Below are 273,352 nucleotides of genomic sequence, written 5' to 3'. Positions count from 1 at the left end.
CTGTGCCTGGTGAGAATATGCTCTCGCTGACGTGTGAATTTTCATTCTTTTAAATTCCGTAAAATGCTCCTGAATATCTCTGTGACAGGGGTCTTAAAAGGGCATAATAAAATATTGTTGCTCTTGAAATACAAGTCCAAAAATTGGAGTAAAAGTTTAGATAATATATGATTAATTTGAAGTCTAAGCATGAAGTTTTCACCACCTGTTTCATCCCCAAATCTCACCTGCTTATGATCTCTTACCGTGCTGTTTCCAACACTATGCTTGTGTTTTATGTAAAAATAATGACTTAGATGATATGTTTTACAGAAGTCATGGGCCCTGCTTGAAATACATAGCCCATCGCTTCCTCCTAAACGTATTATCGCTGGGTTAGGAAAGATCAGAGTTTACTGTTAATCACATCACCGTCTTTATAGTCCACTGGAAGTCTTGTCTTAAATTACATTGATCAATCACAGTTAACACAAGTTCTGAAATGCAAGCTGCAGCTTAAAAGTGGCTTAATTTAATGGATGGTCTTTCCAGAGCCGAGCAGTTATTGATAACAGAAGCCAGAGACTTAGAAATGTGCCAGGGTTTCATAACAAAATCCATCCACGCCGTGCTGGTTTAATCAAGGAAGCTGCTTGCATAATGTGAAAAGCGCTCACGCTCTCCCGAATATGTAACTGTTGAAGAAACAGATGGTGATGCTAACCCGTAAGAATCCGACTATAAATGCATTCAAGATAACAATATAAATGAAGATAATTATTCACAGTCTAAGGAGATGGCAGGACAATTAAGGCAGCTAGTAAGCAGAAGGTAGAGCGGAGTAAAAAGCAGGATCTCCCTAACACAATAAAAAATTATTCCCTGAATGCAGCCAGTTCCTGCAGCTCTTGGTAGCGGTAGTGTCCTCGGAAAAGCAAGGAAGAAGTCGCATAAGTATATAAAAATACAAGATATTAAGAGTAGCTCATTGAAATCAGTGAAAACTCTCTGATTTATATAAAATTTGTAGGACAGTTCCTTTTGGCTAATGCAGTCCTTTTCTGTTTTTTTTTCTTTTTTTCCTTTTTTTCTTTCTTTTTTTTTTTCTCAAGATCCTGTTGGTATTCAAGCCACTGGCAGCAAAAAACTCTTTTTGAACCTCATGCAGACGTGTTATTGTCACAGAGCGGGACTGTGCGCTCGTCTGCAAGGAGCGGTGGTGGGAGCAACGCTGGTGCCTTGAGGTGGCAACTACAGAACTATCCCGGAGGGTTAAAAGGGAACGTTTTTCATAAAGAAAATGACTTTTCTGTACGAGTCCTGAAATACGGCAGCTCTCAGTTGAATTAATCCCCGCGGTGCCCTTGCAAACATTGAAAACATAAAAGAATGTGTCCTGCAGCATAAACACTGCAGGCCCGACTGGGTACGGCAAGGAGGCGTCATGCCCAGCTAATATTCTGTTCCCTTTAATGCCGAGATGCCTGTCTGGACCCCTGCAGAGACTCGGATTTCAGCTGAACCCTCTGCATATTTCAACAGCAAAGCTTTTTTTTTTTTGTTTTTCCCCTTGGTCATAAAATAGTCAGCCAGTCTTTTGTGTCCCTGCATTGGATGGCTTTTGCCTGTGTACTCGCTGTTAAGCCTCCTTAATCCCTATATACAGGCAAACTGAGGCACCCACCCGTTTTTCCTTCTCACAGAATCAAATAGCGGCATACTTAGGGCCGGCTTTAGGCATAATAAAAGAGCAATTGCTCAGAGAACTGTTGTAGCTTCTGGAGCTCACAGAGTGTCTTCTCAGCTTTCCCAGCACACGGATTCAAGGGTATCCACTTACTGTTCTCCAGAAGGAGAAAGAGGAAAAAAGCCCATAGATTTTCTGCTGCTTGGGGTGCTGTTAACAGCTGGACCCGGTTCCTGCTGTAGGATTTCAGCTTAATTGATTTGAATATCTCCAGTATAAAAATGTGTATTTCTCTGCTCATAACTGTCAAAAAAGTTGTCTGTACTGCCCTAAAAATCCCCCCAGAGGAGAATAATGAAAACACTGTTGGTGTCTGGATGGAGAGCATTGCTACTTCATGTTAAAACACAGTCCGTCTCCCACCCAGGCGTCCTGACAACCACGTGTTACCCATGGCAAAGACCCCGTTAGTCCCTGTGCTCAGGGGCTTTCAGCCCCTCTGCGTGTACAGTAAAGCCTTATGCTGTCAGTGATGGAGTGGCAGTGCCGAAACTGCACTTCTTTAAAACCTGTGGATTCAGGGGTTTGGCTTAACTTCAAGTTTTGAGAAGCAGAAGAAAGCTGAAGTTTTCAAAATCCCGCTGGGTATTATCTGAGCAACTATATTTAAGATGTTCAAGAAGCTGAGGGTTTAATGTCAGAACAGTGCTTAGGGTTAGCTTGCTTTGGGGTGGTGTGTGAGGTGCTTTTTTTATTGTCAGCCTAATTTTGTAGAGGAGTATGTAGGACGGGGGAAAAAAATATCCAAGCGCTACAGGGAATTGACAGATGGTTCACGTTTTAGCTGAGACTCCGATATGCATGGGGATGGCTTCCTCAGCACTTTATTTCTGGGAAAATTGTAATATGGGGTGTACTTTGATATTAACTGCATTGCTTTTGTTAAAGGATATGAAGAAGAGCGAGGGCTGCACCGTGGTTCAGTTATGGAGGTGAGCGTTGCTCCTCCTGGGCTGTATTCCCAGAGCAACTGTGACTGATTCCCCTGACCTTGGACCAGTCAGCAAAAGTCTGGTTCTACTCTGAAAAGTGACTGTGTAAAAATGGCACTTTGCTACTCAGCAGATCTGGTCGCTGTGAGCTCTCCAAGTCACATCTGCTGACTTTAGTGACAAAAATAAGTTTTTACGGCTTTCCTGCTCTGTGCGCACTGCAGAATCACGAGAGCTGTGAAAGCAGAAGCTGGATCCTGTGCCTCCTTGTAGGACTAATTACTATAAATCACAGCCAGCAATGGGCTGCACTGGCATCGCTTGGCCTTGCGCAGCTTTTCTGTTGGTGCCAGCGGTGTCGAACAGGGAAGAAAGGAATCCAAGTTGATTCTCTTGATTGAGTTTTAATTGCAGATGGCATTTTTCAGATTTGCAGTTGGAGGAAAAAGAAATCTGGTCAACTGTAAGATGATTACATTTGAAATAACTGATTGGCCATAAACTTCCTGATACCTTTTTCAAAGTGGACTCTTTTTAAGCCTACTTCCCTCTCCGTAACAGGGGATGCTGTTCTCACTTTCCCTGGTTTAGACTCATTGCTGCTCCATTCCCATGTCTGCTGTTTAATGGGAAGAGCAGGTCCCCTTAAAACAGAGACTACCAGATGATGTAAAGGTGAATTGTGTGATAGAGATGTGCACTGATTTATGTGCTGGATGTCCCCAATATTCAATTCGGGAAAGTCGTTCAGCAGCGAAATTAATGGTAACTATTTTAAAATTGCCTTTACCTTCTGTGGCATGTCCTGACATACTTAGGATAGCTGTTATCATCTCATCAGCGATGCCAAGAGTAGCATCCTAAGATGCAGTATTCTGATGTCAGGACAGTGATTTTTTAGTTCATTTTATACATACAAAATGTGTCTTCATGTAGATTTTTAAGTGACCCAGTCTCTTAATTAGGACATGTTATTTGTACTTTCTGGTTTGTGCAATAGGGCTGCAACAGGAATATCGCCTTTTAAAGAAATCCACTGCATTATATTATTACTTTATACAACAGAGTTTGCTGTTATAACAATACACAGATCTTGTAAAGGACTCTGACAAAAGATAGGTATTATTATTTCCATTTTAGAGAAGGGTAAACAAAGGCAGAGAGTGGTAAAGTACAGTTTTGAAAGTCATCTAACAAGTCAGAGCTGGGAATGGGATGAGTCCCATGCTCTTTACCAGCTACGCTACCCGCATGGAAGAATAAACCAGTTTACATCTGAATTTAATCTCTGAATTTCACCTGAGGGGGTGAGAACTCTTTGAAGGACGAGACCAATAGAGGATTGCACTGAAATGTCTCAAACCAGAGAATTGCTAAGACGGGAAAGGAATGGATGTTTCCTCACTTGTTGTGGAAGTGGGGCCAGTTTTGCTTGCTTATGTGTATGCTCTGTGGCGTACTGAACTGAGTTAAAAATTAGTATTTCCAATTAATAAGACATAGAAATTAATAACAAAACAGTGGTCTCTGGTGACTTCTGATTTCTGCCTCTTTCATCATGCGTCCTTCTTTCAGTCTGCAGATTTTTTTTGTTGATAACGCAGAAGCCGATGATTTTGGCAGGTATGCAGGGTGGAGAAACTTGCAGTGTATGGGGAATTTGCAATTTCAGACAGGGAAAAAAACCAGAGATAACCGGCTATTTTGGTTGCAGTGATTATCAGTGAAATATTTAACCTTGAGAGCAGACAGTGCCAATTTGGGTTCAGAGTCAGTCAATGACAAGGGGGAAGTGAAAACCTCTCCAATCTATTAAGTGCTCTGCATGCCTTAGAGAAGGGTGGAGCATCAGTTACACGCGCTTTACATTTTAAATAACTTTCCTGATAATTTTAAAGGTTAGATAGAAAAGGGGTTGAAAACAACATCCCTTGTTCTGAATCCCAGGTCAAATATTAGGGGTGAATTTTGTAGCCTGTGTCTCAAGCCTGGCGGACTCATCGATGATGGCTCTGATTTCTAATGGGGGGTGTCTCTGTTTTCCTGCCCCTCTCCCTGCACACGGATGACGGAGTGCCTTGGGAATCAATCCCTGACCCGCCACAACGTGCAGTGCTGCAGTGGAAAATAAGCCCTCATTGATTTCTGTTTGCTGGAAAATCTGGCTACATCATTAACTTCAGAGGTGGCACCTCCTCCAGGGCTGAGCCCTCCGCCAAAATGACACAGGCAGAACAGAAGATGAACCTCCAGAGAGTTTTGGGTCCCTATGCTGGGAGTTTGTGGTGTTTCAAACGGCCACAAAAATGCAGCTCTTATCTCTTCCTTTCCCCCCTGCTCTGTCTCCCTTAGAGGAGACCGTAAACATCCTTTCTTTTCACGTATTGGCATTTTTTTTAGAAAGATTTTGCAGCACTAGAGATATTGATTCATGAATAATTTCCCAGATTTCGCAATTCATAGATGCAAAGCCAGAAGGGACTGTTCCCATCGTTTTTTCTGACTGTTTGCTCCGCCAAGCCTAACTCTGAAGTTCTTTCTGATGTCTTTTGCCAGTGACTGTTTTTATTGCTGATACAGGCATTTTCACACTTTATTTTCAACTTATGCAGAGGTTAGCAATATTACCCTGAAAGAAATTGCCCTGACCTACAACAAATCCGTCTTTTTAAAGTTTGAATATTGGATGCAGAATGCTACCAAAATGAATTGTGTTGGTTCCAGTTTGGTTGAAATCCAGTAGAAAACACTCTATTTCTCTAAAATTAGACTGGTAAAACATTGGGGTGAGTCTATCAAAGAGAACAAGCCACGAATATAAATGTTATTTCCAGCAGCACAACAAACAGAAAGAAAGAAAGAAAGAAGAACAATTTCTTGGTGAGGAATATCTCCGTTTTCCTCCATCAGTTCTTTTATGTTAAATCATAGAATCACAGAATGGTTTGGGTTGGAAGGGGCCTTTAAAGCCCATCTAGTCCAACTCCCTGCCATGAGCAGGGACATCTTCAACTAGATCAGGTTGCTCAGAGCCCCGTCCAACCTGACCCGGAATGTTTCCAGGGATGGGGCATCTCCCATCTCTCTGGGCAGCCTGGGCTGATGTCTCACCACCCTCAGCGTAAAAACTTTCTTCCTTATATCTAGTCTGAATCTTCCCTCTTTTAGTTTAAAACCATTACCCCTCGTCCCATCAAATGGATGTTGTTTATTTAGAGAATCCAGTGTTTGACAGGTACGAGCAGGTTAAATCGTACTCTCTTATGTGAAAGAAACCACCAAACAAACCCTCCTTTTATAGATTATTATACCAGAGGGATTCACCAATTTGCTTCATGTGGTAGAGCACATTCATAGCAAAGTCAGCATTTTGACTCTTCTCCCTCTCTCATAAACCATTCCTCTATTCCCTCCCAGCAATTCTCCCCCAGATCTCTCTGCCCCAGCCATTTCCTCCTTTGAAAGAGCATTAGTTTTTGTCTCTTCTCACCTGTGCCTGCCCGGCACAAATGCTTTGCACCTGCTGCAGCACCGCTCTGAATGAGTCATTGCCCAAGATGGCGTATAAAATCCTGTGTGCACAGCTGAGACTTTGTGGTGCCCCTGACATCAGGCTGGACGGGGAGGTGAGAGGGGGATAAGCTGATCTCTTTGTTTTTGGATCTCCTTTTCATTTTTGGAGGCAAGGTATGGGCTTCTGAGCTGCTATTTGACAAAGTGAGGTGATGTGCACTCTAGGACTTGATGGTGTAAAGGCTTTCTATTTCTGTTGTTAGGCTAGCTGTGGGGTTCCTCATGGAAAAAAAAAACAGGTAGGAGGAAGAAAACATGAGTAAAATTGTTTACCTTTCTTTTTCCCTGGACAAATAGGCACTTAAAACAAAAAACCAACCAAACAAATTGAAACAAGCTCACGTGTGGGATACTATTTAAGAAGTCTTCCTCCTTCAAGTATTAGGGGAAGGTGACCTCTACAGCTGAAAATACTGGAGGAGAATCTGTAACTGATGGAAAACTACCAAAGGTGCCGCAAGCCTGGCTTTTTGCATCTTTTTGTGAGCAAAGCGGAGGGGCCTGGTGGGTTAGACCCTGACCCCGGCTGGCGGGGAAGAGTTGGGTGCGTGGGAGTCGGATGCTGGAAGTTGCCTTTGGAGAAGGCGACCTCTCCCAAGCTCCGCGGGTGGCGGCGAGCACAAAACCCCCACGGCGGAGAGGCAGCGGCCGGGCGGAGCGGAGAGGGGCGGGCCAGCCCCCGGCGGGGCGGTGTCGGGGGCCGGCCCGTTCCGCTCCGCCCGCGCGGCCGCGGGGCGCTGGGGCGAGGGACCGGGCGGCGGCGGGAGGAGGATGCAGGTGAGGCCGGGGGTGGGCTCCTCTGCTGACACCCCGGGGAAGGGGAGGGGGGACACACAACCACCATCCCACCCCCAAGCCGAATTTGCCGCGTGTTTATGCGTTTTCATTTAATTTTTTTTTTTTCGTTCTTGGTAATGATGCTCAGCGCATCCTCGGCGCGGCTCTTTGTTCCCGGCGAGCGGGCTGGTCCCTGCAGCCCCGGGGGATGCGGGGGGGGGCGGGGGAGGGGGGGGCGGTGGTTGGAGGGGGGTGTCGTCCTGCTCCCTCGGAAAATCCAGGGAGGGATGTTCTTCTGGTGTTGGGGGGGATTGAGGGGGGTGACCACCGCTGTCCCTCCGTCCTGCTGCGGGCCTGGGCTGGAGAAATCGCCGGGTGGTTGTTCGCACTTGATCCGTGTGCGTGGTGGGCGGCTGTAGGGGAAGGATGCGCTTCTGGGTCTTTAAGCTCACCTGTAAATATGACTGAGGAGAACGGGGGCGGGGGGGAGGGGATGGATCTGTGCCCTGCAAGCAGGTGTGCTGGGTGTCATCGTGCCTTGAGCCATCCTAATCCCATTCCCTGGTGAACAAGCAGGTTCTACCCAGCTAAAAGGGCCTGAGAAGGTGTATTTAATCTGGTTTTAAACCTTCACCTGCAGAGACTAATGATCCTCCAGGAGATCTGCTGCACAGTGTTGCTCTGTGTTAGGGGAGGCGCTGAAATTTCTGAGTGTTTCTTGCTAATTGGAATCTGAATGTTACTGCTCTGCTCCTAGTCAGTCCGGAGAGCAGCATTTCCATCTTTCTGGTGTTTGAAAACTGTAACACCCTTTGGCCTCATTCTTATGGCCTCCCCCCCCACCCCCCGTGCTCCTCCTTGCAATCTTTTTAATCCCTCAGGAATTTGGTAGACCTCTGACTTCTGTGGTGCTGGGGACCTGGCACGGGTCAGAAGCCATGAAGAACTATGCGGCTTTCACTTGCAAATCTGAGTAGGGATTTCCGTAGGTGGTCTTACGCTGTTCTGAACAAAGCAAGCAATCGCTTAGTGGTTGGGAGAATAACGTCTAAAACATGTCATGTCTCCCGCTTCTCAAAGAACTACTATTGGAACACCAATGCTGGAAGTGGAGGTGATGTATTATGTATTAAGGTGCCTCACTAGGACTGGTAGGGAGCTGTCCTTACAGAATATTAAGATCTCATTTATTTGCTTGTAAGGATCTGTCCTCCAAGGTAGAGGAGGATGCATCCCTCTGATACGTGGTTGTGTCTACATAGTTTTGCTCGTCCAACTCGGGCTGTGTTGGTGGCTGGTGTGGAGTCGTGTCGCTGTTTGGGATTTCAGAGAGCTGTTGGAGGTGACTTAACTGGTTGAGGTCTGTTTATCTGAAGTATGTGTTGTAAGAGTGTCGGCTCTACAATTCACTTCGTTGAACTGGACAAGGACACAACGTAAGATGAAATGAAGGAATTCCTCAGCTTGTGTGCAAAAGTAGGAGTTGGAGTTCTGCAGTGTATTGTGTGCTGGCTTTTGTATTCAGCGTGAGTAATAAGGCTTGGGTAGCATACATTAGCACTCTGGTAACAAGCATTTGATTGCTGGCTGTTGCTTGACTTCTATGTTTTGCCTAAATCTTCACATTGAAAGATTTGCAGCAGCTTTGTCTGTTTCCCTTATCAATCAGTGGCTGAATTGCCAAGCCAAGCACATCCAGGACTGTTCAGCCAGTCAAAGCTGGCATAATCAAGCTTGTACTTGGAGGTGTGAAAAGCTGTGTGCTGCAAAGGCTAGACAGTGATTTTCTTTTTCTGAAGCTGACCTGATAATCTCCCGTGCTCACTGCTATATGGTGCATGCAGCCACTTCAGCTTCAGAGGACAAGTGTCCTCTCTGTGTGGGAGAGGGATTGTTAGAACAGGGTTATTAATTCAAGTGAGTTAAAAGCTTGATGCTTTTTTTCCCTGTTTCAACAATTTAGGAAAAACACAGCCAGAACTTGCCAAAGGCAGAAAATAACAGCAAAGGGGTTTCTTGCCAGTTTTTTCAAAGTAAACTGGCTGAGTGAAACTCTAAAAAGCCATCCTAAGGAGTAGCTAAGTACAGCTGGGGTGGAGGGGAGAGTTTCATCCTTTGTAGTATGTGTCCACAGACTGCTGGTCCATGTAAGGAACAGCTATTGAACAGGAGAAATCTGGACTGCTCTGGGCTGTCCCCTTCAAGCCTGCCTTGTTGGAGTGACCGTAACAGGCTGGGGTTCCTTCTGAGCTGGCTTTTGTCAGTCCTCCCAAGAGCTGACCCTTCAAACAGGTCTCTGAAACTCACAGAGGGGGTTAATGGTTTAATAGCTATTGCTAATGGTGTGGAGCAAGGAAGCAGACTGGTTCAGAAAGATCCAGCTGAGTCTACAAGACTGCTTTGGCTGGTGACCAATTTATCTCTGTTGTCCCTCACCTTATTGACTTGTCCACAGTAGTAGCGGGTTCTCATTCTGATGGGCAGCTTCTGGAGATGCCTTGTTTTGGCACCTATTTTTAGCCTAGAGGTCTTTTGTGCTTCTTTCTGGGCTACCAGGTATTAAGAGACAACTTAATTTTTTTTCCATGCTAAAGATAAAGCTCCTTGGCTGCCTGTGGTTGTGCTGCCTTTGCAACTAGGGGAACTGCATCTCTTGGGATTTGTTGTTATTAAGTGCAGGGGAAGTACCTGGTGTTGCCTCTTGCCCTCTGTGTGTGTTTCCTATTTGAAGCAAGGATTAGTTTTCCACCCAGTGCTTGGCAGTTCTCCTCCAGGGCTTTGGCTTGGAGAATGCCAGGTGAAATCTGGCGACAAGGAGTTCCTGCGGCATGAAATACTGAGTTATTCTACAGCTTCAAGCTAGTAACAAAAAAGCTTAAGCTTACTGTAGAGGTGCTTGGTCAGAGCAGCATGCTCCAGCTTGCTCGTATTGCTTGGCTGAGGCTGTAGAGCAGAATGACTGTAAAAATAGCCAGATGGGAGGATGAATGTATAGCCCGATGCAGCTTGAGTAACAAGCTGCTCTGCAGCCAGCTACCTACTAAAACCTGGATCGCTTTTGTGTTAAGTGGAGGTGCTACAGCAGAGTCAAACTCTGCTTAAGAAGATAGCCAGGTCACTGCTGTTCATACACTGTCTAATCCAGCCTCTTCCTAAAGCTAAGTAGATCTTAAGCTCTGACTAATCTTCTTTGAAGTGTGAACTTGTGCCATTATCCTGCAGCAAGCTCCACGCCGCTATCTCCAGCTTTCATTGAATATAGAGGTCTAGGTTAGCTTAGATCTGGTCGTTGTGGGTTTCCTGAGCAAATAGCTCTCCAGCACTATTTTTAGCCTATATAAATGTATAACTACAGTCAAGAGTGCTTTTCAGACTGGGGGAAACAGTATGAGGCTGCCCAAGTACCCTGGGAACTCTTGTGTCAGGCTAGTACTGCTCGCCCATGTTATCTACTAGCCAGAAGGAGGAAAGGCTCTTAATACTTTTTTTTTACATTTTAATTAATGGATCTCTAAAAGCCATTCTTCTAGGGAGCAGCTTTTCCTCTTATTCACTGACACTCCTGATCCTAGTAAAGATGGAGTGAGCTTGTTGAGGAAGAGAGATTAATTTTTTAGTACTTCTGCTAACCACCTCCTGAATGTCTTAGGCTATTTGAGAACCTAGAGCTAAAAACCTGCAAATATATATACATATGCATAATGTATATGACTGCAAGAGAAATGCTATGGCTGTCTCTCAAGTGCAGCTGGAGTTCTGTCTAGGTTTAACCACTGCTAACACTACTTATGTAGCCTAAAAAGACTCCTGACTTCCAGAGAAACTGTATTTAGATCCAAACTGTTCTTATTTAAAAAAAAAAAACAAAACAAAAACAACACAACCGAACAAAACCAAACCTCATGTTTCAGTATGTTTGATCTTAACTGTCACTTACTAAAGGGGGTGCGAGGTGAACATAGCTCATATTCATCAGCACAGCAAGGCAGATGCATGTCATTGGGCACTATCAATTTAACTTGCATAATATACTCTTAGTGCTTTTTAATTATGAAAGTGCATAAAGGATTAGCCTGGAAGAGTAGCTGAATACTGTCAGTTTTCAACTATTTTCTTTTTTTTTGGCAGGGAGGGTAGTGATAGATGGGCGGCCACCCACCCTCCAGAGAAAGGAGATGCTAAAAATAAAGTGAAAGGTATCCGTCCTGTTGCTGGTGAACAGCTTCTTGGTGGTTTCTCTTTGTCCCTGAGCACCAGGTGTATGTGTGGCCTGTGATGGGGAGTTATTCCAGCAGCGCAAACTGAGGGCTGGGGCTGCAGGGAGAGTGGAAAAAGTGACTCGGTGTGCCCTGAAGGCTCAACCAGAGAGCAGAGCCTGTGGTAGCTGACTCTGACCTGTGTCTCTCTAAGCTGGTAATGCCGAGGTTGTCTTCTGTGCTACAGACAGCCCTGCACATCATAAGGGTCTTCAGCTGGAGAAGTCTTTATCTCCTGTGTGGAATAAGAGGTATGTTTTACAATGGGAATACACATAGCTGTGTGGGACCAGACCACATACAACATGAGCTTTCTGGTGTTTTGGTTGTGTTTCGTTGACTGGGCACATACAATAATGCTTTCCAATGTATATGAGCAGCTGGACACAGAGGGCCTTTGAGCTACATGGACTAGCACAAATGTGGTGTTACTGAGATCCCTCTCCCCACAACAGCTGTTACCTCTGGCACGGCATCCCATGGGTGCATGAGAAGACATGGAGGAGTGGTACACCCCTGTGTAACAAAGCAGTGCTAGGTGGCCTGCTGCTGCACTGTGTGTGTACAAATGTGAATAATATTTATCTACATGCTGTTTGGGTGGGGAAATGAGCAGTCTGGTAAGCTGGGGTACTCATCCTGGTGCCCATAAGCAAGACTGCAATGTCTTTGGAAGCCTGAGGAGTGGTTCTGACAACCCCAGCCTCTTTCCTTACTAATTTTCGTTAGTCCTGCATCTCAAAGGCAAGAGTGGCTCTCTTGTGAAACTGAGAACATACCAGCCAAAACAAGTGACGCTGTTGATGGTTGGAGGCTTCTTGCAGTAGAGCTTGACTGTGCCACTGACAAGCTGCCTCCTGGTACTGGAAGGAGGACCTTAATAGATTTGCTGTGGGATGGAGGGCTGTTTGCTGTCTGGGTGAGACTTGTGTGACCAGCTGTCGTGCATGTGATGAGTGGGGCCTTGGATGGGATAGTCTTCTGCTGTTGAGTGATGGTGCAGCAAGCCCAGGACTGAGAGGCACTTGCCCAGAGGGAGGTGGTTGGGAGCAGGCGGCTGCTGCTGCTGCGAGGTCCTCCATCTGCCCGGCGGCCTGAGCTGTGTTACTGGAGGCAGCAGAGCCTGCCAAGAGCAGGCTGTCAGGTGGCTGGATCACTGCTGGGCTACTGGTTCAGCGCTCTCTTGGAAACTCTCGAAGCACACAATGATTATACATGTGAAACTTTCTGGAAGGGCCTCCACGGTGCAGTGTGCTAATGCAGCAGTGCTGCTGTCTGGGCTGTAGCCTTTCTCCATGGGGCCAGGGAGCTCATACAGGACATGACACTAATGCAGCCCTAAAGCCTCCTGTTTTGGCTCTGGTCCAATGTTATGCCCTATAGACCCACCTTGTTCTTCTGAGCAAGTTCCTTGCTGTCCTTCTGTGTCACTGCACAGAACAGGGCTTGCCATAACAGGCCTGAGACCTCAGTCTGGCCCTGACAAGCATCATTCCTGGACTTGGTAGAGGACAAACAGGTTGATCCTCATCATATGCGTGCAAGTCTGATGGCTGCTGGGTAGAACATAGCACTCTACCACTGGGGTGAGAGCATGGCAAGGTCTGTCTTGGATTTCACATCAAGATTTGGTTTTGTCTGGCATGAGATTTCAGACTGGCTAGTCTAGGTACAGTAAAATAGATGATGGGATCCATTGCTTGGGATGTGTAAGAGGCATCTGCTCAGAACTGGCCATGGACTAGTATGCTTGGAACTTGTCACCCACTTATTAAATACCTTGGGTCAATAGATGGTTATGGATATGAGTAATCTTGGCTCCTTTTTTCCCTTTCTAGGCCTTGCACTCTGGACTTGTCAGCCTTGCAGGCTTCTGGGCACATCTCTTCTCAGCTATGAGTAGATCAATAGGATTTAACATCTGTGTGGTCACCTGCAGCATCCTGCTCTTGTCCTCCAGTCCACCATGCCTTGCATCTCAGCCACTGGAGGAGAGGGACATGACAAAGGTCCAGCATGGCCCCTGGGTAGGAAATGGGGTAGAAGATGAAAGGACAGGCATGCTGAACTCGAAAAATAACCCGGGCCCTTCTGAACAGTCTATCTCTGAAGAGCCCTGTGGAGTGTCAGTAAATCCATCTGGGACGCTCTTAAATGAAGCTTTCACTGTGGAAGGAGAAACGCTGCCTGTAAGCCCGAGCCACGTCAGCCCAGGCAGCCAGGGGCTGGGTGCTCACACCTCTGCTGTGGCAGTGGCTGCCATAGATGAAGAGGACCTTGGTCCCATGAAGCCGGAGCTGGATGAGGATGATGCGTTCAAGGCCATGCTGACCACAGCTGTGACCACACCGAACCCTGCTGTCCAGGAGGAGTCTGTCAGTGGCCCCATTAGCGAGGCCACCATGGAGGGTGGTGTTGAAGTAGAGCACAGCTCTGCCGTCCTCTCAGCAAACCCCCTTTTTGGGACAGCTGTGGAGGAGGAGGCAGCAGAGAGCAGCTTGCACCCCTCGGCTGTGCCCCAGCCCACGCTGTACCCCAGCCCTCCCAGCTGGGAAGCAGCCAGTGACCACCCTGTCATCCCAACTCCCCAGGCTCATGGTGTGACCTCTGAGGTGGGAATGCCAAGAGCCCGCACAGGGAGCCCTCTGAGGTCCCTGGCTGTGCGAGCATCTGTGGCTGCAAAACATCCCCTCATGGTGACTGAGGCCTCCCTCCGCCTGGAAGGAGGGACGGGTGTCAGGGGAGAAGAACTGCCTACCATGGCTGGCACTGTCACCAGCCACCCTATGGACACTGTGCCACCTGACTGGGATGACACAAAACTGGGAGACAGAAGTCAAGGGGTAAGCATGTCTCAGGAGGAGATGACAGAGGACCTGGGGGCAACAGAACCATCCCAGACCCCACAGGGAGGTGTGGAGGAGGAAGAGGACGTGACAAGAGTGCTGCCGTTGCTAGCATCCCCTCCACCAAATCCTGGGCTTGCTGAGGAGACCAACTGCACAATGCCAGTGCAAGGGGAGGAGTTGCCAGCAGCTCCCACAGACAGCGGTGATGCTCTCCACACTGCAAACCTGACGGGTGTAGACATGGCTGATCTCGATTCACTGGAAAACATAAGTGCAGTCACAGCAGAGGAGGGGAAAAGCATCCTGCCATCACAGCCGGAGGCTGCTGTGGTGACAGATACACAGTCTGATTTATCTCCTACTCTGGAAAGCTCATGGAAAGGTAAAAAATCTTGTATTGTTAACTTAATGAAGTAGTGCATGTGCAGTGTACTACCAAGTAGGGGCTTCAGTTTTGGTATTCATGTAGGGGATGAGGGGAACAGCTGTGGTTGGTTGTAGGTATCTCCCCTTGACCAGAGATGTAAATCCGCTTGGAATAGCCCTCTGGCATGACTCTCCAGTGACTAGGGAGCCCAGCCTCTGACCAACTGGTTAAGCGTCCTTGGTTTCAAGGAGGATAATACTCTTCCAAGTGTCCCTTTGACACGGCAAACTTGTGGCTCACTCTCAAGCCCTGCAAAACAGAGGGGGAGATAATTCTCGGGGGGATTAAATGAACTGGCATCTCGGATCACTTGACTGTTGACTGCTAGCTATGGACACTTGCAGTCAGTGCAGATGATGCAGAGACAATGGATGGCTGTAAATGCTTCCTAAATCCAGGAATAGGTGAGCTGTCACAGTAGCCTGTGAGTGACCGATGTTTTCCATGGCTTTAGAAGGATGCTCAGATCAAAAGATCTGTCTGGAGCTCTCTGTCCTTTGTAACAAAAGCTCCTGGTGCTGTCTCCCCACCATAGAGTGGATGGTCAGAGCCTGGCCACACTTCAGTGTTTGTGCCAGCTCTGTTATCAGTGGGCAGAAATCTTCCTAGATGGCCTGCCACAGGCTGATGGTGTCACCCTGTACTGTATTTACCTGCGGAGATGATACCGTCATCCCACTGACAATGTTTCTACTCAGTGTTCAAAATGTAGGGGGAATGCTAAAAATAAGTCTGGTCAGGTGTTGGGCAATGACATGTTCCTGGACTGATTTGTTCCTAGGACTTTGTTTTAATCGCTGGGCATCTTTAATCTTCCCTCTTAGGCTACAGAGGCAAAAAGGACAACTTCCCCTCACTGCATCCAAAAGATCTAGCTTTTGCTGTTAAAGAAGAAAAGCTAATTGCATGCTGGTGCTGAAACCTGACTGATTAATTTCTAGATTTAATTCATAAGCACTTGACTTGTCAGCAGGTTCCCTCTCTGCTCTTTCCCAGATGTTGGGTAAACAACACTATCAATAAGACTTGTGCAACAAAAATAAACCCTTCTACAAAGCTGAAGTGTTGTAGCCATGAGAGCTGGTCACTAAAAGCACTGCTCTGGCAGCCTCACTTGCTTTGAATGGTATTTCACACCACAAGCCTGCAGTGCTGTGCTCCCATGGTGTTGCTCCCTGGTGGACCCACGTGTCCCTAAAGGGGCAATTAAGAAAATGAAGACTGATTTTGCTGCTTTCATTCCTGTTATGTGGGTTCTCACATCTGCCTTTATGCTGCACTGCCCTGATGGTACTTGGCTGGACCTGCTGCTTGCTCTGTGGCTCTGCAAATGCTAATGCATGGAGTTATGTTTCTTCAAACCTCTGCTCTGTTGCTGTCAGCTGTCTTGTGAGTTGGTACTGACACGTGTTCTTGCTGCAGGTGTTACTCAGGAGGTGACAGCAGTTGCCCAGGAGGCTGATGCTGCTCTGTCAGTGGTGACACTGGTGCCTGGTGCTACCCAGGGAACAGGAGCTGCAAGCCTTCTGCAGGCAAACAGTGGAGAGGACACCCAGATGACGACTGCTCCCGGCGCCACCCAGGTGCCAGTGGCAACTGGTACTTCCTCTATGGCAAACACTCCAGATGTAGAAGGTAGGGTTCCACTTCAAGGACTGCGGGTTCATTCTCACACAAGATGAGATGGATGGTACATCTGAAACCAATACGAGTGCTTGGGTACTGAAGTCTCACCACACAGCATCCATAGTCTAAGTGACATTTTTCTAGCCTTCTGCAGGCTGCCTCTAGCCCTGGGCTGCCACTGCTTCCTGCCTGTGGTACCAGGTCCACTATGTTGAAATATGCCAGCATATGCTTTTTGGCCCAAATAACAATGGAGTAGGGATTTAAAAAAAACAAAAACAACCAAACAAAAAACCAAACCACGCCAAAACAAAACCCCATGCCCATCTTTGACAGCAAGCTGACTTTTAGCCTTAAACATTTGAGCTCCTTTTTATTTATCGAGGCAGAGCTCTTACTTCTGGAGCCAAAAGCAGTCACAGATTGCTGATGCTCAGCCCAAAGAACAAACATCAGGGCAACGTGGGAGCAGTGGAAGGTCAGGAGGGCAGGTTGTGTGGGGGGTGTGTGTGTGTGTGACCCTCTTGCAAGAGTCCAGCAATATATTTGCTTCCATTGAGGAATGGCAAGTTCTTATCAGGTTGATGTAGCTCGTACAGAAATGCTTTAAGCAGTTGTGTTCATTCAGCTGCTGCCTACTGGCTTGATGTCACCTTGGCAGGTACATGTAGGAGCCTGCCTTTGTAACAGGAGTGTAGCAAGGGTTCCCTTAGCACAAAGCTGGCTTTGAGGTTGAGTGTATTTCTGTAGTAGTAGGTACCACTGCAATGAAACTGCTGCTGGGCAGTTTTTCTGGTAATTCTTACAATTCAGGGCATCAAAAGAAAAACCTATTTGCATTGTATCTCTTAAATTAAGGCCTCTCTGTAGGGGAGAGAAGGCTCTTCCGGCAGTTTCCACTAATTAATTTGCTTCTGGGATTTAATTATACATTCAACTAATTTCTATCTTTGCAATAAACAATTAGATCTGTCAGGTGGTTCAGATCTCTACCAGTGTCTTGGTGCTCTGATCTTGCTATGGGGTGGTGACTAGCGGTCCTCAAAGCAATGGAAGTGAAACCTAGCCGAGTTCTCATTAAGGGGAACCTCCTGTGCTGGCTGTCCCGGAGGAGAAGCTTTCATTACAGCAGAGCCACTTGCAGATCTTGAAAGAGGCAAGAGTTTAATAACTTCTTCCACTCTGAGTTAAGTTTTCATTAAGGAGTTTGTTCTTAAATGGTGGGGTTTTAAAATCATAGTGACAAACTGCTGCTGCTTTGTGTCTTTTGTAGATCTTGCAGATGTGGTCCTGGTCACCAGTGAGAACGCTGTTCCAGCTCCTGGTGGGTTGGCTGCTACCCAGTCTGGACAGACAGAGGAGCAATCCAGCAAAACTGTGGTCCTGGTAACTCCAGCATCAATGGCATCTTCTGTTAGGAGGACAGCTCTTCCACCTGTGAGGAAGATCAGTACAGCTGTGACCTATGGGCTGGACCGCCTGGAGTCAGAAGGTACTACTGATCCCAAGGCTAAGAAGCAGGCAGTTTCATGCGGAGTGGGCCACTTGCCTTGACACTGAGCTCCCCAATTTGTCGGTTTGGTGTGCAGCTATTTGCACATGTTATTGTTGTCAATAAAATTGTTGAACAACCTGTCCCCTTCCAGGAGGTACAGGAAGCAAGCAGTGAACAGTGTCATGGAGGATGCTTGAAACTCAAGTGGCTGTGGTGGGAGGGATGGGGTTTTCCCTTAGAGAGGGAGCAGCAGTGGCATTCTGTTGCAGCGGAGTCTGTCTCTGTGCGCCCATGTAACTGCTGGTGTGCGCATCCATTGCGGAGCCTCGGTACCAGGTCGCACTTGTGGGAACATGTTCAGACAGTTGGAGAGCCCTTGCCACCCTGTTGCTGAAATCCTCACCACATGCAATGTAGGGGCATGTTCACCATGAGATGGCTACCTTGGTGTCCAGCTGGCTGAAACCTTGCTAGAACAAGTGAATACCCTATTTTCATTCCCTATGAAACACTGCTAGGAGAGGCAAATGATCAGTCGCCCTTTAAGATGGCCTTCCAACTCAAAGCTACCTGCTAAGCTGCTGTCCCATCACTGGTTCCTTCAGCCTTGCCTCAGCTGTGGGCTCCCTTCTCTTAAACTGCTTTTGCCCACTGCTGGTCTTGGAGTCTCTGCTCCCTGAATGTCTTCAGACAGTTGATGCAAACTCCAGCTGGGCAAATGCCCATTAAGAGAGATTTAGGTGAAGTGGATCCTACTCTGGAGTTGGTCTGCAGCTCAGATCTGCTATCAGCTTATCTGTGACTTTCCTGCAGAGAATTGCTTTACTTCTGCTTCTCGCTCTTTCTCTTTAACTCTTCTCTGCTTGCTTATCCATCCAGTTCTGTATTCCAGTGTCTGGACTGACAGCACCTGGCAGGGATTAATCTTTCTGCCTGTTTTGCTCCCCTTCCTTTATCTTGACCTTCTCTTGCCTTCATATTTTACTGCAAAGGTTGGCAGCCCTCCAGGGGTGGCATGCCAGATGGTATTTCTCTTCTGATTAGAGGTGGGGTGCTGTAGACAACAGCTAATCAGCATCTTTTCTCTGCAGGAAGCAATAACTCTCATTCCTGTTAAATTTAGAGGGCAGCACAAGCTGGGAGCCCTCCCCACTGCATGTGTGAGGTGCTGCAGCTCCTGCCCTCTGTCAGCCTTGCTGCTGGCTTTGAAGCCTGCCATGGGTTCTCTGGGCCTCCAGCTACAGCACTTGCCCCTTGCCAGGATGAATCTTGCATGTATCTGGCAATGCATGAATGTGGTGCTGATGGTGGGAGAGTGGCAGCAGGGGAAGAAGGGCATGGGTCGGGGAGGCGGGGGGGGAAACCCAATCTTTCAGGCTGGGGAAAAAAGGTCTTTGCTTAGCAAGAGCAGTATGATTCAGGAGGCTAAACTGTTTCTAAGCCCTCTGGGATCTCCTTTAGAAGCCTGTGTTTCTGCACAGGAAGATAAGAGGGATTTCCATTTCAACTGAGCATTGGTTTCTCCCTATTTAATGAGACTTTCTGCAGAGGCATTTAGAAAAACACCTTTCTCCTCTTGACATGGACTGCTGTGACTTTCTTGGGTTCCTGCTGAGCTCCCTTGTGCTCTTGAATAAGCTCTAAGCTCCTCCGAGGGCAAATGTGGGCTTGTAGCTAGGACCAGCTTTCCTAAATGATGATGACTCAACTAGAAGGCTGTGGGTTTCTTGGCTCTGGGGTATGGCTCTGCAGGTGCCTGTCCTCCAGGGGACACAGTGCACTCTGGTTGTGCTGTGTGGTTTTGACAACTGGCAAGGCTTTTGTAGTCTAAATCTCTTCTGATCAACCCAGACCTTAGTGCAGTGGGCCAGAATTTTCCCTGGTGTTAGGGATCACCAACCCACATCTTGTAAAATGGGACAAATACCACTTGGGAATAGGCTTTCTGCCTGGGGATGCTACTGCCCCAGTTAAGCAAAAAGGAAGCTTTTGAGCTGCAACTCTGCCATTACATGGAGAAAAATACATTAAAAGCCATTAGGGGATACTGCATCCTCATGGTGGGGTGGCATTTGGAAGCTTGGTTTTCCATTCCCCCAGAATTACAGTTCCTAGTGCTTACTCTCAGAATACTTAGATGCTGCCAGACAGAAGGTGTTTGGGAGTGCTCTCCTTTAAAGCTGTGCTGAGCCCCAGCCCAGGGTGGTCAAGCTCTTGCAGGATGCCAAGGTCAGACATCACTGCTGTTGGAGGCATATGCTTGGGTCCCTAATGAGGGATTTTGGGCCTCTGCAGGGGCGCTGTGCCTTGCTCACCAGTGGAAGAAATGGAAGGAGCTGAGTGAGCTCAGCTGGTCTCCACTGCCTGCAGTGGGGTTTGCTCACTTGCCTGACTGTGGGCCTGGCTCATCATTAAATATAAACCCCTGCTGTTCAGCCAACTCTGTTTCTTGGGGACCATCTGTGCCAAACTGCCTGCAGTTAATTGCATCAGTATATTCACTTACCTGGCTTGGATGCAAAACCATATTAAAATTCAAATTGCCCAGACAAACATGAGCTGCTTTGAATATGTCTCTAGATGAGCTTATCCCCCTCTCTAGTGGACTCTGGAGAGATTAGCTGGGTAACAAATATCCTCCTACCTTGACTGTGGTGGGACTAGTTCTACTTGCCCTTCCTAGCCAGAGAAACCCTGTAAAGGGATTATAGGATGTGGGGATGGGACACAGCAGAGGATGAGGCTTACTTGTCTGGGAGACTGAATTGTATATTTTCCTGTGCCCAGAATCTTTGTCTCTCTAGCAAGTTAGACGCTGCAGCTTTCTCTGTAGGGCTTCTAGGTTCCAAATGTATAATTTAGTTCAGCTTGCCTACTCAGGACCACTGTGTAAGCCTCCCAATGCATTTTGAAAAGTGGCTCTTTTGAAAGAAGCCACTCTTCTCTTGGACTAAACTCTCTTGCCATAATGTCCGCCATGGTAGGTATGGGCAGAGATGGCTGCACTCCATGAGCTTGGCAGCGTTTGGCAGGTGTAACTTTGCAATGTGCCACCTAGCCTGCCTTGTTCCCTCTTCTGCAAGATCCTTGCAGTGTTAGGCTGAAACCTGGTGGACAGAGGACAAGAGCAGCTGGTTCCTCTTGGCTGGTCCTCAAGGAGCTCCTGTTGATGTTCTGCACAAGATGTGATCCAGGGATGCTCTGAGGCTAAGCAGGAGGTAGGGTAGAGCTCTTTCTATGAGGACCTTGAAGGTCACATCATCCTTACATGTGAATCCTAAACCAGCAGTTAGTACAGAACTAGTCTGCTGCCAAGAGTGATGCCTCACCCATCACAGCCTGGATAAAAAGGATAGGATTTGTTGGTGTTTCTGATTTGTGTATTCTATTTTTTGTGTTCATCCCTTCCACCCCACCCCAAAATAATCCCAAACTGCTCTGTAACAGTGTGTAAGCCCTAAGGCTGGCTCCTGTTCAGTCATCTAGGCTTGCTTCAAGCTGTAGATGCTGGGAGTGAGCTGCTTACATGGTTCAGCTGTCGTGTAGGCTGCTGGATGTGGAGGGTGCTTAAGCTTTATAAAAAGCAGGAGATGCTCTACCTGTTGTGTGCTGTCAGGAACAGTCAATAGCTCTGAAAATGGGCAACTTAAACTCAGCTGCTCTAGAGGGATGAGATGTGAGCCATGTAGCTCTCGCATGTGAAGTGCTTCTCATTAGTCAGGCTGGCTCTCAACCTGCAGCTGGCAGAATCCTGGTCTTTTGGGGTGGAGGGGTTGGAAAGGCAGTATCAGATGTCTGCTGCACAGGGCCCTTTCCAGTACTCTGCCTGGGTAGCTGGCCTGTCCCCACCTAATGCAGCATTTGGGTGTGGAGAAGCCCCTCAGTGATGCTGAAACACGTCTGACACTGCCCTTGGGATCAGCAAATCCAGTGTCCTGCAGTCATGGGGGACCTCCCTTCAACCTTGGCTGTGGGCTGCCCTGTGTCTGCTCTGTCTGCTGCGTTAAAGGCTGTTCCAGAACAGTGTCATATGAGGCTCTAGGCTTTCTGACCTTAACATATTCATGATATTTTAATACCTACTTGTGTCTGGGTTTAAACAGTTTCTATTGTTCTTTACTGACCTGTGTACTCAAGTTTACCCTTCCAAGGAAACCATAGCTTAACTAATTTCAGTGAGAAGAGCTCCCCTAGTTCTCTTCTTCATTCTCTTCTACATCCCCTGTATTTTGTTCTTCTTGTACACAGCCATCTAATCAGCGGGTCGTACTTCAAAAGTGAAGGCATAGGCTTGCCTTTTTTGAGAAAATATTTCAGAACTTGTGGCCATTTACATAATACTATGCAAGACCCTTTTAAATTCCTCTTACACTTTTCTTTTGAGCTAGGTCACAGTACCAGGAGCTGCCTTTTTTTGGAGGTGAAGAGCATTTTTTCTGGAAATCAAGTCTCTGACTGGGATTGCTATTTGGACCCTGACTGCATGGATTAAGACCTGCCTCATTAAATCTCTGCAATGCCATTAAAAATTTAAATGAGGTTGCAGGGGTGTAAATAAGACAGGCACTTAGTCCAGCATGGTTAACTAGCCTGATACTATAATTCCTCACCAGCTCTTTGGATATCAGCTAAATTAGCAAGGAACAGAGATGTAAAACAAAGCTAGAGCAAAATGAATTAATTATTAAATGTTCTTGGTATGAACTTTTGTCTTGCTTCCAGTTTATTGCTCCCCCTGAAAGGGGAACTGTTGTCCCTCTGGTGCAGGCTGACTTCCATGTTCTTCATAGTAGGTGGTAGTTCATCCCCAATTTTCCTTCTTTGTAGCAGAGAACTGTGAAAAGAAGAACAAATTGTGGCAGAATCTTGCATCAAAACCAAGCTTTTTTCTTTTCCTAGAAGCGTTTGAACAAAGACAATATCTCTGCTGGTTTTGTTTCATGGAATCCACGTGAGACTTGAGGAAGAAGGGGTGTGGAGGGTGATCAAGCCCTTAGTGAGTTGGGAGCTTGTGGGTGAGCAGCTAAGAGGGTGTTAGGCTAATTAAAGGCTCACTCTAAGAGGAGGAGTGAGGAAACTCCTGCCGTGCGCAGCCAGTGTGCTGACCTCAGCCTTGTCCATGCTTCTCTGCGATGGGAGGCAGGGTCTGGCCACCCTGCTCTGCTATGGAGGCACTGGTAGCTCTCACAAAACTCAAACCACACAATCTCTCCAGTGGCTCACTGTGCCAAATGATGCACTCTAGAGCTTTATCTCTCAAATGTTGTACCTGCTGTGCTTTATGGGCTCCAACAGCAACTCCTGCAAGAATTTCTAGGAATAGTTTAAAGCATCATTACATTGTCTTTCCCAGATGTCTGGGAAGTGGCATGTGCCTGCCCAGCTGCTCTCTGGGCGGAGGTGGGCTGCATGGCTTTTACTCTTAGTTTTTGGGAGAGGAACAAAACTTCTCTAAGTAACCTTGTTCTTTGTGATGTTCTGGCACTGCTCTGCCTCCAGCAGGTCAGATGACATTTCTTAGTCTGACCCACCTTGGTTCTTGTTCTGGCCAGGCTATGCTTGAATCTTTAACTGTCTGACTTCTCATTTGTCCAAAGAATTAGAGTTCACTTAAATCTTACTTTAATGTTGTAGCTTTCCCATGCTTTTCTTCAAGCTTAAACAAAAACAACAGAAGCCCCCTACAGTTGCTATTGAAAGGTACTTGGACTGCGTGGGTGAAAGTTTTCTAATGAGTTCTTGTTTGTTTTAATCTGAGGATTAAGCAGTTTACCCTCGCAGCTCTAGGGAGGTGGATTCAGATAAGCGGGTATGTGGCAGTTTCTTCTGAAGGCTCTGCAAGGAGCATTTTCCGCTGGGGTCCATGTGGGGGATAGTGTTGCTCTGGGGAGCTTTGGGCATCAGGACCAGGGCAAACCACCCTGCAAATTGGTTTAGCTCTTTTATTTCTGGTTCCTACCCTGTGCAGGTGGGATGCTGTCCCTTTTGTCAATCTGACATGGGATGTCTTGTCTTTTGGGAGGAGTCATAGGCCTTTTTTTTTTTTTTAATAACAAGCTGTCTTTAAAACAGGGGTGGGGGGGCGATCGCATGATGTGTTTCCTTCTGGATGACATCAACACTTTGGGCTGTGTGGGTGCAAGGAGAGGCCAGCAGTGTCATTCTGAGTCTCTCAAAGAACATACCCTGGGGAGAAGCGCTAGCTTTGACCAAGGACCGTGAAGACTGCAGAAAGGGTGATCAGGAACTTAGAAAAGTGTGAGCTCAGACTAGAAGTGAGCTGAGTGGGCTTGCACTCATCTTCTCTTTTTGGCTCCTGAGAGGACTTGAGCTCAAACCTTGGTACCCTGGAAACTGTTGCCTGTAAAAACAGATCCACCCCCTAATCTATGTCATCTGTGATGGATCCATACTGGGTTTGCCTAGACAATGAAGCTTAAATCAAATGTTTTCTTAACCATTGGGCTGTTGGTTGTTCCTCTCCCAGGCAGTGTGGTTGAATTGGATACTTCTGAAGAGACACCACCAAACAGCTTTTTGCAAGAGAAAATGGAATTAATGTCTCTATTGGGGCTTATTTTCTTTGTTATTGGGAAAAAGTACCATGCCCACAGCCCTTTTCCATGTGAAAGCATTTTGTTGAGAGAAGTAAACTCTGTATCTGCCTTCATCTGTCTTGTTCTGCCCTGTCCACTTACAGGTCATGGTTGTTAAAGTCTGGACTGATTTGAATGCCCTCACTTGATAAATCACATCTTTCTTGTCTTCATTTTTACACTGGCTAGTTCAACAACTGCATACCTCGGGTTAGAAGAGCTGTTCTGCAGCAAACTAGGGAGCAAACTTGTTATAGTCCATACTGTGTATTCTGCAGCATTCTGTGTGTGAGTTGTTTTCCCCCCCCCCCCCCCTTTCAAATAGCCTTGTGTTGCTAAACCAACTCTCGAGCCTGGCTCAGTGTGAAAGCAATTTTGCAGTGAATGCTGCTGGAAATGCAGCTCTTAGGAATGATTGGTTTTTGGTCTTAATACCGAAGCAGACCTGTGGTCCCTGCTGGAATATCTTTTGCCCTTTTTTCTTTTTTTTTTCCAACAGCTGTTCAGTGCCTCAGATCTCCTGTGATGAGCGATGAGCCAGGACTGTGAAAAAGCAAATGTGAAGCCCCTCAGATCTGGGGGGGAAGTAGGTTAGGATCAGAATCCAAATCTCTCCTTGTGCTGTCTTTGCAATGTCGAAGAGCTTCTGCAGCTCTTGGGTTTTGGCAAGTGGAGGCTGAAGACTTTCTGCAGCTCGGACATCAGCTCAGCTCTGCTGCCGGGAGTCTGTTCCCTCTCCTAGATGTGGCAAGCATTTTCTTCTGCTACAGAAAAGCTTTGGACATGTAACTTCCTCTTCTCTTGGAATTTATAAGGGCAGGGTTAGGTTATCTTGCTTTGTGTGGTAGGATCCCACCCAATGGATGTGTTGTTCCCAACAGTCCCTTTCCTTGTCTCTGTGCAATAGGCCAGATGCTGATACTTCCAATGAGACACCCTGCTTGATTTTGCTCCGCTTCCAGAGCAAAGCATTTAAGACTACATTCATGTAACACAGTCTGCAAATACCCCAGATAGTTTTGCAGTGAACATGGCTGGGCTTAGCTGAACCCATCAGTATGGAGGTTTTACCCTAATGATTTTGCGTAGCTTCTGCACCCACTGCTTGGCACATGATGAGAGTCCATCCTACCTTCCTACCAGCCATCTACTTCTAAGCTGTTGCAAGCGGTTGTTCTTGGCAGCATTTTGGAGATATTGGGTGGTGATGTTATTACTGATGATGTGAAAACAGCAGATTAGTAATTAGCAGAGTTGTCCTAGAAAGGTCTTCCTGCCTTGACAGTCAGCTGTGATCATAAAAGCAATGCAGAAAAGGAATCTCACTGGAAGAAAACATTTGGCAGAGACTTCTTACTGCCTTTTCCTCCTCTTCTGGCAAGGGAAGGTAGACATAGACCCACATCCCTAATCCATTATTTACACTCCTCGGCTTCCTATACTGCATGCGCACATGGGTGACCACGGTCCAAGGCTGCTGTATGGGTGTGAAGTGGAAGACGACAAGCTATGGGGTGCATGGTGGACAAGACGCTTCAGTGTGCCCCTGCTGCCCATTTGCCCTGTGAGTGGCTCCAGTATGCATAGGAGGAAAAGAAATTGCTTCCTTGGTTAGACGCTTGGCCCATCTGTGAAATGGGTGTTATTCTTCTCATCCTCGTGCAGCATCACTGGGAGAGCGTAGGACTGATTTCATGTCACTCCTGAGTTATAGTGGGGGACATAAATTAATACACTACTGCCCCTGCCATCAGCAGGGACATCTTCAACTAGATCAGGTTGCTCAGAGCCCCGTCCAACCTGACCTGGAATGTTTCCAGGGATGGGGCATCTCCCACCTCTCTGGGCAACCTGGGCCAGTGTTTCCCCATCCTCGTGTAAAAAAATTTCTTCCTTATATCTAGTCTGAATCTTCCCTGTTTTAGTTTTAAATTATTACCCCTTGTTCTATCACAACAGGCCCTGCTAAAAAGTTTGTCCCAAAAATGAGAACTCCAGGTTTTGTCCTGCAACCTTCTTTTTAGTTTGGTTTGTGTGGTGTTTTTTTTTTTTTAATGTTTGAATTCAGTTTGTAACTGTGAGTGAATCTGTCACCTTCTAATGAGACACTCTTGCAGCGTAGGGCGCAGCAGGCTATTTCTCTTGTGTGTTAAACCTGACAAATAATGGTTTCTTGAATCTTCTGAGGAGTAAAAACGTTTGCAAATGTTAATGGAAAATATCTAAAGATAGAAACATCCCTCTTCAGTGAAGGTTTCTTCAACTGAAAACAGAGGCCCCAGTATAACTCTGTTGCCTTTAGCAAGGTTAGGACAACACTGGCTTCATCTCCAGCTCGTTACAAGCCATTATAACAAAACCACTTTTTTCACTGCCATCGCAGCCTATTTGTAGCATGTTCCTGATGCTGGTGTTTGCACCACACACTGTGCCCAGTGCCTTGCTGGTGCTGCTCACCTACAGCGTGGGCTTACAGCCACTGTGCCGTGCTAATAGCAGCGCCTGTGAGTAATTCAGATTTCCTTCTGCTTGGGAGGAGCATGGCTTTCTGCAGCTGTATGAAGTCTGTAGAGAAACATGAAGCCCCACTGAAGCCATCTATGGGGAATGGGTTGTTGGCACTTTGAGTTGCCAGGAGGAAGAGCTGGCCCTGCGGTCCTCTCTGCTGTGGCGTGGGACCATCTGGAGGGGCGGAGGTCCCTCTTTGCAGTTGATCTGCAAGGGCCATCGTGGGCTGAGGCTTTTACTTGCAGGATGATGGCTGTTGTCCAGCTGCTTCAGACACTGTGGGTCCTGGTTCCTGCCGGGTCAGGGATGTGCCTCACAAAGGAGGTGTGAGGTGGTCTCATTTCTCTGTGCTTAGCCACAAAAGTCATCAGGGGTGTGTACATTTTTGTAGTGAAAACCCCTTTTTTGAAGCAAGTGTGGGGAGGTTTTGCCACCCTGAAATAGCAAATCCCATCTCATGGATACCACTGATGTTGCTACCGGATCAGTCTGGAGCCCCATGGTAAAGCCCAACCATTGCTGTTTCTGCTGACTATTAATAAAGCTGGGAACCCCCCCAAAACTCCACTAAAAATTTGTTGGTTTGTCTCAGACTTGTTTTCTTGGTGCTTTCCTAGGGCTTCTCCAAACCTGAAAATCTGAATGCCTGTTACAAGGTTGTTAAGTCCTTCAAAACTAAAATCTCTGACATGTAAACTGGGAATCTCATTTTCCTGGGGATTCCTGCTGCTTGCATCTTCCTTAGGTTGTGCTGTTGTCACAGCAGGGAGGTGTTAAGTGTCTTCACTTCTTTTCTTTCCTCTTTCAATGACAGTGAAGCAGAGCCTACTGTACAGAATACAGTGCTCATTTAGCCTGTCAAAGAGTGACAGGTTTTGGATTTCTTCAGTCTTGGAGATGAATCTTTAACTCTGCCCTAGACTGCTCTTGCATTGCCCTAACTGCAGGAGAAAATACAAACGTCGTCTTGAACTAAAGTGTTTCAGTGCTGAAGTCTCCCGGTGTCACCAGGAGGGGAGGCAGGATACCATCCCTCCTTGATAGGTCCACATGGCATGTCACAAGCAAGATCTGGGATTCGGTGGATGCAAACAGGATAACGGGATCAGCTTATATGTAACGTATGAAGATCTATAGAGCAGGGATGGCTCACAGCAGAAACCACAATAGGTGCTGTGTGACTTCTGGCTTTGGCGAGTGAGGGGCACTTGTGACCACTGTCAGGCGTTCGGAAGTGTTCCTGCAGCGGGGCTCTAGGTGAATGCCTGATTTGGGTAGGTTCAAGTCTGTGGCCAAGAAAACTTTATACTTGCATGTTTTTTTTTGGTTGGAGGCTAGTCCCTTGACCCTGAGGCACCAGCATTTCATCATACATTGTTCTCTTTTTTTGTAAAATGAACATTAGCCAAAACTGAAGAGTATATACAAGCACGGTGCACAAAGTAGTTCACAATGGGCTGCAAGCGCACGTGAAAATCCAGATGCCTTCTGAATCTGCTGGGCTTTGCACCTTCAGTTCTTGCTGCTTTCTATTTCTTTTGCTTCTTTTCTTCAAAGCTGCTGCTGAGGCCTCTGAAAGGCCAAAAAGTGCCAATTTAGGAGCGAAAGTGTGAGTTTTGTAAAAGCCACTTGCATGAAGCACAAACCTCCAGCTTGAGGTTCAGCTGTGTGATGCTTGCTTCCAGTTTTCATCTTATGAGGCTACCAAGTGTTACGTGCATCCTGCCCACGGCTGCTGGGCTCCTGTTGCGCCTTTGCTCCTGAAATAACAACATTTGTGAAGTTTGTGATTTTTTGAGAAGCGTAGCTTCCTCCTTGTGACCACCAAGTGGTGCTCTGCGCTGCACCTTGCAGCAAGACAAGCTGCTGGCATTTTGGGATGGGGGGCTTAAAAAGCTGTTTTCATAAGTAGGAACGAGCTAGAGAGGAGGAGGAGGAAACAAGTCAAGAGCCTTTTCCCCTCGCAGCGTTTGTGCTACGAGGACTACATTATTCACATCTCTGTGCTGCGGCTGCATGATGATTGATGTAGCTTGGTGATGATCAGACATGATAAGTAGTCCTGGCGCTTTCAATTTGGGTGTTCAGCTTGGCTGCCTGCTAGGCTTTGGAGGCACAGAGGTGGCTATCTGCTGCTTCAAAAATAGATCCTGGCAGGTGTCTCTGATTTGGCTTGCTAAAATCACAAGAAGCTTCTAAAAACCTTGTCCCAAACTAGTTTTTTGGAGATAAATATCTGATGCCTGTTTTTTCTTGTCTGCTTTTTCACTCAATCCATCTAGGGAAAACCTCTGTTCATGTTCCTCCTCTCCGGTGTGCTAGCTGTTAAGTGTCTTTGCTACTAAAGTTTGGAAATGTTTATAGTTGTGTTGCTCTCAGCAGAGGCAAAAGACCTACGTTAACTTGTCTTTGCAGGTTTCCTGCAAGTTCTCTCCAGGTGCCATTCTCAGGTTTACAGAAGTTCTGTATTTTGTATGGAAACATGTGGCTTGATAAGAGAAAATTTTTATGTTGATTTGAAATGACGGGCACATTATAAGACAGAAACTGCCTATAAAACGTAATGGGAATTTAAGGGGCTAACTACATCCCTGTAAGCTCCTTTAGATGCTCTGTGTGGTATAATTGTTTGCGGGAGTCATCATTCCTTTCCAGGTACTGAAAGCCGTGCTATAGCAGGGTGATGCAGCTAAATTCAAACAGCAGCTCATTTGTATGAAATGCGGGCCTGGAAAGGAAAGGTGGTGAGGAGGATTGTCTTGTCTCTTGAGCTGGAAAAAACATACAATGTTTTAAAACAGATCATTGAATTAGAAGGAAAGGAGATGCCATGTAAGAGCCCAGTGAACGCTGTGGTTTTAGAAGATACGCTGATTTCTCTGGATATTCCAGTCTGTGAAGTATTGGCCAGAGGAAGGAGTACAGCACCCCGCAATTAATTCAAGTTGGATAGCCAACAAGTAAATAGCTTCCTCAAAGCTCCCCAGTTTGTTTCTTGGGTGTTTTGTGGAACAGCTGTGCTGGAGTGCCATTGCATCCCACAGCAGAAAGGAGAAGAGTGAAGCATCACCTGCTTTGCTTACTGCAGGTATGATATGTGCAGCCCCTCTGGTGTCCCACCTCAGCTGCTCCATCTTATTGCAGTGTCCGTCACCTATATGAGGTCCCACTCCAACAGAAATAAAGGGATATCTAGATAACAAAAGTTGATTTGGCTGGATTGTTATTTTTTAATGTGGTCTTAGACCCCTGGGTGAAGCAGCTGCTCAGATGCAGGGTGATGGGCTCTCCCAGTCTGAGTACATCAGGAGGGAGTTTTTCTACAGGGCTGAGCAGAGCTTCCTGTAAATTAAATAAAGCACATAAATATTACGTTTCCGCTTTCATCTTTGAAAAAACTAACCATTGGAAATTCAAAGCACATCATTATTCCAGATACTATCTTGTCATGGTGAGTAGCTGCATTAGTAGCTATTAAATAGCTCAGATGAAAATTCTGGCTCAGGAAGTCCTTGAGCCTTTGACTAAAAGATGAAGAGAGACTGTGGGAAGACTGGCTCTGTTGTGTGCCCTGCTCTAGTCTTCATCTGCGGTGGTTTGGTCAGAAATAGGATGTGGGCCTTTGGTTTGATGCAATATGGTTGTTCTTGTGTTGCCATTCTATATTCTATCAGTGAAATATGGCTTAAATATTTATTTCTCCATATGTTAACAGTACAGTCAGCTTTGAAATAAGACAGGTATCTGCTCTGGTGGAGAATATACAGGGATTTCCTCAGTGTCACATTTATCTGCTGTCATGTGAAGTGCTTGCTGCGGTGCCTTCTTTCCAATACTGAGTCGAGTCTTCCTTGGTCATACCTTCGTCTGGTGTAAATCTGTTGTGACAGGAGTGCGGGTACAAACCTGCTGAGGATGACTACCATCACCACTGTACTCCTGCATGCAACAGCCGATTTGCCAGCACGCATCAAAGCGAGATGCTTTTTCTGGAGGACGGGACGTTATCAGTCTAATTGGGCTGGAAAGCAGTGTCCTTTCCAGACCTTAATAAAAGTTAAAAATGGAACCAACTTCTTGCTGCCTCCAAGATTGGAAATCAGGGAAATAGTTTTCACTTGAGCTGAAATTAGTTGAGTGGAGAGCACTGTAGTTATATACGTTCAGGTATTTGTACACGTACATATGCGTGTTTGTACTCTGCTATTAGGAAGCAAAATAACAGTGTTTCCCACTAATGCATTTGATGGTCTAAGTTACTTAGCAACTTCAAACTGAGCTCTTTTCAAACTTAGCTCTCTTCAAACTGAGGTGGTGAGCTCTTCCAAACACTTTGAGTGTCTTTCCTGTTAGAAAACAGGCAGAAGTTCATTCAGCTGGTCTGCCTTTCGAGAAGTGGTATCAGCTGGCTGTCTTGGTGTTCACCTATGTATGAACCTTCTGTCTTGTGCAATCTTTCCTGATGTTGCTTTTGTGTCTCCCTGGCCAGAGGGCGAGGAAGAGGAGGAGGATGAAGAGGAGGAGGAAGAAGAGGAGGAAGAGGAAGACGAGGAGGACAAAGACATAGATTCGATGGATGAAAGCATGGAGGGTGACACGGAGCTGCCAGGTTTCACGCTTCCAGGCGAGACCTCCCAGGAGCCCATAGCTGGCCTGGAAAACCCTGTGGCCCAGCTGGCTGGGGTGTCCTACCAGGTGCCTGACACCATCGAGTGGGAGCAGCAGAACCAGGGTCTGGGTAAGACAAAAAGCCCCGTCTTCCTTACAGAGGACGTCTCCTGCCCTTTGCTTTGCATGGGGCAGCCCCTTGTGCCAGGAAGTCTCACAGGTTGGCTTTCAAGCTAAACACACAGCAGGTTCATTTCTAAGGAAACTGCACCCACCAGTGATGACTGGTTGAACTGGGATGGGTCCCAAGCAGAGTGACCCGAGTTTTCATTTTGGGGAGAGCTGCTCTGAATGCCCCAGACCTGCTCATTCATTCTGAGAGCTTAGTGTTGTCTAGCTCCAAGGGTGGACAAAAAAATAACTTCTCAGGTGTGATACCTGGGGAAATTTCAGTTCCCTTTGCCTGAGATAGGTTTGTGTGGGGATATATGTCCTGTGAGGACAAAACAAGTTGGCTAGTTGCTAATGAGCCCATTTGCTACTTCAGCATTTGTAAGGGGTGTATGGGGCAGGCATAGGACCCTAAGTTGGCAGTGTTAAGCAAGACAAACCTGCAAAGCCTCTATAAAGCTTCGAAAACTTTATTCTCACTGTACGTATAGGCCCTGTATTTAACAACTGGACTAATTTATTCCACCTAGGAATAGCTTATCCGACTTTATATATGTGATGTCCATCTGATGCAAGTCAAAGCTGGGGTGGGACAAAGTAGGGTTTAGAAGGGAACTTGCCTAGCTTGGTTCAGGGCAGTGGGATCACTTCCCAGCATACTCAATTTCCAAGCCAAGGCCCATCAGAAGCAGTGGGAACCTTTCAGGTGAATTGGTGGGAGCTGAAACATGTCTATACAGAAAGTGTCTGTGTCTATTAGAGAACTAGCTGCTTTGAGAGGCTTGTCAAATAAAGAAATCCTAAAACTCTTTTATATGTTGTGTTATAAGAACTATCACTTGCCGTGGATGTTAAATTCTGATTTAACCTGGCAGTTCTTCCCCTGTAATGCTGTTTCCAGCCTGCTTTTGCATTGTTAGCGTCCTTTGAATTGAATCAAAGAGCGTATTTCAAGATCTCCATAGGAGGGTTGCTCTTTGAGGGCAGATGGAGTTTGCATCAAGTCTGATGCCTCGCTGTCCCACTAACTCTTGCTTGAAAACCATTGTATTGGGTGGTTTCCATGTCATATCTGTTTCATGTGTACTGTTATCCCATCAGGCTGGAGAGGAGCTGTTGTGGGGGGCAATAATCATAAGTATTTAATGGCTTTGTGGTTGGCTTTGGCAAGCTGGATTAGAGGTACATGACTGTGCTTGGAGGGAAAGTGTGTAAGAAACATAGAGAAACATGATGGGGATTTGCATCAGCAGCTTTGTGTTCTCATTCATGCCCTTGGTGTGGGATCTTTGTGGTGTCTCGAGAGAAAATGTGAGAGGAGCAGCATATTTTCTGCACTCAGGGGTGCAGTGGGCTGGCTCGGTGACCTCTGCACAACTGCTAGCAACAGTGAGAAGGTAGCATTAAGTTGTTGGCCATCAAAAGCTATTTGCCTGGTTCGGGACCGTACGTACCAGGGTGGATGGCTTGGCAGAGCTTTGCCTCTGAATCAGTCAGTCCTGGCTAAGGGTGCCAGTGCTTTGTAAAGTGTTCAAGAGAGGCAGCGTTTTGCAAACTCCAAGATGTGTCCCCACAGACCAGGCATCACATTATGCAGCATGGAGAAAGATGGCACTGATATCTTTTCAGGGATCTTGGTACATTTAACCGTCCCAGCTAGGGTGGCTGATCAACGTCATCTGGCTTGGTCTCCAGAGGGCTCTGATGGGAGACCTGTTCCCAGAGCAGGGTGCAAGGCAATGGTTAGTTTGTCTGGAAGGGTGCCTGGAGTCTGCTGCAGATGCTCTTGTATATGACATAGGCTGTCACCATGAGCCTTGGGGCTACGGAGGAGGTTTTTCTGTATAAGGCATCAGGCACTTCTCTGTTCATGGCTGATGCAGGTCTGAACTGGAGTCATGGCTGCATTTCCGGCCCTACCACCTTCATTGCTGGAGGAAGAGGCTAAGGATAGGAGATCCCCATCAGATGTGTTGGTAAATGAGACAGGTGAGAAAGCAGTGACCAGAGGCTGAAGCTATCCCTGGTGTGCAGTAAAATTCTCTGGCTGGGGAAGCTGTAATAATCATGTACAGAACATAAGGAGGCCTGGGCTATGGAACAATATGTAGCTTTAACACTCCTTGTATAATAGCATCTGTTATGAGGTCCCCTTGCCCTAGGCAGAGCCATGCTGGAGGATGTACTTTGCAGTGTCTCTTCCAGAGATCTGCTTCTGAACACATGGGCCCAGTTCCGTTTCTGATGTTTAATATTGCATCATCCTGCAGCCTTCATCCTCCACCACCTTCTCTCTTTCTTAAAACTTGGAAAGGCCATCTTTCCAAAAATGTCAGATGTAGAATAAATTGACTGTGTGGCAAAACGCAGTAGTTTTCTCCCTAACTTATGTTTTATTGACCTTCATGCAAACTGGAGGAGCCGTTGTGAAGTCTGTCAAGGTAGGTCAACTGCAAAGCACAAGTCCAAGCACCTGAAGTACTGGGCAGACATGAATTTCCGCGTCCTCTGGAAGTGCCTGGCTGGTTACCTGTCACCAGATCCAAATGGTTTGGATTACCTTTTATTTTTAAGCTGTTGCAGTCTGTGCAAGCAGCGGTGAGGGAGACGATGAGGCTGTGGCTGAGAGGAGGAGTTAGATGGGACTTCTGTGCAGTGGTGTTGTAGGCGAGAAAAGAGGGGACACGGTGGGATCAGTCTCTCTGCTTGTGACTCACCCCCGTTATTCCGACAGGTAAATACTTATGTAAAGAGCCATTTTTTCTTTTTCTGTCTAGACAACCTTAATGGCTCTTTGATATTTCTTCCTTCCTCATCTGCAATGTGCTGATGCCCGCAGTGCTCCTAAGAGGAAGGGAAATAATTTATGTTTTAGAGGCACAAAGAAAATCCAAGGAACTTGCATGAGCTTACAGTGAAAATCTGAGGCCAAGCAAGGAGCTGAACCCAGGTGTTTGAAGGGCTCATTTGCTGGGAATGGGAGGTGCTGTCACATCTCCATGGTGGTGCTGGGCTCCTTTTCCCTGAGATGCTGCTGCGGTAATGCAGCCGTTCTCCTCTTCCTAGTTTGTGCCAGCTGTGAGTTTCTGCTCTGGTTCCCTGGCCCTGGGTGTGTGGGCACACACTGGTCCGCTGCTGTGTCCGTACCTGTGTCCATACCTGGTCCTGGTTATGCATTTCTTCATGGGGTATATTAGGGAGAACAGGAAAGGTGGAAAAAGCGTATAGCTCATGTCAGCAGGAGGAGGGTTGTTAAGAACAAAAGAAATCCCGCAACCCTGTCAGGAGGTCAGAAGAACTGCCCACATTGTTCTGCTGGAGCGCCTGGAGAGACCAGGCTCACTGTGAAGGGCTCGTAAAGCTTTAGATCTGCTGGATGTGTGCATGGACTATTTCTCTTTGAAGTCCTTTTTCTGAAAGTGCTATTCATCTAAAGCTGCCTCTTTGAAATCCATTTCCTTTAAGTACTTTTCTTCTAAAGCTAAAATTAACTCCACTCTAATTTTAAGATGGCTTCGTTAACTGCTGGACGTCCCCAGGCGCAGCCCCTGGCGGGGGGCGCTGCAACTCTGAATGCAGCTGGGGCAGGGGCACTGTGCTCTCGCCCGCCTCAGCCCGCGGCGTGCGCCTTTGTGCATCCCGGGGAAGAGCTCTGCGCTTCCCTCCCTTCGCCAAATAGTGCTGAGATGGGAAGAATTTCCCATCTTGGGCGAGGGAAAAACATCGTTTAGGGAGGGAAGTTGTTCTGCTTGACGTGGGATATGGCACAGGAAAGGAAGACTTGAAGATAACAGTACCCAACGGAGTACAAGATGAGGGTGCACCATCTAAGCAGCAAACTTTTACAGTTGGCATTTTCCATCTTTAAAATACTTTGCACATAGGTCCTTCTCCTGGGGATGCATCTGTCTTCTGGTCTTCAGAATTTTGACATCTAATGCTAAAATCTATAGTACAGAAGAGCCCAGAAGTATTGGCGTAGCTATTCTCAGGTCAGTTATTATTGAGTTTGCTTGGTCTGATGGCTGACACACTGCAAATCCCTAAAGAACAAGTAACTTGATCCACAAACAGCTTGGCAGAGCAAGAGACAGTTTGGATTTTTGTAGTGGTCAGTGGGAAAGTGCTGGAGAAACAGAATCGTTAAAAATGTCAATTCTGGGAAGATCAGATGGTCCTACATTAACTCCAGCTGAGCAAAAGCAATTTATATGCGCCGGTAATGAGGCTGTCAGTTTTACGGTCCATCAGCTGACTCTCTAACCAGCAATATTTAGACAAAAAGTAAAGCAGAAGATGATGTCATCTGTGCCTTTATAAAATAGAAATTGATCCTCCGAGAGCAGTTCTGATGGCCTGCATCTCTGGAGGAGGAAGGTCTGAGTATGCTTTGCGATCTCTTTTGGTGTCCTCTTCAAATGCTTTGTCCTCAGACGTTGCCAGTGGAGGACGCGGCAGTACTTTGGGACCTCTCTGCATTGTATATGAGATGACTTTGGTCTTTGTCTGCTTGTTTCTTGATTTGTTTGTAGGTGGTGTGTGGTAGGTGAACGCTAACTGTTCAGAGAGCATCAGAGCAGCAGGAAACTTGGGCTTTCTGGGAGGGAATAAAAATACGTATTTTCCTCCTGCTACCTCTTTTGCGATTAAATGTTTATGCGTTACAAGGAAAACTGCAGTTGGTTTAGATGGGTTCCAACCTACTGAACAGTTTCTGGGTCCTTTAGTTATTCCTCATGAGTGTTAAAGTAGATGGTCTTTGTTGTACACCTTCACAGAGATAAAGGCCCTCTACTTCTGTGTTGGTGGTGGCTACTGTGACTGTGCTTTTCTCCCGCTTCTTGAGAGTATTTATTCTCCCAGTGTCTGTGAGAATCCTTATTTTACAGACCGTGAGCGAAGACATAGCAATTTAACTTGAACTGGTGTGGGAACTTTGTGTTAAACATGAAAATGTCCCCAGGCTCCCAAGCTATTTGTTAATGACATAGTGCTTACCTATCATCCACGTCCCAAGATGAAGAGCTCCTGCCGTCCATAGTAAGGTAGCAGCAGGAGGTCTAGGGCAATTTACTCAGCCTTTAATTTTGCTGCTTTGGAGCATGTAACAGTTTGCTTTGTGCATTCAAAGCGTACGGAGGTGTTTGGAGTGACAATGACATTTTCATCTTGAGGCATATAGGGTTGTGATGTTTTGAATGTGTGGCTCAAGTTGTCTAAGCAGAGGTTGTTACGGTGGACTTTAATTCTTTAAGATGCTGACTCTGAAACCACCAGTTGCTTATCTGAGGCCACCACTAATAAGAGATAACAACAGTAAACAGAGGAGAGACTGATTTGAACCATAAACCTTAGCAGAGGAAACTCCATTGTTGTGCTCAAAAATCTTGTTTTATGGGCAAAGAGGAGGCACACCTCATATATATATAAACCCAAGAATTTATTGCTAATATAATTGAAATCTTAAGAGTCTAATCATTATTAGACCAGGTCTAATTATTAAAGGAAAAGAAATAGTAATGCAGTTAGGATAGTTACACACACTCCTTAGTTTCTGTGCTTTACCCTGATGTTACGCTCGTCCTTGCCTGTGTGGGTCCTAAGGTTGGTGGTTTCATTCAGGGGTTTGTGGTGGGTCATCAACATCTGGAGTCCTTTGCCAGGAGGAATATGGTGGATGTTCACATTAGAATAATGGAAGGTCATATAACTCTCTCACCTGGGTAATGACAGGGCACTTGGATAATAAACGCAGTTTTGAAATGTGATTTTTTTTTTTTTTTAATGAGTAAAAAAAATATTTGCAGCTCTGACTAGTTACAGAGAAAATAACTCTAGCTGTATTGCAGATCTGTAATCGCAAATTATACTGCATAAACCATACAATGGATGCCACTGGTTAATGATGGTACGGCAGAGTAGTGGAAAGTGATGAATATTTGAAATGTCATTTTTACAGGAACCTCGGATTAATGCTTTTGTGGGCAAAAATAACCAGCATTAGGAAGACAGAAGCTGAGACTCAGAAGTTAGTAGTATGTTCTTTAATTGCTGCCCAAAATGGATCTATTTTAAGTACTCTTACAGCTCATGTTATTGGCACATCAGAGTGCCTTTTAATCTTTAATGCATTTATCGTCTTAATTACTCTGGAAAGGATATCTGTGTCGTACAGGTGGGAAATAAAAACACAGAGAGGCCAAATGACCCCACTGGTTTCAGGAGGGAGCCTTTAGCAGAGTAGGGATTTGAATGAGGTGAATTAAATTAGTGCCTGAGCATTTCCTTTCTCTTGCTGGAGGAAGGATGTGCGCACCTGTATTTCTCCCTGGAAAAGGTGCAAGAAGTCACCATCCCAACAGAGGGGACTGAGTCCATCGAAATCCCAGGTGAGAGAGGCTGGCAGGAGCCAGGATCGGGAGTGGAGCCAGAAAATTTTTCTTCCTGTCGTGTTCGAAGTACAGCTGCCTGCAGCCATCCTGCCCTCCGTAGCTCTGCCCTGTACCTGTTTATGGGAGCTTTGTTGCACAAAATGTTGGCCACGTGAGGTCTGTGTTCCAGACGGCTGCAGACTGAAATGAGCAGTCTCAGAAATATAGGTGGTTATTTTTCCTGTCTTTCTAGGTGCTCCAAATAATTTATACCATTCCATATGTTCCTTGCTAGCTCCTCTTCCCTCCCCCAAGCAGTAATAAAGCTCCCATCATCAATCTGTGCCTAAATCAAGTTTCTGTTCCTCATGAGGGATGTGTACTCTGTTTGGAATGACTTCTTTTTTAACTGTTTTAAGATATTGTTCATGGTCGCATCTTAATCTTGGAGCAGACTGATATTTAATCAGGTTTGCCTTGTCAAAGGAAATTTTGCATCCACATACCTGTAAACAATAACGATCCTCTCTGCCAGCTTGGCGTGACGTGCGCTGCTGTAATGACAGAGCAGCTCCCAGGAGGGAACAATTCACATTGGAGATGGCTTTTTCCTTTCATCAGATTTTATCCCAAGGTGTTTTGGGGACTGTGTCTCTTTTCCCCTCTTTAATATTGCATCTTTCTTCGACCTGACTTCCTCCTACTTCTGCTCCAAACCCAGCTGAGATAACGAGCCTTGCAGACCTGTCCTGCACATGCTTTGCAGCACGATGCTTGATGGCATGGTGAGAAGCAGCCCTATGCCCTGCGCTGGGACCTTGGACGATGGGACCTTCCAGGAGATGTGAAGCTTGGACAAGTCTCAGCCCTGTGGTCCTGACCTACCACTCTGTGCTCTTCTCTTTTTCCATCCAGCACAAGACTGCCAGGCCCGTGCATTTTAAATGGGAGAAGCTGATAGTGTGTCTCTCCTGCTGTGAACTGGGATGAGGAACTTCCAGGCACGGAGCATGAACCGCTAACGGGTTAAAGCCACATCCTTCGTCTTGGAAGCACCTCAAGTCTTGTCCTCAAAGCAGAAATCAAGACCAAGAGAAGGGAACAGCAATGAGTAAAACAGAAGATTGGAGGGTGTTTTGGTGATACACAGCTCTGAAAGCAAACAGCTATCAGAAATAGGTGAAATAAAGCCATTGCTTGCGATAAAAAAGTATGTGCTTGCAATTTATCATAGGGAAGGGGAAGACAGCAGGGGCCTTTCTATAGGGAAACCTCCAGCAGGAAACTTGGGCTGGTATTTTAGCCTGCCGTTTTTGGTGGACCATATCGAGAAAGAACAGCACTATGACGTCCTCAGATACATTACTTTGAAACAGCAGCCTCTCCACAACATTTATGCCTCTAGTTAAGCCTGTGTCAGAGGAAGACTATCTAAGCCCATTTGTTACCGGCCCTTAAGTGCTGCCTCCAGGAGCTGGGGTGGATTTAGAGGCATTTGCTCGGGTTTGGCTCTGCCTTCCCCCTCCCTGCTCACAAAGAAGATGGGATCCCATCAGACAAAGTGTTAAACTGGAGTTACTTGCTATTGCTGAGGGAAATGAAGAGGTCCTGTCCATCCACAGCACTCCTGCCTCTTTTTCTTCAGCTTGGAGTGAGGTGGTATGAAGCCACAGAGAAATTGTCTGATGGTTCGTGAGAAGAGAGAGTGGACATTGGTTATCGTGGCTGACGTGGTCAGTATGAGAGGTCCCAGCTGAGGTCAGGCTGACCGGAGGACATTTCTAATGGATGGTGGGAGGCATGGATGAACCCAAGCCTGAGGACTGCTGTCACTCCTGCATGCTCTAGTCCTCGCTACCATGCAATGCAAAAATCTCCTGAAATACCCGCAAGGAGGGAGTGACAGCTTCTGTGGTGAAAACGGTGAAAGGCGAGACCTGGGTGATGTTTGTGTGTGGAGTGCGTTAGGAAAGCTTGGCTGAAGAGAACTGAAGCCTGGGCCACTGGTCATCTACAATTTGCCTGGCAGACCATATCTGAGCAAATTCTCGGTTTGCTGGGGAGCAGGTAAAGGCAGCAGCACCAAGCTCCTGGGCTTTCCAAGCACAAGAGGACCCCTTCTAAACAGCTTTTTGCCTGCACCTCCACTTGCTTTTCCTGGCCCAAGAAAGCAAAGCTGGAAAACTCAGGCACGTGGCTGAGCATTTTTGACCTTCTCCAGCTGTCTGCCTCTATCCATCCGTTTGCTACGGCCTTTAGAGTTAGGATATGTCTACCTTGGAGCGTGGCTTGGCATTTGCTGCTCCAAGTAATTTATCTTGGTTTTTTTTTCGCCTGGATTAAAGGATAGGGTCCATTAGTCTGCGCAGAGCTCCGTGCTGTGAAGGCTGGGCTGCATCTGCTAACCCAGCACCATCGGGGTTTCTGCACAGCATGGTGAGGCCGGCATCCTTCTAGACTGTCAGCTGCCTTGGCACTGGCTGTCTGTCCCCTTGTCTGTCAGCCCACCTGTAATATAAATCATGGTGTCTTCCCTCTCTTTTTAATCTGCAGTAATCCTTTTTTTTCCCCTCACGTCTGCAATTTCAGTGTGTACATGTATCACGTTTTAGTGTGCTTTGCCTCTTCTTCTATCCTTCAGTTTATATGTGTCAGAAAACGCAGCTCCATTTAGACAGAGGAGATGGTTTTCAGCCCTCTCTCCCTTTGGAGTTTGGTAATCACTTAGCTTGATTGAAGAACACGGGCAGGGCAGTATCTTTCCCTGGGTGAGAGTTATTAATTTTTCCTTTATGTGCTAGTCTAGGTGGCCTTTGCCTTTTAAAATGAGACTTGTCCTTATGTTGGAGAAATCACATTTATTTTGTAATAGTGATCTATATTACTGTGCAAAAGATCTGTCTGTTTTCATGCTATTTCGGCCCTCTAAAAAAAAAAAAAAAAAATGGAGAGAGGGAATGCGAAGGTTCATCGGCCTTGAATTGCCTCTCTCCTTCTGGGGATTTGCGTCAGAGGCTGATCTTTTGGGTTAAAATGTTGGCTCCATTGCAGAGCCGATAAGAGAAAGATAGAGGAAAAGAGCTCATTGCAACGAGTAGCAGCAGGGAGAGAGAGGGTAATTTATTGAGAAGATGGTTTTAAAATATTCTTTTCTAATGAGATGGTAGATGCGTTTTCTCTCTGCTTGGTCAGCACAATCTGCAAATGACTGATGCGATACCTGCCTCCCCTCTGGTGTTTGCTCAGATTAAGACCACTTGAGGATCGAAGGAGATCCAGGTTCCTTCCTGGAAGGATGCTCTCTTGATACACATAAATCCTGCCCTGCCCAAGAGCGCGTTAGGAACGTGTATTGGAAATAAGTAAATTGCTTAGATTTTGACTGACAGTAAAATAATTACCTCAAACCTCAAGCAATTGTTGTTTTGCAAAAACGCTGGGTATCAGCATTAATCACAGAGAGGGGTCGATACGCTGAGAATTACTAGAGGCTTTTGCGCTTTTTTTCTTTTGCCTTGTTTTTGAATAACTCTAATCACAGCCTCATCCAAGCCTGGGATATAATGAACGGTTTCATCGAGGCTATTCCCTGATAGCCTATCATTTATCTTAATATACTGGCAACGCCATCTGCGCTTGAGGCTTTATTAATGTGAGGCCAAGAGTTTCTCCAGTTTTATTCCTTTTTTGTTGCTCTCCCCACGTCCCCCCCTTTCCCTCTGACTGCTCAGGCTGCATTTCTCAGCCAGGCTTTTGCAGTAGTGGGACACTGTTCTTGTTTTTAGCAAAGGGGCTCAAATGCAATTGCTGGGGCTGAGCGCTGTCCTCCAGGCCACCCGTTCTGCAGCCACAACGGGTGTCCCCAGGGAACCCCCCATTTTGTTTAGCAGTGCCACATGCTGTGCTCCTGTCCCTATCTCCATAAGTTGGACATGCTGCTGCATCCATCATTATGGATGTTCATGACAAGGCGATCCTGAGGCTGCTCCGAGGTCCCCGTCAGGAACCCATCCCTGACACACATGGCATCGTTATGGCCCTTCTGCACTTTTGCTGCATGTACAAGTTGAGCTGTCTTTTCTCTTTGCATGCTCAAGGACAGGTCTAACGCCAGTGGAGGATTTCAAAGGGCCCTGGATGGCTTCCCCATACCACTCATTGACCTGGCGTGGGTCTGCTCCCCTTGAGTTGCCCTGATTTTGTTCCTTTTCAACACAGCTGTCCCAACAGCCAGACTTGAGCGCGTGCTTTGGTTTAGGATTGAGGAGAGACCTTGACGCCTGCTCTTCCAGTCTAGGCAGAGCCTGTTTCTTCCTGTGAGTAAGCCTTGGGAGGTAGTTGCTTTGTCCTGCTCAGTGCTGGCTTTCCTTGCAACTGTCCGTAAGCAGGTTCTGGAATATGATAAGGTAGGATTCAGTATAAATATCCTGTCAGAAAAATATCTTCCTCTTGGGTTTTGTTATTTTCAAACCTGTAAGAACTGGTTAAATACAGTCTCTTTCTATTTTTTGGTTGTAGGGACTGTTGTGTAGAGGGTTGAGTATAACATGAGACCAAACGAATAGCCTCAGTGAAGCATTGCTTTCTGGTTGTATGTGCTCTCCCGTAGCCAGAACGTGTTCCCGTGAGTGCTGTTTGTGAACGCTGGATTTTATTAAGTGCAAATAATATGCTGTTGATTTAGAAGATGTTTTGGGGGTAAGCAGGCAAAGATACAGTTTTCCAATAGACATCTACTGCCTGTAAGTGTGTGCAGCTGTGTAATATCTAGGCTGGAGATGGGTTTCTTTGCCAGACAAAATGCAGCTGCATACTCCTCTACCCTTCGCTGTCCTTATTGTAGCCAGCAAATGCGTTCCTGGTTGCAGCGTTCCTGGGAGACTCATGCGGTCTTGTGCCTCAGGCTTATGTCAACTTACGGAGCATCAGCTGAAGCACGGTAGCTGCTTCTGCATGTGGGCTTAGTCTGCAGCGACCTCAAGGTGACGTGCCATCGCCTGGCCACGGGAAGATGAGCTGAGCTAGGTCAGAACACCGTATGTTTCCTGTTGGTTGGGAATGTGCCTGTGGCTGGTCTATGTGGCTCAGGTATTTTGTGATGACCACTTAAGTCGCAGTTTGCAGTGACTCCGCGTTGAGTCAGCCCTGTTCAGCCACATGTTGCATGCGCCAGTGTGATTGCAACGTGGAGTAGGAGATGCAGAGTTAATTTAACTTCTACTAGACAGAGGCAAGCCAGGACTGTTTTTTTGTTAAGGTGCGTATCTTAATGGAGCAGATAAAGTCAGAATCCCAGCTAGCAAAACTAAGCATTGTTCTGGTAAGTGCTCCGGTGGAGACTCATGTCCCGCAGCCTTGGAGCTGCTGGGAGGTCTGTGAAGACACTTCTCCGGGACCGTGTACCATTTTGTTTCATGCTTAGCAGGGCTGCATCACTGGCCCCTCGTGTTTGACTTCAAACTTTGTATCCTGACAAGGTGAGAGCAAAAGCCACAGTGGTTAAGTCTGGCCCACGTTTAATGTCTCAGGCCATGCTAGACCACCTCTGCCCAAGAGGAGGTACTGGCCTGGCTGCAGCTGGGCTCTGACAACACGGAGCACACAGAAGTGCCTTTGGGGGCAGCACAGGGCTTGGGATGCAGCTGCATGGCTTCTTCCCAGCGTGCTGCAGGGGATCCTGTCCCCAGGGATGTCTCCTAGAGCCATCACTGCAGCCAGTGGGAGCTCCTGGGACAGTGCATAAACATGGACCAGCACAGGCACTGTGACACCATCCCTGCGAACCAGAGCTGGCATCCCTGAATCGGAATCGTCTGCTGTAGGGAAAGCACTCTTCTGCAGTACTAATTGACAGCAGCAATAATTAGTTATTGAGGCTTGATTAGTCACTACCGTGCAGGCTCTGAAGATGAATATGAGGGTTTAAAAAACAGTGGCCAGCGTGTCGAGGGAGGTGATTCTACTCCCCTCTGGTGACACCCCACCTGAAGTATGCATCCAGCTTTGGAGTCCTCAGCACAAGATGGACATGGACCTGTTGGAGTGGGTCCAGAGGAGGGCCATGAAGATGATCAGAGGGCTGGAGCACCTCTCCTGTGAAGACAGGCTGAGAGAGTTGGGGTTGTTCAATCTAGAGAAGAGAGGGCTCTGGGGAGACATTATAGCAGCCTTCCAGTACCTAAAGGGGGATTACTGGAAAGCTGGAGGGAGGGACCTTTTACAAGGGCATGTAGTGATAGGATGAGGTGTAATGGCTTCAAACTAGAAGAGGATAGATTTAGGTTAGGTACAGGAAGAAATTTTTCACTCTGAGGGTGGTGAGCCCCTGGCCCAGGTTGCCCTGAGATGCTGTGGCTGCCCCATCCCTGGAGGTGTTCAAGGCCAGGCTGGACGGGGCTTTGAGCAACCTGGTCTGGTGGGAGGTGTCCCTGCCCAGGGCAGGGGGTTGGAACTAGATGATCTTTAAGATCCCTTCCAACCCAACCCATTCTATGATTTTATGATTTTGTGACTTAATTCTTAATATATGCTGAATCTTCTTCAAGCCATTGATTATAGTGTCCACTTTTATATCCTGTCCTGAAGGTACTGGACTCATCCTGCCTTGTCCCAGGCCCCGGGTAGTCACGCAGAGGTTTTTTCCACAGTCACTCTAAGCTTAGGGTGGGTGGGTGTTAATGCTCAGAATAAACATCCCTGCTGAGTCATGGAAGAAAATAGGACTTATTTATGGTCGGGTGAGTAGGGAACCGTAGATAATGTTTCTGAAAGAGATCCTGGGGAAAATCATAGGAACAGTCAAGTTCCAGGGGGAAATTTAGGTTGAGAGTTATTTTTATTGTTAGTCCTATCACCATAAGAGGGTGAATTTGGATGGTGATCATAGAATCATAGAATCTTCATGGTTGGAAAGGACCTTTGAGATCATCGAGTCCACACATACACACACAATAAAAAAACCCTACAATCTCTGCCACTAGAGCATGCCCTGAAGTGCCAAATCTACACGTTTCTTAAATACCTCTAGGGCTGGTGACTCAGCCGCCTCCCTGGGCAGGCTGTTCCTGTGCCTGACCACTCTTTCAGTAAAGTCATTCTTCCTAATGTCTAATCTAAACCTCCCCTGCTGCAACTTCAGACCATTTCCTCTGGTCCTGTCATTATTCACCTGGGAGAAGAGGCCAACACCCACCTCTCTCCAACCTCCTTTCAGGTAGTTGTAGAGGGCAATGAGGTCTCCCCTCAGCCTCCTCTTCTCCAAGCTAAACATGCCCAGCTCCCTCAGCCTCTCCTCATATGACCTGGTCTCCAGACCCCTCACCAGCCTGGTAGCTCTCCTCTGGACACGCTCTAACACTTCAATGTCCCTCTTGTACAGAGGGGCCCAGAACTGAACACAGCCTCGACATGGGGCCTCACCAGTGCCGAGGACAGAGGCACGATCACTTCCCTACTCCTGCTGGCCACGCTATTCCTGATAGAATCCAGAATGCTGTTGGCCACCTTGGCCACCTGGGCACACTGCTGGCTCATGTTAAGCTGGCCGTCCACCACCACCCCCAGGTCCTTTTCTGCTGGGCAGCTTTCCAGCCACTCTTCCCCAAGCCTGTAGCGTTGCTTGGCGTTGTTGTGACCAAAATGCAGGACCCGGCACTTGGCCTTATTAAACTTCATACAATTGGCCTTGGTCTATTGATCCAGCCTGTCCAGGTCCCTCTGTAGGGCCTTCCTACCCTCAAGCAGATCAACTCTCTCACCTAGTTTGGTGTTGTCTGCAGACTTACTGAGGGTGCACTCAATCCCCTCATCCAGATCATTGATAAAGATATTAAACAAAACTAGCCCCAAAACTGAGCCCTGAGGGACACCACTGGTGACCAGCCGCCAAGAGGATTTCACCCCATTAATCACAACCCTCTGGTCATGGCCATCCAGCCAGTCTTTTACCCAGTGAAGAGTACCCTTGTCTATGCCATGATTCGCCAGCTTCTCCAGGAGAATGCTGCGGGAGACGGTGTCAAAGGCCTTACCAAAGTCCAGATAGACAATGTCCACAGCCTTCCCCGTGTCCAGAAGGTGGGTCACATGGTCATAGAAAGAGATCAGGTTGGTTAAGCAGGACCTCCCTTTCCTAAACACATGCTGGCTGGCCCTGATCCCTTGGCTGCCCTGCATTTGCCGTGAGAGCTCACTCAAGATGAGACTCTCCCTGATCTTTCCTGGTACCAAGGTCAGGCTGACAGGCCTGTAGTTCCCTAGATCCTCTTTCTGACCCTTCTTGTAGATGGGTGTCACATTAGCCATCCTCCAGTCATCTGGTACCTCCCCTGTTGACCGGGATTGTTGATAAATGATGGAGACAGATCTGGGGAGTCTGTTGTCAAAGAGTAGAAATTAAAGCAAGTCCTCTGCTCCAAATCTTTATGAGAGGAAGGGGAGGATGATACATTAGGATGCGGGGGAACAAAGGAATAGAGAGAAAAATAACAGCCATCATTTTGGCCCTAAATACTCAGTGCCATTCAGCCCATGTGGAAAAGATGGGAGAACGCCTGTCCACAGGATGCTGAGGATGATCACAGTTTGTGCATTGGCTTTTCCATTCGGGTAGGCAATTTCACAGAGGAGAAATCCATCCCAGTCTTTGCAGAAACTCTACATCTGACTCCACAGGTCTCTGAGCCACGAAGCACCGGGTGCCCACAGGGTGTGTAGGGGGAGCATTGCTCGGTGGTCATCCTGTTCATCAGCTTTTCCTAGAGGGATGCTGTTGGCCACTGCCAGCCTCGCTAAGGCAGCCAGACCTTTGGTCTGACCTAGGCTGGCTGTAAGCGGAGCCTGGTCTCCTCATCTGTTTAATTAGTGGTAATGCTGCTTTTTTCCTTCTGTGTCCTTGAGCAAATGTCTTACCCATCCTGTGCCTGAATCCTGGTGTTCAAAGACAGGACAATATTGATGCTTCTGTAGTGGTTTATTTGTTCAGGTTCTTTTGGGCATATACTGTCTCTCTTTACAAGTTTATAGAGCATTTATCACATGAGCGTGTTATCTCAGATGGCCTTTCGGCTGTCAATTAACAAGAAATTCCTTCTCCTCTTCCCTTTATTATATTTTGCTCATAAAGAAAACATTGACAGTTGCCGAGACAAAAATATCTGTTGAAGCCTGCTAAAGAGGAAAGCTGGGACCCCTGGATGATCAGTAAATTGCCGCAGGCTGGAGAGTGAGGCAGGGAAGTATCAACTGTGTGTTTGCCCTGCATTTAGGCTTTTTCTGTGAGCATCTGCCTTCAGAGACGGGACGCAGGGCTAAGCTGATCCAGTACAGCCATTCTGACGTTCTCTTTCTTTGGCATGAGCTTCCCCCTTAGCCATATCTCAGGGACAGAAACCCCGGAAACTGCCTGGTTTTGCACACCAGCAGGGAGATGTGACTCAGTAAGTAAAGGTACCTTCCAAGACGCTTATCTGTGCAGCTTCTTTCAGATTCACCAGGCTCCCCATAAAACATTTTTATACTGAAATCAGAGGTGTGACCTTGTTGATAATTTAACTCAGGGACCAAAGACATGCAGCTGAGTACAGACACCAGTGTAAGTTTGCATCCCCCCTTCCCTTGCTGAGGACTCTGCACATTTTTTGGGGGGGGCTGGTCTGCCCTGCAGTTGTTGTCACTGTTGGGCTGAGCTAAACTTCCCACTTGCAGCACAGGCAGGATCTTCTCTCAAGTCCTCAATGCAGAAAAATTGGTGCAATAGCTTAGAAAGTGATGGCATTTTCAGCAAGGCACCACGTCGGTTTGCTTTCCTCTGTTTTGCAGGGTTTTGTTCGCTGTTCACAGATACCAGAATGGAAATTTTCTTGTATGCATAAATTTCCTGTGGATTCCCAGAGCTGCCTGGGTTATGGGTCCAACAGCTCATATGGAAATGCATGGTCTGTTGCTCTTTTGGCTTTGGTAAATCTGTTTGTTATCTCTTAGAAATGGTCTTTGAAAATGAAACTTAAGCTCCTGTATCCCTTCAAGTTCAAATAAATGTGGACAAATAACATTTCTCAGGCAAGGGACAGATTTATAAATCAGGATGTTGTGATGGACTGCATTGAGTCAACAGTTCATCTGGTCCGTCGATCAAACTCCTAACTAGGCTTGATCAGTAATTGCCTAAATCTCTGAACCAATTCACAACATTATAGGATGAAGCCAGTAATTTATCTTTCATGTTTAGGACTAAATTTCAGAGGTACTCTGCAGTTTCACTGTTTTCTATACCTAGAAAGAATTGTAGATTTTTGATGGCCCACAGAGGTTTTGTTTGTGCTGTGGAAAAGGCAGCCTTTCCCCAGGGGATTCCTTGTGCAGAATCTTCACAGCTGTAAACTAAAAAACCGCAGCTTATTCAGGCCCAGCGCTCTCCTGAGCGATGGACTGCGTGTGATACTTTAGAAAGAGACAAAAGAAACTTCTGGTTCCCAACCTTTTCTTGGCTTTGTGTATTTCTGAAATACGCTGTTGGATAACAATTTCCTTCTCAGGAAAGGCTATTAACATTGCCTTTGAGATTAGAACTTGCTCACTGACTTGTTTGCGGAATTTTGCAAGACCTGTTGGAAGATAGGAGACCAACCCCCTGCTTGAAGTCTGATGGAATGCCTGTGTCTTTCTCCAGACTGATTACTTTTAGCATGTAATGTGGAGATTTATCTGCACACTGGGAGATATAAAACCCTGGCAAAGGTCTCTAAATATTTCGTAATGCCTTCTCCTACTGCTGCTTCTTGTCTTTTTTTTGATGTTTGTTGCATCCCTTTAGCTAGTGGGTGATGCCATGTCCTACAAATGTTCCAGACTGGAGATCAGAGTCTCCCGTGGTGAGTTCAGACTAAGATCTCCCATCTCCCCATTTGCTTGGAGTGCACGCGAGTCTCTGCATGATAGAGCATGTAGCCTGACACATCCTGTCACCTGACAAGAACCTGGAGGTCTCAGGAGTGGGGGCCCCACAGCTGGGCATGGGCCGTGAGGGAGGCTCCCTTTGAGTGCTGACCGGGTGGCGTGTCTCACCTGGTGGGCACGAAGCAGCTGGTCAGTACGGGGTGAGTGGCTCCTGCCTGGTGCATGCGGCCATGGAGGAGGAGAGAGTCTCTAGCATTGATCTGCTGACATGTAAGGGTTAAGTCATGCTGGGGAGATGGTCATCAAGAAGAAGTCAGGTTGCATATGCTGGAAAGCCTGTACACGTGAATTCAGTTCTTCAGTGTATCTCCTGTCCTTTAAAGCCACAGTGCAGTCAGGCCACTAGAAAAATGAGCTTAAAAAGCACCCTCTGTTTATTCCTTCCTTGGGGCTTGTCAGTGCCGCCTTTGTCTGTATGTCTGTCTCTGCAGAGTTTGTCTTCCTAGAGGACATGATACGACACTTGTCAAGCGAACAGGAAACTTTCTGGCCCATTTTGTGGGTTTTGGACTCTGAGCAGTTTAGAGTGGCCGTCCGCGTTTAGATAATAAACATTTGCCGCTACTTTGAAAGTGGATTAAGGTCTGAAGCTTTATCCAGATAATATTGTGAAGGTTCTCACACATCAAACCATTTCTTTGTTATTTGAACAGATGATGGCAGCAAAATCAGGAGTTCGTTCAGAGATATTCATATTCCAAAATGTCTCTTAAAGCCACATCATATCGCTGTCCTTGTCAGAGAGTGGTTCCCTGACCAGTTCCAGTCAGAGTAATGCCCTTTCCATGTAAGTAAATTGTTATAGATTATCTTAATGTGCTTGGAGAAACACCGGATCCATTCATTTGTGAGCAGAAGGGTTGGGATGGAGAATGCCATGGCACCAGCTGCAGGTACTTGGGGGCAGCAGGAAACCCTACGGAGACTGAAGTCACGCAGACATTAATCTAGCAGGAACAGTGCTTTGTGCCATATGTGAAATAAATGGAAAATGCAGATAACAGACAATCTGAGGATAAATTAACCCTTTTACTTGCAGAGCTGTCTGGGAGGTGATGATGATTTTTCAAGGTTCAGTGGGTGGCAGCAAACTTCGCCAAGATTTTTGGATATTCATTTGTCTGCAAAGCCTCACCCACAACTGTTAATAGGAGCTGCTGAGGAAAGAGAGGTTCTGCTTCCCTGCAGCCCCTGGAACAGCCACTCCACAGCAATTAAACTTAATATATGAGGACCTATGTTGAAAGTTTTATACCATCAACCCCATGGAACCAGGCCTGCTTGTCCGGGGGTTGAATTTGGGCTCACGCAGAACAAAAAAAGCCAGTCCTACCTTGAAGTTGCCAATCTCTCCAGCAACCAAAATTGTTCCTCTCCTTCAAAGTATTTCCCTTCAGAGACTTTTCAGTGTTAAAGTGTTTGAGATCAGCCATTTCCCCCCTGTGCAAGCTAAAAAGGGAGCTGCCTTCTCCACCTTTTGTCTACCAAGTATATTTGTAGCTCCTTCATTTGGATAGCCCAGCATCAGAGTGTCACGTTCTGCCTCCTGAGAGAGTTTTTGTCTGTCAAACTCGCTTTCCCCTCAGCCAGTACAGATTTAGTGCCACCATTTTGGTTTGATTGCCATCAGGTGTCTGACTCATTATTACTAAGAAATACCCACTGGCTTTGAACACTCATTGCCTCATGGCCCAACTTTCAATAGGAAGCTTTGCGATTAGCTGAGTGGAAACTGTCACCTCGATAATTTTTGTTATGATGAAATAGGGCTTTGGGTGAGATTGGCAGAAGAACTCAGTGCTGGTCTGAAACTCTTTGTGATGAAATGCAAATTCCTCTTCTCAGCTGGAACAGAATCATATCTGTGCTGAAGATACTTGCAGATTTTGCCCCTGCTTTCTCCACTGGCTTTGGGTCTTAGTGCCTCCATTTGGCTGTAATTATATCCTGTCGGTGCTTTCAGGTTTGGATTCCTAGTCAACAGATGAAGATAACACTGCTTGCTTATATTAGAGAACTGCTGTGAGTGCAATTAATAAAGCTGCAAAGCTGAAAAGTAGTGGAAGAGCTAAATATCATTACATAACGAGACCTCATTCACAGTACATGATGTGAAAAATGATTTCTTGCAAAGAATGATAAATTGCCGTGGCTTTTTAGCCTAATTGTAGATGCTTGATTCTAATTTGTTATTTGTCATTTCCATGTTAATGAAGAGTTTTAGATATAATTACCGCATTTATGGCAAACAACACAGTATCATTTTCCAATGCTTGCGAAGCACTGGCTTCTTTAGAAATAGCAGGGCTGGGTAATTATCCTTGTTGTGCAGCTCCAGGATAGGCTCTACAAATAATAGTGTCCAGCTCCCTCTGCAGAACAGGTCTTGTGCAAGATGCTTCCCAAAGGCAGCTCATCTCATTAACCCTCTGCTGCATTTGGGGACCCGAGACTCAGAGATGTGAAGTGACTTCCACAGGGCACTCGGTAGGGCTCCTAGTGGCCCGGATTCCTTCTGGACAGCATCTTCTCTTCATCGCTCTCACAACGCAAAAGATGGCCAGAGCCACTGTTTTGGTTGACAACAAGTTTCCCAGTTTGCCCTAGTTATCATAGACAGGGAGATGATCCTCAAACCCCATTCACTGGCATATTGCAGAGATTTTGCTTGATCAAGGCTGGGTTTGACTGACGTTGGTGGTGATGGGAGTTTCATGGGTTTCTAAGAGTATCTCATCTAAGGCCTGGAAAGTCCTGGTATGGTAGGAAGCCCATAACTGCTATTTTGGAACAAACCAGTGTAATATTTGTGAGTTCCCCTGCCCACTGTGACTGTGGATTTCCATTGCGTTGATAGATGTAGTAGTTCCTGATCCTCTATTTTTGCTACATCTTTTCTTGTTGTCCTGCTCCATCCAATGACAGGGGCAGCCCAACCTGGGCTTCTCTCCATGGGGTGGCAAAAGGCAACTTGAGAAGCTTTGATACATAGCAGTAGGAGGGAGGGGTCCTAATGCATTGACTTGAGATGTTGGTGGACACATCGCTTCTCTGCGATGGGCAGCTGTACCATACCATCCTCTTCCACCAGCAAGCTCCATCTCAAAGCTATTTTGAGGTTTGGCCAATGTTATGAGAGGAGCCTTGTTGCTGTGATCGTCAGGAGACTTTGGCTTTCACGGCTCAAGTGTCTACGGTCCCTTTGTCCCTGGAACAACACGATTATTTAGCTTAGCTACCCGCTCTTTGTAGCTCTTCTTCCTGCCCTGGTACTTGTGCACTAGGATTTACTTACAGAGTGCAATGCTGCTCCCTTTCAGCCTTTGCTGTAGCTGAGTTAGCCAAGCGTCTTTTGCTTTTCCTTTTAAGTTTCTGGTTTTGCATCCCAGCACTGAGACAGTCTGAGCACATCTGTTGAGAACATCTCCTTTGTGTGGCTTTTCATTACCTGCTAGGGAAGGTGGATGCAACTTAGAGAAAGATGCTGGGAAACCAGCAACAGGGAGGTGCTTGAAAATATCTTAAGGGTCTGGTAAGTAGTGTGGGCCAGGGGCATGTGCTAAGCTTTGGGGACAGACAGATGTTCCAGTGCCGAGAGCGAGACTATGATTCTCTGTGTTAGCATATATCATGAATTAGAGATTCACCTCCCTCCAACCTCTCAAAATGGGGAAAATTTTTTCTCTTTCACTTGTCTCCACACTCTGAGTTCCTCCTATTCGTAGGCCGCATGCCCAGGAGGTGGCATGTAATGTGTTTGAAGTGGAATAAATCGGTGGTCACTGCTTTCAATTATCCCAACCCAGGCTTGTTCACTGCGGAAGGCGGCCTGTGAAATATGGCAGGACTGACAAGTCACGAGCGCTGCCAGAGCATTAACGCTGATCTGCAGACAGACTTCAGCACAGCGCCTGCCGTAAGCAGCAATCCCTGCCTGCGCTGCCTGTGACAGCTCCAGCCACCCTGATGTGGGGAGGCTGGGCGCAGAGGAGGGAGCTGGTGGAGAGCGCTGAAGTGCACTTCTGCCGGCAAGCCATTGCTGAAATCCTTGAGCAGCTTCTGCAGCTAATGCTTAGAGCCACTTCAGCCTTTTCACTGAAATGGGAGATGTCCTGGGCTGCTAGTTTCAAGCCAGGAAAATTGGAAGCATAGCCGCTCATCTCACTGTGGTGAGAAAAGCACTGCCCCATGGCAGTAATGCCATTACTGAGGCTCACGAACACAAAATGGGATAGAGGACTTCAATCCTGCCCCATTCCAGCCCTGTCTGGTTAGTCTCTGAGTTAGTCACATCTCCATGGCGTCCAGGGGTTTCCCTGCCTGTCTTGCAGACCTAGATACCCAAGGTAGGATTGAGCAACGTGACGTGGGTGGGCCAGTGGGAAGCGACGCATGCAGCAATTGTCACTCGCCAGCTCTTAGTTGTTGTTTGTTTTTGTTTTTTGAGTTGTTGTTTGTTAACATACACAAGCTCCTGGAGGAAGAGGGCTAAGAATAGACTTCTGTAGTATGAAAGGGTTGGCACGAGCTTCAGTGCGACTTTGTGACAGCAACAGAGAAGAAAGTGCTCTCTCTGTTGTATTCCTACAGAGACGTTCTGCTGTCACCCAGTTGTGAGTCTCCAGCTTCTTGTCATGAAATCATCAGGAGGGAATGGCCCACAGAGGTGAAGGACTGAAACAGGAAGGACTTGGTTAACCTGAGCCTGGCTCAGCTGCTTCCTTTGATATGAGATGGGAATAAATCACTGCTGTTCAAATGATGCAGTGATTTCTGCTCAGTTTATGTTGGTATAAGTGAGCTTATATTGGCATAAGTGTGTATTTGCAGTGCCAGAACAATTGCAACTTGTCTCAGAAATTAGCTTAGAAAGACTCTATCTAGGGCTTACCTCCTTTTTCAACTTTTCTGAGACCAGATCTTTCCTTACATCCACCTAGTGTTGGATGGGAACATACTTAAGCAACTCTGTGGACTTGACCACGAAGGAGACCTGTCCTATGGCCAGCCCAGCCTGGAGGAGAACAGGAAGACATCGTCTCCCTTTTTACTCTTTGGCGGTGTGGTAGCACCTAGAAGCCAGCTGACAGTGACCTCACCGTACAAGTGGTTGGGGACAATCAGAACAGCCTCTTCCCTCTCTGCACCATGTCCCCGTAGCCCTCCGTGCTGTCACTGACAGTGTTTTCTCCCCATTGCAGGTTCTTCTTCCTCACTGCATCATTCTCTCGGTACGGTTGTGAGTTTGCATTCACCAGCAAAACCACGGCATGGTCAAGAGCCTTGATGGAGAAGTGCTGCCTGCTTCTCCTTGTGCTCACTCCACTGCTGGTCACGGCTTGTGTGGGCCTGAGAAATGCAGCACATCAGTATTATGCTTTCAAGCAGGGGGCAATAATATCAGAGGGCAATAATAAGAAAATAGTGCAGAAGAAGCAAAGCTAGACACTGTCATATCTGGAACACCACCCACACCGTGGTGTGCCCACGGTGGCTCCTCAAGAGTGTGGTGTCTGCAACTCTCCTCCGGCCCAGAGACAGTATCTAAAGGGGAGGTGGTGATACAACGTGAATGATTTGAGTATTTTTGGCCTGAATGAGGCTGCTAAAGTTGTCTCTAATGAAAGCTCAGCCAGCCCTCAGCATCCTCCCATGATACTGTTCTGTGCCTTGGCCTGTTGGAGCAGTGATGGGATTTCTGTTGTAATTTGGTGGCACTTTATAAATGTATCTCGCTGCTGCCAAGCACTGACTCTCCAGGCAAGCCAGACCTCTGCTGTCCCAGGAGCTGCCTTTACCCTTGCACAGTTTCCAAGCTCTGGAGCCAGAAGACAGAGGTTTCTGATTGGGGAGGCTGCACAGCATCTAATTTGAAACCACACCACTGGCATGGGATGAACCCACATTCGTGTGAAGGCCATGTTGTGACAAAGGACCAAAGAGCATAGCGACCCATGGAGACAGCAGTCCCCAGTCAGAAAAGAGCTACAAGATGCCTCCATGTCAAAAAAAGGGACTTGTAGTGGTGACCTCCATCCCGTCTCTGTCACTCTGCTCCTCTGGCATTCAGGCTGCTGCAGTGTTGGGTACAGCACATGATGAGGGACAAAACCTTCACCTGAGAAGTGACGGTTCAACTCCAAAATCATGTCAAAATGTTCCTTAACCTGAAGGAACAGGTTTTTCCTGGGAGATCATTTTAAGACAGCTACCAGACTCCACGTGGGGCTTGCCAGCTGCTGGGAGCGAAGCACGTTGCCACTGGAGGGGCTGATTTCTGCTGCGAATGGATCCGTCACCCTGGTTCCTATGGATGGATGATTGCCCACAGTCACTCTGGTTCCTGCAGGCACCAAGCACCTGTAGGTAATCCTTCACGACATGAATTACTTTTCTGGATTATATTTTGTTTCAGTCGGTGCTGTAGTAACACTTTCTGACACGTCTGATCCTGTTGCGTGGTCTCTAGTTCAGCCTGGTCTTACGTGACTTCACGGGATGTACACAGAAGACTTCTCCCTCCTCCACTTTGTATGCTATAAATTTAGGGTGGTGGTGTTCCTTCAAAATGCATTACAGCAAGTAGAAGGCATCATTCACGCTGCCTTGGCATGATGCTGCGTGTCATTACCTCCCTGTCTGCCTCACTTCCAGGCATGAAGTGTTTTTGTGCCATTGCTTTCCTGGAGCTCGGAGTCTAATCAGCAGTCTCCTGGTACCCGGCATTCCAGCGACCTTCTCAGTGACCTGCCCTCCAAAGAGTGCCGTAATTTCTGGAGCTTTTCTAGTTTTTAGGGGATAAAATCTGCCAGTGACAGAGGACATTTGTAGACAGCAGGAATAAATCACTGGGAAGTGTAAGCACAGTGGAAAATCACTGTACTGCTAGTAAGATCCTGCCATTTCCATGTTCTCTCCCTGCTGTTTTGCTTTGCTCATTGCTCACTCCCTTTTCCTCTCCTTGCGATTTCCCTAGGGCCCTCCCATAGGTATACTGTGAACATTACAGGAGGCTGGGAGAGCTTTTGGGAAAACCCATTCACTTTCTTCACCTGCCTAATTGAAACTATTACATTTTTCCTCTTGTCTTCCCCAGATAAAGGATGCTTTGCTTCACAGAGTTGCAGCCTTCACAGTTGTGAATTTTACCATAAGTGCAGATGGGTATTGACCATTTTGGGCTTAATATATAGTGTATTTGAGTCTTCGGTCAGGTTCGTGTTGTACTTAGTGGACCGTAGGTAAGGCCTTATGTGAATTAAAAGAAACAGGATCATTTCATGGACCCTTCACTAGCACCGAGTATAAAGTCCAGGTAGGCCCGGGTTGATGAGTAGTAGTTGGGTATCACCTCCTCCCTGGGGCTGGGCTTCTGCTGGCAGCATGCAGAATTTTCCTGATGTTATTGAAGGTATCAATGGACACTACAGGCGTATAACCTGGGCAGGGCACATCCTGGGGTGGAAATGGTGCGACTCTGCTGAAGTTAGTGGAGTTTCACCAGGTAGGGAAAGGAACGCGTTTTGTGTTCCTTCCTGGAGCAGGAGTAAGGTCAGGTTCAATGTCTGTCACAAATACATGCTCAGAGCAGCTTTCTGAGCAGCTGAATTCTTCCCTCTTTGGTCCTATATTTATTTGACAATTTGCTTCTCCTTGCAAACATTCATGAAAAACTTTTCTGCGTGTTCAATCTTCAAGAATAGGTAATACAGTCTGAATGGATGCTAATGAGGGTAGGGAAAGGAGAGTGTATTTATTTTTCCTTAGCACCCTAGGTACTTTGATACTTAAAGTAATGGCTTGCTAAAGAGCATTCCTTTCTGAATAAGACCATTTTACTGTGATTTAATATATGTACTATATTAGCTTCTAGAACATCACATCCAGATGGAGATGTTACAGTAGGGGCTATTAAAATATGTAGGAAGAGGCTCTGACACAAGTGACTCGCAAGAGAAACAGAGAAGACAGACTAAATGTTATGTATTATACCTTTAATATTCCCCTGGAAAGAATAGGAAATGGAATAACAGAGATTAATTTACTTGCCTGTGGTTATACAAGAAGTCAATTGCAAGGCTATCGAACCAGTGTCAGGAACCTTAAGTTCCTATTTGGTGTTTCATCACAAGAGCATCGAATCGCAGTGGGAATCGATGTTCAGTTCTGGATGCAGGAGGAATGTGGGATCAGACTTTTTTTATTAGCAAATAGAAGCCAACTGCATTTTTTTTTTTTTGCGACTAACACTGGACGGTGCTCAGTCTGCTCATGTTCCCAAGTCTTTGCATGAATATGAATCTCTGAGATAATCAGATTTTATTTGTAGCATCTAATCGATGCTCAGGCCTTTGTGGTTTAATTACTAGAATAATTGTTTGCTGAAAACACAGTTCAATATCTATTTTTTTCTTTAAAGGTCAACTCCATCATTTTGATTTCCAACCATTTAGTATTTTATTGATCTTTATGTCATTTCATGATGAGCACTGCATCTTGCCAGCTGAAATCAAAACTTGAAATAGGAAAAATGCATTCTTTTTCTTAAATGCAAAAGGTGGAAAATACTGTATTTCGGCCTTGCTTGCTGCAGGCAAATCCTTCATACAGCGTCCCCAGGAAACGTGATTCTGAAAATTACGTTTGCTCTTTATGGAAGGAAAAAAGCAAACCAAGAATTTTTTTGGAGCCTGATTAATATCGGAAAAGAAGTTTTGCAGTTTAGCTGCTGATCCTTTAAAGCAGATAAGGATGCGGGCTCTGTCGGCAGGACATGGAGATCTATGTGGCTTGCATCTAGAGAGGGCTGAATGAGTGGGTTGAGTAGCTGCATGGACAAATGCCCTCTCCTCTCTGTAGGGGGGAAAATCACGTGGCTTCAGCTGGAGATTTGGAAGGTGTTTAGTCAGATAACAGCGACTGTTTTTTTGCTGCCATCCTGCAGCAGAAATGAGATGCCGTTTATCAGCGGGATGAGTGAGATGCTCTCCATCTGCAGCTTCTCTGGCTTTTTCACTCCCCCCGTCACAGCGACTTGACATTTAGTTTTAATTTGCAAAAAATGTATCTGTCTTTCCGAGATTATGGGAAAGGGTACTGGGTTATGGAGCGGAAAATAGGCTTGTTGAAAAATGGGCATTAAGAGGTAGCATGGGACCAATTTCCATTTCATGTTCTTTTTCTACAAATATATGGGGTCAAGTCCTACAGTTGTAGCCCGGGCAAAACCACCAGTGATTTCAGGGGGACTTGATGCCAGAAAGAGCTAAAAGATTGTCATAATGTAAGTGCAAAGATCCCCGAACCATTTCTGCAGCTTGGTTCTCGGCGTTGGTGGCATCAGATGGCGCAGCTCCCCCACCGCCGCAGAGCGGCTCCACACCATTATTTATCTCGCTTTGTTTTCTCTAATCCCTGAGATGACTTGGGCAGATTGCAAACACAACACAGAGCCCGTTGACAGTAGGAAGAATTTATGGGCCACATCCTCAGCGGCTGTAAATCAGGAAACAGCCAGCTCAGGATCTCAGTGTACCTTAAAGCATCTTAAAAAAACCTGTCACTGAGGTTGAGATGCGCTTCCTATGGAAGGATGATGCTTCTCCCATTAAGGCATTGCCCTGTAAATCTGCATATGCACGTGGCTTGCCTGGCAATAACAGCCATGCCAATCATTAAATATGTTGTATGTATATTCTGTTATATTATCAAGAACTATCTCAATAACTTTACCACACTTTAACTGTTGGGACCGAAATTTTTCCATGGTGCTTGCCCTGGACTTTTAAAGAAAATTTCAGCTAAAGAAGTTCACCTGCTCCAGTGTATGAAGAGAGGGGAAAAATAAACCATCAATAATTCTTTTACTGGGGACCTCTGAGAAAAAATAATGGGCAATTAGAATTGGTATTCTGCTGAGCATGCAAAATTGGGTGTTTCTTTACTCATGAGTCTTGACTTTGCAGCTTTAATAACCTCTTTAAGGTAGCTGTTGTGTGCCATTTATTTACGTACCACTATCCAAATATTACTACATAAAAGCAGCAATTGAAGAGTCATGTGTCCTATGAAGGAAGGCCATCATGGGCTTTTTCAATGCTTTTTTCAGGCCGCTGATCTATCTCTTCTAGAGTTTTTGCTAATCCCTACACTCTGAATTCTTGTAAAATTTTGCCATACAGATATTTTACTCTGCCACCCAGCTGAAGTCCTTCTGCAGCTCCTCCTTCTCCAGTCCAAATCATGCTGGGCTGGGATGGACTTGTGCAGGTGCCCTCATTGCTCGCTGCAATGACCAGGCGAGTGGTATTAAACCCCACTCCCGTCACCCAGAGAATGGCTTAAAAATCTCCAAAGAGCAATAAGAGGAACCCTGAACTACTGTGAAAGCGCTACCGCTGCGTCCCTTGGAGAGGAGCTGAAGAAGAAATGCGATGTGAAGACTTTCTGGCAGGCTTGGAAGCCTTTGGGACCCAAATTGTGGTTTGCTGTCTGTCACGTCTCAGCCAAAGGTACCCAAAGGTTGAAGTTTTGAATGGAGATTTTCAGCGTTGCCTATGAGACCACGCTGTGTTTGCTTTCAGGATATTAGATCTTGCAGTCGTGGCACATTTATGTTGTAGAGCGGTCGTTGCATTTTAGGTCTTCTTAGGAGTTTTTAAGGTATTTCTCTTTCTATTCTTGGTTCAGTAAGACTAAAGGTATGGAGGCTGGACTTCAGGGGGACAGAAGATAATATCCCAGTCAGAGCAGGAATCAGGCAGCTTCTGTGTGCAATAAATCACGATATGTGTCAATAGCAGTATTGTGTGCACTGTGTTCCAGGTCCTCTGGGTTCATCACACTTGTGCTTCCTCCTTCACCCTCACCCATCTTGTCTCTGTGCTTTGCACCTCTCTCAGCTGAAACTTTCTGTTTGGAAACATCCAGGCAATTTGGTGCAGGAACCTCCCCTCTAAGTGAAGTATCAGAGTTGCTCATGTATCCATCAGAAAAGAAGGGCTCCTTCAGAGGAAAAACCAGACCTGGAGTGGGGATGGTGACATTGTGAAGGTGCCGCTCTCTCTCTCGGTGACTCTGGGAGTTGAAGGTAGATAGACTTTTAATTTGGGCATGTCAGATAAGTGCCTGAAGTTCGATGGGATATGCATTAAGTCTTGCAAACAGTTTTTCCCTTTCAGGCGATGACATGCATTTTGCAGAGGAGGAGGGCTAGCTACAAGTGGCAGAGCCAGTTGGCAGCTAAGGCATCCCAATTCAATTTTTAGGACTTCTTTATGTTCCCAATATGGGCACTGTGAGTATGTCATGAATGGAAGCTGTTGAATATGAATATTTTCAGCATACAAGAAAACACATTAGCTAGAGCCGGGGGGTTCTCGCTGCTGGTGGAGTCCGTGTTGCTCTAGGAGCTGTGCCAGGGCAGAGTGGCGGAGAACCGGGTCCGCTTCGGCGGAGGCGTTGCCATTTCCATAAGCAAGGTTTGCATTTCCTCTCCCAGAGCGCACGCAGCTTTTGGATACTGTGCGAGCAAGTAAATGTTTAATTGTACAACAAATTGTGACAGCCGATTCACAGCAATGTCCTGCTGATGCCTTTTACTCTTAGGATACCGAGAGGTTTTCTACCTTGGCTTTGTTTTAACATCTTGTGCCTGTCTGGCATCACTTAGGTAGAAACAAATAGTTTGTCTATACCAACAAGTGTTTTGAAGGCACCGCAGAAGAACTGAGTTTACAGAGAAAGGCAAAAGCAGAAGCTTAGCAAGTGGCTACTTGGTGTTGGCAGATCAAAGAGGAAAACAGCTTAAAAAGCGCAAGGGAAAAGGAAAAGGAGAAACCTGACCTAATGCCATGGGGAAGGGAGTGCCAAAAGGATTTATATGGTCAGGGAAGGATTTAAGAAGCCCATTTTAGTTTCTGCTTTCTGGGTGAGCGTGGTGAGTTGTGCTCCCACGTCTCCCTTCCTCTCTGAAGAGGTTTGGGTATGTTGTGGCAGGTCGTAGTGTGCAGCCAGGCTTGGGTTGTAGCTGGGAGGACAGGGAAAAGGTTGTAGTCAGTGCAATTAACAAACGAGAAAGTTGCATGGTAACTATCAAAGTTCACTTTGTTAATTCAAAGTTTGCCCAACCAAATTTTTTTTCTGAAAACATCAATAGTAATTGTCAGTTTGGCATTTGTTTGATTGTCTGGCCATTCAAGTCTTCATGAGTTGGGCATGGGGGGAAGTGCATTCATCAAAATTCCCATCAAGTAGGCATAGTTTTTCTTCTGGAATTAAAAATGTGATGCCTTCCGGCCAAATGCCATTTTCTGTATTATTTATTTGTGCTAGTAAGTAAATTGGCAATTGTGTTTTTTAAGGAAAAGGAGCCGATGCAGCCTTGTGCTATTAACTTGTCAGAGCCGAGCAGATGAAGCACGGAGCATTTCTGCAAAATTGTTCTCACTAGTCTCATTTAAAAGAAAGTCTTACCTGCAAGAGAAAGGGAAGAAATCTGTACTGTAATAGGGCAGATTGCTTGTTGTAGATAGATACATTTAAAGTAATTGTTCTTTTCTTTATTTTTTACACTTTAACCAGCTCTCCTTTGCTGGAACAAGGAATACAGCTTGGAAATTGTGCATGTAGGTGAGGGAAGAGGAGAACTAACTATAGCAAATCTCTTGCTCTAATGTATGTAATGGAGATTGAACAGGCGCTTTAAAGGACAGTAATGTCCCGTTTTCTCACTGCAGAGGTGCGCACGGGTAGCTGCTCTGGCAGCGGGGTCTCTAGCAAAGTCTAACCATCAAGGATGAAGTTTACCCCTCCTGACTACCACCAGTTGTTATCCCTGACCAGAAGCAGCACCAAACCCAGCCATTTCATGGTGGGGAACGGGAAGAGTAGGGTAGCAGCATGGAAGAGGTGAATTATTTTGTTTTCGGGAAAATTGCGGTGTCAGACCTGTGCTGAGCTGCATCGTCCGCGAGGTGCAGTTATATTTCACTTTACTGTAACCTACGCAAAGCCTCCTCCCCTATTTACAATTCCACACTCTTGCAAACGTGCCAAGCCAACCTTTTCCTGCCTTACAACAGCCATAGCCAGGGGTGGGATGAAGACCTTGCCCCGGCTGGAGGAAGGCAGAGCAAACCCAACATCCACAGCAGGCATTGCTAGTGCTAAAAAAGAGTTGCTCTGTTTGCTCCTTGCCTTCATCTGTCTTTGCCTCCTGCATCTTGTCTGACACACAGATCGCTTGTGGTGGGGACTGTCATCTGCTGCAGTGGGGACCTTGTCCTTAAACAGCTTCTCTGGTTCCTGAGATTGGGATGTCTCTGATTTCAGACAGATGTGAAAGCAATTAACAGTAGCTGTTAGATCAAAGTCTTTTCATGCCCTGAGCATACTGGGGTGACTGATGTTTTCTGATTTCTCAGAATGAAGCTCGGTGCACCTCTCTCAGCCTATTGCGTTTAAGGAATTACAGATGCAATGGTTGAGTCAGGTTACCTGAGCTCCAGCTTAACCATAAAACCATCCTTCAGCCCTTTTCTCTGCCCTTTGGGGAGTGTATAGGAGCTTGGGTGCCATGTTTTCACTGCTGTTGTGGCGGTCACGCTGGAGAATTGTTGAAAGAGAAGGTGCTGGATGTACCTTCACCAGTATCAAGATGAAGTTCTGGAATAAAGATGTAAATGCTGGATTTGAAAATACAGCGAGATGCACAGGGCAGAGGGATAATGTGCTCATTTTGCCACGGAAAACCAGAATTGCTTTAGATGATGATTAAAAAAGGGAATATGATTAAAACCAGCTGATAAGATGAAACTAAAGTGACAAGATAAACAGCAGGGCATCCAAGAGGGGAAAGGGGAGATAGAACTGCTGGCAGGAGGGCATGAATTATTGATTGAAATCTCCACCAGAAGGTAAAGTCTTTGTGTTTTCTTATCCGAGAATGGAGAGAATGAATGAGAAGTGAACAGAATTATTAAGCAGCTTTATCATTGCATTCGAGTGGATAATTAGGCAATTAGGATTGCTAAAAGTTGGCACAGCATGAAGCCTGGAGGACTCGTGCTCCTAATTTCAGAGGGGGGCGATGAGGGAAGCAGGGGAAAGCCTTTGGCGAGAGATTTGGTGGTGCGTTATGGTGAGGCTTAAAGGCAGAGCCTGCCTCTGGCACCCAGCAGCTTCCAGAACAAAAGGGGGTTCAAGAAATCTGACCAGTAAAGAAGAACTTATTTGAAAGTGGACAGTTCTCTGAAGAGTAACAAGAAGTGAGATCATGAGTGAAGGCGCCTGATAAGGGCTCAGGGAAGGAGAGCACAGCTAATAATGGTACATATGGACCCACTTTCTTCCATGGTGGGGATGCAGAGTAGCCATGGGAGTTACTGTGTAGTTAGTGTTTTGAGTACTTTTTCCAGATCTTTGCCTTCAGTTAACATCCCCTCTCCTTTCAGGTGAGTTGTCTGTAGCGAGACTTTGCAGGGACATAAGCTGAGGGTGCTGCGAGATCCCTGAGCTGAGCACCAAGAGGTCAGACTCTTCCTTAGGAGGACAGTGTCAGAATGCGGTTTAGACTTGCAGTGAATATGATCTGTCATGCTACCTTAATTTAATTTTCTTTGGTCAGAAGCGACAAATACTGGATTTTTCCCTGATGTAAGTCGTGCAAGCGCTCTTTGTTGTCGGAGGATCTTTCCAGCTGAACTCGGAGGCAGCTTCCAAACCTCTTGTGCTTCGATTCTCTGTTATAAATTGTATCTGGTCACCCCCTTTGTAAAGAGAAGCTCTGCAAAAAACAAATGAGTTGGGAGGGTGAGCTGGCTGAATCTGTTCTTGTTTGGGATGCAAAGGTGTGGGACACAGTGGAAAGGAGAGGGATGGAAACACAAGAGGCGTCTCTCACGAGGGTTTGTTTGGATTTATTGCATTGAAGAGTTCAGTGGTGAAAGCAGATGTTGGGCCATCCAGTGCCATGTACCACACACCCTCATATGTCACCTATTGCCCCTCTCCTGAGCCTTCAGCCTGCATCTGGCAAAACCCGAACTTTCAGAAAGTTTTTGCTCATGGGGCTTTTTCGCTGTCCCTTTGGACCAGGTTCCTCCAAGGAGGGGCCAGGCAGGCCCACAGGCTGCTGCTTACCTCTGCAAATTAGCCAGGCTTCTTTAGTTGGCTTCTTAATAGCTGGCTGCATGTTTTCAAGGGGAAAGCTGGGTAAAAATGACTAAAAATAGCACAGTATATCTGTAACTGTCTGAATTCACCCTGGGCTGCTCTGACGCCAATGCCAGACAACCGTGCTCCTCCTCCGTGCTCCTGACCTGCTTAATCTTAAGCTGTATGTTATTTAAAATTAATTTGCAGAGAAGCAGACATTATATAAATCGCTGAGGAAATGTCAGATTATGTGTGTAATTTTTGAAGTGCTCCACACTCATCTAACTCAGCTCCCCATGAAACCGAGGGATCAAAATTAAGCGGAGGCAGAGTGCTTGGACTAGTCGCCGTCCTTAAAATGCCATGGAAGACGAGCCAGCATTGCAGACACTTGTTAGTAATTTCACACCCAGAGACTGTTGTCGCTTGTTCAGGACATTCAGTGATCAGGAAAGGAAAAAAAAAAAGGAGATGATGAAAAATGCATGGACTAGAGTATTTGTTGCTATTTATTTGCTCGGCCTCATTGGCAAGTCACCTAGTGTTTTTGGAGAGGGTTGCATTTTTATGAGAAGGTGCCATCCGCAATGTTCCTCTTCCAAGACCAAGTTCAGAATATTAATTATGGATAATGATGCATAATTAGAGTCTGAATTAATTGATGGTAGCCATTTAGCATAGATATAAATTCTAACTTGAAAAAGTGCTTTATCTCCTACCCACACCATGCAGTGTCCACATATGGGTAAATAATTAGAGCAGTAAGTGCTCGGTTTTAATGACACAGTGGCTTGCCATTTCCTCAAAGGTGTTAAAACAGTTTTGTGCATTAGTGACATTAAAAGTGTTTGTAATTCGTGGTAACCCGGAGCTCCTTGACTTGTCATGGCCTCAGCCTGACCGGTGGCAGAGCCGGGAGGTCCGGGACCATGGCTGTGGCTGCTCCATGCTCTCCACTCCTGCCCAGGAGAGCTGGATCTGCTGCTGCTGCACACCGGTGTGGTCCTGCCAGGACGTTGAAAGGCCAGCCAGGTTTTTGACCTCCTGCTGCCTTAGCTTCCCAAATTTGCGACCATTATTTTCCTCTAGCACAGGTCAGGGGCTGTCACTCAGCCAGCTTGTGGCTGCATTAGAGCATCTCTTGGAGAGGCGTCCAGTCTGGAGGAGAAATCACCTTGTGTTGTTTCTTTTGTGGCTTAGGCTGATTCACAGAGGCGTCTGACATGCTCTACGTGGTTGGAAATAAGACCGGTTTTAGTAATAAGCAACTGTACAAATAGCAAATAAAGATTTGTACTGTAGTGTCTGTGGGTCCCAACGGACCGGACGTGCTGCTCTGGTTTTGTAGAGCAGAGGGGAAGCAAAGCCAGAATTTGTGTCCATTGAAAATAGGTAGTAGAATAGTATGAGACCAGCCCCGGCCTCTGACCTGTCAGAAATACTCTGGAGTTAATTACTGCTTTAGACACACCGTTGTTCAGCTGCAAGAAAGTGGATCGACTGTTGACAAGATCACAGATCCCATACAATTATCATGAAAGATTGTAAAAATAGGCTTTGTGCTGAGCTTGAGTTGGGGCCAACTGAGAACCACAGCAGCTTTAAGTGGCTGTGTGCGCGCATGGTGTGTACACGTGTGGCTGTCTCGATGTGTATGGAGGACGTCAGTCCTGAGCCTCAAAACGTGCACTGTGATTCTGAAGCTGTGGCTGTCACTGTGTGACTGTGAGTCACCATCACTACTCCTCCTGGGAACCTGGAATAAAACACAATAGCATCATTAAACATGAGAGTCATGAGAAGGCTCTTTGGTAAGAATTTTGGCATGAATTCTTTTGGTTTGCAATATTTGTGTTTTTAAAACGATTTTTCCTGGTGTTTGGTCTCTCCCATGCCTGTCACCAAGGCAGCAGCGTAGGGGCTCTCCTTGAAAGTCTAGGTGATGTTTACAGCCAGTGCTTGTTTTAGCGTTACATCTAGAAACCCAGCTGAGAAACCTAGCCCAGGGGAACCAGGCGTTTCCTTCCTCTCTGATATTCCACTGGGAGTGATGTTCAAGGCATGCAGCCTCCGACTGGCAGAGTTTGATGGTGATGGCACCTTCATAACTTGAGTTTACTACAGCTTAGACCACGCAGGTTAGGACTAATGGTGGGAAGAGTTGATAAAAGTAGACTTTTTGTCCTCTTCTGGTGCTGTGGGTGTCTGTCTCCTGGATAACTCATTTTTTTTCTTACCTGTCAGAGATAAGTGAGTTTGCGTGTATGCACCTGTGCCTGTTTCACACTTTTTCACCTCTACGTAATTTGGGATCCTTCTGTTTGGAAAGCAGTATGTTACTAATAGTTAAAAAGGGAGTATTCAAATCACTTTGAGCTTGTTAAAATCATGTGGTTTAATACAGTGATGCTGATCTCTGGGCTGAGTCTTACCACTTCCTAGCTGCTGCACTTCTCTGTATTGTATGTGAGACTTAAAAAGGCCATTTACTGATGGCCCTATTGCTGCACCCCACTCACAGGAAGGCTCTCAGTATGATGGTTACCCTGAGCAGGGTACATGCGTGTGCCAACAGGCAGGCTCTAATACTGCTAAAGCAAGCTTCGAAGGCAGCTTCTACGAGAAAGCAGGCTTGGAAATAGGGTCTCTCTCCATAAACAGTGTGTTACATCTGGGATCTAGTGTATCCTGGGAAAAATATTCTTCAGATGGACATTGGAGTATCCAAGAGTCCCCTTGTGCCTCCTGGAGAAACAGAGGTCCTTGACCAGGGCTTAAAACACAGTCGCCACACGCTGAAAAGAACCACCATTGAACTGTTTGCTTGCCTCTTACCTATGAGCAGGAATTGGTTAAAATATTAGTGGGTATCTAAAAGTCTGAGACTTTTGTCTTCGGTGCAGTGCAGTCGAATCCAGTTGCCTGTGGAATTAATGGGTCATGCACCCGCTGTTAAGCCTTTGCAGTTCTTCGAGATTAGCTGAATATTTCATCCCAAAGTACATGCCATTAAAGACTTGTAATTCTTGGGTATCATATTTCATGTGACCTATATTAACTGTTAGGAAGTGAAAGTCTCTGGGATGGCAGTATAAATTTCTTGGTTTAGTAATTTAGCATCTCCAGTGCTGTCCCAGTCCTCACATGTTTTCTGGTGACTTCCCAGAGCAGGCAGTGGCTGCTTCCATAAAAGCAGGGGAATAAAAGACAAGGCAAAACACTTTTTTAAGCATCGTTACAGGCTATGCCAAACAGAGGGAGGAATATCTATGTGGAGGAGGCCAGTGGAAGGGGATAGCCACGCTGCTAGGTTTTCTCCTTGTCTGGCATCCCACTGTGTGTATGAGAAGTGCTGGTTAAAAACCTGAAATAATTGTTTTTCATCTTCCCCTTTTAGTCACTCTGAAGACGTGAATGGCACAGGCAAATCTTGCCTGACAACTCGCTTGAAGAGTTTCTCTTGTTGATTTGCTGCATTTGCTTTTTTTCATGAATGAGAAGAGAGGAAATCTAACAAAAAGTGTTATCAGCTTGTCAAGTTAATTAGTGTCTATTTTAATACTATCATTATAATTTGTTACTAATTAATATAACATAAGTAACATGATTACAGCTTTTTTTGTCTTATTTTTCAGTGAGAAGCTGGATGGAGAAGCTGAAAGATAAGGTAGGAGGCTCAGTGTTTCAATTACTTTAAAAGCAAAACCATTTTTACTTGTAGGAACAAACTCTTGTCACTGGAGTTCATTATCTCTACAAAGACAATTGAGAAGGGGCTTAAAATTTTCTCTGGGAGGCAATGAACCAGATGCTGCTGTTGTATAGAGTGGTGTAAATCCACAGTAGATCCCCGATGAGTGCTAACTAAGAGCAGAAGGAGGGACAGGGGTATTTTATAGACTTCTCTGCACAAGAAAATCACTTTCGCTTCAGACTACCTGAGCTACTTTTTTATATTGCCCTCTAACTTACCGCCACCCCTTTTCTCTAAGTCCTAAGCTTGGTTCTATATCCAAGTCAAGAGGATCTGGTGATCCTCTCTGGTGAGAGGCTGCGTGCTACGCCACCGCCTCTGGATGAGACCTTTTCTGCTTCCACATGCAAGAAGAACTGCAAATTCCTGGAAGGAAAAAGAGGAAAAGATAACAGATCCTGATCTTTTCTCTCTGGTGTTGCAGGGTGATGGTACATGGAACCAGGCATTGTGCCAACCACAGGCAGTGACGGCTTTTTAGGCTCTGCTGCCTAGGGCAAATAATAACATTTTGAAATGGTTGTGAAGCCTTCCAAATGTTGTGTTAATGCCAGAAAAACCATGAATCTAGAAATGATGTGACACTAGTGTTTCAAGACAAGAACATTTTGTGACTCAACGGGGCTTGGAAATTCTTGAACAGGATCAGAGTCAATAGGCAAAAAAAACCACCAGAAGGAATAATGACTTGATGGGAAGCTCCAGTCCCTGAAAATACATCTCTAAGCTTAAGCAGATAGTTACCCAACGAGCTCAGCCTTCCCATGCGATCCCACCAAATTTCAGCAGCACCTTACCATCAAGTCTGAACAGAGAGATGGGGTCTGGGTGTCTGTTTTCCAGGACTGGGGAGTGGAAGGGTTTAGGGTGGATTTATGCCCAGCCCTTGTTGAGTTGCTTTTCTGCCTACAATAGGAAGGAGGCATGTCTAGTACAAGCCATGCTCATAGCAGAGCACCTTGGCCTGGGATTCAGCCTGAGCGAATGCTGAAAGGACAGAGAATGGTTTTCCCGACGAAGGTAAAAAGCAGACACCAAGACTGGTTGAGTGCCTGGAGTGAATGGAGCATGCACGGGTCACCTGCTCATGCCAGACCTTCCCCAGCCAGCACAACACCAGTGTAGGGGCATCAGGCGTCTTCTCACTGAAGCCGTAGCTTTTACTTCTTTCCTCTTGGCACCTTGTTGGCTGCCTCTGTCCTTCCCCATTGCAGAGTGGGGATGCATGTTCCAGTCTCCAACAGAGTTGCTCTGTAGAGTCTGAATCTCAGATGTTGGACTGCATGGCACAAGCACTGGTATAACTGGGGGTCTGCTAGTGTCCACTTAAAAGAGAGACTCAGCCCTGAGCCATCTCCCTCCTTTGGGGAACGGCAGATGTATGGAAGCAGATCTTTCACCTTGCTCACACTTTCCCTTAGAAAAGCCCAACAAAAACCACTCCCCCACCCCCAACCGAATGCTGGTGAAGCAAATCACTCCCAAATAAACCTGCTCACCCCTTTTCCTCCTCTTCCTTGTTGAGTTTATCAGCACCAGTCACAATATGTGCCCCTTCCATTTGCTGTTGGCAGAGCCCCGTCCTCTCTATTTTACAATCCCTCCATCCAAAAGACTATCCTGGCACATGATGGCCCCATCCCCGAGAGATGCATCTTCCTGTGTCCACCAGGGCTGCCCTGCTGGGAGGGGGAAGGGTGTGGGGAGCATGGGGCCAGGAGCACAGGTCAGTGACAAATTTATGTCCGGTCTCCTGCAAACACTGTGCAAATGTTGCATTTGGCATGCTGAATAGTGGACACGAGGTTCCTCTGAAGTCCTCTGTTGCTATTGTCCCAAAGTCCAGCGGAGCCAGGAAGGTCATGGTGATGGATTGGTTGTATTAAAAGCATCCCTAGGACTTGTAGCACCTTCCCCATGGGCAAGGGCTAAAAACATGGCTTCGGAGCTGCCTGTGAAATGGGGTTTCCTATCAGGCAAGTGCAGAAGCCCTCATGAGTTGGGCTGCATGACACAGAGGGGCTGGGAAAACAGGACCTGGATCCTCTTCCCATTGCAGGCTTTTGGGGTAGAAATTGTTGGTCCAGCTGTTGGGGGAAGCCTGTAAAAGGGGATGGGCTGGCCAGGCATGATAAAGGCTCACGGGTGGGCTAGGGAGTTCACCGTATGAAAACTAGTGAGTTCTGATATGGACACCCAGCCGGGCAGCAGCTAAAAAGCCATTTCCAGTCTCCCCTCACTGCCCACACCAGCAGAAAGTTCCAGAAATAGAAAAACCCATGCTGCACTAATTAGGTCACCCAATTAAGGCACCTTAATTGCCTCGCAGAGATACAGTCTTTTATCTGTGTTCTCACTGACCTCTTTTTTCGGGAACCGGGGTGCAGGCATGCAGCCCCCCTCCACGTGCGTGTGCTGAGCAGGGCTGGGTGTTCTGGGAGGGTGTTCAGGGGACCTGCAGGACACAGCTGGAGATCCCTCAGGCCTTGGGATCCAGGCACAAAGGTGTTGCTATTTAAAGTGCACTGAGCAGGATCTGGAGGGGTTTGGGAGGGCAAAACAGCCCTTGTGAGCATTGAATTATTTTCATTCTCTAGGTAAGCATACGAAGGCAGGGCAGCGCACACTAAATAGCTTCTTTTTCCCCCCCCTACTCAGTGGATTGTGGAAGAAAAGCAATTCCGCTGTAAGAATGTGTTGTTGAGTTGTGTTGCAGTTTGGGAATGCAGATGAAGATGAGTGGTTGTAAGCAATGGACTGGGGCTTGCTAAGAGCTGTCTGATGGTCCTCTGAGTTGTGCATGTGTCCCTTGGCAGGCGTAAAAACTATTTTGGGGGCGTGTAGACCGCGAAGGGTAAAGCTGTGGTGCCACAGCAGAGGACTCTGTTGCTGCAGTGTGAAGGAAGGCAGCGCTGACGAGGGAGGGAGCCAGGCTCTACCTGCCTCCCTTACTCCATTGAGCCCCCCAGCCTGGATTAGGTGAGGATGCTGAAGTAATTTGGCACTTTAAAACATGGGTTAATTTTCATTCAAAACAGTGAAATATAAAATGACAAGCACTTGGGAATATTTTCCATAGGATTTTAAATGTTTAATTGTGTAATTTTAAATTAGTCATGCTATCCATATTTTATTTTTTTTTGATGAGATGAGCAATGCAAATGTACGAATCATAGCAATTGAGTTAGAGCTGATTTACTTCTGCTGTGCTTCCCTTAGGGCCAGCTGAAGGTACACGTGCCCTTCCTCTATGTCATTGTCCTGCTCATGCAAGTGACCCCTTCCCATGCAAAGCCAAAGCATTTGGTGCAAAGCACATCCCCATGCTGAGATATGTCACTAGTGTCCTGGGGCATGTGCTTTCCCACACCAACGTGTCTCTGGGAAGCATGGGAGCTGTGTAATACTCTTTACTGGAGGTGTATTTAGCAGTTCGTCCACGGCAAGACACCCTCCAGCTGGTCAGGAGGATGGTGGGTCCCTTTCCCACCCACCTCTCATGATGGTGGCGAGAGCCCCTGCTTTGCAGAGCAGCCGTTCTCCGAAAACAGCTCCTCGCCTGTTCCTCTGCTCCCCGGCTGGTGATGGCCGTCTCACCTGGTGGCTCGTGGGCACTTGGCTGTCCTGCCTGTGCCACGCTTTCCTCTGCCTGCCCCTGCCGCCCCGAGGGCTGCGGGACGGTGTGGAGAGCTGCGGGCAGCAGGGTGCCGAGACACTTGTCACCACACTGCTCAGTGCCGCGCTGCTAGTCCGGATTTGTGCCAAAAAGCAGATGAAAACGGCAGCCCTTGGCTCTCCGGATTGAGCTCCGTTGCACATGGCCAGACATACATACTTGTGCCTTGATTTATGCTGGTGGTACCTGAGGAGCTCAGAGCAGCGCTCAGCCTACACTACACAGCGTGTCGTGAAGCTGTTTGGGTCATGACAGGTCTTTGTTGTGGCTCAAGATTGCCTGTCCCTGGCGGTCGAGGTTCTCCTTTACATGTTGTTCTTTCGATGCTCCACCCCGGCACTTGCAGCTCTGCACCAGAACTGTTCCCTCTCTTAAAGGCGGGCAAACACTGCAGTGTCTCAGCTATCACAAGGCAGAACCTGTGAGCAAAAGCTGATGGTGAGCGAGCCGTGGTGGTTACCAGCTTGGTCCTGGAGTGGGGCTGGTTGGGGGCTTGCTTAGCAATCCTGGAAGCAGGGCTTATCCTATGGGTGATAGAGACTCAAATACAACAAACTCTGACAAAAGCAGCACAGGGATCTCTCCCAGTCCTAGACTGGTGGAAGATGACTCTGAAAGGACGGTCTTGTGAGTGCTGTTCTGCTTCTCTCTTTTCCCCGTAGGCAGGATACATGTCGGGGATGCTGGTCCCTGTAGGAGTCGGGATAGCTGGAGCCCTGTTTATCCTAGGAGCGCTCTACAGCATTAAGATTATGAATCGCCGAAGGAGAAATGGCTCAAAGAGACATAAAAGAAAGGTATGGAAACTGGAAAGGAAGACCCCAATCCCACCCACTCTCCTGTTAGCCATTGTGGCTGTAAAGCGCAGCCTGGTTATTGGTATGGTTTGTCTGGGCCAGAGTGTTCGGGACCTCTCAGTTAGAGTTTGGGGGAATCCGAAAGGTCTTAATTTCCTTCTTTCATTGCTCTTCAATGTTTCTTTTCTTCCCCTAGCAGAGGGAATTTAACAGCATGCAAGACCGAGTCATGCTCTTAGCTGACAGCTCTGAAGATGAATTTTGAGTCGAACTGCAGTGCCCTTGCGATAGCCCGTGACTTTTAAAAAGGAGGGAGGGGGAGAAAAAGAACAAGCGACTTTCTGCTGCATCACTGCTCTCCGCCGCCCCGAGCCACCGAGCAGTGGTCGGTACCACCCCGGCGAAACGGCATGCTACGCTCTACGTGTCCCGCGCAGTGATGTTTGTTTTGATACAGTAGTGAGATTTCACATTTGCACCCGGCACCTCATTCAGATCCACAGCGCGTCTTGTTACAGCTGGAGCTGATCCATATGGATGATTATTTTCCTATTACCCTGGTGTGCTGTTTTGGTCCTGGCTGGCAGTAATTTAATCATAACAATAGCTCTCACCTAGCCTGGGAATGGAAATCTTTACTGTGAATGAATTCTGTCCAATTTGTTAATTTTAAATGTTACATTACCTGAGCTAGAGTTCATTAGTGCTAAGATTAGCTGCTCTGCTTAATTAATGAGTTATACACTTGAACTGTATCCCTTGCCACCTGAGAAGTGCCCAAGTACAGTGTTGTTGATAGGGTTTGAAGCACATTTCTGCACTCGAGTTCCCGACTCTCACCCCTTCTTTCTTCCTTCAGCTCTGCTCCACGCTTCTTGGAGACACACAGGAATGGCCTCAACACTTGATTCACCACAAAAATCATAGTCCATTTTCAACCAACGCTGTCTGTTACAGCACAATAAATACCAGCGCTCACCTACTGACGGATAGTCTTGCATGGATCTCTTAGCTTTTGTTCAGTGTGCAAGTAAGAGAAGAGCCAGGCTAGAGGTTTCTTCAGCTTCTGCCTCCTGTTTGAAGGACACTAGTTATTGGTCCATCTCTTTCATAAGGCTGTGTTCACATAGAGGTGAAAGTGGAGCATCCGTCTCCTTTACCCGCTGGAAATTACGTTTTCAGCCCCTAAAAGCAGTGTGAATGGCAGCACCTTTGGGGGATCTGGATGGGTCTTGTCTCCAGACCACCGAATGCAGAGAGGCACCAAAGGTTGTGGGGCGGGTGGCTGTTGGTGTTGTGGGAATTGTTGCTAATAGTCAGCAAGCAGTGGCAGCCACAGCTGGAGAGATGTCTGCTGTGGGGAGGTGAAGTGGTCCCGCTGGGAGCCCTTGGCCATGGGGTGAAATGAGAAGCTGTAGGACAGATGGCTGCAGAGCGTTGTGGAGGTGAAGCCCAAGGGTGGCACAGGGTGAGGGCAGCTGCCCGGGCTGCTAGCACGAGGTTGCAGAGGGAGACAGCCAGTGTCTGAGATGTTATTGGAACTGAGCAGGGGAAACAAATGTTGCTTTGCACAGAAATGCTGTCAAAATAGCTAGAAAAAGGGCTGCGTTACTTTAGCTCTGCTTCTGGTTGTGAAATTACATCAGTCTGACATTTATGCAAAACAGCCACTTTTCTGAGGTGGGAATCACTGTTCTTTCAGGAATCATCCTTCATACAAGGAGCAGTGACTGTTGCCAGAGGAGACTTGACTAGACAAATAAGGCCAGACTGCGCGTCTGCTGAGATTAAATCCCAGAGAGCCTTCAGAGATGGTGGAAAGGAGGAGAGTTTGAGGAGGGGCACATGCAGGATTTCATTCCTCGTAAAGGTGAAAAGCTGGGTCAGATTGAGAAGGGTAGATGTAGATGATGGTAAGCAAATGTCTCGTGGGCACGTGAATGTGTTTGCAAGGTAGAGAGGACGTTTGGAAGACCCTCCTGAAGTTCACTTATCTCTTGAGAGGGTCAGGGCCTCATCTGGACATTAAGTCATCAGATGTGATGTTCCGCTCTGAACAAGCAGTGCTCTTCAGAGCCCAGGTACTTTCCTGTAGGCCTTACCCACACACCTACTGAGTCACCTGGAGAAGGACAGGCGGGACAACCTGTATTCAAAATGCTGCTACTAATGCTAGTCTTCCAGTTGAAGAGCTGTGCGTGGTCCCTCACGCACTCGTCCCGCCGAGTGCGTGGGAAGCAGGATGGCAGAGACATGGTAAAACATCAACATGTTGGGGAGTCTTCATACCCTCATCCCTCTAGGACAGGCTTTCCCAGCCAGGGCTCCACAGTGCTCACATCTCTCCCTATTCATTCCTGAAACTTTGACCAGGAGAATTTTGCATTGCTAAAAGCAGCCCCACGTCTTTAACAGGCACTGACTGGTGGCCCAGTGTTAAGCCCAGGTGCTCCTGCCCCAAATTAAAGCCTCTTTTGTCTGTAACAAGCGATTAGTCCAACCTAAGAAGAAGTTTTCCTTCCAGACTGGTCTCTCCCTATTTGCTTCTCATTCCTAAGTCGCTTGAAGGAGGTTGGGTCATGTTAACGGTGCAGTTGAGTGTTGCTGGCTTGCAGTTTTGGGAATCAGGAAATATTGTCCCTTGGGCTCTGTGATGGTTTGTTCCTGGCGAGGCTTGATGAGGGTTGCAAGGTGGAATGACTTCTCTGTTCTAGTTTGCTTCAGATGATCTCCAGAAAGGATTGTCTTTTACGTACAGCACCAGGCAGGCTGGGAACAAGACTACATAGGCAGCTGCAAGATGTTCTTGAAATGCTTTACCCTGGTCCAGCTGGGGAGGCATGGAGAATGAGCAGTGACAAAGGGCAGTGATTTGCCTCTCTGCAAGAGGGAGCCTGTCGTGGAGCAGGCAGGACGGTATCTGGGCTGGCTGAGTCCTTTGCATGCAACTGTAACATGAAAGAGCGACCTAAAATAACACTGGAAAGGAGGAGCTGCCAGTGATGCTGCAGAACAGAGCAGATGTCCCAGCAAGACCCCAAGCAGCTGGAGATCAGCAGGGTTTTGTGCGATAACAGCCTGTGAAGGACATTCCCCTCTTGCTTTCCTGTTAATGGTACGGTGCCTGCACAGTGTGTGTTAACGGCACAAGTTGCGTTAAGTAATGGATAAAACACAGAGCTCCTGGGCCAGTCGGGAGGAGGAGGGATGGCTGCGCGAGGCTGCTGGTCTGAGTGCAAGTACCGCAACACCGTCAGTGCAGGAAGAGCTTTATGGATGGATTTTTGATTTGATGGATTGGGAAGGCTGGTGGGGAGGTGCCGTGGCCTTTCATTGTGCTAACAAATCCACAGTTTGGGAAACTCTCAATTTCTACAGTGGCAGTCAGTTTCACTGCCTCTCTTCTTCCTCCCCAATGTAATGAACTTAAGAAATTAAAGGCAACGCTGCTGGTCAGAAAGATGGAGGTGGTGTTTTAGTGCACCGGTTTGGTGCCCTGGTGTCCTCAAGAGCCTGACTTCGCTCGGCGAGGATGTGGTGTGGGTGGCTGGGATGCTGGAAATCAGCAGTGCCGCAAGCGGGGCTGACAAATAGTTGCAAATATCGGAGTGCTTATATGGCAAGTATGGTGGGACAAACTGGGCAAGCAGACGAGTTGTAGCCCAAAGGGAGGTCCAGCTGAATGCGCAGTTCAGTGTTGGCTCTGTGGTCTGTGCTGGTGCCAGCCTTGTGGGATAGAAGAGCTGCCCAAAGATTTTTGTGGTCCAGCTTCACTCCCAGGCCTGTCTCTGGCTCTGAACACCACCAGCCAAGGTGCCTCGGTTGGGAGCTGCTGGTTGGCAGAAGACAACTGTTGGCCAACTTTCTGAGCCACTCAGCAGTGCAGAGAGATCCCAACTGATGTCCATTTGAAGTGGAGGTGTTTGTTGAATAGTTGGGTTTGGTCAGGTACCTGCCCCAGAGCCTGGAGGCTCCCCGTGTCTTCAGCTTAGTTCTTCTTAGTGTGGAGGCAAGAGGGACAGTCAAAACCAGTCCTGGGGCCCAGTGAAGCTTGCAGGAGCTTTTGGAGCACAGACAGGATTTTCTGCAGTGCCCCTGACATCAGTGCAATTTCTGCAGGTCCTTAAAGCACAAGCATCATTCAGCTCCTTCCCTTCTCTTCCAAGGCCAGTAGACTTTGGATTGGTCTCTTAAAAATATTCTCTGTACAACTCCTGGAGTTTGATGCATTTGCTTGAAATTATCAGAGTGCAGGCAGGGAGGGGAGGAGGGTTTCAGGTGGGAGCTGAAGCCTGCAGTCTCTTAATGCTCTCCTGATTTAATCTGTACCTCTGCATTGCCAAACAAGCAGATTCTTTTGAAAGAGACAAGACAAAAAGAACAGCCAAGAAGGGCCCTCCTCATCCTCTGTGCTGGGTGAACTGCAAGCCCCTGAACATAGAGGTGGGTCATGACATGGCTAACGCAGCCTTTGCCCCATGCAAAGCCACGGCTGCGATGGTGGTGACTTTGCTGCAGCAATAATAATCTCTTGACTCAGCACAAGATGAGTCGCTCGCTTCTGTTTTCCTGTGGATGCCCAGCTTGGGATTTCCCAACAGCACAAGCCAGAATTTATTGTAGGCGTCACACAACTGCCTCGGCATCTACAGCCCCATTTCCAACAGGAGGAACCAGCCTGCCTGATGTGCAGCTCTTGCCCTGATGAAATGCACCTACACTCTACAGCTGCTGATTTTTAAAGGTGTCTCTAATGCCAGATGTTCACCTGAGGTGAGGTTTCTCTGGACTGCACTGCTTCCATAGAGTGATATTAGCAGTCCTTGTGCTTTCTTGTGGTTTTCTATTTCGGACAAGAACAACTCCTCATACTGTAACTATGGAATGTAGCACTTTTTGTTAAATTAAAACATTGGGAAATAAAAAGCTGTCCATCATATCTGACTTTAAGTGCCTCGTCTCTCCGATCTGTGGTTCATGGCATTCACTGTCTCTCAGGTAATGCTGGGAGGTGACTGCCTGGAAGACTCAAGTGTTATGTTTCTTTCTCCATGCTGCATGGAGAAGCCTGTCCTCATAAGGGAGGTGCTACATCCCCCTGATAATTTTTTTGGCCTCCTCTGGACCTGCTCCAACAGGTCCATGTCCTTTTTATGTTGGTGGCCTCAGAGCTGGAGGCAGCACTGCAGGGGGGTTTCCCCAGAGGGTGGTCTCCCCCTGTCCACGCTGCTGGGGATGAAGCCCAGGATGCGGGGGGCTTTCTGGGCTGGGGTTGCACATTGCCGGCTTGTGTCCAGCTTTTCATCAAGCAAAACCCCCAAGTCCTTCTCCTCAGGGCTGCCCTCAACCCCCTGCATTGATGCCAGGGGTTGCCCTGGCCCAGGTGCAGGATCCTGCACTTGGCCTTGTTGAACCTCATGAGGTTCCCACAGACCCACTTCTCCAGCCTGTCCAGGTCCCTCTGGATGGGATCCTGTCCCTCAGGCGTGTCAACCGCACGCTCAGCTTGGTATCATTGGCAAATTTGCTGAGGGTGCACCCGATCCCACTGCCCACGTCATTGATGAAGATATTAAACAGTACTGGTCCCAGTACAGACCCCAAAGGACACCACTTGTCAAATATTATCACACATCTCAACGGACCTGCGATCCAAGCAGAAGAATCGGAAAGCCCTGAGGGTGAGTAAAAGGTGTAGGGGCTGGGTTTATAGTTGCCTTCCCAGTCCCGTTTGCAGATGTCCTTGCAGGCGTTGTGTCATTGTGTGCGTGTGCAGGGGCTGGGTACGCATCCTTTTGCTGTTTTGTCTACAGGTGAAGGTCCTGCTGCAGGTGTGTGAGCCAGCGGGGCACACAGCTGGCTCGTGGCGGTGGCTGCTGCCCCTCTCCAGCCTTCCTCTGATAATAAGAGCCAGCAAGAACTGTTTTTCCAAGTGTGTGTGTTTTTTCTCTAATGAAAAATGGCTTGTTCCAAACAAGAGATTCCCAGGGAAATAGCTGATTGGGGATTGCACGAACACATTCTTTGTTAATTGGTAGTTGCCAAAACCAATCTGTATATTCATGAAGCTGTTTGCTGCATTGCTGACTTTTTCCAGTGAAAAAAACCCAAAACCTGCAGAAAGAAGATAAACAATGACAATATTGGGTTTTTTTTCCATAGGTTTATTTCCTAAGGAAACGACTCTCTGCGATCACACTGCCTGGCTGTGAGCCTCTGTCTGTCAGCCGGCCTCCTCCTAATGCCCCTGACTCTGCCAGCCACGCCATGGGTCTGCGAAAACAGGGGAGAGGAGAGAGATCATATTAAAAACCCCCAAGAAAAGCATGTGTGGAGCCATTCTGAGGCCGCAGGAAACTCTCGTAAGCGAAGAAGGTTGTATGTGCCCCGATGGAGGGGACGAGCTGGATGTGCCAGACACCCCGCGGGGTGGCTGCCCTGTGAGGGTTCCCTGGGCTGACCGAAGCCCGAGGTCGCCCTGTGCAGGGCTCGCTCTAATTCAGTGACAAGCCGGCGACGGGCCGTGAGGCACCGATCCATGCAGAGCAGCGCAGACAGCCCAGCTTGGGCTTGTTTTAATCAATGTCTTTTGGAAGGACAAACCCAAAGGCATTCTCTTCTTGCTCTGCTGGTGAAGCCACCCGTGAGCGGTCATTGCTGCTAAGCCGGAGCCCACCGGCGTCTGCGCTTGGGTTGAGGGGCTGGGGCCAGGCACGAAAATCTCCTTTACTTTGGGGCACATCTCATCCTCCACCTGTGCAGCCCCTGGTGCATATGGGGGTTATAAGCGCTTTAAGGTTGGACCTTAATGGATTTAGTGCACAAGGACGTTGACTCTTAGCTTACCCCAGGCTTGCAGCGACGCACACGATGACTTTCCCCCTTTTACCCCCAACGGTGATGCTCTCCCAAGGGCTGAGGAGCAGGATAGCCCCAGCCTGCAAGGAAAGGGTTTGGGTCTGAGCCAGCAGCGGGGAGCCAGCAGAGATGATGGTGGCATTTCCCAGTGGAAATGTTTCCCCCAGTCGGTCCCTTCTTAATGGTAACTGCTGGGCACCCTGTGCTCTGCTGTATTGACAACCAAATGCCTGTATGTGAGCACACTGCATCATTAGCCCGCATATATGCTAAGATATATGCACACATAGAAGTTTAACCAGTGGGTTATATACACACAGAACCGCATGGTGTTGGCAACACAAATTTTGCACCTGCCAGGCACAGTGGCTTCTTTTTGATTTACTCCAAGTCTCTTCGACTTCTGTCTTTTCTAGGTCTGATTTCCTGCAGATTTACCCCATATCTAACATAAGGCTTATTGCCTGCAGAAACCTGCTGAAGGAGACAAAAGAGGGATGCAAAACCAGGCACTGGCTGAACTTTGCAATTAGAGGAGAAGAGAAGGTGCTGGGGAGGGAAGGGGGTGCTGTGACTGCAGGGGGGGCTTTGGGTCAGAGCATCCAAATCTGAACCCAAAGAAAAGATGGTAAACGTTGAGCATCTCTTCCCAGAGTGTTGGGAATGTGCTACGCTCTCTGTCCGTCAAAAGGCTTCTTAGCATCCAGATGGTGGGGCAAAATCTCCCCACGCTCCTTGTAGGAATAGGCTGAGTTACAGTTCTGGTGTCCCTGCTTTTACCATCAATGCAGGAAGAGGAGACACAAACCCTCTTGGCAGATTCGCCATGACGGCTAAGCTGTACCTGCCTGCGTCACCTCTTGGATGCTCCAGCACTGCCTTTGCGTATGGAGCTATGAGGCTTCCCCACAGCATTGAGCCGGGCTCCTGCCTGCAGGGGAAGGGCAGTGGCATGGGTGTGGGAGATGGGGGAGTTCAGTGTGGCTCACAGGCTGGTTAGTCCTTCAGGGGGACACCCCAAGGACAGGTGTGAGACAGCTCCATGTCTTGGAAGGAGTTGGTGGACCCTGGTGCTACCTTCAGCCAACACCTACAATTTCATTCCTGGGCTGAAAGGCCACATTCAGCAGAGCCTTGATGTCCAGGCAGGAGTATCCATGGGCAGGTGTTGGCAAGTGTATTTTGACCAAATCCATGCCCAGATGAAATTACTCTGACACTAAAACGTTGCCAGAGACCTAAGCAACCACTGGCATTGCCCAGCTGCTGATGCAGCTTCAACACAGGGGTCTGTGGAGGGAGACGGATGGAGTTGAAAAGCAGTTCTTGAGTGTCCCTTTCCAAAAATATCCCCAGAAAGGTCCTGGGTCTTGCACATTGTACAAGAAGAGAAATGTTAACCTCTGTCTTAAGGTGAGCATTCAGGAGTGGAGGCTTACCCACCCTTCTTGGAGGTTTCTAGAGGCTCCTGGCAAAGTATTTATATCTGTTTGATGGATAATGAAGGCACTAGAGGGAAAGCAATACAAGTTTTGCTACAAATTCGGTGCTCGGGGGCCAAACCTGACTCCTGGGGAAGGATGCCAGGTCCAGCCTAGTGTGACAAGCTCCGTTGCACGAGTGTTTTCAGCTCTTGCTCGCAGGATCCTCATCGTGAAGCCCATGGGTTTGGCAGGAAATAAATCTCCAGTTATGGGTCAGAAAGGGACCTGTGCGGTGCCTGGCAAGGCTGCCCAGGCACTACTACTGGTGGGATGTGAGCAAGCGTCACCCGGACCAGCAGCAGTTCACCCAAGCAAGATAAATTTTCCAAATCTTACATAAAAAAATGACTGGAAGGCTAAACTGCAGTCATTGAAGTTCTTCACTAATGAATTCATTTCATCTGAAGCAGAGGAAATGGAACTGAATGAGAAAAAGGCTGATGTTAATAGAGGTTCACTGCGCTTCAGTTTTAAGCTTTTTTTTTTCCTTTAATGGAGAACAAATAGGTAATGTGGTAAAAAAAAAAAAAAGGAGAAAAGAAAATCCCAGCAAAAATTGTGACCTTATTCATCTAAAAGGATATTCAGAAATAAATCAAGAATTTCTGCAGGAAAATTAAAACAGCTGCTATTACACAAGCAAAGTCTAGGTGATGAAATCATTTGCTAGCATCAGGCTGTAGTTTGACCTGGGATTTTTCAGTCAAAATATTTAAATCACTGGGTTTAATCATACTTCATATTAGGAAGCTGAAAGTCCTTATTTTAAATAATTGATTGACCAGCTATTTTTTCATTTTTAGCTATTTTCCCAAGGTTCATTCTTACTGGTCAATATGCCCTTTAGAGCTTATTGATTTGCCTCTGGAGATGGTCTGCCCATGGAATTGTGCTTTTTTCTTACCGTAACTTATGTGCACTTATTTAAGCAATTTCAGGGCTTCTGATATATTTTCTTCAGATTATTTACATTTTGCATTTTTAATATTAAAAAATAGCAAATAACATCCTTCCAATTCACGGGCTGATTGGTTTTGCATTGCACTCGGGTCTGGTTAAATCTCACTTGGATACAGACTGAAATTCAACTGAAATACCCAGAAATTGGATTTTTATTGTAAGAGCAGAGGTGGGGCCGCTGCAAGCGGGAGCTGTGCAAACATTTGGGACCGGTTTGCGGTGACAAACCCTTCCCTGTGGACCCAAGGGGCTGTGGGGTTTTGTTTTGTAAGACTAAGTAACATGCCAACAACCTTGGTCCCTGCATCCCGGGGGAGATGGGAGCTGCTGCCACTTTAGCACAGTTGGGCATGAAGAGCTAACTAGAGAGCAGATCGATATTATATTTGAGGTGCAACCGTGGCCAAGGAGACCTACATAAAAAAGACTCTCATCTTGGGATTAAAATGACAAGGAGGGAGGTAGTAAAATGCATCATTGAGTCAGGGCTGGAATGAAAGCTGCGCTGTGCGTTAGTGCTGGGTATGTGAAAGTTATTTATGGGCAAGAGGGTGTCAGGTCTCTGGCTCCTCTGGACCGTGCCTGTAGGTGGATTGCATCAAAAACGGTGATGGAGGTTTGTCGGGGTGTTTTGTTCTTGCTATAAGTGACAGAAGAGTTTCCAAAACTATAATCTCTTACAGAATCTGGCCGAGGGGGGTGTTGCGCACCCCTTTGTCAGAGACCTGCCCCCGGCTGCGGTGTCTCCTCCCTGATGGCTCTGCCTCCGCTTGCCAGCCCAGGGCCAGCGTTAGCAGTTGGGTCTGCTCACCCCCATCTCATAAGGCCTTCACTGCTGCTAGAGTAGCCATCTGTTTGGCCGCGTCTTTATGGAGGCCGTGTCTTTATGGAAGACACTCCTCTTCATAAGAGACAAGAGAAGCTCTGCTGATGGATTTCTCCCCTGATATCTGGTGCTGCTGAGCATCCCTGTCGGATTGGGAAGCGCCTGTCCCGTCAAGCGCAACAGATCACACAAAGCAGCCCTTGATGGAAATACAGCTGCAGTATTTGACACTGGGCTCAGCAAAGGCTAAATAGGTGCCCAGGGGACCTCGTCCCATGGGTGCTGGGTCCATGCATCTCTGAGCACGGGAAGGCAACGATGTTGGAAGCAGCCGGTAGCTGCTTGCAGTGTCGCTCACCAAACTACCTGCTCCGTTTTATCAACTGTGTGTCAGTGCAGGACAAAAGCACTTTTTAACCTGCGGTGCCAAAAGTAATTGTTTATAATGTCAAATGAACCCAGAGGATGATATTTAATCTCCTCCACAGGGGGTAATGTACTTAGGTGCTAAATGAGTTCCTGGATGTGGCTGCTTTACAGCTCTAGGGTGCCGTTACGTGAGAAAAAATTACAGGGCTGACACATCGGTGTGCTTTCATGTCAGATGTTCTGCTATGCTGATGAACGAGCTGTGCTCCCCACGGAACTCTGGAGCGATGCACCGACTACCTGATCTCTGCACAGGGACCTTTGGGCTGAGCTCATGGGGCAGAGCTGCTCCTCCAGGATGGTGGAGACACAGCAGGGGCTGGGGCTGGTCCTGAAGGGTGGGCAACAGAGAGAGGAAAAGGTGCTGGTGTGGCTGTCGGCACAAAGATCAGTGGTGCTGGATCTGCAGGCACAGAGAGAGACGAGGACAAGACAAATTCTGGGAAGTGAGGGCACATGCTGGTGCTATGGAGAGGCTCAGTCTCTGCCAGGGAGTAGGGGACTGAGACAGGAGGACCAGTAACGCAGGAGGCTGGAGGGGACACACAGGATCAGCCCAGGAAGCTGAGGGCACCCAGCATCTCAGCAGCCAACCAAAAGGTGGAAAGATCATGTCAAAAATGATGAACTCCAATGAATACTGTGGCTGGGGGGCAAATGCTCTTTCCATAGGCAGTTGAAAAAGATAAGGAAGCTGATTAAAACCCAACCTCTTGCTTCACCTGAGTGGAAGCAGAAAGCTGGATCCATCTATGGTGATGCCCTGGGAGGAGCATCACCTTCACCATTCCTGTAACCTTCATAAAATCGCCAGTGAAATGTTGGTGAGGCCTTTGAGTGGAGTAAGGCTGTGGGACCTGGCAGTGGCCCTGGTGCCACATGGATGGAGACTGGCTCATGCATGGAGACCACATCTTAGTGGCACAGAAGCTGCTGTGTGTCTAACTTCTCCAGATGGTTTGACAAAATAACAACTCTGGGATGTGTAGGGGTGACTTTGCATGTCTAGCTCTAAGTCAAAGGTGACTTTTATAATTTGCAATTGAATTTGTCTTCTGTTAAAAAAAAAAGGCCAATAGATATCACCCAAGTCCATCCTTATTTCCAGCAAAGCAGGGGTGAGGGCAGTGAATTGTTAAGGGCTCAATAGGAGTGGGTGAGCCGGTGAACACATGCTAGAGAAGATATTCCTCTAAAATTGAAACCGAAGAATGTGGTTTAATAGCATTAAAAATAAAAGGCTAATAAAGGGATTTGCCTGCATGCAAGCTGTGCAGCATCTATTAAAAATGAGTATTTAATTGGATATTTGTTTTGCAGTCGGCCTACTGTGTTCAAAAATACATGCTAGTGCCCTGAAACATTTAAATGATCACACCTGGGTGTAGGAAGGAGATGAGGCAGCGGGAACACTAAGCCTAAGGGTTTTTTTCGATGGCAGAGTACAGACTTTGAAGAGACAGGAAACAAGAAAAAACATCTTATTATTTAACAATTACTTATAACAAACCAAAGTGCTCTGAACCAGGCTGGGGCTTACAGTGCTGGGTAACGTCCACAGGCACGCGATGGCTCAGACCACCTAAAGTGTAAAGTGAAATCTTCATACGTGCCATGATTTTGGAAATTTGAATGGGTCAAGCATTATTAGAGCCCGAGAATCTACATAGACACTCTCTTCTAGATACCCAAGTCCGACAGAAATCTGGAGCTAAAAGCTTAAGAGTGAATTGCCTGCGAGCTCCACTGCCTTGGCAAACCTCAAGCCTTTACACTGGTGCTCACAGAACTGCACGTGGGAAAGCCACAGTTTGGGAATTTTCTGCAGAAGAGGAACCTCATCTGACACTACGGAAATAAAATGTTAGTGCTCTCTTATGGACTAAACATTTGATCTGAAGAACGGTGAAGCTGGAGGAAGGGCTTGTGCTTGCCCTTGAGGTGGCACTTGTATGGCCACTGCTTGTAAGACAAACTTGAAGCAATATATGTAATTTTGGATGTAGTCAACAGTAAATAAATATCTAAGTCATCCAGAATTGGTACAGTGGAGAAAGGGAGTTGTGCAGTAGACAGCCTAGATTTTACAAGTGAACCTGAGAACTGGAAATACTGCCCGATCCCACTGATTGATTAAAGTCTGCATCCAGCAAAACCCAGGACATTGTAATGGAGCTGGCAGTGCTTTAGGCAGTGAAGGGAACATTTGCACGACCATGTAACTACAAGGGGCACTACAAGTGTGACACGCATGAAGCCCTAGACAACATAGCAGAGTGCTATTGTGCAACCACGTAAGTGCTTGGTGGAGCTAATGCTAGGGTTGGGTCAAGCCAGCTTGCACCCAAATTAATTTTATTTTGATTTAATAGATGGAAAGGAAGTGTCCTTGATAGTACAAGTGCCTGACAGTGAATTGCTCCATGGCTGAGCATCCTGGCAGGTCTTGCGCTTCATGGGAGGAGGGAAAGACATTTCGGGGTGGAGATTTGGCCAAGGGGTGTCTCTGCTTTTAGGACAGCAGCATGGTGTGATGGACCAAGCCCTGGCTGGGATGCTGGTCACTCAAGTTCGCATGCCACAAGGTTGCTGGGTGATCCACTAGCAAGTTAATTTCATCAGCCTTGGTTTCCCCTGTTTAAGAGGGCAAATGGCTCCACTGAAATGCGCATGGCCATCTGCTGATGACAGTAACTGTTGCAGGGACAGGTGTTTTTCCTAAGTGAAAATGCAGTGTCAGAAGACAAAATGGTTTTCTCTGCAGTTTGATTCTTTCTCTCTGATATATTGAAGTGTCCAACGAACAAATTGAGCACAGATTAGTTTTTCTTTTGCCTAAAGCTAATAACCGGCTCATCACGGAGAGCGCGAGGTGCAGAAAGCATCACCTTCAGTCCCACACCTTCCGTACAGCGCTTCCTCCTCTGGAAGGAACTAAAAGAAATAGATGAGACCTGGGCACAGCAGAGCCGGCGATAATTTCTCCAAGTCCCTTTGCCCATCTGGCTCCACTCTGCAGATCATTTAGCGTGAAGAAAGCAATTTTTTTGCCTTTGATACTGAAAGCAGCGAGGAGGGTAATTGGAGCCTGGAAGGTGCGGTAGCTATCGAGCAATCTCAGCCCTCGCAGACCTCTGATGTACTGTAAAACTCAAAGGGGAGTTACAATTACTACCCATTGCCCTGGACAATGATTTATCTTGTAGCCACATGAAAGCAAAATCTCTCTTATCTGTTTTTTACCCCCTCCTGTACCTGATCAGGATGTGTCATATCTCAGATTAAAGTGACTTTCTTTTCGCATGCTGCAAGGAAAACCCATGTGTGACATTCGATTATTCTGCCCTTTAAAATAATAGCCCTGATGAGAAGGGAGTTGTTGCAGTGCTGGTGTCCTGAGAAATTGGATGCTGAAGTGGAAACCTGGAATGCCTAATAAAGGACCACAAAGCAAACAGTTTAATGGATTTTTTTAAATCTCCTTTCAAGGGGGGATGACGATTCAGTAGCTGAGGGCTGACCAGGGACACGGGAGATGAAGTTTCGGTTCTTGGTGTTGGTGCAGATGCAACGGGAAAATGAGACGTTCAATAAAGGAGAACAAACTCAGTAGCCTGGGTGGTGGTGGCTTGAGTTGCAGTAAAGCCCTGGGAGCAACCACCCATGGAGAGAGCTGCATGCGTGACAGCTTCATGATCAAATGCTCCTACCTGTGGTGTATGGCATTTGGGACACCAGAGTTCGGGAACTATCACAAGAGCTCAGAGCCCTTCACCATCCCCTCCTGATCCTTACAGCCCAATGTGCGCCCCGATCAGCGACTGGCACTTAAGGTGAGATCTTGGGAGGCCTGATGGATGAAATGAGCCAAATGGGGAGCTTCTGCCTTGGTCTGGGATCGGTTTTATTGTGGCTCAGATGCCTCCTCAAAAAGCTGGCCCCCGAATTGCTGCTTGGGAGCAGGCAGCAGTCCCCACTGCATGTCATCTCTGAGCCATAATAGCATTAATCCTCTGGAAATAGCTGAGATGTTCTAAACTTGACATTTTCCATTCTTTTCATAAAATATAATAGCACATCACAGGCGTAAGTTGCATGAGAACCCTCCTGGCAAGCGGCAGTTCCACTGATGGGGAGGATCGTGCTTGTGATGTCTCTTTGTCTGATGCTCCCCTCCAACTCCTCTCTACTAACAGATGCTTTTCAAGGAAAAAAGGGAGGCCGTATATAACCCAAACTCCCACTGATTCAAGGCAAGCAAGACCCCTTTCTTTGCTCAGCAGTGTGTTGGAAGTGCAAGTCACAGACTTACCGAGTCTCACATACGGAGCAAGGAGAGCAGATCTGCCTCTCACTTCTCCACCTGGCTCTTTGGCAGGTCCTGACTGAGCATCCCTGCTCTGTTGCAGATGTGGCCAATCTGGGATCCACCGTGGTGTTGAGGTAGTGGGGAGGTGGTGTCCACAGGACCACTTAATGAAACGACTTTGGGTGGTATTCTCCAGGATGTCTCATGCGGGAGGAGAAACTGGAGAGGTCTTGGCTGAATTTAGGGGAAAACCATCTAGATCTGGGTGGTTAAATCAGTGGATAAATCCAGCAGAATAAGTGGATGAATTGAACCACAGTTGGCTCAGCTCCACCATTTGGTTGCAGCCCATCAGCTGCCACCCATTTTGGACCCTTTTGCTGGTAACCAGCACCCAACAGGGAGACACCCCTGAAATCGAGTCCTTTGCCCAGCATGTGGAAGCTGAAGTCAGTCGATTGATTTCCATCTGCCCTCAAAAGCCTTCTTGGGCTCACAACTACAGAGAGACAAACTGCTCAGGCCAGCGTCTGCTGCAGCTGTTGGCCTTCCACTGAAGAAAGATGGGAGCTTTGGTCATGTTGATATGTTCAAGTGATGATCATAACAAGAAAGTGATGGTCTCTGCTTGAGAGATGCTTGAAACTGTGGGATGTAGTGGAGGGAAATGTCCCAGGAGAAAGGAAGTGGGTTGTCCCGGTCTGGGCTAGTGCATTGGACATATTAATTAGAAGGTTATGTCCCCCTCTTAGGTAGGAGAAAAAAATGTGAGTTTTTTCTCACAAAAAAAAGAGTTTCTTTGAGCAATTTTTGCCTCCAAATAGTTTCATTGAAGAGGGCTGTATGGAAGAACTTCGTTCAGAGACTGGGATAAAAATCCTGTTCCCTTAACTCCTTACATGCATAGATCAACATTGTGTGTCCAGCTGTACCCCACCTCTCCTGTCTCCTGCAACCGCTACTACATGTGCCAGGGCATTTTCTGCTTTTGCCTCAGCCCCCTCCCTACTCCCGGACCCGGATGGTAGATAAACAGATGAGCCCTAAATTTGGACTTCCCAGTGCTCACCCCGCACCCCTCCCTCCCCAAATTGTCTTTTCTTCTCTACAGTGTGATGCGATGATAGCACACAAGAGACTCAGCTGTGGACCTGGACACCTTTAGTGTTATCGAGGCCACGAGTGCTGGATCCTGGCACGTTTTAGGGCACGGAAAACAGCCCAGTTCTGAATATAGATCAGAAAATGCTGCTGAGGAGCTGGGGGCAGCTTGTCTCGATCAGCGATGCTCTGTGGCTCTCCTGTAGAGGCTCTCATTTGGGATAGGGACACTGCAGTAGGATGTCACCAAATGCTGTTGTGGCTCAGGGCAACCACAGCCCCTGTTCACACTGTCCTTGCAGTACATCTGTCCATTTGTGGTGGCTCTTGGTGAGGCTGGAGCCTGAATCATTACTTTAATGGTTTATTTAAAAGCACTGAGCAAAAAAAAACAATAAAAAAGAGTGCAATTGCAATAGCCTGCTATTATATAGACATATAGACAAAAATAGGTATATAACTGCCTGTAAAGAACATGGTGTCCACCAGTAGGTTTAAAGTCTATAGATCAAATGCTGCTGTGACCTACTCTGTTCTGACAGCTGAACATTTCCCTGAGAGCATGCACATTAATTTTTAAAAATAAATATGGTTGTGCCCTCTCTGAAGGCAGCTGGATTTTTGCCATTTGTTTTGACAGAAGTAAGATGTTCGCTGCCCATAACTTCTTGCAGAAAGTGTGTAATCCATGAGGTGCGATGTGGATGGTAGGGGTGATGTGCTGGGCAGAAGTGGGTCTAGCACTGGCCTGAGCCTGAGCCGGAGCTGTGTGTTGCCTGCGGTGTGTGTGGGACAAAGGATAATTTCCACATTAGCTGTTTGTCTCCACGGTCTGTGAATCTGATGCCATTTATCCAGCAGTCCTGGGCTCTCCTCCATAATTTCCAAGTGCTGAGCTGTCACTGGTGTCCCCTCTGACTCCCCTGAGCATCACAGCTGCAGCTGGGGGAGATGCTGACGGCAACCCAGCCAGAAGCAGGCATTAATTTACAGTGGGGCCATCCTCTCCTGCCCATTCCCACCTCCCAAGAGACCACTTGCAGCAGTGGCAGCGCACAGCCTTTTCCCATCCCCTCAGGTGGTTTCCATGTCTGGCTACGAAAAGTCAAATGGACACCAGCTGATGGCTGCTTTGGTACCCTCCAGCACACATATCTAGCTGCATCTTGGACCCAATCCCGGAGGCATTGTCTTTTAGAAAAAAAAAAAAAAACAACAAACCAAAATTCACCACCACTAAGGCTTCTTGATACTTTCACACCTTATTATCAGCACAGCTTCATCAGCTGTGATGGAGCTGACACAATTCACACTAGCAAAGCTCCAGCTGGGTATTATTGTCCCAGCTGCCTTATGGGCAGGTTGTTGTGCCTTTGTGCCAGTAAGTCCATTACCCTCTGAGCCCTCCCTTTGCTTTCAGCTGGGCTATTTGTGCAGGAAGGTTGTGCCTAGGGTAGGTTAGAGGAGCAGAGATCAGTCCATATACAGGTTTCCTCTACCACGATGGTGAAAGCTTCCTACGGAAAACAGTCTCAACAGGGGTTGGTTATGGAAGAGGATGTTTGCAGAAGGCTTCCTGGCTAACACCACCAGTGCTTGGTTCTTCCATGAAGAAGAGTTATAGCTGAATGCTGCTTTGCAAAAGCCCTGTTGTTGGCAGAGAACACGGAGGTGCTGCGTGTTGTGTGTACAAACACAACGCTCCTCTGGGTCCATTCTGTGGCGGAGGTGGCATCCTGTGGCATCAGGGTGAATGAGGCTGCACTGCCCAACTTGGGCAATAACCACACATGGGTGATGACCATGCCTTGAGCTATAGTGCAGCTCTGCTGATAAACTCAGGAGAGGATCAACTTCTAATTTAATTTTGAGCTTGTGCTCGCTCCTGTCATGAGCTCAAGTTCTTCCAGCAAACACAAGAGCAAGAGACATCTCCGAGAAGACACTGAAACCAGCCGAAGTTCTCAACTTATCACAGGACTGCAGGAGCCGCTGCTTTCAGGAGCCTCCCAAGTATCAGGAGAGTCACCACGATACCCCGAGCAGCACCTCAGGCTTTCTCTGAAGCCAGTAAGTAGCAATGTTCATGACTTTATTTAGATGTATCTATGAAACACCTTTGTGCCAAAGAGGATTCATGCAGCTTTCCATAATTTTCTGGGAATTTTTGGCCAGCTTCTAGAGGATACGTGGGAGAAATATTGAAGGCAGCAATTGTTGGGCTATGAAAAGACTTTCTGGCTTGGTAGTAAACAACTTTTTTTTAATGAGAAGCTTTCCTCCTTCCTTTGGATTTTCTTTTTAGTATAGGACTGAGAATTTTGCACTGGGCACGTGCAAATTTGCCAGCAATGAACAATGAAAAGAGCCGTAATAAGTGAGAGGGCAAGTAGCTCCTTCTGTATTTACTCCCCAGGCTGCTGGCACTGCTCTGCAGTGAAATGAATAATTCACTGAACATCTAGTCCAGTTCCTAACCTGAGAGGTTGTTGGTGGTAGCTGGTGATATGTTACTGGAGTAGCCGTGGCGTGGCAGCACTGCTAAATATTGCAGAGGGCACTCCATCAATGAAGCTGCAGCTCTGCATCAAAAATTAATATCCTTCTCCTCAGCTGTCAAGATCCATGCATGCATGTGCTGGCACAGTGATTTAATAAAACAGCTAGCTTAACTAGGCGTATTTAGGGGATGATCCAAGGCCTATTTGAATCAGTGTAAGCTCCTCTCTTGCGTGCACACCAATCATCTCTGCTAGCACTTCCAAGTGGCTGTTGGCTCAAGTGTTTATGACCGGCAGTAAGAGGAGGGTCATTTCTAAATTTCTGTACAGCGCTCAGTTAATGCAGAATGTCCCACGTGTGAGGCCCAGGGGCTCCTTGGTGATTAAGATACTATTTATATTAAACATTAAAGGCTGCTCTGCTTAAAGATTTTACCTAAGCTGCACTCTGCAGAACAGTCCCAGGTGACAAACTTCTTCACTCGGTGTAAGCAGACTCTGCATTATCAGCCATCCTCTTGCCTTTACTGTTCATGGCAAAAGTGCCGATCCACCCTGCCTGCCCCTTTGAATAAGTGCTGCTTAGGGTGGCAGAAAAACAAAGTTGTTTCCCTGTTTTCTGAAGTTAATATCTTTCATAGAGACCTTCCTTGGTTGTGATCAAACCCCTAGTGAACGTCTCCATGCCCATCACTGTGGTGGCCAGCTTGGGATCAAGGAGGGTCTGTCATGCCTGGGAATGCCTCAGTACACCTTGGTCCAGGTTTTATATCATCTGCAGAGCTTACGGGGTCTGGTTTCTCCCAAAGACAGAGGAGCATCTCCAACACTGCCAGTTAAAAAGTCTCCGTTGGAGCAACTCAAATGGACACAATGGACCCTCCACCGCTGTGCGTTTGGATGAGGGAATTATCCATCTAAGAAACAAGCCATCAGCCAACCTGAGAGAACTGAGTTTGTAGATTTTTTTTTTTTTTTCCCCTTGCCTTGGATCTATTGCTACCTCTTGGATTCAGTGTTGATGGAGATGGCAGGAGGAAAGCAGGGGGAGGTGGGGTGAGAGGAAGATGGGGTTTGACTTTTCTAAGGGATGTAAGCTCATGCCCCTTTGAACCGTATAAATGGAGAGAGAAAGGTAAAAGGTTTAGCTCAAGCACTAAGAGTGATCCAACAGGACAGTTCAAGTGAATAAGGACTACTCTGGGCTGTCCTGGAGGATGCTCTGCATTACCTCAGGTGGAGCCATGTCCTGTGGATTGTAAACATACTTCTTATTCAAGATCCATACCTTCCCCTATTGCTCTCACCACTAGTCTGTGCAGTGCTCCTGGTGCTGGAAGTACTTGCTGGAGGGTCACCCATAGCAGCCCTTCCCCCTGTGTTCCCTGGTTTGGGGCATGAGCAGCCCCTGGTCTGTGTGGGTGGAATTAAAGTTTTGTTTTGCACAGAGAGCTCAGTCAGCATGTGTGTTTTCCAAGGGCATGGAGACTAGAAACATTTGGCTCTTCTCTCTAGAAAAGCAACTGGTGCACACTTTCTCCCTAAATAAGGATTAATAATAATGGTTAGTGGGCTCTAGAGATTTATTTTGTTTCTGGATGATTGCCGCATAGACCTAGAGAGGAAACTGGGGAGAGGTGGATCTTTGATCAATATTTACAAAGAAAATGCAGTGCTGGAATCAAAACACCTTAAGCAAACACTTTAGCTCCAGCTCCTCAAATTCTCATCACACAGTCCTCAAAGGTTACCCTGTCTGCTCGGTGATTAACAGCTCCTCTCTGTAATTGCCTTGGGTGGAGACTGTCTGAGTTTAAAATGCTCCTACTGTGGGAATTTTCGCTTTAGTGCTTTCCCTGATTTATGAATGGAGATGGGTACAAAAAGAAGTCCAACCCATCTCTCTCGGACCGCAGCTGCCTTGCAGGGTTGGTGTGTGGCAGGGGCTCATTCTGGCCCTCGTCAGCCCTGCCCTGGGCATAGCGAGAAGCTGCTGCATCCTTGTCCTCAAAATCCCCTCTCATTCCATGTCTGACAAATCACCGGTCCCTGTGGCGGAGACAGAGCTTGCGGTGAGAACCTGGGAAGCTGCCAGGGAGATGGCAGTGTTGGCCTCGGCATACTAGTCCATAACAAGAGTTGTTGCTTGTCCACCTTTCATGGGAAACAATGATCTGTTTCCAAGAGCTGTATGTGACAGTCCTTGCCCATCCTCGCTGCATCCATCAGCACCAACTTTCATCCAGCTGGAGGTGGCATTCATTTTTGTTGGGCAGGCTGACAGCAACAGCTTTTCAGACAGGGCTTGCACCAAGTGTTTCACTGCCTGGTATCTTAAACTAGTGCTCCTCTGCTTTCAAGTGCATGCGCTTGCTTTCTGCAGTTTTGATGGTCCTGGGTCATAACATGTCTCCCCACCCTTGTATGAATTCCTGGGAACTACAGTTTCTCCAGGTTTCTTTGGGGCAAGGGAGCCAGCAGACACCTGGGCTACACAGCCCAGGAGAGCTTTGGAAGTACAAGGGGATCTTATGAATGGTCACCAGTGTTTCAGTATCTTTTGGAAACTTGAAATTTCCACTTAAAGACACTTCTGACTACCTGGGATAATGTGATCTTGAACAGAAAGATGGAGAGAGAATTATATTTTCCAGAGTACCTTATGGAAAAATTCAATTTAGCCAGGGCTGTGGACGGTTGGGCTGGCAGGAGTACCAGAGTACTCATGCACCAGCACTCTCGTCAGTGTTGAGCTTCATCCAAGGTGAGAGAACCTCGTGGCTGTGAGGGCAGTTAAATTAGTTGAACTGTATTTTGAGGTTGCCTTGAAGTCGCGGTCGTGGTTGGAGGTGTGTTGGGAGCAGGGTCCTGCTTGCGGGGTCGAGAGAGGGTGTGTTTTTTCTGTCCCCGTGGTGGAGAAGGGAGGCTGTGAAGAGTGACAAGTTGTTGAGTGAATGTGTTGTAATTTCAAATCACCGCTCCAGAGCCTAAATTTGATTATTGTAGTAAGACAGAGCAGGCAGCAATTTTTTACACAGGATTGTTTTCTGTAAGCTGCAACAATATTCTTGATGATTTTTTTTCTTTAGAATGTTTGGAGACACAGTCTTCTCTTGTTGGGATTTTACCATAATAACTTCATCAGGTTTGTAGCATTACTCGTGGTTACTTTAGGTTAGCTAAAAGGAGAGTTGGCTGCAGCACTACCAACACGATTCCATTAGGCGTCCAGTCAATTCATAATGGAAAGCAATGTCATTATCCACATTTTTATAGATGGAGAAACTGAGTCACATCTTGGTGAAAATCTTGTGGCAGAGGTGGAAATATTCCACTAAGATCAAGAATATCAAAATGATAGACTGGTGTGAAGTAGTATTTCTGTATTGAAATTCAAGGAGCCATAGCAGTTAAAATCAGTCAAAGAACAGCTTTATTCCTACAGTAACTGGAACAGACATAAAATTGCAAACAGGTTTTTAGAAACATTGTCCGGGGGTGGTTACGTGCTGTGATGATTGATGGATTGAATTCTTAATACTCCCTTTGGGTTTACTATAAGCTGCTCACACTTATTATAGATCTACTATATTTAATTTTGTTACTGAGTTAATTGTATTTTCCCTAAAAGCTCCAGCAGCCTGCTGTGTATTACTGTGTCTTTGCCAATGAACTGCTCCACTTATTGGCTAATAACTGACTGTAAGAATTTTCTTTATTAATGCAGTCTCCTTAAATGTTTCTGATAACACGGTCCACATAAGTATTCTTCTGGCTTCTCTTTCAGTTTGCTTTACTCTGAGCATAGCAATATTTTGAGTTACTTAAAGGTTTAGTGCCCCTTCCTCATATTTACTATCTGTATCTGAACTGTAAATATAAAAATTACTAGTTTGCAAAAGCCACTGTAATTGCTCCCAAATCTCCCTCAGTGCAAGTGAATCTTGAAACAAAGGCTTAGAAAGATTGGCTTTGTTGAACTGCGCTCTGTAGTGTAATAAGTATGAGACTTCTTTAATTTTATTTTTTTTAATTTTTATTTTTAGGCCTCTATCAGACTGTCAGCAATGCTTTTTTCGACGTTTCAGATTGTCTAAGCATTTTATTCACAACCTCAATGTACAGTTTATACTGATTGCTCCTGATACGTACTGTGTGTTGTTCGTGGACGTAGTTTGATATGATGAAGGTGTAGCTACTCTGCTCCCTGGCACAGCAAAGAATGCCCAATTGCTGGGTAAGAAGGCAGTGTTGGGGTCCCATTTGAGGGGTCCCGCCTGTTGCCTTAAGTACCTCATTCAACTATGACTAATGGATTTGGTGCAGGTTCATTTCCTTGTGCTAGTAGAAATTTTTATGTTGATTGCAGAGAGACTCACAAACTCCCTCCCTGCACTTTGCTATAATATAGCTCTTTCTTTTCTTATTAGTCATGTTTTCCATCATTCTCCAAACAGTGCTGGGATGTTTTCTTTCATTTAAGCGCTAAATTCTTTAACTCTGCACAGACAGCTTCTGTGGTGGGTTTCATTTGGCAGAGTCACTGCTGGGGAGGCAAGAGGAGCAATAAACTAGTGCTGGCCACCCTCTATATGGAATTACTCTTCCCTTCTCTTAAAATAAGTGGTTGTCACTTTTATGTCTATTCACAAACAATTTCTAGATAAAGTCTTATTATAGTTCAGATCAGAAACACACCAAGATTAGGATCCAGTAAACATTTACTTATTTGTACATTAGAACTCCAAGAGAAGAGACTGGCCAAGAGTCATGTCACTGTCCTGGTGGTCAGGATGCTCTGCTTTGGACTCGGGAGATGGAAGTTTAAGTCTCCACGTCACATCAGGGAGATGATTTCCATGTCCAAGCCGCATTAACTATCCTCTTCCCTAATTTTGGTATGGAGTTTATTCTCTGTTGGGAGCAACAGATTTATCCCAGGCAACGAAAGGTCATGTCTTAATATCCTACATGGATTGTGGTTTATCTTTGACTGGACCAGTTGCTTAATCCTGTTAATTCAGCCTCTTCTTTCCCTTTTCTGACTGGTGGAGGTCCTTTGATCTGTCCATACATGATGTGTACTGCAAAAGCATTAAGTGAAGCTTGCTCAGATCATGGATACAGCCTTATGATATTAGGCTAATCAGGGTGGGCAAAGCACTGAACTAATGTCTCTGTCCTGCTTCCAAGACCCAACCTCGCTCAGTCTCTGCACAGCCTCACACGCACATCTGGTTCTGAGCATCCTGTCTCTCAGCATCAGTTCTCCCTATGCGCTGTGTGGTGACCCTTGGAGCTCTGCACCATAAGGAGGATTTCGTGTGGTGGCAGCATGGCTAGGAGTGAGGTACTGATGAGTCTTTGAGGATCCAGCCCCCATGCTCAGTCCAGGGAGCTGCGGGAGCAGAGGCAAGGCTCACTGGCTGTTTGTAGCAAAGAAAACTGTCTGGTTGTGTCACGTTCTCTGGCACGATCCTGTGATCTTCCCTCTTCTTGTCACGCCACCTTTCAGGTAAGAAGCGCGGCCTCAGATCTGTGCCTTGCTGTCTGAACATCGCCTGATGCAGACAAAACAGAGAGCAGCTACTGCTGGCAGCATGACAAGGAAGCTTTGATCACTCAGACAAAATCAGGGTTAAAATGGAGCTCAAAGGCCCCTTCTCCTCCCCTTGCGCAGAGGTACTGTCTCCACCAGGGCTGTGTCTGTCTAATAGTTGAGGCTGTTGTGCCTTTGGCTGCTGGTTTTGATCGCCTTATGCTGCCGTTCGTCCACCGCTAGCGAGGCACATCCTGTGGCCAGCAGACTGGAACTGACAGTCTCTGGCTGCTGATGTTCACGCTGCTTTGTGGATCGGCTGCTGGGAGCCTCGGTGGTGGTTGGCACAAGCAAACTTCTTCTTGGGCAGTACGAAATGTCAGCTAGACAAGGATCCTCACTGGAGCTGGCCTGGAGATCCAGTGGTCTTTCCTGCCTTTGCATCCCTTGTTCATGTAGCATCACCCTTTGCTGCCCAGGCTGCTGGAGTAGAAATCTTACTCCTTGTAGATCTGAAATGAAAACCTATAGTGAATAGAAATCATTCTCTGCCCATGCTGCTGGCAATCTCTGCCTTCTAATGGCCCAAACTAAGTACTTCTGAGTAGAGTGTCTGTCTCCCTTTATTGTAGGATTGAGCTCTGAATGGAGGGTTCAACAATTACGGGATACGTCTAGTTAAAAAATATTGGACATGTTTACAGAGGAAATCTTCTATTTTTTTTTTTAAAGGTAGCTAGCAGTGATACTTTGTACTTGTATCACCTGTAACACATTGGGGATCAGGCTGGAGGGAGTATTTGCCTACAAGGAAAGCTGATTAACCCTTGCTGTGCCATGCTTCAGACCATTTGAAAGGATCTGCAGACCTACAAGCTATTTATGCAGAAGAATAAACTTTTAAGGGATTTTATTAAACTAAGGCTTTTTTTTTCCCTATGGTGGGAGTAACTGTCTGTTTGGAGAAGTCACTTTGGCGTTCCCCATCAGGAGAGACCTCAGGGAGACAGGGTATCATCCGAAGAACATGCATGAGCTCTGGCAGCCTCTGAGGCTGAAGGTGGAAATGGCTGGGAGAAGTTCTCTGGCCTCTGCCATGCACTGTAACTGCGTCTTTGTTTTTCAGCAGAGGAAGCCTGAGGCAAGAGGAGTTGAAATTTGGCCTAAAGTCACACTGGCAGCTGGATGTTTCCCCTGAGTCGCAAGCTGTGGAAATTACTGTGTTGCTTTCAGAGATTTTTTTGTTTGGAAAGCCTTTTTTTGTTTAATCTTCCTTCGAGTGCCTGTTAGGATAGGATCTTAAAAGGCAAGCATCTATTAAGGGTGTCATCAAAGCTCCTTCTCTTCAGGGTGGTAGAAATGCAGAGCAAGTGCAAATGGTAAATAAAGGCTCTTTATACACTAATGAGGTGGTAAAATGTTAGGTGACATTCAAAGGTAGTAAAGTATGGAGAAATATATTGTTACAAAACATTTGTCAGGACGACCTCTAAGTTAGCTGCTACCATCCAGAAAAGAGATCTTCAAACTGTGGCAACTTCTTTGAAAACCCTTTCGGACTCAGCAGTGCTCAAAAGGGAAAACAGCATGGGGAGGATTATTAGGCAGGAATAACTAACAAATCAGAAATTATCAGTTGGCTCTTTCTGCAGATCCACAGTGTGTCTGCAGTTACATTGCCTGTGGTGCTGCTCCCGCAGCTCAAAGAGGACAGGCAGAGCTAGAGAAAGGCACGGTGAAGGATGTCAGAGGTGGCCAAAGATATGGAACAACTTCCGTATGAGGAAAAGTGAAATAAATAAGACTCTTCAGCTTGGAACAGAGATTAACAGCGAGAGAATAAGATGGAGGCTTGTGAAAGCAGAAGTAGCATGGAGAAGATTTAAGGGAGCAGTTGAACATTGTTTCTCATGATGAAGAGACTAACAAGTGGTCAAGTGGGAGACTTCTAAGTAAGAAAACAAATTTCCTTTCACGATATACATTTTAATGTAAGGAACTTGTTGAGGAGTTCTTAAAAGATGAATTTTTTTATAGAAAAGCCTACAGAGGTTCAAAAAAGCCAGGGAAGAAAAGCCCTTTCAGATGCATCTCAGCAATCCCAGGGAAAAATGGCCACCTGTCTGAGGCATTTGGACTAAGACAGGACAAAGCACCCTCTGGAACTGGTTAACTTTCTCCGTTGATTACAGGAGGAATGTAAAGGTTCTGTTTAGGCTAGATGTGTATGTTTTGGACAGCTAAAGGAAGGTGTGATAATTCTTCTCACCCTCTCTGACAAGTTCTCCTTGGAACTGACTTGCACAAGACCTGTAGGAAGCGAAGTTCTTTCAGGTACAAGGTGATGAGCCCAACTTGTGATCAAGTCAGCAAAAAGCCGACTTCTCTGGCTCAATGCTGGAAAAGCACAGGGACAGCAGTTGGTGTCCTGAAAAGAGGCAGACCCAGAAGGGAATGGAGCAAAACAGGGTGGCTCAGGGTGGAGAAGGGGCAGGAGAAGAGACTGTCCAGACCTTTGGTACACAACTGGCAAGACCTCAGCACACAACCAGCATCAATCACGGCTTAAGCTGAAAGGGAACCATAAGTGCTGAAAGCCATGAGTGTTCCCTGCGCTGCGATAACAATTCTGCTTATTACAGATTCAACTGGGTTTGGCTTGATGGTTCTGTAATCTCTTAAATTGAATTTTTGAGGCTACTTTCCAAAGTGGTTGCTTCTGTTGGTGCCTTGTTTGTTTGGGTTTGTTTTGGTTTGTGTTTTTTTTTTTTTAACAGTCATGATGTGTCTTCGTCTGTAGCATATCACTTTGCCTCTGGTTTTCCTCCTGTATCTCACCGAGCAATGCTGTTGCAGAGCGAATGCTCTCTCAGGTGAACAGGACGGTACGCGCACTAAGCAGCGGGCTGCAATTCTGTTAAGGACATTGAGACTTGCTCCAAGAAAAAAAACTTTGTTAGTGTTTCATTACCAAGCATGCCATGGCAAAGCAACCAAAGAACGAGGAGGACTGATGGGCAAGTTTCTTACCCCACGTTTTCCCATGTGGTTAGTGATTATCAGTGATGTATTTAGTGAGGTCCACTCAGATGTGCGCTGGGCCTGATTTGGAGGTGTATTGAGCTCTCCAAGCTACAAGTGAAGCCACTGGGAGCTGTGCTTTGGACATATAAAGTGCTAAAAAGCAGTTAAATATCTGGAAAAAAGGTGCCTTTGTTTCTGCACCTACTTCCCTGCGTGTAAAATGAGGGCAGCGAGGCATTTGACGTTAGCCATGTGTTGTGAAGATGAAGGCAAAAAAGTTACTTTTGCACTTTGCAAAACTCCCAGTTTCTCCTGTGATGAGTGTCCCAGAAAAGTCCCACAGGGAATTATTCATGCTCTATTCAGTGCAGAGGTTGGGTGCTGTGCAGAAAATAGGGGCTCAGCTCTCAGACTAATGACTGTGGAAAAATAGTGACTTGGTGTCTTGTCCCCACTGTGCCAGCACCTCCAGGTGGTAAGAGACTTGCAGGAAAAAAAATATGCAGTCATTTCATGGAATATGGGCTTGAATCCAGGGGGATAAGTAAAGCTAGCTCTGAGGTTGTGCCACATATTAAGCCCTAGAGATGGGAGCAGGGATGTGTGTGGCAGGAAGAATGGGAATGGCTTGTTCTCCAAGCCAAGGGGTAAGGAGAGGATGAGGAGGAAGAGCCATCCTTTGAACTAGGCATAAATAATAAGCTTTTGGAAGTGGGGCAGCTGTACGGGGAAGGGGGGCTTGCCAGAACCATTTCATAACAGCCAGTTTGGTATGGGGCATGATTTTAACAGGCGGTTAAAACCCATCCAGAACAGTCCCAATGGCACAGACAACCTTTAGTCTGGCATTTCCGAACTTTTTAGTGCTTGACTTTGTAACCTTAATGTTAATGGTCTCTGCTTTCCATGTAATAAATTGAGAGGTAGCAACAGAAGTTTCAGATACACATGACATCTCCTTGAAACAGAAACATGATTTATACCACAGTCAAATAGCTAGCATGGAGGTAATCTATTATAAACAAAAGAAAATGACCGGAAGGCCTTATTCTTCACACCAAATGCTTGGAAATTGTTATTACTGCTCTAAAACTCAATAGCACAATAGTCACAGCCCTGGGATTAGTAAATTTACTTATTTTAGAGGTTGTCCTAGAAAATACGTCAGTTCCATGTTACACTTCAAACAGAAACCTGGCTGTGACGGGAGGTTTCCTGCCCTGTAGTGTGACTTCTGACAAATACCATTGGGCTATCATATATTAAAAAATATAAAATAAAAAGCCCTTCTTCTACACAGCCAGTGCTCTGTGGCACCCTTTCAAGTAGATCTCAGTGCCATCTCAAGTACCATTTTTATCATTGAAAACTGATGCTGCCAGCAGTGTTTGATATGAATTGAACATTTCTTCTTTTTGAGGAAAGAAAAATACTGGGTTCTCTTAAAGTGAAAGATTCGAGTAGTGCAAGAGGGAGCAGCAGAAAGTTGATCGCCACCAGATATTGAAAACATTGTTCGTGGCAAGTTGTGGTACTTTGGAAAACCAGAAAAAAATACTACAATTTAAAAAGAATATATTTAGCTAAAGACATTGACAGCTGGCTCTGTTCCTAATGAAAGATTTAATAATTTATGTGATGAATAACAAACAGTTTTGATCTTACCTGGGTCAGTATTTCAATATGAGAGCTTGTTCTGGATGCAGAATATGTTGGTCTCTGCTGATATTTGACAAGCCCCGTTAGATACACAAGCCAAACACTGATCATGTAAACACCGAAGACTATATAGACTGTATTGAAATTACTTCAATGCGATATGTGGGATTGGTAAAGGAAGAACCATATTGCCAATTTTCCTTCTGGCCCTATAGGTCACATTCAATTACATCTTGCATAATAAAAAAGAAGTAACTAGAATTAGAACGGGGTATTGTGATAAAGAGGACAAAGGAAATTATTTTTTAATAACACAGCATCTAGGATTGATTCCCTGGTGCTCTGGGGTTGGATGGACTCTCTGTTGTGGGAATCTTTTTAGGTACAGAGATACTGCAGGTAGAGCTGGTTGTCCAACCCAGGAGGAAGACTTGGCTGCAATAACATCTAGAGATGATGTTTCAGGTGCAGCTTTCCACGGTTTTATAACCCCTGGGGCTCCTGAGGATGGGAGTAATCCTCTGGCACCCTGGTATCTGGAGATGCACATCTGGTGCAGGTCTCTGGAGAAGTCATCCCCGTTTGTGTTTAGTGGTAACAGGCAACATAACATACCTCACTTTCTACCTGATTTTAAACAGATGTGTGGCATTTGAAAAACATGGGATAAGTGCCTTATTATGAATAAGAATATCAGACTGAAAAGATTGTCAGTGTTTGTTAGCAGTCTGGAAAGCTCTTTAAACACAATGTCAATAAGAAGGAGAGAACGAGATGTGTACATTGGGATCCTACCTCTAATGGCTGAAGCATTAAAATGGAACAAGCAGCAGGGTAGGTGATTTTGAAGGAAGAGATGTACGTGTAAACTTTGAAATGCTTATGGAAACAGCAAAACATACCAGCAGAAAAGTTTGGGTAGCAGCAGGTCTCTCTATGGACACAAAAATAAATCTCCAAATAGCAGAGCTCAAGCAGAAAGTTCAGAGGCAGCCATAAAACAGGCAGTGCCACCTGGGAACAACCTGGATTCAATTAGAAAACTGTTTGCGAAAGAGATTTGCTGTCCCTCCCAAGCTTTCTCCTTGGATGTAGTGCTTGATCTCCAAAGAGGAGAGCCGGGTCAGGTGTTGGAAAACAGAGGACTTGAACAGCTTTGCCTTTGATACAAAGTGATGGCTGAAAAATTGTACCAGCAGAGGGAGCGGGACACCAGGTTTCTTTTTCCTACATGTGTATCTAATCCGAGGAGACTCCGGAGAGAAAGCAGATGTTAAAAACCAGACTTCGCCCACTGATCCTTTAGGGAAAGTGTTAGTTAATGTAAGTTTTCTCCCATGGCTATGAAGCAGCTGCAGAGGCAGAAAAATAAAGTCTCCGAATATGCATTGCAGCAAATATGGAAAAAGCTCACAATGTTTTTAGGGTACTGGCCAGACCCTTCCAGGTTTCCTTTATGTCCTGTCACGAGAGATCCTAAATTTGTGGCATATGACAGGAACAGGAGTGAATGCTCTGGGTAATGGGGCCGCAATATGCGATGAGACCTGGATAGGAGGCTGGGTCAAGTTCGTTTCGTTCTTTGGGGGAAGGTGACTGGGCTCCTTTGGCAGGCTCTTTGGATGTGATGTGGTGCTGCTGCAGGGACTACATATGCAGCACCAGCAGCAGATCACAAGTCCTATGTGTCCACTTGTGGGGCAGAAGAGAGTTCACAGTGCTGGGCTACAAACGTGGCAGGTAGGAGCCGAAAGAGCAGTGTGTGTGGAGCTCCAGCCAGATCTTTCGTACGATAAAGGTGCAAAAACATTGACAAGCATGACTGAAGGAAATCCAGGGAAACTGAATTCGTTAGGTCCTTCTGGAGAGGGATCAGGGATGTCAATGCTGCTTGGCGATATGACAAAATCAGCATGCTGAGACTGGGCAGCGAAGAACAATTGCAATCTGTTTGACTTAGCCTAGCATGGTAAACAGATGGAAAGAAAAGGATAAAGATCAAACTCGCCTTCACAAATAGTTCACGCCATAAAAACCTCATTCCCAAAAGCAAAAAGGCTCAGCTTGCAGTGGTACTCCTCCAAAGGGTGATGTGCCCAGCTTCCTGAGGCTAGCAGGGAAAGCAGAGCATAGCTAAAGGTACTGTCCCAAGCCTGGGAGGCTTCGCTTTCTCCACGTAATTTATCTTTCTGATGGGCCAGCATGTTTTCAAGGGAGATATGGAAACACACACGCGCACTTACTCGCTAATCTGAGTGCTTGCCGTTGGCCTCTGTTGAGTTGTGCTGCCCTATACCCTCCCAGGTGCAATTCAGGTAATTCAGAGCATGCAGTCAGCAAATCCATCAGCCCTGGGACAATGCGACAGCCTGCTCTTCTGCCTCCTGGAGGTATATGTGACTCAGGATGAAACGTGCCTTTAGAAGCATCAGGATGACTTTTTTTTTTTTTTTTTTTCCCCTCAAGTCAAGTCACACAATTATTTAGTGGTGAATCCAAGGGCTTGATTCACACAAAACTTCAGAGCCATTTGGGATGTGCTATGAAAAACTTCATGGCTTCTAACTGCCAGTGCAGAAACATACCACCTCCTTAGACCCTCTGCTATACCTGCTAGTGCTCTGCAGATTTCTCAGATGCCCCATGGCATCTTAAAGGACACCAGATGTTATTGATGCTCAGGTTAATGAACTGAGCCCTGACTCACCTTAAGAAGTGGAGAGGACTCACATTAAGAAGCCTTCTGGAGTGAAAGTGTAACCTGATAAGGAGCCTGGGCACAAAGGGTCCTTGGCAAGTAGCTGTGAGCTCTTCTCTAGAGAGCTGGGACTGGAGAGTCCTAGGGGCACACACACGTTTGTATCGTCCATCTGCCCATTCCTGAGCAGGAGATGATCAGTGGGGCCACTCTACTCTTGAGGCACCAGGTACAGATTCAGTCTAGGACAACGGAAGGAGCTGATCCTCCATCCTTCTATAGCATATAGATCTGAAAGACCTGTGAAGGCCAGGGGACAAGACTAATGTTATTGTTGAGGTGAAGTCACACTGCTTGTTTTAATCTCCCTGCTTTTGGGATTGAGTCCAGAGAGGAGATCACTTTCTCCAGCAGCACAAGATATGTCAAAAGGAAGGAGGTTAGAGGAGGAGATATTTCTTTTCGGCTTAACTGGCAAGAGTGCAGAGTAGCCTAAAGGAATTGATTTGATGTAGGCAGGGAGAAGTGTGGGAAGGAAAAGCTGAGGACAGACAGGAGAGCTGTTGCTCAGGTAATACCTTATGTATCACTGGGAGTTTTAAGGGGTTATAGAACTGATCTGAAGACACCAAAATCTTTACAGATAATCAGGCCTCATTCCATGAGCATCTTTTCTGTGCATACAGAGAGTAAATCTCTGCCACAAGGAGGTAGTAGAATTTTTTGAGTTTTTCACGCCACTTCTCATGCACTTTTACCTCCTGAAAACACCATCTGGGAAACTTCATAGGTGCAGATATATTGAAAGAGTCAGGACTTTGTTGTCCACAAGAAAGCTACTTTAGAAAACTGCCCAGTGTTGCAGATTTCTTGTGTGTATTACACAGAGTGTTGCTCATTGTGGGTCCTGCTGTGCTTCCTGCTGATGTCAAAAGCAGTGGAAATACTGGCATATACGATGGTGGGGCAGAGGAGGTTTATGACACTGCATCGTGAGCTCAGTATTGTCCTGGCCACCAGCCATCCAAACACTTCCATGTCAGTGCATCAGCCTGTTGGCTTTTGAGTTACACCAGCTTCCAAATCCAGGGACAAGGGAGAAGAACACAAAATCTTACCAGATGCTCAAGAAATCAGTGCTGATTCCCAACTCTCAGTGTAGAGCTCCAATTCCTCCTTGCCTCCCAAATGCTGAAGACTGCTCAGAGATCAAATCTTGGTTTGAATAGGAATGGCAGGTGTTAGCAGGAAAGTTGCTCCTTGGAAATGCCATCATAGATTTATTCTAAAAAGTACCTTGTCTCCTGTACAAATAACGATTTCCTTTCTCCATCCCTACCACTGCGGTCAGACTGGAATCTGAAGGTCCAGCCAGGCTTTGTCCACCCCAATTCTCACTGCTCCCAAGAAAGGTCTTCTGCTGGTCTACACGGTCATGGCTCTACTGAAAACAGCATGAGAACCTAGTTGTGGCCATTCATCAACTGAAGACTTTGCTGATGAAGTGGGACTTGAAAAAGTAGAGCAATGGGTATAAACCAGTCCATCAGCTGCTGTAAATGAGCATAACTCTAGCTGTCAAAGGAGGAAGGCAAAAGGCATGGTCTGTACTTTGCAAAAACAGGTCTCAGCCCATCTTAAGTGACAGAGAACACAGTAGCCATGTGCTACTTGCACTTGTATGGAGTTTTCTAACCATCTTTTTTTTTTTTTTTTTTGGCCATTGAGAATGAGCAGAGGTCCCTTGGATGACCCTTAGGGAGCAAACACCTGCAACAACCGGTTGCAATTTGGACAGAGGCTTTTCTCTGTTTCCCCTCTCTTTGAAACAGGCATCAATAAATTGGCAGTGCTACTGCTAAATAAATGTTTCCAGGAAATGTTTGAGAGCATGGGCTCAGAGGAATAACTACCTCCCTTTGCTATTTGGAAACAAAAATGATGTGTGCCCTGAAAGCTCCTTTTTTGCTAGCTTTAGTTAGAATAAATGTACAGAGCTGGGGGCTTGCATTTTTACACATCTTGGGGGCAAATGCTAACTACCCCTCCATCTCCCTAGTGCCTGAAGTGGATCAGAGCACGCACGTATTTGTACAAATTGCTTTGTAGCATGGGGACTGTTTAAAGCTGCGCTGCTGTCTGGACTAGAGGTGCACAGTGAGAAAAACTGCGCACAAATAATTTCTTCAGGCTCCTCTCACCCCCTGTCCTGCTGCAGGCTCGTAGCGTGGGTGAGCTCTAAGGGCTGTTCCCCTTCTAGGAGTGAAAACCACAGCTTGCTTTGGGATCAGGAAGGCATTTTTTTGTAGCTCAGATGGTCACTGTTCCAGCCTCCGCATAGACACATTTCACTTGCTGGCGTCCTTCTCTTTCAAAATTTCTTTCTTTCTACCTTTTCTTCCCCATTCATTCACATTTCTCTTCCTTGTTCTTCAACTTTCCTTTTGTTATTTTTCTGGCAGCTTTCTCCCCCATCCGTAATACCATCTTTGGGTCTTAGTTTCAGAAACAATTAGTTGTTTCTTGTTCTGTCTCCCTTCAGTGAAATCAACTGGCATTAAAAAAGCTGCCTAGCTCATTGCCAAATCAAAACCTTTTAATATCTGGTGATGCTCTGAAATATTTTGGAACTGGACTTCAAATTGTGTTCCAAGCTGGAATCTCCCCAGTTTTCAAACAGAGGGGAAAAGCTCTTAAAACCAAGCTGCCGGCTTCAGGCATCTTTACACTAAATGGTTTCCTATTGTCATTGAGTCCTTTTTGACCTTGATGTCAATGGAGAGACTAGTCCATCCTTCATCCCTGGTGTGTGTGAGGCAAAGCGCGCAGGAACTGGCTATGCTCCAGTGACTTCCATGGGTACCACCAAAGAGGACAATTAGAGGAACTTTAAATGCTGCAGACTTTCTTTTCCATATCTATGGGTCCAGCTTCTTCGTGTTCATGCTCGTTTTACACCAGCATGAGTTGTCTGAGAGCTGGGCCCATACCATGCAAAATAATTTTATCCAAATGACATGAGAGAAGTTCTATTTGCAGCGCCTTTTTAAAGATTCTTGCTAAGTTGCAGTCCAAGTGACACACTCCTGTTAAAAAAACCCAATAGTATATTGAAATGAAAACAGTTAATTTGGAATGATCAACTTGTAATTAATTTTTCACTTAAAAGAGTCACTTGGCATTAAACATTCCTCGCTGTGGCAGGTTTTTTTTCTTTTTTCACATGTTCACAGGCTCGAAAGTAAGCTGCGTTCAGAAAGAAACAGGCACTGACAGACCAAAGCTGCCTCTTTTTTTTTTTTTTCTTTTTTTTTTTTCTTTTAACAGCTCACTACTGATAACAGTTTAGGTCAGAACCTCCTCAAAGAGATGAGGCGGCAGGATTGGCAGTAACTGCCAAGGATCTCTGCTCCTGGACAGAGATCACCCCTTGCTCTTGTCTCAGGTGGACTAGGGAGGCACGTGGAGGAGGATGAAGTAGTGAAGGAGCAGGACAGGGAACTGGCACGGGAAACAGGAGAACTGGGTTGTAATCCTCTAAGCTTGTGGTGGATCTGCTTTGGGATCTCAGGCAATCACTTCAGCTCTAAGCATTTTCATTCCTCCTCTTGCCCTGTATCTTTCTGTAAAACCCTCGGGCCGTTTGTCAAACATGGGGACCTATTGAGTTAGCAGCGTTTGGTCTTTAGGGTGCCTTGCAACATAAATAAGGAACTGAAAAAGAAGAAATCATGCCTCTTACCTCATGGAGAAAGAATCAGAGCTGATGTGGTGAGAAACAGGCAGGTAAGGAAAGGTCTGTTCTTCAGTGTCTACTCATGTGAGAATACTCACCGGTTCATGACAGCACCATCCAGTGGGATTTGAAAGGCAGCTGTGAAATACACCCAGACTCTTGTTCATTTCTATTTGAGGCTGTCTGGGAAAGCTGTGAGCAGCAAAAAAGACACTGGGACTGTCTGTCTGCAGAATCAGCAAGATGATCAGGAGACATTTACGTTGTTCTCTCACTCAGGAAGTTATTTTTGACAACATATGGCCTGGAGTTAAACATGTTTGTCTTTTTAAAAAACTGTGGCCAAATTCTGTGGCCATTAAAGGTGTGAGTCTCTTTCTTTCCCTAAAGAAAGATACCCATTTGTAGAGTCTGGGGGAAATTCAACTTTTACAACAAGCTCCACGATAAATGGATGCTTTTGAAGCTCTTTTCTGGATCAACCCTTAGATTTTTAGTCACAGAGTGGTGAATATACAAATTTATCTGCAAAATCACTTTAGCATATTTATGCAACCAGTGACTTTGATGGGCCTCTTAACTTAAAAAGAGGAAACAAATAAGTCCCTATGTGCCCCTAATCACGTAAGTGTCTTTTTCTTGGTAATAAATGATAGTTCATACATCTTACTCAGCTAGGCTTCCTCTGCACTCCTTTAACCATAACTTCCAAAAAGCCTAATCGCAGAAAAAGCAATCTGCTTGATTTTTTTTCTGAAAAGAAAAATTGTCAGCATAGTAAGAATTCAGCAACAATACGAAGCTGCAATTCATTAGAAGCTTTCAAAGAGACAGAGGGTAGCACTGTGCATGTATTGCACAGAGTGATGTTGGAAGGGAACCACAGTCAGGAGCAATTTCAAGAATGGCTTTGCTTATATTATTATCTTGTGATGTTTAAACATGCACAGCATGTCCTTGAAAGCCTAGGGATAAAAGGAAGAGAGGAGATGAAAAATTAAGCTAGAACTAAGGTGTTTGGAAAGAATTTGAAGCTTAGCGTTGTTTCTGGGCATATTAGTTTAACCTTCAAATGAACCAGTCATTTCTTTCCTTCTCTGCAAAGTAACACTTTTAAGTCCCGAAATTTGACTTTGAAGCCGAGATCAATGCTGGTAATGTTCTCATAACACCAACTCCCACTGGAGGTGAAATTGGGAAGTGGGGGACTTGTGGTGTATTCAGAGATTCCACACAACACACCAGGCAAGTGATTTTTGCATCAACTGTGCTTGCCTAACTAGGACAGAGAATTTTAATCTTGCAGAAGGGGTTGGAGCCTTACCAGCTCCTACTGACCCAGCACCTCTCAAAGCCAACTAATACGTGGTCTGGCTCTCAGCCACTTCTGTCCCATGGTCTGTGAGATCCTGGAGGGGTGCAGGCTGTTTATAGCACTCCACAGATCAGAAGTAAAGAGAAAATGTCTGCTGTCAGTCGGTGTAAATTCACCATGCAGGAGTATGCGCTTCTGTTGGACAAATATAAAAAAAAAATCTATAAATTGAAAAACATGAAAAGTCACAAATCTTGTTTCGTAGCTAGCCTAAAAGGGGATGAAGAAGTTGTGAAATGAGCTATGCCTTGAATTCCTGAGTTCTAGGTGGTTGATTTATCACTGGTTTGTAACTACCATTAGTGTTACCTAGCAGTGTGGCAGGAGACAAGAAATCAAGATCAAAAGAGTATTTAATATCTTAAGTGCATTTATTATATCTGCATTCACACACATGAAAACGTTGATCTTCAAAGCACCATACAAACACTAACCAGCTAATGATTCCCCACGCAAAGCCACAGCAATGGCTATTTTTAATACATCTGTTATTTGTTTGTGCTCATAAAAGGCTGTTTTGTGCCATCAGCTGATTTAGCCAAGTGCGGAAGGGAGAAGAATGAATGTGAACAGAGGAGGAAGCAAAGGAAATGAAATGCTTTGACCAGATTCCCCCGTGCACCAGTTAATGGCACTGGCTAGACCGAAAAGGAGTAGGTGACAATAAGGTATGACAGAGCCACAAAACAATGAAAGGGCTGGGAAAGAAGTGAGTTGATCACTAGGTAGAAACGCAGCTTGGAGGAAAAAAGGCTAATGATCTCAGTCTAGCAGACAGAAGCATAACAAGGACCAGCAGCAGGAAAAGTCAAGGAATTCAAAGCCTGATTGTTACCAATGAGTTACAAAGCTAAACAGTGAATTTCTCACCTCTTTTTTTCATATGCAGGCAAGGATTTAGATTACATACTATGGATAGATCCTAGAGCGGGTGTCCAACCTGCCTGGGTGGCAGAGGGCAGTTATCCCTTCTCTTCCTCTGAGGTTTCCCGGAGCACCGGACGGCACAGCTGCCAGTGCTGAGGTGATGTGCCTCGGAGTGACACACAGAGAGAGCCACGGGCTCCTCTGGAGGGACATTCCCGCCTCAGAGTCCTCTGAGGCCAAATTTGGCCTCTATCCTTTCTCTGTGGCAGCCCCTGAGGGGACAGGTCTGTGGTTCGCAGGTACAACTTCAGGAGTTCAAGGCCAGGCTGGACGGGGCTTTGAGCAACCTGTTCTAGTGGGAGGTGTCCCTGCCCAGGGCAGGGGGTGTTGGAAAGAGATGATCTTCCAGGTCCCTTCTGACCCCAACCATTCTGTGGTTCTACGACACCTCCCTCGCCCCGGTCAAGCCCCCAGTGCGTGGGGAAGCGCTGACTGTCGCGCAAGCCAGAGTAATCCCCTCAACTCTACACACAACCCCGTCCCTTGGGGCGGTCACCACCGTGGGGAGGATTTGGGGGGGACAGTACGAGGGTGACACCGGACCTGCCGCGCTTAGATGAGACCCTTCAGCCCGCCGGGGCGCGGGGCCGGCCCTCACCGCCCCTTCCCGCCTCAGGTGCGGCCCAGGGGGGCCAACCCGCTCTCCCCATCTCCTCTTGCCCTTTAAATGAGGGTCCAGCCCGCCATCCCCAGCCTTTAAATAACGATTTTAAGTGCCACCCCCACTTCCATCGTCCCCCTCCCCGCCGCCTCCCGCCCGGGGCTGGGCGGGGAGCGGGGGGGAGAGGCCGGGCTGGGCGCCGGCCGCCGCCGCGCTGCGGAGCCCGTCCTGCACCAGGCGGCGGAGTCAGAGCGAGCGCCCCAGAGCCACCGCCAGCTGCGGCGGCCGTGCCCGCACCGCCTTCCTCCTCATCATCATCCCTCCTTCTCCTCCTCCTGCCAGCCCGGCTCGGCTCGGCTCCCTCCGGCTCGGCGTCCCGCCCGGCCGCCCCGCGCCCGGCTCCCGCCCTCTATGGATGGGAAGGCAGCACCCAACGGCGTGGCCACCATCGAGGACAGGATCTTGCGGATCACGGGCTACTATGGATACTACCCGGGCTACTCCAGCCAGAAAAGTAAGGCGTCTCTCCCGGCCCTTGGAGTGTGTGTGTGTGTGTGGGAGGTGGGGGCAGAGCCCTCAGGGGGCCCATGCCCCCGCCCCCCCTCCCCCCAAATGCCCTCCCCCCCCCGGGGGGTGCGTGTGGGGGGCTGAGGGCGGCTGGCTGCCCCCTGAGGAGAGTCCCGGGGGCCAGGGAAGCCCTTGGCCGGGGCGGGGATGGGCGAGTGGCCTGGGGAAGCCATTGGCTCGGTAGCCGGCGGGGAGTGTGTGGTGTGGGCGAGTGGAGGAACGTGGCCGCAGAGGCGGCGGGGGGGGGGCGGACACGGTGTTTCGCCGCTCAACTTCGGCCCCCGCCGCGGCTCCATCCTGCAGCCAGCGCTCGGCGAAGGGTGCGGGGACCCTTTCACTGTCGTTTTTGAGGTTTATTTGTTTTTATTTCCATTTCCTTCCCCCCACCTCGCCCCGCGGCGTGGGGAGGGGGTTGCTCACCGGGTGCTCCGCGCCGCCCCGGGAAAGTTTCGGTCCCGGCGGGTCGCCCCCCGGGGCGGCCGCCTCGGCGTGAGGCTCCTGGGTCATTCATCTTCCTCCACAAAACTAATCAGATTTTTCCAGAAAAATGGGGAGTCACCGAGGGGTATTCCTTCATGCCATTTTAGTACGAGACACTTGTGGTTTAGGGGTTTGCTGCTGCTTTGGATGTGGGTTTTTTATTATTTTTTTTTCATTTTTTTTCTTCCTTAAAAGAAGCAGCTGAAATTAAAGCAGTTGGTCCTCGGCGAAATTCACTATTTCTGCTTCTTTTGAAGTTTTTAATTAGGAGCAGCGGGTTTCCAGCAGCTGGGAGAATGGTAGCGGGTTCCTCTGAAATTGTGGCTGTCCCAGTGCTCTGTAGAGCTATTTAATGGGGAAAGTTGGGCTAATGAAAGAAATGATTCATTTTTACCACCGAGGAAATGGATGCATTAGGGTTTTATTGTCTAATAGTTACTTTGCAGTTTGCAAAAGCTACGAGATGCCACAGTTTAAAAAAACAAAAGGGGGGGGGGAAGGGAAAGGCAAAACCACACAACCTTTAGGTGAGCATTAAGAAGCAGACTTTCTTCCGTGTTTTTAAACTCCCCTTGGTGTCAAAGGAGGTGAACTGCTTTCCAGAGCAGACAGTGCAGTGCTGTCCAGCTCTAATACAGCAATAAACCAAAACACAATTAATAAACTACTAATATCAGATAAGCATGTCTGGGAGCTTTTTTGTGACAGAGGGAGGAAAGCTATCCATTGAAACCACTTAAAAAAAAAGAAGAATTCCTTTGTATAATGATGAGCTGAAAAAGCAAATGGTCAAGCCCAGTGGTTTTATTCTGCTGTTACTGGTAGGGTGCTAACAGCGTGGCAGGTGTTATGCTCATTTGGTGAGGTCAGTTGGTTTGTCTGTAGTCAGAGGAGTTGGGAAGAAGCTGGGAGCAATCTGGAGGAACGGGTGCATGACAGTCTAGGGGCTATTTAAGTCTGAGCCAGGTGGGACCTGTGTCCCAAATTCTGCAGTGGCTCCAGAGGATCTCTACAGCGTGATTTGCCAGAGAAGGCTGAGGATACTGGCTCAATACTTTGCGGCGAGCTTGCTTCAGTGGCAGAATGCAATTTTTCAGTCTGCAGCAACCCTCCCACTCTCTATCGAAATGCAGACCTGAGTTCAGTGTTGGCGATGCAAGTGGCTTTGTGCTGGTGCATCACGGAGGCCAGGAGAGGACTGCCCGGACAAAGAACAGCCTTCTTAGTCCGGGACCAGGTTCTGCAGGTGCTACAGATTGCATCTGCTTAAAATTAGGTAAAGCATGCTGGGAGAGGCCAAGGCTTTCAAAAGTGATGACTCTTGGGATTTTATTGCAAATCTCCTAGGATTTTGTACCTTTGATGACTGGGTGCTGAGGCAAAACAAAAGTGGTTAGTATCTCAGGTTTTGCTGTTTGAAGAAAATATGCAAAATTTGTGGTCATCACACTTAAAGAGGAAAACTCGAAGTGCATAAATCAGAGGTATACTACCAATATTTAAATGCCCTTGGGTAAATGAAAAGCCTATACCCCTTCTAAGCTATGAATGCATTTTAAAGCAGTCTTATAAGTTTTGGAACCGTCATCATAATTTTTAGAATGCTTTCACTTGGCTGATGACAACCTTATTCTCGTGGCTGTGTGTTTTGGGTTTATGAAGTGCTTTAATGTGTTAGGATTTTCATGAAGATGTTCTGCCCCTACCTGGGGGAAAAAGTAGGCATCCTTTGAGGATGTTGAACGAACAGCTTCTTGACACTGACGCAGTGAGAATCACTCTTGGAGGTCCTGGCTTGGTGTTCTGACTCCGTTCCTATGTCCAGGCTGAAGTGTCACTTTCAAGTGTTGCTTTGAAATGCTGTTGATGGTTCTCTTGGCTAATTGTTCAGTACAGCTACAGCACTGTCAAAATGTAAACACTCAAGGTGGGAAGTTTGTACAACTATTTTTTAAATACTTGGTATCTCAGTTTAATTTGGTGAGGTCATGATTTTTGTCACCGCTATCCATATACTGTCTTAGTGCAACTGAGCAATGCCGGTGCCTTTTGCTGCAGAGCAGCGTGCTGGTGGCATGCGATGTGCTCAGAATTTCAGCTGGGTTGTGTCCCTACCCTCCCCAGTGGCAGAATGAGCCATTGTCCTGTCTTGTGCCTGAACCCGTGGCATGTATAATCATCTGCTTACGCTGTCACCTTGCTCCTGCCTGGGTCTGAAGGGTGCCCAAGGAAAAAGGCAACTTGAGGATGAGCTGTTGTCCCCAGGATGGCTTTGTGCTCTCTGCTTCTTCAGTACCCCTTGCATCTGATCAGAGAGCTGGCCAGGCACCATGTGGGGATGTTGTTTGGAAGATGACAGCCTGCTGGTAGTCACCACCTTCCTTGAGGCTCTTCTTTGTCCCCAGCCTGCTGTGCCCAGCTGGGGACAGGGAGATTTCTCTTGATGAGGAAATGTGAAGGCAGGGGGTGGGTGGCTGCTGTTCTGCTCGCTACTGGGGGAGTCCTGGAAAATGACCAAAAAGGCCCAAGGCTCTGTGAATTGTGCTGGTGATTTACATCCCTCCCTCAGTGGATTGGCATGTTCAATAGGACATCATGCCTAGGTTTCTGTACGTGAAGGCTAAAGACTTCATGATGAAATCTAACGTCAGAGGAAGGTAGTATTCAAGAGTGGTTATTACAAAGAACTGCATTTTTTTCTAGTGACTTTTTCTTCATCTCTATATTTGTGTGCACTAACCTACTTCAAACTTGGGAGTGTGCATATGATGATTCTTTTGTTAATTTTAGTCAGGCACTTTTATCATTTTATTTATCCTTAAAAAAAGCTGTTAGAGAAAGAAAATACTTTTTTTATTTCTCCAAGTGATCTGATTAAGCAGAAGCATATATTTTGGTCTCGTATTTGCATCCATGTATATTGCAAAAAAACCCTGCAATATCCTGCATAATAAATCACAGGAACTGGAGGAAGATATGATTTCCCCCCCCCACCCCTCGACCTGTTCCTCAGATGAAAAGAATTCTCCTGATCCCGGTCATCCTCTACCTTTGGATGCATGGCTTGCTCCCTCAATTCCTGAATTTAAAACGTACAGAGTATATATGAGGTCTCTGGCTTTTGTGGGAAGGAAGGAGGGAGAATTTCTTCAAAGTTACTCTATGATTTCCCAGGGCATGGTGCTGGTGTAGATCTGATGCTCCAGCCCTTGACCTGGGGCTGCAGATGGTGTTCCCATGTTTGTGACCCCTTGGCTTCACGTTTTCATCTATGCGTTTTCATTTGGTCTGATCCAGCTTTTCCATCTATGCAAACAGTGGAAAACCCTGTTCCCTCTCCTGATCTTTGCCATAACTTCTCATTCTTCTCTGACTTTTTTGCTGGTGATACAGTCGTGTTTAGTGTCTCCAGTCTTAAAGAGTCTGTATGGGTTTTGTTTTTTGTTTTTTTTTTTTCTTTCTTTCTTTCTTTTTTGACTCTTTCCAACTGCCACCCCATCTGCCTTTCATCTCAGTACTGAAAGCTTTTTTTACTTTCACACTGCAAAGTTACTCTCCGTCAAGTCTGTCCTGACGCCTTTTCTCTGCCTTCCACTGAATTAAAACTGTTCCAGCTGTTTCTGATCTCTAATCTTCATCAGCTTCACCAAGTCAAGCAGTTTCTGCCTGTGTAATGTCTGGTTGGCTGGAGCTCTTTTCACCATCTACAAAGTTTTATGTCTTGTCCTGGCCCTCAGCATCGCAGATCCGTGTCTTTGTAATGCTGTTTTCTCAGGCACAGATGAACCCAAGATAACTGTGCTGAAAATGCAGTGGCTGCACTTGTTTTCCTAGCTCTTCAACATGGGCCATCACCTTTTCTTTTTCATCATGCATGGAGACCTTCTCTTAATATGTAAAGCTTATTTCTACCCTTCTGGCGTGTCTCATTCAGATGTGGAGGGTTTCATTCCCACCGCAGAAAGCTGTGAATGACAACCTTTGTAGACTTCTAAACATTTGTACTGTGTCCCACGCTGCTTCAAGCTCCCCTTCTCCTCTCCTCCAGACCTGCCTTGAAACCCTGGAGCTGCGTAAGCTCCTAGAAGCAGAGGGTGGTGTCTCGTGTCTCTGCACCAGTGGGGCCATCAGCTGTGATACTTGGCACACGGTGGGATACTGGGCGACCACCCCTCTGGTGCAGCTGCATGGTCAGACCTGTCTGCTGGGGAGCTGGAAAGCCCTTACAGCAGTGTGTCCTTAGTGATGAAATGCTGAACCTGTCCTTAATATTCGCACAGTCGCTGTAGATAATAAGCTTTGTGTTTTTTCTCTTCCCCAGAACAGCTCAAGCGAGGTTTTGTGGTTTAATTTGGCGAGTTAAGCCTCAAGTTAGCAATGAACTTAAGCATGTGCTTAAGTCTGGACTTGCACTAAGCCACTGGGCTTTGACAATGTGTTTAAAGTTAAGTCCATGCTTAATTGCTTTGCTTAATAAGCCTGGGATTACAGGCAATGCTGAGCCAGCGTCAGTGGCTTGGCAGTTCGGCTCTCTGAGCAGAGTAAAAGGTTGTGGAGGGGAAATCTAACTCTGAAACACCGGAGGGAATTTTCTTCTGGTTATTGCAGCAGCTGTGCCAGTAGCTCTGCTGCAGTACGAATCACATGGCGAACGCAGATCGTCTCCGTGCTCACTGAACACCCAGCCCTCCTGGTGGCTTGTCACTTCCAGCGAGAGGAGCAAAGTCTCAGTCTCTTTGCTGGAGGCACCCAGCTGCTTCTTCAGTGGTTCACAGAGCCCTCGGCTTCTCTGCCCAGAGCACACACTACAGGGGAGACTGGGAAAGGAGCAGTCAAGGAGAGGTGCTTTGAAATTTTTGGTGGATGAAGCTGGTTTCATTGAGCTGTGTTTGAGGCGATGGTGTCTGAATCGGCCTCTGTGTGAGCTGAAGTCTTGGGGCTGCTTCAGCTTGTACCCGTTGTGGCCGCTGCCCCTGTGCTACCCAATAGTGTTTGGGTTGCAAGGACTCCAGGTGCAGGCCTGGGCTGGAATCAGCTTTATTTCAAAGCCCTTCCTTTCCCTACTGGACAGGGATTTTCCATAGGAGAGTTATTCCCGACCCTTCTTTTAGGGAGGGTGTGCTGCAGCAATGGCTGGATTGCAAACTGTAGATTTAACAGTCTTTTCCCCCACCAGCTCTTGGGGCACAAGTGGATACCACAGCATAGGATGCAGTCCTGTTGTAGTTGCTTCTCCTTACAAGCTTGTCTCTCTGTTCAGGCAAAAAAAATAAATAAATGTATGGCTGTGTATCAGCACTGGTAGCAATAACTTATGAAGTAATTTCTTTCAGCAAAACAGATTTTATAAAAACTCCTTTGCCCACTAATTTTGGCAAGATTGGGTATGTATTCTTTGATGCAGTAGGGCCAGGCTTTGTGCAGATTTCTGTTTGTGCTGGAAGGGACAGTATGGCAGCTGGAATGTGGAGTCCCCTTCACTTGGGGACTCAAAGCACTTTGGAGGGTGAGGGGTCTCGTTAGATGGCAGGAGAGGGAACTGGGTCAGTCCTTGGCCTTTCCTCAGGGACTGATTTGGTCTCTTTGGGTCAAGTCCCTGGGGAGCTGAGCCATGAAACTGTGGTACCTGAGTGTGCCATGGCATATGGGCACAGTTCTGAACAACTGTGGGCAGGAGGGATGAATATAAATCATCAAGGACACCATGGGGAGCAGGGTGATGGGGAGCATACCCTTGCAAGAAGGGATTGACAGAGCTTGGCTCATGTAGACCAGCCAAGATGGGAACATGGCTGCTGCTCCAAATACATCTTGGGAGGATGAAGAGGGAGATGTAGGAAAGAAGAGTTATTTAAGCCAAAACGGCATGTTGGCACACAGACAAATGGGTATGAACAGGCCATGAATAAATTAAGGTTGGAAATTAGCAGAAGGCTGAAATTAATGGCCAAAAAGTCTCTCCCAGTCTTATGTATCTAAATAAGAATTATTTCCCCAGCTTTAAAGATGCCTTGTAAAGATGTTTGCCAAGATGTTGAGAAAAACTACTCCTATTTGGCAGGGGGAAATTGAGACAGTGAGGTGGGGGGGAGGGATGTTAATTTTCCAGAGATAGTGCAGAACAAGCCATAATGTTTGGTGGAGTAATCTCTTTCTCTGCTGGTGACTGCACAGCATGTCTTGCGCTGAACCTGTCCTGTGCTAAGGTTGTTGGAGGTGCTTTCAATAACTTGGTGGCTTTCTACATGTGCTTTCAGTTCTGCTTTCTGGTGCTCTTTTTCTCCAGCCCTTCTTGCAGAAAGGCTTCCTCACCTTCCAGGCAATGGTTGGGATGTGTCTTGTCCTCCCGGGTGGCTCGGCTCTCCGGCTGCCTGCTGCTTCGCCTCACTTGCTCCGACTCACCTGAGGTGGCCTTGAGCTCACTCATCTTGGTGTCATCATGGCAGCACGGAGCTGCATGCCACCTTCTCCTCTTGTTTTACTTAAGAGAGCTGCTGCTGCATGTAGCTCATTAAGAAATGACCCGGGTAAGCCATGAGCTCCCGGTGCCCACAGAAGAGTTATCCCTCATTTTGACTGCCCTTCCAGCACTCTTTCCCTTACGCTGTCGTCTTCATCCACGCGGGCAGGCAGCTGCATATCTGGTCTTGGTTAAATGTTGTAAAATAATATTCCAAAGTGACAGATGGTTCTGAGCAAACTTTTATCCTTCCAATTCCTTTTTTTATTAGTGGTTTTAAAAGTTTGCGATTATTTCTTCTGCACATTTGGAAATTGATTGGCCTTTGCTTGGCTACCTGCATGGGAATTCACCTGTGAAAGTGAATTTGCAGCTTGCTGTTTGTTCAACAACTGGTGTCAGGAATTCTTCACACAAACTTGCTGCTGGATGATCGCAGTAATGAATAATGAAAATGCCTGCAAAAAAGTCACTGTCTCATTGTGGCAAAGGTGCAAATAGGGTGGGGGTGGTGGAAAGTGAAGTACTTAACTGGCTGGTTAAATTATTCACCAAAAGTAAGTGGACCAGCACTACTTAGTGAGACTGAAAATCTTTTTTCTTGCATTAAGGTGCAGTGGGGCTCCCAGTTGGCCCTAGGTATTTGGGCTGGCCCTCCGCAGAATGGCAGATTTCACTGCAGGAAGATGGAATTTGTAATATTATGCCTAGCTAATACCCAGAGTATGGCTTACACAGCGATGGCAGAGCTGTAAGTGAGAGCATCCCAGGCACTTGGAGTGGCAACAGTGAATTTATTCAAACGCATGCACTGTGTGTTCAAGACACAGCCTCTCAGTGTATCTGCCACAGAAAGAAGACATTTTTGTTATTACTTTAAAACCATATTGATTCTTACTAGACTTCCCCTGCAAATACTCTTGATAAAATGGATTTGCTCTTTCCTGCATTCGGCTGGGCTGACCTGGATGAGGGGTGGCAGGGTAAGGGAGTGAGAAAGGTGTTTCTGCTGTCCTTTTGTAGAGGCAAAGAAGAGGAAACTGATTTGCTACTGTTCTGGTTTCCTTATTAGCTAAGGCAGGGGAGCAGGATTCAGATCTAGGGTGGAACATGGTGTTTCCTGATGTTTCTTCCAGTCTTAAAGCTGTTCTTGTCTCAAAGCTGTCCAGTCTATTTGTCTGATGCAAGAAGAGCTCCCATGTCTGCTTTGAGTCTCATTTAAGTTTACAATTACGTTTTTGGGAAGGAGGAAGGGAGAGGCAAGCACGAGCATGCTGTTCATGGGTCAATGTGACTCCACCAAACCCACTGCTGGACCACTCAGACCTGGTAGAGATCTCTCCATCCAGAGTGAGAAAGAAACTGTAGCTTGGTGCCAACCTGGTGACTATTCCAGTTTTATTTCTTCTGTTTCGGGCATTTTGGGCTTGCATTGTGACTGGGAAGTGGCTGTTTGTGGCACTGAAGCAGTACTGCTTGAGCAATTGCCTGCTGAAGCAGTATACAGTACAGCTTTCTCTCTTCCTGCAGAGGCTTAGTGTTCTGGGGGATGTTTTTGATGAGGGCTAACACACACCTGTATTATTAATGGGATAGCTGGAGATGCTCTGCACCTCGCTAAAGAATAGTTTCCTATCGGAGACTGATTTTTCATATGATTCATAGGAACACAACTGTGTGAGTCCGTTCTAGCTAATGGGCATCATATACCTGAATGTCTAAGAACAATATTGAAACCACATGCTGCTGTGCCCATGTGAGGTAAGCGTGAAACAGGGCTGGAACACGTTCTTTATCATAGGGCTCTGAGACAGAAACGCGATTGCATTAGTTTGCACAGTGCAATTTATATTTGGCATCTTGAAGTAAGGTGGAATAGTTGTTACAGTGCAGTTGATAGTGCAGTAGTTATGTCCCTTTTCTTTTATACGTCTAAATCCTGGGACGACTTAATCCTTTCTTAGACAAAGCTTGCCATGTGGAGTTTGCAGCCCTGGAATTGTGTGGGTGCAGATTGGGGTTTTTCTCTGCAGTGCCAGAAATAACCTGTTGTGTGATACGTTACAGGGGCTAGAATTTGTAGCAGCTTGTGTGCAAGTGGGATGATTCGCAGTGCTCCAGCAGAGGAAATTCTTCGATGCTGACAGCATGCATGGTAGGAAGGTGGACTCTTCTTGGTGTTTCTTTACTGCAATTTGGACTTCTACCTGAGGAGGATTGGTTCTACATGTGAGAAAGCACTTAATTCTCAGTACTCAGTGAGGCTGCTAACACAAAGAGTGGGTGGAAAATGATTGAACTTAGTATTTACTGGGAAGATGGAAAAGAAGAACACATCTGATGAAATTTCCTAATTTTCTGTCAATTACTGCTTCTTTCCAGGGTGGGAAAGTGGGGGGAAAAAGTGAGGAATTAGATAAGAAGAAAACTTTAAATGTTTTGAGAACATTTCTTCTGAGGAAAAAAAATTCAGACTGGTGAAGTGTCTCGAATATCACTAAAAAAATGACACTTTTCACATGCACTGAAGAAAGAACCTTGAAAGAAGGAACAAAAGACATTTTTCAGCTGAAAAACATAGTTTAGCTGTTGTTGGTGTTCTCAGCCATATGTGTCCTTTCGAGGTGATTCATCCAGTACAAGGCCTGCCTTCTGTCGTTCTTGGGGGACCCTTTGGCAATGGGCATGGGTTTATCTGTTGTTGCACGCCGCAAAGCTTGATGCTTGCAGGGAGCATTGGACTGACATCAGTGTGCAGTTAAGTGCACAACTGTGGTCTGACCTAGTGTCTTCACGGAGGCATGGGTCCAGGAATATGCCATCTGCTCTCAGATGCAGCCCTCACTGGTTGTTAGGAGGGCTGACTTTTGAGGCTGAGGTTCTACTTCACCTGTAGATGCACTGCGGCAGGCGAAAGCAGTGAAGAAGCTGCTTAGCTGGGTTTTCCAATGCATCCTGTTTGTTTCCACACATTCAGTGGTGGAAAGGAGGTTAATTTGATCAAATTAGAGCAACTCTATTTCTAGCTAGGGTCTGTGCGGTGTCTTTGTGCACATCTGCTTTGAAGTGAATTCAGAGCAACTGTTTTGAGCATCCTCCTGAAGACAGGCATCCTCGGCTATGGGCTTAGAGAAGTCAGCTAGAAGGAATGATATCTGTACGTGGGCAGACTCTTGTGAACTCGCTTAAACTTAGGTATTCACACTGTGCACAGATGCAGCAGTAGCTCTTCTGAGAGCCAAAGTTTCTAAGGCAGACACCTGGAAATACCACTCTGGTGAGTGTGTATCTGTCAGTTAGCTGCAGTGCTCTCAAATTTTGTGTGCATAACTTTTAGAGGCACTTCTTTGAAAATGTGCCTCTTAATTATTATTGGTGTAAAACATTTATACAGTGTAGTGAAGTTTCATAGCATTTTGTGGAGATAAGATATTCCTTACAGTTTACTACTTTAAGGAGGCAAACAAAATGGGAGCTCTTGTATTTATCCTGTGTAGGGGAATGGAGGGTAGAAGAAATCCAGCACTAGCACTGTGCACTTCATTAACAGATGTTGGTTTTGGTCTTTTATTTTAGCTGGGGTCTCAAGACTTGCCATACAAATAATAGTAAGGGACAGACAGACCTCAGTTGCCTGGGTTCGGATTTACTTTAATTCCAAAGCTGCTCGCAGATGTGGGATGTTCACAACTGAGGATGTTTTTGACTTAGTTGTGTGCAAAAGTTGAGTTCCTTCTTTAGTATTTTCTGATGAACACAGCTCTGGAGAACAGCATCAAGATTCCGATCATTTCCTCTGCTTTTGTTTTTTTTTCCCCATACGGTGAAGTGGTCCTAATGATGTGTTACCTGGCAAAAGATCACCTTAGAGAAGGACAATCCTCTGGTGGCTTAATGACTTTTGGCTTTAATATCCTCCCTGTGGGTGATGGCTGGTATGTAGCTGGGTAAAACAAGTCATCCCGTTTTGTTCATGTTGCCCAAGTTTTTCTGTTTCTCTACTTGGGACTGTGGACAGGTATTGTAGTTTAGAGCAGCCTGAATTGCCAGATATCCTTTATGCACATGAAGAGAAGATTCATAGGTCTTCACGTGAGGGTTACGGTCGTTATCTCCTGTCACATTCAGGTATTCAGAAGCAGGTCTCTCTGGAAGCCAGCTGGAATAACACAGTGCAGTTTGAAGCGGGTATGTAGATGCTGGATCTTCTGCTGCATTTCCCTGTGTATTTCAGTGGCTTAAGCCATTCTCCTTGGTCCTGACTTCCCCTTGTCATCCTGTCAGCCTCCCTTCTCTGCCTGTGTCTGTGGCATCGGTCTGGGCTGGTTGAATGGAAGGTCTGAAAGGAAATATATTTGGTGCTTTGGATGTGCAGAGCCTTTTTTTTTTTTTTTTATAGACTATGAACAAAAATTATGTCTGTGTATTCCCAAACTGAAGAATATGTGGTTGCTGTTCCCAGCCTCCCTCTGAGAGCAGGCTTTGACATCATTCATACTCTATAATTTATGGTATTTTTGTAGCAGTCTGTTAAGGTCTGGAAGAGAGTAAAAGGGATGATTTAGAAAGGAAAGAATAGCCCTGTGCTTTGTGGTAGGTCTGTGAGTGAGCAGATTCCTGCTCTTTGGAGTTGCTACTGGGTCTCTCTTTTATCATGGAGTCTTTTTTTTAAAGATGATGATGTTTTGCCTAATGTAAGCACTTGCTCCTTGTCAAACACATCCTCATGTGCCCTGTTAGGGTTTTGCACCTCATTCCTGGGTGTTTTAAAAGCAGATTACAGAACGTCTTGTAACTCATCATCTGTTGATTTTTTTAACCTGGTTTCTTAAGGAAACAAGGTTTATGTGAACATCATAGCTCTGTCCCTACTCCCTCCCCCTGTAATTTTTGAATCTATTGGCTGAATCCAAGCAAACTTATCAAGGAGTCAGCGTGAAAGGCATGGAGCCCTGCTGGACCTTATAAAAACAGGTGTCCAGCTAGAAGAAGGGGGCCCTCTTTGTTCTCCTGCAGTGGGAAAGGTGTAGAATTAGCTCACTCCTGAAGATGAGATGTACTGCATAAAATATTCGGGGTCTTATCAAAGATGCATCTAGGTAACATCCAGCTTCAGACAGTGGTCAGCAGGAGATGTGCAGAAAAGAGTATAATGCAGGTTCCTGGTGTGCTTCCATCCTTCGTTGATCTGTGCTTTGGGAAGTTCTTGCGGTATGTATATTTTAGTAGCTTTTAATGGATATTTCTTCCATGAATTTGTCTAATTGCTTTTCAGACACCAGAGAATCTGGCCAGAAGATGCAATTCTGTAGGAAAGTGGCTTTGTCCATTTTGCTGCCATAGATTTGCTTGTCTCTGTTGCTGCTGGTTCTTTGGATATGGTTCTTCAGCTGAGGAACAAGGGTAACTCCCATGAAGTTTTGAAATCAGCCCCCCACCCCCGCAATGTATGTGGAGACAGAGGAGGAGGAAAAAACCAAAGCATTGGCCTGTTCGGTGTGAATAAGCATCCTGTGAAAGCTAACACATCTTTTATTTCATAATTCCTTGCAGCACACAGATAAGATACTAGCCTGGGAGGAGGGACATCAGCTTTATACTGTTTGGCTACTTCTTCAGGCTGCACTGGGGTGCCAGGAGTATCACAGAGTACACCTGCCTTTGTTTGGGACTTTGAGAGGGTGTAGTAAAAACAATAAAATGTTTCTACAGGACAGTTTCAGGTTTTGGTCTGAGATTCAATGAATAAAAGATTAATTTCCAGAACCACAGCTATTGGTAAAGGTCTGTAGAGCATCGCAGACCATGGTTGTGAGCCCTTTGCAGCTTTAAAAAATGGAGAGGATGTAGTTGTTTTATTATGGCTACAGAAAATGTTGTAAAATATTCATGATGATCATGTCTTCTTATTTGAAATAATAAATCCAAGGTTAATTTTGTACTTGCAGAACACTGGTGGCTGACTACTGGGTCTCTATTTCTTTGCTGATGTAATGTAGAGATAATACTTAATATTTTATCTACTTTGCAAGGATGTTATTAGGCTCACAAATATGTCATGGCACCCAGAGAAGGAAAAGTAAGCTTCCCTCTCTCTTGCAAGTTAGTGAGAGAGAGGATACTGCAGTCATTTCAGACATCTTGGCTCTTTAAGAGCCCAGGGAAAGAAAACGTTGCTGCACAAGAGGACTCATATAAACATAAAAGTTTGTCTGTTAGCAAATTTAATACTCAGTGTAACTATTAGCTTTAAAAAAGGCAATAAAGAAATGCCACAAGTTCTGTTAGTTTATTTTAAATGTTAAGTTCCTATAAATTATCTTTGTTACCCGTGCCATCCATTGCATTGCCAGTTATGACATTTCTGACCTGTGTTGAAAATTAGAATTTGACTTTGTGGTGACCGCACTGAACAAGGAAAAATGCCCCAGGGTTTTATTAATAGGATTTAAAGCAACCTTCCTGTGGTTGCATTTTATTATTCTGCTGTATGTGTTTTTTTGTTATTTATTTTTTTTCCCGAAGAAAAGAATGCTAGTTTTAAATATTGCCATGTAGCGACATGAAGCCTTTTTAGTCACTGCTGCTGCACAAAGTATTGTAAAGTCTGACATCCCTTTGAAGAACTGTTCTTAGCCACTGCTGCTATTTTTATTTTTGAGTTGTTCTCTGCTAGAATTTTTTTTTTATTTTGTCCTTGCGTGCCCTGAATTTTTGAAACACTTTCAGATCAGCTTACAAGAAATCAGTTGAGCACTTTCCTCCTTCTGTTGTTGCCCCATTCTTATTAACTTTTAGCAGCCTGTGCTTAGAAAATCTCATTGAAGGATAGTTTTTTGTTTTTGTTTTTTTTTTTTTTTCCCCTTGAACGCAAAACATAGTCTTTAGAGAAATATCTGCCAGAAGCACTGACCTACAAAATCTATTAGGCTCTCCCCACTGGTGTGAAACTCATTTATGTAATGCTGCTGGATTGGAGGACTCAGCTCTGCTTTGGAGGTAAAATACAAAGTTCAGTCTTGCTTTCATAAGCGTAAGTGCAAAGAAGTGGCTGATAATGAGGTAGCGTTTGCAAACCTACGGAACGTAGTTTATGAAGATGTCTCCTGTTTTTACCTTACAGGTTTGCAGAGATTCCTTGAGGGCAGAGAGCATTTCATCAGGTTTAATGTAGATGTGCTGGCAGCCAGGTACTCCCTGCTGGCTCTTGACCTGTGGGAGCGTGGTAGGAGAAACCAGGCTGAGAGCCCGCCTAAGAGAGCTCTGAGAAGAGAGATGCTGAAAGTTGTCAGCGAAACTATAGTTATCCCATTGCTGTGCTGTTTAAACACAAACTGTGTAACGGGGGCAGCCGGGGGCTACATGCGTGGAATTTCACTGCGCTGCTCGCAGTCCTTGGAGTGATGGGAGAGGGCTGGGTTGGGATGTGTGATGGTGGGAACTGGGAAGGGACTGTTGCAGCTGGACGGCAAATTACAGCTGACTTTCTCTGCTCTGGCAGAGGCTGCAGACAAGCCTAGATAGCTTGAGAAAAGGATAATCCCAAGGCATTTTTTTAAAATCAGTTCAGCATCCTTCATTTTCCTCTGCTAAGATTAGATACTGGAGCAGAGTTTGTGGTGGAGTCCTAGGGGTCCTGTGATGGCTGGAGAGCTACAGCACTGGCAATTAATGAATTTGCTTTGTTGGCAGAGCCAAAGGCTCTAGAGCGATTGGCTTTATCTTCTTGCCATGTACATTTAGTCTTTGGGTAGACCTGAACTTGCTCTGCTGATGTTGTGAGCCATGAATGTCGCGCAACTCCCAGTTAGAAACTGTGGTGCTGTGGCAGTTCTGTGCTGTGCCAGCTCTAATAAGCCCCGTTGTGTGTGGTGGGCTCAGAATGGGACCACAACTTGCTGATGTCTACCTGTAAAAGACTATGGGGATGTACGCAAAATTTAAGTACTGCTCTGAGAGTGTATGATACAGAAAGAAGAGTTTAAGGAGCAGATGAGTCAGCATTTACTGGTTTCTTTGTTGAATTTTGTAGATGTGTCCTTGTTACTAGCCGGAAGGAAAAAGTTGTAGGTTAATTGTGATCATATGTAACTTGTCAGTTGTAGTGTGGCAGAGAGGGGTGTCGAGAACAAGGGAAGTCATTTGCAGGGCATGTCCGAGAGAGAAATGTTTCTTCCCTCCGTTTCTGAACAGAGTAATAATTCAGTGTAAGGACAGTCAGGTTGATTAGTCTTATTATAAAGACAGAAATATAAACATGTGATTGGAAGCACATCACTAGATGACTGTTTAGATTTTTAAAAATTATTTTGTGGTCTCTTGATTATTACAGACATAATTAGCAACTTACATATTCTTTATAAATGTGCCCTTAATGTGAAGTGTAGCTCAGTATCAGAAGCTTAGCTCTTTGCCCTCTGAAAGATCTTCCAGTGGTGGAGATGCAAAGGCATCTGTCTGCTACATCACAGCATAAAAGTGCACGAAGGAGGGGAAATAAACTGTTGTGGGTTTGCAGTGGATTAGATGAGAAGGGCAGATTTGAACTTGTGCTTGGCATTAATGTGTGAGATGAGCAGAGAAGAAAGTTGTGAGTTTTCCTTTCAGTCAATTTTGGGGATTTTGACCGTGATGACAGTTTGCTCAAACTTTATGCCCTGTTGGATGAGTGAAGTTAACGCACAGCAGTGCCTATAATCTTTACTACATAAGGTTATGAGGTGGCTAATACTATATTCAGCTGCTTTTCAATGCTTGGTTTGAGTGAGCAAGGAGCTGCTGAGAGCTGGATTAATTGGGAATGCAGCCTTTGGTGCAAACCTGGACCAAGGCTGACCTTGGCCTCTCTGGATTGGTGGAAGGATGCCTTAATCCTTCTGCCACAGCACCTATTCTTACAGCTGTGCATGCCCCCATTGGATTTTTGGGGAAAAGTTTTCTGGTTCCCTTTGATTTATTTGAAAGTCATCACCTTCATCTTTTTGAAGAGAGATCTGAAAGCTGTGAATCCCTTCAGTGCCATCCCCCAGGGAGCGCTGGCATTTCTGAAGTGGGCTGGGGGATGTGTCCCAGACACATTAATAAAGCTCCACATCATGAACTATCGGAAGGAGCTAACAGAATATATTATGCCTGCTCTTTCTCTGACCTTCCATAATTGCCTCTGATTATTCTATTACAGCAGAACATTTTAAAGTAATTGTGGAGATAGGATGCAAGTGTAAAACCATAAAGGTGGTCCTAAAACTTTACAAAATCATGGACAGGCATCCAAATTGTGAGTCAGGCTGCTACGATCTTCATTCTCAAGTGGGATGTTACCCAGGCTGAATAATGATTTGTTCTTCAAATGAAGTTACATGGCGAAGACTGGCAGAACCTGACGTGGTCTTTGATACTTTTGCCATTGATCCAGATTCCAGAGTCAGGGGCAGGTTTTGACCGATTACAATGTTTGGGGTTTGGCAATTTTTAAAGATTTTTTTTTTGGTGAGCTTTGAGGGTTGAGCAGCGGTCATCTAATAAGAGGATCACAGAACTGTAAGAGGTATGGAGAAATAACTCATGTCTCAATGGGCAGGGTCACCTATATCGTTCTTAATGGATAATTGTATAATCCATTCTTAAAACACCAGTGGTGGAGGTTGCCCATCCTTCCAGGCAGTCTGTTCTAGGGCTTCACTTGCTGTTATTCCTCATGGCTAAATCTTTCCTGGTGTAGTTCAGACCCAACACTTGTCCTAGTCACCTTGTGACTAGTCTCTTCCTCTGCAGCAATATCCTATAGATCTCAGGACCGTTTTTCTTGTTTTCATTCATCTTTACTAAACACACAAAATTCTTCCACACATTCTGTATAGTTGACTTTCTAGAAACTTGCCCATCTTCTTTCTCTTTGGGACTCTATCCAGTGAGCCTGCACCTTTCTTAAAATCCGGTTCCTCAAACTGGACACAGGTCTTCAGTTGGGGTCTTGCCAGTGCAGCCTTGCAGAGAAGAATTATTCCACGTCCTCAGAGTACAAGGGATTATTCATCTCACTTCTGTGTCTGATTTTTTGGCAACAGTATAACGAGTGACGCAGCTTCAGCTTGGAATTTCCTCTAAGCTCCCAGTCCTCTTCTAGAAAACTACAGCTATTCCCTGGACTGTGTCTGTACAGTTGATTCTCCACTTAGGTGGGAATAACCTTTCATTTTTGCAAAGAATTCTTTTTCCAGGAGACTTCTCCAGGTTATTAAAATCATTCTAGTTCTTCCTCCAATGTACTTGCAGTCTTCCTGTTTAATATAATTTTAGACATAATGATTAAGTTCCGTATTATGAAAATAACAAATGTTAAAAGGACCTTCGCTTAGCATCCTTCTGTTTGATAGTGAGCCACTGATAGCACCCCCAGGTTTGGCTCTTGAGCACTTTTCCACCCAGTGAAGTCGTTTCCCTGTCTTGTGCTGGGCAGTATCGGCAGCTGTACTGGCGTCAAGATCCTGTCCTTCGCTACTCACAAACGCGTTATTCTGTCATAGAAAGAAATGACATTAATCTGATGGGATTTAGTCTTGATGAACCTCTGACTGTCATTTTCTGGGTTTTCTTACGTGTAGCCTCTTCGATTATTTGATCTGGTATTTTTATGGGAATGGAGGACACAGGCTGCCTATTATATCCAGCTGCTAATATTTCTTTTTTACTCATGTTTGTGCTTTTCCACTCTTTAAGAATTTCTTTTGCCTACTGAGAGCTGTCAAAGGTCCTTGCAACATTTCTAAACTAAGTTCCCAGAACTGAGGCCAGTGCTTTTTTTTTTTCTGGATATACCAGACCAAATAGTTGATATGAAATGCATCCCTCTAAATACCGAAGTTCCAGGCAGACCTTGGTTCGGTGCCACCTCATTACTCTTCAGAATTTACTGTTCCACAGAACAGTGCCTGCTGAGGCATGTTTAAGATACAGTATTTTATTACTCTATTAAGAACTTAAAATTTATATGTTAAGATGAAATTCTAATTTTCCCCTATGTTTATGAGATGATCAAGGCCAGAGCTGGGCAAACAACGAGGCAAAATTTTTGGCAAAGTTATCAACGACTTTGAAATGAACTTTGTAACTTACCTTGTGATCTTTCTCTCTAGTATTTTGCCAGCATTTTGCAAGTGAAGTCATCGCAGTATATTGTTCACAGATGGTGACATCGTTAGATGTGGTATATGACAAGCAAAGATTCAGGTACTGTTTAGAGTTAGATTTAAGTGCTTTGCAGACATCACCCTGACCTTTGCGCAGGTGAAAAATTCACCTACATAACAAATTGAAGGAGGCCAAATGAATAGTGAAGCTGAAACTGATTAAATACCAGAAGAAATGTGTTTAATGGTCCAAATAACCTAATATGTCATAGGAGTGTTTAGGAGATTGATTGAGATTATCCAATCCGGGACACCTAACCTACTGCCTTTTGACCTGTGGCCTTGGGATGAATATCCATTAAAATAATAAATGGGTCCATTGGCCAAACATCTCCCACTTCATCACTGCATGAAAAGGCTGTTGAGTTGGACCAAGAGTTGCAGCTGTATCCATGGGGAAGCCTGAAGGATAAAGGGGCTGGAATTCAAAACTAACATCTAGCCCATGACTGAAAAATCTGAATAATCTTTAAGTAGGCTGTAAAGGACTTCTTCTGAACAGGGAGCAGTGACTGGGGTAAGGTTAGAGCAGGCTGCACAGTGTATAGTTGTTCGAGCCTTGGGTAGGAGAATCTCCTTTCCAGCCCTAGCTCACTAGAAGTGGTCTCTGGTAGGAAGTGTCTCCCTACAGCCACCCAGGGAAAGGGCACAACAAGCTGAACTCTTCATCACTTGCCACATAGCAAGCCCTAGCTGGATAGGTTGTGATTACATTGGTTTCTGAAAATTCCTGACAATAATTTTTTGAGCTCGTAAACATCACCGTGTCTCTTGTTAGTGTGACTCTCACTAATATTTCAAAGATTATTTTTTTTTCCTAGTGCTTTGTATGTCTCCTGTGAAGAGTTGTACTCCTGGTGGCCTAACTTTGGTTTAAGCATCAAAGTCCTCATACAACTTTAAGGGGGATGACAACTCATCTGTCTTAAAACTACTGTTCCTGTCTCTTTGGAGACTGTAGCAGTGTGTGGTGTATGTGACAGTTTTTGTTCAAAATGTCAGCCTTCTTTAAAATAATTTTAAAAGCTAGAAAGCTGTCTTTTTAGAGCTAAGAGCTTGGTGTAGTTGCGAGGCTCCTGGAACTGGCATCTGAGAAAGACTTCTGTACAGCTGGACTCTTAATCCAGCGTGGCAGATCACAAAATCTTCCATGCTTCCACCAGAAGTCCATTTACCATGGGATCCTCATGTGGCAGAGCCAGGAGGAGGTGCTGTAGGAAAAGAAACAGGACATGAATAAAGTGACCATTCTCTGTCATCCCCTCCCAACATTGAGCCATCAGTCACTTTCAGAACCAAAACTTTGAACTTTTTTGCTCTTGGCCCCTATGGCAACCTCTGGCAATGAGTGCACCAATCTCATTTTGCATTGTGTGGGGAACCTGCCTTAAGTCAGCTGCCCACTGACTGTCTTCTCCAGAACCATGGAGTTTTCGCGTTAGCTTGAGGCCTGAAGCTTGAATTTTACATGTCGGTGACAAACCCTTTGTGACCTTCCTGTTGGCCGGAGCTGGTGGGCACAGAGCTTTCACGGAATGGAGAAGCTAATGAAAAAAAATCTTGCCCTCTGTTAGATGACTAGAGAGAGGTATTGATTTGCTGGCAGAGTTGTTTGTGGGTTGGTTATTCAGTTGTAATTAGGGTTTTAGAGCTGGAGTCCTGACTTGGGCAAAACCATTGCAATTAATGGGAATGTTGCCTTGAGTCAGGGCTGCAGAAGTCAGCCCTTGGTCTTGTTTTCCCGTTACAGCATTTTGATTCTCGTTTAAATCTGCTTGCAAATAGACTGTACTTACTGGTGCATAAAGTGAGTTAATTTTGATGTCGGCTTGTACTGATTTGCAGGTACTCATCTATCAGCACTACGCCTGTAATTGTTTCTTTTGCCTTCTTCAGTGATAATTTCTGCAGATCCTAACTTGCAAACTGGGGGAGCAGATCACTTGGGATATGTTGGGGTTTTGTTTGTTGCTTTGTGGAGTATGTTTGTTTGAGTTTTTTGTAGAAAAGCAAACATCTGACTAATAATCTTAAATGCTATATATGATTTCAAAGTGAAAGCAGCACTGTTAATTTAGTGATCACAGGAAGACAGGGCTGTTGTGTGAAATTGGAGAAGATTGTATCGTTGTTGTTTTCTTTTATCTGGAAAAGCAAGAAAGCCTACTCTATTAGTTTTTTCTAGAGCAGCAATATGTTCTTATCTTAAACATGCCATGTAACATTAATAATTAATCACAAGGATTAAAAATAGAAATAAATATAGGGTAGTAATCTTGCATCTAGATGAATCCTCTCACCGTTTAAAAAAAAATACGGCATTATACCAGTATATACCTTGTGTGAGTGAGATCAAAATTAGATCACTGAATATTTAGGTGTTCTGTCTGTGTTTGACAATTCTTACGTCTTGGTGCTGTTCAGAAGACTGCTGGAGTCTATTTATAGCACAGATTTTGAGCGTCTGACACATAAGCTCCTGTGGACAGTCAGGGTAGTTTTTAAATGCAGAATACACAGAGTTTGCTCAAGTTGAAAATGCTTTTTTAATACTTCCTTCTTAAGCTGTCACCTTCCCCTCCAAGATATGAAATGTGGCCATTTGTGAGCTTGGGTTCGGTCTCAACTAACTGCTTAGGAATAACTCCTTTACAGCACAGGTGTTTATTTCAGGTCTACACTGATGTAACCAGGATCGGGGTCCTGCCCAGCCCCTTGGGTGCCCAAATACTACAGCAACAGAGAGCAGTTTTAGAGCACTTTGCGGTAACTTGGAATTGAAATTGCCTTTGGACAAAAGTATAGTCTGGTATCTGTACAGTCTTGTTTTTTCTTTTGTTACTGTTCTGTTTAAGAAGAGCATAATCAAATCAAATTGGTGTGTTTGTTTGCTGGGAGGGTTTTGAGTGACTTAAATGTAACGCAGAAGTTAGACTACTTCTTGCAATTCTTTTGGACTTACAGATGAACCTCCTGGAGGGGCTGTAAGAAAATACTGTGCACTCTTCCACCTCTGTAGATGGCTGTTAATGATTTTACTCCACTCATTAATCTGCCATACATTGAAGAAAACATGATAAATAGATAAATATATAAAATATCTATATTTTCTCCTCTGTGGGATTTCCCTGCTAGTCCGTCAAGGTCTAGTTTGCCCAAATCTAATGCATCTGAACTTCCAACTGTGTCTGGTTGGAAGGCATGCGGGAGAAGAGGTTTTGGTAGCCCCTGAAATGAACAAGTAGTGGAGCCTCCTAGATGTCACTGATCCTCTGAGATCTCTGAATTTTTGTGAGGACAGCTGTACCTTGGAACACTTCTCAAGGAATTATCTTCTCTCTAGTATTTTGGCTCCAGAGGTCATCTTCCTGTGTGTGCTTTGTGGTCTGCTGAGATAAAACATGAAAGCAAAAGTTTCAAATACCTTTATTGTAAACTCTGATCAGCCTTTACCACTTTTGACGCTTACCTGCTGCAGGTATCCATCAGAGAAAAGCAATCCTACCAGGACTGGAAATTTCCTGGCAGAAATTCAAGCTGAGAAGGACTTCCAAAGTCACTGGGTTTCACCCAGCAGTATCACAGGCAACCATGTTTATGTAATTCTTCCTTTGGAGGCATTCTGCTCGCTGTGAATCATGAGTTTTGGTTGTCTGCTACCACCAGTAGCATCCGTAGATTTCAGAGACATTTGAAACGGGGAGCTGCTTGTCTGGTCAGACTCCCTCAACTGAGTTTGCCTGGCAGCTGGATCAGCTGGCTCTGTGTATGTGTTTCGAAAGCTGTGTGACTGACATGTTTTTAAGGCCAGAAGGGACAGTTAAGGTTGCCTGATCTGACCTCCTTTTTTTTTTTATTACATTATATACATTATTATATAGTCTAACATTTAATATATAACCCAAGACATATATGTAATATAATATTAATGCATGTGTCTTAAAACCTTGGTATATCAGTCAGGTAACTTTTCTTTTAAGCTATGAGAAAGCCTTGGAGAGCCAGTGTGTTCTCTGGCTGTAGCTGGACACAGAGTCTCTGGATCTTTGCAAGGCAACACGAAGATTTATGCCTCAAGCTTGCTGTGAACTCAGGACACCGTGCTTAGCTCCCGGCCTCCTGTGTTTGGACACAGATTGATCAGTTCCTGCTTAGGGGAAGGTCATTTCAAGCTCAAAGTGAGTATTTATAGATATCAATCAATGAAAAAGGGTGTGCAATTATTTTTAGTCATGTAAGCACATGCAAACTGTTTTATAGTGTACAGGCTTTCTAGCACCTTATCCTTGGTGTGTGTTCTAGCTGAAACTCATGTCAGTGGAGCTTGCCCATAAGTTACCTGCTTTTAGCAATTAGATTTGACCATAATTATGTGTTCTATTTGGTGGGCTGTAGCTCTCAATGAAGTTTTGATTTTTCATATTCTAGAAATAAAAAGGGACCATCCTTGATCAGGAAATCTGGTTACCTTTATCAGTGTAATTCAAGAATAACAGGAAGATCTTTCCACCTGTTTTACCCCAGTGGAAACCCACAGACTTTACTGGAATTGTTGGGAGATTTATCCTGGTGCAATTGAGAAAATCTGGCCTGTGTGTGTTTGTTTTTTTCCTGAACACACCTTATGTGTTTAAGTCAATTCATCATATCCAGAGCATGAAATCATTAAAACAGATAGAAATGCAAAATCCTAGAAAACCATGCAGGTTGGTTGATTTTCATTTGTAATTTCTTTGATGTTGACCAATACAAGTTCTTCTGTCATCCTCAGTTACTTCAGCTTTTCTTGCCCTTAATCCTCTCTAGTGTTTGTAGGAGGGATGTTTGTGTATGTGTGGTGCTGGATGCTCAGCAGGTGTGGAACTGAACTCAGAATCGTGATGGACAGCTGGCCATGGGAATGGAAAATCTGTCTATTGGGTTTTTATTCTAATGTCTGATCACAATGAAAGAAAAAAAAAAAAAGACAACAAAACTGAGGAGGATTTCTGAAGTTTTTCTCTGGCTGTTCCCTCTTTGATCAGTATAAAACCAGGCTTGTAGGAGAATTTCATCATGTATTTTTGCCTGTTTTTCATACTGCATCACACATCCATCCAGGATAACAATAATGTAAGGATAACTCCAAGTATCCAACTGTTTGTTTGTAGTAGAAATTATTGTGAAATACTAAATTAATTAGTTCTTAATGTGGATGAGACTGATTTGTATAAACACTTGGAATGAAAGGACAGAATGATGACAAAAAAATTAAATTATTATAATAAAATTAAAAAATAAGACTAAAAATGCTTTATAATTTGCAACACAGCAAGCTTTGTCTGGCAATGCTAATTTGAATTGTTTAGGAGTTTTATAAAGAGGACTGCCTTTACTTCATGCTGTCTGATAAGAAGTTTTGGCCTTTTATACGTTTCAACTTGTATGTTTGCCAAGCACTCTTACTACTTCAATCAATTTAAATTTGCAAGACTGATGATCCTGACTGAAGCCATTGGCACATCATGTGATCCTGGAAGCTAAAAATACCATTCTCTATGGGGCTTACTTATTTCATGCTTCAAAGCCTAAGAAATGTTCGTTTTAAGAGAAGAAAAGAAGAAAAAAGGAAGTTTGCACTTTGTGCGATACCAGTAACTTTTTGAAGGAAAAATACCTGGTGCGTTTCATGGAGTTTTGGGAATGTTTTGTTGTTGCAGTAATGAATTGTTATTTGTTTTATAGAAGTGCCTGAAGACGTCAGTTGGAATCAGGGGCTCATCCTGCCACACACACACAGAGTGGGAGACTTGCATCTCCTTATGAAAGAACATCCCATCTATTGGGGCACCAGAGGGTGAGACTAGGAAGGAGGATGGGGCACAGTCACAAACCTGTCGTCAGCTTAATCCATGCTGCCAAACCTTGAATCTTCGTTAACTAGATGGTGTTCCCCTGACCCAGGTGTGATGGCTGAAAGATAGCTGCGAGAATTGCACTGAGTCTGCCCTGAACTGTGACTTTTCATTTTTGAGGATTAGGGTTGGGGTTACCCATGCGTGTGTGCAGGTGAATAGTAGTGGGATGCTTCAATTTTGACTGATGAAGTCTTTTGCCGCAGTGGCTCTGTGCTTGCCTTCCTGATCGTGATACAAAATGCTACCAAGAACCTGAAAATCTGCCCTTTGTTGCTCAGCACTCATTCAAAGCTAAAGAACCTGAAGAAACTCAGCGCTTCGCGACCTTGTTCTCTCTGACCGGCGTTGCATTGGAATTAACCTTTACAGCAGCTACAAACTACAGTCTTGTCTTTTGAGAACGTCTAAAATTGTCTCTTGCGTCTTACTGCCCCAGCTGGAGGTGAAGGTAACAGTGAACCCTAGTAGCTGGTTTGAAAGGGTGTTGGAAAGGTGATAGAGGCAAACTCTTCACCATAATACAAACGATACGATAAGGGACAATGTCTTCCCAGTTGCAGCTTGGGAGGTTCATTTTGGGGATTGTCACTAGAGGGTAGTGCCCTACTGGTGGGCTTTCCCAGGGAATGGCAGAAACTCCATCAAGATGCAGCTTGATAAAGCCATGGCTGACCTGATCTCATATTGGTACCACTTTGAGTAGGAGGTTGGTGGGAAGGGACCTTTGAATGTCTCCAACATTTCTATGTCTGTGTTGCTGAGCAGCTGCTTCATATAAATAACTGATTAACGGGCAGTGTTTAATTAGTGCCTAGCACTGTAGGTTTCCAGCAGTATCACTGCTGTTGTTGAAAGATAGTGTGTTTGTCTTGTGTGTGTGTGTGTTTTTTTTCTGATTTTCACCTGCTTCTTTCCGCAAAGGGAATTGGGCAGCAAGGCAAAAGAAATGCTACTGTATCAAAATTATATTCTGTAGTCTTAGCTTTTAGCTTTGCACCTGACTTTGTGGGAGCATGTACTTGTATCCAGAATAGCAGGATTCAGAATGAAGCACTTTTTCCTCTGTTTCTCCTTCAAGTTTGGAGAGCTGAGCTTGACTACATTCTTCATACTTGGAGTACTTTTTTTACTTGTTTTAGTCCTTATTCCACAAGTATTTGTGCCCCATCCCGAGACCAGAAGTTTGAGGTATGATGGGCTGTCTTCAGCGCCTTAGATCTAACATTTCAGGGTTGTGTGATGTGGGAAAGGCGGTGTGATAGAAGCACTGCTTTTGATTTGCTTGTATGCCTTAACAGTGCTAAATGCCCTAGGGTATTAAATTGGAGCTCCATACTAGTGTCATAAAGTCTGTAGTCCTTGGTGGGAAGAGTTGCCAGCTTGCTGTTGTATCTGCCCTCTGCTGTGACTGAAGCAGTATGTAAAACCTGGACTTTTTTGCCCCTCACGACCAACCACAAGAAACTTTTTGTAGCGTCTGATGGGCATTTCCATTTTGTCATTCCGGGCTGTTTTGCGACACCGAAGTGTTAACTTAGTTCTGATAGAGCCAGGAGAATTTAAAGATGATGCGATAAAGATGAGAAAGTCAGAGGTAAAGTCTGATGTAAGGATCTAGAGGGTTACTTAGAGAATTACCTTGTATAGCGAAGCATTTGACTCAGCATGATTGTCCTGGCAGGGACTTAATATAATTTGCAAGTGGTAAGAGTCCTCTAATGGGATGAACAAACACTCGAAGGAAGAACAAATTAAAATTTGCACTTCAGGCATGAGCAGGTGTTCTCAGTCCTGCTCCCTTTTCTTTTAGAGGCTTCTCTGTCAAACAGCATCTCAGGGTTGCTGGAAAATCTGGAGATAGTTTGCTCTTTGTATGTAAATGTATTCTTTTCCTACAAACAGCATGACAATGAAAAAGGAAAAAGTAATTTTTTTAGATGGCCTGCGGAAAATCTTCCTTGCAAAGTCTAATAAGGATCAAATTAGAGCAAATAAGATTTGATTAGCTCCAGAAAGGCCAACTTCATAGGACTAATATCCCTGTTTTGTTTTGTTTTTTTTTTTCCCTTGAACTACTTAGTCATCAGCCAACGGTAGGATTGCTTTCATCTGCTGGAGGCAGGAAACAAATAAACTGATGTACTGAGCAATATACTGTCATCATTCCTTCCAAACTCCTTTCTTTGGTGTGGAGCAAAAGAAGTTAAAACCTTCTAACATTTGTTTAGGTATGGCCCTTGGTGATGAAGAGTCTCACTACGATAGGCGCAAACTGTGCTAATTGAATCAAACATCCATCCTCCAGTGAAGCTTGTTCGCTTCCCATCTAACCCCTTGTTAAGTCTGTACTTTTAAGCTAAACATAAGTCTGAGCGTGCTCAAGAGACCATGTCTGCTGCCACTACGGGTAATGTGCAAGGTGGCGTGAGGAGGCAGCTATTGTGTGATCTCCAGTGATGGAACTGGAATGTACCTTGGCCGGGTGCATCCTTCAAGGCCAGTGTTCTTTAAGTTGACCACCAGTTGTTCCAGGAATCGTAGGATAACTCCTAGGAAGGGTTTTAGATCAGCTGAAGAACTATGAGCACTTGGAAACTTCCACAGCAAGAGATTGTGCTTTTAGAGTTAGAGATGTGTGTGGTGTTGTGTGGGTTATTTTTTGTTTGTTTATTACTTTAAAAATTTGTTGGGTACCTTTGATAATGATCTGTCTCTTGGAAATCCTGTGTAGGATGAAACTGGACAAAGGCGAGTACATGGATTTTTAACTATTTTTGCTCAGCTCTTTGGCAGAGCTTTGGCTTAGTTTATCAGTAAAAGAAGATTTTCCTGTCTTCCTGTATTCTATTATTATTTTGTCTGAAAGAAGTCTTTGATGGAGAGAGGGAGGTATTGAGTGAAAGCAAGCCATTCCTAATTCTAGCAGCAGAGCCGGCTCCTTCCTCTGTAACTGAGACACAGCAACTGGATAAGAGAACTTGATATAAATACAGGGGCTGATTTAACATTCTGGCAATTTGAAGCAGACAAAGTTCATATTAAATGTACTTTGTCCCCTAAAAAATCAGCTTGGTGAGACATGCCCTTCAGGGATAAGTTCCTCTAATCATAAATAAAACATGCACTTTCCAAGGAAGGCAGAGGAAGGAAACAGAACTGAAAGATTCAGCAGTAAATTAAGACTATTGCTTTAGTTTTCTGTGGTGCTTTTCTCCTTAACAGTATTGCTGTCAATTTTGATTGATGCAGGTAAAGGTTCTGTTTTGATCTCCTCCCAACTAACTTCCTTGAATTTTCCTTTATACTGGTATGAAATGATTTGGAGTATATTAAGAAGATTTTTTTTTTTTTCTCTTTCACCTGCTAATATTTAATGACACTTTTGTAAGGGTGCAAGAAAGAAAATTCAAATTTGGGATCAGATTGTCTGCTAGTTACGGTAACTTCTGTTGCACCATATTACTGCAGGTTCTGGATTTCTGGCTCTCAGGCATCTTTATTATAGAGTAAAAAATACGTGAAGCAGGGATCAATGCCTTACACAATCAGTCTTCCTCGGTGAGGTTCTTATGCTTTTGCTGGAATGCTAACAAAATATTTGTTTATCAAAGATGAAGTCTTGCTTTCTTTAGGAAGATTCTTTAACTGCTGGATCCAGATAATCTCCAGTAGACTGTAGACCAGGTGCTAAGATCAATACAAACCTTTGTGATTTGCCCAGCTAAGCTGGTAAAAACCAGGCACATTTTCTAGAAAATAACTGAATTTGGAGGAGTTACTCTTGCCTTGCAATTAAATGAAATAAAATGCATTATAAAAGCATTGCTGTTGCTTCGGTGGGAACTTCATGGCTGTGTTCTGAAGAGGCTGACTCAGAACTGCAGTAACGTACGCTGATCCAAGGACAACACCTCCCTCAATGAGTTTGGTTTGGTATTGAGCATTTGAGAAATGGAAAAAAGAGACCAGCAGCGGTGATCAGTGGTTATAAATACTCCCTTGTGGTGTGGAATTTATTTCAGAGAGACTGCTTTCCTGAGACCTGTGGCACTGTTCTGCCTGACTGGTGATAACCAGCTGCTTCCTCTGATGTGGCCAGATGTCCACTCAGCAGATGATGCTTGTCATGAGGATCTGCATTGATTTTCAGGATGGTAGGAATGTTTTGGCTGGTGGTGCTTTGAAGTGAAGACCAGCGTATCTTTTTGCTTCCGTGTTCGCCTTTCTGTTGATAATACAAATCTGAGCTAGTTATTGCCGTGGTGTATGGCACAACATCTGAACTTCACACCTGGATGATAGGAACGTGCTTCTGGTGGGTAGCAGTTGTGCGGGTAAAAAAAGCAAGTTCCCCTTGCTCTGTTCCATGGAGTCTGGCAGAATTTGCCTATCGGTGCCAGCAGAGGATTGCTCCCAAGACCTCAGTCCTCAAACTGCATAGGCATTCAAGTTGATGGGAACTTCCCAGTCTGTGCTTCTCATTTTTTGGACCTCTTCTTTCCAAGGAAATATACGGCAGCATCAAGACTTTTGCAGAGTTGCATGTCTAAATCATAGATGCCTTGTGAAATGGATTGCTTAATGGAACGAACACTGCTATAATCCTAAGTAATCACCAATATGCTGGCATCTCAGGGGAGGGAAAAAAAAGAATCCGTGAAATCATTTTTTTATTAAAACAGTAATGAAGTAGATTGCCTGGTGTGTGCATCGCTGGATTAGTCACATTGGGTTGGAGCAGAAGCCATTATTTTTGACTGAACTGTGTTCATTTTAACGAACAGCAACATTATATCCATGTTTGATTATTTGGAGGTGTAGTAATGGGGCAGGTGGGAGCACAATCCTTGTTTTACTTGTAAGAAGGTTGTTGTTTTTATTTTTTCTGATGCTTTATATCTCCATCTTGTTGACACAACACAATAGCACAATAATCCAAGGTCTTCATGGAACATTTAGTAATTTTGATCCTTAGATAATTCCACTAAATGTTTTGCTGAAGCATGGATAATTTTGCAGGGGGTAACAGTGTCTTCTGGTGATCCATTCAGCAGGCTTTGCTCTGGTCCTGCCACTGTATGACTTGTAGTTTCCTGGTTTTGATTGATAGTAAAATAAATGCATTTTGCCTGGGATACTATTTATTGCATGATGAGGCTGCTGCCTTCAGTGGAGTGTGGGGTGTGCTGGTTTTAATGGACTGAGGGACTCTGGTGCACTCGGAAATGTCTCAGGTGACTTTAGGACCTTTCCCATGCTCACCAGCATAGTTGAGTCATTTGTACCTTTTATCTTCTGTGCCAGCTCAGTCTCTGGTACACTTTCCTGCAGTGGTTACTCCTGTCCAGGTAACTCCTGTCCCAGGAAAACCTTGGGGTTTTCCTAGAGCAAGTCAGAGCATCTCGACTTGAGGCTGACACCAACTTTTTAGCCCTTACCTACCCCTGCATTGAGGAGAGAAGAGCACAGGGTCCAGACAGCAACTTGCACAATTCAAATCATAGAATAGTTTAGGTTGGAAGAGACCTTAAAGATCATCTAATTCCAACCTCCCTGCCCTGGGCAGGGACATGTCCCACTAGACCAGATTGCTCAAAGCCCCGTCCAGCCTGGCCTTAAACACCTCCAGGGATGGGGCAGGTGAGAGCGTAATCACCAAGGTTCTGCCTGTGGGAGGGGTTTGGCGTTTGCTGCCTTAGTTATCTAAATACTACAACAGAGTCATCCCAAGGGAATTTAGAAACGATTGTGCTCTTGCTAGGCTGCTTATTCCTAAACCAGAATTCTTCTGCTGATCTTGTGAATGAAATAATTCAGTTCCAGGTTTTGGATCTTTTGCTGTGTTTGGAAGACTTGGCACATCAGCCACAGGATTACAGCTCCCGTTGTTGCTGTGCAGAATAAGTATATTCCCATTGTATCACATTAGGGCAGGTAGAGAGTGGGGAAGAGGAGTCAGAGAGCTAAGGCAGTCTAAACTCAACTTCCCAATTTACTTTATTCTGCTGTCACATTGCTGAAGTATCCTCATTCTGCTCGTGTGACTCTTGCTCCGTAGGATTAGCAGGGAAGAGTTAAGGTTATGCTACGGCACAAAACTGCACATCCATCACAAGTTTGGATTTGCAGTCTTACTCAGAAGTTTCTGTGCTTTCTTTGTAGCTCATCCTAAAATGAATGAATGCATAGTTTCAAGTTTCACCTGAAACTGAAGAATGTGTTCTATTTAGATTAGTTGATCGTAGGGATCACATCGTACTTTTAGGTGGCAAAAACGTTAAAACTTGACTGTCCTCTTCTTAAACTTTGATTTATTGATGTGCGCTCTCAACTTATCTTGGTTGAGGTATTTCTTGGTTTTTTTTTTGCCTGAGTGCTCACATAAGAAAGACCACACAGCCTGAGCCAAGTGCAAATTATTACTTTTTTTTTTTTTTTTGCTTTTGTTATTGGTGCGCTTTCCTTAGTGCAATAGCAATCAGAAGCTGGCTCTACTTGTTTGTTATCCATCACTATTTAGAGGCATTGGTTTGCCACTGGAAGGTGTCCATATTCTTGACTGAATGCTACTACTTTGCCTCCCTTTCCAGCCTGTATCGGGCATGCTTTTTTATCGATATGTTCTGGGCAGCAAGCAATGCAGTGTGAAGAGCAGCCAACTGAGGCAGGAGAGATCTTGGGTATAAGCAGTGGCTTTATCACATAACACCCAGCTGGGAATTTTCCAGCTGACAGATACCAGAAGATGGCAATTTGTTAGAGGGATGGCATTCTTCTGGGAATGCTTCATCTGAACTGACAAATGAGGAACAGCTTTCAGGTCAAAGAAGAAATTCTGATCAAAAGGAATAACCAGTACCCTAGCGCTAGGACTGTGCTGCTGGAGCATGAGGCTCCAAAACTCGCCATTTTCAGGAGTTTTCAACAAGGATATATGCAAAATCCTACCTCTGCAATGGAGCAGCCTGCTGCGTTGGTGCAGGCTGGGTCGATAGTAGCTCATCAGGGCAGGACCTGGGGTTCCTGGGGGGCAACACATTGAACATGAGTCAGTATATGCTGTTGTGGTGTTGAAAGCTAAAAGCATACTGGGCGGCTTCTGCTAGAGTGCAACCAGCAAGCTGAGGGAAGTGATTAATTCCTTCATCTTGGTACTGGTGGGGACGCATCTGGACTGCTCTGTTCTGCACCCTCCACACCCTGGTTTGAGAGAGGTTGGAGATTGCCAGATGGGAGAAAATGCAGCGAAGGCCACCAAGGTCGTCAGGGGGCCAGGGCACAACGTGTGGTTGTGGTCTCCAGTTAGTTAAAGGTGTGCTGTATAGAAGATAGAGTCAGACTCTTTTCAAAGCTGCACAGAAGGACAGTAGGTAATAACGGATGTGTGTTGCTACAAGGAAAATTCAACTGGATGTCAAGGGTCGGGGGAAATCCACCATGAGAGCAAGTAAGCGCTGAAATAGGGGTCAGTTGGGGAATCTCCATCTTTGGAGACATTCAAAACTTGACTGCGTGAGACCCTGGGCAACCTGACCCAACTGTGATGTGAGGTCCTGGCCTGAGCAGAAGGTTGGGCAAGCACATGGAGGTCCCCTCCAGACTCAGTTACTCTGTCATTGTAATTTAAATATTGGTCTTCCAAGTCCTCCTGAGGGCTTGTGGGGGGAGCAGAGGGAGCCTGCTTTTTTTACTCTAGTGACCAAACAGACTGTCGAGGAAGAGATGAGGCCCTTCTCTGGGCTGCTGGAGTGCAGGACAGGCTCCTTGCTTCCAAAAACCAGGGCTCCTCTCCCTGTTTTGTCATGATAAATGTTGTAGGCTCTCACCTTTCTCTCTGTGAGAAAAAGCCTTAATATGAAAATCTTAAGGTCTGTTTTCTGGGCAGCTTTTGTGTTTCCAGGATGCCCTGTAGACTCTGACATCAGCCTTGTATATGGAGGAGAGGAGAGACCTGGGTAGTAGGTAGGGAAGGGTGATGAACTGATAACCGTGGGCCCTATGCGTGCAGATGGCTTGTGCCCAGAGGAAAAATGTGGCTGTGATTCCTCGCCTGCTGAACCACATACTCTCTGTGCCATGCAGTCATCACTTGGACAGCTTGTAGGGGAAGGGAGGAACCTCATCATAAAGATGTATGCTGCTCTGAGACATTCTGCAAGTTAATGTGAATAAACATGGTGCTCACGCTGGGCCTGAAGTTGGAAGAAGTCTTTCCACCAAGTGTTTCGATGTGCAAAAGTATAGTCATCTGGAGGAAATGGAGTGTACGTCCCAGCTTGGCAGCCTTTGCAAGGCTTGTCTTCAGCAAAAGCTGTGATCTTTCGCTTGTTCAGCAAGTGAGAATCACATCCCAGCTTTTGGGGAGTAAAATTTAAACTGTTTGGGTCAGTCATCTAGAGCTGGTATCATAATTTCTGTGTCATGTCAAGGTCACTCCGGTGCCTTTCTGAAAGGAGGTGGGCGTTGACCTCTGTGATCACAAGTATGTGATATGTCCTCAAAGGTGGAAAGCAATGGGTTTTGTTCAGTACAGGACAGAGAGGGCTGGGATCATATATGATGCCTGTCTTCAAAACGTTAAAAGGAAGGGAATGAGCTGTTCTCCATGGTCCTTGAAGGCAAGGACAAGGAGGTATTTGGGTTGAGACTGCAACAAGAGATGTTTAGCTTACACTCCAGGAAGGATGGGGCAGTGCTCAGAGGTGCAGGGATGGATCTCCGAGTGGTGGTTTTCCAGACCAGTCTAGGCAAACCTCTGTTTGGTTATGTCTTTGACCTGGAGAGGATAAAGTGGGACCCAACCACCTTCCTATACATGCTTTGGTTGTTTTACATATGTTGGAGCAGAATACGTTGACAGCAGTGACTGCTCTGCTACTACTACACATTGGTAGTCTTCCCTAAAATCCATGGAGCGGATTTACCTGCTTGAAGGACTCCTTGTTTCGGAGGCATAAAGAAGTTAGAGAGGGATGTCTGAGTGCTCTTGCCTTCATGGCATGAAGGACAAGGTGGTAGTGGGCAGGAGGCAGGGCCACAACCACCCCTTCTGTATCATCCCTTCTCCAGGTTTGCAGCTGTCCAGGTGAAAACAGCATGGCTCCTGCTGTCCTCCAGAAAGCCTGTGTTGGGCACACGGCCACCCATCACAAGACAGCTTGACAGCTCCTGAGGCTGTGTGGTTGTGAAAAATGTGGACGGCAGAACAAGCTGTTCTGCTTCGGGTCTCTGAAGTGGATTTGTGATGTCGGCACAAAAGCCAGCTCTGTCCTGAAATCAATCTGCTGCTTCACAGAAAGTGAAGGTGCCAGGGCTGCTTTCTGCCATAGGGATGTTCAAGGTGGGGGTGTTCACTGTCTGCCCTGGGCAGAGGTTGATCCAGGTCACCTTTGTAGCTAGAAGGTCTTGTCCCTTCTCCTGCTGATGGACTCCAGTTGCAGTGTTCCTTCAATAATTTTGGTTTCCTGTCTGAGGAGTTTCCTTTCTAATAATTTTTTTCCCTACAGTGTTTGTGCCACCTCCTCTCCCTGACGCGTTTTGGGGTAAAGTCAGGAGAAGCTTTTTTTTCCTGTTTCTGTTGCTGTCCATGCTGGTACTGTAAGGAGCCCAAGGGATGAGAGAAAATGAGATAGCATATAAAAAACGCACCTTTATGTAATGTATCTCACTTTCCCATTCTGGGTGGAGATCACTAGTGTGCCTGATTTGAAGGGGAGAGGTTATCTATGTTCTGCTCACTGATGCTCTCTTCCCTTTCCCTTTACTCTGTATTTTCAGCACATTCCCAATGGAGTGGTGCTGACTTGTCTTGTGGCACTCAGCACCGCTTTACTGCAGTCATCTAACATGTAAATCCCACAAATGGAACATGTCAGCAGGAAGCAAAACCAGCCAATACTTTTGTTTGGAAACTGTGCTGTTTTCTTCCTTTAACCCTGCTTAACCTGCTTAACCAACCTGATCTCTTTCTATGACCATGTGACCCGCCTTCTGGACATGGGGAAGGCTGGCGAATCATGGCATAGACAAGGGTACTCTTCACTGGGTAAAAGACTGGCGGGATGGCCGTGCCCAGAGGGTTGTGATTAATGGGGTGAAATCCTCTTGGCGGCTGGTCACCAGTGGTGTCCCTCAGGGCTCAGTTTTGGGGCCAGTTTTGTTTAATATCTTTATCAATGATCTGGATTGAGTGCACCCTCAGTAAGTTTGCAGACGACACCAAACTAGGTGAGAGAGTTGATCTGCTTGAGGGTAGGAAGGCCCTACAGAGGGACCTGGACAGGCTGGATCGATGGGCCAAGGCCAATTGTATGAGGGTTAATAAGGCCAAGTGCCAGGTCCTGCATTTCGGTCACAACAACCCCAAGCAATGCTACTGGCTTGGGGAAGAGTGGCTGGAAAGCTGCCCAGCAGAAAAGGACTTTGCAAGCCCAGTTCAACTTGGGTTAGAAAGGCATGCAGTGAAAATTCATAAAGAATGCAGCCCTTTGGGGCAAGTTATAAATTAATGTCTTACAAATGTTCATGTTAGTTCCTGCCTTAACTGTGAAATCAGTGTGGTTGTTCCATAATTTAAAGGTAATAAAATTGAGTAGGTTTATAAAGATGCATCTGTGTAGTACAGACCTTGGTTACAGTGTAGCAAGCAATGGAGGGTCTTTGTGGAGCCTCTTTGGCTCCGAATTCACCGTTAGCACACATCATATATGAAGGAACATGACAATTTCTCTGGTCATTCAATCCTTCCAGCCCAGCCTTGTGTGTCTGAAAGTGGCTGTGATTGGATTCATCAAAGCAGCATGCAAGGAATGCCATGATAATCGCTACCTCAAAGGAAGAAGGTTTCTCTCAGCCTCCCCTGCTGGTTAGGGGCTGGTTTGCATTATGGTGCATGAGCCTCTACAAGGAACCCCATGTATTTACACCATCTTTGATCTCTCACATTGATCTCAGTTTAAATCAGCACTGTTTGGAAGGAAGAGGCTTCCTTTAAAAAAAAAAAATTAAAAAAAATTATGCTCTTTGAGTTGTTTGGTGATGGGGGCATAGACTAACAGGCCAAAAAAAAAAATAAAAATTGTAGTAGTAGTAGACTTGACAAATCAGTTTGTCAGCATGTGGAGTGGCTTTATGGCTCGAATAGGGAAAGGCAGCTCTCTGAATTGCCGTCAGGTTGCTGGAATAGAGTACCTACTTAGGTGGGCAAAATAGCTCATTGTAATGCTTGAATAGACTGTTATTTAAAGGCTTGTGAGTCTCGTTCTATATACGGCAACATTTCAAGGGGTAAAAAGACTACATTTATATTGCTATTTTATTAAAACTTATGCTGGCGCAGCAGTACTGGAGCTCCAGTGGAAGCTGAGTTGGCTCTTTCATTCAAAGTCATGATTCTGCCTGCTCATAACTTAGTAAAAAAATTACCTGTGGAGATGAGGTTTCTTGTTCCTGATCTCAGCCTGCCAGGGTGTTTGTTCTTTTTAAATGCTTCACAACCACTCTCTGCTGTTGTGGGTTTTTAAGTGATGGTGCTGGAAGAAGGTGTTTTCCTGGCTAGGCTTCCCTTAACATTTAGGGTTTGATGCTTTATTATTTTTATTATTTTACTCAGCTAATTCTCTGCTATGACAGAGACTGGGGACATGGCTTCAACTCTTCCTGTAGGAAAGAGGGGAGCTCCTGGACCACTCTTCATCCTCAGTTAATTAGCTCCCCCCTTGTAGATCTAATGGGGAAAGGCTGAAGTCATCTCTGTTAGCACTTGGCCCCATGGCAGTCACTTGTCCCTTTGCCTTTGTGCTGGCGTCCCCTGCAATGTGCAAGGCTCATACCAAAATAGGAGTTTGTTTCTCATTTGTCCCATGGTGCTAATAAAAAGCAAAAATAATAATAATAAAAAGCCATATAGTTGGAAATAAAGATGACCTCTTTTTACTTAAACACGATGCAGTCCAGATTGAATTGCACCTGATGCGTGCTTGTTTGCCATTAATGATCTCTGTTCTTGTAGCCTCTTTGCTCAGGGGATGGTGTATTTTGAGTTTATTGTTGCAAGTGCCTCATTGAGGAACTTTTGTTACAGTATTTTGGCTATATTGTTTTGTTAGCTGGGAAGAAATTTCTGGTGTTTTGGGTTTTGTCTGGGTTTTTTTTTGGGGGGGAAGGGGGGCATGGGGAGAAGGAGAGTGTTCCCCTTGAGAACTTATTTCCATTTTTCCTTGTTCTTATCTGTTCAGACAAACTGAGCCCCACACCCATTTGCTGAGATGCCTTCTTTGTACATGCTGGGGTGGTCTGTACGCAGCAGCCTTGGCCCAGGCGACGTCAGGTGTCCTCAGAGACAGGAGCCAGCTGTCTCCACCGTTCTTTTGATGTTGGAGCCTGGCAAATCCCTGGTAGGGTGGCTTTGAACCCCCATTGAAATTCTGGCCCAGTGACACTTTGAAAACTCTGCCACAAGCGTTTGTGTGTGGAAATGCTGTAGCCTTGGAGGCTTCCTGACTTCTGGTCCCAGAGCAAAGTTGTTCCACCAGAGGATCTGGTAAAGAGATGTCCGTCATGGCTGTTGATGCTTCAGCAGAAGTTGCTTTCCTGTCCCATGACTTCCCCATCCTTGTCCTATATAATATTCCTTGCCAGACAGTTGCACTCTGCCTTCTTGAAGGCCCTCTTGTAGTTCCATCTGTGTAAATCCTCCTCTGTTTTGCATCTTAAAGTCCCCTTTACAGCCATGTGTGCCTGATGTGCTTCACCTCAGAAATGTGAGACATGGGTGAGCAATCCACAAATCTGAAGTTCCTCAGGAGCCTGAAGGATGATGTGCTTTGCATCGGAGGAGTGGACCAGCTGCTGGTCAGTGGTGGATGGGACATAGGACTTGCATGGGGTGCAGATATCTTGGAAGCTCTTGAAAGATGAAGTCAGGAAAAGAGATGCTTCAGTTCTGCTTTTCTTTAGGAGCTAAAATGTAGCTGTCCTCATTTCTTTTTTTTTTGCTTGTGACTTTGTCATCCCGGATACGGTCAAAAAGAAAAACTAAAATGAGCAACTTGTTCTCTTTTTTTCTTTTTTTTTTTTTTTTTTCCCTCCATAGTTGATAAACTTATCAACAGGATTGTGACCCGTGACTAGTTGTCTGGCTTCTTTCACTTGTTCTGTTCTTGCTTAATGAGCAGAGAGTCTCTTTCAGGGTGCTTTTATGACACTGATTGCTTAGCTGGAAGCAGGTTGGTGGGGCTGGTGCATCGTGCTCACAGCACTTTTGTGTCTGTGCTTTTGCCTGTATTGCTGCAGTGTTGTCATGCTCTACAGTGTTTGTTTTTTATTATTTGATTAAGAATGTGTCAAAGCGGTTATGTTTGGATTTTCTGTCTTAGGTCTGAGTTGTTCATGCGAGGTCTCATTTAGTTCTTGATGGTGCTATTGTAGCAGTGGACTCTGTTCCCTTCCCACCTCCATTATTCAGTTTATTCTGAGCTTGCAGATGATTTCACTGAGGGCAGAGTTTAGGTGTCTGTTCCAATTTTTGTTGTGATTATTTCAATGATAATCAGGGAGCCAAGATAAGACAGGTAGAACCATAGACATCAACTTGAGGTTTTTTTAATTGCTCGCATCTCTGCAGCGAAGAAGCCAGTGGAAAGATGCTGTGAAGTGATACAAATACAAAGCAGATGCTCCTTGGTCTGGACTGGTTCCAGATGTGTGTCTTTATGAGAAATATGCTCCTTGAATCTCACTGGCATCTGGGAGGTGGGTGCTGGTGGTTCCACAGAGGGACAGTGTCTCCGCTGGTGACAGGCCCAAAAAAGGCACTGCCAATGAGCAGCTCCTTCTGTCAGTCACCCAGCTCGTTCTATAATGCTAATGAAGTACATGGCTTTACCCGAGGCCTGTCTGTTTTGATGACTAAGCCGTTACAAGTATGAGGCAGAGAAATGCTGAGAAATTTTCTGCTTTGGAAGGGAATATTGTTGCTTGGTTGATTTGAAAGCCAATTTATGGCATCAGGTCAAAGGCAGTTGCTTCTGCTGCTTCACAATTAGAAGACTTATTTATTGATGGATGGCTGAGGTAAAGGAGTGAAAAATCTTGATTTGCTTTTCCTCCCAGAAGAGTTGGCTTGCTATCGAAGTGGTCATTTCTCTTCTCCTCTGATTAGGTCCTTGTTTATCTCAGGAGTGTGATGATACCAGTAATCATTGTGGCTGTTTTGATGCTGTGGAGATACCATCTATCAAAACTGGCCTCTGCTACTTCAGTGACTCATTGTCCTTCTGGGATGTTCTGAGGATGTGCCATGGAGCAAGCTCTGTGGTCCTGCAAAAGTCACCTCTGCAGTCCTTGTCCCATACAATATGCACCTCAGATGGATGAAGTAATTTGCCCAAGGCTACCCAGGCAATCTGGGGTAGGGCAGGGATTCAGACTTGTCTCTTAACACCTTTTGGATCATTCTTCCTTCTGCTAGCAGAGCCTGCTGTGACTGAAATGTAAGAATTCATGCGGGAAACATGACTCTTTCTTGTACTTTCTGCCCCTCTTTGAGGTGGTGGTATCATGTAATCCTATGAAATTCTCTGTTTGGGTTACTTGAAGAAGGAGCTTCAGCATGGCTGCAGGTCATTGCTCTCCACTTTCCCCTTTTTGGGTGTTTCCCAGCCCCCCCAGTAAATACAGGCCCAGTGTGTTGGTCATCACAATGCCAACTACTTGTTTATGCCAGTCGTGGTCTCTGTGTGCTGCCATTCAGAGTAAGACTCTTGTCTTCAGTCTTCCTGGCATAGTCTCAGCCTGGTGACCCCATGATACATCTTGGAGCTGGTCACACACTGCCTTGCCGTAAATCCTTTGGAAACAGCGGAGCTGACGGTCAGGCAGGAGGGAGGAACGCACCTCTTGGCTGCACTCAGCTTGGGACAGTGCCATTGTCATCTCATCGTCTCTATGACTGAAGTTTTATGGCCAAAAAAAATAATTTAAAATCCTTGAATAAAAAAACCAAACAACCAAACATAAAGAAACCTCTTGAGTATCTGGGGAAAGTGGCTGGGGGTGGGTTGAGCTTTTTGTCTATGGAAATGTGCAAGTAGCTGTTCTGTGCTCCTTTCCCCTTCCTCTTATTCAAATAAGATAACACTGCCCTGTCTCAGCTGAATATTTTTAGTGCTCGCACGCTTGCACCCTGCCAGGCGAAGGACTTCTGCGGTTAACTAACAAGATAAAGCTGCCAGCCTCAGTGTTCAGCAAACGACCTCAGTTCTTAATCTTCTTCACTGAAAATAACAGGTTACTGTATGAAACATTGGAGAGAAAATGCATCTGAGAAACTGCACAGTGTTTTCAATAAATCCAGGCTTCAGGTGGATGAAAAATGTTTTAAGGATTTCTTTTTCCTTGCTGTATTTTAGCGTGATCTCTTGGGACACGGTTGAGGTTGTGTGTTGGTGTGGTTCTCTTTGTTCTCACTCAGTAACTTTTGAACCCATTGCCCTGTTTGAAGCAAGCTGGATGCAGATCTTGCGGCTATTTGATCTTACAAATTAGTCTGATTGAAATAATAATTAATGATTTGTATTAAGGTCCTATAAATTCCAGGAGTAATTAGTATTGGATGTCAGAGAACTGATATAAGAGGCCAGTGTGGAGTGGGAAATCCTTAAGGGCCAGGCTTTGCTGGCTCTGCTGTTGTGGATTTGCTTATTTCCATGCTAGACAGAGCCAAGGGGACTCGAGCATGTCCAGCAGTGACTGGAAGTCAAAAGGCAAAAAAAAAAATACCAAGGGAGGTTTTCAAATTAATTTTAGTTTTGTGTTACTTCTTTTTTTTTTTTTTCCCCATCTGCACCAGATCTTTTTTCTTTCCCCTACCTCCAAATGAGGCCATATCCTCCTATTTCCTAGATTCTGACAAAACTGAAAGAAAGGTAATTTTTCATGTAATTCCACCTTGCATCTGTGACTAGCACATGCTGCGTGTTATTTCGCATGAGATTTCTGTGCAGTTGTTGTTGATGAGGCTGAACTGATAAAACTAAGTCCCCAGTTTGGTTGCCAATTAAACAACAAAGACTTGGCCAAACTTCCCAAAACTAGCTTAGCCAGCAGCTCCGTTAGCTGAATCCCTTTGATTTTTTTTCTATGGATTTCAGATATCTTTCCCTTGCAACGGGCCAGTCTGGGGCTGTAGACAGAGGCAAATTGCTTTTTCTCACATGCGTTCACATCCATGAGGTGGTGGGGTGGAGGCATCTTTCAGACAACATGCAGAGATGCCTAAACAGCCGCTGTGCCTAAACAGCCCCCAAAATGGGGGTTGGGGGAGGAAATGGGGATTTGTGAGGAGACCTTTGAAAAGGCTGTGATTAGTTGTGTTGGAGCTGCTGACCAGATTTGAGCCCTTTAGAGGAAGCAGATAGCTGTGGAGCATTGTCCCAAAAGAAAGATTGGGTTTTTTGAACAGCTATAGCTCATCCTGAGGTAGAAAAATCCTGCAAGGTGAGCAGCACTGCTGCAGTACCCACCCCAGCTTGCACCGTATCTAGGTAATGAGAACTTATGTTACACCAACTTACAGCCTCAGCGATATGTCCACTATGCTTCACTTGTCCTCTTCTCCTTCCTATGATCCTTGCCTAACAGGAACTTGTGACCATAGTGATAATTATATGTCTCTCTCTGTATGTCTTCATATTCTGCTCCTTGAAGTGTCTGAAAGCTTCCTCTTTGATGTGATTCTGCTCACCAGAATACATTATACTTTTCCAAAACAAGTACTGTGCTTGTTATAATTACTGCAGAAGTGCTGAGAGTTTTCAAGTGCTTTTCATCATCCCCAAATGTGGAAATAGATGACTTGGCACTTTCTTTTTACTGCCAGCTGCTAAGGAGGCCAGTTCTGGATTAGTAGAGCACAGGCAATTCCACTGCAAAATAAATGTCTGTGGTGGTTGTACAGCACTTGTATAGTTTTAAGGACCATGACTATGTAATGTGGAGGTTGTGGTTTCTCTCCTGCCTTGTGGAGAGACTGTTTTTTTTTCTCCTTTGACTTGGTTTCTAATTGCAATCAGTTCTGAAGAGCAGGTGCTGGCACTGGGTCCCAGTGTCTGGTAGAAGAAATGGTCTTTCATGCTGTCAGTCATAGAATCGTAGAAGAGTTTGGGTTGGAAGGGACTGTTAAATGTCATCTAGTCCAACTCCCATGCCATGAGAAGGGACATCTTCAACTAGATCAGGTTGCTCAGAGCCCCGTCCGACCTGGCCTTGAATGTTGTCAGGGATGGGTCATCAGCCACCTCTCTGGGCAACCTGGGCCAGTGTTTCAGTACTCTCATTGTAAAAAAATTTCTTCCTTTTATCTAGTCTTGAATCTCCCCTCTTTTAGTTTAAAACCGTTACCCCTTGTCCTATCACAACAGGTCCTGCTAAAAAGTCTGTCATCTGACTTGAGGCAGCTATAAGGAAACTTCAGGGGTGGTTGGGGGTCTTCATCTCTTCTGCAGTGGGAAGCATCGATAGAAAACTTCAGCTAGCCCTTGGCCAAGGGGCAGCATTTGGATTATTAATTGTTTGATGGACAAAGCTAACCCTTTGGTGGGTGGGACCTGTGTGCTAGGTGCTATACAAATAAAGGGCAGGCCGATGCTGTGTTAATAAGACTCTGACTCCTTGTCACAGTACAACACTTGTCATCTTCATTGTGGAGGAATTCCCAGATTCTTATAGCAGGTATTTGCTTATTAATAATTTTCATACCAGTTAGAAACTTAACACCATTAATGATCTGTCCTGGAGATTTTAAACTGGGGTACACATCATCTAAGCTAAGCAGTGTAACCAAGAAGGCAAATCTGCCCCAAGAGGTCACCCCCTACCAAGTGTTTGAACTAGACTTTTTCTTCATTTTTTTAAAAAAAGGCTTGGTTTTCAAAATGGTACTCAAATTAGCCTGTGACAATCTACGGATAAAAATCCAGAATGTAGCTTCTCTCTTCAACTTCTAAGAAAAGCATTGAGAGCTACTTGCGAAAAATCAGTATTTCAAATTAAATCCCCAGTGAGAATTCTCAAGAGGATACAGCTCCCCAGACAGTTTAATTCAATTTGTTGTCCTTAGAAAGAAAGCATACAACCTATTAATTTAGGGAATGGGACATAGGCTTTGCTGAGCTGCACAAACATATTATGAACACAACAAAGCCAGAAAATTCTTTGCATGCAATTTAAACAATAAAATTTCACTAAACCTTTAATAAGCTAATTAATCACTAAGGAAGACTAATACTCTGAAACTTCTCCATCCAGATTTGTTCTTTGCAGTGAGCCACTTTACCTGAAGACATTTGTGGTCTCCTGGAGAAACTTCCCCTTCTGGTTAATGCTACTTTTTAAAAATAACCCTGGCCCTTAGTAGCTGGAAGTGCTCAATTGTCAGATTTAATGACAATATATCAATTTGGCTAATGAAAGACACTACCTCTCCCTAAAAGCAAGCTTTGCTTGCAGGAGATTTGCAACTTACTGAAAAATGGACTTATCTCAAATAAGGAATGTTGCCGAATGTGGTTGATATTGCTTGCTGCTTTGGGATTCTCCAGGGGACAGAAAATCCTGTTTTACTTGTCAGCTTCAACTTCTTTCCTGAGACTAATGAATATTTTTACTACAAGACCGGTGATGTTGCATCCGTTACGTCGGTCCCATTCCCTCCTCTCGTTACCCTGCTGCCAGATCGAGGCCAATTCTGACACATGCCTCCAAGGTTTAGGGCAGGGAAACCGCTTCCTCCAAAGCCCATTTCACAAGGCTAGTGCCTTTTGCAAGGTGTTTCATGGTTCTGTCCGTAGCATAGTTACATTTTTCCCTGTACCTTTGGCTTTACCAGGAATTACGGTAAGCTCTAGTTACTGTCTACAGTGTTTTATTCCTAAGGAGACCCTGTGACTGCAGAGGCATCTTGCCTCGTGAGGATTTTGTGTCTTCAAGGTATTTTAATGAGTTACCAATACTTTCTTGCCCGCCTTTATAAGCAGATAAGATGCATATGTGGATCAAGCATTTTTTAAATTTATTTTTTTATCCTCTTCAGATGTGTTTTATGCGTTCAAGATTGCATGTGTCCAGGGGGATGCAAATAGCTTTCGAAGACCTGCTTGTGAACAGGAGAACAGTTCAGCCTTGGATTGCTGAGGGCTCCTTATTCTGGGAGTTCCAGAGTTGAATGTGGTGCTCCAGGTGGGGTCTCTCAAGAGCGGAGTAGAAGGGCAGAATCACTTCCCTCGACCTGCTGGCCACGCTTTTTCTCCTCCCAGCTGGGAAGCAAGAGGTGGTACTTCTGCCTTCCAGGATAGTACACAGTATCCCCATCATGTGGTGTAAACATCACTTAGTGCCTCAGAGATGGCTTTTTGGTGACCTGGGTAACTCAAACGGAGGAAACAGCACTCTCAAACCTCCCTGGGCTGTTTGTCGTGCTGCCTCTGCTGCTCCATCCCTTTGGAGGGGCAATCTGACCTTGTCTCTCAAACAGCTCTCTGCTTGGCCTTGGCACTGTTTTAATCCCGATCGGTTCAGTGATCCAGTTAATGAAACAGGCCCACAAGTGTGGTGCAGCTGAAGGGAGGGAGCAGTTGGAAGGGAGAGCGTGGCATAAATAAATGCAAGGGAAGGGAAGGGATGGAAACATTTGAAACTATAGCTTTTCTGTCTAAACCAGCACCTTGTCAAACTGTCCCCAGGGCATGAGTCAGATCTCTGCAGCCTGGCTGGGCTGGATGTGGAAAACAGATCCATAGTGTCCCAGTGCGGGCACCGCTGCGGCAAGCCAAGAACTCAGCTGAGCTAAGCATCCCAGCAATGACTGTGGTAGCACCAGTCACAACAGCTCTCGGATGTTCACAGCAGGTAGTTTGGTTTATATATAATTTATCTTGTTTGCAGGCAGGGAGCTTGCTGCCCTGTCAGCTGCAGCAGGGAACGGCTCCATGCTGGGAGTTTCAAACACTGGTTTTGAATGCTCTGAAGGCTCCTCTTCTGCCTTGAATCCAAAACTAGTTTCTTGACTCTTTGGGTCTGACTTGTGGTTCGCAAAACTTGTCACATCTGAACAAAGTAGGGTTAAAGTGGTCCAGAGAATTTAATCTGAAGAAAAGTGCAGCACTGTGTTTTAAGGGTGTGGGTAATGGTGCCAAATACGAAGTGCTGCAGAACTGATCCTGTTGTCTTTCAGTGTTTCTTCTCAGAAGATGTACACACAGGTGTGATAAACAGGAGTGGCTTCAGTGTGTGTGCTGATCTGTCTGCATTTAAACGTGTAGTTCAGTGTTTGTTGTCCTGTTCTCTGCTGCCCTGGTGAGTCTGGGACTCGTGTGGCCTGAAATGCCTTGTACATCACTTCAGCGATGCAGGACCCATTGCCTTCTTGCTGCGGGAATGTGCACTAATTCCATGCCCAGTGTATGAGATGTGGCATCTCTAAAAAGAGTAATGCAGCTCCCCTAATGCTAAACATTTTGCAGTGTCTGTGGGTTGTACAGAGATACTGGATAAGGTGAAAATAATGTGTATTTAGAGTAGTTTGACCTTCTGTTGCTGCCTGTCTTCCTTCTAGGAAGTCCAGCTGCAAATGCCCAAATGGTCCCCACTGGTGCTTGCCAGCCAAGTACTTTTTGAATAACGTGGAAAGTGTCTGCTTACTCCTGAATCCCCAAATAAAACCAGCAGGGACGAGTAAAAAACACTGCTGAAAATTCATATAGGCTTTACTGGACTTTCCAGTACACCCTACACTCTTCAATTATTGCTTACAGAATTTTACCACTTACTAGAAATGCCTTGGTCGTGTGGGCTAAAACCCCACAAGACTACAAGGGCACAGGGTATAAGTGCAGTCTTTCAGCATCTCTCTGCTCCTGGGAGACGGTTGTGCTGATCTGAGCCAGCTTCTACAAGGTGTCTCTACTGATCACGGGCTGTTCAGCAGGGCAGAGTCCCAGCTTAATCAAATAATCTTCGGTATATCTAGTATGATTGTCTATATCTGACTATTTATAGCTGGATAGCATGTGTATCAGGCACGTGTTCCAGACTGTGTCTGAGAGTATGTTGGATAATAGATTTACAACTGAGGGGAAGAAGCATGGCGAAGGGCACAGAATTTAGATGGCTCTCTGCTGCTGCTCTGGTTCATGTTCATGTTTCTTAAGGATGTTGTAGAAATGCAGGGGTGCTGCTGCAGCAGCGGTGATAGCTGTCTCTGGGGGCTTAATGTATTTACTTACAGGATGACCCTGTCTGTGATTTGTACCCTTGACTGGAAGTGAGAAATGGGCTAGCAGGCATTTCAACAGATACATATATTGCTTACCTGATTTTGGGGAAGATTTCTGCAGAGAGACAGTGAATGCATCTGGTACATGAGCCTATATAGGATATGGGGGATACCAGGTGGATGTGTATGTTGCAGACAGACAGACATACCTGCCTGGTTTGTAATCCTCTATCACTTGCAATCTTGACATCAATATGATGTGTCTTCAATTTAGCAACACAAAAATGAAGCGGAATTAAAGCAGAAAGCTCTGAATGAGGTTCTGCTTTGTGTGAGCAGGCAGAACGGATCTTCCCATGGGATGGCTTTAAAGGCAAAGAATTGTAAAGATTGTAAAAAATCTCCAGTTTGTCCTGCCTTCAGCTATACAGCTGTGAGGCTTGGAGTGATGCCTCCTGCCTGCAAACTCTGAGTTTTCTTGCTTAATGCAAACCTGGCAAAAATATTAGCAGGTGATAAATTACCATCTTTATTTGTCATCTCAATCAGGACAGCTCATCTTCATAACAGATGTGGACAACTGGTGAGACTGCAGGCAAATGCTTGAGTGCTCATTGCATCTGAGTTAAAAGAGGCAAGATCTGCCTACGAAGAAGGAATAAATGATATATGGACTAATTGTTCCCCCAGTGCTTTGTGTTTTTCTCAGTCAGAGGTGGAAAACCTCCGCTGCAGCTTGTGTATGACCACTTGAGCTCCTTCAGCTTGAAATGACAGGGAAAGAGCTTCACAAGGTGATTCAGGGAAGGTAGTTTTTCCAGAATTTCATGGAGAGATGAAACGGTGGCGGAAGTGGAAGCAGGGTTTCTGCACTTGTGTAGAAAAGGGATAAATCTGTGGGAGAACAAGGCATCATCTGTTCTGTTGGTTTGAGAACAGCTTGTTTTTTCAGAGATCTGTCCCTTCACATGGGAGAGCTTTGTCAACAACAACAACAAAAAAGTTAAAACTTCCTGCATAACCTACAATTCCCACTGGTCCCAAATAAAGTGAGATGTAAGCACCTCCCTGACTTTAAATAGCACATGGGTAATCAGTCCTCAGAGTCTGGTGGTAGCATCAGTAACACTGATTGGATTCTGGGAATTAAACAAAAGAACCAAATCTGTGCTGCTTTCATCTGCATTTGAGTGGCTGAGGAAAAAATCAATACTTGTTAGCTCAATAGGGACAATATTGTCAGTGCTGGAAGTTATTTTCTATTCTTGATTTAGAGCTTGCGAATAAGTCTGTTCAGCCCAGCCTTTGCAGAGGAGACAAAGGATGATTTGGGGGTTAAGACTGAAAATGGGCCTGAGGTTTTGTTCTAGTTCTCTGCTGTTCCACAAGCTCCTTGTGTGACTTTGGGAGTATCCTTGAGATTTCTGTAAAGTTTAGGCAACGTTTCGCCTTTTTATGTGCTGCACTAACTTAGATGGGGAATGATTTTGGGCTGGTAGTCTCTGTTTACGACCAAGTTCAACTAAGTCTACTTTTGTTTCTGTGGACTTGGATCTTTCTCAGTTTTGGTTTGATGATGGTATCTCATCCTTCAATGACTGGAGCTGCTACAAGAGCTTCCTACTATCTGCTCCCACTGGTTAGGCTGGGAAATCAGAGGAGCTGCTAAATCTCTTTGACTCTGGCAGGTCATGGCCAAGAGGCCCTGGCTGGTCCCTTCTGTAACTTTTCAATATAAACTCAAACAACTCTGCTGGCAGCCAGGAAAGGTCCCTCTATGGTTTCTCTGTGCCAGCTATAATCTGCACCACCTTAACTGGCTGAACACTTTTCAGTGATTTATAATTAATAGAGACCCTTTCAAGGGTTTGTGGCTTTTTCTTTTTTTACTAGTCCTGCCTATGCTGACAGTGACCTTATCTGCATTTAACTTTGCCTTCTGGATTCTTGAAGAGAAGTGTCGATTTAAGCAGTCCAAAAGAAAGATTAAGCCATAATTTTAGCTAATCATCATGCAAAGGAATCTGCCTGCTCTTCCTATCTTGTGTTTGAGAAATTCTGTTATACTACAGCATTATCTCCAAGGAAGGATTTGAGTTGATGATGTTAGCGGCCCACCTTACACTAATTTTTATTTCTTATTTGCACGTGTTAAGTCTGCTGTCAGCAAAGTAGCATTTTCTTCTTGAAAAAAGTCCTGTCATTTGTTGTGCTGCGCCATGAAAGCATTTTGCAGTTTTCTCTCTGAGGAGTTTAACTATAAGTGTTTGTGGCTTGGTGATTATTTCCACTTTGAACCCAACATACACCTGAGCCAGAGTTGTTGCTAGGAGGTTTACGGGAACTTTACAGTTGCAGTATTCCCCATAGACTTCTTGCAGTGTATCTGATAGAGCTGTGAGGTCTCTAATCACCAGTCAGTTCTTTGAGACGTGCCTTTGGGCCTTCAATTTGTCCCTTCTTACAAAGCTTCCTGACAAAATAATTCTCTTCAAAGACACTGAGACCCTTAGTCCAAAGCCACTTGAGGTCTTAGAGCTCTCAAAAGCCTTCAAAACTGTGGCATTTCAGGCAGTCTGCTACCTGCAGAATAATCTCACGTTATTTCCCAAAAGAGAGTCACAGCTCATCTCCTCTGAGACCTCATTAGAAGATGCAAAGATCATCCTCTATGCACTTAATGGCTTGGCCCTGTACCCTGACAGCAAGAGGGTCCCTGCCAGCTGTCACTCGTCTTTTTGTCCTGCCCTTCGCTCTGGCAGATCTGCAGAGAGCTCTTAGGCCTGCCAGGGATGCTGAAACCAGGGTAGCCTTGGAGTACAAGGTGGTGTCAGGACAAACTCCTTTGTCCACACTTCACAGCTTTCTCTCATGAGAGATGAAGCTGCGTTTCAACTGACTGTCCCCCAGGGCAGGATGTGGCTTTCATCAGGAGACAACATCCTTACGTCTTCCAGCTGGGGTGGTGTGAAACTCCTCAAGCTGTCCTGTCACGGACTGGGAGAATCTGGTTGAACTTTGAGCCAGGTAGCTCTGATGCAAGAATGTTTTGTGCTCAGCAAGGGAGGTGATCTCTGGCTGTCATGTAATGCTTTGTAATGTGGAGCAGTGCTGACAGTTGGATGTTGCTTTGTCCCTGTGGACCGAGATCAGGAGGGATGAGAAGAGTGCAAGAGCCTCACAAAAAGCTCCTTGATTTTTATTAGAAAGATGCTGCATCACAAGATTGCTCGCACCTTCTGGACCAGGACCCAACAAACCCTTTCTCAGAACTTACTGCCCTCATGGAGGAGGGAGGCTGAAAAAGTTGTCTTGCTTTACATCTTTGGAGGAATGGTGGCTTCAGGGCCATTGTGAAACCTGTGCGGTGCAGTGTATCGTTGTAGCAAATCCTCTTCTTGAAGGATTCTCTCTGATATCTTCTCTGGGGTGTACAAAAACTACCTGTAGCGTCACCCCTATAAGGGATATATTGCACCATATACAGGGCAGTGGCAGATCTGTGTTTTGAGGCTTGACGGGATTGCGGTTTGCTGTGCTGTGCTGCGTGGCTTTGAAGAGCATACAGGTACGGTAACTTGTCCTGAAAAACTCTCTGGCCCTGTTGGCTCCAAGATGTTCTGCCTCTGATCTTCACAGGCAAAACTTCTGTGCAAATGCAATTATCTCTGCTGGAGCTCTTGTTTTTCAAGCTTAATTCCCCTCCTCAGAGCTTTTCCTCCTTTCTAGTTTCCCTCTTTTATTCTGTATTCTTCTTCCATGCCGACTTCCACTGGTTCTCACTTGCCTTTAGTAATGTTTTTGTGATATCTCTGCTTTCCTGCCCTTGTCTCTTTTGGTATCTCCTTCCTTCCTTACCAAGTACTATGTGTCCTTTGTGCTAGCTTTTGCGATCGTTTCCTGACTACGTCCACAGTCATTGAGGTGGGGTTTGTAAACCTGTCTTTTCTTTAAAGTCAGTTCTGGGCCTGAAGTTGTATATTTAAAACCCTCTGGTTTTAAAAATCATTACAAGAAAGCCTAGGAGCATCTGTTTGGCTTTTACAGACACAATGTCAGCAAACTGCTGGGTTGGCCAAAATGATGTGGTCGTTAAATCACTGTGATGTTTTTCATTGTCAGATTGAAGTTCTACCACTCGACCCTAAAAATAAAGTGCTTTCAATTCTGCATGTGCCGGCAAACCGTCACTTTTTGTTAAATGGATTGATTAAATGTTCTGCTTAAGTGTGCTCGGTGAAGTAAGTGCTATCAAAACTGGATCATCTTCTCTGCTGATACATCCTTCTCATTCCTAAGGCTTCTTTTAAGAAATCAGAGGGCCTATTTAAACTCAGTCTTGAGCATTCAAAATTGGCTGAATTTTGCCAAATTTGATCCTTTTCATGAAAGAGTCCCTTGCTACCCAGTGTGCATAAATTTGGCAGTGGCTAAAACAAAGTGGCATCAGGTACGCAGTGGAGCCTGTGGGGCAAGTTTACACTCTGTCCTTGAAAGTTTGTGATTCCTTCTGACACCAATATAGTCCTATTTGTAAGTGAAGCAAAAATTCAGCAGTTGTTTCCACATTGGCTAGGCAGCCTGGCAGTCAGAGAGATCACTTTTACTTGGGTGTCATGAAGGCTGCCAACTTCCCCGGCAGCTTAAGCTGCTGCAAACTTCCATTTTAATTGTTTTTACAGAAACTGCACTCTTGAATTTAAACCTGTCTTCACGCAAAGGTGGATGGAGGTGCGGGCAATCACTAGCTGCACCGCTGCTGATGGGAATGGGTTCCACTGTATCCAGTCAAGGTGGGCAATTACAGCAGTGTCAATGGAATAACTCCTTTAACAGGTCATTGACGCTGATAAACCTACCTGGTCCAAAAAAAATACGTTTTGAAGTCATAGCTCAAGCCTTCACTTCTTTTAGCCCTGTCTTGAAGCTTTGACTGGTATCTTAACACTCTAACAGAACCAGTTTCTAGGAAGTGTGTTATAGCCTTCCTCATTTTTTTGCTACTTTTGGTAAAACAGATGGATTTCAGTGTCTCCTTGGTACAGCATTTGCTCTAGATTCCCACAGTGTCCACAGACACTTTCAAAGAAGAATTGTGATCTCACTCATCTGTCCAACCCCCAGCGAACAGATGAGTGTGATCAGAACACCTTGGACAACTTGCACAGCCCCTATAAAGAGCCCCTTGGCCCTTGACTTATCCTTGGAGCAGCATTTCAGACATTTCAGAGGTGTACAACTTCCGATGAAGCAGCCAAGTCAACTACATGTACACAGCTTTACATAGTTTTATAGCTAAATATGCTGAGATGATTTTTATAAGCTGTGCTTTTTTTGAAGATGGACATACCTATTGTTTAGCAGCAGATTTGCAAACAGACTTGATTGTCATGTTGGCTTCTGAGCGAAAGGTGCGTGTTTCAAACTGAAGGGCTTTGGAGAAGTTCCTGCTCTATCTGTATCCAGATAACTTAGGCTGTGTTTGGGCCCCTCACTACAGGAAAGACATTGAGATTATGGAGTGATTTCAGAGCAGGGCAACAAAGCTGGTGAGGGGTCTAGAGAACAAGTCTTACAAGGAGCGGCTGAAGGAGCCTGGGGTTGTTTAGTGTGGAGAAAAGGAGGCTGAGGGGAGACCTTCTCGCTCTCTGCAGCTACCTGAAAGGAGGGTGTAGCCAGGTGGGGGTCAGTCTCTTCTCCCAAGCAGCAAGTGATAGGACAAGAGGAAATGGCGTCAAGTTGCACCAGGGGAGGTTTAGGATGGATATTAGGAAAAATTTCTACACTGAAAGGGTTTTTGAGCATTGGAACAGGCTGCCCAGGGAAGTGGTTGAGTCACCATCCCTGGAGGTATTTAAAAGATGCGTAGATGTGGTGCTTAGCAGCATGGTTTAGTGATGGTTTTTGCCAGAGTTATGTTGATGGTTGGTCTTGATGATCTGAAAGGTCCCTTCCAACCTAGAGGATTCTATGATTCTGTGATGTGATGTGCTGTGCTAGTTTGCGTTACTGACTCAATGGGTCTTGTGGTCTTTATCAATTTAAGTGGAACTTGGGCCATCTTTGGCTTTACTTGCTCTGTTTAGCAAAAGAACAGAAATGCCCAGGTGCATCTTTGCTGTGCCAGCTGAGGACCTTCTGGTCCCATTGGACTTTCCTACAGTCCTTGCCGCAGCTAGAATGGGGGAGCTGCTTGGGGAAGTCCTTTGCTTTGACAGATAGGTGATAGCTCCAGGCATCATCAACTGCCCACAGCTCCCAAACGCATTCCTTACAAAGCAGTAGGAGAGTGCTGGAGGACTGGGAGGTACCTGAATCTCCTGCCCTGTTATTTCACTAATGCTCAGGGAGGTCAGTAGCTCGCCTTCCCCTTTCACAGTTTGTGTAGAGAATTAGATTGCAGGTTGTGTTTTCAGGTGGCTTCATCCAAGTGTGCTGTATTGTTTCCCTCTTTGCAGATCGAATTACTCTTTCTTTTTGAAAATTGAAACGCTGCACAGTGTGCTGCTTGGGTAGGACCTGCAGGGAGTGGACATGTATGTTGAGCTGGTGGGTACTCTCTAAAGTGCCACTCCAGGTCACATAAATTAGAGCAGCCATTTAACTGCTATGAATTGCTCTGGCTTAGGTCAGGCTGAGATCAACTATGATTAGAGAATTGTAGAGCTGAGAACAACTTCCTAATTTATGTTGAGAAGATTCTTCTGGAAGCAAAATTTGACTTGATATTTTTAATGAATTCTTGAGACAAAAATGTCTAGGTGAGGGCTCGTTTCCTAACAGATTGTATTAAATCTGTTGTTGATGTTCTAGAGCTTAAATGTGCTTACAGCTTCTTTAAATGAAAGAAAGAATAGTCTCAGGATATTTTAAAGGTAGGTTGAATATCGGCTATGATATCACAGCAGTAAACACATCAAACTGTTGGCTATTGGAATCATTTATAGCCTGTGTATGCAGAGGCTTTGTATATCACTGGGCGTTGTGCCTGACAACTGCAAGGATGTTAATTATTATGCCATAATTCATCCGTTGAAGTATCTTGCAGCACTGTTATTAAGCCAAATTCTGAGGCCTTTGCTAGGTCATTAAGCAAAAAGTAAGTAAAGACTAATTTACTCTGTTATTAATCAATGAAATAAATATATTCTGAAGTCCTGTTTTAAAAAGCAATGTACTGCTTGGGTGAAAAGTGAATAAATTAAGTTAAAATGTGTAAAAAGAAGAATAGTTTAAATAATTTCAGTTTAAATAATTTTGGAAAATAATTTTTATTTCTGCAGAGCCATATGAGCCCAGACCAGCTCCTAATTTGAGGAGCTACTAGGGTCACCAGAAACAATGAAGAATGTGCTGGAATTTTACCCCGTGAAGTAGGTCCTGTTGATCTGTGATCTGTTCCCTTCCTCCTGTCTTGTGGCTCTGCTGTAGTATGCAGCTGGGGACCGTCCTTACTGTCCCAGTGTAGGCAAGGCATCGGTTTTTCAAATCTCCCCATGCTTAGGTTGGGCTTACGAGCTTTGTGATCTTCTTGGTCTTGGTTTCAAGGCCCTCAAGTTCACGACTTACCTTGGGTAAGACCCTGACCTCAAAAAATGAGCTGTGCAAGGGTTGGTCTTGGCCCTCTGGAGATTATTTGGTCCCAGGTATGTGAGTGACCTTGTTGTCAGCGGTCACTGAGTCACTTCTCAAAGCCCAGGATTTGTTTATCCTGAGGTGCCTCTGCTCTCTCTGGTGCTCAGGTTAGTTTCTTCTTCCTTGGCCTGTGACTGACCAGGGACAGGCTGGTTTTCAGGTATGATTTTCCAGACCACTCCTGTGGCAGCAGCATGGTGTGACCCTTCAGCAGGAGCCAAGTCCTTCCTACTGGAAGCACTGGTCAGCTCCCAGTTTAGCTCCCCAGACCTCATACCCAACTCCTGAACCAAACCCAGCTCTGGCCACTGGGCTCCCCTGCGTGTCCCGTTGCTGCTGCCAGCAATGTTTTCAGTGGCCAGGGCCATCTCTAGATTTGAAAGCCTTTTGGAAGTGCCAACTCAATGGCTTCCCACAGGGACAGTGGATCAAATCTGGGAGCCTATAGGCTGAATGGCCTGTGGGGTTTCCATTTTTTTTTTTTTTCTTACCTGCTTTTGCATCAGTATCTGACAGGTTTAAATCCCACAGTACTGAAAAGTTACAGCAAATATTTACTCTGATTTCAGTTGTGGTAGCACCTGAGAGACTGTCTCTGAAATGTGAAGCCTGTTGTGCTGAAGCACTGTTCATAATATGCTTGAATTTGAGACAGATCTTGCCCCAGGAGCATCCAATTCCAAGCGGACGAGGAAGTTGCAGAGAGGTGAATATATGAGGACAAAGTCATGAAGGTGTCTGTAGCGGAGGTGGATATTAAACAAAATCCTCACAAACTTCCTTCCACTGCAGACCATGGTACCTTTTGTAAACAGGCTGCCATCTCACCGGGCTGGGCTGAGAGGGATACGTTTTGTAGGCACATCATGTCTGCTATCGCCCCACCAAATGAAGGGAGGTTGGAGAACACTTTTGTTGCTTTCTTTTGTTATGTTACATCAGGATGGAAGTTGCTAGGATCATTAGAATGAACTTTTCGCCATATTTCAAAACCAATCACTTGTTTTGACGTTTGCAATCTGGCTCTTTGCTTGTGTTTTTCCGGTGGTTGTGTCGAAATGAGCAGCCTGCGTTCTCTCATTCTGTTTACGTGACTTGAAATGAGAAGTGCTGGCATCTATTAAATTCCCATTGAGAGATGAGCGCTGAAAAGTGAGCTGGGTGAGATTTCATGCGTCTTTCCTAATATTTATTGTTCAGTGATTTAAAGCGTATAAAGTAATCAAGTTTGTTGTGTGAGAAACGCATTCCAGACTGTTCCTATTACCATGGGACAGCCGAGGAGGGAAGCACTAGCGGGTAAACAGAGAACTGCAGGAGAGGTGGACCAGGCGACTGACGATGGCTGGCTGGTGCTGGAGGCAGTTTCTCTTCTACGCAAGTGTCTGTTTTTGGCTCATGCATATTATGGCACAGATAATTACCAGACGATAACGTGGCTTTTATTTGAAGCCAGCTCTTTCTGCTGACTCTGGGTGGAAAGCCAGGGTATTTGGGTTATGGGCTTATGTGTGTGATCCACCTTCAGTGTCATAGAATTGTAGAATCTTCATGGTTGGAAAGGACCTTTGAGATCATCGAGTCCAACCATACACACTCAAAAAAACCCCTACAATCTCTGCCTCTAGAGCATGCCCTGAAGTGCCAAATCTACACGTTTCTTAAATACCTCTAGGGCTGGTGACGCAACCACCTCCCTGGGCAGGCTGTTCCAGTGCCTGACCACTCTTTCAGCAAAGTCATTCTTCCTAATATCCCATCTAAACCTCCCCTGCTGCAACTTCAGACCATTTCCTCTGGTCCTGTCATTATTCACCTGGGAGAAGAGGCCAACACCCACCTCTCTCCAACCTCCTTTCAGGTAGTTGTAGAGGGCAATGAGGTCTCCCCTCAGCCTCCTCTTTGCCAAGCTAAACATGCCCAGCTCCCTCAGCCTCTCCTCATGTGACTTGGGAATATCACAGGGAAAAGGGGCCCAGTTCTGCTCTGGGTTTTATGTAAGGCTGAATCCTGCAATTAGCGTGGCCAGCCTGTCGCTATTGAGCCACGTGTGGCTTAAGAACAATACAATGGGGTGCCTTTGTGCAGCCAACAGTGGATCTACACTGAAGGAGGTGCTATGGGATGAAGGAGGAGGTAAGACATCATTGCCCAGGGCCATAACAGCAAGACCAGCCCAACACCACCCTGTAGTATGGTGGGGAGCAATGAGCCTTTGGGGAGCTGCTGACCTCTCCTTGTGAGCCCTGTTTGGAGGTCACCTTGTCTTTTGCTCTCTGTAGAATGTAGTTGGTGGGTCTCAGCTAAATGAAAGTTCAGGGTATGCTGCCTGCAATGCTCGTCTCCCTGTGGTAAATCATTGCTGTTTAATTCCAGTGGAGTTGTTTTCTGTTGGCTTTACAAAGTTATGTATGGGATTGTTGAATGCCATCATCTATAGGGAGGCATTGTACAAGGCAATCTGACCAGTCAAGCAGGTGCTTTTTGCAAAACCTAGAGTTTTTCTGGGGGCTGCAAAAGATCCTTTTTAGCTCTGGGGAGCACAGAAGGCTGGGACGGTGCTGACTCCTTTGCTCGAGCTCCTTGTGCGAAAGGCAGGGGAGATTTGTGCTGCAGACGGTCGCTCTGAGGCTGTCAGCTGTCTGAGGGTGTTTTGATGTGCTCTCAGGGTACCTTGTCTGCCACTCCGTGGCTGTTTTGTGACAGCAGAGATGCACCAAGAAGCCAGAGCTGGGGTCAGAGTCTGCGTGGGGGCTCTGCACTTCAGCTTACGAGTTGTCGCTATTTATCTCTTCGGAGTTGCTGTCGGAGACCAGAACAAGCTTTATCTGTGGTATGGACAAGAAGGCATGCCAGATTAGACCTGCAACTTGTCTTCAGCTGGGTTCAGCTTCAGGTTTGTCGGAGAAAGATGCGTGGACACTAGTCACCAGATGCATTGTATTTTGTCCATCATGAAAAAATAAGCTGCGTGAGACTGGGGAATACATGTGAAGGAGCATAGTACTATGGTGCAGAAAGGTCATGTTCTGCCAATGTGAGCGGCACGTGGGAAGAAAAAAAAAAAACAACAGTACAGAACATGGTTAACCTTGGTCACAAATGATGTGCCTAGAGCTGAAATCGATCGCTGTTACAGTTCTGCAGGTGGAGAGAGATATAGGGAAACTGTATGAATAAGAAAATCCAGTTGCAGCAGCTGCTGTTGTGCCATTCTTGTCTTCTCCGGCTCAGATGGAAAGTAAGTGAGATATACCCAGGGCCAGCCTTGGTGGATCCCTGTGTGTGTTCCTGTTCCCCTCTGCCTCCTTTATACCTGTCCAAGGGCTGCTGTAAGGCTCACTGCCCTGGAGTGGTGCAGCTACTCTATCTTTGTTCTTTTTAGCTCCTTTCTTTTCTGCTGCCTCAGATGTAACTTATGTGCCTGCCTTTGTAAGGGCTCTGCTGACCTATCCGTGTCCTGTCTGCGATCTCCTGGCTGTCTTTGCTCTGCAGCACTTCTCTTCATTGCCTGTTTAAGGCAACTTCTCACAAAGTACCTTCACGCTTTCACCTCTGCTGCTCTTTGCATGAGGGTGGTATCCTCTAAGCAGCCACATCCTTTCTGCGCGTTTCTCAGATCTCTGCTTAAAAATCTCACCTCCTGTTGTGCCTCTGAACCCCCACAGCAAGTCCTGTAACCCATCACCTCAAACTTGTGGGACTGTTTCTCAGGACTGACCAGATGCTGTGCTCCGTGTCTCTGTTATTACTGCCTGTGGGAACAGAAGCCCTAAGCTGGGCTACTTGCACAGCAAGCAGTTGCATTAAAAAGAAGTCAGTTTTCCTATTTTCAGTCTATGTCAGCAGAAGTGACCTGAAACTCCTCCTTTTCATCAGGCACCCTGGGGAAACCTTGCTATGAAATACTTTTTCTCCCTTGAGGCAAACCGCTTTGAATCAGAAGGAGAAAGTGTTTCCAGTTAGGGTTTTTTTTTGACTGTGGCTACCACAGTGGGGTGCTGGCTTGTCAGACAGATAAATGTAATATGTGGTCATACAGTCTGTCTAACCTGCCCTTGCTTTGGAGTTTGGACTTCATCCAGAGCAGGACAGAAGTCCTGTCCTGGGATGCTGCTCAACTGTAATGTGCGTGAAAGGTGTTGAAGCAGAGACTTGGTGGGTTGTAATGGTGGGTACAGACCCAAATGGGATTCATGGCCATAATGAAGAAACCCACCCACCCACCCGCCCTAAAAAAAAAAAAACAATCCCCCCCCCGATATTTTCATTAACAGACTAGAGGGTCTTGTTATCCTTGAGAAGGGAAGTTATCAAAGTGAAGCTGTAGTCTTTTCCTACTGGATGCACAAAGCCAATGGATGTACAACACAGTGACACCCAAGTGGGGCTAAGCCAGGTCTAAGTCATGCTAAACACAGTCTCGCACATCTCTGCAGCTGCCATCGCCACTGCGTACAAGATCCTGAGCATGCTGGCTCTTGTTTCTAGGGTAATCACCCTAAAAATCTTCTTGCTTATTTAATGTGCTAGAGTAAATATTATGGTAGATCATACAGCAAGGGGAGGAGCGGCAGCTGATGCCGCGACGCCTCAGCCTGCTTTTGATATGCTTGGTTGTTCTTCCACAGGAATAAAAGCAGGTGAAAAAGATATCAAAAGCACTTGAAATATTCCATGTTTGTTGTGCTCAGATACCTCATCGGAGTCCCTGGAACTGGAAAATAGATGCTAAAGTCAAAGCAGTCAGAGTCTGGTAGTATTTTCCTCCCGCGAAGGGCTCTGGTAGGTGCCCTTGGATTCCTGGCAGAATGTGGTTTGAGGTGTCTAACTCGAGGCAACACAGACGTTGAAAATCTTGGCATCAAATTCTGACAGGGAGGAACCTTTGACAAATGAAGAAAGGGAGGGGGAAAAGAGAGGAGGAAGACTGGGAAATGAGTTCTGACTCTGCAAAGTGGAACGTAGCCTGGACATAGTTATTGTGGGATTCCTCCAGCTCCGCTCCTGCCAATCTCCTCTCCCTGACCTGCCGAGCTGAGCCGTCCGGCTCCATTCCTTTCACAAACGCTTCTAGCTGGGTGATCCTCCTCTCTCTGCCCCTCCTCCCTCAAAGCAGTTGAAACCTTAATTCCTCGTGCACTTCCCTGTCAGCTGTTGTTCATGTCAACTCGCAATATCTGCAAATAGCAAAAAAATGAAGCCCTCCCTTCTGGTTAGCTTCCCACAGTCCCTGCTGTCTGGCATGAAGAGTCAAAACCATGTATGTATGATGTACAGGGAGGCTGCTCAGACCTCAACGCGGAAGGTACTAGCTGTTACTGAGTTAAGCACTGAAACGAATAAACAAGGGGGTTTGAATATATACCCCCCGAGTTGTAGTGCTCTTTCTCACTGAAGCACTGATCCATGGGGTTTTGAGTCGAGCACAAAAGGTAAGTTGATTTAAAAATGCATCCAGTTCTGGCTGCAGGCATCTGGCAGGCCTGGGGTGGAACGAGGGAACAGCTTTCAGAGGTTTGTGCTGCTTCATCCTGCCCTGGCTGTGGTGCCCACCGCTGTAGGTCTCTGGAGGGGGATGGATGAGTGGTGTCCTTAGCCCTCTGCAGTTGGTACATGGGCCTGGGGCACAGACGGGTCCCGTTTGGTCACAGGAGTGGAAGGCACTCATTATGGCTTTGCAGAGAGCAGAGGACTGGACGTGGGCAACAGTTTTCAAACAGCCTGGTGATTTTTGTGTGGTACACTTTAAAGGCTATTCCTTTTTCAGAGCTAAGGTCCTACTATCTTCTGAAAATCAGGCCCATTTCAGCTTTCACAATGCACGGATCCCAAACCAGCTGTGTTTTTTATCAAAGCCTGGCTTGGGAAATGTCCCTTGAGACATTTGTAAAAGATTCTTGCTTGCAAGGTTACCTACTGATGTGCTCCTAATTAGTATAATCACATTATTGCAATGTTGCCTCCAGTATAAAGGATTTTATTTTATTTTTCCTAATATGAGGTGTTTGTATTTGGATTTTCTTTAGAATTGCATGTTGTGATTAGAGTTTCTGGAGCGTGTGCTGCCTCTTGCTTTAACAAAGGGTGCATGAATAAGGGAGAGGCAGTTTGTCTCTCTTCCCTCCCATGGGGCGCACTGGAGAGCAGTGCTGAGGGTCAGGTTGGTTTTACTTCAAGCCTTTACAGTGTTCACTTGGCTGTCACTCTAGTTGTCTTGATCTTCTGGCAATTTTAAGTTTCACACTGACCTTTAAACTGTAAGTATATTTTTGGGACTGACTAGTTGGGGGAGAGGGGGAGTTGGTGTGATTTGTTGTTTTCTTTGGTTTTGGCATTTTTTTTTTGTTTTTTTTTGTCTTTTTTTTCTAAATTTGAGCCATTAGAGCAGGAGGAGGAAGAGGACAGGCTTGGGATGAACACTTACAAATACTTAAAGGGTGGGTGTCAGGAGGATGGGGCCAGGCTCTTTTCAGTGGTGCCCCGTGACAGGACAAGAGGTAATGGGCACAAACTTGAGCATCGGAAGTTCCACCTAAACATGAGGAGGAACTTCTTTACTCTGAGGGTGCCAGAGCCCTGGCACAGGCTGCCCGGAGAGGTGGTGGAGTCTCCGTCTCTGGAGACATTCAAAACCCACCTGGACGCATTCCTGTGCAACCTGCTCTGGGTGACCCTGCTCTGGCAGGGGGGTTGGACTAGATGATCTCCAGAGGTCCCTTCCAACCCTATGATTCTATGAAGTTACTGGGCAGCAGCTGAGGTCTCAGTTCAGTTCTGGGTTTGACCTATCTTCATCCTTGAAAAGGATGCCAGGACTCCAATGTGCAACCGTACTTGGTACCTCTGCTGGTGAGAATAAAGTGCATGGGTATCTTTGGGGGTGCATGAAGCTTGATTTCCTGACTATGTCACATCCCTCCAACTCCCAAAGTTTCTTGAAAAACAGAATCTAAAGAGGAGTTATGTTTTGTCTGGGAGTGTACTATCTGCTGCAGTACATTGGCTGGCAGAAAAAAGGATATTTGGGATCAGGTTCTAAACCCAGCAAGGTGAATACTCGAACTGCCATTGATTTCAGTGGGGCGGAGTTTTATGAATTTTTTTTTTTTTTTTTTTGCATAGAAACAATACCTAAATGACTGAAAATATCCTGGACTGGAGTCTCCTTCTCCATTCTCTGGTAGCTGCTCTTTGTGATACCTGTTCAAAAGCATGTGAAGCATCACACTTTCCTAATCTGGCACCATTTCATACACTCCTGATGCAAGCTTTGCATAGAGATGAGTGACACAAATGAATCCAGAAGCTGGAAGACTTTTGAGCCAGGTCCCTGGGGCAGAGAAGGTCAGGATTGCCAGAGGAGATGGCTTTTAGAAGGCTTGCAAGCAGCGGTGCTGCTTACTCCAGAAAACTGGAAGGAAAACAGTACAAACTTTGGTTCCCCAAATTCTGGCAAAATCTGCAAGAAACTGTTCATGTTGACTTTTGGTAAGATCATCTAAGAGCAGTGGTAAACAGTGGGCCAGTACACACATTAGTTGACTGATGAGTGCGGTTAACATCATTCAGTAGCTGTATTTTCGAAGATCAGGTCTATGATGCTTTATAACTTTATTGGTACCTTGATCTCTGTAAACCTCCCGACATTGAGTTCCTTCACAAGGGACTGAGCTGTGGTGATGCTGGGCTGTTTTTCTGACTGTCTCTGCTGGTGGATCTCAGAGCAGTTCTCAGGGTTTAGTTGTCTGATTGTTTTTTTTTTTCCTACACGCATATGAGGCAGATAAATAGCATATGCTCATCTGCCAGCTCAGTCATCCCAATTCACAGGCGGACTCAAGGTCTCACGTAGGCTGCTTACAACAGATACCTAATTTAGGGAATGTGACTATCGGAGTGTCTGTGCTTAAGACAACAAGGAGTAGTTTGAACCATTTACTCCGCAGGGATCTGGTTTCCTATGTGGAGAGAGGAGCGGTCAGTGCCTTCAACAGCTGAGCTCAGCTCAGTCCTTGCATCGCAGTGACCTCTCTGATGCTGACTGCCATCGCAAGGAGTCTTTCCATAACCGGGTATCTGTGTCAGTGCAGCGGCACCACGAGGTCCCTTCAAACCTTAATGATGAAAGGCAGAGCGAAGCACCACCCTCCGGTAATAAGCAGAGCGCAGCACTTTGATGTTTTCCTTGAAGAAGTCAAATGGGGAGTTGCATTGCCTCGTGGGATTTATTTGCTAAACACACGTATCTTATCATGGGCTTGGAGAGGGGGGATGTGGGAGACTATCAGGGCAGTCTAACAGCTTTGTGCGAATCGTGCTGGCAAGGAAATATGGCTTCTCTGGGAGCTGGCTGTTCATGAAAAGGGGAGTCTTTATGCTTTTAATTGGATGCACAAAAACGAGGATTCCCTTCCAGACCTGATCCCAAAGAGGTTGTCTGGAGGAGCCCATCTCCCTCCATGGCCAATGAAGAGGGGGTGTCCCAGCAGGATGGTGTGAGCTGCCCTGTGCCGGGCAGTGCTGGTGGAGGGAGGGACACAGCTTGACTGCGCTTCCACTGGCGGCTGCTGTGGGACTGTCGAGAGGTGTTTGGATGGGCACAGCCAGATGGCAAAGAGATTAATGGGGAACCTCACAACCCTTCTTCTTTCAAATACTAATGATTCTCCCTATTTCTAACCAGAGCAGACTAAGCACTGCCTGTAGGGCTGTGTTATGTGCAGGAAAATCCATCTTCGAGTTGTGTAAATCTTGCTCAGTATGTGTCCCTCCCTCATCAGTTAATTTACAGGGAAATACCTTTTAGGATGAGGTCAGCTACATTTGTCAAACTTCAATAGCATATTTGCTTATGCACAGGCAGCAGTTCCCCTCCTGGATTTTGGCCTCAAAACCCGCGGTGTGACCGTTGCACGCATCTGTTTCACTGCTACTGGCAGCACAGCTGAAATTCTCTCCCTTGCTGCTGTCAGGGGAACAGCTACAGCCTGCCTGTGGCCACACGTGAGAGAATTAGCTCTAATCTGATGCACCCTCAGGAGCTCGGAACATGGAAGGACGTTGGAGCAGACAGTAAAGCTTGAAAAACTTGCAGACTCTCCTGGACTGTGGTGGTGAACTTGCATTCATTGTGGTGGCCACTGGGAACAGGACAAGAAGTAAAAGGCTTAAGCTGCAGTCAGCTGGTGTTACGTTATCTCTTCAGGGCGGTGAATCTCTCGAGCAGATTGTGGAGTTGTTACTGAAGGGTTTAAGTAGCAGGTCAGGCACACGTCATCCTCCTGCAAGGCTGGGTGGATCCTTCACTCTGCTAGAGAAATGGATCGAGTGACCTCTGGAGGTGCCGTGTTAGTCCTGTTTTGTGTGATTCAAAGCTGTAGCTTTGAAGAATAATTTATTTCTTTTTGGCCAATTGCATGACATTATATTGCAGGCATTGCCCTCAAGACTCCTTCCAGGCTTGATCTGGTTCTGGGCTGCAGCAGGGACGAATTATAGGAGAGAAGAATTGCAAAGGTGGTTCAGCTGCTGAGCTCCATACCCTCTCAGCATTGGTGGCCACCACTAGATATGTCTGGGGTAAAGCAGAGGCAAGGTAGAGTGTGTTTCCCATCACTTTTATGGTGATTTGTGAGAGCTGAGATTGCGTCTTGAAGCATGAAGTGTGATGTCTGTCAAACTAATATCACTATTGAAAAATTCATATTAGGGAGGGTTATGCTCATTTACTTTGGAGTTTTGGGCAAACATCCAAACTCAGTGGTCCAGATTTAACTGCCATATAGATTTGCTCAAACCATCACACTAAGTATCTGCCAAGGGCTGGCGCTCAGCCTTCGGCGAATCTGGTCTAGGTGAGTTGTAGTGTTGGTGTTCTGCCCTTTGGGTGCAAATCCAGTGTCGCTGGCACATTCCGGATCACACAGTCTGCATCTCTGTACAGCCTCAGAGCCAGGTGATTTCCACGCAGTATTTTCAGTGGGTAAGTGACCACTGAAAAATCCTAAATCTGGAAGTAACCAAACTTGGACTTTAATTTTCAAAGTTGGCTAAATACTGAAGGGAATTTTAACATGGCTTATGAGTAATTAGCACTAGCTGTTGGTTTACAGCAGTTCTCTTGCTAAGACTAAGCACTACGCAAAAAAAGTAAAATAAAAATCACAGTTTAAAATTTCCTCAAGGGAAAAGAAAAGGTAAATAATTACCTAATCTCCTGAGATTCTGGTAAAGTCAGAATCCTCCATTGAAATGACTGAGAAAAAAACCCGGCCTCCCTCTAAGTCAATTTAGGATTTTAATTGTAGCAAAAACTGGGGAATTCACTTAAAGTTCCCAGAGCAAATTGTGGACGTGTCTCCCTGGTTACACTCATCTCCTTTCATGATTATACATTTTTAAAGGCAGTGACCCAAAATGCTGCATGTGTACCCAGAATGTTCCAAGGAAAGTACAGTTTAAAGGTAAAATTTCGTATAAAAGCTAGAAGTCATATCTAGCTTTCCTGGAGGAGTGACCATGTTTTGCCATTTTATAGTATTTTTCCGAGCGTGCATCACTTTCTTCTGTTGTGCTACTGCATAGGGATGAGATAAGTATGTACTTGAAGGGAGAGAGCCAGAGCTGCTGTCGCAGGTTTACATTTTCATTTCTTGATGCTGTACAGTTCAAGGTCTTGATTTTGCTTTCACTGAAAACTCTGTCTTCTGTGATAGATTTCCTCTTAAAGCAACACAAAAATATGTCATGAGAAGATTGTACTTCTATGTATGCTGATTATCATAAAGAAAATACTGAACAGATTATACTTAGACTCTCTAAAGAAATTCACCTCCAGGCTGAATGCCAATGTGAGAAATACTGGCTTGAAAGGGAGCAGTTTTGGAAGGTGATAAACCTCTGGAAATAAGATGAAATTTCTAAATGCTCCAGAACTATAACAAACAGCTTATGGTAATCAAGAGTTGGCAAGAATAATCCCTGTTTGAGAAGAGCTTCTAGAGGATGGAACAAAATAAAGTCACTTAATATGAGTTGAAAGTCTAGCCTCATTAGTGAAGTAATTTTTTTCAGTCAGAGACTGGCCCATCTCTGCGCAGGGGGAAGAGTGAAGGAGAGACTTGTCTGTGTGAAGGCAGGAGATGCACCCAAGGATTATGTTTCCCATGGACTCAATTCTTCTTTTAGGAGTTCCCCGTCTTAGCAGTAGTGCTCAGATGGGGTAGGTCCCTGTGCCCTATGTGTATGTCCACTGACTTGCCTATAGCTGCTCAGGTGCTGCGCCCTGGGAAGGGTCTGCCTTGGAGGAGGTCTGCGCAGGGTTTGGTTTGGTAGCTTCTCTCCCCAGTTGGCCTGAGGTGTCTGGGGCCAACTGGTAGGTTGACATTCAGGACTTGTGCCTGAATGAGGGGCTAGTCTGGGCCAGCCAGTGCCTTGGTTATTCTGGGAGGACAGAGTGATTGGGAGATGTCTTGTGGGTTGGCGGGAGAGGGAGGAATAGATGGTAGGAGACAAGCAATAAAGCAGACACCGAAAGGAGACCACAGCCAGGCTGAAAGCAATGAAGGGGATAAGCTCAAAGGGAGATCAGCAAATGAAGTTGGCTACACCCGTGCTCCTGCCATGTGCCCTACCCTATCATCCCAGATGTGCTCTCTGTTGGCAGTGTTGTGGGGACCCACCAGAGTCTCTCCCCACAGGGCATTGATCCACATGGAGGCATGCAGACCTGGCATCCCAGCTTGATCTGGTGATACTGCAAGGAGGCTCTTCCTACTTCCACTCATTGCTGCCTCTGTGACATGCTGCAGAGCACCTCCTGCGGTGAGGACAACTATTTGCAGAGCATTGATGGGAGCAGCAATGTCCTGTCCTGCACCTCCATGTCTTCCTTCACTGGCTTTGAGGGCACAGTGTCCTAGAAGTGACCGGCTCCTGATACAGCAGAGATCAAAGGCAGAAACCTACTGTTGGCTTGCCAGCTACTGTTTCTTTTAAATGTATTTGGCATGGTGATCCCTTCTTGTTCTGTGATGGGGTCACCTTGAAAAATAGTTCCTCCTGCAGGGTTCATTACCTGCACAGCCACGTGATTCAATTAGGTTCGTTTGGTGACTAATATCTGGTAACATCCATCAGAGTCCAGCTGCTTAGTGGAGAACAGCACAGCGTATAAATCTCTTTTCCTTCTGTTGCTGCCTTTCAACAACAAGCTAATTCCATTTAATACATAATGGTAACACTTAATTGGTGGTATGAAGTGAGAGGAAATGGGCAAAAATGGATACAAATGCATCTTGGCTCCGATTCAGCTGGTCCTTCACTTCCTCTGGATCTGAAGAGGAATATTAGAAAGAGACAGTGTGTGAAAAGGCTCATCGGGAGAGTGCCAGTGAAAATATACTGTCGTAATGTAGCTGTGGTCAGGCAATCTGGCAGCTCTCTACGGCAAAAAGCAGGATGCTTAGCACATTTCCCTTCAAATAAGGGTGTTTTGGGGCATCTTTCTGTATTGGATTTCTTTCTCTCTGAATTAGTTCCTAAGTCTTAAATTCTTAAATTATTATTTGTTTTAAATTGTTCTTTTCTTTGGATTAATGAATAATTTAGACTCATGAAATGTAAGAAACACTATTCTCCCAGATTGGCTTCAAATGTACTTTGAAACCTCAAAGCCAACCACTTCATCAGGTGCAGAATTGCAGCAGTATGTCACTGCAGGCTTCTCTTGTCTTCCTGCGAATATGCCCCGATACAGCGTCTGCCACAGAGCATGCTGCGGGGAGCTGACTTCATCCGCTCGCCTGGCTCCGTTCGTCTCTGCCTTGAGATACTGATCTATGACCTTGCAGCCTGGAAAGTGTCCTGTGCAATCAGGAGGCATGAAAAATAAAGAGACTGCAGCTTGAGCCGGAGGCACTGCGGGTTTCCAGTGAATTTACAGTGCAAGTGGGGGGTGAGTTTGTGCTCGGAGGTGAGGTGTCCAGATGCAAAAGGTGTCCAGAGTTCATAGGTGCGAGTACCAGCAATGCTTTAGTGACACAAGAGGGAGCTGTGGACTCTCCTGAGATACAGCAGGGTTCACCTAGCCACAAAGGCACATGTGAATGGGCAGGAGAAGAAATCTCAGAGCACAGCAGCCTCTGGAAAGACAGACCAGGCATCTGTTGTGCTTGTGTTTTTCGTCTGACTTAACTACTAGTTAACCCTAAATGATCTGGAGAGAGACCTGGAAGGGAAGACTTCCTCCTTGGGGAAAACAGAGGTGAAAAATAAGAGATGGTTGTTTCTGAATCTGGTGCCATTGTGGACATGTGGGTGAGATCTGGGGAATTACATTTGCTATCCAAATGTTAAGCTCTATTGCTTATCAATACCTGGTTGTAATTCCACTTGATAAATGGTCAATGCCTTTTAAATTTCATTGTGTGAAGTTTTTTTCCTACCTTTCTCTTAAAAAGGAAAGGATGGCCTTGAGTGCAGATGCTAGTCTTGGACACAGGAGTCCAAAGTCTGTCTCCCTGTTCATCCATGTAATCTACACTGTGAGCTGTGTGAGGTTTGTTGCTCAGGCCTTGTCCTGGAAATGAGACTTTGGGGGAATTTAGGATGTGAAACTTAGGAAGGGATTCCTCCAAACCTTTGCCTAGTTCCATAAGCACCAGTTTCACCAGCAGAGCTGTCTAGAGGCTTCACATGTGCTGCTGGATGAGTCCAGGGCTATCACCACTGCTTGGTACTCTGTGGTCTCTCGTGTAGGGCCAGCCAGCATCTTCAGAGTGGGCAGAGACCTGCCCACTCATCTCACGGCAGCGTGCTCTACACACAGCACAACGCTTTGCTTCAAAATCATGCTGGTGCAGAGAAGCCGAATACATACATGCGTTGTAGCATAGGAATTAGAGCACTTCCCAAGACATTGAGGTGCTGGAGTGAGTCTAGAGAAGGGCAACGAAGCTGGTGAGGGGTCTGGAGAACAAGTCTTCCGAGGAGCGGCTGAGGGAGCTGGGGGTGTTCAGCTTGGAGAGAAAGAGGCTGAGGGGAGACCTTCTCGCTCTCTACAACTACGTGAAAGGAGGGTGTAGCCAGGGGAGGTCAGTCTCTTCTCCCAAGTAACAGGCGATAGGACAAGAGGAAATGGTGTCATATTGCGTCAGGGGAGGTTTAGGATGGATATTAGGAAAGATTTCTTCACCGAAAGGGTTGTCAAACATTGGAACAGGCTGCCCAGGGAAGTGGTGGAATAGTCATCCCTGGAGGTATTTAAAAGACGTGTAGACCACTGACGTGGTTTAGAGGTGGTTTTGGCAGTGTTAGGTTGATGGTTGGACTTGATCTGAAAGGTCCCTTCCAACCTAGACAGTTCTATGATTCTATGTAAGAGTCATTGTCTCAATGGCTTCCTCTGAGCTGACTGCTTAAGATGTGACAGACTTTGGGCATTATGAAGATACCTACTTATCTGTATTTAATTCTTCTTCCTTTTTAAGCCCTAGTTTTGGAAAAAAAAAAAAAAAAGAAATAAGTTAGTTCTGCTAGACCTTGTAGGCTTTTTGGCATCTGATTATGGATGGGCAAGGGAGGATGGCAGATCTCCAGTTTCTGCCTGACCTTCTGGATAATGGCATTGCTCAAGTTATCAGGTGATCTCTGGCTCTGAGCACCATCAGCATCCCCTGACCACTGGTTGGGCTGTGCCTCTTCTCAAATATTCAGTGTATTTTTGCTTGAAGAAAATCAGTGCTTTCCCTCCCCCTCTCTCCTTTAAAGCTTTTTAAACACCTCTTGCATTTTTGTCCTTGTTCTTGCCTTTCACCCCAGTTCCTGGGTAGATACTACGTGCTATACTTGATACAGTCGGAGCTATAAATAAGAAGCGGTTTGTTGGAAAGTAAAATTAGCAGGCCAGATTTTCAAACGCGCTTCTAAATCTGTGCCTAGCCACCTCAGAGTGTACATGTCCTCGTTTTCTGAGGTGCTGAATCTTGTTGTTATCCTTGATTTCAATGGGAATTTGTGATGCTCAGGACTCCTGGAAATCAGGTCATTTTTATATTTGGGTCCTGAGCATGGATGGAAGAGTCTGATCTCCACCACTGTGTTGTCGGTGGAGAAACTAAGTCATGGAAAGGTTGGAAGCTTGCCCCAGGTCAGTCCCTTACCTAGCAGCGGAGCAAAGGGGGGATTTTGGGGGGAGACACCTTTTCCATATATAAGGGATAATATGAGATTCTCAAGGAGTGACCGTAGACTCGCTTACATCCCTGTGGTGACACATTGCAAATCCTTGAATTCACATCCATCATTTCACTTTGGCTTTTGTGAAATGTGGTTGTAGGCATTTGTCAAAAGCTGGAACCGTTACCCTGATCTGAACACTGCCGAAAGGGGTTTGTCTGCGGATCTGCTGCAGGAATGCTGCTGGTGAGTTATGGCTCTAGGTTAACCACAGAACTTTGTCTCTTTGTAATTATCCTAATGTGGTGCCAGCTCTGTTCTCTTGGAGCCACTGGAAGCGTTGCTGTCCACGGGAATACAACAGGGATTCAGTCAGGAGACTGAGTGAGAATTTTTTTAAAGAAAATAAAATCTGGAAATTTTATGGATACTCCATATCCACAGGCATATGGAAAAATACAGCTGTGGGTGTATCATGGCAGATCTTGGGTTAGTCCTCAGATTGAATTAGATTACCCAGCTGAGTGTATAGCACTGAGTACCACACTAATGAGCACAACTGGAAACGACCACAGATAGATTTCCTGGTCTTTGATTTTTGACACTCAAAGGACTGATGAAGATCAGAACAGGAATGGCAGGTTGTGCTCGTGAAAATATACTCTGCTGGGGTGCTGCTTGCTGAATAATGATGTTTGTGTTTTAATTTAAGAGAGTGTAACGCTGATGTTACCCCTGTGATTTAGCTATTTGAGATCACAGTTTCCAGCCAATATTCTGCTAGTGCAAAGGAAAATACTTTTGGGGTGCAGATTATCATACAGATTGTTTCCTGTATCAGGGAGCTGGTACCCTGCTGTAAAACAACCCAAATACACCTGTTACTGCTGGGGAAAATACCAGCTATGTATCTTTCTTTCCTGGGGTGGAGACATTCGCTAATGCCATCTGAACCACTGCTGTTGTCCTGGTTGGAGGCACAGGGAGCCAGCATGTGCCTGTGCCACGCTCTGCCTCTTGGGGCTGCCCCTGTGACCAGTGCAGCTGCCATGTCTTAAAGCTAAAACAGATTAAGTTGATGCTGGGGACACCACCCGGTGCTTCCCAGCCTGTTCTTGAGCTCTGCTATATACTCAGCACACGCCACTGAGAACCAAAGGAGGTACTGCTTAGCAGCCCTGCATCTGCCCCAGCCTTCACGCTTACAAGGCCTGCTGACCCAGGCAGGTGTTGGGAAATGGGCAGAGAAACAATTAATCTTTTCTTCTTTATGAAGATATATAAACACGGTAGGAAGATCATAAAGGAAGCAGACCCCATGGCCACTTCACCTATGACGCAGAAGTTCATGCAAGAGAGCATCATCAAGGAAGATGATGCATTTGTTCTGCTGGAGTCTCCTTGCTCCGGGACAAATTGGGAAAACAGGGCCTCTGCATGTGGGAGAAATGGCCAAATCTCACTGGAGTGTAGACATTGCATTTGTCTTTTAATTTGCTTTGTGCTTTGGAAAAGAACCCAAGTGTTGATTGCCTGCAAGCAGAATAAGAGGGAGCTGCAGCTGGAGCAACAAAGGGAAGGCTTGACAGAAGAGGGGCTAGTTTGATAGATGCTTGTTGACACTGCAAAGAGAGATAGTTGCTTCACCTGCCACCAGGAAAATAGTTTTGGGCTTTTGACTGTGTTTTTGGCAGCTGTGCTTAGCACAGCTTTTGTAATTAAATTGAGCCTCTGGTTAGGAAGGCACAGACAGAAGATGATAAAAGCTGCAGAGGATGTGGTTGCTGGATTCCTCATTTCTACAGCTATGTAACTCAGGGCTCTGCTCTACAAAACCAAAACAGAGGTAAAGTATCAAGCAGAAAGGCGTTTGCATGCAGAGCATCCAAAAGAGGTTTTCTTTGTTAGCTCAAGAGCCTCCAACTTCTCCCTCCAAAGCCTCCTGTGTGCTCGTACACCGAGATGAGCATTTGGCATCCCGCTCCACCGCTTGGAGCTTTGCTGGAGGAAGAGCAGCTGCTTCAGTCTATGTTTTCCATGCCCTCTCCCAACACAGCTTTTCCCTCTTCGGGAAGAGTATTTAAATAGCTACTTTAAACAAGCAGGGATTACAGGAGGAGAAGGTTAAAGCTGAATTTGACTTATGTGACTTCTGAAAGCTTCACCTTGGAGAGCTGGTCTCCTGTCAGTGCTGTGTGAAGCCACAGCACCAGTGGCTTCAAGCTTGCTCACAGGCAGCCGCCTTCCTCCCTCCTCATTGCCTCCTTGCTTCTCCTGGGCTGCTGCCCTCCAACCTGCCCTCTGCCTTGATCTCAATAGCCATCTTCTCAATCCTCCCCATGCCCAGTGCCTTCCCAGAGCTGCCTCCACGCCACATCACTTCCTCCGTTGCCAGCCCCTACCTGCTGCATCCTTCTGCCTGAAAGGAGGTTGTAGCAAGGTGGGGGTTGGTCTCTTCTCCCAAGTAACAAGTGATGGGACAAGAAGAAATGGCCCCAAGTGTGCCAGGGGAGGTTTAGACTGGATATTAGGAAAAAATTCTACGCCAAAAGGGTTTCCAAGCATTGGAACAGGCTGCCCAGGGAAGTGGTGGAATCGTCAGCCCTGGAGGTATTTAAAAGTCAGGTAGATGTGGTGCTCAGGGACATGGTTTAGTGGTGGTTTTGGCAGTGTTATGTTGATGATTGGACTTGATGATCTTAAAGGCCCCTTCCAACCTAGACTATTCTATGATTCTGGGGTCCTTCATGGTGATGGTACCTGCTCTGGTGGGTATCGGGAGCTCAGTAGCTTGTGCTTCTCTGAAAAGAACGAGGACTAAGTTTCAGGATCAGTTTACAAACTTAGGCTGTGATGCCACAGGGCTGGTCTAGTGTCATTTCTGGCCTGTGCATGCTCAGCCATTTGTTCCTGTCTTGTATTTCAGCTACTCACTCACCCCAACAAAACCATCATGAGGTCATTTGGGGACCAGGTTGAAACTAACTTTCCTTTTCCCCATGTCAAAGCCCGGCTCAGCACCACTCCACAGCTCTGAGGATACTTGAGCCAGGCAGGGACATCTCAGCTGCCCAGGCTTATGCCAGCAGCACTTGGGAGTCATCTACAGCATAAGCCAAGCCCCGGGGCTGACTGGCACTGCTGCCTGAATGGGCTGGGCTGGAACCCTGGGCCTGTTCCTTGCTCTACGACAGGCAGAGCGGTTGTGTGAGCCAGTACATCCCTCTGCCCCGGCCGCTCATGAGAGAGGTCCCGCATCCCTCCAGCAATGTCAGGGGATGGGTTGCCCGGGCTGCTGGCTGGTGTCCTTGCATGTCAGCTGGTCTCACAGTGCTGCAATGACAGCACAGAGCCTACATGTATATGTGCATGCACGTGTGTGTATATTTATATATATGTATAGCTATACACATAGCCTCTGTATATAGACCCACAATGGCACAGGCATGCTCACAGGTCAAAGAAAATGAGACCAAAACTTCATTAGCTAGAGCACAACTCCACATCACTTTGAAGACCAACTTGCTAATGTGTATAAAATCCCTGTCTCAGGTGGGCTGTCCTGTGCCTCTCTTCTTTTACACTGTTTTTATTGCTTTTGGCATTCAGGAGATTCGTATTAAACACCCAGAATCCCACAATGGAAGGAGCAGGGGGCAGGGGAATATATCTAAAAGAGAAAGGAGAAATAAAAGAATGAGTGGATTGAAACCCTCTGCAACCTCCTTTTGAAGTATTTGGTTAGGTTAATGCTGAGTTTTTCTTCTGTTACAAACCCCAGGAAAATAATAGCTGGAGAAGCTTCCCTGAAGTAGGGTTCCTCAGAGCAGGGAAAGCCATCCTGGGTGGCACATGGCAGAGTAAAACTGGTTCAAAATACCAGTTGTTGGACAATTCCTGAGGGGAAAGGCTGCTGTTCAAATGAGAACACGACACGAGAGAGGTTGGGCTCTCCCACTTGTGATGGAGCTCCAGCAGTACAGGGGGACGCGTGGCTCCCCAGGGTAAGTTCATGAGATACTTTGCATCATTAGAGCAGTTTGCGTGCCCAGTAAATGTAGATCTGAACTGCCACAGCAGTGCGAGCCTGCAAGCTGGAGAGGCCTGGCTGAGCATAATGCACGGAAACCTGTTTTTCTTTCTCTTTTTTTTTTTTTTCTTCAGACTCTTGAAGTTTTGGTGGAGAGAGGAAAAAAGGTTCTTAGTCTGACTGAGCTCTCCCAGGAAACCGCATTTGTACTAAGCTCTTGCAGAGTGAGGCCTACAGGCATTTTATGTGCATGAAAAACTAATGCAAAGGGTTTTTTTTGCTGCCAAGACGTGTCTGTAAGAAGCAGAAGAGTCTGTGTGCCCTGCCAGAGCCTCTGCACCGTTACACTGCATTCCTGGAGCACTGCTCCCAAAGGACCCCTTCTGCCAGATCCCAACATCCAGCTGCAAAGGGCCCCTATGGAGAAGCCAGCAGCACACCCGAGGGAAGCACACCACACCTAGCAGTGAGGTTTTTTTCTTCTCTCCCTTATCTGGATGTCTTCATCCCTAGCCTGAGGCTTGGGAAGCTTGCCACAGAGCGCCCCACAGTGTACCTCCATTTTGTGGCTTTTTGAATCTCTTGCTGAGGAGGGTGGTTTCTTTTCGAGGCCGCATTTCCTCACCGATGCGCTGCTGCCTGGTTTTGGACTCTTGCATTTTTAATCCCCTGAAGTTTATCTGTTTAGTCACAGGTGTGCTAGGCCAGCCTTGTTTTATAGTGCCAGTTCACAGAGGTCCGAGCCACTGTCTCTGCTGGAGGCTGAGCCCAGGAGAGCTGGTGGGACGTGCCAGGGAGATTGAGCCCACAGAGTCCATGAGTGCCAGCAAGTGCACCCACTTTCTGAGAGACTGGACATGGCAGCTGTGTGTTAAGGCCAGCTGGTGGCTGTTCTTGCTGTATGTCGTCCACCAGGAACCTTACAGTGTAAGCTTAAGAGCCAGGATTAATCATGGTTCCTCTATTCCCTCTACAGCACTTACTGGGAGGAGACCTTTTGTATGCTGGTCCAGTGGGCAGGATGTGGTGCCTGTCTAGAAATATGGCTGGGGCAAAACGTTTGCAAGAGAGTCATCAGGGAGAAAAAAAAAAGGTCTAAGAAAACCCCCATCTTTTCATTGATGTGGATTCCAGTTGCTGAAAGATTTTGGAAAAGTGGGGCAACTCCTCTTCAGGTATTTAACGTGAATGTTGAGGTGTTAGAAATAAGCCTCTGAGTGGGTTCCTGTGTCCCATGGGCTGTGGAAAGCTGTGCTCCTCTCTGCTGAGTCTCTCAAGGACCATGCACTTGACCTGCTCTGACCAGACCTGCCTGTTCTACCCACTAATGAGCCATGCTGACACACAGTTATTGTAAGCAGAGGCTTATCTTGGGCTTGAAGGTGCCAGTAAGGGATATAAGGGAATGCTTGGGTGCCAGATTAATTGTTTCAGGGACTGAGTGCTGATAGCCCAGCGCGTTCCCTAATGAGGAGATGGGCTCTCCAATAACTTAATAGAATCCTGCTGCGGGCTCTGATTTACCTCTGACAAGTTAAACCAGCACCAGATCAATGCTGTGCTCTGTTGCAGTAAATAGGCTTGATTTTAAGTATTGAGTAAGAATTTATTTCAGATTAAGGGCAGATTTTTAAAGGGTAGAGCTTGCTGGTTTTACAAGTAAAGAGCAGATCAAGTCTGTGGATGGCTGCTGGCCCCCGCTGGTCCAGATCTCGGCTCCTGCAAAGCAGGAGCTGGTGAAAGCAGGGGTATGTCTCTTCCCTGGGAACTGGAAGGTGGCAGAGATCTAGCGCAGTTTCACTTTGAACCACCTTGTTTTGAACCAGCAGTCGCTTTTGTAAGTGGAGTGAGGACCTGAGGAGATTACTCACAAAAAAAAATAACACCTATTTCCACCAGGTAAATAGGGTTTGCATGGGGCTGGGCCCCAGGACCTGCTGCTGTGGTGGTGTGTCTGCTTCCCTGGCCTGTGATGGGGATGTGTGTGGGGAGGATGAGCTGTCGAAGTATCTCTGAAAGAGGTTCATTGTGCATGGGGCTGCCGGTTCCCCTCTGGGAAAGAGACGCTTCACATAGTCATAAAACCACATTACTAAAAGGTATCATCATCCTAAAGAAATGCAAAGCTGTTTGCTCTAGGAAGAGTCTGATTCACTTTTACTAACTTTTTTCTGGTGCATACACACTTAGCTTTTCTTGTATGTCGAGAACAATGTCTGTGTCCCTCTTCTTACTTTGGAAAACCACCCCGAGTTGTGAGACAATGGCTGAGTCCTGCCACCGCTTGTCACACTGAGCACAATCCCACAGGACAGTCCAGGGTCTGGAGTAACTGACCCAGTGAGAGTATTAGAAACCAGACTAATTATGGTGAATACACAGCTTCGACATTTTCATTGTGTCACGATTGTTTAATCCTTCTTTAATCCCCTAATGCTGCTCAGTAGACTTTTCTTGTGTTATCTTCATTGTCTTGCTAATAAGATGCTGCACGTAACAGAGATTTACACTGAAAAGTATTAGGAAGGATTATATGAAGATTAGACAAGAAGTACTCACAAAAGGTTGGAGATTTCTTAGTACCAAAATTTTTAATATCTATAGTGCAAGGATTTGACTTTTTGAAAAGAATTTGTAATGGATTTCTGCTAGAAAATTCAAAAAGTTGCTACTGTTCAAAAGAATTCTCTTGAACTTCACCACTGGTTATTTTTCAAACTAGTACCAGCTGAATTTGTCACCTGTTTTGTTTTTTTTTTTTAAATTTGGACCCAAATTCTGGGGGGGGCGGGGGGAGAAGAGGGGAGATTAAAGTCATGTGGGATCTCTCTTCTGTTGGACCAAGTGTGCATGAGCATCCTCTATGGTACCCGCAGCTGATGAGTGCAGATGGACTTGGGCGCTCAGCAGGGATCACTGACTTCAGAGGAGCTCTGCGGGTGCTGGAAGATGTTTTGTGCTGAGCCTTTACAACAGTTACTTAACTGCTAAGTCCAAGGACTGTCTGTGGTGGAACAAGGCTGATGTCTTGCAGCTGAGATTTTGGACTGCTATTTCATCATCAGTAAATTAATGTAGCTGGAATTTTGCAGAAGCAAAGCCACCCTGGCATCAGATCAGCACTTAAAATGGAAAATAAAAATGTGTTTTAATAAAATAGCAAAACCCAAGGAGTGGTAAATTTTATGACTAACTACCAAAGCTACTAGAAATTGATCTTACTCTGTAGGGCCTTGAACCAGAGTCACCCATTGAATCAGGACTTGGTCACGTTCTCCCTCAAAAGCTACAACACTGTGTGTTCAATGCCAGCTCCTGAAGCCAAGCTGGGACACAACGGCTCATTCATGTTCCTTCCTTGTGCAGCCCTGATGCTCTGCTGCACGAGTCTTTCACAAGGCTTCACATCTGCCTTGGGAATCCTCTAAAATCCAGTGTCTGGTGTGGGTGTCAAACAGGAGTCAAACAGAGACACAGAAGCCTGAATAATAAGCAATGCTTGCTGGCAGCAGGCTTGCTTTCCTTTCTAACGTTTCATGCCTGTCCTTAACAGTGGTCCTGGGTTGCCTGTGGTATACAGGTTGGAAAACACCACTGGCAATGATTTGGATGCAGTGGCGGGATGCTTATTTGGGAATTCTCCAGAGCATCCTACTTCTGACACCCATTCTGAGCTCCCAGTATGTTTCCTTCACTCTAGTTTTTATTATTAGCTCAGCTAATAATAGCTAGTTTTTATTACTAGTGCCTTTTTATTATTAGCTCAGCATTGCTTGATGAATATAGGTTGAGTGAATGAATGGGACGAGCTAAATGAAATGTAAGGGCTTTACTGTCAGGAGGGCTTAAGTATCCAAATGTAGTCGCATTGAAGGATTGGTATTCCTGAGTATGTTTGGCACGTTCTGGAGATCTGTTCTTCATTGTCAGGTAAAAATATTTATGACAATCATTTTATGATAGAAAGTGGACCTACTCTGTCCTCATGCTTGGAGGGGGTCAACTCCACTTCGTCCATGCTGGACAGCCTGATCTGGAAACCCTTCTACAGTGGGAATTTTCTACCTGGCATCATCTCATTTAGTGATTCGCTGTTCTATTTGTTTAACAGTTGGCCTATTGTCCCACTGAACTTTCCATTAATGCAATTAAAATCTCTTGCTCCTGGCCCTGTCAGCACAGACATGCATAATTAATCCTTTCTTTTGTGCAGGAATCTTTTATGCACATGAAGACAACTTGCTGTCTCCCCTCTGTCTAATTTAAGTTGTTTGACCCCAGTTCTTTCCATCTTCACACGTGGCCTGTGGGGTTTTTTTTAGACCTCTGATCACTTTAGTCCTTTTTCAGATCTTTTCTGAAGCTGCAGCTCTGGGAATTCTGCACCCACCCTTTAAAATTAGAGGGGCTGTGAAATGTAATGCAGCACCACTAGCATGACAACAAACATTATCTCGTGCTATAATTTGTCCTAAAAATTGGTTATGTTCCTTCATCCAAGGAATTTGGTTGTACCATCTGGGGTGGCAGGGGTTGCAGTGTTGGGTGGTGGAAGCTCCTACTTCTAGCATAGAACCTGCCTGGACAGGAACATGCTGGTGGCTACATTTTGGGACTAGCCAGCCCTGGATTTCTAGCCTGCTCTGCTATTCTGATTATGGTATTGAAAAAAAAAGGCCCTAAGCCATCCTAATTAACTGCTGGCTACCCAAAAGACAGCAAAGATGAGAAGTGATTTACTGTCTCGCTGACATGCTCTACAGTCATGATGACAAACACAAAATGGAAGTTTTCTCAACTCAAATGCTCTCTTGTGGTAAAGAAGACACACTTCATAACCGCAAAACCAGAAAATGGAGGCAGCTTATTTCACTCATGGCAGCTTTGTTAATAAAACATTGGAAAGGCAAATAATTATCTGACATGCAATTGCGTCTAAGCTGTTTTCCTCGGGAAAAAAAACAATGTTAAGTCTTGGGCATCTGATTTTGTTATTCTGTCTGGGAAGTCTGTATTGGATATTTGAAATTGATACCAGATTTATTCTTTGTTGTTGAGTAGACTGTACGTCGGTTATCTGCTTGTGCTGTGTTTTACTTCCAGTGAGTTTCAGAGTGGACAGGCTGAGGTAAGAACCTTTCTCTCAAACTCTTAAACTCGGCTGGAGCTTGAAATTCAGGTGACTTTTGATGGGGAAGGCCCAGACTCTGGGTAGCTGAAGGTTATGTTACCCAGGTAGTTTTTAAAAGCTCATGGCCTGACCTTGTTGCCTTACCATTTGGCCAGCACTGCTTCTCATATGAGCTGATGGTTCCACCTCAGGCAGGTCAGCTGTGTCGTAGGGAGCCTGATGAGCTCTGGTTTCTCAAGCGAGGTCTGTGCATGCTACAGATGAGATTTCTGTGCATTCCCCATGAGGTTCTTGCTCTTCACTGTGCCTGGCTGTTGGTAAAGCCCCTAAACTGAAATTTGTGATGGAGTAATAAACATGTTTTGTTGATTCAGGATTAGGACAGCAGGTTCCAGTCAACCTAGCAGAGGCTCTGAGGCCAGTAACACCATGTGCACCGTGCAGCTGAAGTAAAATTCCTCTTGAGTCCTTTTTGGTATTTCTTTGAGCAGCTTTTTTTTTATTCTTCTGATAGTTCTGTAAATATGAATTTACAGAATAATTCATTTTAGGGAGATGGTTTAGTGATGGTTTTGGCAGTGTTAGGTTGATGGCTGGACTCGATGATCTTATAGGCCCCTTCCAACCTAGACAATTCTATGATTCGATGAGTGAGTTTCTAATGTTGGAGGTAACTTTTAATATTTTTATCAAAGTGAAATCAATGTATTTTTTTCTTATAATGTCAAAATATTGAAGATGTGTCTAAGTTGATATATTTGCTGTTCCCATAAATGCCGAATGGCTTTTATTAAAATTGAAGAACAGCTCTCCGTGCCCACAATTCATATTTTTTCCTTATATCTTTAATTGCATTAGAAGATTAATATTTCTTACTATATGATGTTTTCATGTTACAACAGAATAAAAACCCTAAGAAGCTTCATCGCCAGCTCTGGAGACATTAGCGTGTATCTCCAGATCATTGCAGGTGGGCGGTTTATATTTCAAAAGTCGTATGATTAAGGAAAATTTGAGGTTAGTTTTAACTGAAATTTTTAATCCCTGTGCTTCCCAGGAAAAGCTTGGAAACGCTAGCTGTCAGGTCTATAAAATCATATAGCGAATAACAAGCTTTCCAAAAGCAGTGCGATAGAAGATGTCAGTGGACTACTTCTGGTGGGGAGGCGTGCCGGTATTGGGGCAACCATCAGATACTTTGGGTTTATAGAAAGCAACATATTGTGATGATGTGTAGCATCTTACCCACTCGGTAGCATCAAAACCATTAGGAACTGTTCAGGTCCATGCAGGATCAGGTCTCTGGTAGCCAAGACACAATTGGCTGTCAGTGACCCCAGTGTTTCTGAACTGGTTTCGCAGTGGTGTGGGAGCCATCAGCAAGTCAAGCAGTCAGCAGCAGCTCCTTGGGGTCCGGTGGGACGCAGGGGACTGAAAAGGTCTTCACTTGTGGCAGCAGGGAGAAGCTTTCCTGTCCTGGACAGCAGCTGAGAACTGCAGCAAACCTTCATATCATTGTCTTTGCGTGGATGCTTAGTTGGTGCTGGTGACCTTATTTCTGGAACTTGCCTGCTTGGGAAGCCTGAAAATAGATCACATTGCATTTTTCTGTTAGAAAAACAGCGTGTGTATTAAAGAGCGAATTCCTGGTCTGATCTACTGAAAATAGCAATGCATGTTAACATGAACTAGAGATCAGTATATAAACATCCAGCCCCCAAGGGAATTAAAATCTCTTCAGATTTAGTAGGTATTTCTTGCAGTTATTAGGTGAGATTTTAGCAGGCAGTGAGTATTTGCAGAATACCAGAAAACCTGGATAAAATTCAGTTTCTGCCTCAGTGAACAAAACGTATGAGACTTTAGTATGCCTCCAATATGAATATTCTCAAACAAATCATACCTGGTTATTAGTGAGTTTATGGTTATGGCAGTCTTTCCATCACAAGCCAAGTGATGGCTGGGAGCAGCAGCACCTGGGTGGAAATGCCACTAAGAATTATTTGCCTGGTTTTGGCTCTTTGGACAGAAGATCTGGAGAAGACAGACAAGAACTCGCTAATGATGATATGGTGTTTTTTATGCCATCCATCGGTAAGGCATGGAGAACACAATTGCTGTAAACAAGTGAGTGGGACCCTCTAAGCACTTAAATACTCTGCATTGGGGCTGCCCTGCACCGCGCAGCCCTCCTCCTGCAGGACTCTATGAGTCCGGCGTTCACCACCTGAGTAAGGGCTTATGGATGCTGTTAATTTACCCTTGGGGAATGGTTAGTTGCCATCTCTATGTGTGTTTGGTGATGTAGCCACTGGGTGTGTGGGCACAGAGGGTTGTCGCTCCTGCAGAGAGCACAGAGGGTGTGCAGTTGGTGGGCCTGCAGGACTGTGACCTGCCTGGTAGATGTTACTGGCATGCTTATCAGAGCAGAGTTGATATTCTGGATTGAGGAGCAGGGATGTCCAACTGTATTTAAGCCAGTGAGAGTTTTGTCCAAGTTAAGACAGAGTAAGGAATTCAGGAGTCTTTTTTTCTTCAAGCCTTGGAAGTTGTTTTGGATTGAGTTTGCCATTTGAATCGAGTAACGTTTGCTCTGTGCTTCTGGTTTTGCTAGAAGCAAGGTAAAAGTTCAAACTAAAGCCTTGACTTGACTGTACATAAAAATCCCTTTTGGAGTATACATCTGTTTTGATTTCAGTTTGACTGTTTTTCTCTTCTGCGTCTTGCATCTAATTTATATTCCAATAGGATAAAATGAACTTGATAATGGCCTTTTAGCTTGTCATCTTAAAACACATGCTCAGCCTGGAAGAGACAATAAAAGTCATGTTTATGAGAGTCTTATAGCCTAGTGGTGGGGGATGGACTGACCTGTCAGCTGCAGGGATGTCTGCAAAGTGGATTTCATACAGACCTTATAACTAGCAGTGTTCAAAGACGACAGTTTTGGATCTGAACACTGTTCCAAAATCAACTACAGTCAGATAAAGTCCTTTCATTTCTTTATCAGGCATTCACACAAAGTGTTTCCCATTGGGAGTATCTGCCCTAACTAGGGTGTCTACAAGCCAGGTGACCAGGTGTGAGCAAGTCACCTCACCACCATCGGTCAGGGGGAAGAAGCGCGTGCCTTCACGGAGTTACTAATCTGAGTTCATAACAGACATCCAAGAGAGACCAGGCAAGTTGTCTTCTAGGGTTATCCGTTTCCCACCACTCATCTCTTTTGGTCTACCTGGTTCAGTATTTGGTGTCCAAAGTCAAATGGGATGAATCCCATTATCAATGTGGAAATTCAGTGTTTCATGTACTTGTGCAGCCTTTTTCCTTTAGCTGAGATGATTCTGTCTCCCTGGGGCCTGAGCACACTTGCCATCTTCTCTGCATCAGATATGCTGTCACTCCTTGTCGGGATTATATTAATATTGTAATTTTGGCTATTAATTGTTTTCCATAGGGGAAAAAAAGCTCCCCAAACTGAACCTGATGTAGCTCAATTTGTTCATTGATAAGGACTACATACACCATAACCAACTAGCAACACAAGACGGTGTAGTGCCCTTCACGGGGACCTTTTCCTATATATCTTACCACGAGGTAAACCTCCAAATGATTTTATTCTCTCTTGCCAGTTTTTTCAGCAGAAACTGGGTACATCTGTGACTGGAGCACATTTTTTTGCAAGCAAACATCCGTTTGTGTGGGGTTGACGCTTTAGGTGAACCGGTGGTTACCTGGAGTTCAGCTACACCTTTTGATGTAGGTTGCAGCTTCAGTAAAGAAGAGTAAATAGGCTTACTTTTGCAGTAGGTCCTTTAAATACGCATGATCTAACTGCTGCGAACAGAGATGGTGTAAGCCAAGAGCACTACGTTATGTTTTGATGGTATTGGTCCCTTTCTGCTGTGAGCGTGCAGTACTTGTTAGTAGTGGCTGTGATTCAGCACTCTCGAATTCTGACTGCGCTTCCACGTCTGGTTTGCTGCCTGGTTAGTGAGTCAGCAGCCTCGCCGCTTCCCCCTGCCCTCGTCTGGATTAAATTTTACTGAGCCGGGGGACGGGGACTCGTGCCATGCCTGCACAAGGAGGGCGGTCGGAAGCCATCTGGATGCTGTTCAGAGACCTCCGACTGCGGGGACTCTTGGCCAGGAAGGAGGAATCTCTCCTCATTTGATGATCATCTTTTACAGTAAAACCAGTGCAAGGGAATGGATACTTCATCTGGCTTGAGAGCTTTGGTTAGTGTCTTAACAGTGTTTGCCTTCACTAGGAACAGATACGGAAGCTGTGAGCCTGCAGCCTGGGCTATCGTTTACGCTGTGTAATTTACACTGCTATAATTCATACTGCATGTTTCCTTGACAAATAGGGACTCCCTGAGTGATAATAATTGGATATGTAGATTGATTATGTGGAGCACTGAGATTTGTTAATTCCAGACTGCTGATCCAGCACATCCACTAGTGGCTGACGGTGGTCTGGGGCTCGGCGTCAGAGTTGTGAGCCAGGTGCCAGGTATCACACAGTTTCCACTCCCTGCAAGTAAAAGAAAACTTTTAACATATTGCAGACTGAAAGTGCAGAACTTGAGTCAAGCAACAACGTACGAAGATCTGTTTTAAAGGTACCTGGTAACTAGTTTACTCTTTAATTTTTAGGGGAAAAAAACCCCTTATTTTCCCACAGTGGTGCCTTGCATAAACATGAGGTGAGTAAGATGGCACAGAACCACAGATTTCATGTTGACTTGCCATCTGTGGAGTAGTTACCAAGCCATCCTGGTAAATTTGGACATCACACTCCACTTGCGGATGGATTTGTGTCTGATGTAGCTCAGGAGAGAGGGACAGAGCTTGCTTCTCTCACTTCTGCTCCCTATTAATTCTTTTCTTCAGCACGCTTAGCGTGGAGATCGAGAGTACACAGGAAGGATCAGAGGACTCTGTATGAACAGCATCTCATGCAGGAATGCAATCAGCTATTCATAGTAGGAGCAGAAACAGATGGCCAAAGCTCTTGCTTCTGTAGCCAGAGAAACCGATGCTTTTCAAGCTATAATCTTTGATGGGGGTTGTAGGTACTAATCACACATATTTTTAAAACAGTTTTGTATCTGCTTCTTTTATCTTTTAACTGTTGTATGAAGTGGAGGTTGCTGGGGTAGATACTTGAAAGAGTGCTTTGTGGGTTTGAATACGGCTTCTGAGTTACAGTGTTAAACTAATGGCTGATTTTTTCCTTTGAAAAAAATGCAGCAACTTTTAGATGCAATCACGTTCTGCCGTTAAGGTTGAAATTGTCTGAAAGAAACGTCTCGGATTGCTTGACGTTGTCTCATGCGTTTCATCCTCACCATTGTTAAGGTTCGTTAATGATTCCATTATAAGCTCCTATTTGCAGAAATGGTTTTCTAAAAACAATCTCTCTGTTATGTTGTTTATATTATAGGAATGCTCAAGGACTAGACAAGTATTAATAGATAGCCTTGCGATTGTGGAGCCAGCAATTACTTGACTGGTGATTACTCTATCACAAAGTCTGCTGACTCTCAGCACTTCAGAGGGGAAAATAAAATTCCTTCTGCAAATTGGGAAGATAATTTTCTTTGGAATAGTGGCTGTTACACAGTGCTGGAAATCCTCTGCATGTAGATAAGCAGTAAAAGCCAGTTAGCTTTATGCGATGGCAGTGTGATGCTTTGGAAAAGGCTGTCACTGTGGAGAGCCTTATCAGTCACAGGGGTTATAATGAAGATCCTAAAGGAGAGCTCCAAGCCTTCCAGGAGAGGACGTGCTGGGTGGAAAATCAGGCAGCTGTAACTATTTTTTTTTCCCTGTACTTCCTCTGGAGTGTGTCCCAGGTACTTGACACTGAGGTGGGATGGCCTTGGGAGAGGGTGTGATGAGGTTCTCTCTCCTTTCTCTTTCCCTTCCATACGGTTAACCACTGTCTCCTCCTTACTGTGTCATTAATAATGAAGAGTGCAGGCCAGTCTGTCTCCCAAATTGGAATAAGAGAGCGGCATTAAAGGGGTGTGCAGGGCAAGGTTGTGCGTTTAAGATAATGTCCTATGCTGCTGGCTTGCTTGCCCCAAAGACCTAAGGGGTCCTTTCCTACCCCTTCTGGGTATGGTGGAGTCATGGGCTGCCTCATCCATTAGGATGCCATAGCTCAGTTCTCCCCGTGTGCCAGGCTCCTCTGTGGCTGCATCCGGAGGATGATCTGTCCGGGACTCTGCTTCCTTCCCTCTGCTTCTCCATATGTCCTGGCTCTTTACGGTGGGTGAAGGGAATGATCCTTGCACACATACCCCCAGCGCGGTGCTTGTTACTGTGTAAAACACGTCAGATCCCTGCAGGCTGCTTTAGGAACCCCAGCTCCTGACATTCCAGGTCAGTGGTTCTTGATCCTTTTCGAATCACTTTATGGCCTTCCTTACAGTTGATAACTTCTTCCTGTTTGGTGGCAGAGTAGGGGATGGAGGACCAAGCCCCAGGCCAGGAATCCCCACTCTCAGTTGCTATCAAAGGCACAAAGACTATAGGTGAAAGGTGTATATATATACTTGTGGTCTTTAAAAATTTGATGGCTTTGCTAGCAGATTCTGGTAGAGTTAAGCTGCCTTTCCATCCTTTCCCTTTGTATTTCCTGTAGGACCTATAGCAAAAACCTTGAATATCAATGGTAGAGCTTTCTACTTACAAATTCTTGGGTGAGACTGGATGGTAGTTCTCTTGGTGAAGAGCTCTGAAGCCAGGGCTCTTACGAGGTGTTGGTAACCAGCTCCTGGTAGAGCAGGCTCCCAGCACAGTGCTGGGTTACACAAGTGGATGGGGTTTTCTAAGAGCTGCAAAAATTGTACGGGCTGGCACTGGTTTGCTCAATGAAACTTTCTCATTGCTCCAAGTGAACAACTTCCAATAGCATGAATAATAATAATGAAAAAAAAAAAGGAGTAGAAGAGAGAGAAGATGGATGTGAAACAGGGGAAAAAAGTGTCCCAGCTGCCTCAAGGGAGGTGAGGAAGAAATGTAGACCAACCGTGGCCTATATATATATGTCTCCTGGTTGTGACAATTTTTGTAGGGCATTAAAAGAGAAGAGACTCCTGCAATTCCATTGCTTCGTTATCAGATTCAGATCCGGATGTCACCGGCACTTTTGCCCAAGGCATTCCTGATTTAGCGGCTCTATAAGAGTTACATTATTCAAAGTTTATTTAAAATAATTACTGTAATCATCCATATATTGTCACAGTGTAAGGAACCAGAAAATTGCATTGCATAATTCCCTTGCAGTTATCTGAGAAATCTCCCGTCTGCTTCGCTAACACAGCACAGATATTTGATGAAATCCTTGCTTTCATGCAAAGGGGCTGCCGCGCTTTCAAGTTTACCAAGCGCGATAGCTAATATATTTATATTTTATCTGCTGCGCTTAACAATTGAATGAAAGAAAAGTGTTAGCAGAGGTCAAGCATTGTTTGAATGTGTTGCAAATGGTTTCCCAGGGAAACAGCAAATCAGTACTCGTAGCCTCCTGCAGCATCTCCAGAACAACATCTAGCCACCAGCCATAGCCGAGTGTTTACTATAGTACTTGGGGACCAAAAGCGATGCAGACTAAAGACGAAGTGAGCGTGTGAGTAGGAAAGCAATTTCAAAGGATGAAGAAACATTCAGCAAGAGTGGCACCATTACCGTCTTACAATGTTTCTGAATTAAATTCGCCTGTGCCGGACGGTAAAAGCTTTTTTTTTTCCTGTATATCTAACCCTACGCAGAAATTTACTTTGCATGCTCCTCCTGATCGGTTCCATGCAAAGTAACGTCAGTGTGCGCGTGTGTGTGTGTGTATTTTAAAATAAATAGCATTTTTAGCACTTTAATATCATACAGGATAAGTGCAGTTAAATTTCTATTGTTTGTATTCCACTGCAGTGTGAATGGTTTCTGATAAAGAAACTGATGTTGAAATGTGAACAACTGACAAAGTTGTTGTACTTCAATTTGGGCTTTTAAAATGATGTGAAATTAGGACCATATAATGTTATTGAATTTTCTGTAGTATTTTAATACTGTGCTCTAGATTAATCTTTTTTGCTTTAAAGACAGAGGCACCAAGTTTTTTCTGTGCTTGCTGTCCCTCAGCTTGAGATAGCAATTGTTCCCTTAAACTGCTTTTCCCCCCCCCTTATTTTCAGAAGCGTCAGCTCTAAAGCAGTTCCTTAATTCAAAACTCACAGGATGGAAATTGTGAAATCTGTTGTGTGCTCTTGATCGGACGTGACAGCCTTGTTACTGGCAGAGTGCACACCAACTTCACATCACACTTTTGTGCCAACTGTAAGTGTGGTGATGTTGTCCAGCGTGAGATACGACTGCCCTGATAGCTGTGATGCAGATGGAAAGCTCGGTGTACTGAAAATATACAGCGGGTATATGTGGGGTATAAAGCAAAGGTCAAAAGAAAAGCTTTTCTAAAAAGACTTCTAATGTTCAGGTTCAAGTTTTTGTTTTCAATGTCTGTAAAAATCTCGGGCTTTAACTGTTGCAAGTTTATTATATTCAGTTTTTGAAGAGCTGAGTGGTACTTTACAAAGTTGCTTGTTCTGCCAGAAATGAACTCTTTTTCTCCCACCAAGTGTGGTACGTTGTTAAGAACACAGGAGCCGTAAAATTGCGAGGTGTGTGCTGTCTTTGGTCTGAGCTTTGTTATGCTGACCAGCAATGAAAATGAGATTCCTTTTGGGGAGTTAAATTCAGCGCTGCCTCCAGGATCAAAACAAAGCAAGAGACACGGTCCAGCGCTTGTCAGCAGAGCGTGACTTCCAGTTCTTCAATCTACCTGGCTCGGACTGGCTTAAATTACAAATGGGGCTGGGTTTTGATACTGCAGGCAATAGTTTGTGTCATTTTTTCTTAGCAGTATATCTGTGTGATATTGAGTATTCTGCAGGCTTGGTAGTTACCTGGTGTTTCTTTCTTGAGGGAAAAAGTGCCTTAAAGTTGAAGGAACTGATGAGACCCAGCTGCTTATGTCGGTCTGTTGCTGTTGCACAGCACCAGATTTTAGGATGTGTGAAATTGTAATTCGTACGCCCGCCTGCTTTTCAAGGAGCAGCGCTGCGGCCGGGTGAGCTGGTTCGCTGTGCTGGGTAACGGGGTGATTTGCTGCTCTTTATTCCCTGAGAGCACCCAGCACAGACTGGGCTCGTGTCACGCCAGGCGGTGAATGCAGAGGACTGAAGACTGTCCCTACCTTGTCGGGTGTAAGACCACTCACAAGCTGTGGTTGCCTCCAATTTAACCAGTCCAACTGCTGTCAGGTGCCTCTGTTCAGTCCAGTCTTAACCTTCTCCCCAAGCTGGGCTGCAACAGCCTTGTCAAATGCTGCACTGCCTGTTTCCTCAGGGAGGGAAAATCCAGTCGTCGTAGGAAGAAAGGGCAATAGACTGGAAGTGACTACGTGACAGCGCTTGTCATATCCGACAGGCTGAAAATGGAAAGGTTCTTGCTAGGGATGAAGCTGGCCAAGCTGAACTAATACCGGACCCATACATTAAACGTGAGCAGCCAGTTTTACAGATCAGGAAAGATTTTCGCAGGGATTCCCAAAGAATCCTAATGGGGCAGGGCAGCCAGCTTCCCAAGAGCACTGCGCCTGTCCCTCCTTTCCTTCCCAGGCATGGGGAGGGCAGGTGGAAGAGATGCCACAGGAACTTGGGCTCTGGAGCTGTGTGCTGGGAGGAGAGCAGGGCAGCAGTGCACTCTATGTTGGCAGTTTTCAGGCAGCCGAGGTTTTTGGCTTCCTAGATATCTTCTGGTAGAACCACAGAAACTGCTGACTCCAGGCAAGAAGACTCCTTCAGCAGTAAAGAGGCACCCAGATACTGGTTAGAAAATGCTGTGAACATGGAAAGAAACACAGCAGAGAGCTGCCAAGACAGGTTGGCGCGTGGGCTGAGCAGTTCTGGACGATGTGAGGTGTTTATGGAGCTGGGATCCACAACCACCAAATACTTTTGAGAACACGTCTTCATCTGGGTCTGACCAGCCCTCGCTCCCCAACACGGCATCAGCTACAGCGAGAAGATGATATGTATGTGAGTGCCTGAGCCAGGTGCATTCTGTGGACTCTGCGTGGAGGAGACTTATCCCAAATGTGCCGTCATGGAAAGGCAGGGGTGAGACCCAATGGAGCTATGACCCCAAGGGCAGTGAAGAAAACAGTTGGAAGTATCTCAAGGGGTTACAAAATGCAACATGACAGTGATAAATGCTCACTTTTGCCCCAGCTGCTTACCTGTAGAATGTTTTTTAACCCACCCTTCCTCAAATGTGCTTAATTAGGCTCTAAGTCAGGCAAGAAAATTAACGCATGTACTGCCATGGATTGAGCCTGAGAAAGTTAGATTTGGATTCATCCGGATGCATCTAAATGTGAGCCTCGGTAAGTACTAAGAAAGTTGTCAGAGCTTCCTGGAGTCAGCAGGAGAGCCAGACACCTCTGAGAGGTGATTCATCTCCCAAGATTGGTATCTGAGGGAGCTGGAATGAATGACTCTCTGGAGGCACCCATCAAACAGGAGAGGCAATAGTTTGTGGAGGAGATAAATACAAGCAGTTTGATATTGAGTTGTGTCAGTGTGCTGACTGCTTTTACGCTCGGATCTTAGGAGACCCATGAACCAGCCTGGATTTATTGCAGTGTTTCTTGACAGTAGAAGGTATATCAGAATTATTTAATAATGAGATGCATATGAGTGATTTCTGGAGTGTCCTGGGTCTAAACTCCTTTCACAACTTTATGTCAAAGCAGCCTCATGGCTTTTACTGAAGCTACTCTTGATTTACTACAGCGAAAGTAAAAACAAGAATTTAACTCAGAATGTCTGTTTCTTCTTGGAAATGTCACTGAATTTTAGCAATGACAAGATTCCCTTTCAAAGGATTTTTTTGTAGAGATTCATAACCTTTTATTTTGGAGTAAAGTGTATAAATTGTGAAACTATTGGAGGCACGTCTGGTATAATTTATTACGAAGTTTGTAACAGAGGTTTTCTTTAATGGGATGGTGTGCAGCTTTGAATCAAATGATTTGTGTTTATCTGCTGCTCAGTCAGTGCTGAGGTGGTGAAAAGCTGGTCTGATCCCAGGCCAATGAATCCTGTGATTGGCTTGAGTTGCTGGGAGGTCAAGCGTATCTGGGGAAAAGAACATCGTGTAGATCTGTTGCAGTGAAGGATAGTGTTCAAGGCCAGGCTGGATGGGGCTTTGAACAACCTGGTCTAGTGGGAGGTGTCCCTGCCCAGGGCAGGGGGGGTGGAACTGGATGATCTTCAAGGTCCCTTCCAACCTAAACCATTCTGTGATCCCTCTGAATGTGTGTTTAAGGGACTCATTCAGAAGATATTATTGAGGTGATCTCATAGGGAATGTTTATGTTAGCAAAACTTCAAAATAAAGTCCTTGCTCTGGAGCTGCAATAAGGGGACAAAGGCTTGTACATCCCTTTGGGGTTGCTCCTTCAGACACTTATGCGTTGGCTTCACCTGAATAAAAACATCTGACGGTCCAGCTCCCTCCTCCTCACAGAGTAGTCTGATTTGGAAGTACCCCTGTCGTCCTCCTTGGAGGCTGAGCCAAAGCCAACTAAAATCAGTTGGTCTTCCCAGGAACTGCAGCCGGGATTGGATCAGTCCCCATGATCTGGAGTCGTTTGCTGGCACAGGTTTAGCTTGGCTGGACACGGAGGTGCAGACATACTTCTACAGGTCCATGGCCTTATTGTTCGGCTGTCTGGATCTTAAATCAGGAGAAGTTAGCACCTTGGGAATTAGGATTTGGGGCTTGCTGCCCAGGGAAGCGGTTGAATCACCATCCCTGGAGGTATTTAAAAGACGGGTAGACGTAGTGCTTAGAGATGTGGTTTAGTGATGGTTTTTGTCAATATTAGGTTGATGGTTGGACTTGATGATCTGAAAGGTCCTTTCCAACCTAGGCAATTCTATGATTCTATGACTAGGTCCCAACACTGTTACCATCACAAAGCCAAGGAGATACGGGGCTGGACGGTGACTTCAGGAAATTACCTGTGTCATCCCTCCTCTAGGGCAGTCTCAGATACACCTTGACCATCCCTGATGGGTATCTCTGTCATTTGTCTCAGCTGTGAGACCAATTTTCAGGCACTTAATGATCACTGTAGTCAGAGCTTTCCTTCTCCCTGGATGTGATGTGGGATGTGAAGATGGTCTTTCCCTAGAGTTGGGTGGTGCACCAGGGAGACGGCGGCACTGCCGTTGCTGTGTTGGTTCCGATCCAGAGTGCAGAGTGTTGGCAGGGGTCAGAGGAGCGGGAGGTGGGAAGCTACGTGGGGGAGATTTGGTACCTAAGAGGATTTTTTTGACTGTCTAACCTGGATTTCCTCCCCTGACAGCTAGGCTGGAACTGCTCATCTGGAAGGGTAATGAGGTGCAAGGATGTAGAGTGACACATCCCTTGATCAGGCACTAAGTTAGTTATAGGATGTGAAATTTAAGTTATTTTCTTCCTCTGCTGCCTCTTTGTTCACTTTATAGCAAGGATAGGAGGGCACGTGGAAGTCGTTGAGATTTCTAATTGCGAGTGAAGTTGCTGTCTGCTGATTTGGAGTGAACAGCTATGTACAGACACTGAAGGGATAATTGGCAGAAATTGCTGATGGATGTCACTGTTAAACTACAACAAAAATATCTGCTTTTTTGCTTTCTGCTCCTGACAATAGTTAATCATAGTACAAGGGAAATGCTGTACACCATCACTGAGTCATTTGTTTTTCATTAAAATCTGAAAATCTTGTTTTCCCCTAGGAAAAAAAAAAAATAAATTGTTGTAACCTTCTCATCCCCTTCAAACATAAAAACTTCTAGAACAAGAAAATAGTAAACGAATAAGGCGTTACTCCGAGTGGACATACATGCATAACTCTAATACACAGAGACCATTGCAGTGTCTCGGAAGGACATGTTTAAATGGAGAACATCGTCTCTAAAGGTCTGAGACGTGGTGAAATGATTTTTCTTCACTGAACAAGAGATTCTTCTTCCTCAAACTTGTGGAGCGCACTGTCTGCGAAGACAGCCTCCCTAATGTTTGTTTGCTCGGTTTTAGTAAATGTAATTACGGCTTTATGTCCTGAGTCAAACTGCTAGTTCTGAACTCATTAAAAGTTGGGGAGAGTTTTCCCTTGAATTTTAACTTCCCGTTTCAGCTATTATCTTCAGGTACTTTAGTGTATGCCCAAAACAGCTTTGCTGATTGTACTGAGTTGCTGTGGGTTTACACCAGCATAAGGAAGGGCAGGATTTGATTTTACAGGCAGTCCCTTTGGCTGAAATAAAATAAGCTATGGGCCTAGCTCGCCATTGGGTTGATGGTGTCGGATAGCCCAGGCCCCAGTTGTGTGCTAACAGTAGCAAACAATCCAATTAAAGCCATGGCTAATCCAACCTAATGAGGTTTTATTGTAAAATGGACAGAATAAGCTCTCTTCACCTCTACTAATAGCAGTGCAGCTCGGTCCCCTTTCCTGTAGGGCCATGTGCATCCCATATTTCCCCGGCCACGAAATTCGCATCATCTTCTCCTTACTGCGCGGCATTAAGACCAGGATTTCATTGCAAAAGTCTCTAGCCCTCACCATCGTGAACCGACTGTTACCAACTTAAGCGTGTTCACAGGCTGCTGGAAACAATAGGCTTGTGATGTGTGAGAGAGTCCGTCATCGCCACGGATGCTCTCTCTAACAGGTAACAGTGTAAAGGAAATGTCAATTCTTTCACCGGGGCCCAATTTAGCAGGAACATTCAATTGACGTACTTTCCACATAACACCAGACTGGCTTCTACCTCCATCCATCTGTCAAAACCCAGCAATTGTTTCTGCGGCAGTGGCATGAAGACATCATTTTGTCAATGCAAAAGCAATGACGTATTAGGAGCTGAGATTTTGAGGACACAGTAAAATAAGCATACTTTAATACAGCATGAGTAACAGGTAGATTGTAGGTGCCTTGACTGACCTTTTTGGAAAAGCTGGTCTCTCTCCTGACTCCAGTGGTAGCCACAGGTGACCACTGCTCAGCAGGGCTTTGGGAACATAATATGAAAAAACTGTCCAGGTCATTTACATCACCTGTTTAACCATCGATTTAGTTCTGTGATCAAAAATAGACTATATATTTTAACACGTAGCAGCAAGCCAGATGTTGCTGTCTGTAAATAAGCCAACACTTCGTGTCGGTAATCCAGTGTCACCAATGCACATATGGCTTTCAGAAGGGAATTCAGTTACCTGTTTGAGAGGTTCTAAATTTCCATCAGGGCAGTTGGTTAAAAAAGAAAGGAAAAAGAAAAAAAGACGATTCTGTGATGACCTGGCCATAAAAATTACTTTCAGGGCTGCATTTTTATGTTGCATTGATTATTTTACCCGCAGCCCATTTGATCCATTTTCAGTAACAACTTTGAGACCAGAAGACTTGTCTCAGATGAAATGGCATGGGGGTTTTTTTGTATTCCAAGCACTGCTGTCACATGCTAAATATATCACATACATGAAGATAATCTGAAAAGAATTGTTCATGAACCTCAAAGCGTAATCCCTTCTCTCCAAGCCCCCTGCAAAATAACAACTTGATTTTTGAACCAAGGTGAGGATGTATTTTCTCACTGTGTCAGCTGCATATGGAAATCTGTATATGAATAAAAGGTGCCAAGTCATGTATCGCATCTTTCAGAGGGTCAAGGAGCAAGGGAGCTGTGCATAGGTTATGGATGGATGGTGAAAATGGTTGTTAGGACAAGGCATGTGCTGCTCGTTCCTGATTTGAATGGACACGGTGGCAGCAGCCACTGTGGTCACCTCCTCCCGCAGCCGGGACTCAGAATGGCGTTCAGGAATGTGAAAAGGCAGGGACTTCAGTGATATTAATCATGTCATTTAGGGTAGTCACAAGCATGATTACCTTGCTAAATTGAACTACACTGGGATAAATATATAATAATTAATGCAAGACAAGGACAGACTTTGTTAAAAACATGTGGAAAGTGAGGGTTTCCCCTTGCTGGTTTCCCTTTGGTCTCCATGTGCGTAGAAATGGCCTTACCTCTTATGCTATAAAGCATTGACATTTGCAGGGCAACAAAAAAGATTTGCTGAAACAGAATAATGGAAAATGGGAAAGAGTATGGGCTTTTTTTTATCCAATAACGAAAAGTCATCCAGATGGATTTGACTCATTAAAATGTGCTTGATACAATCATGTGTGGTCCTTTCCAGTTCTCCATTTCCTCCTTTGTCAATCCCATGGGCTGAGTGTTGCTTTGACACTCGATTATAACCTCCAAGTAATGAAAGAACACTTCTAGCAGCAAGATCTGGCAGTCTGGTAAGGTTATTTTTTTCCTGTTATTGTTTTCCCAATCTCTTCAGTAGCATTCCCTTAGAATATCAAATAATGCCCAAAATGTAGATTCATTCTCAGCCTGTGATTAATCTCTGCTAAAGCCACAAACTGTGTTCATGCTCAACGTTGAGTGTGTCAGTCTACAGAAACTGGATGAGGCTTCTGTACACAGTGAGTTACAGATATCTGTGCAACCTCTTACATCGATTATTCAGGTTAAAAGAAGGTCAGGTAAAAAGTCCTACCCAGTGTTAACATCTCTGCTCAGGATGGTTGTCCAAACTAAGGTCGGACGGGGCTCTAGGCAACCTGTTGTGGTTGAAGATGGCCCTGCTCATTGCAGAAGGGTTGGACTACATGATATTTAAAGGTCCTTCCAACCCAAACCATTCTGCGATTCTCTGTATAGTCATAGGGAGATGTAGATAGTCCCAGGGCATATTTTTTCTCATCCTAAGATGAATCCAACCCAAGCACTGTCACTCCTTTGCTCTGGAGGAGGTATATTATAGAATCTTTTTAGTACCTAGTTGCTTCTCCTTTTGCACGTGGCAAGTTGTGGCAGCACCCTGCTGTTGTCCTGTCTGGAGAGGACATGCTCTCACTGCCCAAGACCATGAGGTCCCCATAAGCGTGTGAGATTTATGAAGGTATACTGAAGTTCAATGGAAAATGCTGCTCTTGATCCCTCTAAATGTGGAGGGTCATAGTGGATCTCTCCTTGATAGCTGGTAATTGCTGTGTGAGACAAAGAACCAGAGTTAGATGAGTTCTGCCTTCTCTTCCTCTCATGTGGGGTAACTTTGCACACATGCGAGGTTTCATTGCTGTACTATATAAATGGTGATTTGTTGTCCTTGCTGCTGATACCAGCTTTGGATAAGGTAGCCCAGCATATATCTGTTCACCTTCCCTGTCCAAGTATATCCTTAAAATATCTTCAGATTCAGTAGCATTAGATGGCCCAGGCTTTCTAGCTGTAACAATGAAATATTGATAAATTGCCGTGCTATCCGATCACTTTCAAGCATAAGGGAAAAAGAATTCAGTAAATCAAGCAGTGACTTTAGATTAAATGCAATCTCGTGAATTGCAGATTTGGTCTCAACTACTGAATTTCTCAACATACAGGAAAAGATTGATGCTGCTTTGTTGTACCAGATATAAATAACTCAGAGCTCTCTCTGCATATGAGGAAAAATAGGTTTCCTTGAAATTTTGATTGTGGATCATCTGCTAGGCTTCTGCTGAGTGTAATGTGATTCTTGATCTTGTCCCAAATTATATCTGAATTGAGATGTGGCATGTGTCTTTCAACTTAATGAAATCTCTTTAAATGATGCATATCAAAGTGAGGAGTGATTTGGGTCGAGGCATCTTAATGGCTGATTCTCTCAGGACAGGCAGTCAACAAACGCTTTCTGAAAATAAAGCTTCTTTAAGTTGGGGACCTGAAAATTTGTAAGTACCTTTTTGATTTAGCCCTGAAAGTACTGATTGTCTTAATTTCACAGAGGCTGGAACTAACTCTCAGCTGTCAAAGGTGTTCTGCTGCTTCTGGTCAGGTGAATGGCCCAGGGCTGCCATTTCTAATGAACTTTTCAACCTCATAGTCAGTTGTGAGATGTTTACAAAGTAGGTAATGTTATCCTTGTTTGTTACCAGTAGGAGGAGTAAGGCTTGGAGTTATGAAAGGAGTAGAACAAAGTCGTGGGGGGAGTTGCATGGTTAGATCATGATTTTCTCCATTAGTAAGAAAATATATGAAGGTGAACAGCTTTTTAAAGGTCTGAAAATAGCCAGTAGGCTCTAAAAAGCTCTGTAGAGAGTTGTGCTTGTTGAAAAATGAAGAGGGATGATACTGTACTTAGGCATCATATAGGTCTTAATCCTTCAAAGTCGACTTTTGTGGGTCTGCTGTCATGGACTGTGGCTTCTATACTGCATCGACTGGATTTGTAGAACTATGTGTGAAGGTGGGAACTGGACTTGGGCATCCTCCTTGTGTCAGAGTTCTCTCATACTGAACAGCGGAGAAAGGACAGAGCATCTTTGAGAAGGATCATCTCTAGGGGTTTAGCTGCTGGTTCAATCACTTGTCTACATGGTGGGTAAAAACTGGCCTTGGAGGCTCTAAATAGTCTGAGAGAGGATTTTTCTGTATAATCCCATATTCTATACATGTCTTCCTTTGTGATCTTTGTAGTTAGACCTGGTGAATCAAACATAGCTCATAGTTCGTTGAAGGTTATACGAACCCTCTGAACTTCCTCTGGTAAAAGAGTGTTGACTTGAAGTACATAGTTTCTTGAATCTTTAATATAGTCCTTGCTTTAGAGTATACTTTTCTGTTGTTGTTTGGCATGGAGTTATTTGCACAAAGTGTACTGGAATGGCTCATGTTGAAACAAAGAATGTTGCCCTCTGAGATGTCTTGCCGTATTTGTTGCACATTTGGCACCTTACACATAAGGTTTGTGTCTATTTTTGTATTCTTTACAATGTGAAATAGGTGTGATTGATTGTCAAATTAAATCCTTCCAAGTCATGGCAAGGTCAGTCAAGGCCAAGTCAAGGCTGCTCTGGGTATATGCGTCTTCCATAAGGTTAGGGAAGATGATCGGCTGACGTAGCATCAGCAAAACAAGCAGTGGGGGATCTCAACTGACCACAAACTCATATTTATACTAACCAAAATGGCCTGACATCTTGACTTTCTGAGAAGAGGACTCTCTTGTGCTGCTTGTGTGTTGACCTCTTACACAGCCACCCTTCAATAAATTTGGGAGTACGTGCAAGATCACCAGACGCACTCTGCCAGATTCCAGCACTGCGATCTTTGCTGTTGTTTGCTGGTTCTTAATCCAGTCCTTCAAGCTCTTACTTTTAAATGCAGTGCCCTTCTCACTGGCAAACTTTTCATCTGGTGCCACTGCTATTTCTGGGACCTGGGTCTTGTCTGCTGCCTTGTGCCTTGTCTACAGCCTCTGCGTGAAATGCAGCATCTCGGTGTTGTCTGCACCCAGCAGAAGAAGAAAAAGCAACTTCTCTGAAGACGTGGAGATTCTAATTTGGTGCACACAGAGGCTTAAAACTGGCATCTGTAATGGTTTAGCAGAAGTCTTCCTCCAAAAGACCTGTCAGTGGCCGCGACTTCATTCCATACAAGAGTCTCAAGGATCATTCTGGAGGATGGAGAGGGGACGCTCTCCTCTGGAGACACTGTCACCGCTGACCCTGGGAGGCAGTGGTTCCTCAGCCCTCCTTTCCATCCTGAGGGAGAATGGTGACCTCTCCTTTTGCCTGATTCAGTGTCAGTGCTCAGGAAGGGGCCCACGTGAGTACAAAATTCCTTTGCCTGTTCAGAACCTATGGATGGAGCCATGGGGCTAAGAATTTACTGCAGCGCAGGGTTCTCATTTCTTCAGGGGAGCGACTGGTTTTCATGCAGCACCTTTTTTTCTGTAAGGGGGGAAAGAGTTAAGTATTTATTTACTTACTGATTTACTTTATTCTGATGAGAGCTGAAACCTTGATTTTCGCAGTGTGCTTCCTTTCTCCCGCTGAATCGTTTGTATGCATTTCACTGACAGAGTGTTTGAAAGCCCTGCTTTCCTCCAGGGGAGTTTACAGCCAAACTGATGCAAACTCTTTCTTCTCAGGTGCCTCACGATCATCTGTCATCCAATGCAAGCCAGGAGGCAACTGCCCCAGCAGACACAGAGGCATGACTAGGCAGCTCTCCCCTCTATCTGTTGCTGAAGATTCTGCTGCTCCCATTCTTGAGCTGCAGAATCGAAGTCCCTTGGGAATCTGTCGGCACAGCAGAGTCGAGAGGCAGAGCAGATCAGGTAGGCATAACAGCCGCATTCCCGGCGTCACGGCATGCCTGAGAGAGGCCTCTTTCGTCTGTCTTTTCAAAGATGGTGCAGAGTCCGAGCATGTTGACGTTGGTTTATGGTGCTGCGAACAGCAAAGCCACGTGAAAGTCCTTCCTGTACCTGTGTGCAAACTGGGGTTAGGTGGGAAGGAAGCAAGGATGGGAGGAAAAAGCCTGGACCTCAGTAGGTATGTGTAATGTGTTAGATAGCTGAGAAATCGTAAGGCCAGTAGGCACAGAAGATCTTGAAAGGATGATTAATGTTAGCACATAGGTTAGTTTTTACAAAGTGATTACGTTTCCTCAGCTTCAGCCTGGCCAGAGGCCAGGACCCTTAAGAGTCAGCCATGTTCCTTCTCAAAGACAATGACAATCTCAGCTCATACTATGGACGGTCTGATGAAGAGGAAGAGAAGGAGCAACAGGTGGAAGGATATCTAGGGAAGACCACCACAGGTCAGATCATCGATCAGCCGCACATCAGGGCTTCCGTCAGGAATGTGTCACCCACTTTACTGCAGAAGTTTAGCTCAAATGAACCTGTAGGTATGGTAGCGCAGACGTCTTCACCGTGATGTCCATCCGTCACCAGCAGGGATGGGATGGGAGCCATTACAATATGAGGCCACAGGCCTTTGAGTCTGCTGAATTGTGCTGTTGAGGAGGAGAGAGCCTTTAAAAGACTGAAATAATTTAACTGCCCAAGTTCTTTGGAAGACTGTCTGTATAGATACTGTGAGCAAAAAGGGGAGGAAGAACAGGTTGGATCTCCCTTGTGCACTGGAACTGTGGGAGATGAACCTTCCTTTTCATCACTTCATCACTGATGGCAGCAAGAGCCAACCATTTTATTCTTGTGTTGGAAAATTGAGGGATCTCGTACTTCAGGAGTACTCTCTTGATGGAAACCCTCAGAAAAATATTGGAGGTGATTATTGCTACAAGGAGTGGATGATACAGCATTTTGCTGTAAAGATCATACCTAAGATACCAAAAAACCGATTTATTCTCATTTTTGCAGATATCAGGCTGAAATAACTCTGTGCATGCTGGCACTAGGGTACATCCAAAATCAGAAACCATCTTCTCTAAGAAGGGACTTTAGTCCCCTTGAGAAAAGAGTAGTGCCTTGACATCATACTCTTCTAAACATTCATTTTGCATTTTTTAATTTCCATTTTTATCCTAATCTTCCCCTTCTCATCAGTGAGGTCTAAGTAGGACTGACCTGACGAGTAGGTAAACAAATACAAAGAATATTATTTTCGAGGGTGTAGTTGCTAAGTAGTCAAAACAGTTCAGAAGAAAAGCTGTAGATTTTGGTTTTCCTCATCTCACTCTTCTCAAAAATGAAAGCAAAAAGTTTTTCTGTTATGACAGAGACATCACAAGCAAGCATTATATTGTAGACAAAAGGACTATGTAGGGATATTTCTGCTTGCTGCCTTTCAACACAGTTTGCCATTGATCAGTGTCATCTCCATGTGTCACCTGCAGTGGCATCTGCATTCTTTCCCTGTTGTTTCATCCTTGTTGAGTTCTCAGATCGTTTCTGTGCTCTTGGCAGGGTAAGTGTGTTGGTTTGTTTCAGACCAAGCAAAGTGCAGACACTAAGGATTTCTACTACCTCGCTAATTGTAAAATGCTATCTACCAACTACTTTGGCTGAGCCATTTGTTTTCTCCTCGTTAGCATATCAATCGATATCCGAACACAAGTGCTACTTTCTAGCTCAGTCCAGCCCCAGCTTCATGTCTTGGCAATTCTGAAACCTATTTAGTATGAATCGTGTGGCTACTCGCCACATGTCTTTGAGTTCAAGCTCTGTCGTTATTTTAAAAGATATTTCTTACCTTGTCCTTCTGATTCTTTGGCCAAGATCTAGGTGTGCGCATCCCATGTAATTTGAAAGCAACCGTTAAGCTACTACGTCACTTTGGCTGGGGATCCATCTCAATTTCACTTGAATGTAAATATCTAGTGTAGGGCGAAGTAAGTGCCTCCAGTGGGTTTAGATACATACGAGGATGAAATCAGCTGCCTTCTCATCATGCCTGTCCATTATCATTAAATACAAAGGGGCCCTAGACAACGTGTTTAGTCTGAATACACAATTATTTGCTAACTACATTACATGGGATAAATCCTACCCATTAATCGCTTACAAAAACTCCCCGCTGTACATTTAATCGGGCTAAAACGTACATAGGTCTTTAAATCCAAGGTAGGACTTGCAACAAGTGTTGATTTCTGTGCCTTTCCCTAACATTCAAACCTGTGTCTATAAAATACAAGTCAAATGCTAATGGGAGTGTCATGCATAGTAACAGCAGTTTGCATATTTGTTTGGTAATTGAGAAATAGAAAGCACAGATAAAGTTGCTTTAGTCTTCTATCGTTGTGTGATTATTTTAACTGTTAGCTGAAGAAAGACTAATTGCCTGGTAGTTTTGCTTAGCAGGAAAACCCGCAAGTGGATGTTACATAATATGTTCTTTTTAAGCCATTCTAACTTGCAAATAAACTGTAATTTACCTTTTAATAGAAGATGTCAGTCATTATTAGCACCATAAAAATATCTGTTTTTCTCTCGGCAGCCAAAGAGAATGCTAAAACGATGCTTGCCTTTTCAGAGCTGTGTCTGATTATCCTCTGCGTGTTTTTAATAAACCTGTAATTTTATTTAAATTCTTAATCCACAACTAAACAATGGAGCCACTGAATACTGATTACTTTTAGGAAAAATAGTACAGTATACACTTAAATTACAAAAAGCTCCATGTCCTGGTTAGCAGAATTCTTGATTGCAAATGCGCTCCCTGCTACGATGAATCGTTTTTTAGATGTATTGTTGGTCTAACGTAATAACTTGGAACCTCTGTTTGACATTTCTTTATGGCTGTAGCAGAAACAGTAATAAAAAAGGAAATTCAAACCCGAGTCTGAAAGGGTACCTTTTTCACATTTAAGTTGAATGTAGGACAGCGTATGTGCTCTCACCGCAATGGATCTATAGCTCCTCTTAACATCAACAATTATATTGTTTCATATAGTATATCATATCATGTGTTGATGTGAGCGATAATTGATAGTAATAGCTAAGAATAGCTGCAGGTCATGATTTTCAGAAGGAATTCCCGATTCTTCTGTCAGACTGATGTGCTATGGTCTGATGGGGTAAATGGCTGGAGCTCTTTGCTGCCACACGAGCTCATGGGGCAACAGTGTTAGCGCTCCTCAGCATCCAACACAGCAGTTCCAGACGTCGTTTTCAGCTGGGATCTGTGAAATCAAAATAAGGTTCGTGGGTGGCATCTCTGGAAGACGTGTCTGGAGAGCAAGTCACCACTCAGATTAAATTCTCTGCACTTCCGTTAGGAAATCTGCAGTGGTCTGTAGGTTAGACCTGAAAAGTACTGTATTAAAAAAGGGGAACCACAACTTTCTGATTCCTCCTTGCATATGTGTAGAGGTTTATTTCTAAGCATGCCAAGCTTCAGGTTTGTCCAGTTTGCTTTTTTAACTTCAAAAACATAAATACGCTAACTTGGCTGAAAAAAGCCTTTCTCCGCTTGGGTATATAAAACCACCAAAGTGTTTCTTCTTCCCCTCCTAGCTAGTAAATAAAAAAGTTACTCTTGAGTCAAAATCTTGAATAATAAGAATTTGTTCTGGCTTCAGATGTACAGGCTCAGATAGCTTTTGTGTTACACACAAGCACAGTAATTGACTTTATAATGTAGTTGGTTCCGCAGGATGTAGCTTTATTCTAGAGATTTGGCTGAGAGAAGGAAGGAAGGGCTGATAAAGCAAACAGTGGCAACAGCTTAACCGTAACGCTGTTACCTCAGGCCTCGGTATTGTGTTTGCATTTTGTGCCTCTCCCCTTGAAATGACAGAGACGGTGTTACTGAAGTATTTCTGTGCAGGATTTCAGTGGTTGTGGGACATGGAGGAATTACAGGGAGAAGGCAAGGGATGGTTTGTGTCTGGATCAGAAGGGGAGATTTTGCCAGGAATTGTTTTGGATGCATTCATAATGTGTGCAACTCTTCTCTTTTTCTATTTTTATTTTTTTTTCCAGGAGAAGAAGGAACACAAACGCACACAGAGAGCAGCAGCCAAGAAGCTGAAGGACAGACACGATGCCAGTCTTGCACATCCACATTTCTCAAGCTTATCTGGAGATTTCTGATCATTTTGTCCGTCTCTTCTTCCTGGGTCGGGACCACGCAGTTTGTCAAAATCACGTATGAGACCTTTGACTGTCCTTTTTTCATGACTTGGTTCTCAACAAACTGGAACATTATGGTTTTTCCCATTTATTATTCTGGGCACCTTGCAACTGCGCAGGAAAAGCAGTCTCCAATCAAAAAGTTCAGGTAGGCTTTATCATGGCAATATCCCTTTAAACATCCTGATTTCTGTGGACTGAGATCACTGCTCTTCTCAGTTTGACCCCTGGTGTCAGAAGGCAGAATAAAGGTCATGCTGCAGAAAATCTCATTCATAAATAGCTTACAGAAGGCTAACAGATGAGCGGTATGTGCTTGAATAAATGGATAATTGATTGTTAGAGCGTTTTTTTACTCAGTTGAAAAGGTCAGTAATTTGCTTGTAATCTTGCTATTGTATTATTTAACATCTCTCTATTTTGTGTTCTTGTCTGGATCAGGCCATTAATTAATCTGTTCTGGTCCATTTATGATAGAACTGTAGCATAAAGTGCAACCAAAACAACTCATAGTTGAGAAGAAAGATGCTCAAAGCTGAGGAGATGGTTTCCATGGGGAAGACCATGGCTTGCTCTCTATGCTCAGTAAGTATAGCAGGATGAAAACTGCCCTTTCCTCCTCCTGCTGGATCATGGCATGGAGGAGGAGCATCCTAGTAGCCTTCTCTACTCTCTTTTTTGTGAGGTAGGAATTAAAGCAAGTTGCAGACTCTTGGCTCTCACACCCCTCTAGCTCTGAGGGATAAGTTGGCACGGCTGAGTGTCTGTCATCCTGAGGAAATGATGGGAAGGCTTCGTCCCATCTTCCGTCAGGCTCCACATGGAAATGCCCCTTCCTCTGTGTTGTGAGAGCCAGGGGAAGACATGCCGCAGACTCCAGCCTTTGCTTGTGCAACACGGCTGCATGTTGTAGTTGAACTCTCCACCTCAAGTGCAAAGGAGTCTGTAATACTAACTATAACATTAGTCTGCAGGGGTGGAAATTTATAAATCTCACTTCAGTAGCCACTGTGACAACACAGAAATACAAAGTGAGAGGGGAACCCAAACCCAGCATCATCCGGTCCAACCACCAGCACTGCAGCAGGACCAAGCTGGCTTAGCTTCACCCTAGCCAGTTCTTAAGAAAGCCGTATCTAACCTGTCCTCAGGGCCTGGAAGTACCACCACCTTCTGGGACAATTCATTTCACAGTTCCTCCTCCATTTCCGTTCATTCTACCGATCCAACAGCGACGTAGAAGCAGCTTGAAAAGACGGAACTAAATTCAGCTTGCCAAGTGATAGCACATCTTGCCCATGGAGGGAGGAAATTCACAGGGTAATTTTGAGCGGGGCCCCAATTCTGTTACTCCAGTGCAGACTTGCTTTGAAAACAATCTTACTGACTTCAGCAGAAATGTCTGTTCTGCAAGTTATTAACCAGTGTGTGGCCCATACCTTGTTCGCGCTGACAGAGGGTTCAGCACGGCTGTCGCCGAGCACACAGAGAATTCCATTTGTGACTGTCAGGCTGGAACGTAGCAGGGCCAAATTCTTTCCTCGGCTGCTTTTGCCAGCATCTGTAATTTTGGCCCTAAATTATCATTTCTGTCAAATCAGCATGACTGCAATTGAACAGTTGCACTTAATTAACTGCTTCTCTGAAAACCCTAGTGCTTTGTACATTAATGATGCCTTCATTCAGCTTCTTGCTGGAGTATTTGTAAGAACATTAACAGTGTCAGCTTGGCTTCTGGGTATGGGGTAAAGTAATAACAAATGCACAGCAGATAAGGAAGAAGGTGAGAGTAAATATCCCTGCAGATAGATCCTCTGCAGTTAGCTCGTTGATTATATTTCCATGAGAGCAAAATTTTGGGCAATGCATAATATCAGTATGCTTAAATAATTGATGGATTTCCCAAGCTGTTAGGAGTTCAGCTTTTAAAGTTGAGGACACATGCTTACAGGCCCAGAGGAATTTCTGCACACATGGAGATGTGAAGTAGGTTTGGGAATGTGTGGAAACAGGAGACCAGTGTTAGAGCTGATGGGCATCTTCCCAGAGTATTACCTATCCCAGATATGTCAGGAACTCCCATCCCAGGGAGGAGGTGACTGCTGGCAAGTACTGGCTTTATCATGGGGACCAACTACTTGGTCTGTGCCACGTTATGATTTGAGTGTGGGAATGGACATCTCTTCAGGATGAGTGCTTGTTTTTCTGATGACTTAAAGAATTAAAAAGCATAATTTGTAGTTTTTAAATTACACAGAATCACAGAATGATAGGGGTTGGAAGGGCCTGCTGGAGATCATCTAGCCCAACCCCCCTGCCAGAGCAGGTTCGTTGAGAGCAGGTACATTCGGAGAGTTATAGACAGATTTAGTTCAGAAAGGATCTTTGGAGGTCATTTGACCCAGCCTCCTACCCAGAACAGGGTTATTTTCAAAGCTAGATCAATTGTTTGTGTAATTGTTTGGTTTGTGTTCTTGGTGTTGTTCCTGCTACAGGGCTTTTTATTACATTTGGTAAGATTTCTTGTTGCTTCGTTTGCTGGTTTTATTTCTGTGGAGTAGCTAATTCTTGTCAGTAAAGCCCGTCCTGTAGCGACTCCAGGCCTACCTCAGAGTCCAGAGGTGATTTGTCTTTGTGTTTCTAGACAATGTAGTTACTCACTCAGCGCTTTAAAGACAGATGACATTTTGTCCAGAGGATATATTCCCGGTGGATCAGAACAAACAGTGTCTATGATATCCTGGCAGAGATCACTGATCATGCGAATGACTTGCAGAGTGCTGCCTCAGGCTGGCAAAGCTGTATGGAGCCAATGTTAATTCAGTAAATACCACTTGGAAGGGTAGTAGTTTCAGTCTTCAACTTTATGAAAGTTTTATAATCCTTGAGATTGTAAATTGTGTATTTCATGCTTTACCTTAGAGATTAAATTTTGTTGTCTTAGAAACGAACTCAAGGTTATTACCTCCCTGCTGCATTTCAGCAAAGTGTCTTGGTTGTCTTGAAGCAGAACACGCAGCTCTTGGTATCCTCTCAGTGTTGTAGATTGTTCTCATATGAGGTCCCACGTAAAGAGATTGAAACTCCACGTGTTAGTGATGAATAAAATGACCTGAAGCTCAGTAAGCTCGGCGATAGGAAATCTAACCCTGTGGGTGTTTATCACAGCAGAAGACACTCCACAGCCTTGACATAGGATCCTAATAGAGTTATAATTTGCAATAGGTGGATAATATATTCAATGTCAATAAATTTTGCCTCCCCATCCGCTGTCTTGGCTTCTCAAGGACAGCAGTGCGACATTCAACAGCTTTCTGCCAGAACATATCCACTAGGTAATAGCCGAAGTTGTGCAGCCTTGAGGCACTGGCTGGAAGAATGTAGGAAGGTGCAGGTTTAATGAAAGACGAACATGTTGGGAAGAGTTGGTTTTTTAACAAGGAGGGTAACAAGATGTGAGCGTCACTTGAAGTAAAAACAGAGTCGTAAGTCGCTGATACTTGCTGTCATCTGTCATCTGCAAGTTTGTCACCTACGAATCTCTCCATCTGTGTTGCAGCAGGAGCTCAGCCCAGCTTCCCCAGCCACTTCTGGAGTAGCACTGCAAACCTAGATCTTCACTGCAGGTGCCTTTTCAGAGGAGAGATGAGGATCTCTGTTGCCTGAAGCTGCTGCTACCACATGGCTCAGTGGTAGGGAGGGGGACCAGCAGCACAAAACAGGGCTTTTCTTGGGCCATTCCTTGTTGGGGGACAGCATTCCCTTGGTGCTGCCCCCTGAGCCAGTCACTGCTTGTGTGAAAGGCTCACGCACAATTCCGTTCCCTTTTGTTCCAGCTCTTGAGCTGACAAATGCAGCTGGCCAGGCTCTTTCTTAATGTTCAGATGAGCAGCAAAATGTGATCTCGATGATCACTCTTGGAAAACAATTCCCCAGTTGCTCAGCCGCCATCACTCTGTTTGGTGTCTGTCTCCTGAAATGGAGCTGGAAGATATTTTATTGCAGCAGATGCCATCATTTAGATAGAAGGACCAAATGACACAGTGACAACTTGTGCTCACCAAAGGTCCTGCGGTGCTTTTTGCTGCCATAATGTCACTGGTGGCCTTGCCAAGTTTTAATCCGGGTGATGTAATTACATTCGCCGTGTTCACGTTACCCCAGGTAGCGTCTGTTAGCTCTGGTTTTTTTCTGTAAGCTGTTTCAAAACCAGCTGCTGCATTACACTCCAGGGGCTGCTGTGCGTCAGGGGCGAATAAACCCATTCTTCTGCAGGGGCTGGCATCAGAATAACGAAGAGGCGACGCGAGCTCTTTAGTGGGTGCCAGAGGCAGAGCTACATGACTGCCCGAGGTGCTGTAATTCCTGAGAGCATGGCACACGGCCCAGAGCTGATGGCTGAGGGCTACCTGCAAATAAAAAGAGCTATTTATGTTAGAGGGCAGGTTTTAAATAGACTTCTTGTGCACTTGGAAATAATTTGTGTCATAGTTTCAGGGTCAGCTGCCCTTAGATGTGTCTCTGCCTTTATGTCAACAGCCTACCGATATTATCTGTATGGGGAGGAATCCATGGAGCCGTCTCTCCTGAGCCGGGGGTTTTAATCACTGTCATGTCGTGATGACTCCTGCAAGTTTAATTTTAGTTGCATGCCAAAGAGGCTGAGTTAACCACTGAGCAACCAGCCCTCACAAAGCCCGAGGCAATCTACTGTAGCCATGACTGGGAAAATAAAGTGTTCTTCCTCTCTCCTCACTCGCTGAGCATTATTCATGGAGTTCCCCTAGGCACGGAGGTGAATTCCTTGTCTCGCTCAGCACAACCCTGTCACAAGCCTTTGCTGTTTATTTTTAATTGAGAGGTGAGGAACTGCTGGCTCCTGTTTTGTCTGGTCATTGTATGCTACTGTGTGTAATGGATGCTCTTCCATCTGCTTAAACAGGCCATTGCCCGGGGGCCTGTGAAGTGTTTCCAGATTCCTTTTCCTAGCTGTGAGTCTGTGCTCATCCCACAGCCTCTGGGAACTCAGAGATAAGTGACATTTGCCACGTTGTCACAACTACCTCTCCCAAATAGTTGACCAGCCCACAGAGACCAACCCAGAATAATATAATAATCACTGAGGCTTCCTCCTTCCGAGGATTCACAGTCAGGGTGCTTCAGACTCCGTCCTCCTGACTCTGCTCTGAGTTTGTCTGTGTGCAGACGTCCCAGAGACCTGCAGGACAACAAAACCTGATCCATTCTGGCATCCCCCTCCCCACCCTTTTTTGGCTTTGGAAGCCACCACCCCCCCCTCCCCATGGATGGAGGAGCAGAAACCCTGGGCTTATTCCCAGCATCTCCCTGGCAGTGGGGGGCCGTGACAGATGACAGGGGTATAATTTCCTGTGGCACATTTGTAGAAGAGCTTTTCCTGCCGCCTTGCAGAGTCCATCAGAGTGACGTGCTTGGGTGGTTTTGCTGTTGTACGCTCTCAGCATAGCGCTGGGGTACTTTACTGTGCCCTGCATTGCTGGGAGCAGCCCAGGCACCTTCCTCTCTTGTTTTAACACAGCACAAGCTTGTTTCCTCTAAGGCAGATCCTGACAGCTTCTGAGACAGGTTGGATTTACAACCATGTAACGATCCAATCGTGCATCAAAACCCACGGCAGAATTCCCACTGGGTTGGAGAGAGCCGGCTCCATACAGGTCTGTGGTTCACGATGCAGATCTGTTCTTACATCCTTGGGCATCCTGGCTCTGGTGTCGTGTAATGGTGACACAGCCATGGTGCAGTTTATTTGCTTTGCTGAGTATTTGCTTTGCATCTCAGACAAATGATACACATGACTAGCTATTCTCTTTCTATGTGTAATGTTTCTGATCTGATCTTTGGAGAACAAGTTGACTTCTGAGAACACTGAGGTCAGCTAGGGTGAAGGAGATAATTAGCAGATCCGCCTGCCTGAGTGTTAACTTGTTGGACACCCTGGCACAGAGTTTGAGAAAGGAATTTATTATTGCCAGAAGTGACTGCTTTGTACCCTGTGTCATTTTAGTGGCAGCAGGGAATGAATGGTTATTAAGTAGAATCATCGAATCATTTAGGTTAAGACGTGGCTGATCTCATGTATTACATAGACGCTATTATTCTACTTTCCTCAAAACGAGAGCGATGGTTTCCATTCCTAATAGTAAAAAACTGCAATATTTTTAACAGCAGAATTCCCCAGAATTACTAAAAATGGTTTAGGAGACCTGAAAATGGTTCTGTCTTTAAAGGCAAAGCCAAATCAGAATAATTATTACACCACACCTCCCCGCAAATAACAAATGTTTTTGACTTCTCATTGCAGTGCAGTCTTTGAAGTTACTAATTAGTTCTACGTAATTAGTGTTTTAGCAGTCTTCCGAACACAGCCTCGTGGCATTTAGATGAGTCCCTTAATGTTGCCTCCTAAGGATGCATTGCAGATCGATGGTGCCTTGGTTCGCTCCGTTGGTGTTTCGGTTGTGTGAAGCATTCATTCGTGGGACCTCTCATGTTTTAAACAGATGTGTCAGAGAGCCCGCCGCCTCAAGAAATGAAGCACACTGGGAATATCTCGAGGAATACCTTTAAGTAAGAATGCAGTCAGTGGAGTTGCTAAAAAATATCCTTCCCAATTTGGGAAAGGTAGGAATGTTTCAGGAGAGGTGCAGTGATGTGCCTTGAACCAAGTTGTGTGCCGGAGTACTCGGTCTCCCCTTAGTCTGTGCAGGGACTGCTTTGCACAGGGGGGCTGGCCCCAAAAGCAGAGTCTCCTGAGCCGACCCTTCCCTTTCCTGAAACCCTAAGAAGCAAACAGCTCACTTAACTTGCGCGTGACGCAATGTTTGGGAAGCTAGAGATTTTGTTTGCAATTTAATCCATAAGGAAATGTCTCTAAGCGAACACAACTTTTCACCATTTATTAAAATAAAGCTGTTAACTACCCTTCCCTCCCCTTTCCTTCCTTTTCTTACACTCTTGTTTGACTGGCTCCGTCCCACTGGCTGGTGCCTCACTTTCCCACCATGGTGACGTGTCCGTGACTTTTGAGTGTCTTTAGGCAATTCTTAAAGCTTACTTGGCCATACTTGAGAATATATTTTAGTAAGAATAAAAACAGGTTTTGGAGCAAAGCAAGAAAAAAATTGTCAACCTACGGAGAAAAAATTGCAGTTATAATCCCCCTGTTCCTGGCCTTGAAGGCAGAGTCTGAGAACTGTCAGTGCATTATAAATAACCTTCATTTCTGTGTGTGAGTCCCTGGGATTATTGTTGCGTAGAGTGTGATTATCCCAGGTAAGTTACTTCTTTTCTATTTGCGAAATTGCTGTTTTAAGAAGACTGTAGGTTATTTTTCTCTATGTGAATTAAACAATAGGTTCCTGTGGGTGCGCGGAGTAGTTAGGAAAAGCACTTAATTGAATGTGATAAAAGTCTAATGAATGTTTGTTGTGCTGGAATGAATGCTAAGGAAAATCCTAACTGAGTTTTAAATTCTTTGCTTTTCACAGGGAATGCAGTCGGATTTTTGGTGAAGATGGTCTGACGCTGAAACTCTTTCTTAAAAGGACTGCTCCCTTTTCTATTCTGTGGACTTTGACTAACTACCTGTATTTACTGGCTTTAAAGAAGCTGACAGCCACAGACGTCTCTGCCCTATTCTGTTGTAACAAAGCTTTTGTCTTCTTGCTTTCTTGGATTGTGCTGAAAGACAGGTTCATGGGAGCAAGGGTAATGACATGCCTGATTTTCAACTCTCTCTTGTTTTCACAATTGCCCTTAAATCCATAAGCTATTGTGCTGCCATAGTACTGCCGCATTATGGTATGTATATACCATGAAACTGTTTCTCATTTAATTTTATGATGCAACCCTAAGCCTGACGATCACTTAGAGATCTCAGGCTCCAGAGGTAATAGGATGTGGGAATTTCAAGAAGCTATTACAGCTAAGTATAATTTGATGAATTTGAACAGGAGGACTTCCAGTTCATATAACCCTATTCTGTCTTGGGTTACAGTGCTGAAGTACAGTCAATTAATTTTATTTTAAACATAGTGATGAATGCTTACGTTCTAACCAACACAATTTTATTACTAATTTGGATAGATAGCCGTTTTCAATATGTAATGCATTTTTCTTATGCCACCCTATTTTACATACACATAAATGCATACACATGTGCATGTGATAAATACAGATTGAAAGGGACAGCAACCGTTTTGCACAAAGGTGGGTTTTGGACGAAGGTGGATTTTGCACTAAAGTGTTAAAGGACTCACTGGCAGTAATATGGACCCTGAAAAAAAAACCAAAACAAAAAAAAGAACTCCGGCAAAATAATGTGTGGCTGGATCTGGCGGAAAGCAAGCATGTTTCCTGTAATTTCACATACACAAATCTCCTAATATGCAGCAATTTAACTGTTGACTTTATACCTTGGCTAAGGAATAGCTAGGCCTTCTGCCAGTTCTGCTGATGCAGATTTCTCTCTTGAAATGGCTCAAGGCCTAATGGTCATGTTGGGTACAATCCTGATGAAACTATGAAGAGCCTTGAACTTCATTAGGAACTGGCTGGGGCCAGGTGTGGTGCCTGTGACCAGAAGGGACCACCAACAACTGGGTCTAAGTTCCATGGAAAGCGTGATCGATCAGGACAGTCATCTGAGTGGGTTTGTTTTTAAAAAAATAAATGAGGGCAGCAGCTTTTTTTGATTAATAATGTGAGAGAAGGGTTCATAAATTAAAGGAAAAGGCATTCTGTTTCCCAGGCATCTGATCTCACTTTTGGAGCAGACGCCAACACACTGAAGAGAGCACTGTGCTTGGGCTCCGGGAATGGAAGAGGAGATTGTTTGAAGTAAAACAGTTCCCCTGATTTCCTAGTGAGACAGGGTTGGCTGGGCAATTAGTAATGGCACGGGGCCTTGGCACCTCAAGACATATGTGCCATCATGCAAGTGAGTTCTTGGGTAGGGATGTGCCAGGAGGGTTTTGTTGGGCTGCCTCAGTGGAGGGTCTGCCCAGACCAGGCAAAGTCGAGGAGGTGCACCCAGCACCACAGACCTCAGCCATAGTGCCCTTGAAGGTAAGGACACGGACATTTCATCTTGCAGTGCTAAAGCCAGACACCTGTATATCTATTTCAGAGGATCATAGAACCATAGAATGGTTTAGGTTGGAAGGGAGCTTAAAGACCATCTAGTTCCAGCCCCCCTGCCCTGGGCAGGGACACCTCCCACCAGACCAGGTTGCCCCAAGCCCTGTCCAGCCTGGCCTTGAACGTCTCCAGGTATGGGGCAGCCACAGCTTCTCTGGGCAACCTGGGCCAGTGCCTCACCATCCTCAGTGAAAAATTTCTTCCTAATATCTAGTCTAAATTTCATATACTATTTATTTATAATTTCAATTTACACTTTAAAATAGAGAAGCATCAGGTGAATGTGACGTGCCCTCAGGCTGATGATGACTAACTTAAAGAATAAGCAGGGTTTGAAATCCTTGGTTCTTCTCTACACAAATTAACAGGAACGGTAACTTCCCTCCTCTGCCCCTTGATCATCTTAGTTTCCAGTTGAAAAAATAGGAAATTTTGTACGCTTTAAGCTAATGTTTGTCTCAAAGCAGCGTCTTTCTAGAAGAGCAAGCATAGCTCTTGTATTTTCCTAACCTACTCTCTTAAAGAAATCTAGATGAGAAATACTAAAGCTATTTTCAGTTCTTAGTTATTTTTCACTGACTAAAATAATAAAAAAAAACATTGCTATAAATATGCATTAGTATTAATGTTGTAAACACCGTGAGGTTTGCATAAGAAAAACCTGGCAGAAGAAGCGAACAGCAAATCCTGCACATGAAAGAAGACTGGTTTTGCTGCTAACTGGCAGGTTCTAGATGCCTGGTGCTGGAAAGGTAATTAGCAGTGTTTTCCAGCAGCCCTCCTGCCAGAATAACACTTAATGATGTTAATAACCACGCAGGAGAGTGTTTGAGAACTAAAAATACGACAAAGCAGCGCGGACCCAGCCTTTTGTGCTTTGAATGCCTCTGCTGCTTTCACCCCCCAGCCTCTCAGGGAACACGTGTAATTAGGTTATTTGGACAGTAAGGGGATGAAAAGAAATAAGAGCTTAATCACATACTCTGAGCCAGTGTTTTTGCGAAAGCACTCGGCAGCCAGGAGCACAGCCAGTTTTTCGAAAGGAGCTCAGCTCCTGGAAGCTCTTTTGGAGCTCCAGAGCCACCGGGCACGTCTGCGGTGCATCGGAGATGGGGATGCAGCTGACAGCGATGCACTGAGACAGCTTTCATCTACCTGGGCTTGAAAACCAGCAGCCGACGAGGCTCTGTGGCAGATTTCCAGCATTGCCAGCTCCCTGCCCACCTGGTCTCATAGCAGATGGTCTCCAAAGTGTTTCCAAGCAGCCTGATGGCTCTCCAGTCCCCCACCGCTCTGGCACACCCTGGAAAGCATCCGCCAGCCAGGCTGGGGGGCTGGATTTTCAGATGGGCTGTCTAAAGACAAACCTGTCTTGATGGCCATCTTATGGTACAGCATAATCTTGCCCATGGAAGTGTTGACTAGCTGTAGAAGTCCTTCTGGGGGCTCCATGCAGAGACCTGCTACCCTGGCTACGTTTAAGCTACCCGCTGTGTGCGTTCTGCAGTGAGAGCCGCATGCCCTCAGTGGTGATGCTGTAGCGTGGGAAGGAGCTTGCACCCAACCCAAGAGAGAAAAACACCAGCTGGAGAAAGAGTATTCGTATGAGAAGTGCTTATACAGCAATAACTGTATAGCTATTTACCTGCAAAAGTAGTGCAGGTAGACCTTAGGTGCCTTGAAGTACCTACTGCCCTGCACAAGGAAACATAGCACAATCCCTCTCTGCACCGTAATCTTTGCTTGGACGTTTCTGAATTTCTCAGAAATTAATAACGTATCCATGTTACACCAGGACTTAAGGAATTTCAGACAGCTTTGGCTCAGAGCAATCAAAAACATTTTGAAGACATCACGTGTTTGAGTAGTTCCGTTGTTTGCATTGCTTAGATTTAGCCACACGCTTAAATGTTTGCATGTTTGAGCCCTTGGTTGTATTTCATCTGTGAAGTTGAATTAATGCTTATCAGGTAGGTACAGAGTGGTTTGGGGACATTTTTCCCCCAAAAAAAGTTGACTTTAGCCTGGAGACAGCTTTCTTTACTGTAGCACCTCATTTTCTGCTGTGCTTCATGTGGGGAAAAAATGTTCGTGAGTAGAATGTTGGTTGGCCTTGCTCTCTTCCAGGGGGGAGAAAAAGAGGCAGGCTAATTTCATTCCTTACCTAGGAGGCTCCAAAAGAAAGCTACTACCCTCTTCCATTAATTAAAAGCCTTGTTTAACGAGCTGTCGGCTACAACAACCAGCTTTGCTTCGCTGTGACCTTGCTGCTTCTTGCCAGCTTCCAGAAGCCTGCAGGATGTGCTCTTGGGTCTCTGAAGCAAACACCGCAATTGCTAGGCAGAGGTCATCTGTGCTGATGCAGTGGTGTATAATTTGCAGGGAGAGCTTTGAACATGAAACTTAAATAATGTTCTCGCTGTTTTCCAGTGTCAGGTCTTATTTATCTAATGTCTCATGAGATGGTGCTCCATATGTGTCCATCATTTTAGTTGTTTCAGGGGGAAAAAAGTGCTTGGCTTTCTAAACATTTGATTAAATTAGGAAACTGGCTCTCTAAATCTGTTGTGGTCAGACTGGGAAGACGTTTTTCCCAAGAGGAAGAATCTCCTCTTGGGGATGATGGATCTACTCATTTCCACTAATACAAGGACAGGACTCACTTGCTGGATCTGAGGGATGAGTGCACCAAGAGTTAAATCTCGATCCTTTCCCTTGGAAGGTGGCAATAACTACATTGGACTTTTCTGTTTTGCCTTATGGGAGACATTGCTTGAAATATTACAGCTGAAATATTCCAGCTGACAGCTGGAATGCTACATCTGAATTTACATGCGAGGCAAGACGCACAGTGCAGCGTGAGATGAAACCAGCCCGGCAGTGGAGCGGGGTGAGGGGGGATCTGGAAACTGATAGGAGGGGGCCATGCCGATGGCTGGAAGGTCCTGGGTGCAATTCTGTGTGACTTCAAGGCTGGACTTTTGTGGTATTTGTATCTTAGTATAAACTGTAAAGAGAGCAGCAGTATTGCACAATTATATTGCTAACGAACTAGTCACTAAACCAAAGGTTGGAGGGAGAAGCTCTGTAGGGACCATTTCTGATGAACGGGACTGAAACTCAGTTCTTCTAAGAGAATTGAACTTTGTTTTCCTCGCAGGTCCTCGGGGAGATGTAAGCTCAGGGATCAAAATAAGCATTGCTCCCTCTTGGGTGATGGTATGGGCGTCCTGTGACAGATGTGCCCTGACGTTTCAGCAGGGCAAACAGCGGAGGGTGGGGTCTTGGGTGAAGGCCAGGTTCCCATTTAGGCACTGGAAAATGCAGTGTGCTCCCCTGCCCTCCTCAGCAGCTCGCTGGTGAGAGCCTGAAGCCCAGAGACGGCACTTTAATTCCACGTCCCTCCTCTGGATGAAGAGACTCAAGCCCTTCTCCCAGAACGGCCCAGCTGCTGGGATGTGTTATTCTGGGAAGGAATAAAATTCTTGCTAAAGCCCTTCCAGGTCTCATCAAACCTTGCGTTACACCCAAGTGACTGTGAGTCCAGCCCTTGTTAAGTTGGGGGATCTAGATCTCAAGTGCCACTTCATGGTGAATTTGGAGGCATCAACGGTATCGTCAGGTTTAGGTGGCAGCGAGGCAGCTTTGGTGAACTGTATGTTGGAGCTTGGATGTTTTAAATAGGAGTAAGGTGGGATATAGCCATGCACTGTGGTTTGTGACAGCAATGCGAGGGGGTACCCATGTGCCCCAGTGACTGGTAAAATAGGGCTAACAGTGAGAGGGAAGTACTTAAAGCTGCACCCAGGAGATGAGTTCCTCAGCGAAAATGTTGGCCTAGATACCTGTGGGATTTAGGAGCACTAACATTTTGACCTGTAGTCTCGGAGATTGGCTCCGCCCTGGGAGTTGATCCTTGGTTGATCCCCGTGTGTGGACACGTTTACTTATGTCAGGCATGTGTCCCGGTCCCTTGGAACATGGTTTTGCTCTACTGACCGTCTCTGTTGAAAACGTTTTGTGGGATTTTTGTGGTTATTGCCTTAGTCTGGCTCACATCTGCTTGGGATGAGTATCAGTGGGGTTTCTGGGACTCCTGGTTAAACTGCATGAGATCTGAAAGTCAGGCTTCACTGCAGAAGGGCACGTGATTTGATTAAGATGCTTTTAAGGTCTGTGGTGTGAAGTTTCTTCCTTTGTAAGAATGGGGAGAGCCTGCCTTGCCTATCTGCTGAGCAGTTGTGTGATTTAATGGATACCTGGGAATAGAAAAGAGGGTCTGAACCTTAAGTGTTGCTGCTGATTCTGTAACAGCCAGCTTTGGGTATCTGCATTTATGCATCTTCTGCTCTACACCCAGCTCTAGTGAGCTGTTCTACATGAACAGCCTTTTTATAATGATAAAATGTTTTAAAAAACAACTCTATAAAACCCCCTATCTTTCAGAAGTGGGGCTGTGATTTTCCACAGATCTGAGGAAACGCATTTTCCTCTGCAGTCCATGGAAGCTAGGTATTCAGTGTCTTTGAAATTCAGACTCCATATTGACCCGCTGAGGGCAATTAGGTAGCGATGGGGAGTTTTTCAAAGAATAAAACATTTCGGAATCCCTACCACTTCCTTAAGGTCTTTGGAGTCAAGACCCAGGATTTTAGGTACGGGGTAGTTAATTATTTCTGTTCTTTTTCTTTGAAGCTCCTTAGAAGCTCTGTCTGGAATTTTCAAATTAGTCCAAAAAACGAAGCAAAGGTAAAGGCTTCATAAAGACATTTGGTCATGTCTGTCCAAGAAAGCTGGCAGGGCTGTTAGGAAATACCATGCACCAGCCTGGAAGAGCTCCCAGTGGTACACTGGTATTCCATAATACAGGAGTCATTCTCCTGGAGTGATGTCCAGGAAGGCTTGTCATCTAAATAAATGTTTGCGTTTCAAGTCAAATTGATGGCTTTGCTCAATATTTGTCTTCTTGTATAGTAGAGCATAATGTCTTAAAATGTCTTCATCTTGGAGTCATTATCTCCAAAGTGGATGTTTAGCTTATAAAACACTTAATGATGGATGTTCTGTCAGTAGGTCCCAGGAGAATTTGCAATGCTATAGATCTGTATCGCTATCAGTGCATACACTTTTGTTATGTTTTACATCTCTCCCATCTGTACATAATTTTCCCTATTTAAGGGAAAGCAAGAAAGCTTCAAGTCAGAGAAAGCAGCTAGTGACACTCATTAAAACCCCACACAGTGATAATCTCTTTCCATGTAATGAAATTGCGCCGAGCTTTACATTGCTTTGTTTTGTCTGTGCAGATAGTTGCAGCAATAATGGCAATCACAGGAATCGTAATGATGGCATATGCAGATGGTTTCCAGGGTGATTCAATTATCGGGGTAGCATATGCCGTTGGATCAGCCTCTACATCTGCATTGTATAAGGTAGGTCATAACTGTTTATTAGTATTCTTAGATTCTTCAACATTGGATGTTAAAAATGCACGAGTACAAAGCGAATCACTAGAAAATAGATGCTTTATTTTATTCATCCCTCCTGCATCATTCATATTGTGACCACGCGATGTCACAGTGTCAGGAAATCTGCTCTGAGGGTAATTAGTTGTTAGCTGCCAAATATTCAGAATGACTTTGCTTTATGAGCCTTTAATGAAATCTCTGTTACTCAGCTGCGAGGGGTTTCAGATCATGTTTTAATCCCTTCCTGCCGCCGCAGTTTCTCGACACCCTTTCAAAGGGGGCTGGCATCTGCGGCAGGGAGGAGGAGAGACTGAGTTTGCGGTGTCTCCTGCGTATTCTGCCCTCATGCCGGGCTCCAAGCCCTTGCGTGTGCCTGGTGCGGGCGGTGCGTTAGGGACACTCAGGTCTTGCCCCCCCTGCTTGAAAGCGGTGGCTGCTCTTGAAGGCGAGGGATGAAGAAGGCAGGGACATGCCTGAGTGAGGAACAGGTTGGGCTGTATTTCTAGGTGTATTTCTAGAATCATAGAATCGTTTTGGTTGGAAGAGACCTTCAGGGTCATCAAGTACAACCAGATAGCTGGGATTTAGCATAGAGAAGTCTTTGCCTTAATTTACATCTACGTCAAGATGTGTGGTTAGCTGCCTTTCTGGGAAAAACTTTACAAACACAGAATCATAGAATTGTCTAGGTTGGGAGGGACCTTTAAGATCATTGAGTCCAACTGTCACCCTAGTACTGCTAAGTCCACCACTAAACCATGTCCCTCAACACCACCCGTTTTTTAAATACCTCCAGGGATGGTGACTCCACCGCTTCCCTGGGCAGCCTGTTCCAATGTTTGATAACCCTTTCAGTGAAGAAATTTTTCTTAATATCCATCCTAAACCTCCCCTAGCGCAACTTGAGGCCGTTTCCTCTTGTCCTATCGCCTGTTACTTGGGAGAAGAGTCCAACCCCCGGTGGCTACATCCTCCTTTCACGTAGTTGTAGAGAGTGATAAGGTCTTCCATCAGCCTTCTTTTCTCCAGGCTGAACAATCCCATTTCCTCTGAGCTGTCACTCGTAGAACTTGTTCTCTAGACCCCCTGTTGTCAGCTGGGGGAGGCTGAAGTGTGTGTAAACAGAAGCAGAAGTTTGTATTTAGTTGCAGTGGGATGAGAAGTTGCCTCCCAGCTTTAGACATAGGTTGTCTCGATGATAAATGTGTTGTGGCCATTCGCAAATCACTCAAAGTGCATTGATTTAGACTCGGGCAGGACAAATCCTCCACGAGGCTCAGGCTACCTGTGAGCCTGAAGCGAGTCCTTCCAGGCTGGGCTTTCCTCTCGTGGCAGGTTTATGCCATGGATGCCACTGGGCTCCTAACAGTGCCAAGTACAGCCCAAATCCTCTAACTTCTGTTGCTTGAACGGCGTTGTCTTCGGGTTCTTAGTTACACTCACTCCTCCTGGCATTTTGTGTTAAGCTTTGTTGTACAGACACAACCATCCATGGTGTAATAACATGGTACCCCGCTTCTGGGCTGAAACAGAGGAAATGGCAGAAATCAGACCAAAATGGCCCTTGCAAAAGTTGCTGGAGGCTTTGCTTCCCATCACAGGCACGAAGTCTAAAACCCTCTTCTCTTCTCTCCTTTGCAGGTTTTGTTCAAAATGTTTCTTGGAAGTGCAAACTTTGGGGAAGCGGCTCATTTTGTTTCTACCCTGGGCTTCTTCAATTTAATTTTCATCTCTGTTACCCCGATCATACTGTATTTTACAAAAGTGGAGTACTGGTCCCCCTTCTCTGCTGTGCCGTGGGGTTACCTGTGTGGAGTGGCCGGCCTCTGGTTAGGTATGTGATAAAAAAATTTACTCGTTTTTCTAGCTTTTTTCCCCTCCCTGCCCACCCCAGTACAAAATTACCCATGCACAAATGATTCCCCCCTTAAGCAGCACAGCTCTCTCACAGATTAAATCTGACCCCAGTGCAAAGAGGTATTCCTCGAGAACCGATGCATCTTTTTCGTAAGAAACCTTAATACTAATATTAATAGCAGAAAATAAACGTGAAGCAGTCTTACTAATTGTCCACTTTTCATCGTGACATTCCTACCGTAGTTTCATTGATATTTCCCTGTCTCTGGCACAGCTTGATTGCTGTACATCCAATTTCAAAGGGCGGCCTGTGTCCCTCATCAATTCCTGGCATGTTCTGGGCGGGGGGTGAACACTGACATGGGGACCCACAGCGATGGGGCACCTTCCTGTGGGTGCTGCGGGGCTCAGGGCAGAGCTCACGCAGCTTTGTAGCCTGCAAAGGCTGGTGCTGGTCCATGGCCTGTGGTCCTCACCTCCCCTCCACAAGGCTCCCCTCTTTCAGAGCCACGATTGCCAACCTCTAGCCAGGCAGAAGAGCTGTTGGATTCAGCCCAGGGGCGTTTTAATTTCCAGATATATAGCAACATCTTTTCCTTTAGTAAAGTCTCTATTATTTTGTAATTGAAGAGGTTTTTTTGTCACTGCTACAAGTATATTAAATGGAAACAAAGAGGATGTCGTTGCCTGGTACGTAGCCCATCCACAGCCGTCCTGAGGCATGGAGGGGCTGACAGCTGAGGTGCCAAACCACCTTGAAACTGCTCTAACCAGAATTGCAGCTGCTCTGCCAGCACCTAAGCAACGAAAAGTAGGGCTAGTTTATCACCCAGCGATCTACCCAAGCATATAAAACCCAAATCCAAGCTTTTATCTTGCAGAGCAGACAAGCTTGCTCTTTTTCACATGGGGGACTCACCAGCAGGACTGGGTGCTGGGTGCTCAGGGGGACCCTGGGGTCCTGCCACAGCGCCCAGCACCAGCCCCTGGCAGCGAGAGCTGGAGGAACACCCTAGGGAAGAGTGTGAAAGGGAAGTTTTTGCAGTTTGCTTTTGATCTCTCAAGGAAATTGGAGCTGGCTGGGAATCATAGAATGGTTTGGGTTGGAAGGGAACTTAAAGACCATCTAGTTCCACCCCCCTGCCCTGGGCAGGGACACCTCTCACTAGACCAGGCTGCTCAAAGCCCCATCCAGCCTGGCCTTGAACACCTCCAGGGATGGGGCAGCCACAGCTTCTCTGGGCAACCTGGGCCAGTGCCTCACCACCCTCGCAGTAAACAATTTCTTCCTAATATCTAATCCAGATCTCCTCTCTTTCAGTTTAAAAAACCGTTACCCCTTGTCTTATCACTACACTCCCTGACAAAGAGTCCCTCCCCAGCTTTTCTGTTGCCCCTTTAGGGACTGGAAGGCTGCTATAAGGTTTCCCCAGAGCTGCCATGTGAAAAAAAAACAACCAAACAAAAAAACCTACCCATAAGTTAAAGGTGTTCAACATTTGTACCTCTGTCAGCTTTCATTTTGCCTTCAACGCAGCAGCAAGACCATGGCCTCACTCCAATCTCCTTAGTTCACAGTTAACATCATCAGCTAATTGTAGTGTCCTTTAGAGTATGCGTTCCTGCCGCTGTCACCTTTGGGGTGTGGTCCTGCTAGAGGGCTGTGGGGCCTTTCATCAGTGACGTGTCCTACCAAGAGAAGGACAGCACAGCCTCAGCCCAGGGGGGAACCCAGGGTCACCATCTTTCTGGTAGGAGGAGAAGTGATGGCTTTTGGCAGCAAAACTAGGTTGTTGGTATCTGATTACAGCTGAGAAATACAAGCGTGATTGATAACCTTGGTACTACAGTTTGTGAAAGGCCGTACAGCCCTCCCTCTTCTCCCCTGCAGAACTTCCCCTCATTTCGCACTCATATATAAAAAAAAAAAAAATAAAAATCAATCACTCTGTGACAACTACATAATTGCAGTGTGCATACTGAGCACGGATCATACTTGTAGGGTCAAGGTGGAGGAGAAAAGGCTCACTCCAGTGTTTTTCCACATAATCACGTATTATTTTCTCTGTTTTTCCCTAGCTTTCAATATTCTGGTTAACGTCGGCGTCGTGCTTACGTACCCCATTCTGATCTCTATTGGCACAGTGCTCAGTGTCCCTGGAAATGCAGGTACAAGTACCCTGGTTGTTGGTGGCAGAATAAGCACATGAGCATGCAGACAGCAGAAGCAGTTTATTGTCTAGTCAAAATCTGTTGTCAGGTATTTCAGAAGCAGTTCAGTCTTCATCTTCCATGGAAGCTGCTGGTGATGGTGGGTGTTTCAGTTGGTGAAAGTCTGTTTTTTTTTGTCTTGGCTCCTTTCTCTGTGAGCGATGGGATGTGTCCAGAGGGCAGGCTGGTTGCTGCTGAGATGTAGTAGGGTCAGCGTGCTGCTGCTGCAGTGACTTGCCATGCGGCAGCAGGGCAGGGTGGAAGGTTACTCCAGAGTCCTGTCTTCTTGAGTAGCCTCTGTCTCTGCTCTTCCAGTCTCCTCCACCACCCTCTTAGCCTCGCCACTCCAGGTATCTGAGCACGTTTTCAAAGAAACATCTATTTTTAGGGGAATGCAGGTCGGAGCTGCCAAACGGTACCTGTAAGAGGCTGCTGAAGGGCTCAGGTGTGCGCTTGTTGCTGGTTGTGGGGCTGGGAGGCTGGGCCTGGAGGCATCAACTTCAGCTTTTTGACCTGCATCACTGGTCCATGCAGCCCACAGAAACATTATGCTGATGCATCCTGCTGTAGATAAAGAGTTACCATAAAGTACCTTCCCCTCTCAGAGCAGAAATGGAAACCTTGAGGCTTAGACCGGCCCTACAACGCTTCCTCAGAGCCTGCATGAAGGCGGAGAGGAGATGTGGCGCTTCCAGTACTGCGCTCTCAGGTCAAAGCTGTTCTCTGAAGTCAAGGAGGTGATCACTAGAGAATTGAGAGCGACGTGGCCAGTGTCACAGCCAGAGTGCAGCACACAGGTTACGGAGATGTGCCAGGCTGCTCCAATGCTGTAGATCGTCCTGCCGCAGTTTTGACGGCACTGTTGTTTCTTCTTCACAGCTGTGGATCTGTTGAAGCACAAAATGATCTTCAGCGTAGTGAGGTTGGGAGCCACCATCATCATTTGCATCGGGTTTCTGCTGATGCTGCTCCCTGAGGAATGGGATGAAATAACCCTGAGGTTCATCAACAGCTTGAAAGAGAAGAAAAGTGAGGATCATGCCGATGACATCACAGACTCCAGCGTACACACGAGAAGCAGAAGTAGAGCTAATGGGACAGTGTCCATACCACTAGCTTAGGGCTGGTGAACTTTAATTGCACGCAGGTGTATATTCTGTGAATATAGCTTAAATCTCCTCACTACTTGTATGCTTAAAACCAACATTTACTCTGAACTGGAGATGGACTGTAAGATAAGAGAAATACATCTATAATAAATGTTTACATTTATACACTTATCAAGGAACGGGTGTAAATAACTACAATAAAATGTTTTGTAATAAAAAACATCTAAGCTTGTGTCTTACTGAACTGGTGGGTTTAAAATATGGATCAAGTCTACAATGTTTATCTCCTTTTTCTGGCAAAAGTAGAACCATTCTCAAGGATACAAATCTTGGATATTTCCAGCTAAATCTCAAAATTGGACATGTTGACTTACTATGACCTTTCAGTGAGGTAGTAGTTTTGGAAAGCCATTTCGAACCTCTCCTGGCATTTTTGAGAGTTCATTTCTGATGGAAGCTGCTGTTCATGTTGTTACTAGGCATTATTATCAGAATAAATACCCTGTGATGTGCAAAACATTAATTTTTCATTAAGTTAGGTTATTGTGAAATACGTGATGAAAACTACTTTGCACATAACCTGGACACGCTACAGGGCTGTTAGCCCAGAGCTGCGGCATCTTCTCTCCACTAAATATTGTGTAGCCAGCGGAAATCCATGGCTCAGTACAGATGTCCTAACCCACGTGACACCCGGGGCGTCATCAGGGATGATGGTACGGGAGACACCTCACCTCCCAGTCAGGTTGGAAAAGAGAAGTCTGTTGCTGAACACAGGAGAACAGCGTGTTTAAGTGAGCTGTTGCCAGGTAAAACAGTTTAAACCAGTTTTGCTAGGTTGTTGCTTGGTGGCATTTCTACCTGCCCTGGTCACCCACGCTGAGCAGTTGAGCTGATGTTGATCAGACCCTCGCCTCCAGGACTGCTGCTTCACAGCTTGTCCCAGCCTTTGTTGGCGAACTGACCCAACTCATGACACCCATGGTCTGCTCCAGACAGTGTCCACATAGCTGCAAACGTCCTATAAACCTGAAAGCACCCATAGCTTTGCCCCTGTGAAAGATAACCAGCTCCATGGTAGCCCTGCATCCCTCCCAGGGCCACCCTGAGCTGTTCTTCTTTCCAGCACCAGCTTTCTGGCAGCAGCCCTGGATTCTAGGTGCCTTTAGTAAAGCCAAAAATAGCCTTATTTATCTCTTTTTCTCCCAGAAAAGCTGCACTCCCAGCTGACCAATGAGCTTCTCATGAGAGCTTGAACACCCTGGTTTGCCAGCATCCCTGGGAAATGTCAGTTCCTATTTTCTAGAGCTTTGGGCCAAACAAATATTTTTCTTAACCTCTGCTGTGGAAAAGCCTTTCAAAAGCCAAAAAAAAAAAACCAACCAGCCTACCCCGTTCCTTCCCTAAGCCTGTTGCTGCGTAAATTCGGCTGGCTGTTTTCTCTTACAACGTTCCTTCGAGTGACCACGCGAGATTACTTTTATTTGAGAGCACTTGATAGGCAGACGTATATTTTTTTTATTCCTTTTAAGGAAAGATAAAAACAATGGAGAAATATCACAGATTTCTGAGCTCTACTGGCCTGCCCACTGTTTGTGAGTTTGATAGGCAGCTAGTAGGGGTATTTCTGATGGTATTTCTGCCAGGAAAAAAAAATATTAGAGAAAGGAAGTGTTTGTTATTAATAACACCAGTTATATGGTAGCAACAACTGTGTGTGTTATTAAAATAACAGCAAGAGCACACCCAGTGCAAAGCTGTGATTTATACAGAGGCTGATTGCAAGCTCACCTGTCTCCGAACACGTCCTGGCTGGTGAGTCTTAATGAACCCCTGGAACTGCCCTGTTTCACGGGGTGGTCCCATGGGAGCTCCACAGCTTGGGGTTGCCCCGGGGACATGGCTGGTCCCAGCAGCAGAGGTGGCAGTGATGGGGCCGGAGGGTGGCGGGCAGGCAGCGCATCCCCGTGGCTATCGGGGCTTAATACTGCTGCAAATAAAGCAATTCAAGTAATTAATAACAAAAGCACCTTTTTATTTGACTCTCTTCTGTTTGATATTTTTTTTTGTTATTTTTTAATGTTCATGCCTAAACTGTTCCTTGCAACCAGCAGAGTTAACAAAATACTATTATTTTATATATAATATATATTAAAAAAACCCCGCCAAACTTGGTCTCTTTCATCCCATGTGGCTGCAGAATTGGGGCTGTAGAAAGCAACCCAAACACTCATCCCCTTTGGGCCAAAGCCAGAGGTGTAAGGTTTGAGTACACACACGGTCTTTTAAAAGTCTCTTCTAGCACTGGAGAAGATGGGCTCGGCTCTTGGTCTGCTGCTTTCGAAAGGAGCTAGACATAAAAAATAGTCAAAAAAAGGGAATTACATCGAACAGGAGCTAGTGATGGGACGATTCGGCTGAGAGCAAATAGCACGTGGCAGCTTGGGCACCACCCCAAGTGGATTTTGGAGCTGATATATTCATTTACGTTACTAGATAGTTTGAGAGATGTGTTTCACTGAAATTTCAGCTCCTGCCAAACTGAGCACATAGGAAAAACAAACGTTTCCTTTTAGCATGCATTGAGGAGTACATTTTGGCAAGCAGCCGCATGGCAGCATCTTCAGGCCCAGGACTGGATCCTTCAAGAAACCCTGTTGAGCATTCAGCAGGGAAAATCATGTGAAATCCCTGCGTTTGAGTCACTTTTCCCCTACTTGAGCCATGTCATAGCCAGGGGCACGTGCCAGCCTGTCACTCTCTATGAGCGTGTCCCATCCCCGGGGACCAGGGATCACCCTTGCATTTCTACGGGGAGAAAAGACGCGTAGCTCCGGGCACAGCAGCCACCTTCCTCCTCACATCAGGCTTGACAGACACCGTCCGACCCAACCCAAACTTTCTGTTTGGAGAGAGCATCCCCCATCTTACGTACAGGGAAGAGCGCCAAGGCGTGACCCGAGGCTGCAGAAGGCTTTCCCCTCTCTCTGCCACCGCTTCACTCCCCGCAGCCCCTGCTATGGGGGGACAGGAGGGATTTGGTCCTGCATCCTTCCCACCATCAGCTCCGGGCAATGTCCACCACCGTAGCCGCAAGTGCCTCAGATCCCCGGAGGCGAGCAGGCACCTGCTGCCCCCAGTTGCATTGTGCCCAGATGTTTTCCAGGGGGGTGCTCATCCCACTCAGCGACTCCTTAAGGCCCCTCCTTTGCCTGCTGCCCAGCCTGCAGTTCATCTTCCTTATTAAGCGAGGAAGGTAATTGTTTTCCCTGGAGTGCAGCTCAGCCTTTCAGCCAGAGAAAACCCATTAAACCCACGAAATCAGACAATAAATGGAGGCTATTTTGCACGACCGCACCAACGATCTATCAGAGGAAGGCAGACCAATAATCACGCTTGTCAAGCAGCCGATCAGATGTGGTTACTTCTGCCGCCGCGGGCGTCTCCGATGAGCCCTTGTACCGTCTCCAGCAACGTGAGGGTTTCATTTCAGCTGCACCACCTCGCTTGCACCCCAAGGAAAATGCCAGTTTTGATCCGGCAGCTGCGTTATCAGATTCTCCTTCACGCCAGGACCCGGCTCTCTGGAAGAAAACAAAACGTGCTGCGAATAACCTGCCTCGAGCATCTCCCTCTCCGGAGGGCTCAGCGACCTGGTGCCACCGACTATGTCATCTCAGCACCGCTGGTATCCTCAGCCTCTGCTGGGAAAAGATGAACATCCTCCATTAATCCAGGTGACAGGCAGCAGAGGGAGGAACGAGCTGTATTTCTTGACTTTACAGATGTGTAATAGCAGGATCTATTAGTCGCACCGGCGTGTATCCCAGCCACTGAAACGATGCTGGATCATTTTCCTCTCTTCACTGCTCCGTTTGTTCACGCTATGGCTAGCTAACCGCACTGCAAGCATAGTAAACAGCAGCAAGTCTATGCACAGAGTCACACTCTATTCACATCCTTCTTTCTGCTTTAACCACCAGAGATTTGCATAAAATCCAGGCAGTATTTTGGCAAAAATCCATGCCACCCACTTTCCATCTCCTCCCGTGCCCGTGTTTTTTTCTAATTTAAAACTCGTTTTCAAGTAGAAGTGTTAAGGCAGAGGCAATCTGCTGTTGGGGCTGGATGTCAGGCTGGTGCCCTGGGCTGAATCCTCCCCTTGGTTTTCCTTTACTCCATGTGCAGGTGAGTAACACACTCTGCTCCTCCATGGGAAAACGCTCTGCCCCAAGTCACGGCACTGCCCTACCCTTGAGCTTTTCCCGGCATCTTCCTTAAAACAAGGGCACCAGAGCGCTCAGGGGTCGATGATTTCATTTTGCCTACAATAAATTTGCTGGAAAAATCAAATTCTGGCAAAATCAGTATCACTTGCAGGCTCCAGCTGAATTTCATGGACGGTCTCAGGCGATAAATGAAATGGGAAAAAGGTATAAAGAGCTTCCAGCTCTCTGGGAGGGACCATGTGCTGTCCCTAAGGGCAACATACAGGACCAAAGCTCCTTCCAGACCCATGTTTCTACAGCACAGTGTTTGTGAATGGAACTGAACCTTAAATACAGATAAAAGACTGTGTTAAATAGCCCCCCAGTTAAAGCAAAGGATGAGTTTCTCATTACCAGGAGGGCAGTGATGAAGCTCGGACGTACCTCAAGCCATCCTTTCCTGCCAAGGCACCATCGGCTGGTGTTAAAGGCCGATGTAAGGATTAACACAGGATTACTTGGACTGTAGCAGGGGCTGACACTGCTTGCTCTCAAGCCGAGCAGGTTGATATGATGCCGATAGCCATGATCTCCACCACGGCACGTGCACATCTCACCCAGCAACCCCCCAGCATCCCCACAACACCCTGCACAGCCACCGCCCAGGGAGCCCAGGTAAAAGTGCGAAGGGGTAATTTTGGCAGAGCAGTTGCAAGTAACACTATTTGGGAGCCTCTTCCAGTACCATTGGGCCCTTCTGGGATCCAGTTCAACCCCAAACTTGGTCTTGCTTTGCCCCAGCAACTGCAGGAAGGGCATCATTCTGCAGCCTGCCTTCCTCCCCCCACCCCAAGCCCACACCACTGCTCTCTGCTTTAGAAAGTAAAGGCACATGGAGATCAAAGAGCAGTTCCAAAGTACATCAATGCTGAGATTTTAGGGATTTGCTGGGAGATATTGGTCATTAAGCGATGCAGCATCAAGGTGCCGGGCAGTGCTGTCAGGCTAACAACACCCCCGGGCACGTATACCACAGAGCTGTACCGCAGCAGGGGAGCTGGGACCAGTGCTCATGAACCAGCCAGAAGGATACCTTTAAATGCAAAGATGAGCATCTCTTCACCCAGAAGTGAAGTGCTTGGAGCAATATCAGCCTCGGGTACGTCTGTCCCTTTGCAATCCCCTTCCCTAAATCACTGTACGCCAGGCCGTGGTGCCATCCTGCACAGCAGGCGGGGAAACCCATATGGCTTGGAAAGAAATCTGGCCAAAAGAGAGGGTTTGGTGGCATGGGGATGCTGCGAGGACCCCAACAGGGCCAGGGCCACAGCATCACACCCAGGTGAAGCACCCAGATACAGCTTTAACATCCACGTGGGTTTTCCACTGCTCTGACACATCCGTCCTTGCATTTATGTCACAATTTTCCTGAGCTGCTTAACAGGAATGACCTGTTCTCAGCAGGGGAGGGGGAAAAAAAAAAGGAAAAATAGATACTAAGCACTGAGAAATTCAGGAGGGAAGCAGGGTGTTGAGTTCATATTTTCATTTGAAAAGAAGAAGAGAAAAAAACCAAAAACCAACAACAGGCTAAGCTACTCTGCTCCCTCATGCCCTGCATGACCTGTCGTAAAGCAAAGTCACAAGAGATGTTGGTGCTTTGTGGCTGAAAACATGAACCAGTTGGGTTGTTCCAGGGATGAATAGTTTTTTCTGGGAGGTGCGACCCCTTGTCGGTGGCATTTTGCAGCTCGAAACCTCCCCATTTCCACCAAGAAGGAGTTGAGAGCGTTATCCATGGATCTACTGGCCACGAGTGCTGGACGCTTGGCTCTGCCGTGACCCTCATTTCCCCGTGCAACCCTCCTTACAGCACTCCTCTCCCAAGGAAAAAGCCGACAGAGGACTCCAAACCTATGCAGGATCACTCCAGCAATCCCAGTGGGATGAGCTGCTGCTAAATGAACCCCGGCTCTGGTGCCGTTTTAGGGTCTCCCTCACACTCTTGGTGTTTGCTGGTTTCCACGTGTTTCGCAGCGGAGACCGCGGGTGCTCCGACCCCATCTTGCAACCCTATTCCTGCCACAAAACCTGCCCTGCAGTACTAATCTTGCTGCATAAATAATCCTCCCTACATATTTTCCAAACACTCCACCTTGGAAATGAATGGCTCCCTACAGCTCCGAGGAAACTGTGCCCTCTGAACAGCCCCATACACCTTGGAAGGGGATGGAGAAGTGCAGATCCTTCCCTTATGCACCAATCCTGCTGCGTTTGGCCCAAATCCTTCAGCAATTCCAAAACTGCAGAATTTCACCCACTTTGGCCAACATTTTCAGGTGGGTTTGAGCTAAAGCTGCATTTTTTCCAGCAGTGCCACCAGCCGGCAGGAGCAAGGGTGGAGGACACTCTCTGGCCGGCCCTGGTCCCCAGGCTGCTTCTCCCACACTTTAACCCTTCTGGTGCTCTGAGAATTGAATTTCCTCCCAAAACCTGAAGATTTAGCAAAAGAACTGCTTGTAAAAATTCCTCCAGCTCAGCCAACGGCTAGCTGAGGTGGTGTCACCTGTTTGAATATCACTTGTAGGTAAAAAATAAAGCTTCCCAGGGCTTGGCGCTGGCTTCCCGAGCTACTTTCCACTTCTCTGTCAGCAGCAGCCACCTCTCGTCCCTGAGGGGGAATGGACGGGGATAGGTCAATGTTTAACCGAGCCAGGAAGGACATGTGGGCACGTCCGTGGGAGCCAGCCCTGGCCTTGGCAGGGACCTCCCTGGGCCCCGCAGTCGCTCACGAAGATCCCTCCATATTCACAGAGGACTGTGTACGAGGGTTTTTTTTTTTCCTTCTCCTTTCAAAGCTATTGCTCAGCAAAATGGGCCTGAGCTCTTCCAAGGCTCACCCCAAAGTGACCAAGGTGGCACCCATGCGTGCCAGGGAGGACCTGCCTGCCCTCGCCACCCCGTACCGGCTCCCTGGCATGCTGGGACAGCCCACCCTGCACCCACCAGCTGCGGCGGAGTGGGGAAAACCCACCTTCCACCAGCAACTTCCACCTCTCCGGGAGACCTGGTACGGGAGAGCCTCTGCAGGTAAGGGGGGGGGGGTCATCACCGAATTGTGGCCAAGCGCAGGGCACAGAACCAGGGGGCATCAGCTGGGGCTGGGGGTCTGCTCACCTCAGTGCGGGGTGGGTGTAGGTGCCATTCTGTATCAGTAGCTTTTTGCCAGTTCCAGGACATTTTAGCTCTGGAAAAACTCATTTTTCCCCTCACGATGGGTTTTGGAAAAGCAGCTCAGTCACCAGAGCCCAGCTGCCAGGCTCCTTACTCCAACCACTCGTCCCCCTGGGAACATCCCCACTCCCCTACATTGACCTGGCACACCGTGACACCAGCCTGTGCCTGAGCAAGCCCTTCTACAGCCGCCCCGTAACTCCGGGTCCTGCTCACCTTATGCCATTGGGCATATTGATGTCATTAGCTTAATTAGAATTAGATTTCTGGGTAATGCGCTCAGCAGGTAAAACTCAGCATTAAAATAAATTATAGCCATGTCTCACACAGGGCTAATTTCATAAGACAAGAGGCAGAGGAAGGCAAATATTGTAGCTGTGCGTGTTTTCCTACAAGCGGCACGCAGCCCCTCCCAGCAGGGTTTAGACCCCATCCATACCCAAACCCTTCCCGGAGGCATGGAAGGAGGATTGTGCCCATCTGAAAGTGGATGCAGAGCTCTGTGCAACGGGCTGGGTGGTGACAAACGGTTGCCCAGGGCCACCCGAGGTGAGTGCAGGGAGAAACCCCCACCAACCCCAACACGGTTTGAGAAAGGGAAACGCAGAGGAAGGAGGATCTGCAGCCCCGGCACCCTCCTCACGTCTTTTCCACTTCCAAAAGCGAATTCCTGACACACACCAAGCAGCATTAAGCACAGCTGCTTCACCAGGGTCTGGATATTTCCTTCAGGATCACCCACCAAGAGGCATTAGGAGAAGGTGAAAGCAAATAAACCCACGATAGCATTGATGTTCCTGGAGACAGAGGCCCTGGGGTGAATACAGAGCAGGTCTGGCTGTTCAACAAGGGGTTTCAAGTACTTCATGACAGCAAGAACAACCAAATATTCCTGTTCTGGAAAACTATCATCACTGGGTATTTAACAAGCACTTGTAAAACACGTGTACTTTTATAAAAAAACCCAAAACTTTAAAGCCCCCTCAATAAATGTCATTTTCTATTACTTTTCGTTTTCAGAAATAAAAAGAGTATGCTCAAGAGTACTTGAGCGATGTATTAGCTTGAACGTCTGTCTAAATAAGCAAAGACTCCAAGAGAATAGGTTTTATTTGGTTTGTCAGGGTTCATCTTGGCTTGTGTGAAATCCCGCTTCCTCCAGCGGGGAGAATCTGCTGCTACTAAAGTAAAAGGGTAAAAAAAAAAATAATAATAAAAGTCATGAGAATGACTCCAGCTTGAGCCTGGTGCTCCCTCGGTGGTGGCTGTGTGGTGGGACAATGGTCCCACCCCACCAGGGACCGTCCCTGCTCTGGAACTGAGCAGGTTTGGGGACAGCGAGCACTTGGCTCCTAGTTCTGTATCTCTAGGGGATAAGGGCAAACCTTCTACAACACATGTGCATGGCTAGAGAGAGAATAATTTAAATATATTAAAAAAAAAAAAAATAACCTCATAAGGGAGAAATAACTTCCCCAAAGCCATACGCCTTGCCAGAACAAGCTCCTCCCAAGGCCAAGCCCCAGTTCCTTGCCTGTGCTGGGTCCCACATTTCCAGCACCGTGAGTCACCTCCTTACATTTTACTTCGCCTTCAGAAATTCTTTATGCACTAGTTTGTCCTGCAGATTGAGGAGGCAATAACTTAATATAAACCACCCCCCTTTTGCTGTTACAAGCTGCTGTTTCAGCTCATGCTCTCTGGCAGCTGGAGCCTGTCTCTGGAGGAGCTGCCTGCGCTGGAAATTTTCACTTCAGGCATCCATTCCTGCATGTGCTCAGCGGTTAATCATTGCCGGTGCTCAGCAGAGCCCAGCAATCATTTATCCGATGGAGTCACCATTTCCTCCCATATCCCAACACCCTCCATCACCTTCTCTCTCTCTTCTCCCAGAGCCCCGCCTCGGCAATCTTCCATGGGGCTCATTTAAAGGGACCACTGAAGTCCCCCATAAGGTTTATTATTATAATAATTATTTTATTTTTTCTTTTTAATATAGCTATTAAATTTGGCATCAATGATAATGTAATTCCTGCCCTTTATCCTCAACTCACCTCCCTTGTGGCCACCGCAGGGCTCCCACCACATGGGAGCAGGAGTTGCTCAGCAACACCTCATTCGACTCCACACAGAAGATGGCATTTGAACACCTCATGGAAGTTTTTTGGGAGAATAGGTGGGATAGAGAAACTCTTTTGTAAAATAAGTGCTTACTGCACATGCGAGTATTTATTTGTGCAAGAAAAAAAAAAAAAGGCAGCGGTGTCCACCCAAGAGCACCAGCACAGAATGGCCCCGAGCCCAGATCACGTTCAGGCCTCAGTGAAATCACTGCTTTAATAACTAACAGGCAATCGCTGGTGTGTAGAACATTATTTCGGGCTGATTTCCAAAGACCACGAGGGCCTGTGATCGTACCGCTTGACTGCCCATAACCCTCTGACTTCTGAAGCCACTGGCTGGCTGTAGCCCAGCTCTGCCAAGGTCAGTAAAAGCATCAGAGATATTTCTCAGTTCCACCAAAAAATAAGAATAATAAAGTCTCAGGGACTGAGCAGCAAGAAGAGGTCCAAGCTGCTGCTTGTTTCCCGTTTTAAAAGCTCAGGGTGGCCACAGGAGACACGGACGGTGGTTATTGTCACATATGAGATGTTGTAGACAGAAGTAGGAGAGGTACATGGCAGACAGCTGTTAGAAACCACAGGTACATCCTCACTTCATTACTGCAGCTAATAGAATATCTTATACCATGTGTTAGTGGGACATGCCAACCAAAAAAACAAGGGCAGAGAACCATTGCCGAGTGCAGACTAGCAGTTGATGATCACCCAAAAGTAACTTCACCCATTTCTTCTTTAATTTTTAAGGGCCCCTTTCTTTCAACACCGTGCCAGAAAAGGGAGAAACCAGCATCATTAAACAGCATCCACCTCGAAGACCTCAAGTAAGATGAGTTTGAAAAGCTCCCTATGAGTTGCTCTGATTGACCCATTGACAGGGGCTTTCTTGGGGACATGGGCACGTCTCACTGCACCACGGTGGGGGAAACAGATATCCTGCAGCAATGCGAGTAGGAGGTCCCATCTCTAGATGATCATCCCGAGATGAGGTTTATCACCACCCCAAGTTTGATACCTGGGGCAGAGCAGGTATGTTGGCGGCAGAGAGGTTGGTTTTGGTTCATTAGCACAAGGGAGATGACTTCATCTTCTAAGAAGAGCAAAAGAGGAGCCTCCTGCCTGACTCCATGGGTCGTGCCTCATTGGCAAGCCCTCATGTGCGATGGAGACATCCAATGAGGACACCTGTCTCAGTGCTGGCCATGATGACCCACTTCCCTTTGTGCTGTCTGGGTTCCTGCAACCAAATCGTGGTGCTCCCGTGGGGATAATGTGGCCAAGACAGAGCCCTTTGCAGAAGGGATCCAACTTGCATCACGTGTGGGCTGGTTTTGGCTCTTCGGGACAAATATCCCACCAAGGTTGGCATCGGGGCAGAGACACAGGTAAAGCAGACAGACGTGCTTTGCTACAGGGGCCGGTGAAAGTGCAGAGCAGTTATTTTAGTTGTCAATAATTGCTGTGCATGCCGTGCGCCTGTACGTACCTTCACCTTCTCCCCTAAATAGCGCTGTATAGACATGTGCACACACACATCTGTATATCTAGAGATATATATATAAAAGAATATCTTTCACAAACAAGCATAGAACACCCTTGTTCACTCCTCCACGACCTTCCTTTCCCCTTCCTGCACTTCCCAGATCCCTTCCCTCCAAGCCCTGAAGCCCATGACTCTGCCTGAGCTGGCAATCAGGTTTTTCCCCCAACACAAGAGTTATGACAACATAACTGAAGCGCCAAAAATAGATTTATATCCATACAATTTACTGCAAAGAAGGAAAGAAAACACTGCTAGTGTACCATACTGCATGAGGGCTAGAGTTGCTATTTCATTTAAAAAAAAAAAAAGATAAAGCGACAACAAGCCCTCCACATGCATTTTCTGTGCTGGTATTTTTATGCACTGATGCTTTTATACAATACAAAACCTGGGGGAGGCTCAGGCCATCACGTGCTCCCAGGGCTAAGCTGGAGCTGCATTACCGGGGCTGTACAATTCTTGCCGTGAATCCGGTTATTTAAAACCGAAGCCCAACCCCACAGAAGCCCACTGCGTGCTGTGCATTTCCCTTGCTTCCCCACACCCTCCCAAACCAGCCAGCAACACCTTCCAACTTCCCCTCTTTTACCTGCTTGCTGTTTAAGATGCAAAGCTGTCAGTGTTTGGCCGAGATGGAGTTCACCCTCCTTCCCTACGTGCCCCCAGATGGTCAGGGATGCTGGGGAACACCAGGCTCAGCCCTGCTCCAGATGCCCCGGAGCTGCAGCTCCCCTACTTTGCTCCTCAGATCTTTCTCCTTCTGAGCCCCGGGCTGAGGCTTTCAGCTGCATTTCTGCTCTGCTGCTTGGCCCAGGTCTGGGAGCTCCAAAACCAAGAGCAAACAGGGCTCAGAAAAATAAAGTCAGACAGGGAAAGAGGACAACTTGGGCAGACCCCTCCAACCACAGGTGCAGCAGGGTGTCCTGCTCAAGGAAGGCCTCAGCTGCTGGAAATACACACCCCTCCCCTGTGCTCTCATTTATGCAGGTCTTTTAATTAGCAATCAAGGGTCAATGTTGTACCTGCTGCTGAGACCCTTCTAAGAGAGTCCAGCTGCATGGGGCACATCAGCAGCCTAATTAGGTGGCTGGAGGGAGTCCTCAGGGGTTGGTAGCTGGGGGCAAACAGAGGCAGACACATTTCTTGGCTGTTTCACCCATGAAAGAGATGTATTTGCCCCAACTGGCCACATGCTTCTCTGTAGCACTCCTGCAGGTGCTGGGTCATCCCACCACTGGGTGCAGCTTGGACGAGCTACCACTGGTTATCTTCCTTCCCCTGTAATTAAAACCCTTGGGTGAACATCTCACCTCCCTGTGCTGCTCTGAGACCCCCCTGTTCCTCCCTGAGAGCATCTCCACTCTCCCAAAATTCGGTGACAAGCCCTCTGCACATGTCCCACAACTGCAAACCTGCTGAAGCAGGGCTGCTTTGTTCAGGCCTTCCTTGCTGTGATTAAGGTCTTTTAAATATAATAAAGAACAGAGGAGCCACCAGACGGGTCAGTTAAAACCCAGGCGGTGGCTCTGGCCAAGACTGGTGGCTTCAGAGAGCACAGGTGGCGACCAACAATAGAACAATGTGTCCCCGGCTTGGTGGGACAGTGAGGCAGCAGCACCTGGAATGAGCCCAGCTACGGCCGGTGAACTGTCACATGGAACTGCAGCTTCATTTAAAAATCTCCTGCCAGCGTATAATTTTTAGTCATTGATCTTATTTCCATTACAGCCGTATTTATGTATTATTAAACCACTGATAATAGTCGTTGCAGGACAGCACCGTTGATCCTACCCTGTGCTCCTGCCATTGCTGTGGAGGAGCGTAAACAGCACCAGCAAAAGCCCTTTTCCCCGCGGGAATATTTTCAAAGACAGTGGAGCAGGATGTTGTGGCCTTCTCAAGGACTTTTAGAGGATTTTGGTCAGGGAGTATTTCCAGAGGCAAATCCCTTGAGGGTCACAGAGATGAAAGAGTCGATTTTCCAGCCTGGGGCACAACTTCAGCCGAAAGCCTGAAACTTGGCTTCTCTGCTGGGCACAGCAAGATGAGCCCATAGATGCCAGAGTTTATCTGCCTTCAGCCACCCGGCGCTGGCTGCCTTGGTGGCATCTAGGAGTGATGCACAGCCCGGACTGCAGTTTGTGGTGTCACATGCTGCCATCTAGTGCCATTTTTTAAGCTTCCTATTCAGTTTTGTGGGCTTTTTTGGTGCTGCAAGACATGTGAACTTGGTGTTAGGGGCTGATGGAGGATGTCTCCTTTACATGATGCCGCTGACTTTTTTCCTCCTGTGTTACTGCATTGACCTAAAGGACGCTCCAAAATTACAGCCCAGGCTCGGACAGCAGTTCAGTGCAGACAGCCAGAGGCATGTCACCATTTAGAGGATACTCTCGTTCATACTCAAGATGTTAATGATGTCCCACCTAAAGTGTAAGTCAGGTCTTACTGGTGAAGTCCTTGATGATTCTCCCCTTCATTTTTATGGAAGCCGTACTGAGCTCCCATCCTAGAAAGGGACACTAGCGATATCAAGCTGTGAAATGACCCAGTAGTTTGGATGATTTTAGGAGGCAACTTAGCTCCTTAAGATAAAAAAACTATGCTCAGAGCAGTCTATAAAGCAAGTCTCTGCCCACTTCCATTAGCCACCAGGAAAGGCACTTTGTACCACGCACAGCTCTGCAGAGAAACATCTTACTTAGGCCAATGTAAAAGAAAGAGACTGGTTGGACTGAGGGAACCATGCTCTGGGTCTCAGATAACTGGGATCTACCCTTGGATGACCTGCTAGGAGACTTTATTAGGATACATCTCCAAGATTCAGCTTTGACATGAAGCTATCTGGGCTAGGGGTTGTCTTCACTCTGGTCTTGGCTGGAGCCTTGGGCACTGTGGAGGCTCAAAAAGAAATACCTACAGGGACGAAACCAGTTTCTAACTGGGGTTTTGCTGCTTTGGCTCCAATGTAGGAGATTCCCCCAGTTTTGTCCACTCCCAAAGGACCGTAAAAAATGTTAATCTCCCTGAGCATCTGCTAGAGATGCCAATCTCCTTCCTGCATCCCAAGCAGCTGTCCCAGAATTGGAGCTGGAAAAACGTCAGGGTAGTTTTGTATCAAGTTTTATGATGGTGTGGAATGAGGAATGCTGAATATTACAAATATCGGACTTGCAGAGGCTTGAACCTGCTGGCCCTCCACAAGCAATCACTCCTGCAGAGCCCTGGAGTCAGCAAGAGGTGGCTGCAAGCCCAAAAACGAAGGTAAGTGCCTGGGTTGAGCCTTGTGCATGGGTCCCTGCTAGCTGCAGGCTCCTTTCCCTCACGGTTTGGCCACCTCAAAGAGTCAAAGAGCAGAAGCTGTTTTACACCAGCTGCTCTCCCACCCCTGGCTAAGCCCAGGAACTAGGCGAAACACCGGGTGGAAGGATATTAAAGAAGAGGAAAGTTTTTGAATCTCCAGCATGACGGTTCCCTGGATGAGGCAGCCAGGCTGAGCCAGGACCTTAAATATCTTTGAGGCTAAAGGTTTGAGGACCACTTTTTTAAGTGGCTGAGCAACTTGAACACCCATCACCATCAACATCCCCTGCAGCCCCAAACATGCAAAAGTGGTTCCTCCCTTCGGATCATGAACTTATCTTGGGCAGCCGACTCAGAGCGGTATCACCTCGGGGCGCAGAAGCATGTATACATTGTTTTAATCAAGATTTTTTTCCATCATGCCCCAGAGCTGCAAGATAAACTGCAAGCACAGTGGAAATCTGTGATAAATTTCCGCAATTTGGCTACGCAGGGAGATGCTCGCTGCCTTTATCCGGGGAGCGCCCGAGGGGCTGGGCCTGGGTTTGCGAGCTGGTGGCTGTTTCCTTCTCTTTCAGAAAGCGCAGGTGTATTTATTTATGTTTTTAAACACTTCATAGGCTCTGGAGAAGAGGGGGCAAAGCCTGAGACACCTCCCTGGCAGGCGGCAGCACTTGCACAAGCTGCAGATGCTGGACTTGACCCGCAGGCGCCGAGAGGTAACACTGAGATGTATTTGGGGAGAGGTTGGGGCTTCCCCTCTTGGACGGGGGTCTGCCCATCCCCGATGTCTCTCCTGTGGACCAGGAACTTTAAAGCCTCTTGCTGGGAGGGTGAAAGGAAGCTTTCCTGGTGGTTTAGGTACAGGTGAGGTGGGGGAGCATCCTTGAGGTCCCCATGGTCAGTAATCCTGACTTTTCCAAAGCTTTGCCCTCATTTGGCCGTGGCTCATGAAGAAACTAAAATTCTCTGTCTGGGGCATGTTCCATCATGTACCCAGTTTGGCAAATACCATTTTCCTGGGTTAAACTGCTTGACTGCATAATTATTTTCAGCGCCAACCCCCTAACGATATGCTGCGTCGAGCTATTAGAACACGTTTGCTCCTCTGCTGCTTGTGTTGACAACTTGTTTGCAAACCCAGGCAGAGCTGAAGCGAAATCTCCACAGGGAGGCAAAAATTAATAAACAAAAAATCAAGGAATTCAGCCCAAAGAAAGTCCTTGACACACTCCAGAGAGGCGACAGCGCTGAAAGCCAAGACCTCGTCCCTGCTGAGCACAATCAGCGTTTTCATGGAGACAACTGTGGTAAGTAGAATAATTTTCCAAGGAGATGTAAAACTCACCAGCATCTTAAAGGCCATCCAAGAAGTTTCCCTATGGAAGCTGCTTCCACTCCTCCATCTCCTGCCATGACACGGTGCAAGTTCCGAGCCTGAGGGGGGAAAGCAGTGAGATGTGGTCGTAAGGCAAAGCATTGGGTCTCTGGCCTGCTTCTGTGATAGCATCCAAACAGACCTGAGTAGATGTGATTTAAGAGCCATGGAACAGCCATAGGGCACGAACCCAAAGTCCTTGTGTCCAAGCCCCTGCAGGAGCAGGTTCCCACTGGTAGAAGAGTCTCACCTTGTCCCACGTCCCTTGCATGGCAAACTGAGTGCGAGGATGGAGGGTGTCCCCAGGGCCCCATCCTCAGAGAAGCAGGGAGTCCATTGGGCAAATGCACCCCAGAAGGTGAGTGTATAGACCACGGCACAGGTCTATAAATGGTCTGGAAGCAACCTCTGAACCTCCTCCAACATGATGGCCAAAGGGATGAAGTAACAAAAAAAATGGAAAACAACTGCCTCAAGGTCAACCCTTACACCAGGTTTTGCCCCCTGCCCTCTGCCCCCGCACTGGACACCTCCTGCCCGAGCCTGGGGTGGGTTCAGGTGCACATGGATGAAGGGTTGAAGGAGGGAACCCATGTACATTTTGGGGTGTTGAACCTTGCAGTAAATCTTCTCTGGCAGAGCAGCCTTAGGCAGGTTGGGAAGCTGGAACCTGTCTCAACAGGAGAGGTGCTGCTGAACAGGTTGAAGGGTAACCGCAATACTCCCTGCTGGGGAGGCCCAGGAAAGAGATGGAGAACAGGCTGCTGGAGCAACAGCTGCCAGAGATCTGCTCCCTGCTTCAGCCTTGCATGATCCACCACGGTGTTGCATTCACATGCATGGTGTAGCCTATGGACTCCTGCCCATCCTTAAATGACCGTGGGGTAAACACTGCAATCACTGAGGTTACTCACTTTTTAGGTTGCGTTTCATATGGAAACCACTTCCCACTGCCCACAGCCAGGCAATCTCCACTGCAGATTTGCAGCCCTCTGGGTGATGTGCAATTAAGGTGAGATGTTCCTGGTTAGACGATTTCCAGCCACGGCTCTGCGTTAACTTTCAAAGTCTGATGTGAAAAAGCATCAGGTGAAATTCATTTAACGGTGGCGACAGATCTCGGCCTCTCTTGGGCATGTCATCCTGCTGCAGCCCACGCCGTAGCACGGAGGGAGCGTGGCACGGTCTGTGTGACAGTGATGCCACCAAACACCGAGCAGGGGCTTTTCATTTTAAAAGACGTGTAGATGTGGCACTTAGGGACACAGTTTTGTCGTGGACTTGGCAGTGTTAGGTTTGCAGTTGGACTTGGTGATCTTAAAGGTCTTTTCCAACCTAAACAGTTCTATGATTCTATTCTGTGGTTCCCCCGCATGCCTCGAGGGTGGGCGAGCAGCAGGAATGGATGCAGCATAAATCTGGAGGGCTGACCAGTGGTGCTTTGGATTTGGCCATGATGTTGATCTAAGGTTCAGGGCACTGGCTGATGCAGGCTGGAGGAGCAGCTGAGAGGTTTGGAGGTGCCAGGGCACACAAGGTGACGTTACTGTCCCCAGCGAAGTGGAAATGGAAGTGAATCTCAGCCACCACTTTGTACTGACATCCCCGATGCAAGCGGTCTGTTCTGCTTTGCTTGCACATGACAACCTTCAGCACAGGCTGGAAATGTACCACCAAGGGTAAAAATGCTTAAATCGGTGAAAAACTTGTCTGCCAGTGAACTTTCATCAGGAGAAAGGGGAACAAACTGGGCTGCTCCTATTCCCTTGTGGTTCTTTGCCTCATCTCTCTTCTGCTCAGGGATAAAACCATACTGCCTCTTGCAAGACTCTAATTTCACCAAATATACTCCTGAATATATTATACCTGGCCCTGCCCAGCCCCAAGCACGGGGTCTGGTCTTGCAGGGATCTCTCAGGAGCTTCTTTACATGCCTCCAGCCATCCGTAGCTATTTCCAGCTAAACCCTGTTGGACTGGACATGCAGCTCCACAAAATTATGATTTTTTTTTTTTTTTTCTCTTTTCTCTCCTCAAGGAAACACGTGGGGTGGAGGACTCTCCAGGCAGCACGATGGGGCTGAACTCTCTCCAGGCAGGAGCAGGAAGGTGGACCTGTGGTTCTGCAGGGAGCCGCGGATGAGGGATCTGTTCTGGGACACCTCCAGCACAGGCTCCGAGGAGTGGGAAAGGGAGGAGAAGACTTACCGCAAACCTACGCTTGTGAGAACCAAGACGGAGAGAGTTTCACTCTTTGATGACTTCTTTGATAAGGATTTCTAGTTGCATGGCTTGGGGTGAGAGGGACGTGCTGAAGAAACAAGGCACAGCTCTGGTGGGGCTGAACACCCCCTCCCCCCGATGGATGGGGTGAGGCTGGAGACACCATGTTCACAGTAAGTGGCATTTCTGGGAGTACGGGCTGGTGGAAAGGACACCTGGAAGTGAGGAGATCACTGATGCGGAGTGAATAATGACTGCCTGGGTTATGTGGCTGAATCAAAATATCTGGGAAAAAAAATGGCTTGGACGAAGCAACAATGAAGTGGGGATAGAGGGAGGAGGAGAAGGCTGGCAAAAAAGCCAAGCAGAAGCTGGAAAATATTCTGAGTTAACCCCAAATATTAAGTTTCAACTGAAATGAAATGTTTATCTTGCTTTTGGGTTACTCAATCTTTCTGTTTAGCTTGTTTTTAACTTTATCTCCTTTCCTAAACCATAAAACCCTAGTTCAAACTGCAAGGTAAAATGACTCATTTAGGAATTCTTTAAAATAAATAATCTGTCATTTCTAAAATCCCTTTTTGACCTTTTTTTGGAATTCCCTCTCCTTCCCTGTCCTGAACACGGTAATACATATACTTTCTTCAGTACTAACCCCCAATTTTACGGATAGTCTTCTGGAAAAGCTGTCTTTTGTTCACTTGTTTTCTCTGTTCAGGGTTCAGGGCTGCACAGAGAGTGGTGGGAACTGAGGGATCTCCAGCACCTCCTGCAGACACATACCCCAGTGCTGCCGGTCAAGGCTGCTGCATCCACTGAGAATTTGAACAAAAACTGCCCTGTTGTAACCTGAAAATTGTTATATCAAAGAGATCCTTGCAGTTTCCATCTCTCCTAAAAGGTATTTTTTTTTCATAAAATTATCTGCTTTTTCCTTATAAAATCATTTGCTATCTGAGAGAGAACTTCACCCAGTTCTCCTGTCTCCTATCTGGTTGTCTGTGTGGGTCCGTAAAGGCCACCACAGTAAAGGTGCATCATCTTTGAGAACACAGTAAGTCATTCAAGCACATATATAAAAAGATTCCCTGGGATTTCAGTTACACATCTTATAGTTATTTTACTGTGACAAACTGGGTATGTGGGGGACCGGTGCTATGCAAGGAAAGGAGAGAGCCCACCACCAGCCCTGACCCTGGGAAAAGGACCTGCCTGCTTCCCGGCGTCAATTTTACCTCCGTTTGAAGTTGCAGAGCTGATGAAGGGCATTAACTCTTCCTCGTACCCCCTGCTGGTCTCCTTGGGTTGCTTTCCACTTGCTCTTCCCAAAGCCTACCAGAGGGGAATATATCTTCAAGTCAGCTCATTGGCACAGGACAGAGACTCCAGGAGTAACAAATATCATAATCATCACAGTGACTTTCATTTCCTTCAGCTGGAAATCTTACCTGCTTATTTTTCAAGGCAGGATGTCCAAAACAACTTGATTTGGAGTCAGTTCGCAGTTTTCCAGGACAGCACAGGGTTTGGGTAGCTCAGGACAGATGAAGCACGTCCTGCATCACTACCTCGAACGTCCACGACCTCCCACAAAGCTGTTTGGGATGCGTCTGCGCTGCACCCTCAGCTTCCTGGATTACATAGCCAGAAAAAGAGCAGAAGACACATTTTGACTTGTATTTAGGGGAATTAGACACCCATGGCTGACTCAGTTTCAATGGTATTTAGCTATTAGGCTCTCTCAAGCTTTATTGGAAATCCCAGACAGAGCAGGAGCTGGAAATCACAGCCAAAGTCCCAAATCAAAGCTGGAGCCTCCAGCACAGCTGTCCAGCACAGCTGCCCAGCACTGAGCTTCTCTGTCCTGATTTCACCTCTCTCTCTTTCTGACATGGCTAAATGTATGGCCCATTACAGCGTGTCTACAGGCTCCATGGAGAAAACTGCCCGTTGGAGAGGGTCCACATGCCGTGTGCGATTTCACTGAAAAGCCAAAAACCCAAACCCCAACACAGAGAAGGAGGAAGAAGAGAACAGATTTTAATGAGAAAGGAGAGCTGCTCATGGCTAACGAGTCCATGTCTGGGGTCTGTGTGTTTTAAAAATGCCCCTGAGAACTTTGCAGATAAACACGGTCATCGTGTGCGAGCTGGAAGTATCGTGAGAGCTTTGAATTTGACGTTGAGGGTATGCTGAAAAGGTCAATGATCTAATGGTCTGGAACAATTAATCTGGCACTTGTCTATACACCTGTCTGTCCTCTTAATGATGTGACACATCTCCCTTCTGTGTTCCCATCTGTCAACAATTAAGCTATAATTGGTGGAAATGCAATTTATCTCAGATAGAGCTGATTAGTTTTCCAATAATCGTGTTGCCAGCACTGGGGAAGAGTGCTGCCCACGGAGAAGAGCGGTTGGATCATTCGATCCATATCACCGACTGTGCAGAGAAGAGACTCTGAGCATTAATTTATCATTTTACAGCGTGCAAAATTTGCTCTTATGGAAGCGAAAAAACCAGCAAACCCGCTTTCTGCTTCTGGTGCTCAAAATTGTTTGACTGTGCTGCTCTCGATTGTATTAATTCATCGTAACCTGTGGAGAGGCAGACGGCAACTCATCCTCTTATGGTTTCCAACACCCTTCCAGAGGCTGGAAATGAAAATGTTTTCTCTATTACTAAAGGCGAAATTTAGGCTTTTCTACAAATTACAGAAGATGGGAAAACAAACCCACAACGTGTGTGCTGCAGCTCAGCACAGAAGACTTTACAGAGCTGTTTTGCTCTGAATGGCTCCCGATTCCAAATGCTGGATATTAGCTCATCCTTTGAAGGCTGAGTCATTACAGTCAACGATGGAGAGGGTGAAACTTGCCACTCCACATAACCAAGCACGCACGGCTTCAGTCCACGTCACGCACCACAGAACCCAGTGTCCCCTCACCTTCACCCCAGTGTGCCTCCCCGGCAATGAGAGGCTGGACCACGGCCGCATCCCGGCTGGCAGGCAGGGATGCAGGATGGGTCCTAAAGGACAATGATGAGGAAACCTGCACGGGGCTTGATTTTGGTGGTGCGGAGCAATGCATAGTCAGAGGAGGAAGAGCCAAGAGGGGAGATTTCAGGGCAGGGGAGTAGAGTGGGACTTCTCTGACCTAATTCTGACTACCTAAGGGCTGTGAAGCTGATATAAAACAGTCACCTACTCTGTTCATAGCTGAGAGCTATCTCCAGGGGGTGATGTTTCCCCCTGTCTCTCCTGGGATGGGGCAGTTACCTGCTAGCTAAAAGGGTGTTTCTGTATCCCACACCAGCCACCCCGCCATGAGGCAAGGCTGGACCCATCCTATGGGTTAAACATGTCCCCTCATAAAAGCTGTGCTGAGGCAGAGGGTGCTCAGCCCAGATGCAGCACCTTCAGAGAATTCACACTGCCAGTTTTCACCAAAATGATGGAGAAGGGAGGTTTTATGCCATTAATGATGTGGCTGCGGGTGTCAGCAAATGGCACAGCACCAAAGAAAGGGGAGACGTGGGCCAGATACATCCCTGCCCCCAAGCACAAGGACATTTGATCTTCCCGGCGGAGTAGTTACAGGATGTTTTTGTTGGTGGTATGAACATGGACAGAGTAACCCAAGTTCCTCCAGCTCAGGATTAGCTGAACCGGTTTTGCCGAAATGTTAAAACAAAATGATAATGCTCGGCCTAAAGCAGACGAGTCACCACCAGTGGGTGGTGGGGAGCTGGCGGGGGGAGGAGTCACCACCAGTGGTTAACGTCTGGCAAAATCATCAGCAATTAAAAGTACAACTTACAAGAGGAAATGTTGACAAACCTTACCTCTGTGTTTAAAAAAGCAGAAAGGTATTTCAGTGACCTTGCAGCCAGGGTTGCTGTGATATCCTTGTTATTGTTCCTAAGCAGAAAAATGCTTTACTTACACTTAGTAAAGAGAGGTGTTAAGTAAATAAAGTTGAACAAAGCCACACTGTAACTGGATCTCATTGAGCTGTCTGGATTAACGTGATTTTCTGACCTTCCTGGGCTCTGTCCCACCTGGTGCGCAGAGTATTCGGCCTCCTCAGGAATGCAAGTTTTCAGCATCATAGAGCATCCTCCCTTCCCCAGCACGTGCACTCATTCAAAGGCAGAAAAAACCCCACCATCAAAGGCATGGGGATATATCCACTAGCCCTATTAAAGCCTTCATCTGCCATGTCACACTGGAAGGTGTGTGACAGGCAACTGGGATAGCCTCAATCTGCTTACACAAAGCCGCGGGAGAAAAGCACCCAAGAACATCGACTGGAGCAGCTCCGTTTCAGACTGTACACAAAGATTAAAGTATTATCATCGGCTTGAAAAATATCAACCCTGGCACATTTTGGTTTGTCTAACTAGGTATCCTCAACCTGTGCTGCGACAGCACAGCCCTAAACCTGTTGTTCTGCAATGCTAGGAACAGTGATTAAGCCCTTATGGTTTCCACCTTTCTTCAAATAGTTCCCGAGCAAGGTCAGGAGATGGCACAAGGGTCCCCTGATGAAATAAGAGGAGAGAGACGCAGCTCCTGTTTCTCTCCTGAGCCTCTTTACCTGCTCCCTGTATGGGATGTTGCCCTTTCTGGGATGTCCTCTCCCTCCCAGTAGTGCTGGTGCAGGGATCCAGGGGGAAACACGATCCATCTCCACCCATGGGACAGAGCTGCCCACAGATACCTCCCGCTCCTGCAGGAGTAGGAAAAATATTTCTTGCTTAGCACAAGGGTTGTAGCTTTTTGCCACCTACTGACATGTTGTGGGAACGGCTCATCCTGTGAATTCCTGCAGAAAGGCTTAATTGCGCGCTGGCTCTGGCTGATAGTGCGTCCAGCATCCGCTGAGCCATCCGCAAAAATAAAAGCGAGAGTAAATACGGCACTTGGCACGCAGAGAGGAGACCAATATGTATTTGATCCTTGCTATAGTTCCCTCCTTGCCCTATCCTTTGAGCTCTTCTTGCTTCATCCTTCCACATGAAAAGAGAAAAATCGGGGAGAAATCAGAGAATTCATGGGAGAAATCAGGCATCTTGCTTGTAAATCAAAGCCTCGGCTTTTTCTTCTTCTGTCTTTCCCCACTTCATCTATTTTTTTTTCCCCCTTCATCTCCCCCTAAAGTCTGTGCCTGGCTTTGGCCCTTGCCCAGGGGGCCTTCTTTCTTCCATAGCTCCACTGAGGGCTTCTGCTCAGAGGAGAGAAGGTCTCTGCAGGACCCCACGCATTGCTTAAGCTTCGTTTAAATCCTGTTTTGGAGGCTTAAGCAATGCCCAAAGCTAACAGCGCTAACTCATTGCTCGGGGTGGACTTCAGCCTTCGGGAGGGAGCCGAGGGCACGCATTCGTGTCTCCTGCCAGAGATGCTGAATGAGGTGCCGTCTCTGCAGCCGCAATTCTGAGGCGGCTCTCGTCCCCTTGTGGAGTTTCAGTGAAGCTCCGCTGGGGCATCCCTCATCCGCTCGGAGCTTCTCCCATCCTGGGCCATGCAGCTTTCCTTCTCCTTCGCCTCCGTCAGCAGCCAGCTTTGCCAACGCACACCCTCAGTGATGGGGGAGAGCAAAACCCTGTTGGGTTGCTGATCCAGCCTCAAATTTCCCCGTTCCCCCTAGGACACAGCAGATACCCGTGCTGGCATCAGCTGGTGGTCCAGGCAGACGGCAAACGACCCGTTTAATCAAACCAGGCTTTATGCAGCAAACGATTTAACATCCAAAATTACTTTATTAACTTGGTACTCAATTAAAATGCCGGACGACCACTGTTCTGGATGAAAAGAGGAGCAAGAAAGTGCCAGTTTTGCTGTCACCCCTTGCAGAAACACACCTTTCATTAAACGCTGAGGACCAAGGACTTGCCTCTTGCTAGTAATCGCTTGATGCCAGTTACAATCGCCACCCGAAAGCCATCAGCGTGGCTCACGGCTCATGTCTGCACCGCAAAAAAAGACTAAGCTTAAAAGCCAGGCGGCCCTTCTATTTAACACACAAATCACCTCCTTCAGTTTAGCCGAGCTGACCCAAAAATACAGCTTTTTGCCACACAAAGCCTCCCTTGTGAGGCTTGCTGGAGCTGATTTTTCTTGCAGTGCTCCTCTGTCTTGAGAAAAAGCTACCGAAGCTTCATTTCACTCCGTGGCGCTATACAGGGACTGAGAGCCCATTACTGCTACAGCGTGATGGGGACTGATAAAATAACACACTTAAATTTTTTTTTTATAAGGTCAGACGAAGAATTAGCATATAGCGCTGACACGGTTCTGGATGTATTTCCAAACTTGATACTTAAAGAAATAGATATTATTATGAGCAAAATCAGTTTTGTTCAAACTGTGTCTGTAGGTCTTTGCAAAATGTATTTTTAAAATTGCACTTTTCCGTAAGAACTGGCCATTCTTGAAAAAAAAAACAAAACCAAAACCAAAACAAGCTGAAGAGCAGGATTTTGGTTTGGGTTTGTTTTTTCTCTGGTTTTGATTTATTGAAATCCCAATTTTCAGCCACAACAAGTTATTGTCGCTATTTTGGTAAAGCTAATTAGTAACACTGATCTAGCTAGATGTTACTAAAAATAATCACAAAAATGCAGAAGAAAGTATTGTGCTCAAGCTAGAGCAGAAAAAAACCCAGGATCTTCGATCTCTAAAACCAATTTTTGCAGTAACCCTTGCTTTCAACCTTTATTTTGAATGTTCTTATTCCCAAGGCTCTCCGGGTCTGCTTCGCTGTTGCGAGCAGAAGGACTGGAAGTGGCCATAAAGCAAAAAAAAAAAGATTAAAATCTTCCTGCAGACCCTAAATCTTTTTTTTTTTTTTCTGAAGGATTACCTGCTGAAAACAAATTGCCTGGGCCCCTTTTGAAGCCGAGGGCGAGGAGCTGGGAACAGCCCATTGCTGCTCTGGGTTTTGGTAACCGCTTCCTTCATCCTTTGGGCATGTTACTTCGCTCTGCCCTCATTTTTTCTCTTTTCTCCTCCCTCCGATCTTTCAGAAGAAGATGATACTTAATTAACTACCTGCAGGGATCTTGTGCAGCTCAGTTAATGTGTGGAAATTGCTTTGAAGGCAGACAGCCTTGCACAGTTTCTAGGGATGAGGGGTTCCTCTCTTACCGACTCTTTCTTACACCCACATGCTGCTCTTGGCCCCGGGAGCCCAGTCCGACCTGCTCACGGTGGGGACCGGTCCCGCCTGGGCATCGACTCTTACACTATGACCAGTGGAGCACTTTTTCCGTGCTTAAGCAACCAGATTTCCCATCAAGCTCCAACACACAGGGATGGCTCCAGGCACAGATGAAATAAGCCATCGCCCAGAGAAAGAGCGTGAGGAGGAGGGTAAAGCCACTGTCGTCCTGGAGACTTGGACAGTCTGGTGGCTGCATCTCAAAAACTGGGGTACACGGGACTGGAGGCAGCTCCAGCTTCTGCTTTGCCAGCCAGGTGCTCACTGCTCTGACTTATTTTCCGAACTCTGCCCTGTTTTTTTTTCCTTTCCACCTTCCCGTGGCAAGAGCTCCTGTCTGAGCTCTTTGTCCTTGGCGTAGCAAACGTGAGGTTTTCCTCCACCGCAACTGCTGATGGCTGGGAAAACAGCTGGGAGTGCAAATCCAGTGAGGCTGGAGGCAAAGGAGAGTGGCTCTGCAGAGCTTAAGGAAGCGCTTCAATCTCTTTGGGGTTTTACTCCAAGGCAGCGATACCGAGATCCTGTTCCATCAGTTCCCTTCTCACAACTTCTATCCCTCTTAAAGACCTCACAACGGCAAAGGCTCGGTGAAGGTGTGCACCAGCTTGTGTCAATGGGAGGTCGCCAACGACGTGCAAGAGCAGGAATGAGCTTTATGGCCCCATGGGAACACCTGGCTGTAAAGGTTGATGATGGTCCTGGTGGGTATGGTGGTCCGTGAAGGTGACAGGGGGCTCCCCTTCAAGTAAAGCGGAAGAGCGTATGAATTCACAGCTGTAGGATCAGATGTTTGGTCTCCTCTCCATAGGACTGTGGCCTCTGCAGAAAGGTGTCACTTCTGGCCAGAGGACGGGAAGGACCTGGGACATGGCCAGTGCAATGCATCTTCTCTCACTGTGGGAAAACAGATCAGCTGTACGTAACGCAAGGTTAGCCACTGGTTTTGCTCTTTTGATGCAATGCGCTGATGAGTTTTCTGATGCAGGTGTTTAAATTATAGGAGCCCGGTCTTCACCTGCGTAAAAAGGAGAAAAATAATTACAAAACACTAAAAATTGAAAAAACCTACTATTATTAAAAAACCAAGGAGGACTGCTAAGTATCTGTCTGGGTTGGAAAAGGCTTTTGTATATAGTCAAGAAAAGTCACGTAAGTGGTTATGACATGGAGATAGTTAAAACGAATGAGGTCTTACCTCTTCGTTTCCCAGCTTTCAAGTGCTTGGATTTTGTAACTGATGTTCTAGTTAAGCACAATAAGACCTGCCTTTGTGCTCACACCAGGAATTGGAGAGGGGCGCCAAGATCTGGAGCAGGGAGTGAACTCATGCTAACAAAAACCTCCAAAGAAAATCATTATTCTTAACCCAGATGTGTTCTGATTCAGGCCCCTGAGAGAAAATAGCACCCCCCTATGGCAACCCTGCCTATTTGTTTTGCTTGTTTTTATAGAATGAAGTCCTTTGCCTTTGGGGTTCATGGGACTGATGGTCATTAAGGGCTGGTTTTGAAACTCTGGTGTTTTTGCAAAGGAAGTTTCACAAAATCGAGGCAGAGGGCATTATAAAATTTGGCTCAATGTACCGAAGTGCTTCTATTCAGACGGTCATAAGAAAAATAATGAAATGCTTTTAGGGCAACGTTTTCCCTGAAGTTACTTCCCTTCAGTGGCGGATTTTGCCAACCGTATGCAGATTCCCCTATTAGACAACACCGGTGAGTCAGGTAGAAAGTCTTACCCTGTTCGCGTCCAGGACTTCCACTTCCACTCCTGCGGGGATGCCTCCAGCCACCGCCACCAGCTCCCCGGGCCCATGGCTATCATCTTCCAGCCATTCCCTAATGGCCCGCTTTGATGTTCAAGTGCAACACGATTCAGCGGTGCTGGTTTTGTGGATTAGCATACAAATCACGCCCAGAGACTGGATGCTTCCTGCGCTTAATCATCCACTTGGTGCATCTCAAAGCACCCAGGAAAGATGACTTTTTAAAAAAGACAAAAAGATCCCAGACAGCAAACTAAAACAAACCACTGCCCCCAAACACATGAACGACATCATCTCAGCTTTTCTGCTGATGCTTTTTTCACAGCACAGAAAGCATCACCACCTTTAGGTGGTCATGAGAAGAAAGATTTTACTTCGGCGACCAGATAAATAAATGCACGTGAACCTCCTAACCTTGAGGAGAAATGTCCTTGTTTTCAGAGGAGAGCCAGTAATCCAACACCTGGAGAAGCAAGTGCCTTACCCACACAATTAAAGTCTGCTAACATGAAACCCAGCCATTTCTCCCAGATAGAGATCTTGGGTTAAATGCGCTGGAAGATCAGGAGAGCAGAGCTTGGTTTGAAAGAACCACATGGGCTTTTTCCCCATCCCCTGAGGTGACATTATCTTGAGCTGTTCAGCTTCTGCCCAGGTTCCCAACCCGCAACACCTTCCTGCTGCAGCGATATATTGCCTAAAGGCTTAAGAGTCGTAGCTCCTCGGTCATTTACAGCCAACATATTTCTCCCCATGGTGTTTTTTCAGAGATGTATGCGGACATCTGCTCAAGTTCCCTTCAGGGGCCTCTTGAGGGACTTGAGCATCCTTCGGGACTGAAGCAGACGAAGAAAAGCTGTGGCCTTTGCGAAGGCTCTGAGCAGGGAGCCCTGAGCATCCGTCTCCCTGCGATGCTTCGGAGCGGACGAAGCTGGCTCAGGGGGATGCAGCCCACACCTCTACAGTGGCTCTTCCTACCTGAAGGAGAAAGGTCTTTTGCACAAATTTTCATTTTTTTTTCCCATTTCAGTGACTAGCCAGAACCAGACAATAACCCCGAAAGCATTCTCAAGAAATAAAAAGCTTTACTAAAAGAAAAAAAGTGTGTTTTCAATTGGAAAAGGAGGTTTTATAATTTCGTGTTCCCTTGTTAAAGCTTAATCTTATTTACCAAGAAGGATTTGGCCGATGTGATTAATTCCCTGCTCTTAAACACGAAAACATTTATCTGCCTGCTTAAACCATCCCAGGGGAGGCTCAGCTCTGCAACAGGTCAGAGCACCCAGAGCATGCCCGCAGGAGAAGGATGTGGTCCTTCTCTGGCCACGTGCACGTTGGGGCAGGGGATGTGGTGGACACAAAACTTGGGGGCAACTTCTTGAGAAGTCCCTCTGCTTTCCTGCCCCTCTGGGAGAGTCCTCACTGCTGCATCGTGCTGGGGGAAGAAAGGCTGATCAGAGGTGGAAACCCAGAGGCTCAAGGGCAGGAATTTTTGTACGTAGAGGAGACAGACACAAGAGCAGGGTTTAACCTGGGTTTAGAATCTGGGTTATTTTATAACTGAGTTGGAAGCTACTCAATGGGAACACACCCAGAGAGGGCAGTCAGCGCTGCCAGCATTCAGCCGAGACCTGAACTCTCTTTGGAGGGAGTTACTCGTGACAGCTGAGCTGCTCTCTCGGTCCATCACAGCCAATATCATAGAACCATAGAATAGTTTGGGTTGGAAGGGACCTTTAAAGGCCATCTAGTCCAACCCCCCCTGCAATGAGCAGGGACATCTTCAACTAGACCAGGTTGCTCAGGAGGTCCATGGATATATAGAAGTCCACCTCTCCCTTTCTCCACTCCCAGCTTTTCCTCTGCTAGTGGAACCTTTCCAGGAGCTGGTTCAGCTCACTGACCCTGCAGAAACACATCACAAGATGCATATCCTTGACAAAGGATGCAATCTTTTTGGAGGAGGACACACCTGGTCTGCAGTCAAGACGGCTTTTTCGCCCTATTTAGGGTCTGGTGGCCTGTTCTGCACCAGAGTTCACACTTCTACTGTCAAGTAAGAATCTTTTTAACCAGGTTGGGTTTAACCCTAGTGTATAGACCACATGGAAATACGGGACTTACGTGTCCTTGCTCTCCATCCTCTGCCCTGCAGGACCGCTTTATCCATCGGCACAGCCTTGCCTACCTGCTTTTCCTCTTATTTCCTATCAAACACCAAGCAGAGAGATTAGACCTGTGTATCCCAACTTTCTCTTGCTTCATTTTTATGTAAAGCTCTTATCAGTCCGGCCAGCAAGCCCAAAACGCTGCTCCTGCAGATTATTCGCCTAACACATAGGAGCTGGATGGTGCAGACAGTGGCGGAGCAGACTCCCAGTGGGATCCAGACGCACTGTAGATACTCCAGATCTTCGGAAAGCAGCCTGGTAATACTTGTTGAACTAGATAAAGAGCGGTGTGGGGCACAGCCGTGGGAGCCAGCAGACTGTAAAGCAGTTGGAAGCTTTACAGAGCCTTTCAGGAGGGGAAAAAAAATCTTGAACTGTGGTAAATTTTGCCTTTAAAAGGTGCCCAGATGTTAACACAGAGCAAAAACTGGCTGCTCTGAATGAAATGTTTCTCTCAGAAAGAGAAATCCTTCGTACGGCGCCTGTATCCTGAGATTTTTGAGTGACCACCACTAATTCAGAGCAAGGACGTGGGGAAGTCTGAACTTCCCCAGCACCGTGTCCAGATGCTTACAGCCAAAGTGATGACGGTATGCCTGGGGTCAGAGAACCAGACAAGCCTACATCAACCAAATTAAACAAGCGAGCCCATGATAAAAAAGTCTGAAGATTCCCTCGTACATCTGCATTAAGCCGAGCAGTCAGAGACCCGCGAACGCGCGGTGCCATGTCTGAGAACGGCAACTTTCCCTTAGCCTCTAAATTAAAAAAAAAAGGTAATAATTTTCTATTCATTTCTAAGCGAGTTGGGCTGGTCTCTGGAAAAGTGGGCTGTGAGCATCACGCATTGCCTGAGGTCTAGGAGAGGTGGATTTAGCTTTTGTTCACTGCTTAAATCCATGTGTGCGCGGGGCTAAGCTGGCCGTATCTGCATTCAGGTATGCCAGTTTTGGGGAGGAATTCAGCTTGCCAAACGTACTAGGGAACTAGATTTCCGAAGGAGATCTGGCATCCCATTAAGAGGATCTGCACATTGATCTATGCCTGAGACACACATGGTGAAAACAACCCACCAAACTCTCCTTTCTATTCACCTTCACGCACTTTTTCACGCTGCCTTTTGAAACCAGCCCCATTCCCTGTACCTGCTTCAACGCCTCCATGTCCTGGGTCTGCAGGCACCTCGGTGAATCCTCTTGTTGGACAACAGCAAAGAAATGGGAAAAACGGCCAAAATACCCATGAGTGCGACTGGGGCTGTAGTTTCATGGCCAGGGGCACCTTCTGCTCTCGGTGCTGGGTAAGGGGGAGCAGCGTCCCAGGGCAGGGTGACAGCCAGGATGGCTGCGGTGGGCAGCAGGGCTGTAGGAGTGCTAATTAAAGCTCTTGTCTGTTCCAAAAAGGTTTCTGAGAGCTGCCAGGGCTGAGACAGCTTCTGATGGAGCTGCTATTTCAGGTGACCACTAAAGGACCGTTTGCTTTATTACTGTTTTGTCAGCTATGACTTACTGCAGTTTCACCATTTTTTCCCTAACGTCCTAATTTTAAAGAAAAACTTGGTTTCTGTTGGGTGAAGCGAGGCAGTCCAACGCTCGAGCCACGTCCGAGTCACAGGAGTCAGAGGCCCCATCCCGTGTTGGGACCAGCTTTAAGGATTAGTCCCCGTGGCTGCACAAAGTCCCGGCAAAAACTGCTTTGGCACAAGTCCATGAGATCAGGCCCCTGTAATAACTAAGCGCCGACAAAGGGTAACTCCCAAACCAAGTTCTTGCTTTCTGTTTTTTCATGCATTTCCCCCACCGACGTACAATCCGGCATTTCGAGCAGGCTAATGCCAGTTGAAGTCATTCTTTCTTCTACAGAGAGAGAAGAAAAGGGCGGAGGATGAAAATTGCGGGTTTCCCGAGGATACACACCCACGGTGAATCCCAGGCCTCCCGTCTGTACGAGACTCAGACGATCCCCAGACTCCAAGGGATGATGACCGCACTCGCCATTGAAGAGGCAGCACTTCTGTTTTCCAGAATTTGCGTCTCGGAGGATGCCAGTGCACCCAGACTCTCCTGCCTCAGTTTCCCCTTTTTCTCCCTGGCTGGGGAGCACAGCTTTTTCCCAACCTGCCCTAAAAACCAGTGTCCGATGCTGACTGCATCCAAGTGGACGGATGTACTGTGCTCTTCGCTCCTGGGTGAGGTGGCTCTGCCTCATCTGGAGGAACACTGTCCCCCTGCAGTGCCAGCAAGAGCTCCCAAAAGCACCGTAAGCCACCAGGGGATGCTTTAGAAGCACCTCAATATAAAATAACCCCAGCAACAGCGCTTGACGTTTGTTGCACACTAACAGAAGAGAGTTTTGGGGTTGGATACGATTGAAAGAAACCTCATAAAAAAATCGTATTTGAATTTCAAGGATGAGAAATTTGCAGCTTAAAGAAATTTAAATCTCCCTGGAGACTATTTACCAAAGAAAGCTTACTTTCAGCAAAGCATTCTTTCAAGGTTAGAACAGGTTGAAAACTAAAAGTTTGCAAAACTCAAACAGGAGGGGAAGAGGGCTGAAGTTGGCAAAAGATCTTTAAAAAGATGTTTTTAAAATGTTTTTTCCAAACCTTTGATTTCTATTGCCATGCTTGTAAGTACTTACTAAGCTCTTTAGCTGGCTAGTGAAAACCAGGAGAAACCACTTCCAGGATCTGCGAAAGAAAAAAGGTTCTCTCTGTAGGTTTTAAAATGTTTTTGTTGTTTTTTTGTTTTTGTTTTTGTTTTTTTTTAAAAAAAAAAAAGATTTTGACGCTGGAAAAGTTTTCAGAGCACGCTTCTTCCGAAGGACTTTCCAAGAATGCATAGTTTACTGTAAAACAATCTCACAGAGAACTACAGAATTCCTGCCGAGAGGTAGAAAAGCGCTTTCTGCACGGACGGAGTCAAAATATTGACATTTTGTATTTCAATACATGTATTTTTGGCATCTTTTGATAAAGTAAGGAGGAGTGTGTACACTGAGATTGTATAGCAGTCTCTTAACTCTGCCCAGTGCAAGGCAGCGCCATGTAGATGCCTTCTACATATTCCGTTTGTCAGCTTACACACGGAACTGTTCCAGCGATCCTTGGTTCCTTGACAGCCCAGCCAGCATTAGCTTTTCAATTTTCACTTCAATAAAACAAAAAAAACAACCTCCAAGGAGAAGACTTTCTCTTTTTAATCAGAGCCAGCCCCGTTTTCTGTAATGAAGAACTACTCTTCCAGCCCCACGAGAGCCATTTTTTTGAATGTCACTTTCAGATAGCGAGATAAAAATCTCTGCAACTTGCAGGAAAGGATTCTGACTGCCATTTGCGGCTTGAACCACTTCCCAATTTATTTACTTCTTGGAGGCTGTTTACATTTTCAGACAGCCCAGCTCACTCATCCCAAACGCACTCAGTTTAGAGCTGCAAAAATCCACTCTGTGCCAGCCCCGAGAGAGACTTCGAACCTGAGGCAGCCTAAAGGCTCCTGGATCAAGTTATCTGGGGAAAAAAAATGAGGAAAAATAAATAAATCCCATTTTCTGGTGAATTGTATCACTGAAGGGCAGCATTAGCCACGGTCGGTGCAAGCCCTTAATTAGGCAAAGGCAGCTTTGCACACCTGAAACTGCCATTTATTGCCTGGAAAACCGCAGGACCCTCGGACCCGCTCGTCGCTGCATGGAGAAGGGAGACGAGGAAGAAGGACATCCTTAATTTGGCTGAAGAGCAGCTGGTTTTCTTCTTAATATAATTAGCTCCTCCAGCAAGCCCTTATGCTGTGAGTCAATGAGGTTGAAGCGCACTTAGCGCAATTCAGAAGTGACACATCAACCACTTCCATCAAACGCAGCGAACTCGTAGGGCTCATTTGTTTGTTCTTTCCAATATTAAAGGCTAATTTTGATTTAGACTAAGAGCCTTTTCCAGTGCAACCATCCCCGGGGAGGCAGCTGTGGCAACACGAGAGTATTCAATTAGCTGTCTGCTCTAAATTACTGCTGGAAAGGAGTGTGTTCACGTGGACAGAACGTGTATTTTCAAAGGCCTATCTGGAACGGGGTTGCACGGCTAACAGTTTTCACCCTCCTCCTTTATAATATCAATAATAACTTTAGCTTTGCATAACGTGCAAAGCTGCTCACTCACCTGCTTTTTCAACCTGCATCTTTATTGGTATTTCACCGCCTGCTGCTCCCTTTTTTTTTTTGTTTGTATCTTATTACAGACAGAAACAAGAAAGTAGGAACCAATTACTATTAAGCTGCCATGTCACGTATTTAGTCACTCTTTATCAGCTTCTCCCTCTCTTCCAGCACCTGGAAAGACATCTTCGCTTCAGCAGAAATGATTTTTCCTGCTTTTGCATCTTTTTTTTTTTTTTTGGAAGAAAACCCAAAAACTCAAGGCATTAGCTGGTGCAAAAAATAGGAAAAGAAGGCCTATCAGAAAAGTTCAAGAAACATTTTTGAAAATTTTTTTTTGTTGTTCTTTGGGGTCGGGGTTTTCATGCTTGGAGAATGTCATAGGTCCCGGGTAGAAGTTGTGCTCGATGCAGAGGTGGAATTTAAATCTGTGTCTCCCACCTGGAGATTACGTGTTCTGGCCACCTAATGGTTAAAAATTCAGGGAATCAGTCTCCATCCATGCTTAAAAGAGAGTCAAATACTGAGATTTAACAAAGTCTGAACCTGAGAGGGTTTGCGTGTGTGTCCCAGGGACCTTGAAATTTCTGAAACTGCCTTACTAAAACTTTTCAGTACGTTTCTTGTTTCTACTCAGGTTTTTTAAAACCAGGAAGGTCTTTCATTTCCCACTCAATCACCTAAAACCAAGGAATCGTCAACTTAAGGGCAACACAATCATATATGGCAAAAGCACGCGGTGCCCTGCCCTGGAGCTTTGGCAGGGGACTGTGCAGCCCCCCACAAATCACACATCGGATTTCAGCTTTCTCCTATCTTATGCACCTGAAGAAAGATCAGTAGGGATCGCTGGCAGCGAGACAGAGGGGACGTTTCTTTTATTTAGCCGTGTTTTCTAAATGATAACAGACGTTCAGTGAAGGGAGGAATTCAGCAGTGGATCGCACCAAATACGATCCTAGCAAGGCGCAAGAACTGATTTAACAAAGCACGTTTTAAAGAAATCCAAGGTCGGAAAGCACTTAGTTTGTAACAGGGTATTGTGCTTTTCTCTCTGATTGTGCAAGAAAGACCCCTGACCTGGTAAGAAAATGTATAGAAAACTCTTGATTATCCCCAGAGCAGCTTTCCTGGCACCATATTAGAGCGAAGGAATATTACAGAACAAAAGCGCCACTTGTCCTACAGAGACACAGACCCAGTGTCTACGAATCTTGAGGTTTTTCAGCCTCTAATGCCTGGAAAGATGGGAAGCAGAGCCTGCGAGCCAGCCAGTTCCCTGCCCTGTGGTAGCATCGCTCTGTCCTACACTGGTACCCCGGCTCAGACCAAGTCCATCCAGTCCAGTCTCTCATGTCCAGTACTGGTCATAAAATGGGAATACAGGAGCAGTTGCCACAAAGAGATGTCTCGAGAAAAGGATGGGGCAAGCACACGTTGCGGGTGACGCTTTGCCCAGTGGTCTCCCAGCTGGTGAGGCTGTCCAGCTCTGGAAGCTCCCTGAGAAGCTTCATAGGGTTTGCCTACTCAGCACCTCTCACCAGATCCCTCTTCACAAGTCTTTGTTCAGTCTCTCCTCGAATCCACAGAAATCGCGGGCATCCACAATCTGCTTTGAAGAGGGCTCACGCATTGCAGGGGGACTGTCCTCCTGTGGAGGACATCGACTTCAGAAGATCAATATCTATTCTAAACTCTTTTGAATTTCACTCTTTCTTCACCTTGCCCTTGAGCCTTATAGTGAAGAGCAACGATCAAGAGTAGTCACAGCTCTGTCTTCCCCACAGGGAGTCAGAGAGCAATGGAAGGAGAAAAACCTCAGATTCGTTACCAGAAACCTTTCCGCAGACCTAGAGACTTTTCTCTTTTCCCTGTACGACTCATAGCTTGGGATCCCTCTGCACTTTATATTTAAAGAAATCACTGATTTTTTAAAAGCGTGCATTGGTGGGCAACACATAAAACACTCATTCCCCAAAATATTTCCTAACCAGTCTTGCATAGTCTGTGAGAAAAATACTTATAATTTCACATTAAAAGAAATGCTAGGCCTCTCCAAATCTATTTTAGCCCATGCATACTAAGTAGATACACCAGGGCTATAAATACATTGCAGTGCAAGACAAGGAAAAATAACTTAACCCTTATCTTGCACAGAATTCAATACTTGGAGGATTTGGAGGAGTAAAAAAAAAAAAAAAAAAAAAAAAAATCAGCAGAGCTGTTTGTCACTGGTTTACATCCGTGTAAAAAGCTACATGCAACACTCAGCATCCAGTTCCTGAAGTTGGAAAGAAATTTCCATTTATGTCCCACTACTGGGACAAATGGAAAGAAGCTAAGAAGTGGTAAAATGTCCGTGCAGCCTTAAATCATAACGAACCCTAGCAATAAGACCACGTAGCTGTAAGGAATCAAAAAAGCAGGTGGAAAAAAAAAAAAAAAAAGACTGGGAGCTGCTGGCAGGCCACCAGCAATTTCCAGCAGAAGTTGGTTCCAAGTCTCAGTCACCCGCACACCTCTTCACAAACACACGGCCAAACACGCACCACACTTGCCGGCAAATTCTCAGAAAGTTTTAGGAGCCTAAATGTTAATCGTAGAGGGAATGAAGCACAAAGGGTTTTCAAAATATCCACAGGCTCCCCCGCACCCTTTGAAGAGAGAGAGTTCTCAGCTTTGCAAGGGCTGCGAGCAGTTCTCAACTCTTGCTTATTACAACTGAAATAATAAAAAAAGCAAAACCCCACCCCTTATTCCCCAGGAAAGTCCGTAATGACTACATTAGTCATAACTTAATAGACATAAAAAAGGATCTGTTTTAGTTCAGCTACAAAACTGAAGTTTGTATAAATGTCATTCAAGATGCTTCTAACAGAGGCGTGGAAATGAGAAGTCACATAGCAATAAACAATTCTCTTGTAAAACCTTTTCCACCATTTCTCTCTCAAGAATAAGCGTGTATTCGTATTTGGTAGACGAAGCAAAACAATCATTAGAACATTTCCATTCAAAAGGAAATGGATAAACAACTTAACCATTTATTTGACTGCATTGTATTTAGACAGCTTGTACATTTCATAACCCCACTGTTTTTGTTCTCATCAAAAAGGATAAAGGGACAGAAGAATATAATCCACTCAAAACAGCAGTCCAGTATTTTGAGATACACTTGGTATTTTCATAGATGCCCACCTGATACCTGACCTCCAATATAGGTTGTAATGTTTATACAAGACCTGAAAATTCTTTTTAACATAGCACTCAGTTTTAGCAATGTCTTGCAGTGCCCTGAAAAATAGTTTGCGACGTACTATGTAACGCCAATTACATTATGCCTACTTTTCTTGACAGTGATGAAGCTGATCATTTCTTTAAAAAAAAAAAAATAAAAATATAATGCAAACATCCATACCGACATGTCAGCCAACAGCAACACCTGGGCAAATCCAAACATAAAAGCGATAGACTCCGCCGTTAGATTTGTCAATGCAAAAGGTAAGGGGGGAGAGGACTGTGTTTTAAGCAACAGACATGAGAAATAACCAACTGTTCATTGCTAGATTTCTTTTGAAAACCTTACTTTCCTCTCTTTGTAAATTGGGAACTTCCCACTTGATACCCGCATCCCAAGCAACACAGAGAACAAATCTGTTTCTTTTAATCCGACCCAACACATACAGCTTCAGTATCTTCCGTAGGGAACTGCGTGTTACACAGCAGCAATATCAGAACCTTCTGGGCAGCGTGCTCTTTTAAAAGAAACGTGCACCTATTTTGCGCAGTATTTTCAAACCGTGCATGGCGACAATTAATTCCTTCTTACAATAGACAAACAGAATTGTATTTGAAGTTTGCTCAGAAGTGATCTTTTTGGCAGTGCCTTCGTGAAAAGCGATTTCGGCTAACTTCTAAGTCGCATTTTGAATCTGAAGACACCCACGGCTTAAATATTAACCAATAGAAAACTGGCCTGTCTGGCTTTTCAGTTTTTAAACATCAGCAGACACACAAGATGGCCTAGTTTGCGATACAAGTCCGACAGCTGTTAACAAGGTACGAAGCCTCCCTCATCCCTCTCCTTAGTTCAAGCGAGCCAGAGCAGTCACTGCGTCCTGGACCACTGGGACACAGCCGAGAGAACGTTACCAACGTTTAAGTCTTAACTATGAGCGAAACCTCCTGAAAAACTGCCCAGAAAAAGCGGCAAACCTGAGGGACCGGGATAAGGTGAACCAAAGGTTTAGGCATGTCACGAGGCTGAACTCCACCATGTTCTGCAAATAACAGACTCCGGCACTATTTTAAATATGAGTTTTCTTTACCGAGGGGAACAAACCCCCTCAAAAGCACAAATAGTGTTTACAAGCAGAAAACTCAGAAGGGCCAATTTCCATTAAAAATCTTTATTTTCAAATACAACTCATAATTTGTACATGGTAAGAAATGTCCATCACCATGTGCGATTGGTCTGTGCAAAATAAGGCTTTCCTTTAAATCCAGTTTTCCTGCACAGGGCTCTTTTCCAAATGTTACTGGAGGTAGGGGTTTTGTTGGTTTTGTTTTCAAATGTACAGTAATTAGCAAAAAACCACCCATGACTCAAACCAAACCCTAAAGAAAAAAAAAAAAAAAAAAAAGTGTAGTAAGGCAAATCTGAAGAGTACGCTCAACTACAGAAGAGCGGATTCGCTGAGAGTTCATCCTTTTCATTGATTATGTAGGTTCTTCCACAAGTCAACTAATACCTTCTTTTTTTTTAATTATTCCCCAAAGCGAAAAAAACCCAACTGATTCATAGAACTGGGCTATATAATCACACTGAACAAGAAAGCCTAGATGCTGTAATTACTGAAAAAAAATTGATGGGTATTTGTAAAATTTACGTAAGCCCAATTAAAGAAATGAAAAATAAAAAAAATAAAAAAAAAAAAAAAAAGAGAAAACCAGAGCAAGAGCGAATGCAAGAAAGAGAGAAAGAGAGAGAGAGAGAGAAGTCCTTCCCCGCTGCTTCGATTTTGGGGGGAAAAAAATCCCCCAATAACTTAGCTCATGTAAGTTTAGAGAAAATGAGAGCAGCTAAAAATGGATACAATACACCTTGAAATTTATTTCCAAGACCAAGAACCAAAGATTGAAGCATTTTAGAACACTGAAGCAAAGCAATCTGAATCTGAAAAAAAATTGTTCCGACTATCTTAAAATAGCTGTTTTTCAGAGCTTCTAGCAATAATTTTGATTAAATAAAATCATACCAATTTACATTAATTTTCTATATCTTCTTTTAAAAGTCCCTCACTCTTTTAATGAAAAAAGTGCATCCAAAACCAGCAGAGATTTACTGGTGACATCAGGTTCTCTTTTAGCAGCTACTCAAGGTTTTCAAAATAGCTTACACTTCTTGCTATAAGAAAAGAAGGGCCTTCCAAACCCTCGTTTGGGAGAAGTATCCAAATTATAAAAATCTGAAATAATTTATTATCAAATCCAGAATTTAAATAAAAGCAGAAATTTTCTTGCAAAGACAATTGAAGAAAGTAAAAGAATAAAAGCATGCACTCCAAACTTAGAGGTGAAGACAAATATACTTATCTATACAGGCACTGGCAGACGCAATTTAATTGTTACTGTTACTCATTGTAACACACACCCCACCCTACGATACATTTTTTCATTCACTAATCACTGAGGTACCAATATTTAAGAATGGAAAATTCAATATTGAAAAATAAAACCTAAAATTGAAGCCTTTTTCCAGAAAACTATGGCAATTTTTTGTATGAAATGTTAGTATACTTATAGAATTTTACAATCTACATTGGCTTTTTTCTGGAACCAAAAGTCGCGTTCCACATACAGGTTCTTTGATAAAATGTTCACTGTGTATGCAATACAGTCAGTAGACTTGCAAATGAATGAACATATCTTGGCTATCAACTGGCACATCTCGCTGGTACCAAAAGAACTCGAAGTTTGAAACGATCGGTTTTAATTCTGAACAAATGCGCCATGCCAAAGTGCAACAAATAATGTGCGACACTCAATGAGACACTGACAGAAAGAGCTGCATGGAAATTACTAAGTCCACCTGCAAAGCAATTTTGTACAAATTGCATTGCATGCAAAGGACAACTCTGCGCTGTTGGGACGTCAGTTGCTTGATGTGACGGTTTCTTTTAACGCAGCCATAGTTTAAGACGCAGTGCATCAACTCCATTTAAATAGTATCTGAAGAGCCTCTTGTCTCGCACAAAACCAAGGTTTTCATAAAGTTTCAAAGCAGACTTATTTGTGATTTCTGTTTCCAATACAACCTTTAAGGAAAGAAAAAAGAAAAAAAAAAGATATTAGAAAGCAGTTGCAACTACAGGACTACTGAACAAATTTCAAAGTTTTTATTTAAAGGTAGACTTATTAGCAATGAGTGGAATTAATTTTTTTTCCTGTCCCCACTTATTCTAGCAACCTCTCTACATTCCCACATTAAAAAAAGAAAAAGGCAGTTAATCAAAAATTGCAATTGTAAACACCTTTAATTCATATCAAGATTTTAGTTTTTTGCTCTAAATAGTATTTCAACTCATTACCTAATAGCTACGTCAAAAAACAACCAAAAAAAAATATACAAACAACCTCTGCCTCCCAACATTCCCCCCCCCCCCCCCCCCAAAAAAAAAACCCCACCAAACCCACCAAAACCCAAGCTACCAAACAGGTTAGGGGCCAAAACATACTTTGAATTTTGAATGAGCAACTGAACTTTTGCATGTCACAAGAACTTGGCATACAAGCTTTTGTTTAGTCATTTAATATCTTTGACCTCTAATTCGGCAGATTTAGCCCTAGATACACGCTTCAGCATTCTACGACTAGCTGTCAGACCCAACGCTTGCGACGAATATTTGTGCTCAATGCAAGTATCCCAAGCTCAAATCAGAGTACACGCCAGGAAGAAAGAGCAGTTTTTTCCATCTTTTTCCCCACTCAGTTGCAGAAAGACCTGTCAGAAACCACTGAGACCAAACCCAAGTGTAAGAGTAGTCCAAATTAAGCCAAGACTCAGAATTGTCCCATAAATCTCAAGTACAGGCAAAAAACTTCTTGTTATTGCCAGTGTAGCTTTAAATATAAAACTGCTGAAGTATGTCCCTCTGAATTGTTTTTCCCTCTTCTCCCCAAACGCACTGAGCAGAGCTCTGGCACACCTGGTGAGCCGTGCACTCACACCAAATCATAAAAACTTGTTTTACCTCTTTAACTATTGTCCAACTCAATTATTTAAGGATTCTGCTATTAAGGATGGATCATGGGTGCACAAGAACACAGGCTGAACTGAAAAGCTGACTAGACTACATACAGTCCCATGACAATGTACATTCACATATGAAACAAGAGCTGATGGACGCTGTAGAAAAGAGCATATAATGAAAATACAGCCTAAGCAATCTCTGCAGCAAACCACTGATCACTGCCACTGTTAAGTCCACTAATGGCTATTTCTAACCAGCATTTGATACCCCACTCTGCATAGTTAGAGCTATACACATAAAACTCCCTTAGTCCAAAAATAGTCATCTACCCCACCTCAAAACCTAGGAGTCCCTTTCTCCTCCAATAAAAAGCAGGAAAATTGTTTAACAATCCCCTACCCCCCCAAAACTAGGAGCAAAAATCTTAGCCTGTACCCGTAGAGCAGTTTAAGTTAATCTACTTTGTGGACTCTGTGGCCCGACTGCCTACAGCACTTCCATTCTCCCTCCCTTCGTCTGCCAGCTCGCTGGGCTTCTTGCTGAGCTACTTCAAAAAGCAGCCTGGTAGAAAAACTTCCCTTTTTCTCTCAATCAGGTTTGTTTTCTGCAGGCTGAGGAGTGGCTAAGCCAACATAAAAGAGGGAGGCAGCCAGCGGTTAGACTGTTCTCCTTCAATAAGATTTTAAGATCCATTTAATGTATATATTTGACCATTACTCAAGTTTCAAGCCACTCTGACCACATTCCAATGGATAATTCTCCCTGTGCTTCTCAACATAAGCATGTGTGAAAGAACAGTAAATCTGGAGCTAACAACCCAAGTAACAACATACACTGGGGGAAAATAAGACCTTGAAGTAGTTCATTTTCCAAAAAGTAATAAAGAGTCACACATTAAAATGTTAATAGTCAGAGTTCTTAAACTGCAGCAGGACAGTCTGTTGTACCTGCACTCTTAACACACTTAACACTCTTAATTCAATTCTTAAGTCTTATGGCAAGAATTAGAGATTGAATTTCTCTTGCTGGTACTCCACAGAATATTACTATCAATTCTTGTGACTTGACTGATTATTCTTAACACCCTTAACCCATTAAAATGGATATCTATTAATTTATAACAAGTTATGGAAGCAAAATAGTTTTCCTGAAGAGTGCTATTTTCTGCACAATTATGCACATTGTACAACTTCTTAATTCAAATTAAAACAAACGATTACACCAAAGAAGAAATCTGACCTGTGTAAATCCACAGTACGGAGACTATTATTTG

The 273,352-nt window shown here is 45.7% G+C and overlaps 4 protein-coding genes across 10 annotated transcripts in view; 3 read left to right on the top strand and 1 right to left on the bottom strand.

The window, feature by feature from the left end:
* Positions 1–13,159: 13,159 nt before the first annotated feature.
* ARMH4 (armadillo like helical domain containing 4) lies at positions 13,160–72,519 on the top strand. The gene is made up of 8 exons (XM_054200593.1): positions 13,160–14,495; positions 15,963–16,175; positions 17,440–17,658; positions 31,255–31,503; positions 67,663–67,694; positions 68,697–68,801; positions 72,120–72,254; positions 72,451–72,519. The coding sequence occupies exons 1-8, from the start codon at positions 13,160–13,162 to the stop codon at positions 72,517–72,519; spliced, it is 2,358 nt and encodes a 785-aa protein (XP_054056568.1).
* A 38,173-nt stretch (positions 72,520–110,692) lies between these two features.
* SLC35F4 (solute carrier family 35 member F4) lies at positions 110,693–231,593 on the top strand. Of its 4 annotated transcripts, none has more exons than XM_054200065.1 (8): positions 110,693–110,795; positions 207,234–207,422; positions 211,539–211,833; positions 219,212–219,431; positions 226,169–226,294; positions 227,972–228,164; positions 230,267–230,356; positions 231,278–231,593. In XM_054200065.1, exons 1-8 carry the CDS (start codon positions 110,693–110,695, stop codon positions 231,517–231,519), a joined length of 1,458 nt encoding a protein of 485 aa, XP_054056040.1. In that variant the 3' UTR covers positions 231,520–231,593. The 4 variants fall into 4 exon arrangements, with proteins under 4 accessions (XP_054056040.1, XP_054056039.1, XP_054056041.1 ...); XM_054200064.1 differs by having other exon boundaries at positions 211,536–211,833; XM_054200066.1 differs by lacking the exon at positions 110,693–110,795 and adding an exon at positions 195,788–195,863 and having other exon boundaries at positions 211,536–211,833.
* Positions 231,594–238,479: 6,886 nt separating this feature from the next.
* Positions 238,480–249,639, top strand: CCDC198 (coiled-coil domain containing 198). The gene is made up of 6 exons (XM_054199696.1): positions 238,480–238,805; positions 241,817–241,893; positions 245,790–245,876; positions 246,536–246,634; positions 247,060–247,225; positions 249,331–249,639. Exons 1-6 carry the CDS (start codon positions 238,589–238,591, stop codon positions 249,573–249,575), a joined length of 891 nt encoding a protein of 296 aa, XP_054055671.1. The 5' UTR covers positions 238,480–238,588; the 3' UTR covers positions 249,576–249,639.
* Positions 249,640–267,849: 18,210 nt separating this feature from the next.
* The window catches only part of NAA30 (N-alpha-acetyltransferase 30, NatC catalytic subunit), a 21,518-nt gene continuing 16,015 nt past the window's right edge, over positions 267,850–273,352 (bottom strand). For 3 of the 4 annotated variants that reach the window (XM_054199388.1, XM_054199385.1, XM_054199386.1), the window contains one exon: positions 267,850–271,143. In XM_054199388.1, coding sequence (XP_054055363.1) covers positions 271,006–271,143 — 138 coding nt within the window. In that variant the 3' untranslated portion in view covers positions 267,850–271,005. The remainder of the gene's footprint in view (positions 271,144–273,352) is intronic. The other variant, XR_008466067.1, reaches the window with a different exon arrangement.

This window comes from Rissa tridactyla, chromosome 4 (assembly GCF_028500815.1).
Source record: "Rissa tridactyla isolate bRisTri1 chromosome 4, bRisTri1.patW.cur.20221130, whole genome shotgun sequence".
In the NCBI taxonomy this organism is placed as follows: domain Eukaryota; kingdom Metazoa; phylum Chordata; class Aves; order Charadriiformes; family Laridae; genus Rissa; species Rissa tridactyla.
Note: the sequence above shows the minus strand (reverse complement) of the source record. Positions and strands in the feature narration are given on the sequence as shown.

Coding starts and splice junctions, on each gene's coding strand:
- ARMH4 (XM_054200593.1), top strand. CDS start 13,160: ATGAGTAGATCAATAGGATTTAACATCTGTGTGGTCACCTGCAGCATC. Junction 31,504..67,662: donor GCAGCAGAACCAGGGTCTGG/GTAAGACAAAAA, acceptor CTTATTTTTCAG/TGAGAAGCTGGATGGAGAAG. Junction 68,802..72,119: donor GAATGGTTTTCCCGACGAAG/GTAAAAAGCAGA, acceptor TTTTCCCCGTAG/GCAGGATACATGTCGGGGAT.
- CCDC198 (XM_054199696.1), top strand. CDS start 238,589: ATGGGCCTGAGCTCTTCCAAGGCTCACCCCAAAGTGACCAAGGTGGCA. Junction 238,806..241,816: donor GTACGGGAGAGCCTCTGCAG/GTAAGGGGGGGG, acceptor TTAATTTTTAAG/GGCCCCTTTCTTTCAACACC. Junction 247,226..249,330: donor TTTTCATGGAGACAACTGTG/GTAAGTAGAATA, acceptor TCTCTCCTCAAG/GAAACACGTGGGGTGGAGGA.
- SLC35F4 (XM_054200063.1), top strand. CDS start 206,764: ATGGAGAGGGGACGCTCTCCTCTGGAGACACTGTCACCGCTGACCCTG. Junction 228,165..230,266: donor AGTGGCCGGCCTCTGGTTAG/GTATGTGATAAA, acceptor GTTTTTCCCTAG/CTTTCAATATTCTGGTTAAC. Junction 230,357..231,277: donor CAGTGTCCCTGGAAATGCAG/GTACAAGTACCC, acceptor TCTTCTTCACAG/CTGTGGATCTGTTGAAGCAC.